The sequence below is a fragment of the Manis javanica genome, chromosome 13, assembly GCF_040802235.1.
Source record: "Manis javanica isolate MJ-LG chromosome 13, MJ_LKY, whole genome shotgun sequence".
Taxonomy (NCBI): domain Eukaryota; kingdom Metazoa; phylum Chordata; class Mammalia; order Pholidota; family Manidae; genus Manis; species Manis javanica.
In genome coordinates this window covers 92,387,230-92,638,680 of record NC_133168.1, presented here as the reverse complement: position 1 = coordinate 92,638,680, position 251,451 = coordinate 92,387,230, and the positions used below count along the sequence as shown (strand labels likewise).

The following is a 251,451-nucleotide window of genomic DNA, read 5'->3' as shown; positions in this document are numbered from 1 at the left end:
GAGCATGTGCCCTGCACCATCAATGCCAGCCAGCCTTCATCCACCCTGGAGGGCCAAGTCCTCCACCACTTGGTCCAGGAGGAGCACCTGGGGCCCACGGTGGCAGAGCTGGAAGGTGAGGGGCTGTGGCCAGGGGACCATCTAGGGTGGGCTTCCCGGACTGGGGTTCCCTTCAAGGCAGTGAGGGCTCTTCTGTCATTGTGAGGCACGGGGAATCAGCCCCGGGGTGACCCTTTCTCTGTGTCCTGCTCCAGACCCACGGCAGACGCAGCTGGCCCCAGAGACACGGGGAGGGCCGGCTTCGTGCCTAGAGCCCGTCCCGGAGCTCCCTGAGACCCCTGTGCTGGAGCGACGGGAGGTGTCACCTGCCTTAGCCCCTGCAGAGCTGGAGGATGTCCCAGCAGTGGCCTCAGCCTCAGAGCCAGCCTCTGAGCTGGAGCCCCATGAGCCCACAGCAGAGCCCAGCAGGTCACTCATCTTCAGATTCCCACTGGCAGGCTAACGACTGGGGACTTCCTATTTGGGAGGATGGGAGTGGATGGGGTCCCAGGACAGACACGCAGGGTCAGGAGGGGGAGGGGCAGGTGCCTGGACAGGCAGGGGAGTGCACAGCGGCCAGGCCCACACAAGGGTGGACCCGGAGGGCAGTGTGGCTGGAAAGACCAAGCTTCTCACTCTGACAACCCCCCGGCGTTCCCCCAGCCCCAGGATGGGACGGGATAGGCGCCCTGCCTGGGAGCCCGAGCATGTGCCCTGCACCATCAATGCCAGCCAGCCTTCATCCACCCTGGAGGGCCAAGTCCTCCACCACTTGGTCCAGGAGGAGCACCTGGGGCCCACGGTGGTAGAGCTGGAAGGTGAGGGGCTGTGGCCAGGGGACCGTCTAGGGTGGGCTTCCCGGACTGGGGTTCCCTTCAAGGCAGTGAGGGCTCTTCTGTCATTGTAAGGTGCGGGGAATCAGCCCCGGGGTGACCCTTTCTCTGTGTCCTGCTCCAGACCCACGGCAGATGCAGGTGGCTCCAGAGACACGGGGAGGGCCGGCTTCGTGCCTAGAGCCCGTCCAGGAGCTCCCTGAGACCCCTGTGCTGGAGCGACGGGAGGTGTCACCTGCCTCAGCCTCAGCAGAGCTGGAGGATGTCCCAGCAGTGGCCTCAGCCATGGAGCTTGTCCCGGAGCTGGAGCCCCATGAGCCGTCGGGCTTGGGGCCCATGGCACCTGCAGCAATGGCACCGGGCCTAGTAGAGCCAGACCCGGGCCTGGAGCCTGCCCACCCCTGTGCTGCGAGCACCCGGGATGTGACGAGAAAGGAGGAGCGGAACATCCTGGTGTTTCCCTTCTGCCTGGTGGCCGAGCAGCTGACCCTGGCCTTTGCGGTGAGCGGAGCGGGGTCTCGGGTTTGGGGGTGGGCCTGCCCTGTGTCACGGGCTGCCCCTGACCTGCCGCCCCTGACGTGGACTCCTGTGATCTCGGCCCACGTTCCAACTTCCCCCTGGACTCACCATGTGCCGCGAGAGACTCTCCTCACCCCCAAGCCCTCACTGTCTACAGGGGGACAGTAGGGCTGGCACTTAGGGGTCCTTGCAGACCAATGATTTGGAGCAGAGGGAAAGGGGGCAGGGCCTGGTGGGCTGGGAGGGGCAAGGCAGGGGAGGGGTGCTCAGGGAGGTGCTGCCAGGGCCTTAGGTCCTCGGGCCATTGGCCTGGCAGGCTTCCATGGCCTCTGCACTTCAGAGCCCACTGCCATGGATCTGACTGCATGCGAGACAGACACCAACAAAGGCCCTGGGTGGAGTTGTTTAGGGTGAAACTGCACCTGAGTGGGCAGCGGGATCCACGGGGTGGCAGAATGGGAGGCAGATGCCCTAGGATGGGCAAGCGTGAGCTGCCTTGTGTGGCAGGGAGGAGGTGAGTGAGGGTGCCTGCGAGCAGAGCCCCTCCGCTCCCCACCACTATGGGGTCCTGTGCATCCAGTCCTCGGCGCCTCCTTGGACGGTGTCCGAGGCCTGCACGGCCACGAGGCTCACAGCACGTCCCCAGCTGCCTGGGCTCCAGGTCTGACAGGTGACCCTGCCTGGGAACAGGGGCACCAGGGGCACAGCTGGATGACCCTCCCTCCCTTCTGATCCACAGACGCTGTACAGCAGGATAAACTATTTTGAATGCAAGGCCTACCTACGGAAGCAGTCACAGACGGGAGACATTGAGCGCCTGGCCCCCACCATGCATAGGGTCCTGAGGGAATTTGACACCTTGGTAGAGCTGGTCACCACTACCTGCCTCAGGACCCCAAGCATGACAGCCCAGGACAGGGCCCAAGTGGTGGAGTTCTGGATCCGGGTGGCCAAGGTGAGTCATGGGACGGCCCCCTGGGTCCATCTTGGCATCCTGGTACCTGCTCCCCTCCTTGGCCAGCTCTCAGGATGGGTTCCTACGGTCTGCCCTGCACCGTCCCTGGGCCCCTCCTGCCAGGGGCATGCGGACATGGACTTGCAGGCCCCGGGGGTGGGACAGCCATCCCTGGCCCCTTCCTTGGGTTGAGCTACAGTCCTCCACTCAGGAGGGCTGCACAGCAGGTACCAGGTGGGCTGGGCTCCCTGAGTGTCTGTCTCCTTAAGGTCAGGAGTTCATGGGGGGACAGAAGCAGAGAAGCAGGCCACGCTCTCAGCTCTGTCTTCCCTCCCAGGAGTGTCACGTGCTCAGGAATTTCGCGGCCCTTCGTGCCATTCTCTTGGCCCTGCAGAGTCGTGCCTTAGGTCGCCTGGAAAGGACCTGGGGATATGTTTCCTGGTGGGTAGTCCTGTCCCTGGGACCGGGGCACCTGAGTGGACAGGGACACCCCCACATCTTGCAGTGTCGCTCAGTGGGCTGGGACTTCCTGGGAGGTGGCAGAGCCTAGGGGCAGGGATGGCGGGCTCTTGGGGACCCCTGTGGGTTAGGCCAGGGGTACCTCTGCAGGAATCAGTTTCCTCCAATGTCAGGTGTGGGGTGAAGCCCATTGGAGATCTGGAGCTTGTGCTCTGCAGCAGGAGATCTCTGCCCCAAGGACAGCGACCTCGCCCAAAGCAGATTCACCCCCGGGAGAACTGGGAATGGAGGCCCTGGGTGGAAACATGGAGCCCCTCCACAGGCCACAGATTCCCCAGGGCTCAGGGCCGTGGTGGAAAGCCTCCTGCAGGCTAGTGGACCTTCTAGGATCTCCAGGAAAACGGGTCGGCCCCGAGGCTCTCCACCTGCTGGCCATGTATCTCCCTACTCCTCTCCCCTCCCCTTAGGAGGAGCACCAGGATGTATAAAAACCTGACAAGGAAGGTCAAGTGGGTTACCAGGAAGCGTCTCCTCAAGGTAAATGGGGGCTGGAGGTCTGGAAGGGAGGGGTCCTCGGGGCAAGTCCTCTGCCTTGCTGTGGCACAACTTGGGGGAGGACTCCAGGTGTGCGGGGTGAGAGGGGGAAGCTGATGGTGAAAGTAGGGTCTCCCAGGCCCCAAGGGTCTTGTCTGTCTCCCTCCCTGGCTCCACTTGACTGGGGGCCTGGCATCCAGTGAGGACCCAGAGGACAGGCCCCCGTCAGGGCTGGAGCTGGCCTGGGGTCGGCAGCAGGGGTGGGGCCTGTGACTGAGCAAGGTCGGCTTCTCCCCTGGGATCCCTGAGCTTGTCACTGCCCCTCTGTGACCTCGTGCTCCTCTTGTGCACATGGAGGGTTGCCGTCACCCTGGGGCGTGGGCCTCCCTGGTGAGCAGGGTCCAGGGAGCCCAAGACGCGCTTCAGCTGTGTGCCCCACCCCCCACCTGGTCATGTGAGGGGAGCCGTGATGATAGCCGGGTGACAGTGAGTGCTCAGGGCACCCTGGGAGGCAGAGGGACCTCCCCTGACCCTCTCAGGGTGGCGGCCGTGGCCCAAAGACCCCCATGAGTTTGTGTGTGTTGGAGCTGGGGTCGCTCTATGCTGAGAGCCTGCGGAGGTGGGGACAGCATAGGTGCCAGGGGGCTCGGGCAGGGCATCCATCCACCACGGTCTGGCTGTGGGAGGCACGTGGGAGGGGAGCAGGAGCACCTGAGTGTCCTGGGCCTTGCAGGAGCTGGAGTCCATATTGAGGGCAAGGCAGCGGGACCGCATGGGACCCGAGGAGAGGAAGAGGAAGGTGAGAGAGGCGTGCCGGGGGTCACGGGCGGTGGGGGCGACCCTGCACCTGCTCCTGGTGCCACCAGTCCTGAGCTGCCGACACTGGGGTGACCAGAAGGAGGGTGAGAGCAGCTGGGTACAGGGGGAAGTTGGAGGACAGGTGCAGGGCCCACAGGGCCTGGGAATGGCCAAAAGCCAGCCCTGGGAGGGACCAGGAGGGGAGAGCTGGGCGAAAGGAGGTGGGGAGTCAGCACAGGGTGGTCCAAGGGAGCTGGGGGCTGCGGTGTGGGGTTCAGGGGAGGCTCTGTGGGTGCCCCTGGGGCAGGTGGGGACTCATCACCTCCTCACCCCGGTGGCACAGGGCATGGTCCCCTACCTTGGATTGTTTCTGGCTGACCTGCCTAAAGAGAAACTCCTGGAGCATAATGAGGACGTGAGTGAGCCCAGAGGGAACCGAGGGGGGGGAGGGAGGCAGGATGGTGAGCTTCAGAGAGGAGAGAGCCCCCAGTGAGGAGCCCGGACCTCTCAGCACCGGGCCACCCCTCTGTCCCCCACCTTTCCTGAGAGTGGGTTCCCGTGTGAGCAAAGATCCAGCACCATCCCGTGCCCCACTCCTCACCCCCCCAGTCTGCATCCTGTCCTTCCTCTGCCCCAGGTCGCTACCCTCCAGGACGAGATCATGGTGCACAAGCACATGGCCGGGGTGTATGACCTGGAGAGGGACGAGCACTTCATGTCCTTTGCCCAGGCCATGGAGCCCCTGGACGAGGAGCAGAGGTGAGGCCGGCCGGAGTCAGGCGTGGGCTGCAGCTGCCGGCAGGCTCTGGGAGAAGGGCCCCCTGACATGTGGCTCCAGAGGCTCACAGGTGTCCCTCTGTCCTGCAGCTACAGCCTGTCCTGCCAGCTGGAGCCCCAAGGCCAGGGGGCCGGCAGAAAGGGACTGTTGCAGTTCTTCAGGTCCCACAAGATGTAAACTTACAGGCCGGCCAGGGCCAGGTGAGCTTCTGGGCTGGGGCGATCGGCAGGGGGTGGGCTGCTCCTCAGCCTCAGGGATGCTTTGGGCCATGTTGGGTGTGGGGGCGTCCTAAAGACTGATGGGTCTGGGGTCCCAGCTCCACGGCCGACCGGTCCTGTCAGACTGAAGGGTGGTCCCCTCCCCCTCTGGGACCCAGCCTTCTCCTCTGTAAGTAGGTGACGCTCAGGAGCCTTCCTGTGACAGGGACTCCCTGGGTGCTGGTGATTGACAGGACCCTCCGCACAGGGCGCAGAGCCCAGAGGGCAGTGGGGACGGGGTGGAAGCAGGATAATGGGGGGAACCCGGGATAACCTGCCTCTTCTGCTCACCCGCGTGGCCCTGTAGCTGCTGTCATCGGGCCCTCGGCCCTGCTGGTGTCCTGGCTGCATGTGGAGGAGACCTTCTTCCCCTTCGGGCAGGCGGCACCTGGCGCCCCAGGACCCCAGCCTGCCTGCTGCTCCTCCTCCTCCCACTGCTCATCCTGAGCCTCTGCTGGGGCAGGTGCTCTGGCACCTCCTCCATCGGCCGACTTCGGCATCTCCCCAGGATGCCGCTGCATCCTCAAGGGCCTGTACGTAGCCACTGCCAACCTGGCCGCCTTCGTGCTGTGTCCTACCCTCTGCTCGTGGCCCGCTGGACAAAGGCGAGCCACCCCACCGTGTGGAGGGATTTCCCCTTCGAGTAGGTGGCCTCCCGCCGTGACACCAACTGCTGCCTGGGTGCCATCAGTCACCGAGTCATAGCCACAACGGTCCAGGAAGAGCTGGGGCCCGTCCTCACCATGGCCAGCCTTTCCCAGGATGGACACAGAGATGATGCAGTGCTGCATGGGACCACCGCCCCCTGGGTGCCCAGCGGAGGCATCCGAGGCTGCAGGGGTGACCGGCCGTCGCAGGGTCCCGGGACATGCTCCCAGCGGAGCCCCTGTGCAACTCGCTCCCCTCATCCCTGAGAAATAGCCTCCCCAGGCGCAGTGTGCTCTGGGTGTTGTGTCTGAGGTTTATGGGGACTGGGGGTTGGGGTCATCCCTGTGCCGAATGTAATAAATGCTGAACGGATTGCCACCACACGGCTCTTTCTTCTCAAAGCTCTGCCCCTCCTGCAGACATCGTGTGCCCCAGCCCACCCCACCCCCAGCCCTCAAACTCTATGACGAAGGGGTCCCTGACCTACGCAGGTTTTCCTCCGTCCTCTGTCCTCCCCCTGTAAGGTGCTCAGGAAGAGCGGGGCGCTCCAAGCCCCAGGGCGGCACACCTTGGCAGGACTGGGGAGGGCTGTTCAAACAGAAACTGGACCTTCCTTCCTGACCCCTATAGGTTATGATCAGACACCAAAATCTACTCAATAGATGCCCCGGGGTGTCTCTTCACGTCTTGAACACCACTGCAGATGTCGTAACCCAAGTAGGTCAGGTCCCAGGGCTGCAGGGCGCCAGTCTAGCACTGTCCCATTTAATGACACACAGCTGCCCCACACATTCCAAGAAATTCCTTTCCAAAAAATGTTGAACTTGGTCTCAAAGCACCTCCAAGATGTGCACTCCTTCCATTGGGGGCCTTTCTCTGAGCCCAATTTCTCCATGCTTCACACCTCAGAGCACCCACCAAAGCTCCCAGGTCCCCAGTCCTCCTCCATGGTGCCCCTCAGCCATCCATCCCCAGGCCAGGCTGGTGTGAGGCCCCTGGTATCCCGCTCCTGGCTCCTGGCTGAGCGGCCTGACGTCTGTGACAAAAGGCTGGGGAGGCTGAGCGGAGGCACTGGGCTCTGATTCCCCCCATAACGCTCCCCCAGGGCTCTCAGGATGTGTTCTCCCTCCCAGGATGGGAGGCCTGGCCTGCAGGGGAGCTGCAGGATCAGCACAAACACCCCCTTGGGGGGCTCCAGACTGGAGACAGTCTCCAGGTCTTATGCTGCAGGTGGAGACCCAGACTGGGGACTGGGGAAGCGGAAGTGGGCCCTACTGACAGCCTCAGGTGACCAGGAGACAGGAGGTAAAATTGGGACACCCAGGCCACCCTCCTCCTCCTGGCCCTGCCCACAGCACCCTCAGAGCCATCTGCCTGCACGGTGGTCCCAGGGATGACCTCAGGCTCCCCAGCCACATAGGGAGGGAGGTTTGGGCAGAAGGAGGGCAGATGGGCCTCTGGCAGGGCGGTGGCCCAGGTCAGACCTGTCTTCCTGCACGGCCCACCAGCTTCAACCCTAGAGAGATGAACTTCTGGGCCCAGAAACAAAGCAGTAGGCCTGGGACTGCTGGGTGGTCACTGCAGCCAGCAGTCTGTCCTGCCCCGGTGTGTGCAGGTGCCCAGAGCATGCCACGCCCTGGACTGCTGCTGCTGGAACACCAGGCTCACATGGCTGTGTGGCCACCCTGACTGTGGGCTGCAATGCACCTGCCCCACCCGATGTGTGCTGTGGAGACGGCACGGCCCTCTGGCACCAGGTGCGCGACTCTGTGCCCAGGCACGGGGCTCTGGGGACTCCCCGTCTTCGGGCTCCTCAGAGAAGCTAATGCTGGATTTCTTGTTCACGGAGTCGAATAACGAACTTAGGAAACACTAAAGGTAGGAGAGCAAGTGCGAGGCTTTTATTTAGAGATGAAGCAGGCAGGCAGAGCTCCTGGCTTGCACCTGCCCGGAGGGCTCAAGACAGCCCTGGGTTTCTGCGTCGTCTAGGGGATTTACAGGTGGTTGAGAGACAAAGGGTAGGGATGCAGACCGGCTAAATGGCCCCCAAATGCTTATTTTTGAAGAGACAGTTAATTTCTTATCAGTCTTCCAGATTATTTTGCAGAGTTAACACAAGAAATTTACTGCTCTGATTCTTTCCCAGAACAGCAGCTTCTTGGTTTGCGAGCATATCAATCAAGACTGCCTGTCCTGCTCCCAAGGTAGCTGAGTCATTGTCCGCTATGTTAAGATACCCATTTTTTGACTTCTTGGGTTTTAAAATGCAATCTTATCTTGAAGATGGAATCTTTTCTGTTTTTACTATGTTGTTTGTGACTGGGCTCACTTGCCATTATTACTTGCCTAGGATGCAAATTGTTTGATTAGGGCTAGAGGAAGAAAAGCAGCATCTGGGTAAAGTTAAAGAAAATAAGCTGGGCCTTTTAGCAGGCTAAAGTAAATTTTACAATAGTGTCATTTAACTGACACAATGAAGACAAGGGCTATGCTGAGGTATTTTCCTATCTGGGGGATATTCAAACATTTCAGGCCAAGTTACACCTGGGCTTTTAGTTTTCATCAATCTCACAGAAGAATGCTTATATCACTTTAGAGAATTAATGTGACTGACTTTGCTTAATTGTTTCATATGGAGTTTCAGTAGGGGTTTTATTCCGGAGGCCCCCCCTACTCGGTCTGCACCCACAGTCCCTGTGTCACTACCACTGAGGCTCCGTGGCTTCCCTCCCCAGCTGCTGCCATTCTCTCCTTGTTCTTCCTCCAGGCTTCCCTTCTGCACTCTCTAAGCTCTGTGTTCCCATGCTTGGGGCACCCCTCTCCCCCTGCCCTCCCAGCCGTCTCCTTTCCCCATCCCTCCCCTGGCCGGGGACTCCTGTTAGGAGGGCGTTGTGTCTTTTCCTCGGTTCTTGTCCCTGCCGCAACCAAGAATTGAAGGGCAGGAACACAGTAGTGTGGGCTACCTCAGAGAGAGAGGCACACTGAAAGGTTGCCGGTTCCCCCTTTTAAGGATTTTTCAGGAATGTGACAAAGGGCTAGGGGTGTGGACTTGTTAAGTGGTCTCAAGATGTTTTTCTTTGATGAGACATGAAGTTTCTTATCAGTCCTCTGGGTAATTCTGCAAAATTAGCTTAACACAAGAAATGCACTGCTCGGATGCATGTGGGATGCATGTGGGAGCATATCAATTAAGACTGCCTTCCTTACCTCTAAGGTGGGCTGAGTTATTGTATGTTCGCTAAAGAGTATGTTAAGTGTGGATAAAATGGAAGTTCCTGTGGCCAGGATTCTCACCTGGGCCTCGTCAGCTAGCTCACTACACGTGTTTGGGCAATATGTTGCTATTGACTCTATAGAAAGAGCTTCCACCCAGTGCTCTGGGTGACACGGTGACACAGCTGCGAGGCTGCAGGAGAGCAGAGCAGAGGCTGGAGTGGTGGCAGCACTGAGGTCAGAGCCCCAGAGGATGTCTGTGTGGGATGGCTGTGTAGGCAGAGTCCCAGAGGACTTGCTGCATGCAGACTCGCTCTGAATGGATGGGATGTTAGTGATTGAAAGTTGGGTATAACCCCTTCACCCCAAGAACATTTTACTGTCATTTCTTTGGTCACATTGAATCCATAGTGAACTTTGCCCAGGGTTGAAACCCACTGGCAGGACATTAAAAATCTTACTTCTTAACTTCCTGGGTTTTAAAATGCAATCTTAGCTTTAAGATAGAATCTTTCTTGTCTTTACTATGCTGTTGTTTATGGCTGGGCTAGCTTGCTAAGTGAACTGTCCAGTTCGCAAATTACTTGATTACGGGATGAAGGAGGAAAAACAGCATATAGGTTTAAAGTTAGAAAAACAACCTGGGCCTTTTAGCATGCTAAAGTAAATCTTACACACGATTACAAACAATTAGCACAATAAAAACACAGACTACTTTCCTTCACCTGGGGAATATTACTGATCTCACTGTGCATAATGCTTAACACAGAGTTCTGATAGGGGCTTTCCTTGCACGTAGTCACACTGCTCTGACTGTAATTACCCTGCCTTGCTTTTTCCAGAGGCCCCCACCCTCACCCTATTGTGTCTAAGCCCAGGGTCCCTGTCTCAAGCTGAGCCTGGGCAGCGACGCAGCCATGGGAGGAGGAGACTTTGCTCGGAGATGGTGAAGATTCAGGCCTCTGCAGAGTCGGGGGGGGGTGAGGATCTGCGCCTCACCTCTGTTGGCCCCCAAGTTTTCTCCTGATGGCCCCTCTGCGACTGTGCCTGTCTTAGGTTGTTCCTCCCTTGAGGAGTCTTACCTGTCTCTGGCTAGCCAGCCATCCTCCCGGGCCAATCAGGGCGAAGTGAGGCATGTGGGTGAGAGAGAGGCGGTGTCGGTTTTCTGCCTCCTTGGCTGTTTATGCCTCCGTGCCCAGTACCTGCTTTAGGGATCCCTTGCCAGCCGGCACAGTCCCAGCTCAGGTAATGGCTCAGGTAATATTGAGGCCATTTTTTATAACGTAAGATATTTCTTCCAAAACAACACAGTAGTGAAGTTTCAGAAAAAATTTGGTTTGAGAAGGAAGGAGAAAGATCACAGAACCAGCAAACAGGAAGAAAGATGAAAAGATTGGAAAAACCTCAGCGCAAAATGCTGGGCATAGCTGGGAACTCTCCCCCTTCTCTCTTTTACTGAAGTTGTAGGTGATGTTGGGTGCCGAGGGAGGCAGACTTCTGCGGGGTGGTGTTCACCCTCATTTTGGGAGCTGACCGCTGTATGATGACGTTTGACCAGCTGTGTGGGGAGCCAGCGAGGACCTGTAACAGACACGCCCTCGCTCCCAGATAAGCACCACTGCTGGCATCTAGTTTTTTACCAGTTTAAGAATAAGAAACCATAAATGACAAAAGACTTGCAATTTACAATGGTTAAAGAGCTGAGGAAAACTTACAATAAGACAGTGGATATAAGGATATTTGGAAAAGCTGTAATGTAAAACACTGAATAAAGTTTAGCATTATTCCTTTGACAGTGCTTTCCAGGTAATTACAGATGAGATAAATGTAAGCCAAATTAGCCAAATTTTCCCTAATGAGGAGAAAAAATTCCTCTGGCATGTTCCAGGGGGCCTCTGGAAAATAACAAGAGTTACTTAGAGGTAAGAGCACCTTTTTGAATTTGGTGTTGGTGAGACAAGGGACCGTGGTTTCGGCAGAGTACGGTGAGGGCCTCCGGAGAAAAAGCAGAGCAAGATCATTACAGTCAGAACAATATAACAATGTGCGAAGGAGTCCCTAGCGAAACTCTGTGATAAGCATTACGCAGTCAGTCACACTAACTCTCCAGGGTGAAGATACCAGAGTAGGAATATAGACATTCTTCCGTGAAATCAGTTCAAGCTCAAAAGGCCAGGAACGACTCGGCCTGGAATGTCTGCGTGTTCTGCAGATGAAGAGTCTCTCAGCATAACCTGGGACTTCTCTTTATCAGTTAGATCATGACACTGTAAAATTTACCTTAGCTTGCAAAAAGGCCCAGCTTATTTGTAACTGAACCTGTACACTGTGTTTATTTCTCTGATCCTAACCAAGTAATCCACAACCTGAGCAAATGATTCATTTAGTAAACAAGCGCTATAAACATCTCAAAAAGTTAAGAAGTAAGATTCTTAACACACTTTAGCAAACAGGGAACAACCCAGCCCACCTTGAGGTCAGGGCAGGTGGTCTTAATTGACATGCTCCGAGAGGGACAATGCTATCCTGAGAAAGAATCACAGCAGCAAATTTCTTCTGTTACTCAGCAAAAATGAGCATTCTGAGAACACTCAACAAGTCTGCACCCCTAGCCCATTACCCCCATTCTTGAAGATCCTCAACTGTGCATATATCCCCTAGACAATGAGCCTACCACGGACTCTCGTATCCGCCCCCTGGCGTGAGCTGGGAGCTTAGATAGGCTGGTGAAGACCAGACTCTATTCAATACCCTGGAGATGTTACTTTTACAAAGGCAATGTGCTATAAACAATGTTTTCTCTTCTATTTATTTTTCCAGTCAGCTCACACAATACACTTCTTGTTACTGAGAGCCACCAGTAGGGAAGCTCACTGTAATTAAAAGATTGATCTTCTGGAAACAATGCTTAATAACAGGCATAAAAAACTGTGAGTAATTCTGCATTTTAAAACACTGTCCTCAAGTTAATTTAACCTGAGCTGTTTGTGCACCACATGGAGAGTCTAGAATCAGTATGTACAGGCTGAAATCAGTGGACCACAGAGAAGAGGAGATAAACTCCAATTGCCCACTTCATTGAGATCAGGGGAGCCTTGTGAAAAAAAAAGCAGGGAACACACATTTTATATGAACAGATGATAACAGCTCAGATTTGCAATGGCAACTTTTTTGTATTTTGCGTGTTCTCTAAAGGAAAAATCTATCTTTATGCACAAATGCACATATATTAATGTGTGTGCTGCAGGTATAGTGGGAAATACACTTGGTATCTTGAAAAGACAAAAATAAAAGTGGTTCTCAGCAAAAAAAACTCAAAAAAACTCAACAAACTATTAGCACACCAAATTCAAAAATACATCAAGAGGATCATATACCATGACCAAGTGGGATTCATCTCAGTGATGCAAGGATGGTAAAACATTCGATAATCGATCAACATCATCCAGCACATGAACAAAAAGGAGGACAAAAACCACATGATCACGTCCACAGATGCTGAAAAAACATTTGACAAAATTCAACATCCATTCATAATAAAAACTCTCAACAAAATGGGTATACAGGGCAAGTACCTCAACATAATAATAAAGGCCATATATGACAAGCCCACAGCCAACACCATACTTAACAGAAAGAAGGTGAAAGCTTTTCCTCTGAGATCGGAAACAAGACAGGGATGCCCACTCTCCCCACTGTGATTCAACACAGTACTGGAGGTCCTAGCCGCGGCAATCAGACAAAACAAAGAAATACGTGGCACCCAGATTGATAAAGAACAAGTCAAACCGTCAGTATTTGCAGATGACATGATATTGTATATAAAAAAACCCTAAAGACTCCACTCCAAAACTACTAGAACTGATATCTGAATTCAGCAGAGTTGCAGGATACACAATTAATACACAGAAACCTGTTGCTTTCCTAGACACTAACGATGAAGTAGCAGAGAAATCAGGAAAACAATTCCATTCACAATTGCATCAACAAGAATAAAAATACCTAGGAATAAACCTAACCAATTAACTGAAAGACCTACCATACGCTGAGAACTACAAGACACTCTTAACAGAAATGAAAGAGGACACTAACAAATAGAAACTCATCCTGCGCTCCTGGCTAGGAGCAATTAATGTTATCAAAATGCCCATCCTGCCTAAAGCAATCTACAGATTCAATGCAATCCCCATCAAAATACCAACAGCATTCTTCAACGAACAGGACACATTTTTATGAGATAAAAGGCACAGCATTTCATCAGGAAAAAGCGTGAAGCGTAATCTCCTACCTTGCGGTGCTGAGCATCGGGGTCCGTGGCACTGACGACGTTGGAGGCACACATCGAGCGAGTAAAGGAAGTAAAGAGGACCCTTGCCTCACCCAGAGGCTGGGGCGGCCTGGAGAAGCAGGCTGGAAGTCAGGCAGACAGAAAGAGAGACACTCCTCGTGGATACTCAGTCGGGCTGTCGGGGTCTGATTCCAGACACGCAGGCCTTTGAGAAGTCACTGAAGTGCAGCCTCAGCCGAGACTCTCGGAGGTGTCCACGGCCTTCCTCAGTCCCTCGCATCCAGGGAGATGCCTCTGAAGGGGAATCCTGGCCTCCACTCAGGTGACTTTCCCGGCTCCCAAGGGAGACGGGGGATCCACTGAGGGAGACGCAGGGGAACCTGGCGCTCGAGACTTTGAGATCGGCAGCCGGGCTAGTCCCATTTAAGTGGCTGACGAGCGCCCGATGTTGTGCGCCATAGACGGCTTCCTCCTATAAGGACAGAACAGAAGGAAAAGGCAGGCTCGGATGCCTATACTCACCTCTGAAGTTATCCCGGACTAGCACCCAAAAATGATGCAGCTTCTCACACCACGAGGGTATGAAACTAGAAATAAATTATGCAAATAAAATGAAAAAGCCTTCCACCGCACGGAAGCTTAACAACATGCTCCTAAATAAACAACGGATTAATGACCAAATAAAAAGAGAGATCAAGCAATATATGGAGACAAATGACAGCAATAGCTAAACAACGCAAAATCCGTGGGACACAGACAAGGCGGTGCTAAGAGGCAAGTACACTGCAATACAGGCCTCCCTCAGGAGAGAAGGACAATCCCATATGAACAGTCTAAACTCACAACTACCACAACTAGAAAAAGAAGAATAAATGAGGCCCAAAGTCAGCAGGAGGAGGAACATAAAAAAGATTGGAGCAGAAATAAATAAAACCGAGAAGAATGAAACAATACAAAGAATCAATGAAAGCAGGAGACGATTCTTTGAGAAAATAAACAAAATGGATAAACCCCTAGCCAGACTAACCAAGAAAAAAAGAGAGCTGCACACATAAACAGAATCAGATATGAGGAAGGAAAAATCACTTCAGAAAGCACAGAAATACAAAGAATATGAGAGAATACTATGAAAAATTATATGCTAACACACTGGATAACCTACAGGAAATGGACAACTTTCTAGAAAAATGCAACCCTCCAAGGCTAACCCAGAAAGAACAGAAAATCTGAACAGACCAATTACTGGCAACAAAATTAAACTGGTCATCAAAAAACTACCTAAGAACACAACACCTGAACCAGATGGCTGTACTGCTGACTTTAATCAAACATGTAGTGAAGATTTAATAGTCATCCTCCTTAAACTTTTCCAAAAAGAAGAAGAAGGAATACTTCGAAACTCATTCTACGAGGCTAGCATCACCTTAATACGAAAACCAGGCAAAGACACCACAAAAAATGAAAATTACAGACCAATATCGCTGACAAACATACATGCAAAAATACTCAACAATCCACTTCTAGGAATTTATCCTAAGAATGCAGCAGCCCAGTTTGAAAAGGACAGTTGCACCCCTATGTCTATCGCAGCACTATTTACAATAGCCAAGAAATGGAAGCAACCTAAGTGTCCATCAGTAGATGAATGGATAAAGAAGATGTGGTACGTATACACAATGGAATATTATTCAGCCACAAGAAGAAAACAATTCCTGCCATTTGTAACAACATGGATGGAGCTAGAGGGTATTATGCTCCGTGAAATAAGCCAGGCAGAGAAATACAATTACCAAATGATTTCACTCATATATGGAGTATAAGAACAAAGAAAAACTGAAGGAACAAGAAAGCAGCAGAATCACAGAACCCAAAAATGGACTAACAGTTACCAAAGGAAAATGGACTGGGGAGGATGGGTGGGAAGGGAGGGATAAGGGTGAAAAAGAAAGGGGGCATTACGATTAGCATGTATAATGGGAGGGGCTTCGGGAGGGCTGTGCAACACAGAGAAGACAAGTGGTGATTCTACAACATCTTACAACGCTGATGGACAGTGACTGTAATGGAGTTTGTCGGGGGGACTTGGTGAAGGGGGAGCCTAGGAAACATAATGTTCGTCATGTAATTGTACAGGGAGGGAGGGAGGAAGGAAGGGAGGAAGGAAGGAAGGAAGGTAGGAAGGAAGGAAGGAAGGAAGGAAGGAAGGAAGGAAGGAAGGAAGGAAGGAAGGAAGGAAGAGCATCAGAGTTAATACCATTACCTTTGTGGTAAGACAGAGCTAAATTTAACATAGTGCTCCACTTACTGTTATAAGGCCACAGATTAACTGTTGAATAGCCTTAGTTTCTTCACTTCTAAAATAAGGAAGAATAACAGAGCCAACGTCATGGTATATAATTTAACATGATTAGCACAATTCCCATTGCACAGCAAATACACAATAAGTATTAGCATGTATCTATTATAAGTTCTTCCTATCAAGCATGAACTCACGAAGGTAAATTTTCCATGGAGATTATAGGACCAACCTTAGATAGGCTGGTGAAGACCAGACTCTATTCAATACCCTGGAGATGTTACTTTTACAACGAAAACGTGCTATAAAGAATTTCTTTCCTTCTATTTATTTTTCCAGTAGGCTCACACAATATACTTCCTGTTACTGAGAGCCACCAGTAGGGAAGCTCACTGTAATTAAAAGATTGATCTTCTGGAAACAATGCTTAATAACAGGCATAAAAATGTGTGAGTAATTCTGCATTTTAAAACACTGTCCTCAAGTTAATTTAACCTGAGCTGTTTGTGCACCACGTGGAAAATCTAGAATCAGTACGTACAGGCTGAAATCAGTGGACCACAGAGAAGAGGAGACAAAATCCAACTGGCCACTTCATTGAGATCAGGGGAGCCTTGTGAAAAAAAAAGCAGGGGAACAAACACACATTTTATATGCAAGAAATGATAACAGATCAGACTTGCAATGGCAACTTTTTTGTATTTTGCGTGTTCTCTAAAGGAAAAATCTATCTTTATGCATATATGTACATATATTAATGTGTGTGCAACAGGTATAGTGGAAAAAACACTTGGTATCTTGAAAAGACAAAAATAAAAGTGGTTCTGAGCAAAAAAAAAAAATACTCAACAAACTATTAGCACATGAAATTCAAAAATACATCAAGAGGATCATACACCATGACCACGTGGGATTCATCTCAGTGATGCAAGGATGGTAAAACATTCGATAATCCATCAACATCATTCAGCACATGAACAAAAAGGAGGACAAAAACCACATGATCATGTCCACAGATGCTGAAAAAACATTTGACAAAATTCAACATCCATTCATGATAAAAACTCTCAACAAAATGGGTATAGAGGGCAAGTACCTCAACATAATAAAGGCCATATATGACAAGCCCACAGCCGACATCATACTTAACAGCAAGAAGCTGAAAGCTTTTCCTCTGAGATCGGGAACAAGACAGGGATGCCCACTCTCCCCACTGTGATTCAACACAGTACTGGAGGTCCTAGCCACGGCAATCAGACAAAACAAAGAAATACGAGGCACCCAGACTGGTAAAGAACAAGTCAAACCATCACTATTTGCGGATGACATGATATTGTATATAAAAAACCCTAAAGACTCCACTCCAAAACTACTAGAACTGATATGTGAATTCAGCATAGTTGCAGGATACAAAATTAATACACAGAAATCTGTTGCTTTCCTAGACACTAATGATGAACTAGCAGAAAGAGAAATCAGGAAAATAATTCCATCACAATTGCATCAACAAGAATAAAATACCTAGGAATAAACCTAACCAAGGAAGTGAAAGACCTACTGTACCCTGAAAAGTACAAGACACTCTTAAGAGAAATTAAAGAGGGCACTGACAAATGGAAACTCATCATATGCTCTTGTCCAGGAAGAATTAATATTGTCAAAATGGCCATCCTGCCTGAAGCAATCTATAGATTCAATGCAATCCCTATCAAAATATAAACAGCGTTCTTTGGCGAACTGGAACAAATAGTTTAAAATTCATAATGGAACCACAAAAATCCCCAAATAGACAAAGTAATCCTGAGAAGGAAGAACAAACTCGCTCCCCAACTTCAAGCTCTACTACAAAGCCACAGTAATCAAGACAATTTGGTACTGGCAGAAAAACAGACCCACAGAACAGTGGAACACAATAGGTCCAGGTATTAACCCAAACATATGTGGTCAATTAATATACAATAAAGGAGCTATGGACACACAACGGGAAAATGACAGCCTCTTGAACAGCTAGTGTTGGCAAAAGTGAAGAGCTACATGTAGGAGAATGAAACTGGATGATTGTCTGAGCCCATGCACAAAAGTGAATTTGAAATGGATCAAACACCTGAATATAAGTCATGAAACCATAAAACTTTTAGGAAAAAATATAGGCAAAAATCTCTTGGACGTAAATATGAGTAACTTCTTCATGAACCTATCTTCCCGGGCAAGGGACACAAAAGCTAAAATGAACAAGTGGGACCATATCAAGGTGAAAAGGACAGCCAAGGACACCACCAATAGAACAAAAAGGCATCCTACAGTGTGGGAGAATATATTCATAAGTGACAGATCCTATAAAGGGTTGACATCCAAAATATATAAAGAGCTCATGCACCTCAACAAACAAAAAGCAAATAATCCAATTAAAAAATGGGAAGAGGAGCTGAACAGACACTTCTCCAAAGAAGAAATTCAGATGGCCAGCAGGCACATGAAAAGATGCTCCACATCGCTTGTCTTCAGAGATATGCAACTTAAAACCACAATGAGATATCACCTCACATTAGGTAAGGATCGCCACCATCCAAAAGACAAACAACAAATGTTGCCAGGTTGTGGAGAAAGGGAAACCCTCCTACACTGCTGGTGGGAATGTAAATTAGTTCAACCATTGTGGAAAGCAGTATGGAGGTTCCTCAAAATGCTTAAAATAGAAATATCATTTGACCCAGGAACTCCACTTCTAGGAATTTACCCTAAGAATACAGCAGCCCAGTTTGAAAAAGACAGATACACCCCTATGTTGATCGCAGCACTATTTACAATAGCCACGAAGTGGAAGCAACCTAAGTGTCCATCAGTACATGAATGGAAAAAGATGTGATACATATACACAATGGAATACTATTCAGCCATAAGAAGAAAACAAATCCTACCATTTGCAACAACATGGATGGAGCTAGAGGGTATTATGCTCAGTGAAATAAGCCAGGAGAAAGATAAGTACCAAATGATATCACTCATCTGTGGAGTTTAACAACAAAGCAAAAACTGAAGGAACAAAACAGCAGCCCAATCACAGAAGCCAAGAATGGACTAACAATTACCAAAGGGAAAGGGACTGGGTGATGTGTGGGAAGGGAGGGATAAGGGGAAAAGGGGGGCATTATTATTAGCAGACATGATGTAGGGGAGATATGGGGAGGGCTGTACAACACAGAGAAGACAAGTAGTTATTCGATAGCATCTTACCACGCTGATAGACACTGACTGTAATGGGGTATGGGGGGGACTTGTTGATGGGGGAAGTCTAGTAAACACAATTTGCTCATGTAATTGTAGATTAATCATACAAAAATAATAATAATATCCCAGAAATGGACTGCTTTAATCTGTCTGATTTTTCTCAGACTGGTCAAGTACAGTTGGACAATATCCATCATATCATAGACAAATTATCACAAATGCCTAGGGTACCTAAATGGTTTTCTTGGCTTCACTGGAGATGGATGGTAATTATAGATTTGCTTTGTTTATGTCACCGTATTCCTATTATGTTAATATGTGTGTGCGCAAATTAGTAGTTTAAAACCTATACATACTTAAGGTACTCTACAAGAAGATATGTCAAAGAAATAATCAATCCTCCCATGTTTCCTTCCATATGCTACCTCTATAGCTTTTCTTCTTCCTTCCTAATTACAACCCTTAAATAGAATTCGTACCTCATATCGAATTTACCGAGTATCATAATTCCTCCAGGTGGTAAAGATACCTCGAGACAAGTGCTGGGCATAGAAGCCACAGGGCATAAATCTGCAAAGAAGTAAAAAGCTAACCTTTTCAAACAATATGGCCTCTCTCTCACTTACCAACTTTACAATTCCCTGTATGGCCCCGGAAGATGACTGGTTAGCCAGAGACGGGTAAGATTCCTCAAGGGAGGAACAACATAAGACAGGCACAGTCGCAGGGGGGCCATCAGGTGAGAATCTGGGGATCAACAGAGGTGAGGCTCAGATCCTCACCCCCCCTGCTTTGAGAGAAATCTTCTGCATCCGTGGATGTCTTGCTGCCCTTGTCTAGCCTGGATTAATACTTAGTCCATAGGCACACACCTGATCATCTGATCATCTACATTTGCCCTCTTACAGCACTAAACTATGTTTTCTACCTTTATCTTGCATCTACCTACCACTTCAGCATTTTATTAAAAATAAAAATAATAATAATAATAAAGGGAGAAATGTGGGATCAACATATAAATCAAGTACAAAAATCAAACGAATATTCATATTTGACCTGATTGTTTATAGGTCATAATGCGTGATCAAAACTGAAAGTTTCTGTGATGAATGCCCTTGTACTGTTCACCATGTAAGAATTTATTCACTATGTAAGAATTCGTTCACCATGTAAGAACTTGTTCGTTATGCTTCAGAAGATTGGAGACTGATGAGAATTAGGCTTGAGATGGATTAATGATTGTACATTGAGCATTGACCCCCCCTATACTGAATTTTATTGTTAACAACCATTTGATCAATAAATATGAGAGATGCCCTCTCAAAAAAAAAAAAAAGAGAGAGAAAAAAAAAAGAAGATGGAGAGAGACCCTATAAATTAGAGGAGGACTCAAGAGACATCAAGCAGTTGCAGAGCATGGGCTTTATTGGATCCGTTTTCAAGGAAACAACAAAATGAAGACACAAGTGGGCATATTTGAATGCTGATGAATGCCTACAGGATATTAGATGATTCTGAAACTGAGTATTGCATACACAGGTATTCATAATGCTATCTCTTTTTGTAAGAATTTGAAAAATTTCCATAATAAAATTGTAATGCAGCTGCAAAAAAAAAAATAATAATAAATTTTAAAAAAAGATTATCATTTAAATTTGAAGGAGGGATTACCCAATTTCCAGTTAAGCAAAAGCTGAGAGAATTTAGCTCCCACCAACCATCTCTACAGCATATTTTACAGGGAGTGCTATAGATGGAATGTTTCTAAGGTTAAATAGCTGTCACCAGAGGTAACAACAATGGATAGACAAAGAGTACAGAATATGATACCTAATATATAAATAATGAGGAGGAAAAAAAAACAACCTTTAGATTGTGCTCATAATAGCATACTTAAGTGAGGTAAGTTAGCTTCTTAGATAGTAAGGAAGGGACCCTTTAACCTTTGGTAACCATGAATCTAAAGCCTGCAATGGCAATAAGTACATACCTATAGATAATCACCCAAAATGTAAATGGTCTGAACGCACCAATCAAAAGACATAGACTCACTGAATGGATAAAAAAAAAACAAGACCCATCTAGATGTTGCCTACAAGAGACTCACTTCAAACCCAAACACATATGCAGAGTAAAAGTGAAGGGATGGAAAAAGATATTTCACGCAACTAACGGAAAAAAAGCAGGGGTTGCAGTACTTGTATTGGACAAAATAGACTTTAAAACAAAGAAAGTCACAGGCGACAAAGACGGACATTACATAATGATAAAGGGGTCAATCCAAAAAGAGGATATAACCATTATAAACATCTATGCACCCAACACAGGAGCACCTACATATGTGAAACAAATAGAAACAGAATTAAAAGGGGAAATAGAATGTAATGCGTTCCTTTAGGAGACCTCAACACTCCACTCACTCCAAAGAACAGATGCACCAGAGAGAAAATAAGGAGACAGAGGCAGTGAACAACACATTAGAAAAGATGGACCTTACAGACATCTACAGAACTCTCCACTCAAAAGCAGGAAGATACTCATTGTTCTCAAGTGCACACGGAACATTTTCAAAAATAGATCATATACTAGGGCACAAAAAGAGCCTCAGTAAATTCAAAAAGACTGAAATTATACCAACCAACATCTCAGATAACAAGGGTATGAAACTAGAAATAAATTACACAAAGATGACGAAAAAGCCTACAATCACATGGAGGCTTAACAACATGCTCCTAAATAACCAATGGATCAATGACCAAATAAAGAGAGATCAAGCAATCTATGGAAACAAATGACAACAATAATCCAACAACGCAAAATCTGTGGGACGCAGCAAAGGCGGTGTTAAGAGGGAAGTATATTGCAACACAGGTCTACCTAAGGAAAGAACAATTCCGTATGAATAGTCTAAACTCACAATTAACTAAACTAGAAAAAGAAGAACAAATGAGGCCTAAAGTCAGTAGAAGGAGCGACATAATAAAGTTTAGAGCAAAAATAAAATTGAGGAAAATAAAACAACAGAATCAATGAAAACAGGAGCTGGTTCTTGGAGAAAAGAAACAAAATAGATAAACCCCTAGCCAGACTTATCAAGAAAAAAAGTCTACGCACATGAACAGAATCAGAAATGAGAAAGGAAAAATCACTACTGACACCACTGAAATATGAAGAATAGAGAATACTATGAAAAGTTATATAGTAACAAACAGGACAACCTAGAAGAAATGATCAACTTTTCAGGAAAATGCAACCTTCCAAGGGTGACCCAGGAAGAAACAGAAAATCTAAACAGACCAATGACCAGCAAGGAAACGGAACCGGTAATCCCAAATGACAAGGACGACAGGAGCCTCAGGAAACAGTTGTTAATCCTGGAGGCGCTGCCTCCGGCGGCCTCACCCGCCGCCCCGCCGCAGGTCCCACCCGACCATCGGCTTGCCCGGCCCTCGCCCCCGAGGCCGCCGACGGAAAACGGCGCACAGGGCAAGACGCCCGTCGGACTCCCCGTCTGCGCGGCCCGGCCCGGCCCCTCCGCCTGCGGACCCGGCCTGGGCGTCGGTGGCAGGTCGGCGGCGCGGCCTCAGGACGGACCCCGCGAGCCCCCCACCCGCGTCTGCCGTCCTACGGCCCAGCGGGCCACGCGCGTCTCGCCGAACCCCTCGCACGGCCACCCCCTCACCGGTCCGCCGCGCCCGCAGGCGGAGGCAGGGGTCCACGCGCCCCCTCCGGGCCCCGCGGTCACGTACCTTCCGGCCCGCAGAGCCGTCGCTGTCGCCTTCACCCCTGAAGCGGGGCCCGCTCTGGACGCTCCGCAGCAGGTACGACGGTGCAAGCCTGGAGGCGGCAGAGCTGGACGAGCGCAGGTCCGGCCGGGGCAGCGGCTCCAAGTACGGGCCGATCGCCGCCCTCCGCCCGGCGAGAGAGAGCCGCGAAGCCGAGTGCGGCGCCGGGGCCCAGCCGGCGCGAGGCGGCGATCCGAGGCGGGGGGCGAGGTCGGTGCCGCCGGGGCATTCGCGCCGGGAGGAAGGCGCAGCCGAGCACAGCGCGGGTCCACCATCTGGGCTCCTCCGGGCTTGCTGCGCGGACGGCACGGATGGCCGGCCGGAGGCGCCCGGTCACGGACGGCGGACCGGAGCACGTAATGAACCGCGGGAGCACCTCCTCACGGAGTTCGAGAACCTACTGACTCTTCAATGTGGAGGCTGCGGCGCCTGCAGCTACTACGCAGGCGCCGGAGCTGCGTTTTCTACGTGCACGCCCAATGGCTACCTGCTCCTCTGAACAGCTCCCTCATTGGTCTGGAGTGCCGTCTTTCGGGGGAGGGCCTGAGCCGGACGACCCACGGCCATTGGCCACTCCCACCTTCATAAGGGGGCGGGTTTACGAGGGACGCTGCACGCTCAGTGGCCGGGAGGGCTGTCAGGCGGAGACTTTCCTTTTGTTCAACGTACTTCCTAATTTTTCATGAGATGACCCACGTGTTATTTTTATTTATTTATTTACTTATTTTATTGTGGTGTCATTAATACATAGTCCCATGAGCAACAACGTGGTTACTAGATTCCCCCTATTATCAAGCCTCCGCACAAACCCCATTACAGTCACTGTCCGTCAGCGTAGTGAGACGCTGTAGAGTCACTACATGTCGTCCCCGAGTTGTATCCGCCCCCCCCGTACCCCGCTGCATTATGTGTGCTGATCCCGATGCCCCTCATTCCCCTTCTCCCTCCCCACCCACACTCCCCAGTCCCTTTCCCTTTGGTAACCGTCAGTCCATTCTTGGGTTCTCTGAGTCCGTTGTTGTTTTGTTCCTTCAGTTTTTGCTTTGATCTTATGCTCCACAGATGAGTGAAATCATTTTTTGGTACTTGTCTTTCTCCTCCTGGCTTCTTTCCCTGAGCATAATACCCTCTAGCTCCGTCCATGTTGTTGCAAATTGTAGGATTCGTTTTCTTCCTATGGCTGAATAATATTCTTTGTGTATATGCACCATCTCTTCTTTATCCATTCATCTACTGATGGACACTTGGGTTGCTTCCATTTCTTGGCTATTGTAAATAACTCACGTGTTATTAAGTTACTTAATTTTCTAGTGACTGGAGATTTTCTAGATATCTTGCTAAAGGAACAAAACAGCAGCAGACTCAAAGAACCCAAGAATAGACTGACAGTTACCAAACGGAAAGGGACTGTGGAGGTGGGTGGGAAGGGAGGGATAAGGGGGAAAGGGGGCATTACGATTAGCACACATAATGTACCGGGAGAACACGAGAAAGGCAGTAAACACAGAGAAGACAAGGAATAACTCTAGCATCTCACTACGCTGATGGACAGTGAGTGTAATGGGGTGTGTGGGGAGACTCGATAATGGGGAGAATCTAGTAACCACATTGTAGCTCATGTGATTGTGTGTTGATGACACCACAATCAATAAATAAGTAAATAAAAATAACACGTGGGTCATCTCAAGAAAAATTATAAAGTACATTGAACAAAATGATAGTCCCCACCTGACAGCCCTCGCGGCCAGTGGGCGTGCAGCGTCCCGCGCAGTCCCGCGTCCGTCAGAAGGCCTTCCCGCCCAATGAGCGTGGGACGACAGGCTCAGGCCCTCCCCCGACTTACGGAACTCGAGGTCAACGAGGGAGCGGCTCCGCGGAGCAGGTAGCCATTGGGCGCGCTCGTAGGAAACGTACCTCCAGCGGCTACGTACGCCGCAGCCTCCATATTGAAGAGTCAGTAGGTTCGCGAGCGCTGCCAGGAGGAGCTGCTCCCGCGGCTAATCCCGTGCTCCAGTCCGCTGTCCTTGTCCGGGCGCCTCCGGCCCTCCGTCCCGTCCGCGCAGCGAGCCCGGCGGCGCCTAGATTGTGGACCCGCGCTGTGCTCCGCTGCGCCTTCCTCCCGGAGAGGAGGCGCCGGCGGCACCGACCTCGCCCGCTGGGACCCCGGCGCCGCACTCGCCGCTTCGCGGCTCTCCCGCGGCGGACGGAGGGCGGCGATCGACCCGGACTTAGAGCCGTCGACCAGGCCGGACCTGCGCCCGTCCAGCCCTGCCGCCTCCAGCCTGGCGCCGTCTTGCGGGCGCGACCAAGAACTACGATGTGGCCGCGGGCCTGGCTTGGGTCTCAGCGGCCGCCGCGGGACAACCGCGCAGGAGCAGCTCATCGGCCGCAGCACGTGGGGCCGCCTGTCCCCCGCCGACGGCTTCGCCAGGGCCTCCGAGATCCCGGCCGGGAAGCGGCTCCCGCCGCCGCGGACGTGCGGCGGAGCGTCCAGAGCGGGCCCCGCTTCAGGGGTGAAGGCGACAGCGACGGCACTGTGGGCCGGAAGGTACGTGGCCGCGGGGACCCCTGCCTCCGCCTGCGGGCGCGGTGGAGCCGGTGGGGGGGCGCTCGTGCGAGGGCTCGGCGGGCGGCGCGGGTCCCGCGGGGCCGCGGGGTCGTGGGGCGGCCGGCGCGGGTGCTGGGTCCTCCCTGAGCCCGGCTCGGGGTCGCTCCGCCGCCCTGCCGCCGCCGCCCGGGACGGGGCCGCAGGCGGAGGGTCCGGAGGCCGCGCAGGCGGGGAGGCCGGCGGGCGTCTTGCCGCGTGTGGAGGTTTTCGGCGGCGGCCTCGAGGGCGAGGGCCGGGCGAGCAGAGGGTGAGGCGGGACCCGCGGCGGGGCGGCGGGGACAGGCCCCCGTACGCGCCGTCAGAATGAAAAGTGTTTTCCTGAGATGCCTGTCGTCCCTGTCATTTGGGATTACCGATTCAGTTTCCTTGCTGGTCGTTGGTCTGTTCAGATTTTGTTTCTTCCTGGGTCAGCCGTGGAAAGTTGCATTTTTCTGGAAAGCTGACCATCTTCTAGGTTCTCCACTTTGTTTACGTATAATTTTTCATAGTATTCTCTCATAATTCTTCATATTTCTGTGGTGTCAGTGATTTTTCCTTTGTGATTTCTGATTCTGTTCATGTCCGTAGACTCTTTTTCTTGTTAAGTCTGGCTGGGTTTTATCTATTTTGTTTCTTTTCTCGAAGAACCAGCTCCTGCTTTCATTGATTCTCTCTATTGTTTTATTCTTCTGTATTTTATTTATTTCTGCTCTAATCATTATTATGTCCCTCTTTCTCCTGACTTTGGGCCTCACTTTTTCTTCTTTGTCTAGTTTGGTTAATTGTGAGTTTAGACTGTTCATATGGGATTGTTGTTCTTTCCTGAGGTAGGCCTGTGGTGCGATATACTTCCTTCTTGCCACTGCCTTTTGAGTCCCACAGATTTTGCGTTGTTGAGTTATTGTTGTTATTTCTTTCCATATATTGCTTGATCTCTGTTTTTATTTGGTCATTGATCTACTGGTTATTTAGGAGCATGTTCTTAAGCCTCCGTGTGATTGTAGGCCATTTCGTCGTCTTTGTGTAATTTATTTCTAGTTTCATACTGTTGTGGTCTGAGAAGCTGGTTGGTACAATTTCAATCTTTTCGAATTTTCTGAGACTCTTTTTGTGGCCTAGTATATGATCTATTCTTGAAAATGTTCCGTGTGCACTTGAGAAGAATGTGTACCTGCTGCTTTTGAGTAGAGAGTTCTGTAGATGTCTAACGTCCATGTGTTCTACTGTGTTGTTCAATGCCTCTGTCTCCTTACTTATTTTCTGTCTGGTTGATCTGTTCTTTGGAGTGAGTGGAGTGTTGAAGTCTCCTAAAATGAATGCATTGCATTCTATTTCCCCTTTCAATTCTGTTAGTATTTGCTTCACATATGTAGGTGCTCCTGTGTTGGGTGCATAGATATTTATAATGGTTATATCCTCTTGTTGGATTGACCCCTATATCATTATGTAATGTCCGTCTTTGTCTCTTGTGACTTTGTTTGTTTTAAAGTCTATTTTGTTCAATACAAGTACTGCAACACCTACTTTTTTTCTCCCTATTAGTTGCATGAAGTATCTTTTTCCGTCCCTTCCCTCTTAGTCTGTGTATGTCTTTGGGTTTCAAGCGTATCTCCTGTAAACAGTATATACATCGGTCTTGTTTTTTTATACATTCAGTGACTCTGTGTATTTTGATTGGTGCATTCAGACCATTTACATTTAGGGTGATTATTGATAGGTATGTACTTACCGCCATTGCAGGCTTTAGGATCGTGGTTACCAAAAGGTAAAGGGTACCTTCCTTAGTACCTAAGAATCTAAGTTAACTCACTTAAGTATGCTATTACAAACACAATCTAAAGGTTTTTTTTTTCCCCTCCTCATTCTTCATATATTAGGTATGGTATTCTATACTCTTTGCCTGTCCCTTTTTATTACCTCTAATGACAGCTATTTAACCTTAGGAACACTTCCATCTATAGAACTACCTCCAAAATACACTGTAGAGACGGGTGGTGCAAGCTAAATTCTCTCAGCTTTTGCTTATCTGGAAATTGTTTAATCCCTCCTTCAAATTTAAAAGATGATCTTTTTTATTTTTATTTATTATTCAGTTGTTATAATTTTTTGTATGATTAATCTACAATTACATGAGTGACATTATGTTTACTACACCTCCCCCATCATCAAGTCTCCCCCACATACCCTTTACAGTCAGTGTCCATCAGCATAGTAAGATGCTATAGAATCACTAGTTGTCTTCTCTGTGTTGCACAACCCTCCCCAAGCCCCCCCCCATTATACATGCTAATCGTAATGCCCCCTTTCTTTTTCCCCCTTATCCCTCCCTTCCCACCCATCCTCCCCAGTCCATTTTCCTTTGGTAACTATTAGTCCATTTTTGGGTTCTGTGATTCTGCTGCTTTCTTGTTCCTTCAGTATTTCTTTGTTCTTATACTGCATATGTGAGTGAAATCATTTGGTACTTGTATTTCTCTGCCTGGCTTATTTCACTGAGCATAATACCCTCTAGCTCCATCCATGTTGTTACAAATGGTAGGATTTGTTTTCTTCTTGTGGCTGAATAATATCCATTGTGTATATGTACCACATGTTCTTTATCCATTCATCTACTGATGGACACTGAGGTTGCTTCCATTTCTTGGCTATTGTAAATAGTGCTGCGATAGACATAGGGGTGCATCTGTCTTTTTCAAACTGGGCTGCTGCATTCTTAGGGTAAATTCCTAGAAGTGGATTGTTGAGTATTTTTGCATGTATGTTTGTCAGCGATATTGGTCTGTAATTTTCTTTTTTTGTGGTGTCTTTGCCTGGTTTTCGTATTAAGGTGATGCTAGCCGCGTAGAATGAGTTGGGAAGTATTCCTTCTTCTTCTTTTTGGAAAAGTTTAAAGAGGATGACTATTAGATCTTCACTACATGTTTGATTAAAGTCAGCAGTGCAGCCATCTGGTTCAGGTGTTGTGTTCTTAGGTAGTTTTTTGATGACCAGTTTAATTTTGTTGCCAGTAATTGGTCTGTTCAGATTTTCTGTTCTTTCTGTGTTAGCCTTGGAGGGTTGCATTTTTCTAGAAAGTTGTCCATTTCCTGTAGGTTATCCAGTGTGTTAGCATATAATTTTTCATAGTATTCTCTCATATTCTTTGTATTTCTGTGGTTTCTGAAGTGATTTTTCCTTTCTCATATCTGATTCTGTTTATGTGTGCAGCTCTCTTTTTTTCTTGGTTAGTCTGGCCAGGGGTTTATCCATTTTCTTTATTTTCTCGAAGAATCGTCTCCTGCTTTCATCGATTCTTTGTGTTGTTTCATTCTTCTCGGTTTTATTTATTTCTGCTCCAATCTTTTTTATGTTCCTCCTCCTGCTGACTTTGGGCCTCATTTATTCTTCTTTTTCTAGTTGTGGTAGTTGTGAGTTTAGACTGTTCATATGGGATTGTCCTTCTCTCCTGAGGGAGTCCTGTATTGCAGTGTACTTGCCTCTTAGCACCGCCTTGTCTGTGTCCCACGGATTTTGCGTTGTTCAGCTATTGCTGTCATTTGTCCCCATATATTGCTTGATCTCTCTTTTTATTTGGTCATTGATCCGTTGTTTATTTAGGAGCATGTTGTTAAGCTTCCATGCGGTGGAAGGCTTTTTCATTTTATTTGCATAATTTATTTCTAGTTTCATACCCTCGTGGTGTGAGAAGCTGCATCATTTTTGGGGGCTCGTCCGGGATAACTTCGGAGGTGAGTATAGGCATCCGAGCCTGCCTTTTCCTTCTGTTCTGTCCTTATAGGAGGAAGCCGTCTATGGCGCACAACATCGGGCGCTCGTCAGCCACTTAAATGGGACTAGCCCGGCTGCCGATCTCAAAGTCTCGAGCGCCAGGTTCCCCTGCATCTCCCTCAGTGGATCCCCCGTCTCCCTTGGGAGCCGGGAAAGTCACCTGAGTGGAGGCCAGGATTCCCCTTCAGAGGCATCTCCCTGGATGCGAGGGACTGAGGAAGGCCGTGGACTCCTCCGAGAGTCTCGGCTGAGGCTTTGCTTCAGTGGCTTCTCAAAGGCCTGCGTGTCTGGATTCAGACCCCGACAGCCTGACTGAGTATCCACGAGGAGTGTCTCTCTTTCTGTCTGCCTGACTTCCAGCCTGCTTCTCCAGGCCGCCCCAGCCTCTGGGTGAGGCAAGGGTGCTCTTTACTTCCTTTACTCGCTCGATGTGTGCGTCCAACGTCGTCAGTGCCATGTACCCCAATGCTCAGCACCGCAAGGTAGGAGATTACGCTTCACGCTTTTTCCTGATGAAATGCTGTGCCTTTTATCTCATAAAAATGTGTCCTGTTCGTTGAAGAATGCTGTTCGTATTTTCATGGGGATTGCATTGAATCTGTAGATTGCTTTAGGCAGGATGGGCATTTTGATAACATTAATTCCTCCTAGCCAGGAGCACAGGATGAGTTTCTATTTGTTAGTGTCCTCTTTCATTTCTGTTAAGAGTGTCTTGTAGTTCTCAGCGTATGGTAGGTCTTTCAGTTACTTGGTTAGGTTTATTCCTATGTATTTTTATTCTTGTTGATGCAATTGTGAATGGAATTGTTTTCCTGATTTCTCTGCTACTTCATCGTTAGTGTCTAGGAAAGCAACAGGTTTCTGTGTATTAATTGTGTATCCTGCAACTCTGCTGAATTCAGATATCAGTTCTAGTAGTTTTGGAGTGGAGTCTTTAGGGTTTTTTTATATACAATATCATGTCATCTGCAAATAGTGACGGTTTGACTTGTTCTTTATCAATCTGGGTGTCTCATATTTCTTTGTTTTGTCTGACTGCCGTGGCTAGGACCTCCAGTACTGTGTTGAATCACAGTGGGGAGAGTGGGCATCCCTGTCTTGTTTCCTATCTCAGAGGAAAAGCTTTCAGCTGCTTGCTGTTAAGTATGGTGTTGGCTGTGTGCTTGTCATATATGGCCTTTATTATTATGTTGAGGTACTTGCCCTGTATACCCATGTTGTTGAGAGTTTTTATCATGAATGGATGTTGAATTTTGTCTAATGTTTTTTCAGCATCTGTGGACGTGATCATGTGGTTTTTGTCCTCCTTTTTGTTCATGTGCTGGATGATGTTGATCGATTATCGAGTGTTTTACCATCCTTGCATCACTGAGATGAATCCCACGTGGTCATGGTATATGATCCTCTTGATGTATTTTTGAATTTGGTGTGCTAATAGTTTGTTGAGTTTTTTTTTTTTTTTTTTTTTTTTGCCGAGAACCACTTTTGTTTTTGTCTTTTCAAGATACCAAGTGTTTTTCCCACTATACCTGCTGCACACACATTAATATATGTGCATATGTGCATAAAGATAGACTTTTCCTTTACAGAACACAGAAAATACAAAAAATTCCCATTGCAACTCTGAACTGTTATCATCTGGAGCATATCAAATGTGTGTTCACCTGATTTTTTTATCACAAGGCTCCCCTGATCTCAATGAAGTGGCCAATTGGAGTTTGTCTCCTCTTCTCTGTGGTCCATTGATTTCAGCCTGTAGATACTGATTCTAGACTCTCCATGTGGTGCACAATCAGCTCAGGTTGAATTAACTTGAGGACAGTGTTTTAAAATGCAGAATTACTCACAGTTTTTTGTGCCTGTTATTAAGCATTGTTTCCAGAAGATCAATCTTTTAATTACAGTGAGCTTCCCTACTGGTGCTCTCAGTAACAAGAAGTGTATTGTGTGAGCTGACTGGAAAAATAAATAGAAGGGAAAACATTGTTTATAGCACATTGCCTTTGTAAAAGTAACATCTCGAAAGGCCGCCGCGGCCAGTGAGCGCGGGGAACATGGCTCAGGCCCTACCACGACTGACAGCACTGGAAGCCAAGAGGGAGCGGTTCGGCGGGGCAGGTAGCCACTGGGCGCTTGCGCAGGAAACGTCTCCGGTGGCTGCGTAGTAGCTGCAGGCGCCGAAGCCGCCGTTTGAAGGGTCAGTAGGTTTGCGAGCTCCGCCTGGCGGAGCTGCCCACGCTGTTCAGTCCGTGCTCCGGTCCGCCGTCCCGTCCGCGCAGCGAGTCCGGCGTAGCCCAGATGGTGGACCGCCGCTGTATTCGATGCGCCTTCCTCCCGGCGCGCAAGCCCAGGCGGCACCGGCGATCGGCCCGGACTTCGAGCTGCCGCCCCGGCCAGACCTGCGCTCGTCCAGCTCTGCCTCCTCCAGCCTTGCACCGTCGTACCAGCTGCAGAGCGTCCAGAGCGGGACCCGCTTCAGGGATGAAAGCGACAGCGATGGCTCTGCGAGTCGGAAGGTACGCCGCCGCGGGGCCCGGAGGGGGCGCGTGGACCCCAGCCTCCGCCTGCGGGAGCGGCGGACCGGTGAGGGGGCGGCCGTGCGAGGGGATCGGCGGGCCCGCAGGCCTCGCGGGGCCTGGGGCCGGCCGACGCGGGTGGTGGACTCGCGTGGCCCGGCGTGGGGCCCCGCCGCCGACGTGAAACTGCCGCGCGGGCCGGGTTCGCAGGCGGAGGGGGCGGGCCGTGCCGCGCAGACGGGGAGGCCGCGGGCGTCTTGCCCTGTGCGCCGTTTTCAGTCGGCGGCCTCGCGGGCGAGGGCCGGGCGAGCCGAGGGTCGGTGGGACCCGCGGACGGGCGGCGGGGGAGAGGCCGCCGGACGCAGCTCCGCCAGGAGTAACAACTGTTTCCTGAGGCTCCTGTCGTCCTTGTCATTTGGGATTACCGGTGCCGTTTCCTTGCTGGTCATTGGTCTGTTCAGATTTTCTGTTTCTTCCTAGGTCACCCTTGGAAGGTTGCATTTTCCTAGAAAGTTGACCATTTCTTCTAGGTTGTCCTGGTTGTTACTATATAATTTTTCATAGTATTCTCTAATCTTCATATTTCAGTGGTGTCACTAGTGATTTTTCCTTTCTCATTTCCGATTCTGTTCATGTGCGTAGTCTCTTTTTTTGTTGATAAGTCTGGCTAGTAGTTTATCTATTTTGTTTATTTTCTCGAAGAACCAGCTCCTGCTTTCATTCATTCTGTTGTTTTATTCTTCTCAATTTTATTTATTTTTGCTCAGATCATTATTATGTCCCTCCTTCTCCTTTGTTCATCTTTTTCTAGTTGAGTTAATTGTGAGTTTATACTGTTCATATGGGATTGTTGTTCTTTCTTGAGGTACGCCTACTTCCTTCTTACCACCGCTTTCGCTGAGTCCCACAGATTTTGCGTTGTGTGAATTATTGTGATTATTTCTTTCCATGTATTGCTTGATCTCTGTTTTTATTTGGTCATTGATCTACTGGTCATTTAGGAGCATGTTGTTAAGCCTCCATGTGATTGTAGGCCATTTCGTCATCTTTGTGTATTTCATTTCTAGTTTCATACCCTTCTGGTCTGAGAAGCTGGTTGGTACAATTTCAATCTTTTCGAATTTTCTTAGACTCTCTTTGTGGCCTAGCATATGATCTATTCTTGAAAATCTTCCATGTGCACTTGAGAAGAATGTGTATCCTGCTGCTTTTGAGTGAAGAGTTCTGTAGATGTGTAATGTCCATCTGTTGTAATGTGTTGTTCACTGCCTCTGTGTCCTTATTTTCTGTCTGGTTGATCTGTTCTTTGGAGTGAGTGGAGTGTTGAACTCTCCTAACATGAATGCATTGCATTCTATTTCCCCTTTCAATTCTGTTAGTATTTGTTTCACATATGTAGGTGCTCCTGTGTTGGGTGCCTAGATATTTATAATGGTTATATCCTCTTGTTGGATTGACCCCCTTTTATCATTACATAATATCCGTCCTTGTCTCTTGTGACTTTCTTTGTTCTAAAGTCTATTTTGCTCAATACAAGTACTGCAACACCTGCTTTTTTCTCCCTATTAGTTGCATGAAATATCTTTTTCCATCCCTTCACTCTTAGTCTGTGTATGTCTTTGGGTTTGAAGTGAGTCTCTTGTAGACAGTATATACATGGGTCTTATTTTTTATCCATTCAGTGACTGTGTGTTTTGATTGGTGTATTCAGACCATTTACATTTAGGCTGATTATCGATAGGTATATACTTACTGCCATTGCAGGCTTTAGTTCGTGGTTACCAAAAGGTAAAGGGTACCTTCCTTACTACCTAAGAATCTAGCTTAACTCACTTAAGTATGCTATTACAAAGACAATCTAAAGGTTGTTTTTTTTTTCCCCTCCTCATTCTTTGTATACTAGGTATGGTATTCTGTACTCTTTGTATGTCCCTCTTTATTACCTCTGGTGACAGCTATTAACGTTAGGAACACTTCCATCTATAGCAGTCCCTTCAAAATACAGTGTAGAGATGGGTGGTGCGACCTAATTTTCTCAGCTTTTGCTTGTCTGGAAATTGTTTAATCCCTCCTTAAAATTTAAATGATAATAGTTTCTATTTTTATTTTTTATTCAGTTGTTATAATTTTTTGTATGATTAATCTACAATTACATGAGCAACATTATGTTTACTAGACTCCCTCGATCGTCAAGTGACCCCCACATACCGTTTATAATCAGTGTCCATCAGTGTAGTAACATGCTATAGAATCACTACTTGTCTGTGTTGTACAGCCCACCTAATGCACCCCCCCACATTATGTCTCCTAAAAGCAATGCCCCTTTTTTCCTGCTTAACCCTCCCTTCCCACAACCATCCTCCCCAGTCCCTTTCCCTTTGGTAACTGTTAGTCCATTCTTGGTCTCTGTGATTCTGCTGCTGTTTTGTTCCTTCAGTTTTTCTTTTGTTCTTATAGTCCACATATGAGTGAAATCATTTGGTGCTTGCGTCTCTCTGACTGGCTTATTTCACTGAGCATAATACCCTCTAGCTCTATCCATGTTGTTGTAAATGGCAGGATTTGTTTTCTTCTTATGGCTGGATAATATTCCATTGTGTATATGTACCGCATGTTCTTTAGCCGTTCATCTACTGATGGACACTTCGGTTGCTTCCATTTCTTGGCTATTGTAAATAGTGCTGCGATAGACATAGGGGTGCATCTGTCTTTTTCAAACTGGGCTGCTGCATTCTTAGGGTAAATTCCTAGAGGTGGATTGTTGAGTATTTATGCATGTATGTTTGTCAACGATATTGGTCTGTAATTTTCTTTTTTTGTGGTGTCTTTGCCTCGTATTGGTATTGAGGTGATGCTGGCCCCGTAGAATGAGTTTGGAAGTTTTCCTTCCTCTTCTACTTTTTGGAAAAGTTTAAGGAGGATGAGTATTAGATCTTCACTAAATGTTTGATTAAAGTCAGCGGTGAATTCGTCTGGTTCAGGTGTTTTGTCCTGTGCAGTAGTCAGGCTGAAAGCTGAGTCCAACATGTAAATGGTTCTATGGTATTGACCTCCCTTCCTTAGAGGCAGCCATCCCGGGGCTGTGTCATTTCCCTACCTGTAGCCCCAGGGAAGCGAAACAGGCTTGTGACTCTGACCGAGGCTCTAGCAGCAAGAGGGCACACACTCCCCACACCTATCGTACAGGAAGGTCCGATATTCTCAAGGAATGATCCCGAGTGTACTATTGCTAAAGCTTGTGCAGAGACAACTAGGATCTAGATGAAACTCCCAAAAGGCATAAAGTAGAGGCACACTGGTAAGGTACCACTGAATCCAGAGCTCTGAGGCAACTCTTGCTTAGTGGGAAGGCAAGAGGGAAATCAAGGCAAGGTGCAGGCCGTGGTGGTAAGGAGTGGTGAAATCCAGTATGCCTGGCAGAGGAGGTGATTGACCACTGTCACCCAGGAATAGAAGTGCCCATCTTCTGAGGCCCTCTCACTGACCACTGATGGAGACCTACCTGCACCCTTTACTGCACCCCCTTCTCAGCACGAAGCAGCCAGAGCGGTCATCGCCCCCCATCCCTCGCAGCAGTAGGGTCTGTATCTGTAGAGGTGGGGAATGAGACAGGGTCCACGGGTGTAGTCAGAGTAGAGTGAGGGCCTCTGGAAAAAGCCCCGTACCAGAGCTCTGTATTAAACAATTAAGCAACGTCAGAGTCACATTAATTCTCTAAAATATCAAACTAGGAATATAAGCATTCTTCAGTGAAGATTAGTTAAAACTAAAAAGCAAGGAGTAACTTGGCCTGGAATGTTTGAATATCCCCCAGATAAGAAAATACCTCCACATAGCCCGTGTCTTCATTGTGTTAATTAAATGCGGCTGTTGTAAAGTTTACTTTAGCCTGCTACAAGGCCCGGCTTATCTTTAACTTTGCCCAGATGCTGCTTTTCCTCCTTCATCCTGTAATCAAGTAATGTATAACCTGGGCAACGAACATGGCAAGTAATCCCAGTCACAGAGAACATAGTCAAAGGCAGGAAGGATCCCATATTATAGATAAGATTGCGTTTTAACCCCCAGGAAGTTAAGAAGTAAGATTCTTAACTTACCCTTTAGCCAACAGACAATAGCTCAGCCCACCTTGGGTTCTGGGCAGGCGGCCTTGTTTGTTATGCTCCCAGACCAAGATGCCAGTGTATCAGGGAGAAATCAGAGCAGTAAGTTTCTTTTGTGAAGTTAATTTCAAATATTCAGGGACCACTTAAGTCCACACCCCGAAGCATGTATCCGGTTCCCAAAAAACCCTCAATTGCCTATAAAACCCCTAGACAATGCACAACTCTGGGCTCCCTTGTCCCCTCCCGGCGTGAGCCAGCAGCTCTGTCCTCTCACTGTATCTCTCAGTGAAAGCCTCTCCCTGGCTTTCCTACGTTCGGTGTTTGCTAAGTTCATTGTTCGACTCTGCCAACAAGAACCCCGCCATCAGTTCCACGGGAGGGTAGGGATGGTGTCTGCTCTCTTGTTGCACAGTCCTTTCTGATTTAAAGAATGTCAGCCTGACTTCTGGTTAGTTACTGAAGTTACCTTGAAACCTTTTTCATAGTTGAGTAAAAATTTCAGTGTCTGTGTTTGTGGGCGGTAGCATGAGAAAAGGGAATGATTTAAGATGGGTGAGGGGGTTATGCAGCCAAGGGTAGTATCTTACTTGCTAAAGGCTGAAAGGCGTGTGGGACTGATGTGACCCTGTCTTAGGAGAAGTTTTGTTTGGAAATTACAACATAGATGCCTTAATTGGAACTCATAACATTATTTTACGTATGGTTTTGTGGCCAATGCTTTGTCAGCTGTAGCAGGACAGGTGGATGCTGTTTTTTGGATGATACTTATTTTTTTTGCAGCTGACATTTAAAGAACTAAACAATTGAACACTGGAAAGGAGACCTTTAAAATGTTTGTATTGACAAAGATTAAAGTTCAATTACTGAAAGGCTATCTCGTTGGCAGTAGACACAAATATCACTAGCTATCATGCACTCTATGGGGCATCTTTCAGTAGGGATGAGGGGTAAAACACAGAGTGGTAAGTTAGAATCCCTAATAGGCCAGAAGCCGTCTTCCTGTCTTTGTGCTCTAACGTCTTCATCCAAGTTCTTCAACTGCAATTCAGCATTGCTTTCTGACAGAACAAATGTCAGTATTTGCTTGGAATTTCTTTGGGGAGCCTGAATTATTTGCATTTTTCTGGGAACAGTCTGCCCTTGAAAACTACCGAGTGCCCTGGCATGATGGGAATTTACTCGGCCAGTTTTTTTTGCCTATGTGTGTGGTAATTTGGGGGCTTTGTGGAATCCTCTTGGAAAGGCAGTATGAACCTCGGGTGATTGGAGAGAGGCCAGGATTTTGTAGTTGTCCTGAGGACCACGGAGTGAACACAGAAGAGGTTTCAGCTCTCTGCAGCTGAAGAGTACCTTGGCCTTTATGGTAACGGCTTGCAGAGACTTGCCCAACCCCCCCGGGACCTCCCTTGGGACAGATAACCACGTTTTTCTTGGTTCCTACAAAAATTCCAAAGTTGCTGTGGTTGTTCCTGGGCTGGGAAACAGTAGACCAGACGAACTTTAAAAAGTGTTTGTTTTGGTGTCTTAAGGGGCAAAGGCTTGTACCCCCGAGGGTGTGCCTATTGCATATGTAGTGAATGTGGGAGAATTCTCCCCGTTTGCTGATTCCTGATGTGAACCAACAGAGCTCAAGTCAGTGAGCGGCACAGAAAGTCTTGCAGAAAATGACTGCTTGCTATTTGTGATCGTCTAAGGAACATGTGAAACATGAAAATGACTTCTTGTACCTCCGTGATTTCGTATGATTCAACCTTTCTCCCACTGGCATCCCATGTAACTTCACTCCGTCTACCTTTTCATTGACCTGTGGGCTGAGCGCTGCCCATACTGGGTCTGGGGTGGAGTCATTCGGGCCACTTGGAGGACATTTGGGCCGCCACCTTGTTTCTTTCTTTTTTGAAACAATTTATTTTTATAAAGCTTTGTTGATATAAGCTTAAAAAAAGCAAAGTAGTTTTGATATTAATGCCAATAAAATTAGAAAGCTGTATATGTAACCACTTCCCTGTTTGTTATTTAGTGAAGTTTAACCTTAATGCATTACTTAAATAAGGACATAAATCCACCAGGTGCCCTTCTTTCAGGCTACGGTATTCTTTACCGAAAAAAAATAAAATGAGATGGGGCCTGCCTGGTACAGCCCCACTTCTGGTGTTTGATGGCTGCTGAAGTGGCACTCTTTGTGGTCACTGAGTCACGGACACTGGCAAGGGGGTGTCTGAAGAATCCGCTTTCTCCATTTTCCATTGTCCTCTCCTTTGGCAGAAATCCTTTCTCAGCTCGGACTCTGTTACGTGGCACTATCCTGATGACCCTGTTCTGGCTTCCACTCCCTTTTGGTTTAAGGTAATTTGAGCTCCTTCTCCGTGGTAAGGATACCTCAGGACTGGTTGGTCTTTTTCTCTGGCCCTTTCCTAGGTAACTGACTCTATTGGCCTATGTCTCCGTTTATGTCAAGGCCATAAAGGTCCCACTTTCACCTCAAGGTCACCGTGTTTAGACCCAGTCCTGCTCTCCGGGAAGCTCCCCATTTTTCCTCCCTGACTTGGGTGATGGTTAATTCGCTCCGCTCCCTAGCCGACAAACCTGGTTTAGCCTCCCCAAGTCTGCTAACTCTTCTTTGCCGAGTCACTTGAGACCATGAGATGCTCACTCCCCAGCCTCTCCCCAGTCCCACATGTCCCCAGGACTTGGAGCACCTGCACCTCTCCTGGAAATCGCACAAACTTAGCCTAGTCTTGAAAGGTCCAGGTCACCAACTTCCAGTCTCAGCTCGCGCCCAAAGTCATGTTTGCCTTTCCTGAGGGAAGGTCTGGTCATCTCTTAATTCAAGAGCTGTGAATCATTGTAACATCTTAGATTGCAAATACTTGGTTGGCCCATTTTTTTCTCGGAATACAGACAGGTCTTTTCTGTTTCAGTTTCCTATGTATTGCAGATGATAGCTGTCCGTATTATGTGAGAACAATTTTATTAGTAAAATAAACAGTGACTATTTTTTTTTCCATAAGTATTTTTTTTGTCATGTGTTGAATGGTCGTTGTGTACAAGATGATGTAATAGATGGAATTGAATGAGAGAAAAATGATTCAAACGTGAATCCTGCCGGGAGATGAGTTGTGCACACATAAACAACCGATAGGTCGTAGGAAGGGTTAAATGCCTTGGAGAAAAATGGGGTCCTGTGGTGGCTGGTAAGGTGGGCCTTGCAAATGGGCGGTTGTTCTCCCAAGGTTTCATCATAACATTTTCAAATGCTCAGTGAAATCGGCAGGATTCCACATGGAACACTCCAACGCCTACCACCTAGTTTCTGCTACTTCATATTGTTATTATACCTGATTGATCATCTGTCCATCGGCACATCCATCTTTCTATCTCTCAGTCTGTGTTATTTTTAAAATTTGGAATGATGGGCTGGCATTCATAAAGGTGTGAAAATAGGGCAAGCATCAGTTTCTCAGAGTGATGTGTAAGTCAAAGTACAGGTAGGGAAGTATGTATGAAATACTGAATGATAGATGTAGGAAATACACACAGAGTCGAAGCATAGGTGGGGACGTTATTGTCACAGTGAACTTGGACTTTACACATATTAGGGAAATAATAGTGTATTAGAGACCGAATTTTTCAGTGAAATTGTATCTTTGTGTTTGTGATAAAAGAAATGGATTACAAACTAACATACAGAATTTGGTAATATATGGAACAGGCTACATAATTGGCATGAATATGAATTGATATGAATAGTAGGCATTTACAAAATATTTAGCTTTTTGCTTGGCCTGTTTAAAACTTAACTTTCATGACCAGCATCCTAGGAATAGAGTGATTTAAACAAAGATTGTTATTGATCATAATTCTCCTGTTTTTGGAAAATGAGGAATTCTGAAGTTGAAGTTAGCAACCTTAAAATATATTCAGGGCAGTTTTGATGGAAAGTTATGTTGGCTCTAAAAGACGGTTTAAAATTTCCGTGTCGGGTCTAAGGTTGCATAGCTAAATACTCGATACGCTTGATAGCTTTCTACATTGTAATACATCTTTACGGACTAAGCCCGGTATGGGAATGAAGATTATAAGGGGATGTTTCAGCAGACGCAGAGGACGTTGGATTTGTATAGATTAAACCCGAAGTTGATACCAAGCAGACAGACATCACTGAATGTTTTCAAAATACTGGGAGTGTTTCTGACGAGGAGCTCGTGGTGTCCTGAAGGGCTAAGGCAGGTAGAGCTATTGTGGGGTATCAAAAGGCACAGTCATTGATGTATTCACACTTAGTCCTTTCAGAAATAACAAGTGTTGAAGAAATGTAAAAAGCTGTTTGACTAGTATGTTTATGGCTATAAAATTTTAGTTATAAGACACCCTGCTGGGAGGTGTGGGAAATGGGTAAGTTACTACCTTCCATGGGGACAAAATAGATAGAAAGTAAAATGGAGAAAATGTTACATCGATAGGGATGATGCCGCCTTAACGCTGAATGCTTTTTTCCCCTTACACCGCGGGAGGGTGCCTGTTGGCAGTCAGTCAGCTTCAGAATTCCTTAACTTTAGCTTGCATGCTTTCTAAGTTGCAGTTTTAAGGAAAAGATCTGAGACGTATGGTTATTGTGCCGTGTGATTCCCCTGAATAGTGGACATGTTCTTGGGTTCTGTCAGATGCTGACTGTATTCATCCAAAAATCCTACTGACTTCTTGTGATAAAATTATGGAGATACTTTACGCAAAGACAAGCCCCTGCTGGCTTTGGTTCTTAGGCCAGCCATGACTTGCGCCTGTGTGTATGTAAAAGCAGAAGAGAAAAAGGAAAACACACAGCCTCAGAAACCAGGAGCTGAGATGGATTCTTGTGCAATTGGCCACTCAGAGCCCCCAATTAGGCCTCGTTAACACTGTCCGCCCCCATTTGTGTTTCAAATAAGCATTCCCAGAGGTCTGGGAGGAGGAGTAATGAAATCTGAGAGAGAAAATGAAGTGTGACAGTATTTCAGAATCTAAGGAAATGCACCCGCAGGTTCCTGCCCTGAGTTCTTTGTGCCCCTTAACTGTGTGAATGCACCCTGGGATTGGAAATGGGGACACCACCACACCCCCGCCCACACCCCTGGGTCACGGGCCCTAACTAAGCTTGTTTCTGGGTGGCTTCCTGGGACTTTCAGGGACTCACTTTGAAAAATGACATTGAATTTTATGAAGCATGCTTTCACGTCTGTGACCTGCCTTTTGCCCAGAGGCTCCCCTCTCCCGGTGTGGTGTCCCTGTTCCCGCGGGCTGGTATTCTGTTACTCTGGCCTGAAGCGAGTTAGCAGCGAGCTGAGCTGCACCAGTTACATCACCTGGCCGCTGACAGGAGCATAGTGACGTGTTGGAGCATTTTTATTGTGCATACGAACTGGAATGGCACTAGGACCGTGTGCCTGTGTTGGCTTAAACACTGGGATTTTATGCCCCTTCCGCCTTCCATCAGCTGGTAGCTGTTGGATTTTACAGTTATGCATTCGGGCTACAAATAGAGTAATAGTATTTTTGTTTGGCCAGATGTGGTGTGTGACCTTTGACATGGTGCTTGGCTGTGCCTGGGGATTTGATTCCTTCAGTTTAGGTGAAATTCCCTGCTTTGCTTCCTCTGATAGGGGAATACACACTTTGGCTCTTTCCACTAGAGGTTGAGGAAGACAGGAAGAGTACAACTGGAACACACAGAGGGTATTCATTATTTTACTGGGTGTGATTCAGTTGGCGGGCTTTTCGTGGGAGTGTGAGCCTCCTGCGGTCGTTAGTTCTGCATACTGAGAAAGCGCTGTAATCACACTCAGTTTTCTTTGCTCTGTATCTAATTTTTGACCAGTCTGGGAGGACGAGTCCCTGCCTTTTCGTGGTGCCTTTGGTGCCGGGGTTCTTGTTCATCGAGCCAAAGAATGAACTTCGCAAACACTCAAGGTAGGAGAACAAGGTTAAAGGCTTTAATTTAGAATCAAAGTGAGAGGACAGAGCTCCTAGCTCACGCCAGCAGGGGACCTGAGAGTCCGTGGTTGGCTCCTTGTCTAGGGGATGTACGCGCAGTTGAGGATTTTCAGGAATGGGGGTAAAGGGCTACGGGTGCAGACTTGTTAAGTGGTCCCAGAATGCTCATTTTTGATGAGTAACAGAAGAAATTTGCTGCTGTGATTCTTTCTCAGGATAGCAGTGTCCCTCTGGAAGCGTGTCAATTAAGACCGCCTGGCCTGCCCCCAAGGTGGGCTGGGTGGTTGCCTGTTTGCTGAAGTGTGTTAAGAATCTTACTTCTTAAACGTTTTGAGATGTTTATAGCCTGGCTTGTTTACTAAATGAATCATTTGCTCAGGTTGCAGATTACTTGGTTAGGATCAGAGAAGGAAACACAGCATATAGGTACAGTTACAAATAAGCTGGGCCTTTTGCAAGCTAAGGTAAATTTTACAGTGTCATGATCTAACTGATACAGAGAAGTCCCAGGTTATGCTGAGAGACTCTTCATCTGCAGAACACGCAGACATTCCAGGCCGAGTCGCTCCTGGCCTTTTGAGCTTGAACTGATTTCACGGAAGGATGTCTATATTCTACTCTGGTATGTTCACGCTGGAGAGTTAGTGTGACTGACTGCGTAATGCTTATCACAGAGTTTCGCTAGGGACTCCTTCGCACATTGTTACGTTGTTCTGACTGTAATGATCTTGCTCTGCTTTTTCTCCGGAGGCCCTCACCCTACTCTGCCTAAACCCACGGTCCCTTGTCTCACCAACACCAAATTCAGAAAGGTGCTCTTACCTCTAAGTAACTCTTGTTATTTTCCAGAGGCCCCCTGGAACATGCCAGAGGAATTTTTTCTCCTCATTAGGGAAAATTTGGCTAATTTGGGTTACATTTATCTCAGCTGTAATTACCTGGAAAGCACTGTCAAAGGAATAATGCTAAACTTTATTGAGTATTTTATATTACAGATATTTCCAAATATCCTTATATCCACTGTCTTATTGTGGATCCACTTCTCCTCAGCTCTTTAACCATTGTAAATGGCAAGTCTTTTGTTATTTATAGTTTATTACTCCTAAACTGGCAAAGAACTAGATGCCAGCAGCGGTGCTTATCTGGGGGCGAGGTCGTGTCTGTTACAGGTCCTCGCTGGCTCCCCACACAGCTGGTCAGACGTCATCATACAGCGGTCAGCTCCCAAAATGAGGGTGAAAACCCCCCTTCAGAAGTCTGCCTCCCTCAGCACCCAACATCACCTACAACTTCAGTTAAAGAGAGAAGGGTGCAGCTCCCAGCTATGCCCAGTGTTTTGCCCTGAGGATTTTCCAATCTTACCACCTTTCTTCCTGTTTGCTGGTTCTGTGATCTTTCTCCTTCCTTCTCAAACCAAATTTTTTCTGAAACTTCTCTACAGTGTTGTTTTGGAAGAAATATGTTACGTTATAAAAAATGGCCTGAGTTCCTCAAAATATGTTACCTGAGCCGGGACCGTGCCGGCTGGCAAGGGATCCATAAAGCAGGTACTGGGCACGGAGGCCGCGGAGGCATAAGCAGCCAAGGAGACAGAAAACCGATGTCGCCTCTCACCGAGATGCCTCACTTCGCCCTGATTGGCCCCGGAGGATGGCTGGCTAGCCAGAGACGGGTAAGATTCCTCAAGGGAGGAACAACCTAAGACAGGCACAGTCGCAGAGGGGCCATCAGGAGAGAACTTGGGGGCCAACAGAGGTGAGGCGCAGATCCTCACCCCCCCCCCGACTCTGCAGAGGCCTGAATCTTCACCATCTCCGAGCAAAGTCTCCTCCTCCCATGGCTGCATCGCTGCCCAGGCTCAGCTTGAGACAGGGACCCTGGGCATAGACACAATAGGGTGAGGGTGGGGGCCTCTGGAAAAAGCAAGGCAGGGTAATTACAGTCAGAGCAGTGTGACTATGTGCAAGGAAAGCCCCTATCACAACTCTGTATTAAGCATTATACACAGTGAGATCAGTAATATTCCCCAGGTGAAGGAAAGTAGTCTGTGTTTTTATTGTGCTAATTGTTTGTAATCATGTGTAAGATTTACTTGAGCCTCCTAAAAGGCCCAGCTGATTTTTTTTAACTTTACCTATATGCGGTTTTTCCTCCTTCATCCCCTAATCAAGTAATTTGCAGACTGGACAGTTCACTTAGCAAGCTAGCCCAGCCATAAACAGCATGGTAAAGACAAGAAAGATTCTATCTTAAAGCTAAGATTGCATTTTAAAACCCAGGAAGTTAAGAAGTAAGATTTTTAATGTCCTGCCAGAGGGTTTCAGCCCTGGGCAAGTTCAGTACGGATTCAATGTGACCAATGAAATGATAGTAAAACGTTCTTGGGGTGAAAGGGTTATACCCAACTTTATTTCCACAGTGGCAGGTCGATCACTAACATCCCACCCAATCAGAGCGAGTCTGCATACAGTAAGCCTGTGTCTGCCTCTGGGCCTCCCTGCCTACACAGCCATCCCACACAGCCATCCTCTGGGCCTCTGACGTCAGCGCTGCCACCACTCCAGCCTCTGCTCTGTTCTCCTACAGCCTCGCAGCTGTGTCACCGTGTCACCCAGAGCACTGGGTGGGAGCTCTTTCTATAGAGTCAATAGCAACATATTTCCCACATGAGTGGTGAGCTAGCCGACTAGGCCCAGGTGAGAATCCTGGCCACAGGAACTTTCATTTTATCCACACTTAACACAGTCTTTAGCGAACATACAGTAACAGCGCACCTTGGAGGCGGGGAGAGCCGTCTTAACTGATATGCTGCCCAGCCAGGAAGCTGCTCTCCTGGAGGGAATCCTAGCAGAGGGAGGACTGATAAGAAACTTCATGTCTCATCTTGAGATCACTTCACAGGTCCACACCCCTAGCCCTTTGTCACATTCCTGAGAAATCCTTCCAAGGGGGAGCCCCCACCCTTTCAGTGCGCCTCCCTCTCTGAGGTAGCCCACACTCCCCTCTCTCTGAGTGTGCACTTTCTCTCCGTGAATAAAACCTTTACTCTACTTGACTGCTGTGTCTCTGCCCCTCAGTTCTTTGCTGCGGCGGGGACAAGAACCGAGGAGAATGCACAACGCCCTCCTAACAGGAGTCCCAGCCCAGGGGAGGGGTGGGGGAAGGAGAAGGCTGGGAGGGCGGGGGGAGAGGGGTGCGAGCATGGGAGCAGAGAGCTTGGGGAGTGTGGAAGGGAAGCCTGGAGGAGGAACTAGGAGGGAATGGCAGTTGGGGAGGGAAGCCGCGGAGCCTCGGTGCTGGTGAGGCAGGGACCGTGGGCGCAGACAGAGCAGGGTGAGGGCCTCCGGAATAAAACCCCTACTGAAACTCCATATTAGACAAGTAAGCAAAGTCAGTCACATTCATTCTCTAAAGTAATATAAGCATTCTTGCGTGAGATTAATTAATACTAAAAATCCAGGAGTAACTTGGCCTGAAATATTTGAATATCCCCCACATAAGAAAAGACTGCAGCATAGCCCATGTCTTCATTGTGTCAATTAAATGAGGTCATTGTAAAATGTACCTTAGCCTGATAAAAGTCCCGACTTATTTTCTTTAACTTTACCCAGATGCTGGTTTTCTTCCTCTAGCCCTAATCAAATGATATGCAATGTAGGCAAGTAATAATGGCAAGTAAGGAAAATAATCTGGAAGACTGATAAGAAACTTAGTGTCTCTTCAAAGATAAGCATTTGGGGACCATTTAGCAGGTCTGCATCCCTGGCCCTTTGTCTCTCACCTGCCTATAAATTCCCTAGACTGTGCATCACCCCCGGGGCTATCTTGTCCCCTCTGGGCAGGGGCAAGCCAGGAGCTGTGTCCTCTGCTTTATCTCTAAATAAAGGCCTCGCACATGGTGTCCTACCTTGAGTGTTTGCAAAGTTCATTCTGTGAGCCTGTGAAGAAGAACTCCATCATCAGCTTCTCTGAAGAGCCCGAAGACGGGGAGCCCCCAGAGCCCGTGCCTGGGTGCAGAGTAGCGCACCATGGGCCAGAGGGCCTTGCCAACTCCCCAGAACACGCCGGGTGGGGAAGGTGCGCTGCAGCCCACAGCCATGTGAGCCTGGTGTCCCAGCACCAGCAGCCCTGGCTGTGTTGCGCTTGCGGCCCCTGCACACACCGGGGGAGGATGGACCGCTGGTCCAGTGACCACCCAGCAGGCCCAGGGCTGCTGCTTTGTTTTAGGGCCCAGAAGCTCTTCTGTGTCAGCTTGAGACTGGTGGGCCGTGCAGGATGACAGGTCTGACCTGTGCCACAGCCCTGCCAGGTACCCGCCTGCCCTTCTCCTGCCCAAACCTACCTCCCTATGTGGCTGGGGAGCCTGAGGTCATCCCTGGGACCACCATGTAGGCAGATGGCTCTGAGGGTGCTGTGCGCAGGGCCAGGGGAAGGAGGTAGGGGTGGCCTGCGTGTCCAGATTTTACCTCCTGTCACCTGGTCACCTGAGGCTGTCAGGAGGGCCCACGTCTGCCTCCCCAGTCCCAATCTGGGGCTCCACCTGCAGCATAAGGCCTGGAGAGTCTCTCCATCCTGGAACCCCCCAAGGGGGTGTTTGTGCTGATCCTGGAGCTCCCCTCCAGGCCAGGCCTCCCCTCCTGGGAGGGTGAACACATCCTGAGAGTCCTGGGGGAGCGTGTGGGGAGATTCAGAGCCAAGTGCCTCGGCTCAGCCTCCCCAGCCATTTGTCACAGACATCAGGCCACTCAGCCAGGACCCAGGAGGAGGACACCAGGGGACTCAGACCAGCCTGGTTTGGGGATGGGAGGCTGAGGGGCACTATGGGGGAGGACTGGGAACCCGGGAGCTTTGGGGGGTGCTCTGAGGTGTAAAGCCTGGAGAAAGTGGGCTCAGACAAAGCCCCCCCAGTGGAAGGCATGCACCTCTTGGAGGTGCTTTGAGAGACCAAGTTCAAAGTTTTTCGTAAAGGAATTTTCTGGAATGTGTGGAGCAGCTGTGCCTCATTAAATGGGACAGTGCTAGACTGGCGCCCTGCAGCCCTGGGATCTACTTGGGTACATCTGCAGTGGTGTTCAAGATGTGAAGAGACACCCTGGGGTTTCTAATGAACAAGATTTGGTGTCTGATCATAATCTACAGGTGACAGGAAATAAGGTTCAGTTTCTGTTTGAACAGCCCTCCCCCGTGTTGCTGAGTTGTGCCAGCCTGGGGCTTGGAGCGCCCTGTTCTTCCTCAGCACCTTATGGGGGGAGGACAGAGCATGGAGGACATCCTGGCAGAGGTCAGGGCCCCCATGCGTCAGAGAGTTTGAGGCTGGGGTGGGGTGGGCTGGGGCACAGGATGTCCACAGGAGGGGCAGAGCTTTCAGAAGAAAGAGCAGTGTGGTGGCAATCCGTTCAGCATTTATTATATTCTGCACAGGGATGACCCCAACCCCCAGGAACCATAAACCTCAGAGACAACACCCAGAGCACACTGCGCCTGGGGGGGCTATTTCTCAGGGATGAGGGGAGGAAGTTGTACAGGGGGCTCCCCTGTAAGCAAGTCCCGGTACCCTGTGACAGTCGGCCACCCCTGCATCCTCCGATGCCTCTGCTGGGCATCAGGAGGCCATGGTCCCACGCAGCACTGCGCCGAGTCTATTTCCATCCTGGGAAAGGCCGGGCGTGGTGAGAACAACACCCACCTATTCCTGGAACCCTGTGGCTATGACTCAGTGGCTGACGGCGCCCAGGGACAAGTTGGTGTCATGGCGGGAGGCCACCTGTACGAAGGGGAACATCCTCCACACGGTGGGGCGGCTCGCCTCTGTCCAACGGGCCACAAGCAGAGGGGACCAGGTGCGCCGCAGCTACATACGGGTCCTTGAGGATGCAGTGGCAGCCTGGGGAGCTGCCCGAGTCAGCCGAAGGAGGAGGTGCCAGAGGAGCTGCCCCGGCAGAGGCTCAGGATGAGCAGCGGGAGGAGGAGGAGCAGCAGGCAGACTGGGGTCCTGGGGCGCCGGGTGCCGCCTGCCCGAAGGGGAAGAAGCTCTCCTCCACATGCAGCCAGGACACCAGCAGGGCCGAGGGCCCGATGACAGCAGCTACAGGGCCACGCGGGTGAGCAGAAGAGGCAGGTTATCCCGGGTTCCCCCCATTATCCTGCTTCCACCCCGTCCCCACTGCCCTCTGGGCTCCGGGCCCTGTGCGGAGGGTCCTGTCAATCACCAGCACCTGGGAGTCCCTGTCACAGAAAGGCTTCTGAGCGTCACCTACTCACAGAGGAGGAAACTGGGTCCCACAGGGGGCGGGGAACCACCCTTCAGTCTGGCACAACCGATCGGCAGTGGAGCGGGATTGCAGCCGCACCGGTCTTTAGGACGCCCCACGCCGTGCATGGCCCAAAGCTTCCCTGAGGCTGGGGAACAGCCCACCCCCTGCTGATCACCCCAGCCCAGAAACTCACCTGGCCCTGGCCCATAAGTTTAAATCTTGCGGGACCTGAAGAACTGTAACAGTCCTTTTCTGCCTGCCCTCTGACCTGGGGGCTCCAGATGGTAGGACAGGCCGTAGCTGCAGGACAGAGGGACACCTGTGAGCCCCTGGAGCCACATGGCAGGGGGCCCTTCCCCCAGAGCCTGCCGGCAGCTACAGCCCACACCCCACTCCTGGCAGCCTCACCTCTGGTCCTCACGCAGGAGCTTCACTCTCCGGAAAAAGGACAGGAAGTGCTCCTTGGGCTCCAGGTCATACTGCCTGACCAGGAACTTGTATGTGAGGAGCTCCACTACAAAGTCAGTGACCTGGGGCAGAGGAAGGACAGGATGCAGACGAGGAGGGGGGTGAGGAGTGGGGCACTGGGATGATCCCAAATCTATGCTCACAGAAACCTGCCTTCCTTCCAAAGCCATCCAGCCTTGCCTGTTCCCACTGTTGGGTCTCCAGCTCCTCCTCCAGAAAGGTGGCCTTGATGCCTCCCAATCCCCCACTTTACAAAGCCTTTAGTCTCCTGAGCTCTCCGTGTCTTAACTCTCAACACACGTTAGACCCAGGGGATGGCCCGGACAAGGTCCTGTCCAGGGGGTCTTGACTACATCCCTCACCTTTCATGGCTGGGCACTCAACTCTCTATTTTATACCATCACCCTGGAAGGCAGCAAGGCGGCAAAAGTACATTGAAACAGCCCCCTGAGCCCAGAATGAGGCCGGTACGTCCTCACCCTTTCTCAAGGTGGAGGACCGCCAGGGCTCTCCAAGGGGCAGGCCTGCCCAGAAACAGCACCCGGGCCTGGCCTGGGCTCGGGACTACCGAGAAGCGGGAACTGCATTGGGGAGCTGAGGCCTCAGGCGGGAAGGCACTGCCAGCCCCCGATGTGCTTCCTGCTCTGAAGGAGCAGCATCCCTCCCCCTGGGCAGGGCCTGACGGGGAGACCAGTCCTGCCCACACGCTTCCCCCTGGAGCCCTCAGCCCCGCCTGCACTGGGGCCAGGACCGGGGCTTAGGTGGGCCCTTCTGGCAGTCCTCTCCAAGAAGCCCAGGTCCTGGGGTAGAGGGGGGACTCAGGAGGGGGTGACTGGTGCGGAGAGGTTCGGGCTCACTGGGGGCTCTCTCCTCGCTATACCCCACCATCCTGCCCCCCTGAGCCCTGCTGGGTCACTCACATCCACATGATGTTCCTGTTGTTTCTCTAAGGCATCGTAGAGGATCAGTGCGAGCGGCGGGATCATGCCCTGTGTGACCGGGGTGGGGAGGTGATGAGTCCCCACCTGCCTCAGGGGCGCCCACAGAGCCTCCCCGGAACCCCACACTCGCAGCCCCCAGCTCTCTTGGACCACCCTGTGCGGCCTCCCCCCTTCCCTTTGCCCTGCTCTCCCCTCCCGGGCCCTCCCAGGGCTGGCTTTTGGCCATTCCCAGGAACTGTGGGCCCGGCACCTGTCCTCCAACTTCCCCCTGTACCCAGCTGCTCTCGCCCTCCTTCTGGTCACACCAGAGCTGGCAGTTCAGAGCTGGTGGGACCAGGAGCAGTTGCAAGATCACTCCACCACCCTGACCCTGGCCACCCCACTCTCACCTGCTTCTTCATATCCTGGGATGCCCTGGGTGACTGGTGCCATTTCCTCACTATGGCCCTCGCGTCCTGCAAGGTGCACGACACTCAGGTGCTCATGCTCCCCTCCCACGTGCCTCCCACAGCCAGACCGTGGTGGATGGATGCCTTTCCCGAGCCCCCTGGCACCTACGCTATCCCCACCTCCAGCAGGCTCTCAGCCCAGAGCAACCCCACCTCTGGCACACACTCATACTCATGCGGGTCCTTGGGCCATGGACACCGCCATGAGAGGGTCAGGGGAGGCCCCTCTGCCTCCCAGGGTGCCCTGAGCACTCACTGTCACCCGGCTATCAGCACGGCTCCCCTCACATGACCAGGGGGGTGCACAAAGCTGAAGCACTTCTTGTGGTCTCTGAACCCTTGCTCACCTGGGAGGCCCGCCCACCAGGCTGACGGCAACCCTCCATGTACACATGGGGAGCCCGAGGCCACAGAGGGGTCATGACAGGCTCAGGGGACCCAGGGGAGAAGCCGACCTTGCTCAGCCACAGGCCCCAACCCTGCTGCCGACGCCACACCAGCCCCAGCCCTGACCGGGGGACTGTCCCCTGGGTCCTCAGTGGATGTCAGGCCCGCAGTCAAGTAGAGCAAGGGAGGGAGACAGACGAGGCCCTCATGGGCCTGGGGTCCCTACTTTCCCTATCAGCTTCCCCTGCACACCCCGCACTCTTCGAGTCTTTCCCAAAGCTGTGCCACAGTGCAGCAGAGGATTTGCCCCAGGAACCCCTCCCTTCCAGACATCCAGCCCCCATTTACCTCGAGGAGCTGCTTCCCTTTAAGCCCCTTGTTCCTCTTTTTAAGTTTTCTGTAGATCCAGGAGCTCTTCCTACGGGGAGGGGAGAGGAGGAGGGACACATGCGGCCTGCAGGCGGAGAGTCTCGGGGCCGACCCCTTTTCCCAGGGATCCTAGAAGGCCCACTAGCCCACAGGAGGCTTCCCACCACGGCCCTGAGCCCTGGAAATCTGTGGCCTGCAGAGGGGGCTTCATGTTTCCACCCAGGGCCTCCATTCCCTGTTCTCCCGGGGGCGAATCTGCTTTGGGCCAGGTCGCTGTCCTTGGGGCAGAGACCTCCTGCTGCAGAGCACAAGCTCCAGATCTCCAATGGGCTTCACCCCACACCTGACATTGGAGGAAACTGATTCCTGCACGGGTACCCCTGGCCTAACCCACAGGGAGCCAGAAGAGCCCGCCATCCTCGCCCCTAGGCTCTGCCACCCCCCAGGAAGTCTCAGCACACTGAGGGACACCGCAAGATGTAGGGGTGTCCCTGTCCACTCAGGTGCCCCGGTCCCAGGGACAGGACTACCCACCAGGAAACATGTCCCCAGGTGTTCTCCAGGCGACGTACATGAGGGTGCTGCAGGGCGACGATGATGGCACGGAAGGACCCGAAATTTCTGAGAGACAGACACTCCTGGGAGGGAAGACAGAGCTGAGAGCGTGGCCTGCTTCTCTGCTCTATCCCCCATGAACTCCTGTCCTTAAGGAGACACACACCCAGGGAGCCCAGCACACCTGGTACCTGCTGAGCAGCCCTCCTGGGTGGAGGACTGTGGCTCAACCCAAGGAAGGGTCCAGGGATGGCTGTCCCACCCCCGGGGCCTGCTAGTCCAGGTCCACAGGCACCCATCCTGAGAGCTGGCAAAGGAGGGGACCCCGGGGGCTGTCCCATGACAGACCTTGGCCACCTGGATCCAGAACTCCACCACTCGGGCCCTGTCCTGGGCTGTCGTGCTCGGGCCGCCGAGGCAGGAGGAGATGACAAAATGAAACGTGGTACCAAAGTGCTTGATGACGTTAAGGATGTTGGGGTTCAGGAGTACAATGGATTCCCTCAGTGGATGTCTCTCTACATAGACCTTGCATTCACCACGTTCAACCCTACTGTACAGCTCCTGGGGATGACAAGAGGTGTCATCCAGCTGTGCCCCTGGTGCCCCTGTTCCCAGGCTGGGTCACTGGTCAGAGCTGGGGCACAGGCAGCTGGGGATGTGCTGTGAGCCTTGTGGCCATCCAGACTTCAGACCCCGTCCACTGAGGCGCCCAGGACCAGATGCACAGGACCCCAGAGTGATGGGACACAGAGGGGCTTTGCTCACAGGCACCCTCACTCACGTCTTCCCTGAGGCACAAGGCGGCTCACCCTGCCATCCTGGGGCATCTGCCTCCCATGCTGCCACCCCGTGGATCCCGATCCCCACTCAGGTGCAGTTTCCCCTGAAACAACTCCACCCAGGGCCTTTGTTGGTGTCTGTGTCTCCCACGCAGTCAGGTCCATGGCAGGGGCCTCTGAAGTGCGGAGGCCATAGGAGCCTGCCAGGCCAATGGCCCGAGGACCTAAGGCCCTGGCAGCACCTCCCTGAGCACCCCTCCCCTGCCCTGCCCCTCCCAGCCCAGCCAGGCTCTGCACACCTTCCCTCCACTCCTTCTCATTGGTCTGTAAGGATCCCTAAGGGCCAGCCATACTGTCCCCATGTGGTCAGTAAGGGCATAGGGGTGAGGAGAGTCTCCCAGGGCACATGCTGAATCCGTGGGGAAGCTGGGACATGTGCCCAGATCACAGGAGTCCACGTCGGAATGGCAGGTCTGGGGCAGCCCGTGACACAGGGAAAGCCCACCCCCGACCCTGAGACCCTGCTCCGCTCACCGCACACATCAGGGTCAGCTGCTCGGCCACCAGGCGTGGGGCAAATGCCAGGATGGTCTGCTCCTCCTCCTTCGGCAAATCCCGGGTGCTCACGGTACAGGGGCTGGTGGGCTCCAGGACCACCTGTGGCTGTGCCCGGCCCTGTGCCATTCCTGCAGGTGCCATGGGCCTCGTGCCCGAGGACTCATGGGGCTCCAGTTCGGGGCCTGAGACCACTCCTGTAATATCCCAGGGGCTCGCAGCACTGGGGCTGGTGGGCTCTGGATCTGGACCTGGCTCTGCCACGCCTGGTGCCATTCTAGCGAGTGCCCTGGTCCCCAGGCCCGAAGGCTCATGGGGCTCCAGTTCAGGGCCTGGCCCCTGGGCTGAGGCCTCTGCTGGGACATCCTCCGGCTCTGCAGGGGCTGAAGGAGGTGACAGTGGCCGTCGCTCCAGCACAGGGGTCTCAGGGAGCTCCTGGACGGGCTCTAGCCATGAAGTCGGCCCTCCCCGTGTCTCTGGAGCCAGGTGCATCTGCCGTAGGTCTGGACGAGGACACAGAGAAAGGGTCACCCCGGGGCTGATTCCCCGCGCCTTATAATCACAGAAGAGCCCACACTGCCTTGAAGGGAACCCCAGTCCGGGAAGCCCACCCTACATGGTCCTCTGGCCGCAGCCCCTCACCTTCCAACTCTGCCACCGTGGGCCCCAAATGCTCCTTCTGGACCAAGTGGTGGAGGACTCGGCCCACAAGGGTGGATGAAAGCTGGCTGGCATCGATGGCGCAGGGCACATGCTCGGGCTCCCAGGCAAGGCGCCTAGCCCATCCAATCCTGGGGCTGGGGTAAGGCCGGGGGGTGGCAGAGTGAGAAGCCTGGTCCTTCCAGCCACACTGCCCTCCGGGTCCACCCTTGTGTGGGCCTGGCAACTGTGCACTCACCTGCCTGTCCAGGCACCTGCCCGTCCTCCTTCCTGACCCTGCGTGTTTGTCCTGGGACCCCATCCTCTCCCATCCTCCCGAATAGGAAGTCCCCAGTTGTCAGGCCGCCCATGGGATTCCAAAGATGACTGACCTGCTAGGCTCTGCTGTGGGCTCCTGGGGCTCCAGCTCAGGGCCTGCCAGGGGGGCTAAGGCCACTGCTGGGACATCCTCTGGCTCTGCAGGGGCTGATGCAGGTGACACCGGCTGTCGCTCCAGCACAGGGGTCTCAGGGAGCTCCTGGACGGGCTCTAGCCACCATGCCGGCCCTCCCTGTGTCCGTGGAGCCAGCTGCATCTGCCGTGGGTCTGAAGCAGGACACAGAGAAAGGGTCACCCTGGGCCTGATTCCTCGCGCCTTACAATGACAGAAGATCCCTCACTGCCTTGAAGGGAACCCCAGTCCGGAAAGCCCACCCTACATGGTCCTCTGGCTGCAGCCCCTCACCTTTCAGCTCTGCCACCGTGGGCCCCAGGTGTTCCTCCTGGACCAAGTGGTGGAGGAGTTGGCCCTCCAGGGTGGATGAAAGCTGGCTGGCATCTATGATGCTGGGCACACGCTCGGGCTCCCAGGCAAGGCTCCTAGCCTGTCCCATCCTGCAGCTGGGGTAAGGCCTGGGGGTGGCAGAGTGAGAAGCCTGGTCCTTCCAGCCACACTGCCCTCCGGGTCCGCCCTTGTGTGGGCCTGGCCGCTGTGCACTCCCCTGCCTGTCCAGGCACCTGCCCCTCCCCCTTCCTGACCCTGCGCGTCTGTCCTGGGACCCCATCCCCTCCCATCCTCCCAAATAGGAAGTCTCCAGTCGTCAGCCCGCCCATGGGATCCCGAAGATGAGTGACCTGCTGGGCTCTGCTGTGCGCCCCCTGCCCCAAGGCCTACACGCCTCCTCCACCCACTTTGTGCACACAGGCAGTGCCCCCTCCTGGCCCAGTGAACGCTCACTTTCTCAGATCCTCCTCTGGCCCCTTGTCATGCCCCCCATTACATGAGGAGGCGGTGAGGGTATCGCCCGTGATGCTTCCCGGCTGTGACCTGCGGATGACGCCTGAAGTGACTGCCCGACTCCACACGGGACGGGGTCCCAGTACTGTGTCTGCTTCTTTCACTCAGTTATGCTAAGTGTCCCCAAAGGGTCTGCACAAAGTGGGTGCTTCATACCTATTGTGGCTGAAGGAAGTCCTACCCGAACCTTCCGAGGTACCCCTCTGCTGTCCCCAGAGGTCCCTCGTGTGGCCATGATGAGGACAAGGACCGGGTACAGCCACAGGGAATCGTGAGCCTCCATTCCAAAAGGCTGCTTCCCTTGTGCTTTTCCAAATGAGCCAGGCTCCAAGCCACTGATGGGTGAGGCCAAAGGCTTCTCATTGGGTAAAGAGAAGTATGCCCCAAAGTGGCCCGGCTTCGCCGGCAGTTCTTTCTGCACTGCCAGGCACCAGGGAGCCCCTCTAAGCTCCTCTCGTGTTACCCATGGGCACCGTAACAGACTGATCGCCAACCACCCTGCCTGTCAGAGGAGCACGCTGAGCCTCAGACACATGTGGGGACACTCAAGACACACCGCGGGCTGTGGGCACAGGCCCGACTGTGAGGAGGAGGGGGTGGGTGCTCACCGGGGGAGCCGCTGGCCCGTGGTCAGCTGGTCAGCGTCCTCGGGAGGGAGTGTGACCTTGGGTGCGCTCCAGCTGGTGTTTGGAGCTAGTTCCACTCGTCCCGTGAGCTTTCTCCCCTTCCTCCTCATTCCTGTCCGGGGCACCCTGCGCTTGGGGACATCAGTCTCATGGAAAGATCGCTCAGGTTCACGCTGAGGGGGGCAACAGGGAGATAGTCAGTGGGAAACCGAGGAACCACCAGGACAAGGGAGGTTTGCACCTCACCCGAGAGCCCCCAGCCCCGTGGGATGCAAGCAAGGAGTGGCACGGGGTGCCCCCGGGAGCGAGGTTCCACGCTCTCTGGAGTGGGTCTGTTGACCAATCTCGTGGGGCAGCCCTGGGAGGACCCTGGCAGGTTACCAGGCTTGTAGTGGGGTCCTGGAGTGTAGGCAGCCTGCCCCAGGTCCAGGGAAATGGAGTAGGTAAATCCATCAGTCAGCTCCTCCTCGCTCCCCAGGGTGGAACTCTGCAAAGCCAGAGCCTGGTAACGAGGTAGGAGGCAACCGGGGCTGCGAGGACCTCCCCGCATGGGGCAATGTGGAACCCAAACCCTGCCCCGGAGACCAGGCACACAGGGCCATCTGCGTAGACATCCAGTCCCTGGGGGAAGAAGAGGTCACCCCCCGGGCTCAGGATTAACATGTGGGTGGAAGTACCTGGTCCCAACACTCACCTCCACTACTGAGTGATGAGACCACAGCTGTGACACTGACTGCCCCCTCCTCCCCAGCCTTCAGTCCCTCCATGCCGCACACCCACCACACACACAGAAGAAGCCGGGGGAAAGGTCAGCCCGGGATGGGTCACACAGTGGCCTGGTCCTGGAGGGGCCCGCTCTGGGCTGCCCTGTGTTACCTCGGGGCTCCTCGGGAGACACGGACAGAGGTGTTGGAGGTGTTCTCTCAGCCAATGCCGACAGCGAGCAGGAAGACTCTCCGTCTCGGCTTCCGTGACTCCCACGCCTTCAGAAGGCTCCGCACAGCAAGACCGCATGTTGCTCTGTCGAGCGCCTCCGGTCAAGTGAGCAGGACTGGGTTCTGCGACCAGGAGCTGGGTTCTGCCCGGGTCACAATTCAGGTTCTACTGGGCGTGTCCTCAATGACATCACTTCAAGGGTCCATTTCCTGGGCCCCTCCCTGAATTCATACTCACCCACATGCCCCTCTGGGCTGCTGACTGCCCACCCTCATGGCCCTTGCCATGCATGAGTACACAGATCTCCACCAGATCCCTCCCCTTGCTCTTTGGCAATGACACCAGGGTCCCAGCTCTGAGGAGACAAGAGCTGAGCTCAGGCCGCTCTTTGTCACCAGTTCCCTGTCCTGCTGAAGCCATAGTACCTCCCAGGAGCTGCCCAATGTCCCAGCCTGCACTGGGAGGGTCATGCCAGACATTCCTCCCTAGGGACATCCCCAGGGATACATGGATGACCCCTCCAGCTCCTGGGGGCTGGTGTCACGTGTGTGTGACTCACAGACTCAGAGATGGAGGAATGCCGACCAGGCTTGGCACGGAGCGTGGAACAGCACGCAAGTCAGGCTGGGGTCCGGGCCTTGTGATCTTGGCAGGTCCGTTCCCCGCTAGGCCATTTTCAGGTGTGCACCTGGAAGGGGTAGCAATGAGAGGGGTTCCAGGTGTTGCCATCTACTGGCATCCACCTTCCAAAGGTCCAGGCTGCTCTCAGACTAGGTGCTTTTCAGACCAATCAGTAAATGGGTCAGAGTAGCACACTGGAAATGAGGTCTATGTTGCCTCCGAAATCCGAGGTGGTCCACCAGAATGCTATGCTTTTTTATTTTTGGAGTGAAGAGGGGTCAGATACAGCAGCTTATTCATCACCTTAGAAGGGAGTGCTTGGCATGCTCACACGATAGACTTCTAGAAACTTCTCTAAGGTGAAAGACCCCTGAATTTTTGTTGGATTTATTTCCCACCTTTCGACACGTGACTGATCTTCCAATATGATTAGACTAGTTGTACTTCCCGATCACTGGGTCCAATCGGTATAGTACCATCAATGGGATGGGCCAGTGTGACGTCTTCTGGAAGGAAAAGGAGAATGAAGATTCCTTCTGACCAAATGACAACCTAAGTCTGGAGGTCTGATATGCCTCTGAGATAGTTTTCTCTCCTTGTCGACTGAAAGCTAACTGCCCTGCTGGTCTTTACTCACAGGAAGAGAACAAAGAGCATTTTCCTGACCAATACTTACACACTGGGTGCTTGGGGACCAAGTGATGAAGCCCCATGTGCAGCAGTAACTGCAATCTGAGACACTCTGATTACGTTGACAATCATGCACTGGCATCTACAAGATTCATCTCTTTTCGGAGTAGGCCAAGTGAGTGACTTCAACAAGGGTATGTGGAATCACCACTCCGACATCTTCCAAATCCTTGGTGGTGACACCGGTTTCTGTACTCTCTCCTGGAAGGCGTTACTGCTTTCAATGTGTACTTTAGAGGGAATCCTAGAGGCTTGTGCTCGAGCTACCGCACAGCACGAATTCCTTGCCGGCACAGTCCCCTGTGGCTAGCGAGGAGGAAGGCCGGAGCTCTGCGTTCCTCCAGGACAGCTCGGCCTTGGGCTCTGACACCGAGGGAGCGGCACTGTGGGCACTTGGTCGGGGGGCCGCTCCTGATACGGAAAACCGGTCCTCGTCCCTTAAGCCAAATCACGAAAGACAGTGACAAGGTTTTGAGGAAAGGAAAGAATAGTTTATTGACTTGCTAGCAAACGAGGGAGTGGTAGGCTCCTGCCTTAGAGAACCACCGTCCTCCTGACACACAAGCGGTCAGGGCTTTTCAAGGGGAAATGGTAGGAGAGAGGCTGGGGTGCAGACACATGAAGTAGCAGCTTGCAGGGGTCCAAGCACACATTCCTGCACCAATTCACTAGCTTTTACTTTTTCTTTTCTGCTCCTCCTCAGTCCCCTGGGACAGGATGCTCTTCGAGTCCCTTTTTTAGTGAACTTTACTGACCTTAATTCCCTCTCATCCCGCTCCTATCTATTTTTCTGCCTAACACTCCCAAGACTGACCAGCCTCTCGGTAAACATCTCATAGACATGCAAACACGCACTTCAGGTCTACAATGGGTGACACCCAGGCAAGGATCCTGGCTGTAATTTCCATTTTCTCCACACCATTCTGGTCCTTTTAACAAAAAGAGAGAGGTCCTGGTTCAGCCCTTAGTAAACATAGCTACTTGACTGGTGGTGGGAGGAAGAATTTCTTCTGTCCCTCAAGGTTCCCTTACCTGGTCTAAGAAACAAATTGACATGAGACAGATTAACAGGAGAAAAAGTAACAAAATTTAATTAAGTACATACAGGGAGGCCATAGACACGTGTTCCACAGACAGGGTGTGGGTAAAATTGTAGTATTTCCACAATCTCTTGGCCTGGCTATAGTGCATCTCCGTATCAACAGGTGTTTCCAAGGGGTGGAGAGAAGTAGTCCGTCTTCACGTCAGTGGGTAATCACGTAGGCGAACGAGGGCTTATCTGCCCCAGAGAGTTTGGTGGGAGTATTTGCTCTCTTCTACTGCATCAGGAGAGAGACGCAGGGCGACTGCTTGTAGGCAATAAATGGCTTTTAAACATTATTTGTCCCTTTGCCTGATTTCGCTTTCAAAGGTATTTTGCCCTGGGATCTGCCCTCCCTGGATTTACACAGGGAGAACCCCTCACCCCGTGGGTCCCTGCCCCTCACCCCAGGGCCCCCATCCCTCATCACAGGGCCCATCACCCCTCACCCTCAGGCCCCCAACCGTCACCCCAGGGCCCATCATCCCTCACCCCCCAGGGCCCCACCCCTCACCTCAGGGCCCATCACCCCTCACCCCCATGTCTCCCCGCCTCACCCCCAGGGCCCCACCCCTCACCCCAGCGCCCATCATCCCTCACCCCCAGGCCCCCACGCCTCACCCCTAGGGCCCCACTCCTCACCCCAGAGCCCATCCTCCCTCACTCCGGGACCCCACCTCTCACCCCAGGCCGACGAGATGCTTTTGTTCCTTTAGAAAGATATCTAGAAAATCTACGGTCACTTGAAAATTAAGTAACTTAATAACACGTGAGTTATTTACAATAGCCAAGAAATGGAATCAACCTAAGTAAGTGTCCATCAGTTGATAAATGGATAAAGAAGAGATGGTGCACATACACAATGGAATATTATTCAGCCATAGGAATAAAACGAATCCTACCATTTGCAACAACATGGACGGAGCTAGAGGGTATTATGCTCAGGGAAATAAGCCAGGAGAAAAAAGACAAGTACCAAAAAATGATTTCACTCACCTGTGGAGCTTTAAGATCAAAGCAAAAACTGAAGGAACAAAACAACAACGGACTCAACCCAAGAATGGACTGACAGTTACCAAAGGGAAAGGGACTGGGAAGTGTGGGTGGGAGGGAGAAGGGGAATGAGGGGCATCGGGATCAGCACACGTAATGCAGGGGGTGCGCGGGGAGGGCGGTACAACACGGAGACGACCTGTAGTGACTCTACAGCGTCTCCCTACGCTGATGGACAGTGACTGTAATGGGGTGTGTGGGGAGACTTGATAATGGGGGGAATCTAGTAACCACATCGTTGCTCATGTGACTGTATTAATGACACCACAATAAAATAAATAAATAAATAAAAACACGTGGGTCATCTCGAAATATTAGAAAGTACATTGAACAAAATAAAAGTCCCCGTCTGACAGCTCTCGCGGCCAATGAGCGTGCAGCGTCCCTCGAAGGCCCGCCCCCGAATGAAGGCCGTAGCCACCAATGAGCTTGGGGCGTCAGGCCCAGGCCCTCCCCCGACTGACCGCACCCGAGGCCAGTGAGGGAGCGGTTCCGCCGAGCAGGTACCCATTGGGCGCGCTCGCAGGAAACATATCTCCGGCGGCGGCGTAGTAGCTGTAGGCGCCGCAGCCGTCACATTGAAGAGTCAGGTTCGCGAGCGCCGCGAGGAGGAGCGGCTCCCGCAGCTCAGTCCGTGCTCTGGTCCGCCGTCCGTATCCGGGTGCCTCCGGCCTGCGTCCCGCCCGCGCAGCGAGCCCGGCGGAGCCTTGATGGTGGACCGGCGCTGTGCTCGGCTGCGCCTTCCTCCCGGCGCGCAGGCCCCGGCGGCACCGGCGATCGGCTCGGACTTGGAGCCGCCACCCCGTCCGGACCTGCGCTCGTCCAGCTCTGCCGCCTCCAGCCGTGCACCGTCGGACCTGCTGCGGAGCGTCCAGAGCGGGCCCCGCTTCAGGGGTGAAGGCGACAGCGACGGCTCTGTGGGCCGCAAGGTACGTGGCGGCGGGGCCCAGACGGGGCGCGTGGACCCCTGCCTCCGCCTGGGGTCTCGGTGGTGCCGGTGAGGGGGCGATCGTGCGAGTGCTCGGTTGGCGGCTCGGAGCCTGCGGGGTCGTGGGGCGGCCGACGCGGGTGCTGGGTCCTCGCTGGCCCCGTACCGGGGCCGCTCCGCCGACCTCCCGCCGCCGGCCGGGACGGGGCCGCAGGCGGAGGGGCCGGGGCCGCGCAGGCGGGGAGGCCCGCGGGCGTCTTACCGCGTGTGGAGGTTCTCGGCGGCGGCCTCGAGGGCGAGGGCCGGGCGAGCAGAAGGTCAGGCGGGACCCGCGGCGGGGCGGCGGGGGAGAGGCCTCCGGAGGCCGCGCCTTCAGAATTAAAAGTGTTTTCCCGAGGTGCCTGTCGTCCTTGTCGTTGGGGATTCCCGATTCAGTTTCCTTGCCGGTCATTGGTCTGTTCAGGTTTTGTTTCTTCCTGGGTCAGCCGTGGAAGGTTGCATTTTCCTAGAAAGCTGACCATCTTCTAGGTTCTCCACTTCGTTACCATATAATTTTTCATAGAATTCTCTCATAATTCTTCATATTTCTGTGGTGTCCGCAGTGATTTTTCCTTTCTCATTTCTGATACTGTTCATGTGCGTTGACTCTCTTTTTTTCTTGGTAAGTCTGGCTAGGGGTTTACTATTTTGTTTATTTTCTCGAAGAACCAGCTCCTGCTTTCATTGATTCTCTCTATTGTTTTATTCTTCTCTATTTTACTTATTTCTGCTCTAATCATCATTATGTCCCTCCTCCTGACTTTGGGCCTCACTTTTTCTTCTTTGTCTAGTTTGGTTAATTGTGAGATTAGACTGTTCATATGGGATTGTCCTTCCCTGAGGTAGGCCTGTGGTGCAATATGCTTCCTTCTTACCACCGCCTTCGCTGAGTCCCACAGATTTTGCCTTGTTGAATTATTGTTGTTATTTGTTTCCGTCTATTGCTTGATCTCTGTTTTTATTTGGTCATTGAGCCACTGGTTATTTAGGAGCATGTTGTTAAGCCTCCATGTGATTGTAGGCCATTTCATCGTCTTTGTGTAATTAATTTCTAGTTTCATACCCTTGTGGTCTGAGAAGCTGGTTGGTACAAAAGGCTCTTTTTGTGGCCTAGTATATGATCTATTCTTGAAAATGTTCCGTGTGCACTTGAGAAGAATGTGTATCCTGCTGCTTTTGAGTGGAGAGTTCTGTACATGTGTAAGGTTCATCTGTTCTAATGTGTTGTTCAGTGCCTCTGTCTCCTTACTTATTTTCTGTCTGGTTGATCTGTTCTTTGGAGTGAGTGGAGTGTTGAAGTCTCCTAAAACGAATGCATTGCATTCTATTTTCCCTTTCAATTCTGTTAGTATTTGTTTCACATATGTAGGTGCTCCTGTGTTGGGTGCCTATATATTTATAATGGTTATATCCTCTTGTTGGATTGACCCCTTTATCATTACGTAATGTCCGTCCTTGTCTCTTGTGACATTCTTTGTTTTAAAGTCTATTTTGTTCAATACAAGTACTGCAACACCTGCTTTTTTCCCCCTATTGGTTGCATGAAATATCTTTTTCCATCCCTTCAGTCTTAGTCTGTGTATGTCTTTGGGTTTGAAGCGAGTCTCTTGTAGACAGTATATACATGGGTCTTGTTTTTTTATGCATTCAGTGACTCTGTGTGTTTTGATTGTTGCATTCAGACCATTTACATTTAGGGTGATTATCGATAGGTATGTACTTACTGCCATTGCAGGCTTTAGGTTTGTGGTTACCAAAAGGTAAAGGGGGTACCTTCCTTACTACCTAAGAATCTAACTTACCTCACTTAAGTATGCTATTACAAACACAATCTAAAGGTTGTTTTTTTTTCCCCCTCCTCATTCCTTGTATATTAGGTATGGTATTCTCTACTCTTTGTCTGTCCCTTTTTATTACTTCTGGTGACAGCTATTTAACCTTAGGAACACTTCCATCTATAGCAGTCCCGCGAAAATACCCTGTAGAGATGGTTGGTGGGAGCTAAATTCTCTCAGCTTTTGCTTATCTGGAAATTGTTTAATCCCTCCTTCAAATTTAAATGATAAATTTTATTTTTATTTTTTATTCAGTTGTTATAATTTTTTGTATGATTAATCTACAGTTACATGAGCAACATTATGTTTACTAGACTCCCCCCATCATCAAGTCCCCCCCACATACTCTTTGCAGTCAGTGTCCATCAGTGTAGTACGATGCTGTAGAATCACTGCTTGTCCTCTCTGTGTCGTACAGAAGCCCTCCTCGTGCCCCCCCCCTACATTATGCTGCTAATAGTAGCTCCCTGGTGATGTCCATGCTGCTGGTCTGCAGACCACACTGGTCATGGCGAGGTTGCAATAGAGGCTGGATAGGTAGGCAGGTCCAGATCACGGGGGTCTGGTGGGCCGTGTGAAGGGCCTACAGTGGATTTTGAGGCTAGAAGGGATGTTGGATTTGAGTTTTACGAAGCCGACTCTAGCTGCTGGGTGGGGAAGGATGGTAGAGGCAAGATGAGAAACCCGTCCGAAAACCATAGCAATAGTTAGATGATAGATAGTGGTGGCCTGGGCTAGGGTGTGTTGACAGAAGTTTATGTATCTCGAAGTCTAGATATGAAGCTGAGCCCTGGTTTGGAGCTGGGGGAGGGGGAATAAGGTTCCACAGTTTAGTGAAGAGGCTGGATGTAAACATAAAGGGTCAATTCCTACACTCTTCAGTGCAGCAGAGGACAGTGTGTGGATCTTTGAGCATGTGGTGGTGGAGGCGTTTGCCAAACTAGTCTGAGAGGTTAGGGAATCTTCACTGGGAGGCTGACAGTCAAGTTGCAGTCTGAAGCTTTAGTAGGAGTTACACAGACAGAAGTGGTACCTGTAGAAGTGATGATGGAGTGCAGAGAAAGTCAAGGTGATTCCTACTGGGTGGAGCCCCATCCGGGGGTGCTGCCTCTTCCTCAGATGGGGAAGGCTCAGGGGAGATGATTTTGGGAAGTCAAGGGTTGTGTGTTGGCCACGGTAAGTTAGAGACAAGCAAGGGGAGGTATGGAACAGGCCATTGGAAGTGGAATCTGGAGCTCAGGAGAAAAATCAGGATGCTATTTTGAGAGTCATTTGCATATGGAGGTTTCTTGAAGCTTTGGGGCCAGAGAAGGTCACCTGGTTTCAGAAATGAGGGACAAAGCCGACCAGGACCAACAAGAGACAGGTCAAACCAGTGATATGGGAAAAGGAAGAGGTGGGTGTCCTCTCCTGGAAGCCTCAAGAGGAAGGCATTCTGAGATGGGGTGAGTTTGAAAAAGATGTGGGAAGAGAATTGACTGTTGACTTTGGCAAGTGTTTGACCACTGGTGACCTTGGTAAGAGCTGTTTCATTAGGGTTCAGGAAAATGTAGTAAGATTATTTCAAATAGGCCTATCTTTAAGATGTCCGACAGGGGGAAGTGTTACTCTTGGTATGGCCTCTTGTGTCCCCTTCGGTGCTGGTACAAATTTGTACACCTTACCTTGCAACTTGGCTATTTCCATTTAATGGTCAGTACACATACAGGGCACTTTTGTTCTGAGTAGCTACACAATTCACAGGGAAACTCTGTCGTAGTACATGTGAACAATCCTATATTTACTTGTGATTTCTAGGTTTCCTCCTCTTTATTTTTCTCCTTCCCGCTTCGTTGAGATAAAATTGACAGACCATAAATTTCACATAAGCTGTGAAATCTCCCATCATGGCATAATGTGTACACCCATGAAACTGTCACCACAATCGAGATAGTGAGTTTCCTCAGAGAGTTTCCTCATGTCTGTTTGTAGGCAATGCTTTGCCCTGCCCTCAGCCCCTGGCAACAACTGATGTGATTTTAGTTCCAGTAGCTCTGTATGTTTCAGAGAGTCATATACACAGAATCAGCAATATGTATAGTCTTTGCTACACTGGCTTCTTTTACTCAGCTTCCTACACTGGCAACTCATCCATATTGTTCCCGTTTGTCTCTGAGGTGTGTTCCATTATATGGAAGGACCACATTTTGTGTTGCCTTCCATTTATTGGTGGGCATTTGGGTTGTTTCCTGTTTGGGGTGGCTTGCAATAGGGCTACTAGGAACCATCTCATTCAGATCTTTATGAGGATGTTCGTTTTCATCCTCTACTGTGTTTTATTTCTCCACCAAAATTTGGGATCCCTGTGGAACTCATTTTTGTGTGTGGTCTGAAGTAGGGTTCAGGCTTTGTCTTCTGGGCACTTCAACAAGGGAAGTAACACCTTCCGGTGAAACTGCAGTGCCCCCTTCGGGCTCCGTCATGTTCTCCTGTGTTCTTGAATTCGTTTCTGGATTCCCACTGGCCGTGCTCCCCAAGCCACTGGCGTACTGTCTGCAGGACAGTGCCTTTTGCTGAGTCATAAGGCAGGTGTCTCACCTTCTTCTTCATGATTCTTGGCCTTGGAAGCTGTTGAGGTGGGTGTGGGCTGACTCTCAGTGACACCCTGCTGGCTGCAGAAGAATGCTGGCGCCTGTCCCCGTGCCGCCCGCATGAGGAGTGGAGTGGGAGACGGTAATATCCCTGCGGTTGAAGCTGACACAGTTGCGTAGGGAGGGTGAGAGGAGGCTGCTATTAGCCTTGAGGAACCCTGCCATCTCTTCCTGGAAGCTTGAAGGCATCTCTCTAACAATGGCTGGGTGCTAGTCGGCACTGTCCCAGCTAGTTGGACGGAAGCCCTCTGAGGGCATGTGTCCACCTTGCCTTATTCCTTTCCATGCTTTTTGGGACCCTGGGTGCCTGGCGCAGGGCTTGGGGCTTCCACACCACTTGGGTGGTGTGGAAGAGAGGGCTGGGGACAGTCCCCCTCCCTGCCACCCACTCCCCATGTCAGCTTAGATGTGTCACTTCTCCTTTCCACGCTCTGGCCCCTGTGAACAGGGGTATTGGGCTGGTTCCACGCTCTGGACCCTGCGAACAGGGATATTGGGCTGGCCTCTGATTCGGTTCCCTGTCTGCCTGGAGCCTCTGAGTCAGTGGGAAGAGGCAGGGTAGCTGCCAGCTGCCTTGTCTGTCACGGTGAAGGTTGAGGGTCTGCACTTCCTGAGCATGACCTTGGGCACAACACTTGGTCTGCCAACTTTCTGTGATGTCCCCTGAGAAGCACGCCTGATTCTGGCCCCTGCCTCAGCGGTTCAGGATTAGAAGCAATGGTGGTTTTTGGCGTAGAGCGTGGCTGTTAGCAGTGCCAGCCAGGTAGATGACAGCTGGACGGACCTCTGGGCGGGCCTTTTCGGTAAGCTGGCTCTGCTTGATTTTAACAGTAGCCCATGCACCTTGTAACAAACGGTATCAGTCCTGCAGAGTGGCAAATGGCAGACGCCGTTTCTACCAGCTTCCTGTCCATAAGGGAGCTCAGTCACGTGGTGTCCAGGTTGCCGCTTCATTGCATTCCTGAGTGGCAGCTGGAGCCGAGCAGTGGGGTCCCTGCTCCGTAGCAGCTGAAGTGGCAGATGAGCGGGGGCCCCGGGAACACTTGTCACTACTTGCCTTGCACCGGATGGCTCGGGCTGTCCCTGGGCCGGGTTACTCAGCTCCCCCTCAGAGGGGCCCTGGGCTTCTCTGCAGCTTTCAGCTTCCAGCATAAGAAATAGGCCCGGAAATAATTCTGCTGCTGGAATTATTCCTCCACACATGGGTGCAGAGGTGTCCACTGCGATTGTGTTGATAAGAGGGACAGATTGGGAAGGATTTCAACAGGCCCCAGCAAAGAGCCAGTGACATAAGGGGGCAGCTCCGTGGCTGTCAAAGAGAACGGCGGTCCTGCTTTTGGGAATATATGCTGGTTACCCTACAGACGTGACTGTACCTGTACAGATAAGTAGGAAGTGAATGTTTAGGGTCATGTATTGCTGCACGGTTTGAGGTTAGCAAAATGACTGGAAGCAATCCAGGCAGCCCTCATTAGATGGCTGGTTAGACAGACAGTGGGTCAGGCACACATTGGGGCCCCTGCAGCTGCAGAGACAGCCAGAAGTTCCCTGGGGGCCGATGCGCAGATCTCCCGGCCTAACAGCCAGAAACAGCAAAGTGCATAGATAGCCTTTGGGGGTGTGGGAAATGCTTATATCTTGATTGTGGTGGTGGGTTTATTGGTTGTGCCTTTGCCAAAATGTACTGAACCGCGTGCTTCAGATGCATCAGTTACACCCCGTAAAGTCGGTTAGGATTGAGGGGGGAAGCAAGGAACAAATCAGTGGGAAAGGAGAAGAAAAAATCATTCACAATTGCTCTCATTTGCATAGAGACCCCCTGAAGGAACCACGAAGCATGTATAAAAAAGGGACTTCCTTTTAGGAAAAGTGGGTGGAGGGACAGGGAGGGAGGGAGCTGTTTCCTCTTTCTGTAAACTAGGTTTTTGAGCCAAATGACTATCACCAACTCCACATTGAAAGGGACAAACATGAGTGTTCAGTTTTGAACAGTCGCGTTGTGGTTGAGCCGCAAGAACACGTGCAGAGCTGTGTATCGTGTCTCTCTGTGTGAAAAGGGGGCGATATTTTGATTATAGTGGCATTAGCTGTGGCAGGAAAGACGATGGTGGCTGCCTCTAGGGAGGTGGGCAGGGGGGAGCGAGGCTTGCCCCGTGTTGTACCCTCCTTTCTGTTTGGTCTTTGTTGAGATCACATCCACGTGTGAGGCCACTTGGTTATGGATGAGGTTGAGAGCAGCAAGTGGGGAGCCCCGACTCTGATACCTGGGGAGGTAACTCACCAGTGCGGTGAGGAAGGGGTGTTCACAGCACACATTCAATTTTTGCAACTATTATTTTATTGAATATTTGTAAGTGACAGACGAATGCTTGATTCAGGAGAAAGCTTTCCCTCCCTACCGCCTCACTGCCCCCACGCAGGCTGGGGAGCCTGGCCGTGGGGCGTGGTACTGCGGCCGGTGCCCATGTGCACGCTGCTTTTACATGCATGGGCATCCCTGTCACTAGGGCCACATGGCACATTTCCTCATCTGCGGTTCTCCTTCCTGCTCTGCTATGGGTGAGAACACCTGCCCATGGGTGGGGGTCCCAGGAGGGCCCCTCCCGCCCGCTGGCAGGGAGGCCCCTCTGCCTCAGGCCTCAGACTGAAGTCCTTTTGTGTGCTTAGGCCTGGCTCGCCTTGGCAGCCTGGTCTTGAAGAGGGACTTGCCGGAGGCCTCGATGTAAGTGACACTCATCTCTTTGGGTCTGATCTCCACATAAGCGAAGCCACCCAGCGAGTCCTCAGCCCCGTAGTGGAAGCGCAGGTAGCCATTGGGGACCTTGCGTAAGTGCTTCCTCGAGGGCTCCATGAAGTTCCCAGCCCCGCTCAGCACATAGCCCACGCCGTTCTTGTCCTGCAGGTACTGTGCACAGAGGGTGCCGGTCAGTGGAGCCCCCAGCTCCTCAAGGAGGTCGACCCCAGGCTCTGTGCCCCCCTGTTTGAGTCCAGGGTCAGGTCTGTCCCTGACCACAGAGTCCCCTTGGGCGAGACACAAAAACCCCCCTGGGCCTCAGTTTCCCCACCTGTAGTAGCGCATAGCTTCTATTTACAGCTAGACAACTGATTAAGCAATTAGCAATTGGCAGCCAGGATGATGGCTTCTAGGGAATTTGGAGTGGTTTTGCTGGCTAGAGAGCTTGGAGCCTGACGGAGAGTGACATTTGAGGGATCCCCAAACAGCAGGAGGATTCCAATGTGCTATGTGGCACATTGGCCAGACAGGCGCCCCCCCTTGCCTGGTCCCCTCCCCCCTGCAGACCCCCTCACCTGCAGGTTGTGGTCATGGCCGCACAGGTAGGCAGTGACCCCATTCTTGGACAGCAGCGGCACCAGTTGCTTGACCATTTAGTGGGTGGGCCCGTGCTCAGCAATGGACCACACTGGGTAGTGCCCAGCCACCAGCACGTAGTCCTCCTTGGCTGCCGCCAGCTGCTTCTTGAGCCAGGACAGCTGCATGCGGGCCAGCTCCAGGTCTTGCGGCTTCTCGGGCTGCTGGCTGAGGAAGTCATCCGAGTTGCCACACAGTGTCACTGTGTCCAGTATGAAGATGGCCACGGACACGTTGAACTGGGGGATCTGGAAGCGCAGGTAGTAGAAAGGTCTAGGGAAGTTCCTGTGGAGGGCACAGAGGTGGTGGATGCATGTCTTGAGCAGAGAAGCCCTGGGTCCAGCTCCAGGCAGTGGGCCTCTTTGTCCACCTTAGCGTGACTCACCATCGCTTGGAGATGCTGGAGTAGGCGATCTGTGCTGAGGCGTTCCCCAGATGGTCATGGTTGCCAGCCAGCACGTACCAGGGCACATTGCGGAGGGCCGGGGCAGAGAATACATTCTCAAAGGTCTCCTGCAGCAGACATAAAGGGTGCCCCGCGGACCTGGGGTCAGGCAGCTCCCCACAACTCCCTGATACTCCCACCAAGTCAGGGACCAGGGACAAGGAGCGCTCTAGGTGTGCACACACGTCAGCGTCCCTCCGCCTCGCGAGTCAGAGGTTCAAGTGGCTTCTCCACATGTTCTGCCCCAACTCCCATCCACTCCAGGGTCACACACCTGGAACCTCTTGTCATTAGCATCCTGCACACCAGGGAAGTAGAAGTTGTCCCCCAGAGACAAAATGAAGTCTGCGCCTAGGATCTGCACGGTCCTGGCAATCTCCTTGGCATTGGCCATTTCCCGGGCTGTGTAGAATGGCGCATTGGGGACCCCTCCCCAGTCCCCCACAGCCACAAAGCGCAGAACGGGGTTTGCGCCGCCATCAGCCAAGGGAAGCGCCAGCGAGATTTGCAGGCTGAGCAGCACGATCTACACGTCCATCTGGGAGGGGAGAGAGAGGCATCTGGGGGCCCAGGGCTGAGGCATGGGCATCAGGCCCCTGGAAGCTCAACTTGCCCTGCCCTGAGTTGGGGGGGACAGCTCCCTGCAGGGCTGACCCGGCATGAGCCCCTCGGTGGTGCCCTAGTTCCCAGGACTTCAGGACAAGACCTGGCTGGGAGGGACAGTGAGCTGACGGGCTCCAGCCAGGGCCCAGGAAGAGTGGTCCTGCAGGGCCGTCCTGCCCTCCCTCCTCCCAGGCCCTGCACTCACCCTGGGGGAAGCACAAGCCGGTCAGCCGGAGGCTCAGGGAAGCAGGTGAGCTCCTGGGTCAAACCAACAGTCCCTGAGACTTTATTTCCTGGGGCGGAAATGGGTCATTAGTGAGGATGATGCAGTTTCTCCGTGGGCTGTTCCAGAAGCCCTCCCCTTGGGTCATGTGAGCCGTGGAGTTCCCCAGCACTGGACACGGGATCCAGGGTGGGGGTCTGGCAGCCAGTACAGCCAGGCCTCCCCTCCCAGCCTCTGTGACTGTCCACTTGAGCTTGTTTGTGCCATGGGCCTGAGGTGCCCCGCTCTCTGTGAGTGTGTCATGCATACTTCTGAACCGGTGTGCTCCAGCCACATCATCTTGTGTCGTGCTCTCCCAGGTCCTGTTTGGCTGCCTGTGTGGAGATGTCTGTTGCCTGTGTGTAGCGAAGTGTGCCTGCCTGGGTCACAGGTCTGCTGCGTGCCAGGGAGTCCTTTGTGCCTGCAGATGTGGATGTGTGCGCTGCGCCTGCAAGGCCTGGGCGGTGTGTCTGTGACGTGTGCCTGAGTTCTCAAGCGCAACTGTGGTGGATGATGATGGTCTGTGTGTGTCTGTTTTGTGTGTGAGTTGCACTGTGTCTGTTGTGTCTCTCACGTGAGTTGTGTCTGCTGTGGATTGTGTGTTTGACAAGCTCTGGATGTGTGTCCCCCTCCCCCATGTGTCAGGGTCCCCCTTTTCCAGGAAGTCCAGCCCACACCTTCCCCTCCTCGCTAACCCCCATCCCTGCAGGAGGAACCCAGACAGGAGGCAGCTGGTGACCCACCAACGTGACCACTGAGTTTGGACCCTCACTTCCTCAGCAGCTGTAGGCAGGCCCTCCGAGTGACCACAGCCCCTGAGGACAGGCAGGCAGGAGCTTGGGGAGTGGGGACCCTGCCCTTGTGGCCTGTCTGACCTGCCCCTCAACTTCACTGCCCACCCACCATAGGTCCCTGCAGTCCCTTGCCAGGGTGGATGGGGGCGCCGGCCCCTACTTCAACTCTGAGATCACAGGATCAGCGAGGACGGATGGCCCGCCCTGTGTGCCTCCCACCCTCGCGGCCCAAACAAACGGGGAAGTGGGTCACCAGGGCAGGCAGAGAGCCCTCCCCGGGGGCATCTCACCTGCCGGTGGGCCACGGCCCCAGGAGCTGCCAAAGCGCCGGTCGCTCACCGTCGCGGGCGCCCAGCTTTAAGGAGGCAGCAGCCCAGCCTCCCAGTCCCCCGGCCGGCCGTGCCCCAGAATCCTTCTCGGCCACCCGCGTCACCACGCCTCCAGTGCGGGTACCACTTCTGTAAAATGGGAGCACACCCCAGAGTGCCACCCCGACCTGCCGATTGGGCTGCAGCTTAGTGGGGCAGGGGGCTGGGGACCCGATTTCCTCCCCCTGACCCCCAACTGGCCACCTGCCTTCACACCTGGGCGCCCTCAGCCCCGGAGGCCCCTCTGGACGGGGCCTCTCTGTGGGTCTCTAACATGAGCCTGGGAGCAGAGGCTAATCTTCCTTAGAAAGAATGCCAAATAGTCTAAGTTGAAACCAGCCCCCTCCCCCCCAGACCCCCAGTAGCTGGAACTCAGCCCTTCCTGCTTCCTTTTGAGTGTGAAGTGGAGTCAAAGGCGTTAATGGCTCTCACCCAAAGAATAAAATATGGAAAAGCGAAGCTTAGGAACCTGACAGGGAGACACAGGCAGATGCCACCTTCACCCAGCGACCCAGGCTAACGTCACAGTGATAAATCTGATACCAGGTGGCTCTGATGTGATGTCATGAGAAGGGGCACCTCACCACGGTGAGTTTCTTCCCAACAATTAACCACAGGCTAATGATGAGAAAAACAGCAAACTGAGGGAATATTCTGCACAATAGCTAACCAGTACTCTGCAGAAATGTCCCAGTCACGATGCAGCTGAGACGGGGGGAGATGCAGGCACCAAATGAAGTGTGGGACCTTGGGCCAGAAAATGGTTATTTGTAGAAAAATTAAGGACATCCAAATAAAGCCTGGAGTTTTATGAACAGTAACACAACTAAGAAACATAATTTCTTTGTAATTACAGGCGTGTTGATGCCGGGGTTCTTGTTTGTGAAGTTGAAGAATGAACTTCGCAAACACTGAAGGTAGGAGAGCCAGGGAGAGGCTTTTATTTAGAGATAAAGTGAGAAGACAGAGCTCCTGGCAAGAGAGCCAGGGGTGCTGCGTTGTCTAGGGGATGTATAGGCGGTTGAGAGACAAAGGGCTAGGGATGCACACCTGCCAGATGGTCCCAAAATGTTTATTTTTGAAGAGATACTAAGTTTCTTATCAGTGGGTTATTCTTCAAAGTTAGCTTAACACAAGAAATTTACTGCTTTGATTCTCTTCCAGGATATTAGCTTCTGTCTGGAAACATATTAATCAAGACTGTCTGCCTTGCCTTCAATGTGGGCTGAGCCACTGTCCATTTGATTAAAATGTAATTTTAGCTTTAAGATAGAATTTTTCCTGAGTAAGCTGGGCCTTTGAGAAGGTGCTAAAGTAAATCTTACAATGGTACGTTCTAACTGGTACAGTGAAAATACAGGCTATGGCGAGATAGTTTTCTTTATCTGGGGAGTCATCGCACTTCTAGGTCAACCTACTCCTGGCCTATTAACTAACCTCCCTGAAGAATGCTTATGTTCCTAGTTTGATATTTTTACTTTAGAGAATCAGTGTGACTTTGGCTTTGCTTAATTGTTTCACATGGAGTTCCGGCAGGGGTCATTTTCCGGAGGCCCTCACCCTGCTCTGTCTAAGCCTACGGTCCCTGTCTCAGTGTCACGGTCACAGACGTTAGCAGTAGGGGGCGCGGAGTGAGGAGTGTACCAGAGTGCCTTGGACAAGTTCTTTGCGACTTTTCTGTAACTCTAAATTTATTCCCAAATAAAAGAAAAAGTTTACTTTGAAAATAGGCATGAGCCGAGAAACTTAAAAATGCTTTCAACATGTGTTGAGCACCCACTGTATGCCCAGTACAGGTTGACACAACAGAAAAAGACAGGGGGAACTGGCTGGGCTGACAGGCTACAGAAATGTGTGTATACTCCAGCCATTGGTTACTTTCCTTTCTTCGGGGGTGGGCGGAGGCCTTCCCTTCCCCTTTGATACCTTAGGCAAAAGCCCTGTTCCTTATTTTGCTAGCAGAAAAAATGCAAACGTCCTTCTAATGTCTCTGTAGTCAAATGTAAACACAGGAAACAGACACCTCACCCCAAATTCAGGGCATTGGTTGTTTTCTGGGCTTGGAAACAAGAGGGGATCAGGAAAGGGGCTTCAGCTACACACACACACACACACACACACACACACGACAAAATTATCGGAAGCAATTTAGGACCAACTGTTAACATCAGCTTTATCCCTACTGTTTTCTTTCTCACACACACACACACACACACACACACACACACACACACACACACACACACACACACACACACACACACACACACACACACACACACACACACACACACACACACACACACACACACACACACACACACGACAAAATTATCGGAAGCAATTTAGGACCAACTGTTAACATCTGCTTCTTCCTGTGGCAGGTACAGGGGTGTTTTAGGGATTGTCTTTCTGCATTTTTTTGATGCTCACACAAAACTCTAATATTCAGTATCTTATTTTAATACATGGTCTTGTAGGAAATTTGGAAAATGCTGAAAAGCACAAAGAAACCGATTACACTCTTAATACCCCTGCCAGGAGAGTCCCTGTCCATTCTTTTTTTCCCTTAATTTCTCTATGCCTATATATTTGTCATCAGAGAAATAGGATACTAGTGATGCCATTTTATAACTTTTTCAAGTGTTAACATTTTCTATATTTTTTAAGCCAAAGAGTATGAAAGCAGGCGCACATGATTAAATCAGGCTTTGAGCAGCGCATTTAGTGAAACTTAGGGATTCTTGGCTGCATCTCCCTGGTCACCTCTGGGATGCTGAATCAGCCCTTTTCCTCTCATTCGCCCTGTTCTGCTGCCTTTCTGTGGAGGTGGGTCAGGGTTTGGCTCAGAGCCTCCTGTCCTCTTCCCTCCGGTCTTGCTTCCCAACACCAACGTCAATCCCGTGGTTGAGTTCCTGCCTTGGCATTGCGAGAGCCCTACCCCACCTCCTCCTCCCTCCCGCCACTCCAGCCTTCCTGTCCTTCCAGGAATAGCTACCCACTCTGACTGCAGGGCCCTGGCACTTGCTGTTGGCCTCCTAGAAGGCTCTTCCTTCTCCAGATGCCCCTGTGGCTCCCTTCTCATTGTATTCAAGTTCCTTTAACTTATCTAAAGTGCACCCATCCCCATCCCCACCCGGGCCATCCTGACGCCCTCTCATCATGCTGCAGTTTTCTCTACAACCCTTATCACTGCCTGACAAACCGCATGGCTCTTTATCTCATTTTCAGTCTCTCTCCCGGCCAGAATGAGCTCCAGGGGGTAAAGAACTTTCTCCATCTTGTCTGCTGCTGTATCTTTGAGAATCTGAGGTACAAAAGGGTGGTTGCTCAGGGATTATTTGGGGAATGCTGGAATGATGGGGTGCCCCTCCAGGGCACATTCTTTCTTCCAGTCTGAATGTGCAGCCTCCCCACCCCCCCATCTCCTTCCTGGCGTCTTCCCTTGAGTGGATTCCACCAACTCCTTTACAGCTGGCTGCAATTCTGACATCGTTTGTGTAGTCGTTGGTAATCTGCCCAGAATGCAACTCTTAGAGATATTTCCATGACACCTGAGTAGGTCCTGCCCCTCTCTCACATCCGGGGCACTTTCCCCCATCTCCTTGTCATTGAGTACGTGGCTTACGTGCCACCTCTTCAGACTCTCCTGACTGCCTGACTGAAGTCAACTGTCCCCCACTCCCCAGTCTCTACTGCTGTGTACTGTCTCCGACAGGAGTTCCCAGGAAATCTGGTATGAGTGGACAACCAGTGGCCACTCAGTGGGAGTGTGTGGGGGCAGAGGGTCAACGTCACTTCTGACAAGGACAGGTCCATGAAGGCAGGAATGCACCTGACTGGTTGGTGTGAGGAGAGCCCAGGTGGGAGGCAGGTGACGGGAGGTAGGGATCAGGGGCTCATGGGCCCACGGCAACAATGGCCTGCAGCTACTGAGGGTGGACTCCAGCTGGAGGGTGACAGGTTTGGAGGATGGAGTCCAAGCTGTGATTTTACAGGATCAGTCTGGAAAAAAGCAAGTCAAAGACAGAGATCTGTATCATCTATATCTATTTATATTTATCTGTATATCTATCCTTTTATATCTACCTAGAGCCATCTCTATATCTATAGGTTTATGTGTCTCTCTCTCTGACTATATATCTGCTTATCTTTCTCTTTATCCGCCAACCAATCACACAGTATCTTGATACAAAACTATAAGTGCTCAGTTCCTACATGACAAGAAGAAATCCTGGTGCCAACAGGAACCAAGATAAGAATATCTGGGGGAGGGTTGTTAAGGGCAGCTATTACTCTTGTTAAAAAACAAGATTAATCAAATGCATTTGAAGATCTGATTGGTTTCATGAAGCGATTCATGATTGGGGCAGCATCCCTTCTAGCAGCCGAGCAGTGCTTGGACTCGGAGTCGGTTCGTGTAGACTGGAGGGTGGGGCAAAATTGATCAGGAAAAGGAGACCAAGGACCGTTTCAAGGAAGGTCACCCTCCCTCAGGAGGAGCGGGGTCTCCCGCTCCTGAGAGAAGCTGAACCCGCAGTCTGGTTAGGCATTATGTGCCAGTTTGGTGACCCGGCTAGGAGAGGTGACCCCATTTTGGGTCTGCGTTTTTCTTCTTAATGCTCTCGACTTTATTGATTTCTTTATGGAATTCATCTGTAAAAATTATAAGCAAGTAATATTTTTGTAATCAGGAAACAATACTTAGGTAGTAATCATTCTGATGAAAGCCTAGATGATAGTTGATTGAGGGCGGGCCTATGGGGAGGGGGCCCCCCAGGGACGTGGTGGGGTCCAGTCAGCACTCCAGGATGGCTGTTCAAAGGTGATCGAGCTGGGGGGGCTCTACAGCCCTCTGCCTGGGTTCTGATTCCAGCTCTTCCGCTTTTATTTAGCTGTGTGACTGTGGGCTAGGGACTCTACCTCTCTGTGCCTTATTTCTTCATCTTGAACATGGATGATGTTGGGGTGGTGTTACAGTTGTTCAATACAAGGGTCGTGTCAATCAAAAGACCTGCCACAGATGGAACATTCGGGACAGTACTTTGCACATGGCAAGCACTCACTATAAGCCGCCCCCCCGTTCATCATCATCACCATCACTCTAAGGCAGGTATCGCGATAGACTAAGGTAGTGGCGATCTGGAGAAGCCGGACATGCTTCAGAAGCAGAAATGCTAGGCTGGGGGAGGCAACTCATCGCAATTTGCCCAGGACTTTCCTGATTTTAACATAAAGGTCCGATTTCCCAGGAAGACTGTCAGCCTCAGGTGAACCAGGAGGACAGCTGGTCACCTTAAATCAATCTTGGACTCAATGATGAGCAGGAGAATCTCTGGCAACTCCCAGCTTCCAGGCCTGGTGAATGAGAATCCTCTCACCCCCCAATGAAGAGACGTGGGGAGAGGAACCATTCTTGGGGATGTACACAGACCCTAGTGCGGATACAGTGAGTCTGAGGGGCCTCCTGCCTGTCCAGAGAAGACAGGTTTTCCTGCAGGGAGCTCAGGACAGAGGTCCCCACATTTTATTCCAGAATATTTCAAACACACGGCAAAACTGAAAGAATTGTACAGTGAACACCCGCATACTCACTTCTAGATACTGCAGTTAATACTGGACTATATTTGCTTTAATCTCTATCCTTTCCCCCTTCTTTCTTTTTACCCATTTTAATGTCACAGACACCTGCCCCTGTCCTTCCCAGTAACTTTGGTGCCCAGGCCAGTAACTGCCGTCTACATGTGTTTACAGTTCTTGTGTATGATGTAAAATTTACCTACAATGATGCACACAGCTCTTAAGTGTACACTGGCTGATTTCTGATAACCCCCCACTATGGCCACTGAAGAAATAAATGACTCACCCCCCCACCCCACCCCCGGCCCCCTGGGAAATTCAAGACAAAAAGTCAAAGTGACGGAGGTGGGGGTGGGGGTGGGGGTGGGGGGTGCGACTCAGGCTCTGCCACCAGCAAAGCTCCGGGACTGGGAGCGACTGTCCTACCCGCTCTGGGCCTCAGCTTCTCATCTCTAAAATGGTAATAGCACGGGCACCTACCTGAGGGCCGCGGTGGTGGGTGTGGGTGTGAAACTAGGTAATCATTGTAGAAGCACCGGGAAGTGCCTGGCACCGAGGGAGAACCGTCAGAACACTCACTGTTAATATTACTCAGTAGGGAGAGTCATGAGAATCATGGTTGGTGGAGGGAGAAATCGTGGATAAATGTGTTGCTGAAAATTTTTCAGACAAGCAACAGAGGAAGTTAAGTGTGAGATCCATGCCGCTGTGGGGGCAGGTGGGGGGAGGGAGAGGGGCCGAAATCCTGATCCCCCCAGTCCCCCCCCAGATGAGGGCTCCATTCGCCTGGGGGCGCATCGCAAACAAAGCATTCAGAGCCCTGAGACCAGACAGGGAAGCTAAGGCTCCACAGGCGCTTGCCATTGGTTACATGCCCCGCAGAGGGTCTTATTTATTTTGATCATGTGCACATGCTTCTGTATTTTAAACTTACACTTAACTGGAAAAGCACAAGATATTGACCCATGCTACAGCATGGATGGACCTCAGGGACATTAGGCCGAGTGAAATAAGCCAGACCCAAAGGTCCACATGCTTCCATTTCTGGGAGGTCCCTAGAGTCACCAAATTCATAGAGAGAGAGAATGGTGAGGGCCGGGGGTTGGGGGAGGTGGGAATGGGGACTTCATGTTTAGTGGGGACACAGGTTCAGTTTTGCAAGATGACAAGCATTCTGGAGATGGATGGTGGAGACGGCTGCACAACAATATGAATGTGCTTAATGCCACTGAACTGGACCTTGAAAACGGTTAACATGGTAACTTTCATGTTCTATGTATTTTGCTAAAAATTTTTTAAAAAGCATGGGAAAGAATCCCTGAAACACCTGTCACCTGTGTACCACCACAGGAAGAAGCAAATGTTAACATTTAGCTGCAACTGCCTCAGATATACATGTTCTTTTTTATGAATGAAAGAAAACAAATATACATGTTCTTTTTTATGAATGAAGGGATAAAGTTGCAGCCATCTCCGCTTTGTAATTTCAATTAAAAAATCGCAAATAGATTACAGGGAGAGGCCTCCTTCCCATTCTGATCCCCTTGGGACAGGGACCGCGGGCTTAGACAGAGTAGGGTGAGGGCCTCCGGGGAAAAACAAAGCAAGAGAATCCCTTGGAGGATTTGCCTTGGCCTGCTGGGGTCCCGCTGAACCCTGGGCAGTGTAGCAAGCAAGCCCAAAACAGCTAGTAAAAACAGGAAGGATTCCATCTTGAAGATAAGATTGCAGTAAAATATTTTTATTAAGGTATTATTGATATACACTCTTATGAAGCTTTCACATGAAAAAAAACAATGTGGTTACTACATTTACTCATATTATCAAGTCCCCACCCAGACCCCAATGCAGTCACTGTCTATCAGTGTAGTAAGATGCCACAGATCCACTATGTGCCTTCTCTGTTCTCTCCCTGACCCCCTCCACACCATGTAACTAAACATAATACCCCACAATCCCCTTCTCCCTCCCTCCCTCACCCCTCCCCTGTGGTAACCACTACTTCCTTCTTGGAGTCTCTGAGTCTGCTGTTATTTTGTTCCTTCAGTTTTGCTTTGCTGTTATACTCCACAAATGAGGGAAATCATTTGGCACTTGTCTTTCTCCACCTGGCTTATTTCACTGAGCATAATGTCCTCCAACTCCATCCATGTTGTTGCAAATGGTAGGATTTGTTTCTTTCTTATGGCTGAATAGTATTCCACTGTGTATATGTACCACCTCTTCTTTATCCATTCATCTACCGATGGACACTTTGGTTGCTTCCATATCTTGGCTATTGTAAAAAGTGCTGCGATAAACATAAGGGTGCATATGTCTTTTTGAATCTGAGAAGTTGTATTCTTTGGGTAAATTCCAAGGAGTGGGATTCCCAGGTTAAATGGTATTTCTATTTTTAGTTTCTTGAGGAACCTCCATATTGCTTTCCACAATGGTTGAACTAGCTTACATTCCCACCAGCAGTGTAGGAGGGTTGCCCTTTCTCTGCATCCTTGCCAGCATTTGCTGTTCTTAGTCTTTTCGATGCTGGCCATCCTTACTGGTGTGAGGTGATGTCTCCTTGTGGTTTTAATTTGCATTTCCCTGATGATTAGCGATGTGGAGCATCTTTTCATGTGTCTGTTGTCCATCTGAATTTCTTCTTTGAAGAACTGTCTCTTCATATCCTCTGCCCATTTGTTAATCAGGTATTTGCTTTTTGAGTATTGAGGCGTGGAAGTTCTTTATATATTTTGGATGTTAACCCCTTGTCAGTTATGTCATTTACAAATACATTCCCCCATACTGTAGGATGCCTTTTTGTTCTGTTGATGGTGTCCTTTGCCGTACAGAAACTTTTTAGTTTGATGTAGTCCCAAGAGTTCATTTTTGCTTTTGTTTCCCTTGCCCGAGGAGATGCGTTCAGGAAGAAGCTGCTCATGCTTATATTCAGGAGATGTTTGCCTATGTTGTCTTCTAAGAGTTTCATGACTTACATTCAGGTCTTTGATCCATTTTGAGTTTACTTTTGTGTATGTGGTTAAACAGTGATCCAGTTTCATTCTCTTGCACCAGCATGAGTTTTATTATAGTTTTAAGTATGTTTATCAAGCCTCTTTCTGAATGTACATCATTGAAATGTGGAATTGCACTAATTGTTTTCAGAAATGAATATTGAGTTGAAATAATTCTGCAAGTTGCCTTTGAGGAATAATACAGAAGATTAATACATAGTGGCTTTCCTTTAATTAAAATATCTTCTTTTTCTGTTTTGAAATTTGTTGTATCCATGGGTAAACTGAAGTGCATTCCTAATATACTTTTAGGTTTAATTTTTTATACTGTTTCATTTTACTGTGAAAAGACCACTGAAATATCACAGATTGCAAAACAGCAGTAGAGTTATAAACAATGAGAAGTGACTGGTGGTTACCGTGGGGGAGGGGTTGGGGTGGGTGCATGTAATAGGTGAAGAGGATAAAGAGGCACAAAATATTAATCATAATGAAAATTAGTCATGGGGGTGAAAGTACAACATAAGTAATATAGCCAATAATTCTATAACATCTTTCTATATTGACAGTAACCACACTAGTTGGGGAGAGCACTTAATAGTGTATATTACTGTCAAATCACTGTTTTGTATACATTAGGCCAATGTAATACTGTATATCAACTGTTCTTCAATTTAAAAATAATCACAGGTTGGTATGTGCTGGTATTTTTCTTCTAACCTGTCCTGGTTGCTGGATATCCTTGGGCCATTAGATATAGTTGGTGCTTGAATAACTCCAGTTTAAATTGTGTGGGATCCACTTCTATGCAGATTTTTTTCAATAAGTATATTAAATTTTTTTTTGAAATTTGAAACAATTTGAAAAATGTTCATAGGCTTATTGTAAGAATACAGTATAAAATGTATCAAAAAAAAGTATGTTTTACTCAACTGTCAGTAAAACTTCAAGCCAAGCCTACTGCAAAATAGTCTTTTAATTCTTAAATTTTAGGCAGTCAGAGGTGTACATGGATTTTTGACTGTGCAGGAATCAGTGCCTCTAACTCCTACGTACTTTGCAGGTGAACTGCGTGTTCCTTACTAACAGGCCACTGTTTTGGGATGATGGTAGAAGAGCCTTAACATTTTAGACACCAATAATAAGCAGAATAAAATTTTATACATTACGAGTTTACTAGAAGCTACAGTTTCATGTGAATTACTACTTTCACATTTATGTCTTTGCTCTCTGGTATTTAATGAATAGAATTTGACTTAGGAAAAGAGCCCTGTGATAGGACAAGTAGCATCGAGTTGAAGGAATCCATCCATAGGTGATGTTAGGAACTAGATCTTTCAGAATCCATCCTCCTGGCTCCATGTTAGAGATCTACCAAAGCCTCATTTGAATGACATTTTGAAGGCTGAAGGGAAGGCCTTATTCTTATTTTTGGAACAACGAGAAAAGAAGAAGGAAATGTAGAAGTTTCAAGGACACTTTCTAGACTCTGCCCCTCCTCATCAAGAGTATCCTTAAAACCAACGCCCACTGGTTGATTTCCATTTTCTTGAGATGTAAGTCTCTGCTGACATCCTCACTGGATCCACATCAAAGAAAAAGTGGAGTTTGCATTCTGTTCAAGGCCTCTTAGGTTCCCCAAGATACCAATTCAGACTTTTGTGCTTGGGAGTGTTCTCTGATTCCCCTGTTCCCTAGATGATATCTTTGTAATGTGCAGTTTGCACACTCACACTGTTGTGTACTACACTGACTTTTCCTGGTTTCACTATGACGTCCACAGTGGCACATTCCAGAGGGATGACATGGGATTTTGATTCTCTACTGCAGTGGGTACTGACGCCATCCTTCCATAGGAGAGTAGGCACCTGCCTGCTGTTTGGAAGACTGGGGGTGTTCCCTGTTTCTCAGGGCTGCACCCTTACCTGGTCGCCCTCAGGGAACTGCCCACCCATTGCCAGGGCGGTCTCTGCAGGCAGGGCCTGCTCAAGAGCAGTCACGCATCACACCAATCACATCCTCCGCTGAGGACATTGAAAACCTGAAAATACTGATAAAAAGAGCCCATGAAAATGGGCCAGGCCATTGTCATGATGTGAACATGAATCCCTTGCACGTTGCTTAAATTCCTGTACCATGCGCCCTCTATGACTTGATGAAGAAATAATCATGTCAAGTCTGCAAGCCCCTCCAAAGCTTTCTAGGTGTATTCTGAAACCTGCGCTGCTACTCGAGAGGACAGGCAGAGACCAAAGAAGAGGGAGGCCACTCCAGACCAGCAGGTGGACAGTTAAATCAGCAGAGGGTCATCCCCAGAAAAGGCTATCTGCACCTGCCCTTCAAATCTTAAAATATTTAATAGAATCTTTCACTGGGTCCAGTCACTTAAACAGTGCAAATGGCCCTAGAACCACATTACAATCCCAAGGCTGTGTCCTTGAGGCTGCCTCATGGAAGGTGGGCAGCAGGCAGAACCCATATTCCAAGCACTGGGGAAGGGATGAGGAGCTTTGGATTGCCCAGGTCCAGCTACAGGTCAACGGCAGGCACATATTTATGACTACAAACTAGTGCCCCTCTCAGCACATGTAGCATTGTCTAGACTCTTATTAGTCAACATCTTCCTTGTCTACAAGCTTTGCTTGAGCTCATTTGTACTGTTACTTGCAAATTGGCCCACCCTGAACAGGCACCCTAACAATAAAACATAAGCTCTGGGCTTTGGTTAAACTGCCATAGGGCAACCCCTCCTGGTCAGGCCTCAGGCACTGCTTCATTGTAGAGGCTGCGGGGACGACTCACGCCCCCTGGAGTTAACATGGTGGCCTTAACATTGTGCATACATTTCTGGGGCAAGAACCTGCTCTACGCCCCAGACTCGTGAGCTACAGTGCCCTCACCTTACAGAGCTATCCTAACAATAGACAGTCCCAGGTGGGTGGCTCCATATCCAGGAGCCATTATGCTGTGGTGCCTACAAATGACCCTGAAGAGCCCAGTGCAGTTACTAAGGACCCTTGATAAAAGACATAAATCTTCATCCTCTAGCATATCCCCTGTGCAGGCCTCCCCCTCTTCTCAGTCCCTTGTCAGGTACCGTAATACTGAAGGAGGTCCCCCTTTCTCCTTGGGTTGGGACTGTTAGACATGAGCAGCTGGGGAAGGGGAAGATAAGGTTCAAATAGAAAACTGCCCAAACTCTGCCCAGGGAGGAGATCCCAAGTGAAGACAACAAAGGCTTTGCGGGGAGATAATTTCCTGCCTGTTGGGACCAGGCCAAACCATTCCCAACCAGATCCCAGTGTGGACACCATCAAACAAAACTAAGAACTGCCCAAACTACACTTCATCTTGGGAAAGGACATGCGCACCGAGAGGGTGGGCTATATAGATAACCCCACCTTGTCAAAGAGGCATCTCCAAGCCAGAGTGCAATAATAGGCCTTCTGCCAATGGATTTGTCTACTTTAACTGTGGCCCATTCCTCCCTTGCAGTGTATTCAAATAAAAGTTTTGCTTTGCCTTGCTGTTGTGTCTTTGCCTTTCAATTCTTTGTTATGGCGGTGGGGACAAGAACTGAGGGGAACAGACTCAGCCTGATAACGTTACTGGCTGAGATGCTGTTTTTCCCGGGACCGTGTCTTGGAGGCGATGAAGAATGAAGCCAACAGACAAGTATGGAGCAACCAGCAAAACTTTTAATGAGGAGTAAAAAGAAAAGGGATCCTGCTAATCAGCAGGGCCTCCAAGGGAGGATACTGTTAGGGCTGCAGTGGCTAGGGTTTACAAGCACATTGAGGAGAAGGCCCCCTGGTTACCTAGGACCTGTTCCTAGGGCCAGGCTGGGAAGTTGCCTGGACTTGTTGCTAGGGCCCGACTGGGGAATCAGAAAACCCCCTCGTTTCTCAGGCTGACCATTCTTGGGAGTGGTTTCTTATGCGTCCCGCTTGGCTGGCTGACCACAGTGCCTCGTGTCAGCATCCCACTTGGCCGATACCTACCAAGTCAGCATGTCTTGTTCTACCTGCCCCACGGGAAAGGTCTGTTACAGGAGCAGAGCCTGTCTTGACAAGACCCTGAGTTTTTATTAACGGAGCCTGTGGAATTATTAAGGGGCCTGTAGTTAGTCTGAACCTGTGATCTGAACTCTTGGTGGTCCCTGCTCCGGAAGTCACTGGGGGCAGAGAGCCCAATTGTATAGTTACACTTATTCCTGGGGAGGGATCCTATGGGCTGGCCGTAAGTCTGCATTTCTCTATGGATGCAGAGGGGGGCTTGATGTACCAAGGTGATTATGGATAATTGTCCCCATACTGGGGTATGTCCTGTCTAATTGTCTACTTTAGTAAGATTAGTGATATGTTCCTGCCAGGCAGCTTGAAGGTGTGCATTGGCAAAAGGGCCAGGGGGACTGCTGTTGGCTTGGGGATAGGGGAACAACTCTTCAGTGGTTTACCGTGACTCCAGAGCCAGAATGGCTGGATACTGGTTTGGGTTCAGGTTTGAACATAGCCAGCAATTGCTGGCCAGGTCTGGATGAGTTTTATTGAGAACTTGGTAGGATAGCTCAATGATCTTTAACAGGTGTCTAGTGTATGATACTGAGCCTGCAGCTCCTAACCAACCTAAGAGCCACAAGGGGTGTACTGCTTCCAAGAGGGAAGCCAGTAAGGTGGGGGTCAATAATAGTAATAATGGCAGGTTTAAGGCCACTGCTTGTACTTTAAACCCAGTAGGGGCAGAAATACTGTTGGCCAATGGGCGGGGGATCACAATAACCCAGGACAGTAAGGAGAATGGCAAGGCCCACTCCAACACTGCCCAGAAAGACCTAGATCTCTGGAGGCATGGAGTACTTATCTTAGGTGTCTGTTGTTAAAAAGATACTTCAGGTCGTCTACGGGTTCACAGGAATAGTGAGGCAGAGGGTCCTCCTTGTCCAGAGCGGGGCTTGCTTTTTCAGACATCCAGTGCTGCAGTGGGTGGAGCGTGATGGATCCCAAGGCTCTTGACCTTTGCCGTGGTGGGAGTGGAAAGAATTACAGTGTGTGGTCCCTCCCAAATAGGTGATAGGGAAGGGGAAGTAGGAGACACTGTCCTGATCAGGACCAATATTCCTGGGTCAAATAGAGGCTTTCTTTCCCTTCTCTGTTGAGCTTCTTCCAGTTTCTAAAGGGTTCATTGGAATTGGGCCAGGGACGGTGTGGGGAAGTTGGGGTTCCTATGACCAGGATCCTCACTGAACTTAAACCACCTGATGATGTAACTGGCCTGTTGCTAGGCTACCGTTTCCACACCTTTAGGCAATAAGCTATTTATTGCGCCGCCGTATAGAGAGCTCGGCCCAGTGCTGTGGGTGGAGGCAGAGACGCTAGTGCTTGAGAAAACAAGCTGGCTAATAAACCTTTCACCCCAAAGGTCATTTTCTTTGGACAGTCTGAATCCATAGCGAACTTGCCCAGGTCTGAAACCCATTGGCAAGATAGAGGGGACCTGCTTCTCTTGTGCAGCTGTCTCTGTGTCAAGGAGGAAGTCATTGGTCAAGAAAGGCCCATCACACAGCCACTCAAGGAGCCTAAGGCCTGCTCGCTATGGGGTATTTCTGACCCATAGGCGCACAGTGGGAAGAAGGGCAACCCAAGAGAGCCCCATTTCCTGAGTCAGTTTCTTTAGGTGTCATTTTGTGATTCCATTTGCTCTTTCTACTTTACCTGAGGATTGGGGCCTCCAAGAACATTGAAAGTCATACTGTACTCCCAGAGCTGAGGAGACTCCCTGGGTCACTGTAGCTTCAAAGGCTGGCCCATTATCACTCTGCAGGCTCCTGGGCAACCCAAACCAGGAAATGGTCTCATTTACCGTGGTCCCGGCAACCTTTGTTGCTTTTGCAGCCCTGCAGGGGAAGGCCTCTATCCACCCGCGGGATGTGTCCACCCGTACAAGTAGATACTGAACTCCCTTAACCTTGGATGTATGGGTGAAATCAATTTGCCCATCCTCCTCTGGGAATGTTCCAGTCCTTTGGACACCTGTCCAGGCTACTCGACGGCTGAGAAGATTGTTCTGATGTACTTCACAGGTGCCGGTTATTTGTCTTCTAGTATCCTGAAATCCTGTCCCCAGGAAAAATCTATTGACCAGCTGGGTGGCCCCATCCCTCCCTAGATGCAAGGACTGATGGAGAGTCTTTAACAGCTTCCACCTGTTGGCTGATGGTAAAAGAAGCTTCCTTTCTTCATTTTGAAACCACCCCCAAGGGCTGCAAGATTAACCCCTCTTGGAGGGCCATATCCGCCTCTTCTTCGGAATACTGGGGCTTGATTTGATTTAGGGAAGGCTCCCCAAACAGGGGGGCTATCGTGATGGTAGACTGACTTGCTCAGGCTGCCTCCTGGGCTGCACAGTCGGCCCATGGGTTCCCTTCTGATACCGTGTCTGCTCCTTTCTCATGCCCTTGGCAATGCATAGCAGCTACTTCCTTGGGGAGGAAGACAGTGCAGGGTAGCCAGTCACTTTCATGATGATATTTAATAGGGATCCATTTTCAGTGAGGTCATTTTCTTTCTTTCCAAAACGGCATGAGCATGGGGACTAGGAAGGCATATTTCGAGTCAGTGTATAGGTTAACCCTCCGTCCCTTTACTCACTTCCAGAGCCCTAGTTAGAGCTGTGAATTCTGCCAACTGGACACTGGTTCCTGGAGGAAGGGGAGAACTCCCAACAGTCTCAGTGAGAGATACCACTGCATAGCCTGCCCTCCGGGTTCCCAATTCCACAAATGAACTTCCATGTGTAAAAAGAATCAGATTTGGGTTTTCTAGAAGAGTCTCCCTCAGATCCTCCCGTGCTGCATAAGTGTGAAGAATTACCTATTCACCATCATGTTCTACTTCCCCTTGTTCACGGGCGAGGAAAGCAGCTGGATTGAGGGGAGGCATCCCTCTAATAATATAGCCTGAAAAAAAAAAAAACATAGCCTGGTATTTTAGGAGGCAGCTGTTGGATAGCCAAAGGCTTCCCTTGGATGACAGTCGTCCTGTCACATTATGAGGAGAGAGCACGGTCATTCCCCAAAGTCAGCTTCAGGGCCTTGGGGATTAAGAGGGCTACCACGGCAGTGGCCCACAAACAAGCTGGCCACCTGTTAGCCAGCACGTCCAGTTCCTTAAGTACACAGCAGGTTGTCGGGCCGGGCCTTGAGTCTGAGGCAGGAGCCCCAGGGCTGTCCCCTTCCATTCTGTCACATACAGGTTGAAACTCTTTCCTGTTGGGAGGCAGGGGCCTGGAATAGAGCCTTCTTCAGCTTCTCAGATGCTTATCCGGCCTCTGGATCCCATGTTAAAACTTGTGTATTACTGGCCTTTGTGTCCTTGACCAGCTGATATAAGGGATAATATAAGCTATGTCTCCAAATCCAGGAATGCACAATTTGTGGAATCCAGTGTTGCCTAGGAGACCAGGAGACCCTAGGACTTCAGGTTAGTGATAATGTCCCCCAAACCCTTACAAGCCTCAAGCTTTTGGTTGGGGAAGGTAGCTGAGTCTTTCAATCTAATTTCTACTAGCTGAGCAGTTGGAGCTCAGCCTGTCTGCCCCTGGTGGCCCACACACTGGGGTCTGTCTCCGTTTTCACAAAGGGTAGGAGGAGGGCCTGCCCAGGAGCTACTAGTACAGTGGTTCTCAGTTTGGATAGGATGTCTTGACCTACAAATGGGGTAGAGCTTTCAGGGCCTCTGAGAAAGGTGTCAGAAAACAATAGGATCCCCCAGCTACAACTTAAAGGCTGTGAGAAATGTCGAGTCAGGTCTTTCCCAGCGACTCGTTACGGTTGTACTCACGGGAGACAGAAGGCCAGGACTGAACCGGAGGACCGAAAGGGAGGCCCCTGTATCTAGGAGACAATCAATCTCCTTTCCGTCCACCATGAGGATCACCCGGGACTCCTGGAGGGTGATGGCTCATGTGACATGAGCCACGTGGGGAGACCCCAGGCCCCTTCAATCCTGCTGGACCATAAACGTAGGTCATCCTGCCCCCCAGGACATTCACTCCTGGGAACACACAGTCCACCGTCCAATGTCCTTCTTGGCAAATAGGACAGGGCCCAGGAGGAGGCCCTCTGGCCTTATTGGGACACTCCCTCTTGAAGTGTCCTGCACACCCACAACTGTAGCATCGGCCCGATGGAGCCATAAAGGAGTCTTCCAGGGGTTGGTTCAGGCTGCAGCCACCTACAGGGCTGCCTTCTTTCTCCCCAGTTCCTTTCCTTAGCCTCCTCCTGGTCCTGATTGTAAAAGACCACTGTAGCCACCTTTAGGAGGTGGTCTAGAGTGCTCTCGGGCCCCAAGGCTAGCTTCTGTAGCTTTCTTCTAATATCTGAGGCAGGCTGAGTTATAAATTTATCCTTGAGAATCAGATTCCCTTCTGCTGAATCTGGGGACAGATAAGTGTGCTTGGCCAGGGCTCCCCTCAACCTCCCCAGGAAGGCCGAGGGATTCTCCTCTGCCCCCTGAATGATCGAGGAAATCTTAGAGTAATTTAGAGGCTTGACTCTGCTCCTCCAAAGCCCTGCTAAGAGACATACCTGGAAACGCCTACACCACCAGGTCACCCACAGGTCGCTTGGGTCCCACTCTGGTCGTCCCAAGGGACTGCTTGGTGGCCCGTGAGGCATATGTCTCCCTCTCTTGGGCCTGCATTGGAATTTTGATAGGAAGGGAACATTTCATCTCTGAATTTTTCAGCTCACTCTAGGGAAGCTCTAACTTCATTAACTGTCAATGTCTGGTTCAGAATCAACATTAGATCCTTCCAAGACACATCAAAGACATGGGTCAGATTTTGAAAGAGTTCTTCTGGGTCATCTGAGATCCTTCTTAGTCCACTTTAATCTGCCTGAGATGTTGTAATGAAAAGGGGACCTGCACCTTAGTAGGGCCAAATTATCCTCCTGGCATGTCTTGCAAGGGGCCCATCAGTGGGGGTGGCACCCGGGGAAGAGGGGAATGGGGTAGGGGGAAGTTTTGGGGGAAGGCAACAGGGCCAGAGATGGTGGGGTAGTCGGTATAAGACTGGGTAGTGGCTGTTCAGGGGGACAATGGGGAGTCTTCCCCTCCTCCTGGAGGGACTCGTCTCTGTTCAGGAATGGCCTCAAAGTTGACTTGTTCTCAGTGGGGGAATCAGGCTTGGTGGTAATCATGACTAGGACTCTTGGGTCTATTGGACATTTTTGACACAATTCCAGCTTATTCCTCAGGGCAAAGAAGACTTGCACAGGGGATTTCTGATCACTTCCCTTCCCTCCTACAGAAGAGGTCAGTTGTAAATAGTATCGTAATTAATACTTCCCTCAGGTGGCCATTTTTCCTTACCTCCCAGCTGATAGTTGGGCCAGGCGTGGGTGCAAAAAAAGATCATATGCTTCTTCCTCAGGGTTTGGGGGTCAAAGGTATTCCAATTTTTAAGGATGCGTCCCAAAGGGGTAGTAACCAGGGTGGTCTTAGATTCCCAGTTGCCCATCTGAAAGGGAAGAGAAGGGCATCCCCTTTTCTATTTCTGGCATCCCTTGGCCTGCTCCTTCCCTTTTGTATGGAAGCCTGTAAGACTATGCCCCCTCCCACACTCATGACAGCAGCAGGAGAGGGTCAGTTCCTGCACCTGCTGGCATAGTTGCACTGTGGTGCTGGTGAGCTGTTGCAGTCGGGGACTGTGAAAATGAGAAACCAAGTCAGAATGAGGTATAGTCCAGAGGGCTTAGACTTCCTTGGAGACTACGCAGTGAGCTTGAGTGTCCCTGTGTCTTTAATAGGTTACAGCAAGCAGTAAAACAATCATTATTTAATAATTATTGAATGTGCTTTCTCAATGAATCAACCAACTGCGAACTAGATATGTTTTTTGTATTCCTATTGTGTCAAGTCATCTGGTTCGTGAGTTTCACAGCACGTTCCTTGTCCGGGTTTGCTGCAGAAGGATCATAGGAACCGTTGGCAGCTCCTGTTGCGCACTGTTCATGACTCACACCAGACTCCAGGAATTAACACTTTGTTCTTTCCATTAGCTTGGTTTCGGCTATGAATCAAACTTAGGCAGTACACATATTGTACTTTTCTCTTAGATTAGTCTTGGTTATAAATCAAGCTTTAAGCAGAAACTAAACTACAGCAGAGTTAATTGCTGGGGTGTCTACAGCGAGCTGCCTGGGGACAGAATCTGGGCCCTCTCAGTATGATCTGCATTGTTTCAAATCTCAGCCTAAAATATAGAGTCCAGTGAACCTCCCATGCCAAATGAAACCACCCCTATAGGAGGTGAATCAAGGAGTCTTCTACTAGGGAGGGACACCTGACCTACCAGGTGCGGAGACCCCATTTAACCCTGCAGGTGGGATGGAGAAAGTCTTTCAGCTTGAACAGGCAGAGGGATCTGCTGTAACCTCTCTGGCTTCCTCAGAAGTCACAGCCAGGAGGTCATGATGATCGGATTGTACTCAAACACAACCCAGTCTTCCGCAGGGCTGCAGGGTGCCAGTCTAGCACTGTCCCACTTAATGAGACAGAGCTGCTCCACACATTCCAGAAAATACCTTTGCGAAAAACTTCTTGGTCTCTCAAAGCACCTCCAAGAGGTGCACGCCTTCCACTGGGGGGCTTTGTCTGAGCCCACTTTCTCCACGCTTCACACCTCGGAGCACCCCCCAAAGCTCCCGGGTTCCCAGTCCTCCCCCATGGTGCCCCTCAGCCGCCCATCCCCAGGCCAGGCTGGTGTGAGTCCCCTGGTGTCCCACTCCTGGGTCCTGGCTGAGCGGCCTGATGTCTGCGACAAAAGGCTGGGGAGGCTGAGCGGAGGCACTTGGCTCTGATTCTCCCCACACGCTCTCCCAGGACTCTCAGGATGTGTTCACCCTCCCAGGAGGGGAGGCCTGGCCTGGAGGGGAGCTCCAGGATCAGCACAAACACCCCCTTCGGGGGTTCCAGGATGGAGAGACTCTCCAGGCCTTATGCTGCAGGTGGAGCCCCAGATTGGGACTGGGGAAGCAGACGTGGGCCCTCCTGACAGCCTCAGGTGACCAGGAGACAGGAGGTAAAATAGGGACACCCAGGCCACCCCCCTTCCCCTGGACCTTCCCACAGCACGCTCAGAGCCATCTGCCTACACGGTGGTCCCAGGTATGACCTCAGGCTCCCTGGCCACAAAGGGAGGGAGGTTTGGGCAGGAGGAGGGCAGGCGGGCCCCTGGCAGGGCTGTGGCACAGGTCAGACCTGTCATCCTGCACGGCCCACCAGCCTCACCCTGACACAGAAGAGCTTCTGGGCCCCAAAACAAAGCAGCAGCCCTGGGCCCGGTGGGTGGTCACTGGGCCAGCGGTCCGTCCTCAAATGGTGTGTGCAGGGGCCCCAAGCGCAACACGGCCTGGGCTGCTGGTGCTGGGACACCAGGCTCACACGGCTGTGGGCTGCAGCGCACCTTCCCCACCCGGCATGTGCTGGGGAGGTGGCAGGGCCCTCTGGCCCCTGGTGCGCTACTCCGCACCCAGGCACGGGCTCTGGGGGCTCCCTGTCTTCGGGCTCTTCAGAGAAGCTGATGATGGAGTTCTTGTTCACAGGCTCAGAGAATGAACTTTGCAAACACTCAAGGTAGGAGAGCATGTGCGAGGCTTTCATTTAGAGATAAAGCAGAGGACACAGCTCCTGGCTTGCCCCTGCCCGGAGGGGACAAGATAGCCCTGGGGTGATGCACAGTCTAGGGAATTTATAGGCAGGTGAGAGACAAAGGGCCAGGGATGCAGACCTGCTAAATGGTCCCCAAATGCTTATCTTTGAAGAGACACTAAGTTTCTTATCAGTCTTCCAGATTATTTTGCATACTTGCCATTATTACTTGCGTACATTGCATATCATTTGATTAGGGCTAGAGGAAGAAAAGCAGCATCTGGGTAAAGATAAAGAAAATAAGTCGGGCCTTTTATCAGGCTACGGTACATTTTACAATAACCTCATTTAATTGACACAGTGAAGACATGGGCTATGCTGCGGTCTTTTCTTACGTGGGGGATATTCAAACATTTCAGGCCAAGTTACTCCTGGATGTTTGGTTTTAATTAATCTCACACAAGAATGCTTATATTACTTTAGAGAATGAATGTGACTGACTTTGCTTACTTGTTTAATATGGAGTTTCAGTAGGGGTTTTATTCCGGAGGCCCTCACCCTGCTCTGTCTGCGCCCACGGTCCCTGCCTCACCAGCACCGAGGCTCGGCGGCTTTCCTCCCCAGCTGCCATTCCCTCCTAGTTCCTCCTCCAGGCTTCCCTTCCACACTCCCCAAGCTCTCTGCTCCCATGCTCGCACCCCTCTCCCCCCGCCCTCCCAGCCTTCTCCTTCCCCCACCCCTCCCCTGGGCTGGGACTCCTGTTAGGAGGGCGTTGTGCATTCTCCTCGGTTCTTGTCCCCGCCGCAGCAAAGAACTGAGAGGCAGAGACGCAGCAGTCAAGTAGAGTAAAGGTTTTATTTATGGAGAGAAAGTGCACACTCAGAGAGAGGGGAGTGTGGGCTACCTCAGAGAGGGAGGCGCACTGAAAGGGTGGGGGCTCCCCCTTGGAAGGATTTCTCAGGAATGTGACAAAGGGCTAGGGGTGTGGACCTGTGAAGTGGTCTCAAGATGAGACATGAAGTTTCTTATCAGTCCTCCCCCTGCTCGGATTCCCTCCAGCAGAGCAGCTTCCTGGCTGGGCAGCGTATCAGTTAAGACTGCCCTCCCTGCCTCCATGGTGGGCTGAGTTACTGTATGTTCGCTAAAGACTGTGTTAAGAGTGGATAAAATGAAACTTCCTGTGGCCAGGATTTTCACCTGGGCCTAGTCGGCTAGCTCACCACTCATGTGGGCAATAGGTTGCTATTGACTCTATAGAAAGAGCTCCCACCCAGTGCTCTGGGTGACACAGTGTCACGGCAGTGATGCTGCAGGAGAGCAGAGCAGAGGCTGGAGTGGTGGCAGCGCTGAGGTCAGAGGCCCAGAGGATGGCTGTGTGGGATGGCTGTGTAGGCAGGGAGGCCCAGAGGCAGAGACCTGCCTGCTGCATGCAGACTCGCTCTGATTGGATGGGATATTAGGGATTGACCTGCCACTGTGGAAATAAAGTTGGGTATAGCCCTTTCACCCCCAGAATGTTTTACTGTCATTTCTTTGGTCACAATGAATCCATAGCGAACTTGCCCAGGGTTGAAACCCATTGGCAGGACATTAAAAATCTTACTTCTTCACTTCCTGGGTTTTGAAATGCAATCTTAGCTTTAAGATCGAATCTTTCCTGTCTTACTGTGCTGTGATGGCTGAGCTAGCTTGCTAAGTGAACTGTCCAGTCCACAAATTACTTGATGTGGGGATGGAGGAGGAGGAGAAACAGCATATAGGTAAAGGTAAAAAAATAAGCTGGGCCTTTAAGCAGGCTAAGTGAGTCTTACCAGGACACGATTTACTAAACACAATAAAGACAAGGGTATGCCGAGAGACCTTCCTTTGTCTGGGGAATACCCAAGCATTCCAGGCCAGTTACTCCTGGCTTCTTCAACTTTAACTGATCTCACTGAAGAATGTCTATATTCTTAGTTTGCTATTTTTACCCTAGGGAAGGGACAAGCAGAAGGTGCCAAAGAGCCCCGTGCACCTTATTAAGAAGTGCAGACTCTATTTCGTAGGCAATACAGGGTCAGAGAAGGATTTTGAGCAGCGAAATATGATCACTTTCTTATAGGTAGGTCATCTAGCAGTAGTGAGGGGAAAGAATTTAAGTGGGAGGCACTGAAGGATTGGGGGTCAAGTAGGAGGCCACTGCATAGCTTAGGGGAGAGACGGTGAGGGCTTGGAAATCCAGTGCGGTGGTGAGAACTGAGAGGAGACACAGACGTGAGAAAGAGCAAAGTCTGCGGAACCAGGCCTGACTCGCTATGCGCAGGATGGAAGGCGAAGCCGTCTCCCGGGTTTCTTCCTGGGATGGCTGGGGGACAGGTACCGATACTGGTAAGAAAGCTGTGGGCAGAGGAAGATAATGGACTAAGTTTGGAAGACTTTAGGTTTGGGATACTTGTGAGTAACCTAGGAAGAATTAATATTGTCAAAATGGTAATCCTACGTAAGGCAATCTACAGATTCAAATGCAAACCCTATCAAAATACCAACAGCATTCTTCAACGAACCAGAACCAATCGTTCTAAACTTTATAGGGAACCACAAAAGACCCCGAATAGCCAAAGCAGTCCTGAGAAGGAAGAATAAAGCCGGGGGCATGTCACTTCCAAAATTTCAAATCTTACTAGATCTGCATAAAAAGTCAAGATCTACTACAAAGACACAGCAATCAAGACAATTTGGTACTGGCACAAGAACAGACCCACAGACCAGTGGAACACAATAGAGATTCCAGATATTAACCCAAACATATACGGTCAACTAATAGACGATAAAGGAGCCATGGATTTATAATGGGGAAATGACAGCCTCTTCAACAGCTGGTGTTGGCAAAACTGGACAGCTACATGTAAGAGAAGGAAACTGGATCACTGTCTAATACCACACACAAAAGGAAAGTCAAAATGGGTCAAAGACCTGAATGTAGGTCATGAAACCATAAAACTCTTAGAAAGAAACATAGGAAAAAATCTCCTGGACAGAAACAGGAGCAACTTCTTCATGAACATATCTCCCCAGGCAAGGGAAACAAAAGCAAAAATGAACAAGTGGGACTATATCAAGCTGAAAAGCTTCTGTACAGCAAAGGACACCATCAACAGAACAAAAAGACATCCAACTGTATGGGACAATATGTTCATACATGACATATCCGATAAAGGGTTGACATCCAAAATATATAAAGACCTCACGAACCTCAACAGACAAAAAGCAAGTAATCCATTTAGAAAATGGGCACAGGATTAGAACAGACACTTTTCCAAAGAAGAAATTCAGACGGCCTACAGGCACATGAAAAGATGCTCCGCATGGCTAATCATCAGAGAAATGCAAATTAAAACCACAATGATACATCACCTCATACCAGTAAGGATGACCACCATCCAAAAGACAAACAACAAATGTTGGCGAGGATGTGCAGAAAGGGAAACCGTCTTACACTGCTGGTGGGAATGTAAATTAGTTCAACCACTGTGGAAAGCAGTATGGAGGTTCCTCAAAAATCTCCAAATAGAAATACCATTGACCCCGGAATTCCACTCCTAGGAATTTACCCTAAGAATGCAGCAGCCCACTTTGAACAAGACATACGCACCCTTGTTTATCGCAGCACAATTTACAATAGCCAAGGAATGGAAGCAACCTAAGTGTCCCTCAGTAGATGAATGGATAAAGAAGATGTGGTACATATACGCAATGGAATATTATACAGCCAGAAGAAGAAGAAAATCCTACCATTTGCAACAACATACACGGAGCTAGAGGGTATTATGCTCAGTGAAATAAGCCAGGCAGAGAAAGACAAGTACCAAATGATTTCACTCGTGTGGAGCATAAGCACAAAGCAAAAAATGAAGGAACAAAACAGCAGCAGACTCGCAGAACCCAAGAATGGACTAACAGTTACCAAAGGGAAAGGGACTGGGGAGGATGGGTGGGAAGGGAGGGATCAGTGGAAGAAAAGGGGCATTACTATTAGCAGACATAACATAGGGGGGCCACAGGGAGGGCTGTACTGTACAACACAGAGAAGACAAGTAGGGATTCTATAGCATCTTACTACGCTGATGGACACTGACTGTAATTGGGTATGTGGGGGGGACTTGGTGATGGGGGGAGTCTAGTAAACATAATGTTGCTCATGTAACTGAAGCTTGATACCAAAAAATAATCATAATAACAACTTAATAAAAAATTGGGAAAAAAAGATTATCATTTAAATTTGAAGGAGGGATTAAACAATTTCTAGATAAGCAAAAGCTGAGAGAATTTAGCTCCCACCAACCATCTCTACAGTGTATTTTCGAGGGACTGCTACAGATGGAAGTGTTCCTAACATTAAATAGCTGTCACCAGAAGTAACAAAAGGGGATAGACAAAGAGTACAGAATATGACACCTAATATATAAAGAATGAGGAGGGAAAATTAAAAAAACAGCCTCCTTTAGATTGTTTGTAATAGCATACTTAACTGAGTTAAGTTAGATTCTTAGATAGTAAGGAAGATAAGGCACCCTTGAACCTTTGGTCACCACGAACCTAAAGCCTGCAGTGGCAATAAAGACATACCTATTGATCATCACCCTAAGTGTAAATGGTCTGAATGCACCAATCAAAAGACACAGAGGCACTGAATGGATGAAAAAACAAGACCCATCTATATGCTGCCTACAAGAGACGACTCACTTCAAACCCAAGGACGTACAAAGACTAAAAGTCAAGGGATGGAAAAAGATATTTCATGCAACTAATAGGGAGGAAAAAGCAGGTGTTGCACTACTTGTATTAGACAAAATAGACTTTAAAACAAAGAAAGTCACAAGAGACAAAGACAGACACCACATAATGATAAAGGGGTCAATCCAACAAGAGGATATAAGCATTATAAATATCTATGCACCCAACACAGGAGCACCTACATATGTGAAACAAATACAAACAGAATTAAAAGGGAAAACAGAATCAATGCATTCATTTTAGCAGACTTCAACACTCCACTCACTCCAAAGAACAGATCAACCAGACAGAAAATAAGTAAGGAACCGAGGCACTGAACAACACATTGGAACAGATGGACCCGACAGACATCTACAGAACTCTCCACTCAAAAGCAGAAGGATACACATTCTTCTCAAGGGCACATGGCACATTTTCAAGAACAGATCATATACGAGGCCACAAAAAGAGCCTCAGTAAATTCAAAAGGACTGAAAATGTATGAACCAGCTTCTCAGACCACAAGGGTATGAAACTAGAATTAAATTACACACAGATGACGGAAAAGCCTACAATCACGTAGAGGCTTAACAACATGCTCCTAAATAACCACTGGCTCAATGACCAAATAAAAACAGAGATCAAGCAATAGATGGCGAGAAATGACAACAATAATTCAACAACGCAAAATCTGTGGGATGCAGCAAAGACACCGCTGAGAGGGAAGTATACTGCACCACAGGCCTACCTCAGGAAAGAAGGACAATCCCATATGAACACTCTAAACTCACAATTAACCAAACTAGACAAAGAAGAAAACTTGAGGCCCAAAGTCAGTAGAGGGAGGGACATAATAAAGAGTAGAGTAGAAATAAATAAAATAGAGAAGAATAAAACTATTTAGAATCAATGAAAGCAGGAGCTGGTTCTTCGAGAAAATAAACAAAATAGTAAACCCCTAGCCAGACTTACCAAGAAAAAAAGAGAGTCAACGCACATGAACAGAATCAGAAATGAGAAAGGAAAAATCAGAACTGACAGACACCACAGAAATATGAAGAATTATGAGAGAATACTATGAAAAATTATATGGAAAGAAACTGGATAACTTTCGAGAAATGGTCAACTTTCGAGAAAAACGCAACCTCCCACGGCTGAGCCAGGAAGAAACAAAACCTGAACACACCAGGGACCGGCAGGGACACTGACCCGGGAATCCCCGACGGCAAAGCAAGGACGACAGGCACCTCGGGAAACACTTCTAATTCCGAAGGCGCGGCCCCCGGAGGACCGACCCCGGCCGCCCCGCCGCGGGTCCCGCCGGGCCCCTCAGCTCGCCCGGCCCTCGCCTTCGAGGCCGCCGCCGAGGACCTCCACACGCGGCAGGACGCCCTCCGGCCTCCCGCCTGCGCGGACCCCGGACCCCCGTCCCGGGCGGCGGCGGCAGGGCAGCGGCGCGGCCCCCGGCCGGGCCCAGCGAGGACCCACCATCCGCGCCGCCCGCCGAGCCCTCGCACGGCCGCACCCTCACCGGCTCCCCCGCGCCCGCAGGCCGAGGCACAGGTCCCCGCGCCCCGTCCGGGCCCCGCCGCGCCGCGCGGACACGTACCTTCCGGCCCGCAGAGCCGTCGCTGTCGCCTTCACCCCTGAAGCGGGGCCCGCCCGGGACGCTCGGCCGCAGGTCCGCCGGGAGGAAGGCGCAGCCGAGCACAGCGCGTGTCCACCCTCACGCGGTCTCCGCGGGGCCCGCTGCGCGGACGGGACGGCGGCCCGGAGCATGGACGGAGCCGCGGGAGCTGCCTCTGCCTACGGCGCTCGCGAGGCCACCGACTCTTGAATGTGGCGGCGGCGGCGCCTGCAGCTACTCAGCAGCCGCCGGGCTCACTGGTTCCGCGCGCTCGCCCAATGGCTGCCTGCTCCGCGGCGCCGCCTTGCTTACTGGCCACGAGTGCCGTCAGTCGGAGGCGGGCCTGCGGGCGACCTGCGCGCTCATTGGCCGCGAGGGCCGTCAGGCGCGGGCTGTCACTTTCTTCGATATACTGATTTTTCACGAGATGACCGACGCGTTAGTTTTTTAAAAAATTAATCAATTAATTTATTTAGGTGTACTTAATACACAATCGCATTAGCAACAATGTGGTTACTAGGTTCCCCCCATTATGCAATACCCCCCCACACCCCATTACAGTCACTGACGATCCGCGTAGTGACACGCTGTAGAGTCACTACTTGTCTCCGTGTTGTACCGCCCTCCCCGCGCCCTCCCTGCATTATGTGTGCTGACCCTGATGCCCCTCATTCCCCTTGTCCCTCCCTCCCTCCCCACCCACCCTCCCGAGTCCCTTTCCCTTTGGTAACTGTCAGTCCATTCTTGGGTTCTGTGCGTCTGCGGCTATTCTGTTCCTTCAGTTTTTGCTTTGTTCTTATGCTCCACACGAGTGAAATCATTCGGTGCTTGTCTTTCTCCGCCTTATTTCACTGAGCGTAATACCCTCTAGCTCCGTCCATGTTGTTGCAAATGGTAGGATTCGTTTTTTTCCTATGGCTGAATAATATTCCACTGTGTATATGCACCACATCTTCTTTACCCATTCACCTACTGAGGGACACTTAGGTTGCTTCCATTTCTTGGCTATTGTAAATAACTCACCTGTTATTAAGTTATTTAATTTTCAAGGGATTGGGGATTTTCTACATATCTTTGTATTACTGATTTGTAATTTAATGCACTACGGTCAGAGAACAAACATATTTTGTATGATTTCAATTCTTTGAAATTTAGTTCAGTTTTGTGATCTATGTGATCAGTATGTTAATGCTCCTGAAAATTCTGTTGTTGTGGAGTGGAATGTTCTATTAGTGTTAACTAGATCTAGTTGGTGGATACCATTCAGTTTTTCTGCATCTTTGCTGAGTTTATTATCTACTCGTTCTGTCAGTTACTGAGAAAAAAAGTGTTGACATATCCAAGTAGATTGATGGACTTGTCTGTGCTTTCCCTTTAGTTATATTAGTTTTTCTTTTCTTTCTGTTAGCATTTTGGGGTGCTTTTAGTAGGTGCTTTAATATATCTTCTTGGTGACTTTATACTTTCATCATTATGCATGGAGAAGGGTGTGAGCGCGCGGCCCGGTTCCTCTGCCTCTGCGTGTCTTCGGCGCGGGCGCCCCGGCACATGCAGAGCGCACCTGCTGTTGCGGGAGAGCAGCGCGGGACGCGCGGCAGCAGGGTGCCCAGGGCCGCCGGTGGCCTGGGGCGTTCGGCCCGCTCCGTGCCCGGGTGGGGGGCGGGGCTCGAGGCCACGGACACCACCCTCGAAAGACGGGCGCGACCACGGGCCCACGGACGGTGGTCCCCTCCTGTGGGGCCGGGCCTGCCCTACCTCCCTACCGTGGCCAGGAGGGGAAAAGCGCTGCCTCCGGGAGCGCAGCCCGGGCCCGGGGACGGGGGGTCTAAGGCCGGCGCTGGCCGGCGGGTGAGGGCGAGTGGAGGCGATCGGAGCGCAGGGCTTAGGGGCTTCCGCGCTGCGCAGGGAGCCCAAGGCCTGCCTGCGGGGTGGGGGACCCGCCGGCCTGCCCGCGGGTTGGCCCTGCCTCTGGGCGGGGATGCCAGGCTGAAGGCGGGTGTGCCCACCGCCACCCCCAGCCCCCGGACCGCGTGTGGGGGTGGGGGACGAGGCCCGGCATCCGCAGGTGGTCACGGTGGGGCAGGGAAGGGGCTGGGCGAGGGGGGGCACCCGCGGTGAGCGGGCGGGAGGGGCAGGCGGCCGCGAACTCTCTTGTCCCCCCACCCCCCGCATGCCCCAGGAGCTCTTTTCTCCTACTTTCTCTCTAAATAAAAGCCTCCCTGGCTTTCTTTCCTACCTTGATCATGTTGCGAAGTTCATTCTTTGACTATGGGAACAAGAACCCCGGTATCATTTTGGTCTGTTAAAATTCCCCATTCTGCCCCCGCATTGTTTCTGTGTCCCATCAAGTATTTTATCAGACGTTTCCTGTTTTATATTCCTGTGAATTACTTCCCTTTCCCTTGAAGTCGCAGACCCTCACCCCTTCTCCTTGGTTCAAGATGACACACAGACCTCATTCTCCCTGCGTAACTCCAGGGAGGGGAGATCCCAGGGCAAAACACCTTTGAAAGCGAAATCAGGCAAAGGGAGAAATGATGTTCAAAGGCCGTTTATTGCATACAAGGAGTCGCCCTGTGTGTGTGTGTGTCTCTCTCTCTCTCTCTCTCTCTCTCTCTCTCTCTCTCTCTCTCTCTCTCTCTCTCTCTCTCCTGTTGCAGTAGAAGAGAGCCAATACTCCCACCAAGCTCTCTGGTCCAGATAAGCCCTCGCTCGCCCACGTAATCACCCACTGATGGAGACAGACTACTTCTCTCCACCCCTTGGAAACCCCTGTTGATACCGACATGCACTAAAGCCAGGCCAAGAGATTCTGCAAATATTGCAATTTTACCCACACCCTGTCTGTGGAACAGATGTCTATGGCTTCCCTGTATGTACTTAATTAAATTTTGTTACTTTTTCTCCTGTTAATCTGTTTCATGTCAATCTGTTTCTTACTCCAGCTAGGGGAACCTCAGGGATGGAAGAAATTCTTCCTGCCACCACCGGTCAAGTAGCTATGTTTACGAAGGGCTGACCCAGGACCTCCATCTTTTTGTTGAAAGGAGCAAGATCGTGTGAAGAAACTGGAAATTATAGCCAGGATTCCTGCCTGGGTGTCACACACTGTAGACCTGAAGGGCCTGTTAGCACGTGTATGGGATGTTTACAGAGAGGCTGGTCAGTCTTGGGAGTGTTAGGCAGAAAAATAGATATGAGCGGGATGAGAGAGAATTAAGGCCAGTAAAGTTCACTAAGAAAGGGACTCAAAAACCATTCTGTCCCAGGGGACTGAGGCGGAGCAGAAAAGAAAAACAAAACGCTAGTGAATCAGCACAGGAATATCTGCTTGGACCCTTGCAGGCTGCTACTTCATGTGTCTGCACCCCAGCCTCTCTACCACGATTTCCCCTCGAAAAGCCCTGACCGCTCGCGTGTCAGGAGGACGGTGGTTCTCTAAGGCAGGAGCCTGCCACTCCCTCATTTACTAGCAAGTCAACAAACTATTCTTTCCTTTCCTCAAAAGCTTGTCACTGTGTTTTGTGATTTGACCTCAGGGACGAGGAGCGGGTCTTGGCATCAGGAGCAGCACCCCCTCACCCCGACCAAGTGCCCGCAGGGCCGCTCCTTCAGTGTCAGAGGCCACAGGACCGAGCTGTCAGGGACGCAGAGCTCCCGGCTTCCTCCTTGCTAGCCACAGGGGACTGTGCCGGCCAGGAGTGCCTGCTGTGTGGCGGGTCAAGCACAAGCCTCTAGAACTCCCTCCAAAGTACATGTTGAAAGCAGTACTGCCTTCCAGGAGAGGTTACAGTCTGGAGTGACCACCAAGGACTTGGAAGATGTCGGGGTGGTGATTTCCACAGACCCTTATTGAAGTCACCCACGTGGCCTACTCAGAAAACGGACAATTCTTGGAGATGACAGTGCATGATGGTCACCGTGATCGGAGTGTCTCAGATTGCAGTTATTGCTGCACATGGGGCTTCATCACTTGGTCCCCAAGCACCCAGTGTGTAAGTATTGGTCACGAAAATGCTCTTTGTTCTCTTCCTGTGAGTAAAGACCAGCAGGGCAGTCAGCTTTCAGCCGGCAAGGAGACAAAACTATCTCAGAGGCATATCAGACCTCCTGACTTAGGCTGTCACTTAGTCAGAAGGAACCTTCATCTCCTTTTCCTTCCAGAAGCCGTCACACTGGCCCATCCCATTGATGGCACTACGCCGATTGGACACAGTGATCAGGAAGTACAACCTGTCTAAGCACATTGATAGAGCAGTCACGGGTCAGAAGGTGGGAAATAAATCCAACAAAAATTCAGGGGCCTTTCGTCTTTGAGAAGATTCGAGAATTCTATCGTGTGGGCATGCCAAGCTCTCCTAAGGTGATGAACGAGGTGCTGTACCTGGACCCTCCTCCACCCCCCACACACAAAGGGCACAGCAGCCTGGTAGACCACCTCGCATTTCAGAGCATAGACCTCATTTCCAGTGTGCTACTCTGACCCATTTACTGATTGGTCTGAAAAGCACCTAGTTTGAGAGCAGCCTGGACCTTTGGAAGGTGGATGCCAGTAGATGACAACACCTGGATCCCCTCTCCTTGCTGCCCCTTCCAGGTGCACACCTGAACATGGCCTAGCGGGGGACTGGCCTGCCAAGATCACAAGGCCCAGTCCCCAGCCTGACTTGCGTGCTGTTCCACGCTCCGTGCCAAGCCTGGTCGGCATTCCTCCATCTCTGAGTCTGTTCGTCGCACACACGTGACACCAGCCCCCAGAAGCTGGAGGGGTCATTCATGTATCCCTGGGGATGTCCCTAGGGAGGAATGTCTGGCATGACCCTCCCTGTGCAGGCTGGGACATTGGGCAGCTCCGGGGAGGTGCTATGGCTTCAGCAGGACAGGGAACTGGTGACAAAAAGTGGCCTGAGCTCAGCTCTTGTCTCCTCGGAGCTGGGACCCTAGTGTCATTGCCAAAGAGCGAGGGGAGGGATCTGGTGGAGATCTGTGTACTCATGCATGGCAAGGGCCAGGAGGGTGGGCAGTCAGGAGCCCAGACGGGCATGTGGGCGTGTCTGAGTTCACAGAGCGGCCCAGGAAATGGACCCTTGAAGAAGTGATGTCACTGAAGACACGCCCAGTAGAACCTGAATTGTGACCCGGACGGAACCCAGCTCCTGGTCGCAGACCCCAGTCCTGCTCACTTGACCGGAGGCGCTCGACAGAGCAACATGCGGTCTTGTTGTGTGGAGCCTTCTGAAGGCGTGGGAGTCAGGGAAGCCGAGAGGGAGAGTCCTCCTGCTCGCTGTGGGCGCTGGCTGAGAGAACACTTCCAACGCCTCTGTCTGTGTCTCCCGAGGAGCCCCGAGGTAACACAGGGCAGCCCAGAGCGGGCCCCTCCAGGGCCAGGCCACTGTGTGACCCATCCCAGGCTGACCTTTCCCCCGGCTCCTTGTGTGTGTGCAGTGGGCGTGGGGCATGCGGGGACTGAAGGCTGGGGAGCAGGGGGGCAGTCAGTGTCACAGCTCTGGTCTCATCACTCAGTAGTGGAGGTGAGTGTTGGGACCAGGTACTTCCACCCACATGTTAATCCTGAGCCCGGGGGGTGTCCTCTCCTTCCCCCAGGACTGGATATCTAGGCAGATGGCCCTGTGTGCCTGATCTCGGGGACAGGGGTTGGGTTCCACATTACCCCCTGCGGGGAGGTCCACGCAGCCCCGGGTGCCTCCTCACCTGCTACCAGGCTCTGGCTTTGCAGAGCTCCACTCTGGGGAGCATGGAGGAGCTGATGGGTGGATTTACCTACTCCATCTCCCTGGACCTGGGGCAGGCTGCCTACACCCCAGGACCCCATTCCAAGCCTGGTAACCTGCCAGGGCCCTCCCAGGGCTGCCCCACGAGATTGGTCAACAGACCCACTCCAGAGGGCCTGGAACCTCGCTCCCGGGGGCACCCCGTGCCGCTCCTTGCTTGCATCCCAGAGGGCTGGGGGCTCTCGGGTGAGCTGCAAACCTCCCTTGTCCTGGTGGTTCCTGGGTTTCCCACTGACTATCTCCCTGCTGCCCCCCTCAGCGTGAACCTGAGCCATCTGTCCATGGGACTGAGGTCCCCAGGCGCAGGGCTCCCTGGACAGGCGTGAGGAGGAAGGGGAGAAAGCGCACGGGACGAGTGGAACCAGCTCCAAACACCAGCCGGAGCAATCCCGAGGCCAAACTCCCTCCCCAGGACGCTGACCAGCCCACACGTGTGAAAGAGAAGCAGGGACTGTTCACGGCAAGGTCATCTTCAGGGGCAACCCTCAGCCGGAATGCTTCTTGGCCCCTACTCTCTGCAAAGGATGCTGACCAGCCAGCCACGGGCCAGCGGCTCCCCCGGTGAGCATCCAGCCCCTCCTCGGCCCAGACGGGCCTCTGCCCACAGCCCGTGGTGTATCCTGAGTGTCCCCACATGTGTCTGAGCCTCAGTGTGCTCCTCTGACAGGCAGGGTGACTGGCGATCAGCCTGTTAGAGTGCCCATGGGAAACACGGAAGAGGCCTTAGAGGGGCTCCCCTGGCGCCCGGCAGTGGAGAAAGGACTGCCAGCCAATGGGCCACTTTGGGGCTCACTTCTCTGTACCCGATGAAAAGCCTTTGGCCTCACCTGTCAGTGGCCTGGAGCCTGGTTCATTTGGAAAAGCACATGGGAAGCAGCCTTTGGAACGGAGGCTCGCAATTCCCTGTGGCTGTGCCGGGACCTTGTCCCCACCGTGGCCACATGGGGGGACCTCTGGGGACAGCAGAGGAGCGGTACCTGGGAAGGTTCGGGTAGGACTTCCTTCAGCCACAATAGGTATGCAGCACCCACTTTGTGCAGACCCTTTGGGGAAACTTAGCGTAACAGTGAAGGAAGCGGACACACTACTGGGACCCTGGCCCGTGTGGAGTCGGGCAGTCACTTCAGGCGTCATCCGCAGGTCACAGCCAGGAAGCATCACGGGTGATACCCTCACTGCCTCCTCATGTAATGGGGGGCATGAAGAGGGGCCAGAGGAGAATCTGAGAAAGTGAGCGTTCACTGGGCCAGGAGGGGGCACTGCCTGTGTGCACAAAGTGGGTGGAGGAGGCGTGTAGGCCTTGGGGCAGGGGGCGCACAGCAGAGCCCAGCAGGTCACTCATCTTCGGGATCCCACGGGCGGGCTGACGAATGGGGACTTCCTATTCGGGAGGATGGGAGAGGATGGGGTCCCAGGAGAGAGACGCAGGGTCAGGAAGGGGGAGGGGCAGGTGCCTGGACAGGCAGGGGAGTGCACAGCGGACAGGCCCACACAAGGGTGGGCCGCGAGGGCAGTGTGGCGGGTAAGACCAGGCTTCTCACTCTGCCACCCTCTGGCCTTCCCCCAGTCCCAGAATTGGATGGGCTAGGCGCCTTGCCTGGGAGCCCGAGCATGTACCCAGCATCATCAACGCGAGCCAGCTTTCACCCACCGTGGTGGGCCAAGAACTCCACCACTTGGTCCAGGAGGAACAACGGGGGCCCACGGTGGCAGAGCTGGAAGGTGAGGGGCTGCAGCCAGGGAACCAAGTAGGGTGGGCTTCCCGGACTGGGGTTCCCTTCAAGGCAGTGAGGGCTTTTCTGTGATTGTAAGGCGCGGGGAATCAGGCCCAGGGTGACCCTTTCTCTGTGTCCTGCTCCAGACCCACGGCAGATGCAGCTGGCTCCAGGGACACGCGGAGCGCCACCTTCGTGCCTAGAGCCCGTCCAGGAGCTCCCTGAGAACCCTGTGCTGGAGCTACGGCCGGTGTCACCTGCTTCAGCCGCTGCAGAGCTGAAAGATGTCCCAGCAGTGGCCTCAGCCCAGGGGCCAGGCCCTGAGCTGGAGCCCCATGAGCCTTCGGGCCTGGGGCCCAGGGCACTTGCTGGAATGGCACCAGGCGTGGCAGAGCCAGGTCCAGGTCCAGAGCCCACAAACCCCTGTGCTGCGAGCCCCTGGGACATCCCAGGACTGGTATCAGGCCCCGAGCTGGAGCCCCATGAGTCCTCGGGTGCGGGGCCCGTGGCACCTGCAGGAATGGCACAGGGCCTGGAAGAGCCAGAGGTGGCCCTGGAGCCCACCACCCCCTGTTCCATGAGCACCCGGGATTTGCCGAGGGAGGAGGAGCAGACCATCCTGGCGTTTCTTCCCCGCCTGGTGGCCAAGCAGCTGACCCTGATGTGTGCGGTGAGCGGAGCGGGCTCTCGGGGTCGGGGGTGGGCCTTCCCTGTGTCACGGGCTACCCCACACCTGCCCTCCCCTGACGTGGACTCCTGTGATGTGGGCCCACATCCCAGCTTCCCCACGGACTCACCATGTGCCCTGAGAGAATCTCCTCACCCCCAAGCCCTCAATGTCCACATGGGGACAGTAGGGCCGGCCCTTAGGGATCCTTGCAGACCAATGAGGAGGATGGAGCACAGGGAAGGTGGGCAGGGCCTGGCCGGGCTGGGAGGGGCAGGGCAGGGGAGGGGTGCTCAGGGAGGTGCTGCCAGGGCCTTAGGTCCTCGGGCCATTGGCCTGGCAGGCTCCTATGGCCTCCGCACTTCAGAGGCCCCTGCCATAGATCTGACTGCGTGGGAGACACAGACACCAACAAAGGTCCTGGTGGAGTTGTTTAAGGGGAAACTGCACCTGAGTGGGGAGCGGGATCCACGGGGTGGCAGCATGGGAGGCAGATGCCCCAGGCTGGGCCGGCGAGAGCTGCCTAGTGCCTCAGGGAGGACGTGAGTGAGGGGGCCTGTGAGCAAAGCCCCTCTGTGCCCCATTACTGTGGGGTCCTGTGCATGCGGTCCTGGGCGCCTCGGTGGACGGGGTCTGAAGTCCAGACGGCCACAAGGCTCACAGCACGTCCCCAGCTGCCTGGGACCCAGCTCTGATCAGTGACCCTGCCTGGGAACAGGGGCACCAGGGGCACAGCTGGATGACACCTCTTGTCATCCCCAGGAGCTGTACAGTAGGGTTGAACATGGAGAATGCAAGGCCTACGTAGAGAGACACCCACTGATGGAAGACATTGTGCTCCTGGCCCCCAACATCCTTAACGTCATCAAGCAGTGTGCTGCCACGTTTTATTTGGTCATCTCCTCCTGCCTAGGGGGCCCGAGCACGACGGCCCAGGACAGGGCCCGAGTGGTGGAGTTCTGGATACACGTGGCCAAGGTGTGTCATGGGACGGTCCCCAGGGTCCCCTCCTTCGCCAGCTCTCAGGATGGGTGCCTGTGGTCTACCCTGCATGGTCCCTGGGCCCTCCTGCCAGGGGCGTGTGGATCTGGACTCGCAGGCCCCGGGTGGGGGGGGGAACAGCCATCCCGGGCCCCTTCCTTGGGTTGAGCCACAGTCCTCCACCCAGGAGGGCCGCTCAGCAGGTACCAGGTGTGCTAGGCTCCCTGGGTGTCTGGGGGAATAGAGCAGAGAAGCAGGCCACGCTCTCAGCTCTGTCTTCCCTCCCAGGAGTGTCTGGCTCTCAGAAATTTCGAGTCCTTCCGTACCATTATGTACGCCCTGGAGTTCCCTGGTCTACGTCGTCTGGAGAGAACCTGGGGACAAGTTTCCTGGTGGGTAGTCCTGTCTCCGGGACCAGGCCACCTGAGTGGACAGGGACACCCTACGTCTGGCAGTGTCCCTCAGTGGGCTGGGACTTCCTGGGAGGCGGCAGAGTCTAGGGGCAGGGATGGCGGGCTCTTGGGGCCCCCTGTGGGTTAGGCCACGGGTACCCCTGCAGGAATCAGTTCCCTGCAATGTCAGGTGTGGGGTGAAGCCCATTGGAGATCTGGAGCTTGTGCTCTGCAGCAGGAGGTCTCTGCCCCAAGGACAGCGACCTGGCCCAAAGCAGATTCGCGCCCGGGAGAGCAGGGAATGGAGGCCCCAGGTGGAAACACGCAGCCCCTCCCCAGGCCACGGATTCCCAGGGCTCAGGGCCGTGGTGGGAAGCCTCCTGCGGGCTAGTGGGCCTTCTAGGATCCCCGGGAAAAGGGGTCGGCCCCGAGACTCTCCGCCTGCTGGCCGCATGTGTCCCTCCTCCTCTCCCCTCCCCATAGGAAGAGCTCCTGGATCTACAGAAAACTTAAAAAGAGGGACAAGGGGCTTAAAAGGAAGCAGCTCCTCGAGGTAAATGGGGGCTGGAGGTCAGGAAGGGAGGGGTCCTTGGGGCAAGTCCTCTGCTGCGCTGTGGCACAGATTTGGGGAAGACTCGAGGAGTGCGGGGTGAGCCGGGCAAGCTGATGGGGAAAGTAGGGTCCCCCAGGCCCATGAGGTCCTCGTCTGTCTCCCTCCCTGGCTCCACTTGACTGGGGGCCTGGCATCCACTGAGGACGCAGGGGACAGACCCCCAGTCAGGGCTGGGGATGGCATGGGGTTGCAGCAGGGTTGGGGCCTGTGGCTGAGCAAGGTCGGCTTCTCCCCTGGGTCCCCTGAGCCTGTCACAGTCCCTCTGTGGAGGTGGGGACAGCGTAGGTGCCAGGGGGCTCGGGCAAGGCATCCATCCACCACGGTCTGGCTGTGGGAGGCACGTGGGAGGGGAGCATGAGCACCTGAGTGTCGTGCACCTTGCAGGAGGCGAGGGCCATGGTGAGGAAATGGCCACAGTCCCCCGGGGCATCCCAGGATATGAAGAAGCAGGTGAGAGTGGCGCGGCCAGGGTCAGGGCGGTGGGGGTGACCCTGCACCTGCTCCTGGTCCCACCAGCTCTGAACTGCCAGCTCCGGTGTGACCAGAAGGAGGGCGAGAGCAGCTGGGTACAGGGGGAAGTAGGAGGACAGGTGCAGGGCCCACAGGTCCTGGGAATGGCCGAAAGCCAGCCCTGGGAGGGACCAGGAGGGGAGAGCAGGGCAAAGGGAGGGGGGGAGGCCGCACAGGGTGGTCCAAGGGAGCTGGGGGCTGCGGGTGTGGGGTTCAGGGGAGGCTCTGTGGGTGCCCCTAAGGCAGGTGGGGACTCATCACCTCCCCACCCCGGTGGCACAGGGCATGGTCCCATTCCTTGGACTGATTCTGTACGACGCCTTAGAGAAACAACAGGAACATCATGAGGACGTGAGTGACCCAGCAGGGCTCAGGGGGGCAGGATGGTGATCTTTAGGGAGGGGAGATCCCCCAGTGAGCCCGGACCTCTCAGCACCGGGCCACCCCCATTCCTGAGCGTCTCCCCTCCACCCCAGGACCTGGGCTTCTTGGAGAGGACTGCCAGAAGGACCCACCTAAGCCCCGGTCCTGGCCCCAGGGCAGGTGGGGCTGAGGGCTCCAGGGGACACATTCTGGGCAGGACTGGTCTCTCCCTCAGGCCCTGCCCAGTGGGAGGGGTGCTGCTCCTTCAGGGCAGGAAGCACATGAGGGGGGGGGCGGGCTGGCAGTGCCTTCCCGCCTGATGCCTCAGCTCCCCAGAGCAGTCCCCGCTTCTTGGTAGCCCCGAGCCCGGGCCAGGCCCGGGTGCTGTTTCTGGGCAGGCCTGCCCCTTGGAGGGCCCTGGCGGTCCTCCACCTTGAGAAAGGGTGGGGACGTTTCGGCCTCGATCTGGGCTCAGGGGGCTGTTTCCGATGTACTTTGGCCGCCTTGCTGCCTTCCAGGGTGATGGTATAAAATAGAGAGAGTTGAGTGCCCAGCCATGAAAGGTGAGGGATGTAGTCAAGACACCCTGGGCAGGACCTAGTCCGGGCCATCCCCTGGGTCTAACGTGTGTTGAGAGAGTTAAGACACACAGAGCTCAGGACACTAAAGGCTTTGTCAGGTGGGGGATGGGATGGCATCAAGGCCGCCTTCCTGGAGGAGGAGCTGGAGACCCAACAGTGGGAACAGGCTGGGCTGGATGGCATTGGAAGGAAGGCGGGTTTCCATGAGCAAAGATCCGGGACCATCCCAGTGCCCCACTCCTCACCCCCTCCTCATCTGCATCCTGTCCTTCCTCTGCCCCAGGCCACTGACTTCCTAGAGGAGCTCCTCACATACAAGTTCCTGGCCAGGCAGTATGACCTGGAGCCCAAGGAGCACTTCCTGTTCTTTTTCCACACAGTGGAGCTCCTGGGTGAAGAGCAGAGGTGAGGCTGCCAGGAGTGGGGTGTGGGCTGTAGCTGCCGGCAGGCTCTGGGGGAAGGGCCCCCTGCCATGTGGCTCCAGGGCTCACAGGTGTCCCTCTGTCCTGCAGCTACGGCCTGTCCTACCATCTGGAGCCCCCAGGTCAGAGGGCAGGCAGAAAAGGACTGTTACAGTTCTTCAGGTCCCGCAAGATTTAAACTTATGGGCCAGGGCCAGGTGAGTTTCTGGGCTGGGGTGTTCAGCAGGGGGTGGGCTGTTCCCAGTGTCAAGGAAGCTTTGCGCCATGCAGGGAGGGTGTGGGAGCGTCCTAAAGACCGGTGCGGCTGCAATCCTGCTCCACTGCCGATCGGTTGTGCCAGACTGAAGGGTGGTTTCCCGCCCCCTGTGGGACCCAGTTTCCTCCTCTGTGAGTAGGTGACGCTCAGAAGCCTTTCTGTGACAGGGACTCCCAGGTGCTGGTGATTGACAGGACCCTCCGCACAGGGCCCGGAGCCCAGAGGGCAGTGGGGACGGGGTGGAAGCAGGATAATGGGGGGAACCCGGGATAAGCAGTCTCTTCTGCTCACCCGCGTGGCCCTGTAGCTGCTGTCATCGGGCCCTCGGCCCTGCTGGTGTCCTGGCTGCATGTGGAGGAGACCTTCTTCCCCTTCGGGCAGGCGGCACCCGGCGCCCCAGGACCCCTGTCTGCCTGCTGCTCCTCCTCCTCCCGCTGCTCATCCGGAGCCTCTGCTGGCACTAACTACTGCAGGAGGCTCACACTCCCATGAAAAGCCCGCCAACTGAATCACACCCAGTAAAATAATGAATACCCTCTGTGTGTTCCAGTTGTACTCTTCCTGTCTTCCTCCACCTCTAGTGGAAAGAGCCAAAGTGCGTATTCCCCTATCAGAGAGAAGGAAATCAGGGAATTCCACCTAAACTGAAGGATTCAAATCCCCAGGCACAGCCAAGCACCATGTCAAAGGTCACACCCCATTTGGCCAAACAAAAATACTATTACTCTATTTGTAGCCTTAATGAGTAACCGTAAAATCCAACAGCTACCAGCTGATGGAAGGTGGAAGGGGAAAATCCCAGTGTTTAAGCCGCCACACGCACAGGGTCCTAGTGCCATTCCCGTTCGTCTGCACAGTAAACATGCTTTAACACGTCACTACACTCTTGTCAGCTGCCCAGAGGCGATGTAACTGGTGCAGCTCAGCTGGCTGCTAACTCGCTTCAGGCCAGAGTAACAGAATAGCGCCCACGGGAACAGGGACACCACACCGGGAGAGGGGAGCCTCTGGGCAAAAGGCAGGTCACAGACGTGAAAGTTTGCTTCATAAAATAATATGTCATATTTTAAAGTGAGTCCCTGAAAGTCCCAGCAAGCCACCCAGAAACAAGCTTAGTCAGGGCCCGTGACCCAGGGGGTGGGCGGGGGGCGGTGGTGTCCCCGTTTCCAATCCCAGGGTGCATTCACACAGTTAAGGGGCACAAAGAACTCAGGGCAGGAACCTGCGGGTGCACTTCCTTAGATTCAGAAATGCTGTCACACTTCATTTTCTGTCTCAGATTTCATTACTCCTCCTCCCAGACCTCTGGGAATGCTTATTTGAAACACAAATGGGGGCGGGCAGTGTTAACGAGGCCTAACTGGGGGCTCTGAGTGGCCAATTGCACAAGAATCCATCTCAGCTCCTGGTTTCTGAGGCTGTGTGTTTTCCTTTTTCTCTTCTGCTTTTACATACACACAGGCGCAAGTCATGGCTGGCCTAAGAACCAAAGCCAGCAGGGGCTTGTCTTTGCGTAAAGTATCTCCATAATTTCATCACAAGAAGTCAGTAGGATTTTTGGATGAATACAGTCAGCATCTGACAGGACCCAAGAACATGTCCACTATTCAGGGAATCACACAGCACAATAACCATACCGTCTCAGATTTTTTCCTTAAAACTGCAACTTAGAAAGCATGCAAGCTAAAGTTAAGGAATTCTGAAGCTGACTGACTGCCAACAGGCACCCTCCCGCGGTGTAAGGGGAAAAAAGCATTCAGCGTTAAGGCGGCGTCATCCTTATCGATGTAACATTTTCTCCATTTTACTTTCTATCTATTTTGTCCCCATGGAAGGTAGTAACTTACCCATTTCCCCCACCTCCCAGCAGGGTGTCTTTTAAGTAAAATTTTATAGCTATAAACATACTAGTCAAACAGCTTTTTACATTTCTTCAACGCTTGTTATTTCTGAAAGGACTAAGTGTGATTAGAATACATCAATGACTGTGCCTTTTGATACCCCGCAATAGCTCTACCTGCCTTAGCCCTTCAGGACACCACGAGCTCCTCGTCAGAAACACTCCCAGTATTTTGAAAACATACAGTGATGTCTGTCTGCTTGGTATCAACTTTGGGTTTAGTCTATACAAATCCAACGTCCTCTGTGTCTGCTGAAACATCCCCTTATAATCTTCATTCCCATACCTGGCTTAGTCCGTAAAGATGTATTACAATGTAGAAAGCTATCAAGCGTATCGAGTATTTAGCTATGCAACCTTAGACCCAACATGGAAATTTTAATCCGTCTTTCAGAGCCAACATAACTTTCCCTCAAAACTGCCCTGAATATATTTTAAGGTTGCTAACTTCAACTACAGAATTCCTCACTTTCCAAAAACAGGAGAATTATGATCAATAACAATCTTTGTTTATATCACTCTGTTCCTAGGACGCTGGTCATGAAAGTTAAGTTTTAAACAGGCCAAGCAAAAAGCTAAATATTTTGTAAATGCCTACTATTCATATCAATTCATATTCATGCCAATTATGTAGCCTGTTCCATGTATTACCAAATTCTGTATGTTAGTTTTAAATCAAATGCAGTACGTACATCAGCTGTTAAATTTTTATTGCATTCCATCTGGTCTATTCACACATGAATGTGTTACTGAGGAGGAGCATTTAAAAATGTACTCCATTTCTTTTATCACAAACACACAGATACAATTTCACTGAAAAATTTGGTCTCTAATGCAGTATTATTTCCCTAATATGTGTAAAGTCCAAGTTCACTGTGACAATAACTTCCCACCTATACTTCGACTCTGTGTGTATTTCCTACATCTATCATTCAGTATTTCATACATACTTCCCTACCTGTACTTTGACTTACACATCATTCTGAGAAACTGATGCTTGCCCTATATTCACACCTTTATGAATGCCAGCCCATCATTCCAAATTTTAAAAATAACACAGACTGACAGACAGAAAGATGAATGTGCCGATGGACAGATGATCAATCAGGTATAACAATATGAAGTAGCAGAAACTAGGTGGTAGGCGTTGGAGTGTTCCATGTAGAATCCTGCCGATTTCACTGAGCATTTGAAAATGTTATGATGAAACCTTGGGAGAACAACCGCCCATTTGCAAGGCCCACCTTACCAGCCACCACAGGACCCCATTTTTCTCCAAGGCATTTAACCCTTTCTATGACCCATCGGTTGTTTATGTGTGCAAACTCATCTCCCGGCAGGATTCACGTTTGAATCATTTTTCTCTCATTCAATTCCATCTATTACATCATCTTGTACACAACGACCATTCAACACATGACAAAAAAAATACTTGACCACTTATGGAAAATAAAATAATCACTATTTATTTTTACTAATAAAATTGTTCTCATATAATACAGACAGCTATCAACTGCTACACATAGGAAGCTGAAACAGAAAAGACCTGTCTGTATCCCAAGAAAAAAAATGGCCCAACCAAGTATTTGCAATCTGAGATGTTAGAATGATTCACAGCTCTTGAATTAAGAGATGACCAGACCTTCCCTCAGGGAAGGCAAACATGCCTTTGGGCGGGAGCTGAGACCGGAAGTTGGTGACCTGAGCCTTTCAAGAGTAGGCCAAGTTTGTGCGATTCCCAGGAGAGGTGTAGGTGCTCCAAGTCCTGGGGACACTTGGGACTGGGGAGAGGCTGGGGAGTGAGCATCTTGTGGTCTCAAGGGACTCGGCAAAGAAGAGTTAGCAGACTTGGGGAGGCTAAACCAGGTTTGTTGACTAGGGAGCGGAGTGAATTAACCATCACCCAAGTCAGGGAGGAAAAATGGGGAGCTTCCCGGAGAGCAGGACTGGGTCTAAACACGGTGACCTTGAGGTGAAAGTGGGACCTTTATGGCCTTGAGATAAACGGAGACATAGGCCAATAGAGTCAGTTACCTAGGAAAGGGCCAGAGAAAAAGACCAACCAGTCCTGAGGTATCCTTACCACGGAGAAGGAGCTCAAATTACCTTAAACCAAAAGGGAGTGGAAGCCACAACGGGGTCATCAGGATAGTGGCACGTAACAGAGTCCGAGCTGAGAAAGGATTTCTGCCAAAGGAGCGGCCAATGGGAAATGGAGAAAGGGGATGATTCAGACACCCCCTTGCCAGCGTCCGTGACTCAGTGACCACAAAGAGTGCCACTTCAGCAGCCATCAAACACCAGAAGTGGGGCTGCACCAGGCAGGCCCCATCTCATTTTATTTTTTTCGGTAAAGAATACCGTAGCCTGAAAGAAGGGCACCCGGTGGATTTATGTCCTTATGTAAGTAATGTATTAAGGTTACCTCACTTAATAATAAACAGGAAAGTGGTTACATATATAGCTTTCTAATTTTATTTCAATTAATATCAAAACTAGTTTGCTTTTTTCAAGCTTATATCAACAAAGCTATATGAAGATAAATTGTTTCAAAAAAAAAAGAAACAAGGTGGCGGCCCAAATGTCCTCCAAGTGGCCCGAATGACTCCACCCCAGACCCAGTATGGGCAGCGCTCAGCCCACAGGTCAATGAAAAGGCAGACGGAGTGAAGTAACCTGGGATGCCAGTGGGAGAAAGGTCGAATCATACGAAATCACAGACGTACAAGAAGTCATTTTCATGTTTCACCTGTTCCTTAGACGATCACAAATAGCAAGCAGTCATTTTCTGCAAGACTTTCTGTGCCGCTCACTGACTTGAGCTCTGTTGGTCCACATCAGGAATCAGCAAACGGGGGGAATTCTCCCACATTCAGTACATCTGCATAGGCACACCCTCGGGGGTACAAGCCTTTGCCCCTTAAGACACCAAAACAAACAGTTTTTAAAGGTCGTCTGGTCTTCTGTTTCCCAGCCCAGGAACAACCACAGCAACTTCGGAATTTTTGTAGGAACCAAGAAAAACGTGGTTATCTGTCCCAAGGGAGGTCCCGGGGGGGTTGGGCAAGTCCCTGCAAGCCGTTACCATAAAGGCCAAGGAACTCTTCAGCTGCAGAGAGCTGAAACCTCTTCTGTGTTCACTCCGTGCTCCTCAGGACAACTACAAACTCCTGGCCTCTCTCCAATCACCCGAGGTTCATACTGCCTTTCCAAGAGGATTCCACAAAGACCCCAAATTACCACACACATAGGCAAAAAAACTGGCCAAGTAAATTCCCATCATGTCAGGGCACTCCGTAGTTTTCAAGGGCAGACTGTTCCCAGAAAAATGCAAATAATTCAGGCTCCCCAAAGAAATTCCAAGCAAATACTGACATTTGTTCTGTCAGAAAGCAATGCTGAATTGCACTTGAAGAACTTGGATGAAGACGTTAGAGCACAAAGACAGGAAGACGGCTTCTGGCCTATTAGGGATTCTAACTTACCACTCTGTGTTTTACCCCTCATCCCTACTGAAAGATGCCCCATAGAGTGCATGATAGCTAGCGATATTTGTGTCTACTGCCAACGAGATAGCCTTTCAGTAATTGAACTTTAATCTTTGTCAATACAAACATTTTAAATGTCTCCTTTCCAGTGTTCAATTGTTTAGTTCTTTAAATGTCAGCTGCAAAATAAAAAGTATCATCCAAAAAACAGCATCCACCTGTCCTGCTACAGCTGACAAAGCATTGGCCACAAAACCATACATAAAATAATGTTATGAGTTCCAATTAAGGCATCTATGTTGTAATTTCCAAACAAAACATCTCCTAAGACATGGTCACATCAGTCCCACATGCCTTTCAGCCTTTAGCAAGTAAGATACTACCCTTGGCTGCATAACCCCCTCACCCATCTTAATTCATTCCCTTTTCTCATGCTACCGCCCACAAACACAGACACTGAAATTTTTACTCAACTATGAAAAATGTTTCAAGGTAACTTGAGTAACTAACCAGAAGTCAGGCTGACATTCTTTAAATCAAAAAGGACTGTGCAACAGGAGAGCAGTCACCATCCCTACCCTACCATGGAACGGATGGCGGGGTTCTTGTTGGCAGAGTCGAACAATGAACTTAGCAAACACCCAAGGTAGGAGAGCCAGGGAGAGGCTTTCACTGAGAGATACAGTGAGAGGACAGAGCTGCTGGCTCACGCCGGGAGGGGACAAGGGAGCCTGGAGTTGTGCGTTGTCTAGGGGTTTTATAAGCAGTTGAGGGTTTTTTGGGAACCGGATACACGCTTCGGGGTAGGGACTTCTTAAGTGGTCCTTGAATATTTGAAATTAACTTCACAAAAGAAACTTACTGCTCTGATTTCTCCCCATACACTGGCATCTTGGTCTGGGAGTATAACAAACAAGGCCGTTTGCCCAGAACCCAAGGTGGGCTGAGCTATTGTCTGTTGGCTAAAGGGTAAGTTAAGAATCTTACTTCTTAACTTCCTGGGGGTTAAATGCAATCTTATCTTTACGATGGGATCCTTCCTGCCTTTTACTATGTTCTCTGTGACTGGGATTACTTGTCATGTTCGTTGCCCAGGTTATACATTACTTGATTATGGGATGAAGGAGGAAAAGCAGCATCTGGGCAAAGTTAAAGTTAAGCTGGGCCTTTTAGCTGCTAAAGTAAACTTTACAACAGCCGCATTTAACTGACACAATGAAGACACCGGCTATGTGGAGGTATTTTCTAATCTGGGGGATATTCAAACATTCCAGGCCAAGTTACTCCTTGCTTTTTAGTTTTAACTAATCTTCACTGTAGAATGCTTATATTCCTAGTTTAATATTTTAGACAATTAATGTGACTCTGACATTGCTTAATTGTTTAATACGGAGCTCTGGTACGGGGCTTTTTCCAGAGGCCCTCACCCTACTCTGACTACACCCGTGGACCCTGTCTCATTCCCCTCCTCTACAGATAGAGACCCTAGCTGCTGCGTGGGAGGGGGGACGATGACCGCTCTGGCTGCCTTGTGCTGAGAAGGGGGTGCAGTAAAGGGTGCAGGTAGGTCTCCATCAGTGGTCAGTGAGAGGGCCTCAGAAGATGGGCACTTCTATTCCTGGGTGACAGTGGTGAATCACCTCGTCTGCCAGGCATACTGGATTTCATCACTCCTTACCACCACGGCCTGCACCTTGCCTTGATTTCCCTCTTGCCTTCCCACTAAGCAAGAGTCGCCTCAGAGCTCTGGATTCAGCGGTACCTTACCAGTGTGACTCTACTTTATGCCTTTTGGGAGTTTCATCTAGATCCTAGTTGTCTCTGCACAAGCTTTAGCATAGTACACTCGGGATCATTCCTTGAGAATATCGGACCTGCCTGTCTGATAGGTGTGGGGACTGTGTGACCTCTCGCTGCCAGAGCCTCGGTCAGAGTCACAAGCCTGTTTCGCTTCCCTGGGGCTACAGGTAGGGAAATGACACAGCCCCGGGATGGCTGCCTCTAAGGAAGGGAGGTGAATAGCATAGAACCACTTACATGTTGGACTCAGCTTTCAGCCTGACTACTGCACAGGACAAAACACCTGAACCAGACGGATTCACCACTGACTTTAATCAAACATTTAGTGAAGATCTAATACTCATCCTCCTTAAACTTTTCCAAAAAGTAGAAGAGGAAGGAAAACTTCCAAACTCATTCTACGAGGCCAGCATCACCTCAATACCAATACGAGGCAAAGACACCACAAAAATAGAAAATTACAGACCAATAACGCTGACAAACATACATGCAAAAATACTCAACAAAATGTTAGCACACCAAATTCAAAAATACATCAAAAAGATCATCCATCATGAACAAGTAGGACTTATTCCAGGGAAGCAAGGATGGTACAGTATTAGAAAATCCATGAACATCATCCACCACATCAACAAAAAGGAGGACAAAAACCACATGAGCACGTCACAGATGCTGAAAAAACATTTCACAAATTCAATATCCATTCAAGATAAAAACTCTCAACAAAATGGGTATACAGGGCAAGTTCCTCAACATAATAAAGACGATATATGACAAGACCACAGCCAGCATCATACTTAACAGTGACAAGCTGAAAGCTTTTCCTCTGAGATCGGGAACAAGACAGGGATGCCCACTCTCCCCACTGTGATTCAACACAGTACTGGAGGTCCTAGCCACGGCAATCAGACAAAACAAAGAAATAGAAGGCATCCAGATTGGTTAAGAACAAGTCAAACCGTCACTATTTGCAGAAGACATGATATAGTACATAAAAAAACCCTAAAGACTCCACTCCAAAACCCCTACAAGTAATATCTGAATTCAGCATAGTTGCAGGATACAAAATTAATACACAGAAGTCTGTTGCTTTCCTAGACACTAAAGATGAACTAGCAGAAAGAGAAATCAGGAAAACAATTCCTTTCACAATTGCATCAACAAGAATAAGACAGCTAGGAATAAACTTAACCAAGGAACTGAAAGACCTACCATACCCTGAAAACTACAAGACACTCTTAACAGAAGTTAAAGAGGACACTAACAAATGGAAACTCATCCCATGCTCCTGACTAGGAGGAATGAATATTATCAAAATGGCCATCCTGCCTAAAGCAATTCAATCCCCATCAAAATACCAACAGCATTCTTCAACGAACTGGAGCAAATAGTTTTAAAATTCATATGGAACCAGAGAAGACCACGAATAGTCTAAGCAATCCTGAGAAGGTAGAACAAAGCAGGGGGATCTCACTCCCCAACTTCAAGTTCTACTACAAAGCCACAGTAATCAAGACAATTTGGTACTGGCACAAGAACCAACCCACAAAACAGCTGAACACAATAGAGTCCCCAGACATTAACCCAAACATACAAGGTCAATTAATATACAATACAGGAGCCATGGACATACAATGGGAAAATGACAGCCTCTTCAACATCTGGTGTTGGGAAAACAGGACAGCTACATGTAAGAGAATGAAACTGGATCATTTTCAAACCCCATACACAAAAGTAAATTGGAAATGGATCAAAGACATGAATGTAAGTCATGAAACCGTAAAACTCTTAGAAAAAAAACGTATGCAAAAATCTCATGGACATAAACATGAGCGACTTCTTCATGAACATATGTCCCTGGGCAAGGGAAACAAAACCAAAAATAAAGTGGGGTTATATCAAGCTGGAAGGCTTCTGTACAGCAAAGGACACCATCAATATAACAAAAAGGCGTCCTACAGTATGGGAGGATATATTCATCAACGACAGATCCGATAAAGGGTTGACATCCAAAATGTATAAAGAGCTCACGGACCTCAAAAAACAAAAAGCAAATAATTCAATTAAAAAATGGTGAGAGGAGCTGAACAGACAGTTCTCCAAAGAAGAAATTCAGATGGCCAACAGACACATGAAAAGATGCTACACATCACTAGTCATCAGAGAAATAAATGCAAATTAAAACCGCAATGAGGTATCACCTCACACCAGTAAGGATCACCACCATCCAAAAGACAAACAACAACACATGATGGTGAGATTGTGGAGAAAAGGGAACCCGTCCTACACTGCAGGTGGGAATGTAAATTAGTTCAGCCATTGTCAATAGCAGTATGGAGGTATCTCAAAAAGCTCAAAATAGAAATACCATTTGACCCAGGAATCCCAATTCTAGGAATTTACCCTAAGAATGCAGCAGCCCAGTTTGAAAAAGACAGATGCACCCCTATGTTTATCTCAGCACTATTTACAATAGCCAAGAAATGGAAGCAACCTAAGTGTCCATAAGTAGATGAATGGATAAAGAAGATGTGGTACATAAACACAATGGAATATTACTCAGCCATGAGAAGAAAACAAATCCTACCATTTGCAACAACATGGATGGACCTAGAGGGTATTATGCTCAGTGAAATAAGCCCGTTGGAAAAAGACAAGTAACATATGATTTCACTCATCTGTGGAGTATTAGAACAAATAAAAAAAAACTGAAGGAACAAAACAGCAGCAGAGTCACAGAACCCAAGAATGCACTAACAGTTACCAAAGGGAAAGGGACTGGGGAGGATGGTTGTGGGAAGGGAGGGATAAGCAGAAAAAAAGGGGCATTGCTATTAGCAAACATAATGTAGGGGGGGCACCAGGAGGGCTGTACAACACAGAGAAGACAAGCAGTGATTCTATAGCATCTTACTATGCTGATGGACACTGACTGTAAAGGGTATGTTGGGAGGACTTGACGATGGGGGGAGTCTACTAAACATAATGTTCCTCATGTAATTGAAGATTAATCATACAAAAAATTATAACAACTGAATAAAAATTGAAAAATAAAAACGATTATCATTTAAATTTGAAGGAAGGATTAAACAATTTCCAGATAAGCAAAAGCTGAGAAAATTTAGCTTGCTCCACCCATCTCTACAGGGTATTTTCACGGGACTGCTATAGATGGAAGTGTTCCTAAGGTTAAATAGCTGTCACCAGAAGTAATAAAAAGGGACAGACAAAGAGTACAGAATACCATACCTAATATACAAGGAATGAGGAGGGGGAAAAAAAAACAACCTTTAGATTGTGTTTGTAATAGCATACTTAAGTGAGGTAAGTTAGATTCTTAGGTAGAAAGGAAGGTACCCCTTTACCTTTTGGTAACCACAAACCTAAAGCCTGCAATGGCCGTATGTACATACCTATCGATAATCACCCTAAATGTAAATGGTCTGAATGCAACAATCAAAACACACACAGTCACTGAATGGATAAAAAAACAAGACCCATGTATATACTGTCTACAAGAGACTCACTTAAACCCGAAGACATACACAGACTAAGAGTGAAGGGATGGAAAAAATATATTTCATGCAACTAATAGGGAGAAAAAAGCAGGTGTTACAGTACTTGTATTGAACAAAATAGACTTTAAAACAAAGAAAGTCACAAGAGACAAGGACAGACATTACATAATGATAAAGGGGTCAATCCAACAAGAGGATATAAGCATTATAAATATCTATGCACCCAACACAGGAGCACCTACATATGTGAAACAAATACTAACAGAATTGAAAGTGGAAATAGAATGCAATGCATTCATTTTAGGAGACTTCAACACTCCACTCACTCCAAAGAACAGATCAACCCGACAGAAAATAAGTAAGGAGACAGAGGCACTGAACAACACATTGGAACAGATGGACCCGACAGACATCTACAGAACTCTCCACTCAAAAGCAGAAGGATACACATTCTTCTCAAGTGCACATGGAACATTTTCAAGAATAGATCATATACTAGGCCACAAAAAGAGCCTCAGAAAATTCGAAAAGATTGGAATTGTACCAACCAGCTTCTCAGAACAGAAGGGTATGAAACTAGAAATAAATTACACAAAGATGACGAAATGGCCTACAATCACATGGAGGCTTAACAACATTCTCCTAAATAACCAGTAGATCTATGACCAAATAAAAACAGAGATCAAGCAATACATGGAAACAAATCACAATAATTCAACAACGCAAAATCTGTGGGACTCAGCGAAGGCGGTGGTAAGAAGGAAGCATATTGCACCACAGGCCTACCTCAGGGAAGGACAACAATCCCATATGAACAGTCTAAATTCCCAATTAAGTAAACTAGAAAAAGACGAACAAATGAAGCCCAAAGTCAGAAGAAGGAGGGACATAATAATGATTAGAGGAAAAATAAATAAAATTGAGAAGAATAAAACAACAGAATCAATGAAAGCAGGAGCTGGTTCTTCGAGAAAATATACAAAATAAACTCCTAGCCAGACTTGTGAAGAAAAAAAGAGTCTAAGGACATGAACAGAATCAGAAATGAGAAAAGAAAAATCACTACGGACACCACTGAAATATGAAGATTAGAGAATACTATGAAAAATTGTATAGTAACAAACAGGACAACCTAGAAGAAATGGTCAACTTTCTAGGAAAATGCAACCTTCCCAGGGTGACCCAGGAAGAACCAGAAAATCTGAACAGACCAATGACCAGCAAGGAAACGGCACCGGTAATCCCAAATGACAAGGACGACAGGAGCCTCAGGAAACAGCTGTTACTCCTGGAGGCGCTGCGTCCGGCGGCCTCTCCCCCGCCGCCCGTCCGCGGGTCCCACCCACCCTCGGCTCGCCCGGCCCTCGCCCCCGAGGCCGCCGACGGAAAACGGCGCACAGGGCAAGACGCCCGCCGGCCTCCCCGTCTGCGCGGACCGGCCCAGCCACTCCGCCTGCGGCCCGGGCACGGGCGGCAGTGGCAGGTTGGCGGCGCGGCGCCACGTCGGGCCCCGCGAGACCCCCACCCGCGTCGGCCGCTCCCCGGCCCCGCGAGCCCCGCGCGGCCCGCCGAGCCCCTCGCACGGCCGCCCGCTCACCGGTTCGCCGCGCCCGCAGGCGGAGGCAGGGGTCCACGCGCCCCCTCCGGGCCCCGCGGTCACGTACCTTCCGGCCCGCAGAGCCGTCGCTGTCGCCTTCACCCCTGAAGCGGGGCCCGCTCGGGACGCTTCGCAGCAGGTAAGACGGTGCACGGCTGGAGGAGGCAGAGCTGGACGAGCGCAGGTCCGGCCGGGGCAGCGGCTCCAAGTCCGGGCCGATCGCCGGTGCCGCCGGGGCCTGCGCGCCGGGAGGAAGGCGCAGCCGAGCACAGCGCCGGTCCACCATCAGGGCTCCGCCGAGCTCGCTGCGCGGACGGGAATGCGGACCGGAGCACGGACTTAGACGCGGGAGTAGCTCCTCCTGGCGGCGCTCGCGAACCTGCATGTTGCGGCGACTGCGTCCCCCTGCAGCTACTACGCAGCCCGTCGAAGGTATGTTTTCTGCGCGAGCGCCCAATGGGTACCTATTCCGCGGAGCCGCTCCCTCATTGGCCTCGAGTGGCGTCCGTCGGGGGAAGGCTTGAGTCGGGCTTCGGCGCTTGTCAGCCACTTAAATGGGACTAGCCCGGCTGCCGATCTCAAAGTCTCGAGCGCCAGGTTCCCCTGCGTCTCCCTCAGTGGATCCCCCGTCTCCCTTGGGAGCCGGGAAAGTCACCTGAGTGGAGGCCAGGATTCCCCTTCAGAGGCATCTCCCTGGATGCGAGGGACTGAGGAAGGCCGTGGGCACCTGCGAGAGTCTCGGCTGAGGCTGCGCTTCAGCAGCTTCTCAAAGGCCCGCGTGTCTGGAATCAGACCCCGACAGCCCATCTGGGTATCCACGAGGAGTGACCCTCTTTCTGTCTGCCTGACTTCCAGCCTGCTTCTCCGGGCCGCCCCAGCCTCTGGGTGAGGCAAGGGTGCTCTTTACTTCCTTTACTCGCTCGATGTGTGCCTCCAACGTCATCAGTGCCACGGACCCCGATGCTCAGCACCGCAAGGTAGGAGATCCATGCTTCACTCTTATTCCTGACGAAATGCTGTACTTTTTATCTCATAAAAATGTGTCCGGTTCGTTGAAGAATGCTGTTGGTATTTTGATGGGGATTGCATTGAATCTGTAGATTGCTTTAGGCAGGATTGACATTTTGATAATATTAATTCCTCCTGGCCTGGAGCATGGGATGAGTTTCCGTTTGCTAGAGTCCTCCTTAACTTCTGTTAAGAGTGTCTTGCAGTTTTCAGGGTATGGTAGGTCTTTCAGTTCCTTGGTTAAGTTTATTCCTAGGTATTTTATTCTTGTTGATGCAGTTGTGAATGGAATTGTTTTCCTGATTTCTCTTTCTGCTAGTTCACCATTAGTGTATAGGAAAGCAACAGGTTTCTGTGTATTGTGTATCCTGCAACGCTGCTGAATTCACATATAAGTTCTAGTAGTTTTGGAGTGGAGTCTTTAGGGTTTTTTTATGTACTATATCATGTCTTCTGCAAATAGTGATGGTTTGACTTGTTCTTTACCAATCTGGATGCCTTGGATTTCTTTGTTTTGTGTGATTGCCGTGGCTAGGACCTCCAGTGCTATATTGAATAACAGTGGGGAGAGTGGCCATCCCTGTCTTGTTCCCGATCTCAGAGGAAAAGCTTTCAGCCTGTCACTGTTAAATATGATGTTGGCTGTGGTCTTGTCATATATGGCCTTTATTCTGTTGAGGTACTTGGCCTGTATATGCATTTTGTTTGATAGTTTTTATTATGAATGGATGTTGAATTTTGTCAAACGTTTTTTCAGCATCTGTGTACGTCCTCATGTGGTTTTTGTCTTCCTTTTTGTTGATGTGATGGATGATGTTGATGGATTTTCTAATACCGTACCATCCTTGCTTCCCTGGAATAAGTACTCCTTGTTCATGATGGGTGATCTTTTCGATGTATTTTTGAATTTGGTATGCTAATAGTTTGTGAAGGGCCCCCACCCAGAAGATGGCGAACTCACCCCTTGCCCCCCCTAATCCCAGCACCTAGCCAATAGCCACCAGCCCTGTAGAAGTGACACCTCAATCAGCTCATGCCTCTTCCTATATAACCCAGCACCTTTCCCTAAAAAAGCGGAATTCTCCGGTGAATTGCTGCTGTGTGTCGCTCCTTTCCTTTCAGTTTGTTCAGTATTTTTTCTTTTTGCTCAGAACCACTTTTATTTTTTGTCTTTTCAATATACAAATTTTTTTCCTACTATACGTGCTGCACACGCACACACACACATATGCATAAAGATACATTTTTCCTTTAGAGAACACACAAAATACAAAAAACTGCCATTACAATTTTCTTCCCTTTACCCCACTTCTCTTGATAAATCAAAGCCCAGGTTCCTCAAGTCAGCAGGGCCATCTGCTGGGTTGCCTGACACCAGGGGTAACTGTCCTGTCTCTGACAGCTGACTTAGGGCACTAGGCTTGTAGACAAGCCAGTGACCCACCAGAAGGCTCCAGAGTGGGGGCCCTACCCCAGGCCTTACTGAAAGGAGGAACTGGAACCCTTTCCCGACCAGGAAGAGTATCTGCAATGCACAGAAGAGGTCCCAGGGAACAGCCAAAAGGTGAAACTTTATTAAGAACTGATTTCAACAAGAAAACGAGTGGATACACCTAGAAACATGGCAGCATCTCCCCCAGCAGCAGGCAGGGTGGGGAGGGAAGGCAGGAGGGGTAGGTCCTTTCCCGGCCCAGCAGGAGTGGGATCCCAGGGAAAGGACCAGGTTCCCTTCATCCACGAAATGAGGTCCTGAGACTCCTTCACCCAGGGAAGCCCAGGACAGGAGCTGTGTGCAATATGCTGAACAGCCAAGGACCAGGCCTGGAGGACGGTGCACAGAGGGGTTTAAGATGTAACTCCTCTAGGCTGACATCACCAGGGGGGCGTCATGGGCTGAGGGTTCTGCAGATATGACATCACCACTGCAGAGATGGACAGCCTGGAACAGAAGAGTGGTGGCAGTCCCAGATGGGCAGGCATGGGTCCCCCTGCCCTCATTCAGGAGTCCCGCCTTCTCCATGCCCAGGCTCACATGAAACTACTCATCATCTGTTTAGTGTCCTCAGAGCTCCGGGAGTTGGCGAAGCTGATGAAGGAGCAATAAACGGCAACCCAAGCGCACCACTTCAGCTGGCAAAAGACACATGGATGGTGGGTTAGGTCAGTGAGAGGCACACCAATGAGTTCCTACAAGAACATTCCCAGGCACCTGATTCCTGGTGCAGCTTGGACCTTGCACCCAAGGAATCCCTGAGTCCCATCCCCATAGTCTACTCCAGGTACCCAGTTTCTGGTTCTACTGCCTGTCCTGCGTCTCTGACCCCACCAGACCAGGGAACCTTAAGGTTAAGAAAACTGGCCTTTGACATCCACCATCATACTAAAGACCTCACCCTTTCTCCATGAGGCCCCTCCAAGTTGCTTTAAAGCCTGGCCCCACCCTCAGACTGATCTTCCGCGTACCCAGCCTGACTCAGACCCTCGACTTCCCCAAGGCTGTGGCTTTCTACGCCTACCGTTGCCCCAACCCCTCCTCCGCGCAAGCTCAGGCCCAGCCCCCTGGGCGCTGGCTCAGTGACATTCCGAATCCGCTCCCAAGCCTCGTTGACAGGCGGAACTACGAGAAAGGAAACTCGGCCCCGCCCACCTTGAGCATGAGGCCGCACATGCTGAAGATCATGCCCAGCAGGTTCATGTAGTCCGGCGTCGGGTCGTCCAGGGCCGGGTTACACTCGCTCGGCGGGGGCTTGTACCTGCGGCCGACTCGAGAGTCAGAGGTGCTCAAGTTCCGCTCCACCCCCGGGATGGACAAGCGCTTCCCTGGTCCCTTGCCCAACACCCAAGCCCTGTTCCCATGATGCTGGGGTCATCACCTGAACACTTTGTTCGGCCGCCGTGGGTCCGACATACTGTTGGCGGACATAGCGAGTGGGACGTGGTGCCTCTTCCACTACTGGAGTTGCAGCTTCCGACATGGAACGCGAGGGTGGCTTTTAGAGTAACACCCGCAGCCCTCGCGCTTCTGTTCCTAGCGGGAGCGACCAGGACTCCCTCCAGCGAGTGGACAGAGAACTAGAAAAGGCCAAAAAATGATCCTTGAAAACAGAAAAGTAACCACGATGCAGAAGCAGGTTTCAGTATTTCCACGGCTACCTCCGACAAGCCGTGATGTTGAACCGGAACTGAGAAAGAGGAAGTAGACTGTGGGGGACAACGATAAGGTTACACCCACGCGTAGGTTCCGTGGGTGCTGAGCCTGTGTACGGAAGGATAAAAGGAGGCCAGGAAGGGGCCCCGCAGCAATGGCTTTCCCTGAGCCCAAGCCGCGCGGCCCGGACCTGCCACAGAAACGGGTGAAGACGCTGGACTGCGGGCAGGGAGCGGTGCGAGCCGTGCGGTTTAACGGTGAGCACCTTGGCCTTCATAAGGCGTCCTCCTCCCGCCTCCCGAGATCCCCTCCCCAGTAATCCCTCCGTGCTGTTCCCCAGTGGATGGCAATTACTGCCTGACGTGCGGCAGCGACAAGACCCTGAAGCTGTGGAACCCGCTGCGGGGGACGCTGCTGCGGACGTACAGTGGCCACGGCTACGAGGTGCTGGACGCGGCCGGGTGAGCCGGGGCCACGCCGGGAGCCGGACGCCGAGGCCGGACTCAGAGGTCGGCGCTGAATTTCCCTCCTTTGCCCTCTAGCTCCTTTGACAACAGCAGCCTCTGCTCCGGCGGTGGAGACAAGGCCGTGGTGCTGTGGGATGTGGCATCGGGGCAGGTCGTGCGGAAGTTCCGGGGCCACGCGGGGGTGAGTGCAAACAACAAGCCTCCTTAGAGCGTGGATAAAGGAGGGGACCCGCATTAGCGGGTAGATGGTGACAGGGACAACCCCCTCACCCATTACAGTGCAAGGATCCCTCCCCCAAGGCCCGGTGTTCACCAAGTCACGTCCTTGCAGTTCTCCCGGAACTTTTCAGCTCCCCTATCCCTAGCCTTTGCCCATGTTTTAACCTGCACTGGGAACCCTGCCTTTATCCCAAACCACCAAAGTCCAGCCTCCTCTGAGTGGCAGTTCCTGTTTCTCAGAAGGTGAACACGGTGCAGTTTAATGAAGAGGCCACGGTCATCCTGTCTGGTGAGTCTGGGGCCTAGGCATGGGGACCCAGGATACTGCCTCTGACTCCACGACCTGAGCTCACCCTTATGCTGGCCTCACAGGCTCTATTGATTCCAGCATCCGGTGCTGGGACTGCCGCTCTCGGAAGCCTGAGCCAGTGCAGATACTGGACGAAGCCAGGGATGGTGTATCCAGCGTGAAGGTGTCAGACCATGAAGTCCTGGCGGGGTGAGTGGGACAGGAACTCACTCCTCCCAGGTGCCACGGGGGACCTTAGCTGCCCTCTGTGCTTAGATTAAATCTGCCCTCCTCAGCTCACAAGGCCCGGAAGTCTGGTGCCTGCTGACCTCCCAGATTTATTCATTCCCAGCCTCATTTCGTTGAAATCTGCCAAGCATGCTTCTTGCCCAGGACCTTTGCAGTGCTTCTTCCTCTGCTCACAGTGCCCTTCTGCTTGTTCAGAGTGTATCTGAGCACTTTCTGTGTGCCACTTTTTTAGTTACTGAGCATATAGCAATGTGCAAAATAGGGAAAAGTCTTGCCCACATAGGATAGATATTCTACTTGGAGGGGACAACTTAAAAAGTTCCCACGCACGACTGCCCTAGTTGGCCACGATGCAAGGGCGTGCCATTCCCGCCATGGGTGGAGTTTGGGACCCAGCCTGTGGGTTGGCTCCTGCTCACATTTCCAGTCCCAGGTTGGATGTCACCTCCTTGGGGAGGCCCTCCTAGACTGCCTTCAGTCCATGAGGCTCCTTGTTGGTAGAAAGTGCTCCTGGCTTGGTCACAGCTGTCCCACGCCCCAGGGTCTGGCCAAGGGAGGACAGTTGGTACATATCAGAAGCAGATGGAGTGGCTCCTAGTTGACCCTGGGTCTGAGCCTCAAGGGCAGTACGTTGGAATTCCACTTTGGAATTCATTTCACTGCGTGTTTTCCATGGCCAGTCCGGAGGAGGCTGAAGGTGACAAGAAGGGCAGGCCCCGCCTTGCTCTCAGGCCCTGGCTGGGTGGTAGGACTCAGGGACATGGAGGTTGCCTGGACCTGTGGACCCATTGGCCCCAGTGGGCACTCTGCTGGACCCACCCCCTCTTGCAGCTCTGTGGACGGCAGGGTGAGGCGCTATGACCTGAGGATGGGGCAGCTCTTCTCAGACTACGTAGGCAGTGAGTGTGGCTAGGGCTGTGGGGCAGGCCGGGAAGGTGGGGGCAGCAAAAGTAGCCCCAACCTCACCCACCTGCCCCACCCCCAGGCCCCATCACCTGCATCTGCTTCAGCCGGGATGGGCAGTGCACCCTGGTGTCCAGCCTGGACTCCACACTGCGGCTTCTTGACAAGGACACGGGAGAGCTGCTGGGCGAGTGAGTCCTCGAAGTCCTGGGGCCTGTTTCCCACCCCTGGTGAGGCCCAACACCCCTGATCCCACTCTCCCCAACCCCAGGTACACAGGCCATAAGAACCAGGAATACAAGCTGGACTGTTGCCTGACTGAGCGTGATACCCATGTGGTCAGCTGCTCTGAGAACGGGAAGGTGTTCTTCTGGGACCTGGTGGAGGTGAGCCTCCCCACCTCCGCTCCGCACAGGGCTGCCTGCCCTGCCATCGCCCAGCCCTTACCTCAGTTACTCCCACGCCGGAAAGAGGGAGCTATTAGAGCTGGGGGCTAGAAGGCAGAGTGAGAGGACCAGGCAGGAAGGGTATTCCTGGCAAAGGGAACAGCATGTGCTAAGGCTTAGAGGTACGGCACAGTCAGGAAACAGCATTTTGTGACGGCAGTGGTTGCAGCAGGATCTGGGTCAGGCAGGGCTGCCAACGCCAACCTGAGCCACTGAGGCAGAGGAGCCAGTGGTAGCATCTGATCCCAGGTGAGACAGGACTATAGTTGAGGAAACCTGAGCTACCTCTGAGCAGCCCCGGGGCTTCTAGGCCCAGTCTCTGAGCCCTGTCCTGACATGTCTCAGCCTGGTGGGGGCGGTCAGGCTGAGGGATTGTTCTGACTGAGTGGGGTCAGAGCTGGGGCTTGGCAGGGGACATAAGTCCCCTAAGAGGATGGGGAGGAGGGGCCTTGAGGCCCGGGAGCCAGCTCTCACTCTGGCAACTAAGAAATGATCTGCCCACCTCGTGAGGACACGGTAGCCTGGAAGTCACCCAGAAGGGGAGGGCACGTGAAGGACGGTGCAGCTGAGGGGTTCAGTCTGGAGCCGATTCGGTTTGCAGTGTGAGGGAAGCAGTTAGGGGCAGATGCTGAAGAAGCGCTGGTAGCTGCCCCCACCCCTTCGCTCCACAGGGTGCCCTGGCGCTGGCCCTGGCTGTGGGTCCCAGTGTGGTGCAGTCGCTGGCCTACCACCCCACGGAGCCCTGCCTGTTGACCGCCATGGGGGGCAGTGTGCAGTGCTGGCGACAAGAGGCTTACGAGGCTGAAGGCGGCGCAGGCTGAAGCCAGGGGACCCACCATCACTCGGGACACGGACACAGACTCAGAGGTCCCCTGAGACCATTTATTCTGGACATGCTGATCAAGGAGGGGCAGGGGCTGGGCTGCAAGCTAATAAATAGAGGGGTCGGGAGGCCTCCTTGGGGCCACAGCCATTCAGTCTTCATTCTTCTCAGGCATGAAAGCATCTGCCTTCTGGGCAAAGGTTTCAGCCACAAGCAGGGGAAAGACCAGGGAGGCATCAGCATAGACCTGCAGAGGGGACCCAGGTGAGCCACAGGAGCCATGGACCAGCCTGGGGGCCCTGCGCCCATCGGGTGGCCAGCCCTCACCTTGACAGGCTGTGCGTCCACGCGGATCTTGCCCCAGGAGACAGCTTCATCTGGCCGGGCACCCGAGTCGGAGCCATCAAACTCCTGGGCCGTGTTGATGTAGACAGCATAGTCGGCCCCATTCCGCTGTGGGCAGGGACAGGGCGGGCTAGTCAGCCAGTTGCAGTAGACAGACACACAGGCTGGACCCTGTAGCCAGAGAGGCCGAGGAGCGTGTCCCCGATGAAGGAAGCCCTGTTGCACTAGCCCCACGTCACTGCCTGCGCTGAGGGGTCCAGGGCTTGCTGGGCAGAACTGCACCAGACGCACCTAGGTAGGATCGGCCCTGTGCATCTGCTCAGCAGGAACTGCCACTGACCACAAACCGCCTCCCCGCCAACCCCCATGGCCGCCACCGTGGTCCTGGCCCCATCGTAGCTCTAGGGAACCCTGCCTTTTGTTCCCCCAAAAGCAACCAGAGGGCATCTGTGAGCACCCGAGTCACAGCCCTCAAGGCCCTGCTGACTGCCTGCCTCCTCCCTGCCTCTTCCCCCCTCCTGTCCTGCCTCACTGGCCCTCCGCTCTTCATTACTTCAGGCCCCTCAGAGCCTTTGTGCCAGCTCTTCCCTCTGCTGGGAACTCTTCTCGAGGCAACCACAATGTACTTCCCCAAAACCTCTGCTTACAGGTCACATTTCCCAGAACTTCCCCTTTCTGGAAACGACCTCTGTCTCTTGCCATCTTGTCATTCCTGTTTTGCCCATAGTAGGTACTGTCACCTGATACGCTTGTCACTTGTTTGCTGTCTGTCTTCCCAACTGGAGAGCAGGGGTCCTGGCCTGTTTAGTGTGCAGCGGTCTCCCCGGCCTCTAGCACAGGCCTAGTACACGCATGTCTCCACGGCAGGCCCGAGTGCCACCCCGCTGTGGACCAGGCATGCTGTCCCCACTCACCATGAGATTGGCATTGGCAATGTGGTGCTTAACCACACCCCCGCCCAGGATGATCATGCCAGAGCGCTTGGCGAAGATAGCCTGTGTATTGATGAGCCTCAGGTCTGGGGAGGAAGGCTGCGGTCAGACTGTGGGCCCAGCCAGCCCTCCTCCCCTGCTCCTCTGTGGCCCCAGCGCCTCACCCTCAACAATGTCCAGGACCAGGCCCGGGTTCTTATAGGAATGGAAGAAGATCATGTCCCCCAGTGAGCCATCTGTGAGCGCTGGGCTCAGCACAGGGATGTGGTGCTGGGGGAGGACAGGACAGGAGAATGGCTGGAGCTCAGAGCCCAGGGAGGGAAGCCCAGTCCTCCCAGTGGAATCGCCTCCCCTCTGCCTGATTCTGAGCAGGGTACTTAAGTTCTTTGGGCCTCAGTTTCCTTGACTGTAAACTGGGAACAGTAATAGCACATAGTATATATGAGAAAACCCACAAAACACACTTAAGACCAAGTGTGTTAAGAATGACAGCTCTTGTTATTTTTCCAACTGCTGGACCTCAGTCTCTGAAGAGTGGGGGACTCTGCTACGTCCCGGGGGGTTGCTAAGCACTGCCCAACGCGCCAGGTGTTCCAAGAGTAGACCCAGAATCACAGGACCACACACTCAATGGGTGCGTGACCTCAGATTGCCTAGTGGGGATGAGTATAATACTGTTTCCCCAGTGGCTGCTCAAGGTAACACCTGCCACAGCCTGCTGTCTTTGCTCCCACCCGGCCCCTCACCTTCTGGGCCCAGTAATACACCGACTCTGGGTTGTTGATCTCCTTGCCCAGCCGGGCAATCATCTTGGAAGGAGTCCACTTCACGCCCTAGGAGAGAGCATGTACTTCAGCCAGCAGTGACTCCCCAGCTCCCACCACAGTGGCCCCTCAGGATGCACCAGCCCCACCTCCGTGTTCTGCTCTAGCACCATCTGGTCCAGAATGGGCATTAGCCAGTCCTCAAACTTGCAGTAATTGTCGTTGGGCACCAGCAGGTTTCCAATCCTGGGGACAGAAGGCATGTAGGTATGAGACCTCAGAGCCCTCTGCCCAGCTCCCCTGCCCATCTCCACTCAGGCCCACCACCTGTTGATCCCGTTCTCCCGCAGCTCCTTTCCCCGGAGGCTGAACTCGCCCAGATATGTGGGCGCCAGGCACTTGATGAGATCCTCTTCCACGCCTCCAGCTGTGGTCACCAAGACATCCACCTGCAGTCAGGGGTCACTGAGGTTGGCCTAGGAAAAAGAGCTCTACCCTCTAGGAAAAAAGAGCAGGACTCCTCTAACTCCCCACCTCAATTCAGTGACCCTTTGGGAAGCTCTGCTGCTGTTCCTCTGCTTAAAAATGACCTCTAATGGGTGGGGGGATAGGTGAAATAGGAAAAATGGGGAAAAAAATTAGACTTATATCTTGCCCTGGGTGATGGTTACATGAGCTGTTACATGTTACACAACATATGCATGCCAAATTCATCAAGCTGTACACTAAGATTTGTGAATACCTCAATTTAAAACACCAACCCATATCTCCCTATGTTTTTTAAACGATCAGTGATCTTATTGCCCATTAGGACCCTGAAAGGCCAAGGCCACAACCCCACCAGGTCCCCACCATGTTGTGCTGCACAAGGTAACGGACGGTCTCACGGATGCCTGAACTAATGAGGTTGGATGTGTATCCCAGAAAAATGGTGCAGCCGGTGAGTGGGCGGCGGCTCTGGGTCAGGTCTGCATGCTGGTCTTCATCTGGTGACAGCGGCTCCAGCTTCTTCTCTATCTAGGCGCAACAGCAGGATAGGGTGAACCTACCGCCCCAGTCTGCGTGCGGCCACGGGCTCCAGAAGACTTTCTGAGGCAGACTCCACCCCCAAGCTCTGCCCACTCGGAGACAAGGGGCAACTTCTCCCTGGAACCAGGGAACGAAAACCCCCGCGACTCCCACCTCTCGCCCCCCTCCGCCCCAACCCGCACCCCGGTCCAGGCTCCGCCCCGTTCACAGCCTGCATCTCAGGGCACAAGCTCAGAAATCGGAGAGCACTGCCTTGGTAGGCCCGGTTCCCCTTCCACTGGGAAGAGCAAGTGCAAGCTCAAAGCCCCGCCCCGATTTAGGCTCCAATTCCTCCCTCAACCACAGGGTCTTGTCCCAGGCTCTGCCCATTCCAGGACACTTTCACACACTGCGTATGCGGAAATATAACGAAGTTCTCCATGGTGGCCCTACAAACAAAGCTGTGCCAGTTGTATACAGGTCCCAGGGCAGCCATATTGTGCTGTAAAGATGCCCTGCAGCATTTCTCGGCTATGTCATGAGACTGTCACAACCACGACAAGAAAGAACGAACGACTACTAATACCCAGGGAAGATAAACTGGTCTGGTTCTCTTGTCCTTGGGAGAATTCTTAGGAAAATGTTTAACAGCCCTTATCCTTACCTCCCCTCACACACAGCATCGGAATATCTATGGAATGGTATTTTTGAAAACATCCATACCACACCCCTAGATGTATTAATAATGTACCCTTCCTACAGGTATGGTCTGCTGTAGAGAAGGTATTTAGTAAGATGTCTCCAAAGGAAAGGGCTTTAGAGCAGTTTATCAGAACACTGATGGGCTGCTCTTGGGCCATGGTCCTCAGGACTACGAATAAACTCTTTCTGAAGACGTTAAGAGTCGTGTTGATTTCAGCTGACACCTACAACCCGCCCCCCACCTAAAAACCAGCCCCAGCCCCATCCTGTGCAAGGATATCGCGGCTGCAGGGCAACATTCCCTTCCCAGCACATAGTCTCCCACCCCGGTGGACCGCACCTCCCGCCAACAATTAGACCCCGCAACGAGGGACCCGCATCCTTGCCTGAGGAATTCCCGCCCCTCCGCGTCCGGCATTGGTACTGGAAGTCCCGCCCCAGGCCTCACCATCGCGTTGACTTGCTGCACAGCGCGCCCGAAGTTGGTGGCCTGGAAACCAGTGGTGCCGAAGGCCTCCAGCAGCGCGCGGTAGTCCACGCCGCGGTTGAAGTCATAGCCCCGGACCTGGGTGCTCTCGGATGGCAGCGCCAAGCTGTGCTTTAGCACAGCGGCCAGCGCCGCCGCGGGCGCCTCCCTTTCCCGGGGCCCCTCCATGCTCTTCCAGTCGCACTGTCAGATCAGAGCCGCCGCAAGCCAGGCCTCCAGCGACCTCGAAACGCGCTAAGCCCCGGTACGCGTCTCTGTAGAATGCAGGAAGTTATACTCGGAAAAAACGACGGGGAAGAACCGGACGTTAGTCACATGACCCCGCTTAACGCCGGTAGTTGGGGGCAGCTCTCTGCGCATGTGTTGTCGTACGGAAGCCGCAAGGACCCTGTAGTCCCTGATTCGCGTCTTCGCAAACTCAGATGAATGAAGATTCCTACTTTTACTGCCGCCTACTGGAGACCGCAGCTTGGACTACCGCGCGTGGAGACTGCTGCGTGGCGCTTGCCCGTTCATTTCTGTCCCCTTGCGGAAGGAGGATGGCTTCTTAGACGTCTCCCTTGGACAAGATGCGAGTCATCAGGAAGTGTCAGACAGTTTCTGCCTCTGAGCGTCTCCAGTCAACCGGGAGAGTGATCCCTGTTCGTGCCTCGCCAGTCCCCAAAGCCTCCTCCACAAGGTACATAAACCTGTCTTCCTTCTTTCGGTAGCTGCAGCTATCACCTCCTCCGGGAAGCCTTCCGTCACCTTCCCTGGGCAAGGGACCTCCCTCTGGGATCCAGGGCTGACAACTCTTTGCCTCCAGCAAGACTGAGGCCCTCGAGGAGGGGGGGATGTCTGTATCTCATGGGTCCTCCTAGCCGTGCGCAAAGTCTGGTCCAAAAGGGCCTCCTTTAATCACTCACTGTGGAGTCTAGTCTACGATGGGCTCTGTGCTGGGCGCTGCAGATTTATCAGTGAACAAGACACAGCCCCTGCCCTCCTGGAGCCCACCGTTCGGGGAGCTAGAAAGGTAACAACTCTGATAAACGCTATTCAGGAATTAAACGGGATGATGGGGGACTATTTGGAGTGGAGTGGAGGGAGGGATTGGTGGCCTTATTTGGAGGGACAGGTAGTTGGGGAAGAACACTACAAAGATGACATTTGAGTCAAGACCAGAAGGCTACGAAGGGCCCCGTATGTGAAGATCTGGGGGAGGACATTTCCCTACCGTCCTCCAGCCGCCACAGCAAGAGAGAACAGCCAGTGCATAGGTCTTGCTGCCAAAGAGGAGCCTACTTAACTGGAGAAACAAAAACACCCTCCATGACATTCTTTTCTTTTTAATTCTTCTTTTTCTTTTTGTTTTTCTTTTCTCCATGACATTCTTGACAGCCCTTGCTTGGATCTCAAACTCACCACCACACCCCTCCTAACCCTGATTTTCCTCAAAGTTTCCACATCTCAGCAAAAGCACCACACCTTGGCTTGTCTGCTAGGCTCAAAACTGAACTTAATGGCTCCCCTTCTGTCATACCCCACCATCCATCCATCAGCATAACTGCCAAGTCCTGCCTACAAAACAGGTCCCAAATCCAGGTGCTTTCTTGTCTTGCTTTGATTTTTTTTAAGATATAACTGACATATTATATGAATTTCAGGTGTACAGAACGACTCAGTGTTTGTATCCAGGGGCTTGTCTTCATGCCCATGGCTTCCACACTGGGCTGCCTCCCTTTCTGTCCATCTCCCAGCTGTGCACAGAGAGCTCGTTAAACAGACCCGGATTCATCATTCCTTGTTAAACCCTCTCACAGTGGCTCCTTCCAAGGAGTAAAACCCAGGCTTTTCCCCATGGCCTGCAAGGGCCCCTGCTGACTTTTTTTCCCTCATCTCCCACCACTTGCCTGTACTCATTCTAGAACTTGCCCTCTTTGCTGTTCTAGAGTCCATTTAGCTCTTTTCTGACCAAGGGACGATGCATCTGCTGCGCTCTGCCTGGAACAGCCACTTCCCCATCTCCTCCTTCTCTTCTGAGCCTCAGATCAAACGTTGCCTCCTCCAAGAAGCCCACCTGACCACCCACCTCACCCTTACCTTCCTTTTGATGTCATTCACATCACTTAATACACTTTGTTTGTCCATCCCTCCCTGACTACAACCGGCAGCTGCATGAGGGCAGGATTTTGTTGGGTGTCTGCTGTTCGTCCTACTCTGAAAAGTGCCGGGCACATATGGGTGTCAGCATGATCAGTGAGGGGTGAAGAAAGGAGAGGTTGATAAGAAATGAAGTCAGAGCAGGCAGAAGGGACAGACAAGGCAGGGCCCTTTGGGCTGTAGTAAGGAGGGTGAGTTTATTCCAAAATAGAACTGAACACCCAGCCCTGGAGATCTACTTTGGAACACAAACCTACATTGTGCACAGCCTCTTGCATCTCCCATTTTTCTGCTGCCCCCTCCTGTGCCACTAGCATATCTCTCAGCAGTGTGACCTCAGTTTTCAATAGCTTTTGTTCCCTTTCAGACCATCCCACAGCTCATCTTCCTGGACATCTGTCACTGGAGGGCATTTCTGTCATTAGTAACACTTTCCAAAGCTGCAAGAAACAACCAGCCCACTTTTACTGCCACCTCATGGCCAATCAGTTCCTGAGTCCCCACTTTTACAAAGGGCAAACTCTACTACCTCCAGCATCCCCATTTTTTCCGAATTCTGGGGAGGGGCCCATTCCTCTAGAAGGCACTTTGCTCCAGATACCATCCTCACGGGGGGATCTTCGGATGAATCCTTGCCATCTACAGGGGAATCCCCAGGTGAGTCCTCAGCACCTCTAGGGGTCTAAGAGTATCTCCCCATCATCTATCTATAGGAGCAGCCCACCCAAAACACTGCACCCATGAGGACCGATTTCAGGTTCACCGGATCCTGCCAACTACACCAGATGTAGCCCCAGGGGGAACAATGTTCCCAGGCCAGGGCAAGTCCCCTTATGAGACTGCAAAACCAAAAACAGTCAAGGCAAAGGATAGGGAGGGAGAAAGGCTTTTATTTCTTAGTTGCTAGCCAGGCTCTGCACCATCTGTCTCCTCCAGCCATGGCTGGTGCTCTGCTTCCTCTACCCACCCCTTCTAGAAGGAACTCCAAGGGTAGGTCCTTGACGCCTGGCAGATGCCAGACCAATTACATACCAGGAATGAAGCGGAGGAGAGAATGGCCATTTTCTCTCCACCCCTTGTCCAAGAGGCTGCAAGGCTCTGCATTGATTATAATCATTGATTTGTAAATGACTAAGGCTACATGGGAGGTACTGGAAATTCTGCCAATGAGCCCTTACCTCTGTGCCCTCTGGAGCTTACAGACAGGTTAGAGGAATGTATACAATAGATTTATACCAACTACACGAAGCACTTGTGATGTGCCAGGTATTCCAAGCCTTCTTCCCAGGATAACTCCTTCCACAGTCTGTGACCTTATGTAATTGAGATCCTGTGATGATGGCCAATTGACAGGGGGAGAAATGGACGTGCTTACTGAAAAGCTAGGTGACTCACCCACGGTCACATTCCTACTAAGTGGTTAAACCTGGAAGTTGAAAGTCAGCTGGTAACTCCCTATTCTATAATCTTAACCATGAAATTTGCTCCCTAAATATGTCACACCATGAACACAATGGATGAACGTATCAAAAAGATCATCTACCATGATCAATTAGGATTTATTCCAGGGATTCAAGGATGGTACAACATTCGAAAATCCATCAACATCATCCACCTCTTCAATAAAAAGGACAAAAACCACACGATCATCTCCATAGATGCCGAAAAAGCATTCGACAAAATTCAACATCCATTCATGATAAGAACTCCCAACAAAATGGGTATAGAGGGCAAGTACCTCAACATAATAAAGGCCATATATGACAAGCCCACAGCCAGCATTATACTTAAACAGCGAGAAGCTGAAAGCGTTTCCTTTAAGATTGGGACCAAGACAAGGATGCCCACTCTCTCCACTTTTATTCCACATAGTTCTGGAGGTCCTCACCACGGCAATCAGACAACACAAAGAAATAAAAAGCATCCAGATTGGTAAAGAAGAAGTCAAACTGTCACTGTTTGCATATGACATGATATTGTACATAAAAAACACTAAAGACTCTACTCCAGAACTACTAGGTCTAATATCTGAATCCAGCAATGTTGCAGGATACAAAATTAATACACAGAAATCTGCTGCACTCCTATACACTAATGATGAACTAACAGAAAGGGAAATCAGGAAAACAATTTCATTCACAATTGCATCAAAAAGAATAAAATACCTAGGAATAAACCTAACCAAGGAAGTGAAATACCTATACCCTGAAAACTACAAGACACTTATGAGAGAAATTAAATAAATGGAATCACCTTCTGTGCTCATGGATGGGAAGAATTAATATTGTCAAAATGGCCATCCTGCCTAAAGCAATCTACAGATTCAATGCAATCCCTATCAAAATACCAAGAGCATTCTTCAACGACCTAGAGAAAATAGTTCTAAAATTCATATGGAACCACAAAAGACCCCAAATAGCCAAAGCAATTCTTAGAAGTAAGAATAAAGCAGGGGGGACCTTGCTTCCCAACTTTAAGCTCTACTACAAAGCCACAGTAATCAAGACAATTTAGTACTGGCCCAAGAACAGACCCATAGACCAATGGAACAGACTAGAGAGCCCAGATATAAAACCAAGTATATAGGGTCAATTAATATACGATAAACGAGCCATGGACATACAATGGGGGAAATGACAGCCTCTTCAACAACTGGTGTTGGCAAAACTGGACAGCTCCATGCAAGAGAATGAAACTGGATTATTGTCTATCCCCATACACAAAAGTAAACTCAAAATGGATCAAAGACCTGAATGTAAGTCATGACACTATAAAACTCTTAGAAGAAAACATAGGCAAAAATCTCCTGAATATAAACATGAGCAACTTGTTTCTGAATGCATCTCCTCGAGCAAGGGAAACAAAAGCAAAAATGAACACATGGGACTACATCAAACTTAAAAGCTTCTGTACAGCAACGGACACCATCAGCAGAACAAAAAGGCATCCTACATTGTGGGAGAATATATTGTAAATGACATATCCGACAAGGGGTTAACATCCAAAATGTACAAAGAACTCACATGCCTCAACACCCAAAAAGCGAATAACCCAATTAAAAAATGGGTGGAGGATATGACACAAAATTCTCCAAAGAAGAAATTCAGATGACCAACAGGCACATGAAAAGATGCTCCACATCACTGATTATCAGGGAAATGCAAAGAAAAACCACAATGAGATATCACATCACACCAGATAGGATGGCCAATATAAAAAAGACTAAGCAACAAATGCTGGCGAGGATGTGGAGAAAGGGGAACCCTCCTACACTGCTGGTGGGAATGTAAGCTACTTCAACCATTGTGGAAAGCTATATGGAGGTTCCTCAAAAAACTAAAAATAGAAATACCATTTGACCTGGGAATCCCACTCGTAGGAATTTACTGAAAGAATATAATTTCTCAGATTCAAAAACACATATGCACCCATATGTTTATTGCAGCACTACTTAAGATAGCTAAGATATGGAAGCAATCTAAGTGTCCATCAGTAGATGAATGGATACAGAAGAATGTGGTACATATACACAATGGAATATTATTCAGCCATAAGAAGAAAACAAATCCTCCCATTTGCAACCACATGGATGGAGCTGGAGGGTATTATGCTCAGTGAAATAAGCCAGGTGGAGAAAGACAAGTACCAAATGATTTCCCTCATTTGTGGAGGATAACAACTTAGCAAAACTGAAGGAACAAACCAGCAGCAGACTCACAGACTCCAAGAAGGGACTAGCGGTTACCAAAGGGTAGGGGTGGGGGAGGGGATCAGGGGGAAGACAGTGTAGCACAGGGAAGACAAACAGTTGACTCTGTGGCATCTTACACACTGATGGTCAGTGACTGAAATGGGATATGGGGAGGACACGATAACAGGGTGAATGTAGTAACCACATTGTTTTTTCATGTGAAACCTTCATGAGTATGTATCAATAATACCTTAATAAAATAAATAAATGAAAGAAAAAAATCTTACTTCTTGGCAAAAAGTAAATCTGTGGCATATTACTACAGTGATGGACAGCAGCTGGAATGGGGTATGGGGGGGACTCGATAATATGGGTGAATGTAGTAACCACATTGGTTTTTCATGTGAAACCCTCATTGGGGTGTATATCAGTAATACCTTAATACCAATAGAAAAAAGAATCTTACTAACTTCCTGGGTGTTAAAATGCAATCTTATCTTTAAGATGGGATCCTTCCTGCCTTTTACTATGTGACTGGGCTTACTTGCCGTATTAATTGCCCGGGTTATACATTACTTGATTAGGGGCTTCAGGAGGAAAAGCAGCATCCGGGCAAAGTTAAAGATAAGCCGGGCCTTTTAGCGGGTAAAGTAAACTTTACAACAGCCTCATTTAGTTGACACAATGAAGACATGGGCCATGCTGAGGTATTTTCTTATCTGGGGGATGTTCACACATTCCAGGCCGAGTTACTCCTGGCTTTTCAGTTTTAACTCATCCTCACTGAACAACGCTTATACTCCTAGTAGTTTGGTATTGAGAGAAGTAACGTGACTCTGACTGCGCTCAAGTGTGGAATACGGAGTTTTGGCCGGCGTCTTTTCCCAGAGGCCCTCACGCTACGCTGACTACACCCACCGTCCCTGTCTCAGAATCTCTGCGGCTAGTTACAAATTACTCAGCTGCAGGCTACAAACCTCTATGACGGAAATATAGGGCTTTTTAAATACAAGAAAACGCACTGGCTATTCCCAGACCAAAGTAAAGAAACTTCATTCCCAAATAAAAAATACGAGAGGTAACTCATGAAAAAAGTTTTAATTCTAAAGGCGCTGCCTCCGGGCGGCGTCTCCCCCGCCGCCCCGCCGAAAGAATCCACACACAGCAAGACGCCCACCGGCCTCCCCGTCTGCGCGGCCCGGCCCGGCCCCTCCGCCTGCGGCCGCGGCCCAAGCGGCGGTGGCAGGACGGCGGCGCGGCCCCAGGCCTGGCGAAGAGCAGCCGCCCTCACCGCCCGGTCCCGGTCGGAGGAGCTGCGAATCCAGTGAGCCCCGCGCCCCCTGCCCCGGCGAACTTCGCCGGCGGCGCGGGCGGCCGCTCTCGGCGCACTTGCTCCACCTCCCTCCTCCCCGGGCAGCCCCTCCGGCGGGGCGCGCCGACTCCCGACCCCCGGCCGGGCCCACGAGCCCACCACCCGCGTCGGCCGCTTCCCAGCCACACGGGCGACCCATTGCCCGCCGAGCAACTTGCACGGTCGCGCCCTCACCGGCTCCAACGCGACCTCAGGCGGAGCCAGGGGTGCCCGCGTCCCGCCCGGGGTCCGGCCGCGCCCCGAGACCATCTACCCCGCAGAGCTGTCGCTGTCGCCTTCATCCTTCAAGCAAGGCCCGCTCTTGACCATCCACCGCAGATCTGCGGCAGCGTGAGCCGCTCCTCGGCCGAGCTCTCGACATCGATGGTCTTGGCGACGCGGTCGGCGGGGTACAGCTTGCCCCACGCGCTGCGAGGCTGCTCCTCAGCCGCCGCCGAGGCCGCAGGCAGGCCCGCGGGGACGTCGGGGTTCCCGGTAGCGTCGCCCGACGGCGCCGGCTTGCAGGTGGCAGACCTCGACTGGCTGAAGTCAGGCCGGGAGAGCGGCTTGAAGTCCGGGTGGATCTCCACCACCTGGAGGGCTTCGGCCATGGTGGCCGCCGCCCGCCGCAGGAGAGCCGAGAAGGGGAGAGCGCGGCGATCCGAGGCTGAGGGGGCGCGGTCGGTGCCGCCGGCGCACCTGGAGGAAGGCGCAGCCAAGCACAGCGAGGGCCCAGAACTCGGCGGGCCCATCAACATCTGGTCTCCGCCGGTTCGCTGCGCAGAAGGGGCGGCTCCTCTGGCCGCTCCTGCGGACAGGGCCGGCCGACCGGAGCGCAGAAGGTGCCGCAGGAGCTCCCTCTCGCGCCGACGTCCGTGACACTACTAACTCTTGAATATGCCGCCGGACTTCCGTGCTCTGCGCGAGCGCCCAATGGTTGCCTTCGCCGCGGCTCCGGCCCGCCCCTGACTGAGCAGTCAGCCAATGGGAGCGAGGCTGGGTGGGGACAGCGGCCGCGCGGGGCCGTGTTTTTTTCCTTCACACTCCGGTTCGGCGCCTCGGAACCGCTCCTGCTCTCCGGGCTCTGAGCCTCTCGACCGCGCGGCACTGTGACTGCCGGCCGAGGACTCGAGTGAAGGCGGCGGCGGCACTTTGCCTACTGAGGCGCGGGGCGGAGCGCTCGGGGAGCGGGGGAGACCGCCGCTCCGCCTGGCCCGACCTCTGTGCGCGGCCGGGACGGCGCGGGGTTCCACTGGGTCGCCCCCTTTCGGCTCCACCCGCGGCCCCTCAGAGAGCGTGGGCCGGTGGGTGCGCGGGCTGGGCTGTTCGTTCCCGCGACCCGTCGGCCCCCGGCCCGCGGGGTGAATACTGCCTGCCTGAGCCTGATGAATGTTAATACCGCCCGTGATCAACCTTGTTTATAGCGCGCACCCTGATGTCAGGGGAAGGGCCCTTCATTTCTGATATTCTTCCTGAAAAACCCGTGAATCCAGGCTAACCTTGAGACAACTTAGAAAACCCGGGTATTCTAGAAAATACCTGAACAAACTGTCAAGTTAATTTAAAAAAAAAAAAAAAAGGAAAAATTGAACAATTGTCACAGACCAGACAGGAACTTAGGAGACAAGACTACTAAGTGTAATATGGTATTTTGAATGGGATCCTGGAACATGAGAGGGTTATTTCTGGGAAAAGTAGTGAAATAGGAATGAAGAGTGGAAATATAGTTCATCGTAATGTAGCAATGTTGGTTTCCTAATTGTAACAACTGCATGACTGTATTATAAGGTGTTAAAAAGGGGAAAATGGGTGAGTGGTATCCAGGAAACCCTCTATACCATCACTGCAATTTTTCAGTAAATCTCAGTCTATTCTAAAATCAAAAGTGGATTATAAATACTGTAGTGTACTCTGATAGACTGTGACTGTAATGGGGTATGTGGTGGGGACTTGATAATGGGGGGAATTCAGTAACCACAATGTTGCTCATGTAATCGTGTATTAATGATACCAAAATAAAAAAAAATAACAATGTCGTGTATTAATGGGTAAATAAAACTGGCCCTTGATGGCTGCTGGTGAGACTATATTGATAGATGCCTTTAGGGGGCTCAGACCTAGTCTAACTACAGCCGTTTCTCATTTCTAACATGATTTCTAAATAAACTTTTCATCAAAGTATAAAATTTATTCAGAGGACATAAAATGTGAATGAATTTTATAAAAAGTGAACACACCCATTTATTCACTGAGGTCAAGAAAATAATTTTTTGATAAAGCTCACTGTAAATAATAAAGTCCTCAGAAGTCCCCCACTTGCTCTCCTAAATCTCTTACCCTTACTCCTCCCCAAAGGTAACCATTATCCTGACTTCTAATACTAGAGATTAATTTTTCTAAGTTTTTGCGTTTATGTTAGGTGAATTTGTACATTACACACTCTTGCGTCTGGCTTCTTTCAGCACTGTTTGTGAGACTTTCGTGTTGTCCAGTGTAGCAGGAGTTTCTTGAATTTCTATTGTATGCATATACCATAAGCTACCCTGCTCCTAATGGACATTGAGCTGTCTTCAGTAGTTTTGATTATTACAAACAATGCTGCTGTGAACATTCTTATCCTCATCTTTTGTACACCTCTCCATAGATTTTCATCACCTTGGTGTCTAAGAGATGTAGTAGTTGGTGGGGGAATGTGTTTTCTTTTTAATATTTTGTTTTCAATGGTACTTACAGTGCTCTTGGGAAGTATGTAAGTTTGTGTTTAAGGAAAGCAAAAGACAAAGACTAGGGGCGAAGTTCCATTTCTGCAACTAGATAGACGGTCATCATCGTTCCATCTGCCCTTCCTCCAATCTTCTCAAGAAGCATGCCAGTGCCATGCTTTGCGGGGCAGAAGAGCCAAAGAGTCCAAGGAAAAGGGCGATGCTTATCAGTTAGTGGTGGCGCTGACTCAGTGGGCGAACTAACTCCTAGTTATTAAATGGAATGTGGTTTGGAGCTGAACAGTATCCCATGCTGTAACAGCACTATTACAAATAAAGTCCCAACAAAGCACGATTGTGCATTAAGTCACCAGCTCAGCAAGCTGGTTATGTTTTAAAGCTTTGTTAGCTTCAAAAGTTACAATGTTCTCCTCAGAGGGGGAGGCAGGCAAAGGACCAACAGATTCAAAACTGTTCTTGGCCTCTAACTGCTCCAACACTCGCCATCATATCCTCCACTATTTTCAAGTGGTTTTTCCTTATCTTAAAACTAAATGCCTACTAGTTATAAACTTCGGGGCAAGGAATATGCAGGACAAAAAGATACTAGATCAGAGAGGCAGAGACACCATTCAGCATGCTGCAGAGAGAGCCAAAAACATCCTCTCCAGGTCAATTAGGTTTTCTCTCACTGGTTCCCAAGTAAGGTTGTCTGCCAAGTCAAAACCTCTAAGAAAATGCAACTATATACATTTTTACATAACTCAACCAAAATAATTTACCTCTCTGTGAAATCTGAAGTTAACTAGTTTTGTTGGGAAGTGGTGTTCACTAATATTAGTCCAAGGCTTTTGATGTGCCTGTGGCCCAAGAGCACGAATAATAAATAATAGCCAATAGGAGGGATCTCTTAGTGCACTTTTTTAAACATCTTCCAGTCTAAAGGAAAGTTTCATTTTCCAATTAATCTATCAAAATATCAACCTAGAAACAGTCAAAGCCATTAAGAAAAAAAATAGAATTTTAAGAAGTCCATCCAAAAGTCAGCTAGTCCAAACCCTTTTTTTTACAGGTGAGGAAACTGAGGCACAGGGAGGTCAAGTGACTTCCCCAAGTCATAGCGTCAGAACTGTCAGTGAAACCTAGTTCTCTGACTTTAAATCCAGAGGGGTTTTAAATAATGATACTGCATGACTTTGTGACTTACACGGTATCACTTTACTTGTAGAAAGATTAGTCCATCCAGCTCTGCTATAAGAAATTCTGTGATCTGGGATAAATTATGACTTCTCTGAGCTTCTTCACACTTCTCTGAAATGTGCTTAACTCGCAGACACTGCAGAGACTTAAAAGGGAGCATATATGTGAAAGTACTTTGTGAACTATAAAGCAGTATGCAAGTGTATGAATGTTATTAATAAGAGTTAAAACATGTCAAAGGTCAGAAACTTAGTATAAAATGTCAGAATAGAACCTTCATGTTCATTCTAGTCTAATCCTTTCAATTGTCCCCCGAGAAGAGAAAAGCCTGGGAAGATGGGAGTAACTTACACAAAGACTTATGGCAAGTTGCTGGCACAGCTGATATTCAAATTCAGATCTCCTAACTTGCAGCTTCCAATGAATGATGTCTGATATCTTGGATAAGTGAATAGTAATTCCAAACCAGTAAAAGGTAGTTTAAAATAATCTGATAAAACTCCAGACTGAATTTATATAGGTCCAAAAGGGATATCTTGAAATACATTTTTAATAGAAAAAAAATTAATAAAAACTCATACTGTTTTTGATGTTTGGTACTATTGCTTTTTCTGTAGCTCGGATCATTTACTTAAACACTTAGCAATAATAAAAGCTGGCCAGTGACTGAGAATACTATAGAAGAAATACCACTTGGAAGAGTGGATAGAAGAGCTCTCTGCCTCAGGTAAGTTCATGCCTATGGGTCTGTGATGGGTGGGACACACAGCCATTAGAAAGAAGCTCACAACCAGAGCCTCAGGTAAACCCAGCAGTGGCTATAATCCCTCTCCTTCCTACTTCATCCTCTTTTAAGTTTTGCATGAGTCCCTGTGCGTCTGCATTAGGCAGATCCCTGTGGTCTATTCACAGAGTGACATGGTAATCGATAGGAAAAAAAGCATAGAATGGCTAGAATTAAAAACCTGAATGAGAAAAGACATGAAGGAGGTATCAGAGTCTCAGGGTATTGTGTGGAGAGGGGGCAGCATGGTGGGATCCATACACAGCCAGCTGCATACAGGCTGGCTGCACAAGGCAATAGGCACTTGGCAACAGCATCCACTAACAGGTTCCCAGAAGGAAGGGTGAGCTCTGATATTCAAACTACAGAATGCACTGAAGGACTGTCAGGGCCACGGCCAGTAAAGGCGGACTCCTAGCATCCAAGGCCTCACCTGTTTACTAAACCGAAACTTCAGTGAAGCCCAAGTTGCCTTTGTGTTTTTCTTGTAGATTTCTGAAAGTGGTAACAAATGTAGCAGCCCCAGCAGCAGCAGCTGCAGCAGGGGGAGCAGCCTTGGAAGGCAAGGTGGAGGCCCTGGGCTTGCAAGCACTGTCCCCTCAGCTCCTGAGGCCTCTGTGGACAGAGTGGGGCAGTAGGTCTGGACATAAAGGCCTCTGTGGGTCCCATCTTCTCATTTCCCCAACTTGTTCACGTGCTAGAAGTCGGGGAGGGGCTCTTGAGAAAATTCTGCATGCGAGTATTAAATGCAAGGCTGCCAGCTCCAGGCAGGTGCAAGGAGACACTCCCTTGCTGATTCTAACAGCAACAGTTGCAGAATTTGAACACATAAGCCAAGTCCCCCGGAAATCTGCACCGCAGGTGGCAGTTCCTGTCTTGTCAGCCAGCACTGATATTCCAAGAAACGCTTAGAGCTGTGCTTTTCAACTTGTGGCTATCTTCGGGGAATAAAGTCAGAAACTCTCTCTCAAGGCATTTCATGATCTGTGTGGGACTGCTCTTAAGGGAATGCAGTAGAAATGAATTTGTAATAGAAGAAAAGGGGAATCAAATCTTTGTTCAAAACTGAACACTAACATTTACTGGGAAGTGAACTCAAACAGCCCCAGAAACTTTGTCCACTAATGGGTGGGGGTGTGGTGGGGTGGCAGTTTTTTCTTATTCTCCAGATTTTCTGCATCTGAGGGTCAGAGTTAAAGCTGAAAGCTGATTTTGTTCAACCCCAAGCGTCCAGTCCCTGGGGACTGAGGAGAAGCAGAAAATAAAAACAAAAAGCTAGTGAATCGGTGAAGGAATGTCTGCGTGGACCCCTGAAAGCGGCTACTTCATGGGTCTGCACCCCAGCCTCTCTCCCACAATTTCCCCTGGAAAAGCCCTGACCGCTTGTGTGTCAGGAGGACGGCGGTTCTCTAAGGCAGGAGCCTGCCACTCCCTCATTTACTAGCAAGTCAATAAACTATTCTTTTCTTTCCTCAAAACCTTGTCACTGTGTTTTGTGATTTGACCTCAGGGACGAGGACCGGGTCTTGGCATCAGGAGCAGCACCCCCTCACCCCGACCAAGTGCCCGCAGGGCCGCTCCCTCAGTGTCAGAGGCCACAGGGCCGAGCTGTCAGGGACGCAGAGCTCCCGGCTTCCTCCTTGCTAGCCACAGGGGACTGTGCCGGCCAGGAGTGCCTGCTGTGTGGCGGGTCAAGCACAAGCCTCTAGAACTCCCTGTAAAGTATACATTGAAAGCAGTACTGCCTTCCAGGAGAGCTTACAGACTGGAGTGACCACCAAGGCCTTGGAAGATGTCGGCGTGGTGATTTCCACAGACCCTTATTGAAGTCACCCACGTGGCCTACTCAGAAAACGGACAATTCTTGGAGATGACAGTGCATGATTGTCACCATAATCGGAGTGTCTCAAATTGCAGCTACTGCTGCACATGGGGCTTCATCACTTGATCCCCAGGCACCCATTGTGTAAGTATTGGTCAGGAAAATGCTCTCCGTTCTCTTCCTGTGAGTAAAGACCAGCAGGGCAGTTAGCTTTCAGCCGTCAAGGAGAGAAAACTATCTCAGAGGCATATCAGACCTCCTGACTTAGGTTGTCATTTAGTCAGAAGGAACCTTCATCTCCTTTTCCTTCCAGAAGATGTCACACTGGCCCATCCCATTGATGGCACTCTGCTGACTGGACCCAGTGATCGGGAAGTACAGCTCATCTAGGCATATTGACAGCACAGTCACGTGTCAGAAGGTGGGAAATAAATCCAACAAAAATTCAGGGACCTTTCATCTTAGAGAAGTTTCTAGAAGTCTATCGTGTGGGCATGCCAAGCTCTCCTAAGGTGATGAATAAGGTGCTGTATCTGAGCCCTCCTCCCCTCCACACACACAAAGTGCACAGCAGCCTGGTGGACACCCTCAGATTTCACAGGCAGCATAGACTTCATTTCCAGTGTGCTACTCTGACCCATTTACTGATTGGTGTGAAAAGCACCTAGTTTATGAGCAGCCTGGAACTGTGGAAGGTGGATGCCAGTAGATGGCAACACCTGGATCTCCTCTCATTGCTGCCCCTTCAAGGTGCAAACCTGAAAACGACCTAGCATGAGACTGACTTCCCAAGATCACAAGGCCCGGACCCGGACTGACTTGTGTGCTGTTCCACGCTCTGTGCCAAGCCTGGCTGGCATTCTTCCATCTCTGAGTCTGTGCATCAGACACACATGATAGCAGCCCCCAGGAGCTGGAGGTGTCATCCATGTATCCCTGGGGATGTCCCTAGGGAGGAATATCTGGCATGACCCTCCCTGTGCAGGTTGGGACATTGGGCAGCTCCTGGGAGGTGCTGTGGCTTCAGCAGGACAGGGAACTGGTGAAAAAAGCGGCCTGAGCTCAGCTCTTGTCTCCTCAGAGCTGGGACCTTGGTGTCATTGTCAAACAGCAAACGGAGGGCTCTGGTGTAGATCTGTGTACTCATGCATGGCAAGGGCCAGGAGGGTGGGCAGTCAGAAGCCCAGACGGGCATGTGGGCGAGTCTGAATTCAGGGAGCAGCCCAGGAAATGCACCCTTGAAGAAGTGATGTCACTGAAGACACGCCCAGTAGAACCTGAATTGTGACCCGGACAGAACCCAGCTCCTGGTCGCAGACCCCAGTCCTGCTCACTTGACCGGAGGCGCTCGACAGAGCAACATGCGGTCTTGTTGTGTGGAGCCTTCTGAAGGCGTGGGAGTCAGGGAAGCCGAGACGGAGAGTCTTCCTGCTCGCTGTGGGCGTTGGCTGAGAGAACACTTCCAACGCCTCTGTCCGTGTCTCCCGAGGAGCCCCGAGGTAACACAGGGCAGCCCAGAGCGGGCCCCTCCAGGACCAGGCCACTGTGTGACCCATCCCGGGCTGACCTTTCCCCGGCTCCTTGTGTGTGTGCGGTGGGTGTGGGGCATGGGGGGACTGCAGGCTGGGGAGGAGGGGGGCAGTCAGTGTCACAGCTCTGGTCTCATCACTCAGTACTGGAGGTGAGTGCTGGGACCAGGTACTTCCACCCACATGTTAATCCTGAGACCGGGTGGTGTCCTATTCTTCCCTCAGGGACTGGATGTCTAAGCAGATGGCCCTGTGTGCCTGATCTCGGGGGCAGGGTTTGGGTTCCACACTGCCCCCTGCGGGGAGGTCCACGCAGCCCCGGGTGCCTCCTCACCCGCTACCAGGCTCTGGCTTTGCAGAGCTCCACCCTGGGGAGCATGGAGGAGCTGATGGGTGGATTTACCTACTCCATCTCCCTGGACCTGGGGCAGGCTGCCTACACCCCAGGACCCCATTACAAGCCTGGTAATCTGCCAGGGCCCTCACAGGGCTGCCCCATGAGATTGGTCAACAGACCCACTCCAGAGAGCCTGGAACCTCGCTCCCGGGGACACCCCATGCCTCTCCTTGCTTGCATCCCATGGGGCTGGGGGCTCCCGGGTGAGCTGCAAACCTCCATTGTCCTGGTGGTTCCTGGGTTTCCCACTGACTATCTCTCTGCTGCTCCCCTCAGCGTGAACCTGAGCCATCTGTCCATGGGACTGAGGTCCCCAAGCGCAGGGCTCCCTGGACAGGAATGAGGAGGAAGGGGAGAAAGCTCACGGGACGAGTGGAACCAGCTCCAAACACCAGCCGGAGCGCTCCTGAGGCCACCCTCCCTCCTGAGGACGCTGACAAGCCACCCACGGGCCAACGGCTCCCGTGGTGAGCACCCACCCGCTCTTCGGCACCGTCGGGCCTCTGACCACAGCCCGCGGTGTGTCTTGAGTGTCCCCACGTGTCTGAGCCTCAGCATGCTCCTCTGACAGGCAGGGTGGTTGGCGATCAGCCTGTTAGGGTGCCCATGGGTAACACGGGAGGAGCTTAGAGGGGCTCCCCTGGTGTCTGGCAGTGCAGAAAGGACAGCCGACCAAGCCAGGCCACTTCGGAGCTTACTTCTCTTTACCGGATGAAAAGCCTAAGGCCTCACCCATCAGTGGCCTGGAGCCTGGCTCATGTGGAAAAGCACATGGGAAGCAGCCTTTTGGAATGGAGGCTCACGATTCCCTGTGGCTGTGCCCGGTCCTTGTCCTCATCATGGCCACAAGAGGGACCTCTGGGGACAGCAGAGGGGTACCTGGGAAGGTTCGGGTAGGACTTCCTTCAGCCACAATAGGTATGCAGCACCCACTTTGTGCAGACCCTTTGGGGACACTTAGCATAACTGAGTGAAGGAAACAGACACAGTACTGGGACCCCGTCCCGTGTGGAGTCAGGCAGTCACTTCAGGCGTCATCCGCAGGTCACAGCCGGGAAGCATCACGGGCGATACCCTCACCGCCTCCTCATGTAATGGGGGGCATGACAAGGGGCCAGAGGAGGATCTGAGAAAGTGAGCGTTCACTGGGCCAGGAGGGGGCACTGCCTGTGTGCACAAAATGGGTAGAGGAGGCGTGTAGGCCTTGGGGCAGGGGGCGCACAGCAGAGCCCAGCAGGTCACTCATCTTTGGATTCCCATGGGCGGGCTGACGACTGGGGACTTCCTATTCGGGAGGATGGGAGAGGATGGGGTCCCAGGACAGACGCGCAGGGTCAGGAAGGGGGAGGGGCAGGTGCCTGGACAGGCAGCGGAGTGCACACCGGCCAGGCCCACACAAGGGCGGACCCGGAGGGCAGTGTGGCTGGAAGGACCAGGCTTCTCACTCTGCCACCCCCAGGCCTTACCCCAGCTGCAGGATGGGACAGGCTAGGCGCCTTGCCTGGGAGCCCGAGCGTGTGCCCAGCATCATAGATGCCAGCCAGCTTTCATCCACCCTGGAGGGCCAACTCCTCCACCACTTGGTCCAGGAGGAACACCTGGGGCCCACGGTGGCAGAGCTGAAAGGTGAGGGGCTGCAGCCAGAGGACCATGTAGGGTGGGCTTTCCGGACTGGGGTTCCCTTCAAGGCAGTGTGGGATCTTCTGTCACTGTAAGGCACGGGGAATCAGGCCCAGGGTGACCCTCTCTCTGTGTCCTACTTCAGACCCACAGCAGATGCAGCTGGCTCCACAGACACAGGGAGGGCCGGCATGGTGGCTAGAGCCCGTCCAGGAGCTCCCTGAGACCCCTGTGCTGGAGCGACGGATGGTGTCACCTGCATCAGCCCCTGCAGAGCCAGAGGATGTCCCAGCAGTGGCCTCAGCCCCCATGGCAGGACCTGAGCTGGAGCCCAAGGAGCCCACAGCAGAGCCTAGCAGGTCAGTCATCTTTGGAATCCCATGGGCGGCCTGACAACTGGGGACTTCCTATTCGGGAGGATGGGAGAGGATGGGGTCCCAGGACAGACATGCAGGGTCAGGAAGGAGGACGGGCAGGTGCCTGGACAGGCAGGGGAGGGCACAGTTGCCAGGCCCACACAAGGGTGGACCCGGAGGGCAGTGTGGATGGAAGGAGCAGGCTTCTCACTCTGCCACCCCCCGGCCTTACCCCAGCCCCAGGATTGGATGGGCTAGGCGCCTTGCCTGGGAGCCCGAGCATGTGCCCTGCGCCATCGATGCAAGCCAGCTTTCATCCACCCTGGTGGGTCAAGTCCTCCACCACTTGGTCCAGGAGGAGCACGTGGGGCCCATGGTGGCAGAGTTGGAAGGTGAGGGGCTGCAGCCAGAGGACCATGTAGGGTGGGCTTCCCGGACTGGGGTTCCCTTCAAGGCAGTGTGGGCTCTTCTGTGATTATAAGGCGCGGGGAATCAGCCCCGGGGTGACCCTTTCTCTGTGTCCTCGTCCAGACCTACGGCAGATGCACCTGGCTCCAGAGACACGGGGAGGGCCGACTTCATGGCTAGAGCCCGTCCAGGAGCTCCCTGAGACCCCTGTGCTGGAGCGACGGCCACTGTCACCTACTTCAGCCCCTGCAGAGCTTGAGGATGTCCCAGCAGAGGCCTCAGCCCAGGGGCCAGGCCCTGAACGGGAGCCCCATGAGCCTTCGGGCCTGGGGCCCAGGGCACTCGCTAGAATGGCACCAGGCGTGGCAGAGCCAGGTCCAGATCCAGAGCCCACCAGCCCCAGTGCTGCGAGCCCCTGGGACATTACAGGAGTGGTCTCAGACCCCGAACTGGAGCCCCATGAGTCCTTGGGCACGGGGCCCATGGCACCTGCAGGAATGGCACAGGGCCGGGCAGAGCCACAGGTGGTCCTGGAGCCCACCAGCCCCTGTACCATGAGCACCCGGGATTTGCCGAGGGAGGGGGAGCTGACCATCCTGGCATTTGCCCCACGCCTGGTGGCCGAGCAGCTGACCCTGATGTGTGCGGTGAGCGGAGCGGGCTCTCGGGGTCGGGGGTGGGCCTTCCCTGTGTCACGGGCTACCCCACACCTGCCCTCCCCTGACGTGGACTCCTGTGATGTGGGCCCACATCCCAGCTTCCCCACGGACTCACCATGTTCCCTAAGAGACTCTCCTCACCCCAAGCCCTCAATGTCCACATGGGGACAGTAGGGCCGGCCCTTAGGGATCCCTGCAGACCAATGAGGAGCAGAGGGAAGGTGGGCAGGGCCTGGCCGGGCTGGGAGGGGCAGGGCAGGGGAGGGGTGCTCAGGGAGGTGCTGCCAGGGCCTTAGGTCCTCGGGCCATTGGCCTGGCAGGCTCCTATGGCTACCGCACTTCAGAGGCCCCTGCCATGGATCTGACTGCGTGGGAGACACAGACACCAACAAAGGTCCTGGTGGAGTTGTTTAAGGGGAAACTGCACCTGAGTGGGCAGCGGGATCCAGTGGATGGCAGAATGGGAGGCAGATGCCCCAGGCCGGGCAGGCGTGAGCTGCCTTGTGCCTCAGGGAGGATGTGAGTGAGGGGGCCTGTGAGCAAACCCCTCTGTGCCCCATTACTGTGGGGTCCTGTGCATGCGGTCCTGGGCGCCTCAGTGGACGGGGTCTGAAGTCCAGACGGCCACAAGGCTCACAGCACGTCCCCAGCTGCCTGGGACCCAGCTCTGACCAGTGACCCTGCCTGGGAACAGGGGCACCAGGGGCACAGCTGGATGACACCTCTTGTCATCCCCAGGAGCTGTACAGTAGGGTTGAATATGAAGAATGCAAGGTCTACGTAGAGAGACAACCACGGAGGGAAGCCATTGTGCTCCTGGCCCCCAACATTGTTAACGTCCTCAAGCACTTTGGTACAACATTTCATTTGGTCATCTCCTCCTGCCTCGGGGGCCCGAGCACGAGGGCCCAGGACAGGGCCCGAGTGGTGGAGTTCTGGATACAGGTGGCCAAGGTCTGTCATGGGACGGCCCCCGGGGTCCCCTCCTTGGCCAGCTCTCAGGATGGGTGCCTGCGGTCTACCCTGCATGGTCCCTGGGCCCTCCTGCCAGGGGCGTGCGGACCTGGACTCGCAGGCCCCGGGGGTGGGACAGCCATCCCTGGACCCTTCCTTGGGTTGAGGCACAGTCCTCCACCCAGGAGGGCTGCTCAGCAGGTACCAGGTGTGCTGGGGTCCCCGGGTGTCTGTCTCCTTAAGGACAGGAGTTCATGGGGGGATAGAGCAGAGAAGCAGGACAAGCTCTCAGCTCTGTCTTCCCTCCCAGAAGTGTCTGGCTCTCAGAAACTTTGAGTCCTTCCGTGCCATCAACTTTGCCCTGCAGCACCCTCCTGTACGTCGCCTGGAGAGCACCTGGGGACATGTGTCCTGGTGGGTAGTCCTGTCCCTGGGACCAGGGCACCTGAGTAGACAGGGATACCCCTACATCTTGCAGTGTCCCTCAGTGGGCTGGGACTTCCTGGGAGGCAGAAGAGCCATAAGGGCGGGGATGGTGGGCTCTTGGGGCCCCCTGTGGGTTAGGCCATGGGTACCCCTGCAGGAATCAGTTTCCTCCAATGTCAGCTGTGGGGTGAAGCCCATTGGAGATCTGGAGCTTGTGCTCTGCAGCAGGAGGTCTCTGCCCCAAGGACAGCGACCTTGCCCAAAGCAGATTCGCCCCTGGGAGAGAAGGGAATGGAGGCCCTGGGTGGAAACACGCAGCCCCCTCCCCAGGCCACGGATTCCCAGGGCTCAGGGCCATGGTGGAAAGCCTCCTGTGGGCTAGTGGGCCTTCTAGGATCCCCGGGAAAAGGGGTCGGCCCCGAGACTCTCCACCTGCTGGCCGCATGTATCCCTCCTCCTCTCCCCTCCCCGTAGGAAGAGCTCCTGGATCTACAAAAAACTTAGAAAGAGGAACAACAGGCTTAAAAGGAAACAGCTCATCAAGGTAAATGGGGGCTGGAAGTCTGGAAGGGAGGGGTCCTTTGGGCAAGTCCTCTGCCGCGCTGTGGCACAGCTTTGGGAAAGACTCGAGGAGTGTAGGGTGAGCAGGGGAAGGTGACGGGGAAAGTAGGGTCCCCCAGGCCCATAAGGGCCTCGTCTGTCTCCCTCCCTGGCTCTACTTCACTGCGGGCCTGGCATCCAGTGAGGACCCAGGGGACAGACCCCCGGTCAGGGCTGGGGCTGGTGTGGCATTTGCAGCAGGGTTGGGGCGTGTGTCTGAGCAAGGTCGGCTTCTCCCCTGGGTCCCCTGAGCCTGTCACGGCCCCTCTGTACCCTCAGGCTCCTCATGTGCACATGGAGGGTTGCCATCAGCCTGGGGGGCAGGCCTCCCAGGTGAGCAGGGTCCAGGGAGCACAAGATGGGCTTCAGCTTTGTGCCTACCCCACCTGGTCATGTGAGGGGAGCCGTGCTGATAGCCGGGTGACAGTGAGTGCTCAGGGCACCCTGGAAGGCAGAGGGACCTCCCCTGACCCTCTCAGGGCGGTGGCCATGGCCCAAGGACCCACATGAGTATGAGTGTGTGCTGGAGCCGGGGTCGCTCTGGGCTGAGAGCCTGCTGGAGGTGGGGACAGCGTAGGTGCCAGGGGGCTCGGGCAGGGCATCCATCCACCACGGTCTGGCTGTGGGAGGCACGTGGGAGGGGAGCAGGAGCACCTGAGTGTCGTGCACCTTGCAGGAGGCGAGGGCCATGGTGAGGAAATGGCAGCAGTCCCCCAGGGCATTACAGCATATGAACAAGCAGGTGAGAGTGGCGTGGCCAGGGTCAGGGCGGTGGGGGTGACCCTGCACCTGCTCCTGGTCCCACCAGCTCTGAACTGCCAGCTCTGGTGTGACCAGAAGGAGGGCGAGAGCAGCTGGGTACAGGGGGAAGTTGGAGGACAGGTGCAGGGCCCACAGGGCCTGGGAATGGCCAAAAGCCAGCCCTGGGAGGGACCAGGAGGGGAGAGCAGGGCGAAGGGAAGGGGGGAGGCCGCACAGGGTGATCCAAGGGAGCTGGGGGTGGCGGGTATGGGGTTCAGGAGAGGCTCAGTGGGCGCCCCTGAGGCAGGCGGGGACTCATCACCTCCCCACCCCGGTGGCACAGGGCATGGTCCCGCCGCTCGCACTGATCCTGTACGACGCCTTACAGAAACAACAGGAACATCATGTGGACGTGAGTGACCCAGCAGGGCTCAGGAGGGCAGAATGGTGGGGTTTAGCGAGGAGAGAGCCCCCAGTGAGCCCGGACCTCTCAGCACCAGCCACCCCTCTCGTGAGGCCCCCACCCCCACCCCAGGACCTGGGCTTCTTGGAGAGGACTGCCAGAAGGGCCCACCTAAAGCCCGATCCTGGCCCCAGGGCAGGCGGGGCTGAGGGCTCCAGGGGGCAGCATCTGGGCAGGACTGGTCTCCCCGTCAGGCCCTGCCCTAGGGGAGGGATGCTGCTCCTTCAGTGCAGGAAGCACATCGGGGGGCTGGCAGTGCCTTCCCACCTGAGGCCTCAGTTCCCCAGTGCAGTCCCTGCTTCTCGGTAGCCCCGAGCCCGGGACAGGGCCGGGTGCTCTTTGTGGGCAGGCCTGCCCCTTGGAGGGCACTAGCGGTCCTGCACCTTGAGAAAGGGTGGGAACGTTCTGGCCTCGTTCTGGGCTTAAGGGGCTGTTTCCGATGTAGTTTGGCCGCCTTGCTGCCTTCCAGGGTGATGGTATAAAACAGAAAGTTGATTGCCCAGCCATGAAAGGTGAGGGATGTAGTCAAGACCCCCTGGGCAGGACGTTGTCCTGGCCATCCCCTGGGTCTAACGTGTGTTGAGAGTTAAGACACACAGAGCTCAGGACACTAAAGGCTTTGTAAGGTGGGGGATGAGGTGGCATCAAGGTCACCTTCCTGGAGGAGGAGCTGGAGACCCAACAGTGGGAACAGGCTGGGCTAGATGGCATTGGAAGGAAGGAGGGTTTCCGTGAGCAGAGATCCGGGATCATCCCAGTGCCCCACTCCTCACCCCCTCCTTGTCTGCATCCTGTCCTTCCTCTGCCCCAGGCCACTGACTTCATAGTGGAGCTCCTCACATACAAGTTCCTGGCCAGGCAGTATGACCTGGAGCCCAAGGAGCACTTTTTGTCCTTTTTCCGGAGAGTGAAGATCCTGCGAGAGGACCAGTGGTGAGGCTGCCAGGAGTGGAGTGTGGGCTGTAGCTGCCGGCAGGCTCTGGGAGAAGGGTCCCCTGCCATGTGGCTCCAGGGGCTCACAGGTGTCCCTCTGTCCTGCAGCTACGGCCTGTCCTACCATCTGGAGCCCCAAGGTCAGAGGGCAGGCAGAAAAGGACTGTTAAAGTTCTTCAGGTCCCGCAAGATTTAAACTTACTGGCCAGGGCCAGGTGAGTTTCTGGGCTGGGGTGTTCAGCAGGGGGTGGGCTGTTCCCCAGTGTCAAGGAAACTTTGCGCCATGCAGGGTGTGGGAGCGTCCTAAAGACCGGTGCGGCTGCAATCCCGCTCCACTGCCGATCGGTTGTCCCAGACTGAAGGGTGGTTCCCCGCCCCCTGTGGGACCCAGTTTCCTCCTCTGTGAGTAGGTGACGCTCAGAAGCCTTTCTGTGACAGGGACTCCCAGGTGCTGGTGATTGACAGGACCCTCCGCACAGGGCCCGGAGCCCAGAGGGCAGTGGGGACGGGGTGGAAGCAGGATAATGGGGGGAGCCCGGGATAACCAGTCTCTTCTGCTCACCCGCGTGGCCCTGTAGCTGCTGTCATCGGGCCCTCGGCCCTGCTGGTGTCCTGGCTGCATGTGGAGGAGAGCTTCTTCCCCTTCGGGCAGGCGGCACCTGGCACCCCAGGACCCCAGTCTGCCTGCTGCTCCTCCTCCTCCCGCTGCTCATCCTGAGCCTCTGCCGGGGCAGCTGCTCTGGCACCTCCTCCTTCGGCCGACTCGGGCAGCTCCCCAGGCTGCCGCTGCATCCTCAACGACCCGTATGTAGCTGCGGCGCACCTGGCCACCTTCGTGCTGTGTCGTCCCCTCTGCTTGTGGCCCGTTGGACAGAGGCGAGCCACCCCACCGTGTGGAGGATGTTCCCCTTCGTGCAGGTGGCCTCCCGCCGTGACACCAACTCCTGCCTGGGCGCCGTCAGCCACCGAGTCGTAGCCACAGGGTTCCAGGAATAGCTGGGCGCTGTCCTCACCAGGCCCGGCCTTTCCCGGGATGGACATAGACACGGCGCAGTGCTGCGAGGGACCACGGCCTCCTGATGCCCAGCGGAGGCATCCGAGGATGCAGGGGTGGCCGACTGTCACAGGGTACCGGGACTTGCTTACAGGGGAGCCCCCTGTACAACTTCCTCCCCTCATCCCTGAGAAATAGCCCCCCCAGGCGCAGTGTGCTCTGGGTGTTGTCTCTGAGGTTTATGGTTCCTGGGGGTTGGGGTCATCCCTGTGCAGAATGTAATAAATGCTGAACGGATTGCCACCACACTGCTCTTTCTTCTCAAAGCTCTGCCCCTCCTGCGGACATCGTGTGCCCCAGCCCACCCCACCCCAGCCTCAAACTCTCTGATGCAGGGGGGCCCTGACCTCTGCCAGGTTGTCCTCCATCCTCTGTCCTCCCCCCGTAAGGTGCTGAGGAGGAGCATGGTGCTCCAAGCCCCAGGGTGGGACACCTCGGCAACACTGGGGAGGGCTGCTCAAACAGAAACTGAACCTTACTTCCTGTCACCTATAGATTATGATCAGACACGGAAACTTGTGTACTCGAGTAGATCCCAGGGCTGCAGGGTGCCAGTCTAGCACTGTCCCACTTAATGAGACAGAGCTGCTCCACACATTCCAGAAAATACCTTTGCGAAAAACTTCTTGGTCTCTCAAAGCACCTCCAAGAGGTGCACGCCTTCCACTGGGGGGCTTTGTCTGAGCCCACTTTCTCCACGCTTCACACCTCGGAGCACCCCCCAAAGCTCCCGGGTTCCCAGTCCTCCCCCATGGTGCCCCTCAGCCGCCCATCCCCAGGCCAGGCTGGTGTGAGTCCCCTGGTGTCCCACTCCTGGGTCCTGGCTGAGCAGCCTGATGTCTGCGACAAAAGGCTGGGGAGGCTGAGCGGAGGCACTTGGCTCTGATTCTCCCCACACGCTCTCCCAGGACTCTCAGGATGTGTTCACCCTCCCAGGAGGGGAGGCCTGGCCTGGAGGGGAGCTCCAGGATCAGCACAAACACCCCCTTGGGGGGTTCCAGGATGGAGAGAGTCTCCAGGCCTTATGCTGCAGGTGGAGCCCCAGATTGGGACTGGGGAAGCAGACGTGGGCCCTCCTGACAGCCTCAGGTGACCAGGAGACAGGAGGTAAAATCGGGACACCCAGGCCACCCTCCTTCCCCTGGACCTTACCACAGCACGCTCAGAGCCATCTGCCTACACGGTGGTCCCAGGTATGACCTCAGGCTCCCCGGCCACAAAGGGAGGGAGGTTTGGGCAGGAGGAGGGCAGGCGGGCCCCTGGCAGGGCTGTGGCACAGGTCAGACCTGTCATCCTGCACGGCCCACCAGCCTCACCCTGACACAGAAGAGCTTCTGGGCCCCAAAACAAAGCAGCAGCCCTGGGCCCGGTGGGTGGTCACTGGGCCAGCGGTCCGTCCTCAAATGGTGTGTGCAGGGGCCCCAAGCGCAACACGGCCTGGGCTGCTGGTGCTGGGACACCAGGCTCACACGGCTGTGGGCTGCAGCGCACCTTCCCCACCCGGCATGTGCTGGGGAGGTGGCAGGGCCCTCTGGCCCCTGGTGCGCTACTCCGCACCCAGGCACGGGCTCTGGGGGCTCCCTGTCTTCGGGCTCTTCAGAGAAGCTGATGATGGAGTTCTTGTTCACAGGCTCAGAGAATGAACTTTGCAAACACTCAAGGTAGGAGAGCATGTGCGAGGCTTTCATTTAGAGATAAAGCAGAGGACACAGCTCCTGGCTTGCCCCTGCCCGGAGGGGACAAGATAGCCCTGGGGTGATGCACAGTCTAGGGAATTTATAGGCAGGTGAGAGACAAAGGGCCAGGGATGCAGACCTGCTAAATGGTCCCCAAATGCTTATCTTTGAAGAGACACTAAGTTTCTTATCAGTCTTCCAGATTATTTTGCATACTTGCCATTATTACTTGCCTACATTGCATATCATTTGATTAGGGCTAGAGGAAGAAAAGCAGCATCTGGGTAAAGATAAAGAAAATAAGTCTGGCCTTTTATCAGGCTACGGTACATTTTACAATAACCTCATTTAATTGACACAGTGAAGACATGGGCTATGCTGCGGTCTTTTCTTACGTGGGGGATATTCAAACATTTCAGGCCAAGTTACTCCTGGATGTTTGGTTTTAATTAATCTCACACAAGAATGCTTATATTACTTTAGAGAATGAATGTGACTGACTTTGCTTACTTGTTTAATATGGAGTTTCAGTAGGGGTTTTATTCCGGAGGCCCTCACCCTGCTCTGTCTGCGCCCACGGTCCCTGCCTCACCAGCACCGAGGCTCCGCGGCTTCCCTCCCCAGCTGCCATTCCCTCCTAGTTCCTCCTCCAGGCTTCCCTTCCACACTCCCCAAGCTCTCTGCTCCCATGCTCGCACCCCTCTCCCCCCGGCCTCCCAGCCTTCTCCTTCCCCCACCCCTCCCCTGGGCTGGGACTCCTGTTAGGAGGGCGTTGTGCATTCTCCTCGGTTCTTGTCCCCGCCGCAGCAAAGAACTGAGAGGCAGAGACGCAGCAGTCAAGTAGAGTAAAGGTTTTATTTACGGAGAGAAAGTGCACACTCAGAGAGAGGGGAGTGTGGGCTACCTCAGAGAGGGAGGCGCACTGAAAGGGTGGGGGCTCCCCCTTGGAAGGATTTCTCAGGAATGCGACAAAGGGCTAGGGGTGTGGACCTGTGAAGTGGTCTCAAGATGAGACATGAAGTTTCTTATCAGTCCTCCCCCTGCTCGGATTCCCTCCAGCAGAGCAGCTTCCTGGCTGGGCAGCGTATCAGTTAAGACTGCCCTCCCTGCCTCCATGGTGGGCTGAGTTACTGTATGTTCGCTACAGACTGTGTTAAGAGTGGATAAAATGAAACTTCCTGTGGCCAGGATTCGCACCTGGGCCTAGTCGGCTAGCTCACCTCTCATGTGGGCAATAGGTTGCTATTGACTCTATAGAAAGAGCTCCCACCCAGTGCTCTGGGTGACACAGTGTCACGGCAGTGATGCTGCAGGAGACCAGAGCAGAGGCTGGAGTGGTGGCAGCGCTGAGGTCAGAGGCCCAGAGGATGGCTGTGTGGGATGGCTGTATAGGGAGGGAGGCCCAGAGGCAGACACGGGCTTACTGTATGTAGACTCGCTCTGATTGGGTGGGATGTTAGTGATGGACCTGCCACTGTGGAAATTAAGTTGGGTATAACCCTTTCACCCCAAGAACGTTTTACTATCATTTCATTAGTCACATTGAATCCATACTGAACTTGCCCAGGGTTGAAACCCTCTGGCAGGACATTAAAAATCTTACTTCTTAACTTCCTGGGTTTTAAAATGCAATCTTAGCTTTAATATAGAATCTTTCTTGTCTTTACCATGCTGTTCATGGCTGGGCTAGCTTGCTAAGTGAACTGTCCAGTCTGCAAATTACTTGATTAGGGGATGAAGGAGGAAAAACCGCATACAGGTAAAGTTAAAAAAAATCAGCTGGGCCTTTTAGGAGGCTCAAGTAAATCTTAGAGATGATTACAAACAATTAGCACAATAAAAACACGGACTACTTTCCTTCACCTGGGGAATATTACTGATCTCAGTGTGTATAATGCTTAATACAGAGTTGTGATAGGGGCTTTCCTTGCACATAGTCACACTGCTCTGACTGTAATTACCCTGCCTTGCTTTTTCCAGATGCCCCCACCCTTTTGTGTCTAAGCCCAGGGTCCCTGTCTCAAGCTGAGCCTGGGCAGCGATGCAGCCATGGGAGGAGGAGACTTTGCTCGGAGATGGTGAAGATTCAGGCCTCTGTAGAGTCGGGGGGGGGGTGAGGATCTGCACCTCACCTCTGTTGGCCCCCAAGTTCTCTCCTGATGGCCCCTCTGCGACTGTGCCTGTCTTAGGTTGTTCCTCCCTTGAGGAATCTTACCCGTCTCTGGCTAGCCAGCCATCCTCCGGGGCCAATCAGGGCGAAGTGAGGTATGTGGGTGAGAGGCGGCATCGGTTTTCTGTCTCCTTGGCTGCTTATGCCTCCGCGGCCTCCGTGCCCTGTACCTGCTTTAGGGATCCCTTGCCAGCCGGCACGGTCCCAGCTCAGGTAATATATTTTGAGGAACTCAGGCCATTTTTTATAACGTAACATATTTCTTCCGAAACAACACTGTAGAGAAGTTTCAGAAAAAATTTGGTTTGAGAAGGAAGGAGAAAGATCACAGAACCAGCAAACAGGAAGAAAGGTGGTAAGATTGGAAAATCCTCAGGGCAAAACACTGGGCATAGCTGGGAGCTGCACCCTTCTCTCTTTAACTGAAGTTGTAGGTGATGTTGGGTGCTGAGGGAGGCAGACTTCTGAAGGGGGGTTTTCACCCTCATTTTGGGAGCTGACCGCTGTATGATGACGTCTGACCAGCTGTGTGGGGAGCCAACGAGGACCTGTAACAGACACGACCTCGCCCCCAGATAAGCACCGCTGCTGGCATCTAGTTCTTTGCCAGTTTAGGAGTAATAAACTATAAATAACAAAAGACTTGCCATTTACAATGGTTAAAGAGCTGAGGAGAAGTGGATCCACAATAAGACAGTGGATATAAGGATATTTGGAAATATCTGTAATATAAAATACTCAATAAAGTTTAGCATTATTCCTTTGACAGTGCTTTCCAGGTAATTACAGCTGAGATAAATGTAAGCCAAATTAGCCAAATTTTCCCTAATGAGGAGAAAAAATTCCTCTGGCATGTTCCAGGGGGCCTCTGGAAAATTACAAGAGTTACTTAGAGGTAAGAGCACCTTTCTGAATTTGGTGTTGGTGAGACAAGGGACCGTGGGTTTAGGCAGAGTAGGGTGAGGGTCTCCAGAGAAAAAGCAGAGCAAGATCATTACAGTCAGAACAACGTAACAATGTGCGAAGGAGTCCCTAGCGAAACTCTGTGATAAGCATTACGCAGTCAGTCACACTAACTCTCCAGGGTGAAGATACCAGAGTAGAATATAGACATTCTTCCGTGAAATCAGTTCAAGCTCAAAAGGCCAGGAGCGACTCGGCCTGGACTGTCTGCGTGTTCTGCAGATGAAGAGTCTCTCAGCATAACCTGGACTTCTCTGTATCAGTTAGATCATGACACTAAAATTTACCTTAGCTTGCAAAAAGGCCCAGCTTATTTGTCACTGTACCTATATGCTGTGTTTATTTCTCTGATCCTAACCAAGTAATCCGCAACCTGAGCAAAAGATTCATTTAGTAAACAAGCGCTATAAACATCTCAAAAAGTTAAGAAGTAAGATTCTTAACACACTTTAGCAAACAGGCAACCACCCAGCCCACCTTGGGGGCAGGCCAGGCGGTCTTAATTGACATGCTCGCAGAGGGACACTGCTATCCTGAGAAAGAATCACAGCAGCAAATTTCTTCTGTTACTCATCAAAAATGAGCATTCTGGGACCACTTAACAAGTCTGCACCTGTAGCCCTTTACCCCCATTCCTGAAAATCCTCAACTGCGCGTACATCCCCTAGACAATGAGCCAACCACGGACTCTCAGGTCCCCTGCTGGCGTGAGCTAGGAGCTCTGTCCTCTCACCTTGATTCTAAATTAAAGCCTTTAACCTTGTTCTCCTACCTTGAGTGTCTGCGAAGTTCATTCTTTGGCTCGATGAACAAGAACCCCGGCACCAAAGGCACCACGAAAAGGCAGGGACTCGTCCTCCCAGACTGGTCAAAAATTAGATACAGAGCAAAGAAAACTGAGTGTGATTACAGCGCTTTCTCAGTATGCAGAACTAACGGCCGCAGGAGGCTCACACTCCCACGAAAAGCCCGCCAACTGAATCACACCCAGTAAAATAATGAATACCCTCTGTGTGTTCCAGTTGTACTCTTCCTGTCTTCCTCCACCTCTAGTGGAAAGAGCCAAAGTGCGTATTCCCCTATCAGAGGAAGCAAAGCAGGGAATTTCACCTAAACTGAAGGAATCAAATCCCCAGGCACAGCCAAGCACCATGTCAAAGGTCACACCCCACATCTGGCCAAACAAAAATACTATTACTCTATTTGTAGCCCGAATGCATAACTGTAAAATCCAACAGCTACCAGCTGATGGAAGGCGGAAGGGGCATAAAATTCCAGTGTTTAAGCCAACACAGGCACACGGTCCTAGTGCCATTCCAGTTCGTATGCACAATAAACATGCTCCAACACGTCACTATGCTCCTGTCAGCGGCCAGGCGATGTAACTGGTGCAGCTCAGCTGGCTGCTAACTCGCTTCAGGCCAGAGTAACAGAATACCAGCCCGCGGGAACAGGGACACCACACCGGGAGAGGGGAGCCTCTGGGCAAAAGGCAGGTCACAGACGTGAAAGTATGCTTCATAAAATTCAATGTCATTTTTTAAAGTGAGTCCCTGAAAGTCCCAGGAAGCCACCCAGAAACAAGCTTAGTTAGGGCCCGTGACCCAGGGGTGTGGGCGGGGGTGTGGTGGTGTCCCCATTTCCAATCCCAGGGTGCATTCACACAGTTAAGGGGCACAAAGAACTCAGGGCAGGAACCTGCGGGTGCATTTCCTTAGATTCTGAAATACTGTCACACTTCATTTTCTCTCTCAGATTTCATTACTCCTCCTCCCAGACCTCTGCGAATGCTTATTTGAAACACAAATGGGGGCGGGCAGTGTTAACGAGGCCTAACTGGGGGCTCTGAGTGGCCAATTGCACAAGAATCCATCTCAGCTCCTGGTTTCTGAGGCTGTGTGTTTTCCTTTTTCTCTTCTGCTTTTACATACACACAGGTGCAAGTCATGGCTGGCCTAAGAACCAAAGCCAGCAGGGGCTTGTCTTTGCGTAAAGTATCTCCATAATTTTATCACAAGAAGTCAGTAGGATTTTTGGATGAATACAGTCAGCATCTGACAGAACCCAAGAACATGTCCACTATTCAGGGGAATCACACGGCACAATAACCATACGTCTCAGATGTTTTCCTTAAAACTGCAACTTAGAAAGCATGCAAGCTAAAGTTAAGGAATTCTGAAGCTGACTGACTGCCAACAGGCACCCTCCCGCGGTGTAAGGGGAAAAAAGCATTCAGCGTTAAGGCGGCATCATCCCTATCGATGTAACATTTTCTCCATTTTACTTTCTATTTTGTCCCCACGGAAGGTAGTAACTTACCCATTTCCCCCACCTCCCAGCAGGGTGTCTTATAACTAAAATTTTATAGCTATAAACATACTAGTCAAACAGCTTTTTACATTTCTTCAACACTTGTTATTTCTGAAAGGACTAACTGTGAATACATCAATGACTGTGCCTTTTGATACCCCACAATAGCTCTACCTGCCTTAGCCCTTCAGGACACCACGAGCTCCTCGTCAGAAACACTCCCAGTATTTTGAAAACATTCAGTGATGTCTGTCTGCTTGGTATCAACTTCGGGTTTAATCTGTACAAATCCAACGTCCTCTGCGTCTGCTGAAACATCCCCTTATAATCTTCATTCCCATACCGGGCTTAGTCCGTAAAGATGTATTACAATGTAGAAAGCTATCAAGCGTATCGAGTATTTAGCTATGCAACCTTAGACCCGACACGGAAATTTTAAACCATCTTTTAGAGCCAACATAACTTTCCATCAAAACTGCCCTGAATATATTTTAAGGTTGCTAACTTCAACTTCAGAATTCCTCATTTTCCAAAAACAGGAGAATTATGATCAATAACAATCTTTGTTTAAATCACTCTATTCCTAGGATGCTGGTCATGAAAGTTAAGTTTTAAACAGGCCAAGCAAAAAGCTAAATATTTTGTAAATGCCTACTATTCATATCAATTCATATTCATGCCAATTATGTAGCCTGTTCCATATATTACCAAATTCTGTATGTTAGTTTGTAATCCATTTCTTTTTTCACAAACACAAAGATACAATTTCACTGAAAAATTCGGTCTCTAATACACTATTATTTCCCTAATATGTGTAAAGTCCAAGTTCACTGTGACAATAACGTCCCCACCTATGCTTCGACTCTGTGTGTATTTCCTACATCTATCATTCAGTATTTCATACATACTTCCCTACCTGTACTTTGACTTACACATCACTCTGAGAAACTGATGCTTGCCCTATTTTCACACCTTTATGAATGCCAGCCCATCATTCCAAATTTTAAAAATAACACAGACTGAGAGATAGAAAGATGGATGTGCCGATGGACAGATGATCAATCAGGTATAATAACAATATGAAGTAGCAGAAACTAGGTGGTAGGCGTTGGAGTGTTCCATGTGGAATCCTGCCGATTTCACTGAGCATTTGAAAATGTTATGATGAAACCTTGGGAGAACAACCGCCCATTTGCAAGGCCCACCTTACCAGCCACCACAGGACCCCATTTTTCTCCAAGGCATTTAACCCTTCCTACGACCTATCAGTTGTTTATGTGTGCACAACTCATCTCCCGGCAGGATTCACGTTTGAATCATTTTTCTCTCATTCAATTCCATCTATTACATCATCTTGTACACAACGACCATTCAACACATGACAAAAAAAATACTTATGGAAAAAAAAATAGTCACTGTTTATTTTACTAATAAAATTGTTCTCACATAATACAGACAGCTATCATCTGCAATACATAGGAAACTGAACCAGAAAAAACCTGTCTGTATTCCGAGAAAAAAAATGGCCCAACCAAGTATTTGCAATCTAAGATGTTAGAATGATTCAGGGAAGTAGTGAGACGCTGTAGAGTCACTACAGGTTGTCTCCGTGTTGTATCGCCCTCCCCGCTCCCCACCCTGCATTATGTGTGCTGATCCCGATGCCCCTCATTCCCCTTCTCCGTCCCCACCCACACTCCCCAGTCCCTTTCCGTTTGGTAACTGTCAGTCCGTTCTTGGGTTCTGTGAGTCCGTTGTGGTTCCCTCAGTTTTTGCTTTGATCTTATGCCCCACAGATGAGAGAAATCATATGATACTTGTCTTTTTCCGCCAGGCTTATTTCCCCGAGCGTAATACCCTCTGGCTCCGTCCATGTTGTTGTAAATGGTAGGATTCGTTTTCTTCCTATGGCTGAATAATATTCCATTGTGTATATGCACCATCTCTTCTTTATTCATTCATCTACTGATGGACACTTAGGTTGTTTCCATTCCTTGGCTATTGTAAAGAACTCACGTGTTATTAAGTTACTTAATTTTCAAGTGCCTGGAGATTTTCTAGATATCTTTCTAAAGGAACAAAACAGGAGCCGACTAAAAGAACCCAAGCATGGACTGACAGTTACCAAACGGAGTGGGACTGGAGAGGTGGGTGGGAATGGAGAAATAAGGGGGAAAACGGGCATTATGATTAGCACACATAATATAGCGGGGGGACACGAGAAAGGCAGTAAATACAGAGAAGACAAGTAATTACTCTAGCATCTCACTACGCTGATGGACAGTGACTGTAATGGGGTGTGTGGGGAGACTTGATAATGGGGGGAATCTAGTAAGCACATTGTTGCTCATGTGACTGTGTACTAATGACACGGAAATAAATAAATAAACAAATAATAACACGTGGGTCATGTCAAGAAAAATTAGTAAGTACATGAAACAAAATGAGAGCTCCCACCTCACAGGTCTCGCGACCAATGAGCGTGCAGCTTCCCGCGCATCCCCGCCTCCGCGGGAAGGCCGCCGCGGCCAGTGAGCGGGGGGAACAAGGCTCAGGCCCTCCCCCGACTGACAGCACTGGAAGCCAATGAGGGAGCGGTTCGGCGGGGCAGGTAGCCACTGGGCGCGCGCGCAGGAAACGTCTCCGGCGGCTGCGTAGTAGCTGCAGGCGCCGAAGCGGCCGTTTGAAGAGTCAGTAGGTTTGCGAGCTCCGCCTGGCGGAGCTGCCCACGCTGTTCAGTCCGTGCTCCGGTCCGCCGTCCCGTCCGCGCAGCGAGTCCGGCGGAGCCCAGATGGTGGACCGCCGCTGTATTCGATGCGCCTTCCTCCCGGCGCGCAAGCCCAGGCGGCACCGGCGATCGGCCCGGACTTCGAGCCGCCGCCCCGGCCGGACCTGCGCTCGTCCAGCTCTGCCTCCTCCAGCCTTGCACCGTCGTACCTGCTGCGGAGCGTCCAGAGCGGGCCCCGCTTCAGGGATGAAGGCGACAGCGACGGCTCTGCGAGTCGGAAGGTACGCCGCCGCGGGCCCCGGAGGGGGCGCGTGGACCCCAGCCTCCGCCTGCGGGAGCGGCGGACCGGTGAGGGGGCGGCCGTGCGAGGGGCTCGGCGGGCCCGCAGGCCTCGCGGGGCCGGGGGCCGGCCGACGCGGGTGGTGGACTCGCGGGGCCCGGCGTGGGGCCCCGCCGCCGACGTGACACTGCCGCGCGGGCCGGGTTCGCAGGCGGAGGGGGCGGGCCGTGCCGCGCAGACGGGGAGGCCGGCGGGCGTCTTGCCCTGTGCGCCGTTTTCAGTCGGCGGCCTCGGGGGCGAGGGCCGGGCGAGCCGAGGGTCGGTGGGACCCGCGGACGGGCTGCGGGGGAGAGGCCGCCGGACGCAGCGCCTCCAGGATTAACAACTGTTTCCTGAGGCTCCTGTCGTCCCTGTCATTTGGGATTACCGGTGCCGTTTCCTTGCTGGTCATTGGTCTGTTCAGATTTTCTGTTTCTTCCTAGGTCACCCTTGGAAGGTTGCATTTTCCTAGAAAGCTGACCATTTCTTCTAGGTTGTCCTGTTTGTTACTATATAATTTTTCATAGTATTCTCTAATCTTCATATTTCAGTGGTGTCACTAGTGATTTTTCCTTTCTCATTTCCGATTCTGTTCATGTGCGTAGTCTCTTTTTTTGTTGATAAGTCTGGCTAGGAGTTTATCTATTTTGTTTATTTTCTCGAAGAACCAGTTCCTGCTTTCATTCATTCTGTTGTTTTATTCTTCTCAATTTTATTTATTTTTGCTCAAATCATTATTATGTCCCTCCTTCTCCTGACTTTGGGCTTCATTTGTTCATCTTTTTCTAGTTCAGTTAATTGTGAGTTTATACTGTTCATATGGGATTGTTGTTCTTTCTTGAGGTACGCCTACTTCCTTCTTACCACCGCTTTCGCTGAGTCCCACAGATTTTGCGTTGTGTGAATTATTGTGATTATTTCTTTCCATGTATTGCTTGATCTCTGTTTTTATTTGGTCATTGATCTACTGGTCATTTAGGAGCATGTTGTTAAGCCTCCATGTGATTGTAGGCCATTTCGTCATCTTTGTGTATTTCATTTCTAGTTTCATACCCTTGTGGTCTGAGAAGCTGGTTGGTACAATTTCAATCTTTTCGAATTTTCTTAGGCTCTTTTTGTGGCCTAGTATATGATCTATTCTTGAAAATCTTCCATGTGCACTTGAGAAGAATGTGTATCCTGCTGCTTTTGAGTGGAGAGTTCTGTAGATGTGTAAGGTCCATCTGTTGTAATGTGTTGTTCACTGCCTCTGTGTCCTTATTTTCTGTCTGGTTGATCTGTTCTTTGGAGTGAGTGGAGTGTTGAAGTCCCCTAAAATGAATGCATTGCATTCTATTTCCCCTTTCAATTCTGTTAGTATTTGTTTCACATATGTAGGTGCTCCTCTGTTGGGTGCCTAGATATTTATAATGGTTATATCCTCTTGTTGGATTGACCCCCTTTTATCATTACATAATATCCGTCCTTGTCTCTTGTGACTTTCTTTGTTCTAAAGTCTATTTTGCTCAATACAAGTACTGCAACACCTGCTTTTTTCTCCCTATTAGTTGCATGAAATATCTTTTTCCATCCCTTCACTCTTAGTCTGTGTATGTCTTTGGGTTTGAAGTGAGTCTCTTGTAGACAGTATATACATGGGTCTTATTTTTTATCCATTCAGTGACTGTGTGTTTTGATTGGTGTATTCAGACCATTTACATTTAGGCTGATTATCGATAGGTATATACTTACTGCCATTGCAGGCTTTAGTTCGTGGTTACCAAAAGGTAAAGGGTACCTTCCTTACTACCTAAGAATCTAGCTTAACTCACTTAAGTATGCTATTACAAAGACAATCTAAAGGTTGTTTTTTTTTTCCCCTCCTCATTCTTTGTATACTAGGTATGGTATTCTGTACTCTTTGTATGTCCCTCTTTATTACCTCTGGTGACAGCTATTTAACCTTAGGAACACTTCCATCTATAGCAGTCCCTGCAAAATACACTGTAGAGATGGGTGGTGCGAGCTAAATTTTCTCAGCTTTTGCTTGTCTGGAAATTGTTTAATCCCTCCTTAAAATTTAAATGATAATAGTTTCTATTTTTATTTTTTATTCAGTTGTTATAATTTTTTGTATGATTAATCTACAATTACATGAGCAACATTATGTTTACTAGACTCCCTCGATCGTCAAGTGACCCCCACATACCGTTTATAATCAGTGTCCATCAGTGTAGTAACATGCTATAGAATCACTACTTGTCTTGTCTGTGTTGTACAGCCCACCTAATGCCCCCCCCCCCACATTATGTCTCCTAAAAGCAATGCCCCTTTTTTCCTGCTTAACCCTCCCTTCCCACAACCATCCTCCCCAGTCCCTTTCCCTTTGGTAACTGTTAGTCCATTCTTGGTCTCTGTGATTCTGCTGCTGTTTTGTTCCTTCAGTTTTTCTTTTGTTCTTATACTCCACATATGAGTGAAATCATTTGGTGCTTGCCTCTCTCTGACTGGCTTATTTCACTGAGCATAATACCCTCTAGCTCCATCCATGTTGTTGTAAAGGGCAGGATTTGTTTTCTTCTTATGGCTGGATAATATTCCATTGTGTATATGTACCGCATGTTCTTTAGCCGTTCATCTACTGATGGACACTTAGGTTGCTTCCATTTCTTGGCTATTGTAAATAGTGCTGTGATAAACATAGGGGTGCATCTGTCTTTTTCAAACTGGGCTGCTGCATTCTTAGGGTAAATTCCTAGAGGTGGATTGTTGAGTATTTATGCATGTATGTTTGTCAGCGATATTGTTCTGTAACTTTCTTTTTTTGTGGTGTCTTTGCCTGGTTTTGGTATTAAGGTGATGCTGGCCTCATAGAATGAGTTTGGAAGTATTGCTGGTTCTTCTACTTTTTGGAAAAGTTTAAGGACGATGACTATTAGATCTTCAGTACATGTTTGATTAAAGTCAGCAGTGCAGTCATCTGGTTCAGGTGTTTTCTTCTTAGGTAGTTTTTTGATTACCAGTTCAATTTTGTTCCTAGTCATTGGTCTGTTCAGATTTTCTGTTCTTTCTGGGTTAGCCTTGGAGGGTTGCATTTTTCTAGAAAGTTGTCCATTTCTTGTAGGTTATCCAGTGTGTTGGCATATAATTTTTCATGGTATTCTCTCCTAATTCTTTGTGTTTCTGTAGTGATTTTTCCTTTCTCATTTCTGATTCTGTTTGTGTGTGCAGGCTCTCTTTTTTTCTTGATTAGTCTGGCTAGGGGTTTATCAATTTTGTATATTTTCTCGAAGAATCAGCTTCTGCTTTCATCGATTCTTTGTATTGTTTCATTCTCCTCAGTTTTATTTATTTCTGGTCCAATCTTTATTGTGTTCCTCCACCTGCTGACTATGGGCCCCATTTGCTCTTCTTTTTCTTGTTGTGATAGTTTTCAGTTTAGACTGTTCATATGGGATTGTTCTTCTCTCCTGAGGGAGACCTGTATTGCAATATACTTCCCTCTTAGCACCGCCTTGTCTGTGTCCCACCAATTTTGCGTAGTTCAATTTTTATTGTTGTCATTTGTCTCCATATATTGCTTGATCTCTGTTTTTATTCGGTCATTGATCCGTTGGTTGTTTAGGAGCATGTTGTGAATCCGCCATGCGGTGGTAGGCTTTTTCATTTTATTTGCGTGATTTATTTCTAGTTTCATACCCTTGTGGTGTGAGAAGCTGCATCGTTTTTGGGGGCTCGTCCGGGATAACTTCGGAGGTGAGTATAGGCATCCGAGCCTGCCTTTTCTTTCACTGTCCTTATAGAAGGAAGCCGTCTATGGACCACAACATCGGGCGCTCGTCAGCCACTTAAGTGGGACTAGCCCGGCTGCCGATCTCAAAGTCTCGAGCGCCAGGTTCCCCTGCGTCTCCCTCAGTGGATCCCCCGTCTCCCTTGGGAGCCGGGAAAGTCACCTGAGTGGAGGCCAGGATTCCCCTTCAGAGGCATCTCCCTGGATGCGAGGGACTGAGGAAGGCCGTGGGCACCTGCGAGAGTCTCGGCTGAGGCTGCGCTTCAGCGGCTTCTCAAAGGCCCGCGTGTCTGGAATCAGACCCCGACAGCCCGACTGGGTATCCACGAGGAGTGTCTCTCTTTCTGTCTGCCTGACTTCCAGCCTGCTTCTCCGGGCCGCCCCAGCCTCTGGGTGAGGCAAGGGTGCTGTTTACTTCCTTTACTCACTCGATGTGTGCCTCTAACTTCGTCAGTGCCACGGACCCCGATGCTCAGCACCGCAAGCATCTTATTCCTCTTCTTCATGCTTCACTCTTATTCCTGACGAAATGCTGCACTTTCTTATCTCATAAACGGGTGTCCTGTTTGTTGAACAATGCTGGTGGTATATTGATGGGGATTGCATTGAATCTATAGATTGGTTTAGGCAGGATGGCCATTTTGATAATATTAATTCCTCCTAGCCTGGAGCATGGGATGAGTTTCCATTTGCTAGAGTCCTCCTTAACTTCTGTTAAGAGTGTCTTGCAGTTTTCAGGGTATGGTAGGTCTTTCAGTTCCTTGGTTAGGTTTATTCCTAGGTATTTTATTCTTGTTGATGCAGTTGTGAATGGAATTGTTTTCCTGATTTCTGTTTCTGCTAGTTCATCATTAGTGTATAGGAAAGCAACAGGTTTCTGTGTATTAATTGTGTATCCTGCAACTCCTCTGAATTCAGATATCAGTTCCAGTAGTTTTGGAGTGGAGTCTTTAGGGTTTTTTTATGCACAATATTATGTCATCTGCAAATACTGACGGTTTGACTTGTTCTTTACCAATCTGGATGCCTTGGATTTCTTTGTTTTGTGTGATTGCCTGTGGCTAGGACCTCCAGTACTATGTTGAATAACAGTGGGGACAGTGGGCATCCCTGTCTTGTTCCCAATGTCAGAGGAATGCTTTCAGCTTCTCGCCGTTAAGTATGTTTTCTGTGGGCTTGTCATATATGGCCTTTATTATGTGCAGGTACTTGCCCTGTATACCCTTTTTGTTGAGAGTTTTTATCATGAATGGATGTTGAATTTTGTCATATGTTTTTTCAGCATCTGTGGGCGTGATCTTGTGGTTTTTTTCCTCCTTTTTGCTGAGTTGGTGAATGATGTTCATGGATTTTCTAATACTGTACCATCCTTGCATCCCTGGAATAAATCCTACTTGATCATGATGGATGATCTTTTTGATGTATTTTTGAATTTGGTGTGCTAATATTTCGTTGAGTATTTTTGCATGTATGTCAGCGATATTGGTCTGTAATTTTCTTTTTTTGTGGTGTCTTTGCCTCGTATTGGTATTGAGGTGATGCTGGCCTCGTAGAATGAGTTTGGAAGTTTTCCTTCCTCTTCTACTTTTTGGAAAAGTTTAAGGAGGATGAGTATTAGATCTTCACTAAATGTTTGATTAAAGTCAGCGCTGAATCCATCTGGTTCAGGTGTTTTGTCCTGTGCAGTAGTCAGGCTGAAAGCTGAGTCCAACATGTAAATGGTTCTATGGTATTGACCTCCCTTCCTTAGAGGCAGCCATCCCGGGGCTGTGTCATTTCCCTACCTGTAGCCCCAGGGAAGCGAAACAGGCTTGTGACTCTGACCGAGGCTCTGGCAGCGAGAGGGCACACACTCCCCACACCTATCGGACAGGAAGGTCCGATATTCTCAAGGAATGATCCCGAGTGTACTATTGCTAAAGCTTGTGCAGAGACAACTAGGATCTAGATGAAACTCCCAAAAGGCATAAAGTAGAGGCACACTGGTAAGGTACCGCTGAATCCAGAGCTCTGAGGCGACTCTTGCTTAGTGGGAAGGCAAGAGGGAAATCAAGGCAAGGTGCAGGCCGTGGTGGTAAGGAGTGGTGAAATCCAGTATGCCTGGCAGAGGAGGTGATTGACCACTGTCACCCAGGAATAGAAGTGCCCATCTTCTGAGGCCCTCTCACTGACCACTGATGGAGACCTACCTGCACCCTTTACTGCACCCCCTTCTCAGCACGAAGCAGCCAGAGCGGTCATCGCCCCCCATCCCTCGCAGCAGTAGGGTCTCTATCTGTAGAGGTGGGGAATGAGACAGGGTCCACGGGTGTAGTCAGAGTAGAGTGAGGGCCTCTGGAAAAAGCCCCGTACCAGAGCTCTGTATTAAACAATTAAGCAACGTCAGAGTCATATTAATTCTCTAAAATATCAAACTAGGAATATAAGCATTCTTCAGTGAAGATTAGTTAAAACTAAAAAGCAAGGAGTAACTTGGCCTGGAATGTTTGAATATCCCCCAGATAAGAAAATACCTCCACATAGCCCGTGTCTTCATTGTGTCAATTAAATGCGGCTGTTGTAAAGTTTACTTTAGCCTGCTACAAGGCCCGGCTTATCTTAACTTTGCCCAGATGCTGCTTTTCCTCCTTCATCCTGTAATCAAGTAATGTATAACCTGGGCAACGAACATGGCAAGTAATCCCAGTCGCAGAGAACATAGTCAAAGGCAGGAAGGATCCCATATTATAGATAAGATTGCGTTTTAACCCCCAGGAAGTTAAGAAGTAAGATTCTTAACTTACCCTTTAGCCAACAGACAATAACTCAGCCCACCTTGGGTTCTGGGCAGGCGGCCTTGTTTGTTATGCTCCCAGACCAAGATGCCAGTGTATCAGGGAGAAATCAGAGCAGTAAGTTTCTTTTGTGAAGTTAATTTCAAATATTCAGGGACCACTTAAGTCCACACCCCGAAGCGTTTATCCGGTTCCCAAAAAACCCTCAATTGCCTATAAAACCCCTAGACAATGCACAACTCCGGGCTCCCTTGTCCCCTCCCGGCATGAGCCAGCAGCTCTGTCCTCTCACTGTATCTCTCAGTGAAAGCCGCTCCCTGGCTTTCCTACCTTCGGTGTTTGCTAAGTTCATTGTTCGACTCTGCCAACAAGAACCCCGCCATCAGTTCCACGGGAGGGTAGGGATGGTGTCTGCTCTCTTGTTGCACAGTCCTTTTTGATTTAAAGAATGTCAGCCTGACTTCTGGTTAGTTACTGAAGTTACCTTGAAACCTTTTTCATAGTTGAGTAAAAATTTCAGTGTCTGTGTTTGTGGGCGGTAGCATGAGAAAAGGGAATGATTTAAGATGGGTGAGGGGGTTATGCAGCCAAGGGTAGTATCTTATTTGCTAAAGGCTGAAAGGCATGTGGGACTGATGTGACCCTGTCTTAGGAGATGTTTTGTTTGGAAATTACAACATAGATGCCTTAATTGGAACTCATAACATTATTTTACGTATGGTTTTGTGGCCAATGCTTTGTCAGCTGTAGCAGGACAGGTGGATGCTGTTTTTTGGATGATACTTTTTATTTTGCAGCTGACATTTAAAGAACTAAACAACTGAACACTGGAAAGGAGACATTTAAAATGTTTGTATTGACAGAGATTAAAGTTCAGTTACTGAAAGGCTATCTCGTTGGCAGTAGACACAAATATCGCTAGCTATCATGCACTCTATGGGGCATCTTTCAGTAGGGATGAGGGGTAAAACACAGAGTGGTAAGTTAGAATCCCTAATAGGCCAGAAGCCGTCTTCCTGTCTTTGTGCTCTAACGTCTTCATCCAAGTTCTTCAACTGCAATTCAGCATTGCTTTCTGACAGAACAAATGTCAGTATTTGCTTGGAATTTCTTTGGGGAGCCTGAATTATTTGCATTTTTCTGGGAACAGTCTGCCCTTGAAAACTACCGAGTGCCCTGGCATGATGGGAATTTACTCGGCCAGTTTTTTTTTCCTATGTGTGTCGTAATTTGGGGTCTTTGTGGAATCCTCTTGGAAAGGCAGTATGAACCTCGGGTGATTGGAGAGAGGCCAGGATTTTGTAGTTGTCCTGAGGACCACGGAGTGAACACAGAAGAGGTTTCAGCTCTCTGCAGCTGAAGAGTACCTTGGCCTTTATGGTAACGGCTTGCAGAGACTTGCCCAACCCCCCCGGGACCTCCCTTGGGACAGATAACCACGTTTTTCTTGGTTCCTACAAAAATTCCAAAGTTGCTGTGGTTGTTCCTGGGCTGGGAAACAGTAGACCAGACGAACTTTAAAAAGTGTTTGTTTTGGTGTCTTAAGGGGCAAAGGCTTGTACCCCCGAGGGTGTGCCTATTGCAGATGTACTGAATGTGGGAGAATTCTCCCCGTTTGCTGATTCCTGATGTGAACCAACAGAGCTCAAGTCAGTGAGCGGCACAGAAAGTCTTGCAGAAAATGACTGCTTGCTATTTGTGATCGTCTAAGGAACATGTGAAACATGAAAATGACTTCTTGTACCTCCGTGATTTCGTATGATTCAACCTTTCTCCCACTGGCATCCCATGTAACTTCACTCCGTCTGCCTTTTCATTGACCTGTGGGCTGAGCGCTGCCCATACTGGGTCTGGGGTGGAGTCATTCGGGCCACTTGGAGGAGATTTGGGCCGCCACCTTGTTTCTTTCTTTTTTGAAACAATTTATTTTTATAAAGCTTTGTTGATATAAGCTTAAAAAAAGCAAACTAGTTTTGATATTAATGCCAATAAAATTAGAAAGCTGTATATGTAACCACTTCCCTGTTTATTATTTAGTGAAGTTTAACCTTAATGCATTACTTAAATAAGGACATAAATCCACCAGGTGCCCTTCTTTCAGGCTACGGTATTCTTTACCGAAAAAAAATAAAATGAGATGGGGCCTGCCTGGTACAGCCCCACTTCTGGTGTTTGATGGCTGCTGAAGTGGCACTCTTTGTGGTCACTGAATCACGGACACTGGCAAGGGGGTGTCTGAAGAATCCGCTTTCTCCATTTTCCATTGTCCTCTCCTTTGGCAGAAATCCTTTCTCAGCTCGGACTCTGTTACGTGGCACTATCCTGATGACCCTGTTCTGGCTTCCACTCCCTTTTGGTTTAAGGTAATTTGAGCTCCTTCTCCGTGGTAAGGATACCTCAGGACTGGTTGGTCTTTTTCTCTGGCCCTTTCCTAGGTAACTGACTCTATTGGCCTATGTCTCCGTTTATCTCAAGGCCATAAAGGTCCCACTTTCACCTCAAGGTCACCGTGTTTAGACCCAGTCCTGCTCTCCGGGAAGCTCCCCATTTTTCCTCCCTGACTTGGGTGATGGTTAATTCGCTCCGCTCCCTAGCCAACAAACCTGGTTTAGCCTCCCCAAGTCTGCTAACTCTTCTTTGCCGAGTCCCTTGAGACCATGAGATGCTCACTCCCCAGCCTCTTCCCAGTCCCACATGTCCCCAGGACTGGGAGCACCTGCACCTCTCCTGGAAATCGCACAAACTTAGCCTAGTCTTGAAAGGTCCAGGTCACCAACTTCCGGTCTCAGCTCGCGCCCAAAGTCATGTTTGCCTTTCCTGAGGGAAGGTCTGGTCATCTCTTAATTCAAGAGCTGTGAATCATTGTAACATCTTCGATTGCAAATACTTGGTTGGGCCATTTTTTTCTTGGAATACAGACAGGTCTTTTCTGTTTCAGTTTCCTATGTATTGCAGATGATAGCTGTCTGTATTATGTGAGAACAATTTTATTAGTAAAATAAACAGTGACTATTTTTTTTTCCATAAGTATTTTTTTTGTCATGTGTTGAATGGTCGTTGTGTACAAGATGATGTAATAGATGGAATTGAATGAGAGAAAAATGATTCAAGCGTGAATCCTGCCGGGAGATGAGTTGTGCACACATAAACAACTGATAGGTCGTAGGAAGGGTTAAATGCCTTGGAGAAAAATGGGGTCCTGTGGTGGCTGGTAAGGTGGGCCTTGCAAATGGGCGGTTGTTCTCCCAAGGTTTCATCATAACATTTTCAAATGCTCAGTGAAATCGGCAGGATTCCACATGGAACACTCCAACGCCTACCACCTAGTTTCTGCTACTTCATATTGTTATTATACCTGATTGATCATCTGTCCATCGGCACATCCATCTTTCTATCTCTCAGTCTGTGTTATTTTTAAAATTTGGAATGATGGGCTGGCATTCATAAAGGTGTGAAAATAGGGCAAGCATCAGTTTCTCAGAGTGATGTGTAAGTCAAAGTACAGGTAGGGAAGTATGTATGAAATACTGAATGATAGATGTAGGAAATACACACAGAGTCGAAGCATAGGTGGGGACGTTATTGTCACAGTGAACTTGGACTTTACACATATTAGGGAAATAATAGTGTATTAGAGACCGAATTTTTCAGTGAAATTGTATCTTTGTGTTTGTGAAAAAAGAAATGGATTACAAACTAACATACAGAATTTGGTAATATATGGAACAGGCTACATAATTGGCATGAATATGAATTGATATGAATAGTAGGCATTTACAAAATATTTAGCTTTTTGCTTGGCCTGTTTAAAACTTAACTTTCATGACCAGCATCCTAGGAATAGAGTGATTTAAACAAAGATTGTTATTGATCATAATTCTCCTGTTTTTGGAAAATGAGGAATTCTGAAGTTGAAGTTAGCAACCTTAAAATATATTCAGGGCAGTTTTGATGGAAAGTTATGTTGGCTCTAAAAGACGGTTTAAAATTTCCGTGTCGGGTCTAAGGTTGCATAGCTAAATACTCGATACGCTTGATAGCTTTCTACATTGTAATACATCTTTACGGACTAAGCCCGGTATGGGAATGAAGATTATAAGGGGATGTTTCAGCAGACGCAGAGGACGTTGGATTTGTACAGATTAAACCCGAAGTTGATACCAAGCAGACAGACATCACTGAATGTTTTCAAAATACTGGGAGTGTTTCTGACGAGGAGCTCGTGGTGTCCTGAAGGGCTAAGGCAGGTAGAGCTATTGTGGGGTATCAAAAGGCACAGTCATTGATGTATTCACAGTTAGTCCTTTCAGAAATAACAAGTGTTGAAGAAATGTAAAAAGCTGTTTGACTAGTATGTTTATAGCTATAAAATTTTAGTTATAAGACACCCTGCTGGGAGGTGGGGGAAATGGGTAAGTTACTACCTTCCATGGGGACAAAATAGATAGAAAGTAAAATGGAGAAAATGTTACATCGATAGGGATGATGCCGCCTTAACGCTGAATGCTTTTTTCCCCTTACACCGCGGGAGGGTGCCTGTTGGCAGTCAGTCAGCTTCAGAATTCCTTAACTTTAGCTTGCATGCTTTCTAAGTTGCAGTTTTAAGGAAAAGATCTGAGACGTATGGTTATTGTGCCGTGTGATTCCCCTGAATAGTGGACATGTTCTTGGGTTCTGTCAGATGCTGACTGTATTCATCCAAAAATCCTACTGACTTCTTGTGATAAAATTATGGAGATACTTTACGCAAAGACAAGCCCCTGCTGGCTTTGGTTCTTAGGCCAGCCATGACTTGCGCCTGTGTGTATGTAAAAGCAGAAGAGAAAAAGGAAAACACACAGCCTCAGAAACCAGGAGCTGAGATGGATTCTTGTGCAATTGGCCACTCAGAGCCCCCAGTTAGGCCTCGTTAACACTGCCCGCCCCCATTTGTGTTTCAAATAAGCATTCGCAGAGGTCTGGGAGGAGGAGTAATGAAATCTGAGAGAGAAAATGAAGTGTGACAGTATTTCAGAATCTAAGGAAATGCACCCGCAGGTTCCTGCCCTGAGTTCTTTGTGCCCCTTAACTGTGTGAATGCACCCTGGGATTGGAAATGGGGACACCACCACACCCCCGCCCACACCCCTGGGTCACGGGCCCTAACTAAGCTTGTTTCTGGGTGGCTTCCTGGGACTTTCAGGGACTCACTTTGAAAAATGACATTGAATTTTATGAAGCATACTTTCACGTCTGTGACCTGCCTTTTGCCCAGAGGCTCCCCTCTCCCGGTGTGGTGTCCCTGTTCCCGCGGGCTGGTATTCTGTTACTCTGGCCTGAAGCGAGTTAGCAGCCAGCTGAGCTGCACCAGTTACATCGCCTGGCCGCTGACAGGAGCATAGTGACGTGTTGGAGCATGTTTATTGTGCATACGAACTGGAATGGCACTAGGACCGTGTGCCTGTGTTGGCTTAAACACTGGAATTTTATGCCCCTTCCGCCTTCCATCAGCTGGTAGCTGTTGGATTTTACAGTTATGCATTCGGGCTACAAATAGAGTAATAGTATTTTTGTTTGGCCAGATGTGGGGTGTGACCTTTGACATGGTGCTTGGCTGTGCCTGGGGATTTGATTCCTTCAGTTTAGGTGAAATTCCCTGCTTTGCTTCCTCTGATAGGGGAATACGCACTTTGGCTCTTTCCACTAGAGGTGGAGGAAGACAGGAAGAGTACAACTGGAACACACAGAGGGTATTCATTATTTTACTGGGTGTGATTCAGTTGGCGGGCTTTTCGTGGGAGTGTGAGCCTCCTGCGGCCGTTAGTTCTGCATACTGAGAAAGCGCTGTAATCACACTCAGTTTTCTTTGCTCTGTATCTAATTTTTGACCAGTCTGGGAGGACGAGTCCCTGCCTTTTCGTGGTGCCTTTGGTGCCGGGGTTCTTGTTCATCGAGCCAAAGAATGAACTTCGCAGACACTCAAGGTAGGAGAACAAGGTTAAAGGCTTTAATTTAGAATCAAGGTGAGAGGACAGAGCTCCTAGCTCACGCCAGCAGGGGACCTGAGAGTCCGTGGTTGGCTCGTTGTCTAGGGGATGTACGCGCAGTTGAGGATTTTCAGGAATGGGGGTAAAGGGCTACAGGTGCAGACTTGTTAAGTGGTCCCAGAATGCTCATTTTTGATGAGTAACAGAAGAAATTTGCTGCTGTGATTCTTTCTCAGGATAGCAGTGTCCCTCTGCGAGCATGTCAATTAAGACCGCCTGGCCTGCCCCCAAGGTGGGCTGGGTGGTTGCCTGTTTGCTAAAGTGTGTTAAGAATCTTACTTCTTAACTTTTTGAGATGTTTATAGCGCTTGTTTACTAAATGAATCTTTTGCTCAGGTTGCGGATTACTTGGTTAGGATCAGAGAAATAAACACAGCATATAGGTACAGTTACAAATAAGCTGGGCCTTTTTGCAAGCTAAGGTAAATTTTACAGTGTCATGATCTAACTGATACAGAGAAGTCCCAGGTTGTGCTGAGAGACTCTTCATCTGCAGAACACGCAGACATTCCAGGCCGAGTCGCTCCTGGCCTTTTGAGCTTGAACTGATTTCACGGAAGAATGTCTATATTCTACTCTGGTATCTTCACCCTGGAGAGTTAGTGTGACTGACTGCGTAATGCTTATCCAGAGTTTTGCTAGGGACTCCTTCGCACATTGTTACGTTGTTCTGACTGTAATGATCTTGCTCTGCTTTTTCTCTGGAGGCCCTCACCCTACTCTGCCTAAACCCACGGTCCCTTGTCTCACCAACACCAAATTCAGAACGGAGCTCTTACCTCTAAGTAACTCTTGTTATTTTCCAGAGGCCCCCTGGAACATGCCAGAGGAATTTTTTCTCCTCATTAGGGAAAATTTGGCTAATTTGGGTTACATTTATCTCAGCTGTAATTACCTGGAAAGCACTGTCAAAGGAATAATGCTAAACTTTATTGAGTATTTTATATTACAGATATTTCCAAATATCCTTATATCCACTGTCTTATTGTAGATCCACTTCTCCTCAGCTCTTTAACCATTGTAAATGGCAAGTCTTTTGTTATTTATAGTTTATTACTCCTGAACTGGCAAAGAACTAGATGCCAGCAGCGGTGCTTATCTGGGGGCGAGGTCGTGTCTGTTACAGGTCCTCGCTGGCTCCCCACACAGCTGGTCAGACGTCATCATACAGCGGTCAGCTCCCAAAATGAGGGTGAAAACCCCCCTTCAGAAGTCTGCCTCCCTCAGCACCCAACATCACCTACAACTTCAGTTAAAGAGAGAAGGGTGCAGCTCCCAGCTATGCCCAGTGTTTTGCCCTGAGGATTTTCCAATCTTACCACCTTTCTTCCTGTTTGCTGGTTCTGTGATCTTTCTCCTTCCTTCTCAAACCAAATTTTTTCTGAAACTTCTCTACAGTGTTGTTTCGGAAGAAATATGTTACGTTATAAAAAATGGCCTGAGTTCCTCAAAATATATTACCTGAGCTGGGACCGTGCCGGCTGGCAAGGGATCCCTAAAGCAGGTACTGGGCACGGAGGCCGCGGAGGCATAAGCAGCCAAGGAGACAGAAAACCGATGTCGCCTCTCACCGACATGCCTCACTTTGCCCTGATTGGCCCCGGAGGATGGCTGGCTAGCCAGAGACGGGTAAGATTCCTCAAGGGAGGAACAACCTAAGACAGGCACAGTCGCAGAGGGGCCATCAGGAGAGAACTTGGGGGCCAACAGAGGTGAGGTGCAGATCCTCACCCCCCCCCCGACTCTGCAGAGGCCTGAATCTTCACCATCTCCGAGCAAAGTCTCCTCCTCCCATGGCTGCATCGCTGCCCAGGCTCAGCTTGAGACAGGGACCCTGGGCATAGACACAATAGGGTGAGGGTGGGGGCCTCTGGAAAAAGCAAGGCAGGGTAATTACAGTCAGAGCAGTGTGACTATGTGCAAGGAAAGCCCCTATCACAACTCTGTATTAAGCATTATACACAGTGAGATCAGTAATATTCCCCAGGTGAAGGAAAGTAGTCCGTGTTTTTATTGTGCTAATTGTTTGTAATCATGTGTAAGATTTACTTGAGCCTCCTAAAAGGCCCAGCTGATTTTTTTTAACTTTACCTATATGCGGTTTTTCCTCCTTCATCCCCTAATCAAGTAATTTGCAGACTGGACAGTTCACTTAGCAAGCTAGCCCAGCCATAAACAGCATGGTAAAGACAAGAAAGATTCTATCTTAAAGCTAAGATTGCATTTTGAAACCCAGGAAGTTAAGAAGTAAGATTTTTAATGTCCTGCCAGAGGGTTTCAGCCCTGGGCAAGTTCAGTACGGATTCAATGTGACCAATGAAATGATAGTAAAACGTTCTTGGGGTGAAAGGATGGACCGCTGGTCCAGTGACCACCCAGCAGGCCCAGGGCTGCTGCTTTGTTTTAGGGCCCAGAAGCTCTTCTGTGTCAGGTTGAGACTGGTGGGCCGTGCAGGATGACAGGTCCGACCTGTGCCACAGCCCTGCCAGGTACCCGCCTGCCCTTCTCCTGCCCAAACCTACCTCCCTATGTGGCTGGGGAGCCTGAGGTCATCCCTGGGACCACCATGTAGGCAGATGGCTCTGAGGGTGCTGTGCGCAGGGCCAGGGGAAGGAGGTAGGGGTGGCCTGCGTGTCCAGATTTTACCTCCTGTCACCTGGTCACCTGAGGCTGTCAGGACGGCCCACGTCTGCCTCCCCAGTCCCAATCTGGGGCTCCACCTGCAGCATAAGGCCTGGAGAGTCTCTCCATCCTGGAACCCCCGAAGGGGGTGTTTGTGCTGATCCTGGAGCTCCCCTCCAGGCCAGGCCTCCCCTCCTGGGAGGGTGAACACATCCTGAGAGTCCTGGGGGAGCGTGTGGGGAGATTCAGAGCCAAGTGCCTCGGCTCAGCCTCCCCAGCCATTTGTCACAGACATCAGGCCACTCAGCCAGGACCCAGGAGGAGGACACCAGGGGACTCAGACCAGCCTGGTTTGGGGATGGGAGGCTGAGGGGCACTATGGGGGAGGACTGGGAACCCGGGAGCTTTGGGGGGTGCTCTGAGGTGTAAAGCATGGAGAAAGTGGGCTCAGACAAAGCCCCCCCAGTGGAAGGCATGCACCTCTTGGAGGTGCTTTGAGAGACCAAGTTCAAAGTTTTTCGTAAAGGAATTTTCTGGAATGTGTGGAGCAGCTGTGCCTCATTAAATGGGACAGTGCTAGACTGGCGCACTGCAGCCCTGGGATCTACTTGGGTACATCTGCAGTGGTGTTCAAGATGTGAAGAGACACCCTGGGGTTTCTAATGAACAAGATTTGGTGTCTGATCATAATCTACAGGTGACAGGAAATAAGGTTCAGTTTCTGTTTGAACAGCCCTCCCCCGTGTTGCTGAGTTGTGCCAGCCTGGGGCTTGGAGCGCCCTGTTCTTCCTCAGCACCTTATGGGGGGAGGACAGAGCATGGAGGACAACCTGGCAGAGGTCAGGGCCCCCATGCGTCAGAGAGTTTGAGGCTGGGGTGGGGTGGGCTGGGGCACAGGATGTCCGCAGGAGGGGCAGAGCTTTCAGAAGAAAGAGCAGTGTGGTGGCAATCCGTTCAGCATTTATTATATTCTGCACAGGGATGACCCCAACCCCCAGGAACCATAAACCTCAGAGACAACACCCAGAGCACACTGCACCTGGGGAGGCTATTTCTCAGGGATGAGGGGAGGAAGTTGTACAGGGAGCTCCCCTGTAAGCAAGTCCCGGTACCCTGTGACAGTCGGCCACCCCTGCATCCTCGGATGCCTCCGCTGGGCATCAGGAGGCCATGGTCCCACGCAGCTCTGCGCTGAGTCTATTTCCATCCTGGGAAAGGCCGGGCCTCGTGAGAACAACACCCACCTGTTCCTGGAACCCTGTGGCTATGACTCAGTGGCTGACGGCGCCCAGGGACAAGTTGGTGTCATGGCGGGAGGCCACCTGTACAAAGGGGAACATCCTCCACACGGTGGGGCGGCTCACCTCTGTCCAACGGGCCAGAAGCAGAGGGGACGACACAGCACGAAGGTGGCCAGGTGCGCCGCAGCTCCATACGGGTCCTTGAGGATGCAGCGGCAGCCTGGGGAGCTGCCCGAGTCGGCCGACGGAGGAAGTGCCAGAGCAGCTGCCCCGGCAGAGGCTCGGGATGAGCAGCGGGAGGAGGAGGAGCAGCAGGCAGACTGGGGTCCTGGGGCGCCGGGTGCCGCCTGCCCGAAGGGGAAGAAGCTCTCCTCCACATGCAGCCAGGACACCAGCAGGGCCGAGGGCCCGATGACAGCAGCTACAGGGCCACGCGGGTGATCAGAAGAGACAGGTTATCCCGGGTTCCCCCCATTATCCTGCTTCCACCCCATCCCCACTGCCCTCTGGGCTCCAGGCCCTGTGCAGAGGGTCCTGTCAATCACCAGCACCCAGGGAGTCCCTGTTACGGGAAGGCTTCTGAGCGTCACCTACTCACAGAGGAGGAAACTGGGTCCCAGAGGGGGCCGGGAACCACCCTTCAGTCTGGCACAACCGATCGGCAGTGGAGCGGGATTGCAGCCGCACCGGTCTTTAGGACGCCCCACGCCGTGCATGGCCCAAAGCTTCCCTGAGGCTGGGGAACAGCCCACCCCCTGCTGATCGCCCCAGCCCAGAAACTCACCTGGCCCTGGCCCATAAGTTTAAATCTTGAGGGACCTGAAGCACTTAAACAGTCCTTTTCTGCCTGCCCTCTGACCTGGGGGCTCCAGCTGGCAGGACAGGCCGTAGCTGCAGGACAGAGGGACACCTGTGAGCCCCTGGAGCCCCATGGCAGGGGACCCTTCTCCCATAGCTTGCCGGCAGATACAGCCCACACCCCACTCCTGGCAGCCTCACCTCTGGTCCTCATGCAGGAGCTTCACTCTCCGGAAAAAGGACAGGAAGTGCTCCTTGGGCTCCAGGTCATACTGCCTGGCCAGGAACTTGTATGTGAGGAGCTCCACTACAAAGTCAGTGACCTGGGGCAGAGGAAGGACAGGATGCAGACGAGGAGGGGGGTGAGGAGTGGGGCACTGGGATGATCCCAAATCTATGCTCACAGAAACCTGCCTTCCTTCCAATGCCATCCAGCCTTGCCTGTTCCCACTGTTGGGTCTCCAGCTCCTCCTCCAGGAAGGTGGCCTTGATGCCTCCCAATCCCCCACCTTACAAAGCCTTTAGTCTCCTGAGCTCTCCGTGTCTTAACTCTCAACACACGTTAGACCCAGGGGATGGCCCAGACAAGGTCCTGTCCAGGGGGTCTTGACTACATCCCTCACCTTTCATGGCTGGGCACTCAACTCTCTATTTTATACCATCACCCTGGAAGGCAGCAAGGTGGCAAAAGTACATTGAAACAGCCCCCTGAGCCCAGAATGAGGCCGGTACGTCCCCACCCTTTCTCAAGGTGGAGGACCGCCAGGGCCCTCCAAGGGGCAGGCCTGCCCAGAAACAGCACCCGGGTCTGGCCCGGGCTCGGGGCAACCAAGAAGCGGGAACTGCATTGGGGAGCTGAGGCATCAGGCGGGAAGGCACTGCCAGCCCCCGATGTGCTTCCTGCTCTGAAGGAGCAGCATCCCTCCCCCTGGGCAGGGCCTGACGGGGAGACCAGTCCTGCCCACAGGCTTCCCCCTGGAGCTCTCAGCCCCGCCTGCCCTGGGGCCAGGACCGGGGCTTAGGTGGGCCCTTCTGGCAGTCCTCTCCAAGAAGCCCAGGTCCTGGGGTAGAGGGGAGACGCTCAGGAATGGGGGTGGTCCGGTGCTGAGAGGTCCAGGCTCACTGGGGGATCTCTCCTCGCTAAACCCCACCATCCTGCCCCCCTGAGCCCTGCTGGGTCACTCACGTCCACATGATATTCCTGTTGTTTCTCTAAGGCGTCGTACAGGATCAGTGCGAGCGGCGGGATCATGCCCTGTGTGACCGGGGTGGGGAGGTGATGAGTCCCCACCTGCCTCAGGGGCGCCCACAGAGCCTCCCCTGAACCCCACACCCGCAGCCCCCAGCTCCCTTGGACCACCCTGTGCGGCCTCCCCCCTTCCCTTCGCCCTGCTCTCCCCTCCCGGGCCCTCCCAGGGCTGGCTTTTGGCCATTCCCAGGACCTGTGGGCCTGGCACCTGTCCTCCAACTTCCCCCTGTACCCAGCTGCTCTCGCCCCCCTTCTGGTCACACCAGAGCTGGCAGTTCAGAGCTGGTGGGACCAGGAGCAGGTACAAGGTCACCCCACCACCCTGACCCTGGCCACCCCACTCTCACCTGCTTCTTCATATCCTGGGATGCCCTGGGGGACTGGTGCCATTTCCTCACTATGGCCCTCGCGTCCTGCAAGGTGCACGACACTCAGGTGCTCATGCTCCCCTCCCACGTGCCTCCCACAGCCAGACCGTGGTGGATGGATGCCTTGCCCGAGCCCCCTGGCACCTACGCTATCCCCACCTACAGCAGGCTCTCAGCCCAGAGCAACCCCACCTCCGGCACACACTCATACTCCTGCGGGTCCTTGGGCCATGGACACCGCCATGAGAGGGTCAGGGGAGGCCCCTCTGCCTCCCAGGGTGCCCTGAGCACTCACTGTCACCCGGCAATCAGCACGGCTCCCCTCACATGACCAGGGGGGTGCACAAAGCTGAAGCACTTCTTGTGGTCTCTGAACCCTTGCTCACCTGGGAGGCCCGCCCGCCAGGCTGACGGCAACCCTCCATGTGCACATGGGGAGCCTGAGGCCACAGAGGGGTCATGACAGGCTCAGGGGACCCAGGGGAGAAGCCGACCTTGCTCAGCCACAGGCCCCAACCCTGCTGCCGACGCCACACCAGCCCCAGCCCTGACCGGGGGACTGTCCCCTGGGTCCTCAGTGGATGTCAGGCCCGCAGTCAAGTAGAACAAGGGAGGGAGACAGACGAGGCCCTCATGGGCCTGGGGGACCCTACTTTCCCTATCAACTTCCCCTGCACACCCCGCACTCCTCGAGTCTTTCCCAAAGCTGTGCCGCAGCGCAGCAGAGGATTTGCCCCAAGAACCCCTCCCTTCCAGACATCCAGCCCCCATTTACCTCGAGGAGCTGCTTCCCTTTAAGCCCCTTGTTCCTCTTTTTAAGTTTTCTGTAGATCCAGGAGCTCTTCCTACGGGGAGGGGAGAGGAGGAGGGACACATGCGGCCAGCAGGCGGAGAGTCTCGGGGCCGACCCCTTTTCCCAGGGATCCTAGAAGGCCCACTAGCCCACAGGAGGCTTCCCACCACGGCCCTGAGCCCTGGAAATCTGTGGCCTGCAGAGGGGGCTTCATGTTTCCACCCAGGGCCTCCATTCCCTGTTCTCCCGGGGGCGAATCTGCTTTGGGCCAGGTCGCTGTCTTGGGGCAGAGACCTCCTGCTGCAGAGCACAAGCTCCAGATCTCCAATGGGCTTCACCCCACACCTGACATTGGAGGAAACTGATTCCTGCACGGGTACCCCTGGCCTAACCCACAGGGAGCCAGAAGAGCCCGCCATCCTCGCCCCTAGGCTCTGCCACCCCCCAGGAAGTCTCAGCACACTGAGGGACACCGCAAGATGTAGGGGTGTCCCTGTCCACTCAGGTGCCCCGGTCCCAGGGACAGGACTACCCACCAGGAAACATGTCCCCAGGTGTTCTCCAGGCGACGTACATGAGGGTGCTGCAGGGCGACGATGATGGAACGGAAGGACCCGAAATTTCTGAGAGACAGACACTCCTGGGAGGGAAGACAGAGCTGAGAGCGTGGCCTGCTTCTCTGCTCTATCCCCCATGAACTCCTGTCCTTAAGGAGACACACACCCAGGGAGCCCAGCACACCTGGTACCTGCTGAGCAGCCCTCCTGGGTGGAGGACTGTGGCTCAACCCAAGGAAGGGTCCAGGGATGGCTGTCCCACCCCCGGGGCCTGCTAGTCCAGGTCCACAGGCACCCATCCTGAGAGCTGGCAAAGGAGGGGACCCCGGGGGCTGTCCCATGACAGACCTTGGCCACCTGGATCCAGAACTCCACCACTCGGGCCCTGTCCTGGGCTGTCGTGCTCGGGCCGCCGAGGCAGGAGGAGATGACAAAATGAAACGTGGTACCAAAGTGCTTGATGACGTTAAGGATGTTGGGGTTCAGGAGTACAATGGATTCCCTCAGTGGATGTCTCTCTACATAGACCTTGCATTCACCACGTTCAACCCTACTGTACAGCTCCTGGGGATGACAAGAGGTGTCATCCAGCTGTGCCCCTGGTGCCCCTGTTCCCAGGCTGGGTCACTGGTCAGAGCTGGGGCACAGGCAGCTGGGGATGTGCTGTGAGCCTTGTGGCCATCCAGACTTCAGACCCCGTCCACTGAGGCGCCCAGGACCAGATGCACAGGACCCCAGAGTGATGGGACACAGAGGGGCTTTGCTCACAGGCACCCTCACTCACGTCTTCCCTGAGGCACAAGGCGGCTCACCCTGCCATCCTGGGGCATCTGCCTCTCATGCTGCCACCCCGTGGATCCCGATCCCCACTCAGGTGCAGTTTCCCCTGAAACAACTCCACCCAGGGCCTTTGTTGGTGTCTGTGTCTCCCACGCAGTCAGGTCCATGGCAGGGGCCTCTGAAGTGCGGAGGCCATAGGAGCCTGCCAGGCCAATGGCCCGAGGACCTAAGGCCCTGGCAGCACCTCCCTGAGCACCCCTCCCCTGCCCTGCCCCTCCCAGCCCAGCCAGGCTCTGCACACCTTCCCTCCGCTCCTTCTCATTGGTCTGTAAGGATCCCTAAGGGCCAGCCATACTGTCCCCATGTGGTCAGTAAGGGCATAGGGGTGAGGAGAGTCTCCCAGGGCACGTGCTGAATCCGTGGGGAAGCTGGGACATGTGCCCAGATCACAGGAGTCCACGTCGGAATGGCAGGTCTGGGGCAGCCCGTGACACAGGGAAAGCCCACCCCCGACCCTGAGATCCTGCTCCGCTCACCGCACACATCAGGGTCAGCTGCTCGGCCACCAGGCGTGGGGCAAATGCCAGGATGGTCTGCTCCTCCTCCTTCGGCAAATCCCGGGTGCTCACGGTACAGGGGCTGGTGGGCTCCAGGACCACCTGTGGCTCTGCCCGGCCCTGTGCCATTCCTGCAGGTGCCATGGGCCCCGTGCCCGAGGACTCATGGGGCTCCAGTTCGGGGCCTGAGACCACTCCTGTAATATCCCAGGGGCTCGCAGCACTGGGGCTGGTGGGCTCTGGATCTGGAACTGGCTCTGCCACGCCTGGTGCCATTCTAGCGAGTGCCCTGGGCCCCAGGCCCGAAGGCTCATGGGGCTCCAGTTCAGGGCCTGGCCCCTGGGCTGAGGCCTCTGCTGGGACATCCTCCGGCTCTGCAGGGGCTGAAGCAGGTGACACTGGCCGTCGCTCCAGCACAGGGGTCTCAGGGAGCTCCTGGACGGGCTCTAGCCATGAAGTCGGCCCTCCCCGTGTCTCTGGAGCCAGGTGCATCTGCCGTAGGTCTGGACGAGGACACAGAGAAAGGGTCACCCCGGGGCTGATTCCCCGCGCCTTATAATCACAGAAGAGCCCACACTGCCTTGAAGGGAACCCCAGTCCGGGAAGCCCACCCTACATGGTCCTCTGGCCGCAGCCCCTCACCTTCCAGCTCTGCCACCGTGGGTCCCAGGTGCTCCTCCTGGACCAAGTGGTGGAGGACTCGGCCCACCAGGGTGGATGAAAGCTGGCTGGCATCGATGGCGCAGGGCACATGCTCGGGCTCCCAGGCAAGGCGCCTAGCCCATCCAATCCTGGGGCTGGGGTAAGGCCGGGGGGTGGCAGAGTGAGAAGCCTGGTCCTTCCAGCCACACTGCCCTCCGGGTCCGCCCTTGCGTGGGCCTGGCCGCTGTGCACTCCCCTGCCTGTCCAGGCACCTGCCCCTCCCCCTTCCTGACCCTGCGCGTCTGTCCTGGGACCCCATCCTCTCCCATCCTCCCGAATAGGAAGTCCCCAGTCGTCAGCCCGCCCATGGGAATCCAAAGATGAGTGACCTGCTGGGCTCTGCTGTGCGCCCCCTGCCCCAAGGCCTACACGCCTCCTCTACCCATTTTGTGCACACAGGCAGTGCCCCCTCCTGGCCCAGTGAACGCTCACTTTCTCAGATCCTCCTCTGGCCCCTTGTCATGCCCCCCATTACATGAGGAGGCGGTGAGGGTATCGCCCGTGATGCTTCCCGGCTGTGACCTGCGGATGACGTCTGAAGTGACTGCCTGACTCCACACGGGACGGGGTCCCAGTACTGTGTCTGTTTCTTTCACTCAGTTATGCTAAGTGTCCCCAAAGGGTCTGCACAAAGTGGGTGCTTCATACCTATTGTGGCTGAAGGAAGTCCTACCCGAACCTTCCGAGGTACCCCTCTGCTGTCCCCAGAGGTCCCTCGTGTGGCCATGATGAGGACAAGGACCGGGTACAGCCACAGGGAATCGTGAGCCTCCATTCCAAAAGGCTGCTTCCCTTGTGCTTTTCCAAATGAGCCAGGCTCCAAGCCACTGATGGGTGAGGCCAAAGGCTTCTCATTGGGTAAAGAGAAGTATGCCCCAAAGTGGCCCGGCTTCGCCGGCAGTTCTTTCTGCACTGCCAGGCACCAGGGAGCCCCTCTAAGCTCCTCTCGTGTTACCCATGGGCACCGTAACAGACTGATCGCCAACCACCCTGCCTGTCAGAGGAGCACGCTGAGCCTCAGACACATGTGGGGACACTCAAGACACACCGCGGGCTGTGGGCAGAGGCCCGACTGTGAGGAGGAGGGGGTGGGTGCTCACCGGGGGAGCCACTGGCCCGTGGTCAGCTGGTCAGCGTCCTCGGGAGGGAGTGTGACCTTGGGTGCGCTCCAGCTGGTGTTTGGAGCTAGTTCCACTCGTCCCGTGAGCTTTCTCCCCTTCCTCCTCATTCCTGTCCGGGGCACCCTGCGCTTGGGGACATCAGTCTCATGGACAGATGGCTCAGGTTCACGCTGAGGGGGGCAACAGGGAGATAGTCAGTGGGAAACCGAGGAACCACCAGGACAAGGGAGGTTTGCACCTCACCCGAGAGCCCCCAGCCCCGTGAGATGCAAGCAAGGAGCGGCACGGGGTGCCCCCGGGAGCGAGGTTCCACGCTCTCTCGAGTGGGTCTGTTGACCAATCTCGTGGGGCAGCCCTGGGAGGGCCCTGGCAGGTTACCAGGCTTGTAGTGGGGTCCTGGAGTGTAGGCAGCCTGCCCCAGGTGCAGGGAAATGGAGTAGGTAAATCCATCAGTCAGCTCCTCCTCGCTCCCCAGGGTGGAGCTCTGCAAAGCCAGAGCCTGGTAACGAGGTAGGAGGCAACCGGGGCTGCGTGGACCTCCCCGCAGGGAGCAGTGTGGAACCCAAACCCTGCCCCGGAGACCAGGCACAGAGGGCCATCTGCGTAGACATCCAGTCCCTGGGGGAAGAAGAGGTCACCCCCCGGGCTCAGGATTAACATGTGGGTGGAAGTACCTGGTCCCAACACTCACCTCCATGTCCTGAATGATGAGACCAGCGCTGTGACACTGACTGCCCCCCTCCTCCCCAGCCTTCAGTCCCCCCATGCTGCACACCCACCACACACACAGAAGAAGCTGGGGGAAAGGTCAGCCCGGGATGGGTCACACAGTGGCCTGGTCCTGGAGGGGCCCGCTCTGGGCTGCCCTGTGTTACCTCGGGGCTCCTCGGGAGACACGGACAGAGGCGTTGGAAGTGTTCTCTCAGCCAACGCCCACAGCGAGCAGGAAGACTCTCCGTCTCGGCTTCCCTGACTCCCACGCCTTCAGAAGGCTCCACACAACAAGACCGCATGTTGCTCTGTCGAGCGCCTCCGGTCAAGTGAGCAGGACTGGGGTCTGCGACCAGGAGCTGGGTTCCGTCCGGGTCACAATTCAGGTTCTACTGGGCGTGTCTTGAGTGACATCACCTCTTCAAGGGTCCACTTCCAGGGCCCCTACCTGCATTCAGACATGCCCACATGCCCCTCTGGGCTGCTGACTGCCCACCCTCATGGCCCTTGCCATGCATGAGTACACAGATCTCCACCAGATCCCTCCCCTTGCTCTTTGGCAATGACACCAGGGTCCCAGCTCTGAGGAGACAAGAGCTGAGCTCAGGCCGCTCTTTGTCACCAGTTCCCTGTCCTGCTGAAGCCATAGTACCTCCCAGGAGCTGCCCAATGTCCCAGCCTGCACAGGGAGGGTCATGCCAGACATTCCTCCCTAGGGACATCCCCAGGGATACATGGATGACCCCTCCAGCTCCTGGGGGCTGGTGTCACGTGTGTGTGACTCACAGACTCAGAGATGGAGGAATGCCAACCAGGCTTGGCACGGAGCGTGGAACAGCACGCAAGTCAGGCTGGGGTCCGGGCCTTGTGATCTTGGCAGGTCCGTTCCCCGCTAGGCCATTTTCAGGTGTGCACCTGGAAGGGGTAGCAATGAGAGGGGTTCCAGGTGTTGCCATCTACTGGCATCCACCTTCCAAAGGTCCAGGCTGCTCTCAGACTAGGTGCTTTTCAGACCAATCAGTAAATGGGTCAGAGTAGCACACTGGAAATGAGGTCTATGTTGCCTCCGAAATCCGAGGTGGTCCACCAGAATGCTATGCTTTTTTATTTTTGGAGTGAAGAGGGGTCAGATACAGCAGCTTATTCATCACCTTAGAAGGGAGTGCTTGGCATGCTCACACGATAGACTTCTAGAAACTTCTCTAAGGTGAAAGACCCCTGAATTTTTGTTGGATTTATTTCCCACCTTTCGACACGTGACTGATCTTCCAATATGATTAGACTAGTTGTACTTCCCGATCACTGGGTCCAATCGGTATAGTACCATCAATGGGATGGGCCAGTGTGACGTCTTCTGGAAGGAAAAGGAGAATGAAGATTCCTTCTGACCAAATGACAACCTAAGTCTGGAGGTCTGATATGCCTCTGAGATAGTTTTCTCTCCTTGTCGACTGAAAGCTAACTGCCCTGCTGGTCTTTACTCACAGGAAGAGAACAAAGAGCATTTTCCTGACCAATACTTACACACTGGGTGCTTGGGGACCAAGTGATGAAGCCCCATGTGCAGCAGTAACTGCAATCTGAGACACTCTGATTACGTTGACAATCATGCACTGGCATCTACAAGATTCATCTCTTTTCGGAGTAGGCCAAGTGAGTGACTTCAACAAGGGTATGTGGAATCACCACTCCGACATCTTCCAAATCCTTGGTGGTGACACCGGTTTCTGTACTCTCTCCTGGAAGGCGTTACTGCTTTCAATGTGTACTTTAGAGGGAATCCTAGAGGCTTGTGCTCGAGCTACCGCACAGCACGAATTCCTTGCCGGCACAGTCCCCTGTGGCTAGCGAGGAGGAAGGCCGGAGCTCTGCGTTCCTCCAGGACAGCTCGGCCTTGGGCTCTGACACCGAGGGAGCGGCACTGTGGGCACTTGGTCGGGGGGCCGCTCCTGATACGGAAAACCGGTCCTCGTCCCTTAAGCCAAATCACGAAAGACAGTGACAAGGTTTTGAGGAAAGGAAAGAATAGTTTATTGACTTGCTAGCAAACGAGGGAGTGGTAGGCTCCTGCCTTAGAGAACCACCGTCCTCCTGACACACAAGCGGTCAGGGCTTTTCAAGGGGAAATGGTAGGAGAGAGGCTGGGGTGCAGACACATGAAGTAGCAGCTTGCAGGGGTCCAAGCACACATTCCTGCACCAATTCACTAGCTTTTACTTTTTCTTTTCTGCTCCTCCTCAGTCCCCTGGGACAGGATGCTCTTCGAGTCCCTTTTTTAGTGAACTTTACTGACCTTAATTCCCTCTCATCCCGCTACTATCTATTTTTCTGCCTAACACTCCCAAGACTGACCAGCCTCTCGGTAAACATCTCATAGACATGCAAACACGCACTTCAGGTCTACAATGGGTGACACCCAGGCAAGGATCCTGGCTGTAATTTCCATTTTCTCCACACCATTCTGGTCCTTTTAACAAAAAGAGAGAGGTCCTGGTTCAGCCCTTAGTAAACATAGCTACTTGACTGGTGGTGGGAGGAAGAATTTCTTCTGTCCCTCAAGGTTCCCTTACCTGGTCTAAGAAACAAATTGACATGAGACAGATTAACAGGAGAAAAAGTAACAAAATTTAATTAAGTACATACAGGGAGGCCATAGACACGTGTTCCACAGACAGGGTGTGGGTAAAATTGTAGTATTTCCACAATCTCTTGGCCTGGCTATAGTGCATCTCCGTATCAACAGGTGTTTCCAAGGGGTGGAGAGAAGTAGTCCGTCTTCACGTCAGTGGGTAATCACGTAGGCGAACGAGGGCTTATCTGCCCCAGAGAGTTTGGTGGGAGTATTTGCTCTCTTCTACTGCATCAGGAGAGAGACGCAGGGCGACTGCTTGTAGGCAATAAATGGCTTTTAAACATTATTTGTCCCTTTGCCTGATTTCGCTTTGAAAGGTATTTTGCCCTGGGATCTGCCCTCCCTGGATTTACACAGGGAGAACCCCTCACCCCGTGGGTCCCTGCCCCTCACCCCAGGGCCCCCATCCCTCATCACAGGGCCCATCACCCCTCACCCTCAGGCCCCCAACCGTCACCCCAGGGCCCATCATCCCTCACCCCCCAGGGCCCCACCCCTCACCTCAGGGCCCATCACCCCTCACCCCCATGTCTCCCCGCCTCACCCCCAGGGCCCCACCCCTCACCCCAGCGCCCATCATCCCTCACCCCCAGGCCCCCACGCCTCACCCCTAGGGCCCCACTCCTCACCCCAGAGCCCATCCTCCCTCACTCCGGGACCCCACCTCTCACCCCAGGCCGACGAGATGCTTTTGTTCCTTTAGAAAGATATCTAGAAAATCTACGGTCACTTGAAAATTAAGTAACTTAATAACACGTGAGTTATTTACAATAGCCAAGAAATGGAATCAACCTAAGTAAGTGTCCATCAGTTGATAAATGGATAAAGAAGAGATGGTGCACATACACAATGGAATATTATTCAGCCATAGGAATAAAACGAATCCTACCATTTGCAACAACATGGACGGAGCTAGAGGGTATTATGCTCAGGGAAATAAGCCAGGAGAAAAAAGACAAGTACCAAAAAATGATTTCACTCACCTGTGGAGCTTTAAGATCAAAGCAAAAACTGAAGGAACAAAACAACAACGGACTCAACCCAAGAATGGACTGACAGTTACCAAAGGGAAAGGGACTGGGAAGTGTGGGTGGGAGGGAGAAGGGGAATGAGGGGCATCGGGATCAGCACATGTAATGCAGGGGGTGCGCGGGGAGGGCGGTACAACACGGAGACGACCTGTAGTGACTCTACAGCGTCTCCCTACGCTGATGGACAGTGACTGTAATGGGGTGTGTGGGGAGACTTGATAATGGGGGGAATCTAGTAACCACGTCGTTGCTCATGTGACTGTATTAATGACACCACAATAAAATAAATAAATAAATAAAAACACGTGGGTCATCTCGAAATATTAGAAAGTACATTGAACAAAATAAAAGTCCCCGTCTGACAGCTCTCGCGGCCAATGAGCGTGCAGCGTCCCTCGAAGGCCCGCCCCCGAATGAAGGCCGTAGCCACCAATGAGCTTGGGGAGTCAGGCTCAGGCCCTCCCCCGACTGACCGCACCCGAGGCCAGTGAGGGAGCGGTTCCGCCGAGCAGGTACCCATTGGGCGCGCTCGCAGGAAACATATCTCCGGCGGCGGCGTAGTAGCTGTAGGCGCCGCAGCCGTCACATTGAAGAGTCAGGTTCGCGAGCGCCGCGAGGAGGAGCGGCTCCCGCAGCTCAGTCCGTGCTCTGGTCCGCCGTCCGTATCCGGGTGCCTCCGGCCTGCGTCCCGCCCGCGCAGCGAGCCCGGCGGAGCCTTGATGGTGGACCGGCGCTGTGCTCGGCTGCGCCTTCCTCCCGGCGCGCAGGCCCCGGCGGCACCGGCGATCGGCTCGGACTTGGAGCCGCCACCCCGTCCGGACCTGCGCTCGTCCAGCTCTGCCGCCTCCAGCCGTGCACCGTCGGACCTGCTGCGGAGCGTCCAGAGCGGGCCCCACTTCAGGGGTGAAGGCGACAGCGACGGCTCTGTGGGCCGCAAGGTACGTGGCGGCGGGGCCCAGACGGGGCGCGTGGACCCCTGCCTCCGCCTGGGGTCTCGGTGGTGCCGGTGAGGGGGCGATCGTGCGAGTGCTCGGTTGGCGGCTCGGAGCCTGCGGGGTCGTGGGGCGGCCGACGCGGGTGCTGGGTCCTCGCTGGCCCCGTACCGGGGCCGCTCCGCCGACCTCCCGCCGCCGGCCGGGACGGGGCCGCAGGCGGAGGGGCCGGGGCCGCGCAGGCGGGGAGGCCCGCGGGCGTCTTACCGCGTGTGGAGGTTCTCGGCGGCGGCCTCGAGGGCGAGGGCCGGGCGAGCAGAAGGTCAGGCGGGACCCGCGGCGGGGCGGCGGGGGAGAGGCCTCCGGAGGCCGCGCCTTCAGAATTAAAAGTGTTTTCCCGAGGTGCCTGTGGTCCTTGTCGTTGGGGATTCCCGATTCAGTTTCCTTGCCGGTCATTGGTCTGTTCAGGTTTTGTTTCTTCCTGGGTCAGCCGTGGAAGGTTGCATTTTCCTAGAAAGCTGACCATCTTCTAGGTTCTCCACTTCGTTACCATATAATTTTTCATAGAATTCTCTCATAATTCTTCATATTTCTGTGGTGTCCGCAGTGATTTTTCCTTTCTCATTTCTGATACTGTTCATGTGCGTTGACTCTCTTTTTTTCTTGGTAAGTCTGGCTAGGGGTTTACTATTTTGTTTATTTTCTCGAAGAACCAGCTCCTGCTTTCATTGATTCTCTCTATTGTTTTATTCTTCTCTATTTTACTTATTTCTGCTCTAATCATCATTATGTCCCTCCTCCTGACTTTGGGCCTCACTTTTTCTTCTTTGTCTAGTTTGGTTAATTGTGAGATTAGACTGTTCATATGGGATTGTCCTTCCCTGAGGTAGGCCTGTGGTGTAATATGCTTCCTTCTTGCCACCGCCTTCGCTGAGTCCCACAGATTTTGCCTTGTTGAATTATTGTTGTTATTTGTTTCCGTCTATTGCTTGATCTCTGTTTTTATTTGGTCATTGAGCCACTGGTTATTTAGGAGCATGTTGTTAAGCCTCCATGTGATTGTAGGCCATTTCATCGTCTTTGTGTAATTAATTTCTAGTTTCATACCCTTGTGGTCTGAGAAGCTGGTTGGTACAAAAGGCTCTTTTTGTGGCCTAGTATATGATCTGTTCTTGAAACTGTTCCGTGTGCACTTGAGAAGAATGTGTATCCTGCTGCTTTTGAGTGGAGAGTTCTGTACATGTGTAAGGTTCATCTGTTCTAATGTGTTGTTCAGTGCCTCTGTCTCCTTACTTATTTTCTGTCTGGTTGATCTGTTCTTTGGAGTGAGTGGAGTGTTGAAGTCTCCTAAAACGAATGCATTGCATTCTATTTTCCCTTTCAATTCTGTTAGTATTTGTTTCACATATGTAGGTGCTCCTGTGTTGGGTGCCTATATATTTATAATGGTTATATCCTCTTGTTGGATTGACCCCTTTATCATTACGTAATGTCCGTCCTTGTCTCTTGTGACATTCTTTGTTTTAAAGTCTATTTTGTTCAATACAAGTACTGCAACACCTACTTTTTTTCTCCCTATTAGTTGCATGAAGTATCTTTTTCCGTCCCTTCCCTCTTAGTCTGTGTATGTCTTTGGGTTTCAAGCGTATCTCCTGTAAACAGTATATACATTGGTCTTGTTTTTTTATACATTCAGTGACTCTGTGTATTTTGATTGGTGCATTCAGACCATTTACATTTAGGGTGATTATTGATAGGTATGTACTTACCGCCATTGCAGGCTTTAGGATCGTGGTTACCAAAAGGTAAAGGGTACCTTCCTTAGTACCTAAGAATCTAAGTTAACTCACTTAAGTATGCTATTACAAACACAATCTAAAGGTTTTTTTTTTCCCCTCCTCATTCTTCATATATTAGGTATGGTATTCTATACTCTTTGCCTGTCCCTTTTTATTACCTCTAATGACAGCTATTTAACCTTAGGAACACTTCCATCTATAGAACTACCTCCAAAATACACTGTAGAGACGGGTGGTGCAAGCTAAATTCTCTCAGCTTTTGCTTATCTGGAAATTGTTTAATCCCTCCTTCAAATTTAAAAGATGATCTTTTTTATTTTTATTTATTATTCAGTTGTTATAATTTTTTGTATGATTAATCTACAATTACATGAGTGACATTATGTTTACTACACCTCCCCCATCATCAAGTCTCCCCCACATACCCTTTACAGTCAGTGTCCATCAGCATAGTAAGATGCTATAGAATCACTAGTTGTCTTCTCTGTGTTGCACAACCCTCCCCAAGCCCCCCCCCCATTATACATGCTAATCGTAATGCCCCCTTTCTTTTTCCCCCTTATCCCTCCCTTCCCACCCATCCTCCCCAGTCCATTTTCCTTTGGTAACTATTAGTCCATTTTTGGGTTCTGTGATTCTGCTGCTTTCTTGTTCCTTCAGTATTTTTGTTCTTATACTGCATATGTGAGTGAAATCATTTGGTACTTGTATTTCTCTGCCTGGCTTATTTCACTGAGCATAATACCCTCTAGCTCCATCCATGTTGTTACAAATGGTAGGATTTGTTTTCTTCTTGTGGCTGAATAATATCCATTGTGTATATGTACCACATGTTCTTTATCCATTCATCTACTGATGGACACTGAGGTTGCTTCCATTTCTTGGCTATTGTAAATAGTGCTGCGATAGACATAGGGGTGCATCTGTCTTTTTCAAACTGGGCTGCTGCATTCTTAGGGTAAATTCCTAGAAGTGGATTGTTGAGTATTTTTGCATGTATGTTTGTCAGCGATATTGGTCTGTAATTTTCTTTTTTTGTGGTGTCTTTGCCTGGTTTTCGTATTAAGGTGATGCTAGCCGCGTAGAATGAGTTGGGAAGTATTCCTTCTTCTTCTTTTTGGAAAAGTTTAAAGAGGATGACTATTAGATCTTCACTACATGTTTGATTAAAGTCAGCAGTGCAGCCATCTGGTTCAGGTGTTGTGTTCGTAGGTAGTTTTTTGATGACCAGTTTAATTTTGTTGCCAGTAATTGGTCTGTTCAGATTTTCTGTTCTTTCTGGGTTAGCCTTGGAGGGTTGCATTTTTCTAGAAAGTTGTCCATTTCCTGTAGGTTATCCAGTGTGTTAGCATATAATTTTTCATAGTATTCTCTCATATTCTTTGTATTTCTGTGGTTTCTGAAGTGATTTTTCCTTTCTCATATCTGATTCTGTTTATGTGTGCAGCTCTCTTTTTTTCTTGGTTAGTCTGGCCAGGGGTTTATCCATTTTCTTTATTTTCTCGAAGAATCGTCTCCTGCTTTCATCGATTCTTTGTGTTGTTTCATTCTTCTCGGTTTTATTTATTTCTGCTCCAATCTTTTTTATGTTCCTCCTCCTGCTGACTTTGGGCCTCATTTATTCTTCTTTTTCTAGTTGTGGTAGTTGTGAGTTTAGACTGTTCATATGGGATTGTCCTTCTCTCCTGAGGGAGGCCTGTATTGCAGTGTACTTGCCTCTTAGCACCGCCTTGTCTCTGTCCCACGGATTTTGCGTTGTTCAGCTATTGCTGTCATTTGTCTCCATATATTGCTTGATCTCTCTTTTTATTTGGTCATTGATCCGTTGTTTATTTAGGAGTATGTTGTTAAGCTTCCATGCGGTGGAAGGCTTTTTCATTTTATTTGCATAATTTATTTCTAGTTTCATACCCTCGTGGTGTGAGAAGCTGAATCATTTTTGGGGGCTAGTCCGGGATAACTTCGGTGGTGAGTATAGGCATCCGAGCCTGCCTTTTCCTTCTGTTCTGTCCTTATAGGAGGAAGCCGTCTATGGCGCACAACATCGGGCGCTCGTCAGCCACTTAAATGGGACTAGCCCGGCTGCCGATCTCAAAGTCTCGAGCGCCAGGTTCCCCTGCATCTCCCTCAGTGGATCCCCCGTCTCCCTTGGGAGCCGGGAAAGTCACCTGAGTGGAGGCCAGGATTCCCCTTCAGAGGCATCTCCCTGGATGCGAGGGACTGAGGAAGGCCGTGGACACCTCCGAGAGTCTCGGCTGAGGCTACGCTTCAGCGGCTTCTCAAAGGCCTGCGTGTCTGGAATCAGACCCCGACAGCCCGACTGAGTATCCACGAGGAGTGTCTCTCTTTCTGTCTGCCTGACTTCCAGCCTGCTTCTCCAGGCCGCCCCAGCCTCTGGGTGAGGCAAGGGTGCTCTTTACTTCCTTTACTCGCTCGATGTGTGCGTCCAACGTCGTCAGTGCCATGGACCCCGATGCTCAGCACCGCAAGGTAGGAGATTACGCTTCACGCTTTTTCCTGATGAAATGCTGTGCCTTTTATCTCATAAAAATGTGTCCTGTTCGTTGAAGAATGCTGTTGGTATTTTGATGGGGATTGCATTGAATCTGTAGATTGCTTTAGGCAGGATGGGCATTTTGATAACATTAATTCCTCCTAGCCAGGAGCACAGGATGAGTTTCTATTTGTTAGTGTCCTCTTTCATTTCTGTTAAGAGTGTCTTGTAGTTCTCAGCGTATGGTAGGTCTTTCAGTTACTTGGTTAGGTTTATTCCTATGTATTTTTATTCTTGTTGATGCAATTGTGAATGGAATTGTTTTCCTGATTTCTCTGCTACTTCATCGTTAGTGTCTAGGAAAGCAACAGGTTTCTGTGTATTAATTGTGTATCCTGCAACTCTGCTGAATTCAGATATCAGTTCTAGTAGTTTTGGAGTGGAGTCTTTAGGGTTTTTTTATATACAATATCATGTCATCTGCAAATAGTGACGGTTTGACTTGTTCTTTATCAATCTGGGTGCCTTATATTTCTTTGTTTTGTCTGATTGCCGTGGCTAGGACCTCCAGTACTGTGTTGAATCACAGTGGGGAGAGTGTGCATCCCTGTCTTGTTTCCTATCTCAGAGGAAAAGCTTTCAGCTGCTTGCTGTTAAGTATGGTGTTGGCTGTGTGCTTGTCATATATGGCCTTTATTATTATGTTGAGGTACTTGCCCTGTATACCCATGTTGTTGAGAGTTTTTATCATGAATGGATGTTGAATTTTGTCTAATGTTTTTTCAGCATCTGTGGACGTGATCATGTGGTTTTTGTCCTCCTTTTTGTTCATGTGCTGGATGATGTTGATCGATTATCGAATGTTTTACCATCCTTGCATCACTGAGATGAATCCCACGTGGTCATGGTATATGATCCTGTTGATGTATTTTTGAATTTGGTGTGCTAATAGTTTGTTGAGTTTTTTTGTTTTTTTTTTTTTTTGCCGAGAACCACTTTTATTTTTGTCTTTTCAAGATACCAAGTGTTTTTCCCACTATACCTGCTGCACACACATTAATATATGTGCATATGTGCATAAAGATAGACTTTTCCTTTAGAGAACACAGAAAATACAAAAAATTCCCATTGCAACTCTGAACTGTTATCATCTGGAGCATATCAAATGTGTGTTCACCTGATTTTTTTATCACAAGGCTCCCCTGATCTCAATGAAGTGGCCAATTGGAGTTTGTCTCCTCTTCTCTGTGGTCCATTGATTTCAGCCTGTAGATACTGATTCTAGACTCTCCATGTGGTGCACAATCAGCTCAGGTTAAATTAACTTGAGGACAGTGTTTTAAAATGCAGAATTACTCACAGTTTTTTGTGCCTGTTATTAAGCATTGTTTCCAGAAGATCAATCTTTTAATTACAGTGAGCTTCCCTACTGGTGCTCTCAGTAACAAGAAGTGTATTGTGTGAGCTGACTGGAAAAATAAATAGAAGGGAAAACATTGTTTATAGCACATTGCCTTTGTAAAAGTAACATCTCGAAAGGCCGCCGCGGCCAGTGAGCGCGGGGAACATGGCTCAGGCCCTCCCCCGACTGACAGCACTGGAAGCCAATGAGGGAGCGGTTCGGCGGGGCAGGTAGCCACTGGGCGCGCGCGCAGGAAACGTCTCCGGCGGCTGCGTAGTAGCTGCAGGCGCCGAAGCGGCCGTTTGAAGAGTCAGTAGGTTTGCGAGCTCCGCCTGGCGGAGCTGCCCACGCTGTTCAGTCCGTGCTCCGGTCCGCCGTCCCGTCCGCGCAGCGAGTCCGGCGGAGCCCAGATGGTGGACCGCCGCTGTATTCGATGCGCCTTCCTCCCGGCGCGCAAGCCCAGGCGGCACCGGCGATCGGCCCGGACTTCGAGCCGCCGCCCCGGCCGGACCTGCGCTCGTCCAGCTCTGCCTCCTCCAGCCTTGCACCGTCGTACCTGCTGCGGAGCGTCCAGAGCGGGCCCCGCTTCAGGGATGAAGGCGACAGCGATGGCTCTGCGAGTCGGAAGGTACGCCGCCGCGGGGCCCGGAGGGGGCGCGTGGACCCCAGCCTCCGCCTGCGGGAGCGGCGGACCGGTGAGGGGGCGGCCGTGCGAGGGGCTCGGCGGGCCCGCAGGCCTCGCGGGGCCGGGGGCCGGCCGACGCGGGTGGTGGACTCGCGGGGCCCGGCGTGGGGCCCCGCCGCCGACGTGACACTGCCGCGCGGGCCGGGTTCGCAGGCGGAGGGGGCGGGCCGTGCCGCGCAGACGGGGAGGCCGGCGGGCGTCTTGCCCTGTGCGCCGTTTTCAGTCGGCGGCCTCGGGGGCGAGGGCCGGGCGAGCCGAGGGTCGGTGGGACCCGCGGACGGGCGGCGGGGGAGAGGCCGCCGGACGCAGCGCCTCCAGGAGTAACAACTGTTTCCTGAGGCTCCTGTCGTCCCTGTCATTTGGGATTACCGGTGCCGTTTCCTTGCTGGTCATTGGTCTGTTCAGATTTTCTGTTTCTTCCTAGGTCACCCTTGGAAGGTTCCATTTTCCTAGAAAGTTGACCATTTCTTCTAGGTTGTCCTGGTTGTTACTATATAATTTTTCATAGTATTCTCTAATCTTCATATTTCAGTGGTGTCACTAGTGATTTTTCCTTTCTCATTTCCGATTCTGTTCATGTGCGTAGTCTCTTTTTTTTGTTGATAAGTCTGGCTAGTAGTTTATCTATTTTGTTTATTTTCTCGAAGAACCAGCTCCTGCTTTCATTCATTCTGTTGTTTTATTCTTCTCAATTTTATTTATTTTTGCTCAAATCATTATTATGTCCCTCCTTCTCCTTTGTTCATCTTTTTCTAGTTGAGTTAATTGTGAGTTTATACTGTTCATATGGGATTGTTGTTCTTTCTTGAGGTACGCCTACTTCCTTCTTACCACCGCTTTCGCTGAGTCCCCACAGATTTTGCGTTGTGTGAATTATTGTGATTATTTCTTTCCATGTATTGCTTGATCTCTGTTTTTATTTGGTCATTGATCTACTGGTCATTTAGGAGCATGTTGTTAAGCCTCCATGTGATTGTAGGCCATTTCGTCATCTTTGTGTATTTCATTTCTAGTTTCATACCCTTCTGGTCTGAGAAGCTGGTTGGTACAATTTCAATCTTTTCGAATTTTCTTAGGCTCTCTTTGTGGCCTAGCATATGATCTATTCTTGAAAATCTTCCATGTGCACTTGAGAAGAATGTGTATCCTGCTGCTTTTGAGTGAAGAGTTCTGTAGATGTGTAACGTCCATCTGTTGTAATGTGTTGTTTACTGATGCCTCTGTCTCCTTATTTTCTGTCTGGTTAATCTGTTCTTTGGAGTGAGTGGAGTGTTGAACTCTCCTAAAATGAATGCATTGCATTCTATTTCCCCTTTCAATTCTGTTAGTATTTGTTTCACATATGTAGGTGCTCCTGTGTTGGGTGCCTAGATATTTATAATGGTTATATCCTCTTGTTGGATTGACCCCCTTTTATCATTACATAATATCCGTCCTTGTCTCTTGTGACTTTCTTTGTTCTAAAGTCTATTTTGCTCAATACAAGTACTGCAACACCTGCTTTTTTCTCCCTATTAGTTGCATGAAATATCTTTTTCTATCCCTTCACTCTTAGTCTGTGTATGTCTTTGGGTTTGAAGTGAGTCTCTTGTAGACAGTATATACATGGGTCTTATTTTTTATCCATTCAGTGACTGTGTGTTTTGATTGGTGTATTCAGACCATTTACATTTAGGCTGATTATCGATAGGTATATACTTACTGCCATTGCAGGCTTTAGTTCGTGGTTACCAAAAGGTAAAGGGTACCTTCCTTACTACCTAAGAATCTAGCTTAACTCACTTAAGTATGCTATTACAAAGACAATCTAAAGGTTGTTTTTTTTTTCCCCTCCTCATTCTTTGTATACTAGGTATGGTATTCTGTACTCTTTGTATGTCCCTCTTTATTACCTCTGGTGACAGCTATTAACGTTAGGAACACTTCCATCTATAGCAGTCCCTTCAAAATACACTGTAGAGATGGGTGGTGCAACCTAAATTTTCTCAGCTTTTGCTTGTCTCGAAATTGTTTAATCCCTCCTTAAAATTTAAATGATAATAGTTTCTATTTTTATTTTTTATTCAGTTGTTATAATTTTTTGTATGATTAATCTACAATTACATGAGCAACATTATGTTTACTAGACTACCTCGATCGTCAAGTGACCCCCACATACCGTTTATAATCAGTGTCCATCAGTGTAGTAACATGCTATAGAATCACTACTTGTCTTGTCTGTGTTGTACAGCCCACCTAATGCACCCCCCACATTATGTCTCCTAAACGCAATGCCCCTTTTTTCCTGCTTAACCCTCCCTTCCCACAACCATTCTCCCCAGTCCCTTTCCCTTTGGTAACTGTTAGTCCATTCTTGGTCTCTGTGATTCTGCTGCTGTTTTGTTCCTTCAGTTTTTCTTTTGTTCTTATACTCCACATATGAGTGAAATCATTTGGTGCTTGTCTCTCTCTGACTGGCTTATTTCACTGAGCATAATACCCTCTAGCTCCATCCATGTTGTTGTAAATGGCAGGATTTGTTTTCTTCTTATGGCTGGATAATATTCCATTGTGTATATGTACCCCATGTTCTTTAGCCGTTCATCTACTGATGGACACTTCGGTTGCTTCCATTTCTTAGCTATTGTAAATAGTGCTGCGATAAACATAGGGGTGCATCTGTCTTTTTCAAACTGGGCTGCTGCATTCTTAGGGTAAATTCCTAGAGGTGGATTGTTGAGTATTTATGCATGTATGTTTGTCAGCGATATTGTTCTGTCACTTTCTTTTTTTGTGGTGTCTTTGCCTGGTTTTGGTATTAAGGTGATGCTGGCCTCATAGAATGAGTTTGGAAGTATTGCTGGTTCTTCTACTTTTTGGAAAAGTTTAAGGACGATGACTATTAGATCGTCAGTACATGTTTGATTAAAGTCAGCAGTACAGTCATCTGGTTCAGGTGTTTTCTTCTTAGGTAGTTTTTTGATTACCAGTTCAATTTTGTTCCTAGTCATTGGTCTGTTCATATTTTCTGTTCTTTCTGGGTTAGCCTTGGAGGGTTGCATTTTTCTAGAAAGTTGTCCGTTTCTTGTAGGTTATCCAGTGTGTTGGCATATAATTTTTCATGGTATTCTCTCCTAATTCTTTGTGTTTCTGTAGTGATTTTTCCTTTCTCATTTCTGATTCTGTTTGTGTGTGCAGGCTCTCTTTTTTTCTTGATTAGTCTGGCTAGGGGTTTATCAATTTTGTATATTTTCTCGAAGAATCAGCTTCTGCTTTCATCGATTCTTTGTATTGTTCCATTCTCCTCAGTTTTATTTATTTCTGCTCCAATCTTTATTGTGTTCCTCCACCTGCTGACTATGGGCCCCATTTGTTCTTCTTTTTCTTGTTGTGATAGTTTTCAGTTTAGACTGTTCATATGGGATTGTTCTTCTCTCCTGAGGGAGACCTGTATTGCAATATACTTCCCTCTTAGCACCGCCTTGTCTGTGTCCCACCAATTTTGCGTAGTTCAGTTTTTATTGTTGTCATTTGTCTCCATATATTGCTTGATCTCTGTTTTTATTCGGTCATTAATCCGTTGGTTGTTTAGGAGCATGTTGTGAATCTGCCATGCGGTGGTGGGCTTTTTCATTTTATTTGCGTGATTTATTTCTAGTTTCATACCCTTGTGGTGTGAGAAGCTGCATCGTTTTTGGGGGCTCGTCCGGGATAACTTCGGAGGTGAGTATAGGCATCCGAGCCTGCCTTTTCTTTCACTGTCCTTATAGAAGGAAGCCGTCTATGGACCACAACATCGGGCGCTCGTCAGCCACTTAAGTGGGACTAGCCCGGCTGCCGCTCTCAAAGTCTCGAGCGCGAGGTTCCCCTGCGTCTCCCTCAGTGGATCCCCCGTCTCCCTTGGGAGCCGGAAAAGTCACCTGAGTGGAGGCCAGGATTCCCCTTCAGAGGCATCTCCCTGGATGCGAGGGACTGAGGAAGGCCATGGGCACCTGCGAGAGTCTAGGCTGAGGATGCGCTTCAGCGGCTTCTCAAAGGCCCGCGTGTCTGGAATCAGCCCCCGACAGCCCGACTGGGTATCCACGAGGAGTGTCTCTCTTTCTGTCTGCCTGACTTCCAGCCTGCTTCTCCGGGCCGCCCCAGCCTCTGGGTGAGGTAAGGGTGCTGTTTACTTCCTTTACTCGCTCGATGTGTGCCTCTAACTTCGTCAGTGCCACGGACCCCGATGCTCAGCACCGCAAGGTAGGAGATCCATGCTTCACTCTTATTCCTGACGAAATGCTGCACTTTCTTATCTCATAAACGGGTGTCCTGTTTGTTGAACAATGCTGGTGGTATTTTGATGGGGATTGCATTGAATCTATAGATTGGTTTAGGCAGGATGGCCATTTTGATAATATTAATTCCTCCTAGCCTGGAGCATGGGATGAGTTTCCATTTGCTAGAGTCCTCCTTAACTTCTGTTAAGAGTGTCTTGCAGTTTTCAGGGTATGGTAGGTCTTTCAGTTCCTTGGTTAGGTTTATTCCTAGGTATTTTATTCTTGTTGATGCAGTTGTGAATGGAATTGTTTTCCTGATTTCTGTTTCTGCTAGTTCATCATTAGTGTCTAGGAAAGCAACAGGTTTCTGTGTATTAATTGTGTATCCTGCAACTCCTCTGAATTCAGATATCAGTTCCAGTAGTTTTGGAGTGGAGTCTTTAGGGTTTGTTTTATGCACAATATTATGGTCATCTGCAAATACTGACGGTTTTGACTTGTTCTTTACCAATCTGGATGCCTTGTGATTTCTTTGTTTTGTGTGATTGCCTGTGGCTAGGACCTCCAGTACTATGTTGAATAACAGTGGGGACAGTGGGGCATCCCTGTCTTGTTCCCATTGTCAGAGGAATGCTTTCAGCTTCTCGCCGTTAAGTATGTTTTCTGTGGGCTTGTCATATATGGCCTTTATTATGTGCAGGTACTTGCCCTGTATATACCCTTTTTGTTGAGAGTTTTTATCATGAATGGATGTTGAATTTTGTCATATGTTTTGTCAGCATCTGTGGGCGTGATCTTGTGGTTTGTTTCCTCCTTTTTTGCTGAGTTGGTGAATGATGTTCATGGATTTTCTAATACTGTACCATCCTTGCATCCCTGGAATAAATCCTACTTTGATCATGATGGATGATCTTTTTGGTGGTATGTTTTGAATTTGGTGTGCTAATATTTCGTTGAGTATTTTTGCATGTATGTCAGTCAGCGATATGGGTCTGGTAATTTTCTTTTTTTTGTGGTGTCTTTGCCTCGTATTGGTATTGAGGTGATGCTGGCCTCCGTAGAATGAGTTTTGGAAGTTTTCCTTCCTCTTCTACTTTTTGGAAAAGTTTAAAGGAGGATGAGTATTAGATCTTCACTAAATTGTTTGATTAAAGTCAGCGGTGAATCCATCTGGTTCCGGTGTTTTGTCCTGTGCAGTAGTCAGGCTGAAAGCTGAGTCCAACATGTAAATGGTTCTATGGTATTGACCCTCCCTTCCTTAGAGGCAGCCATCCCGGGGCTGTGTCATTTCCCTACCTGTAGCCCCAGGGAAGCGAAACAGGCTTGTGACCTCTGACCGAGGCTCTGGCAGCGAGAGGGCACACACTCCCCCACACCTATCGGACAGGAAGGTCCGATATTCTCAAGGAATGATCCCGAGTGTACTATTGCTAAAGCTTGTGCAGAGACAACTAGGATCTAGATGAAACTCCCAAAAGGCATAAAGTAGAGGCACACTGGTAAGGGTACCGCTGAATCCAGAGCTCTGAGGGCGACTCTTGCTTAGTGGGAAGGCAAGAGGGAAATCAAGGCAAGGTACAGGCCGTGGTGGTAAGGAGTGGTGACAATCCAGTATGCCTGGCAGAGGAGGTGATTGACCACCTGTCACCCAGGAATAGAAGTGCCCATCTTCTGAGGCCCTCTCACTGACCCACTGATGGAGACCTACCTGCACCCTTTACTGCACCCCCTTTCTCCAGCACGAAGCAGCCAGAGCGGTCATCGCCCCCCCATCCCTCGCAGCAGTAGGGTCTCTATCGGTAGAGGTGGGGAATGAGACAGGGTCCCACGGGTGTAGTTCAGAGTAGAGTGAGGGCCTCTGGAGAAAAAGCCCCGTACCAGAGCTCTGTATTAAACAATTAAGCAACGTCAGAGTCATATTAATTCTCTAAAAATATCAAACTAGGAATAGCAGCATTCTTCAGTGAAGATTAGTTATAACTAAAAAAGCAAGGAGTAACTTGGCCTGGAATGTTTTGAATATCCCCCAGATAAGAAAATACCTCCACATAGCCCGTGTCTTCATTGTGTCAATTAAATGCGGGTGTTGTAAAGTTTACTTTAGCCTGCTACAAGGCCCGGCTTATCTTTTACTTTGCCCAGATGCTGCTTTTCCTCCTTCATCCTGTAATCAAGTAATGTATAACCTGGGCAACGAACATGGCAAGTAATCCCAGTCGCAGAGAACATAGTCAAAGGCAGGAAGGATCCCATATTATAGATAAGATTGCGTTTTAACCCCCAGGAAGTTAAGAAGTAAGATTCTTAACTTACCCTTTAGCCAACAGACAATAAACTCAGCCCACCTTGGGTTCTGGGGCAGGCGGCCTTGTTTGTTATGCTCCCAGACCAAGATGCCAGTGTATCAGGGAGAAATCAGAGCAGTAAGTTTCTTTTGTGAAGTTAATTTCAAATATTCAGGGACCACTTAAGTCCACACCCCCGAAGCGTGTATCCGGTTCCCCAAAAAACCCTCAATTTGCCTATAAAAACCCCTAGACAATGCACCAACTCCGGGCTCCCTTGTCCCCTCTCCGGCATGAGCCAGCAGCTCTGTCCTCTCACTGTATCTCTCAGTGAAAGCCGCTCCCTGGCTTCTCCTACCTTCGGTGTTTGCTAAGTTCATTGTTCGACTCTGCCAACAAGAACCCCCGCCATCAGTTCCACGGGAGGGTAGGGATGGTGTCCTGCTCTCTTGTTGCACAGTCCTTTTTGATTTAAAGAATGTCAGCCTGACTTCTGGTTAGTTACTGAAGTTACCTTGAAACCTTTTTCATAGTTGAGTAAAAAATTTCAGTGTCTGTGTTTGTGGGTGGTAGCATGAGAAAAGGGAATGATTTAAGATGGGTGAGGGGGTTTATGCAGCCAAGGGTAGTATCTTATTTGCTAAAGGCTGAAAGGCATGTGGGACTGCATGTGACCCTGTCTTAGGAGATGTTTTGTTTTGGAAATTACAACATAGATGCCTTAATTGGAACTCATAACATTATTTTTACGTATGGTTTTGTGGCCAATGCTTTGTTCAGCTGTAGCAGGACAGGTGGATGCTGTTTTTTGGATGATACTTATTATTTTGTGCAGCTGAACATTTAAAGAACTAAACAACTGAACACTGGAAAGGAGACATTTAAAATGTTTGTATTGACAGAGATTAAAGTTCAGTTACTGAAAGGCTATCTCGTTGGCAGTAGACACAAATATCGCTAGCTATCATGGACTCTATGGGGCATCTTTCAGTAGGGATGAGGGGTAAAACACAGAGTGGGTAAGTTAGAATCCCTAATAGGCCCAGAAGCCGTCTTCCTGTCTTTGTGCTCTAACGTCTTCATCCAAGTTCTTCAAGTGCAATTCAGCATTGCTTTCTGACAGAACAAATGTCAGTATTTGCTTGGAATTTCTTTGGGGAGCCTGAATTATTTGCATTTTTCTGGGAACAGTCTGCCCTTGAAAACTACCGAGTGCCCTGGCATGATGGGAATTTACTCGGCCAGTTGTTTTTTGCCTATGTGTGTCGTAATTTGGGGGGCTTTGTGGAATCCTCTTGGAAAGGCAGTTATGAACCTCGGGTGATTGGAGAGAGGCCAGGATTTTGTAGTTGTCCTGAGGACCACGGAGTGAACACAGAAGAGGTTTCAGCTCTCTGCAGCTGAAGAGTACCTTGGCCTTTATGGTAACGGCTTGCAGAGACTTGCCCAACCCCCCCGGGACCTCCCTTGGGACAGATAACCACGTTTTTCTTGGTTCCTACAAAAATTCCAAAGTTGCTGTGGTTGTTCCTGGGCTGGGAAACAGTAGACCAGACGAACTTTAAAAAGAGTTTGTTTTGGTGTCTTAAGGGGCAAAGGCTTGTACCCCCGAGGGTGTGCCTATTGCATTATGTACTGAATGTGGGAGAATTCTCCCCGTTTGCTGATTCCTGATGTGGACCAACAGAGCTCAAGTCAGTGAGCGGCACAGAAAGTCTTGCAGAAAATGACTGCTTGCTATTTGTGATCGTCTAAGGAACAGGTGAAACATGAAAATGACTTCTTGTACCTCCGTGATTTCGTATGATTCAACCTTTCTCCCACTGGCATCCCCATGTAACTTCACTCCGTCTACCTTTTCATTGACCTGTGGGCTGAGCGCTGCCCATACTGGGTCTGGGGTGGAGTCATTCGGGCCACTTGGAGGACATTTGGGCCGCCACCTTGTTTCTTTCTTTTTTGAAACAATTTATTTTTATAAAGCTTTGTTGATATAAGCTTAAAAAAAGCAAACTAGTTTTTGATATTAATGCCAATAAAATTAGAAAGCTGTATATGTAACCACTTCCCTGTTTGTTATTTAGTGAAGTTTAACCTTAATGCATTACTTAAATAAGGACATAAATCCACCAGGTGCCCTTCTTTCAGGCTACGGTATTCTTTATCGAAAAAAAATAAAATGAGATGGGGCCTGCCTGGTACAGCCCCACTTCTGGTGTTTGATGGCTGCTGAAGTGGCACTCTTTGTGGTCACTGAGTCACGGACACTGGCAAGGGGGTGTCTGAAGAATCCGCTTTCTCCATTTTCCATTGTCCTCTCCTTTGGCAGAAATCCTTTCTCAGCTCGGACTCTGTTACGTGGCACTATCCTGATGACCCTGTTCTGGCTTCCACTCCCTTTTGGTTTAAGGTAATTTGAGCTCCTTCTCCGTGCTAAGGATACCTCAGGACTGGTTGGTCTTTTTCTCTGGCCCTTTCCTAGGTAACTGACTCTATTGGCCTATGTCTCCGTTTATCTCAAGGCCATAAAGGTCCCACTTTCACCTCAAGGTCACCGTGTTTAGACCCAGTCCTGCTCTCCGGGAAGCTCCCCATTTTTCCTCCCTGACTTGGGTGATGGTTAATTCGCTCCGCTCCCTAGCCAACAAACCTGGTTTAGCCTCCCCAAGTCTGCTAACTCTTCTTTGCCGAGTCACTTGAGACCATGAGATGCTCACTCCCCAGCCTCTCCCCAGTCCCACATGTCCCCAGGACTTGGAGCACCTGCACCTCTCCTGGAAATCGCACAAACTTAGCCTAGTCTTGAAAGGTCCAGGTCACCAACTTCCGGTCTCAGCTCGCGCCCAAAGTCATGTTTGCCTTTCCTGAGGGAAGGTCTGGTCATCTCTTAATTCAAGAGCTGTGAATCATTGTAACATCTTCGATTGCAAATACTTGGTTGGGCCATTTTTTTCTTGGAATACAGACAGGTCTTTTCTGTTTCAGTTTCCTATGTATTGCAGATGATAGCTGTCTGTATTATGTGAGAACAATTTTATTAGTAAAATAAACAGTGACTATTTTTTTTTCCATAAGTATTTTTTTTGTCATGTGTTGAATGGTCGTTGTGTACAAGATGATGTAATAGATGGAATTGAATGAGAGAAAAATGATTCAAACGTGAATCCTGCCGGGAGATGAGTTGTGCACACATAAACAACCGATAGGTCGTAGGAAGGGTTAAATGACTTGGAGAAAAATGGGGTCCTGTGGTGGCTGGTAAGGTGGGCCTTGCAAATGGGCGGTTGTTCTCCCAAGGTTTCATCATAACATTTTCAAATGCTCAGTGAAATCGGCAGGATTCCACATGGAACACTCCAACGCCTACCACCTAGTTTCTGCTACTTCATATTGTTATTATACCTGATTGATCATCTGTCCATCGGCACATCCATTTTTCTATCTCTCAGTTTGTGTTATTTTTAAAATTTGGAATGATGGGCTGGCATTCATAAAGGTGTGAAAATAGGGCAAGCATCAGTTTCTCAGAGTGATGTGTAAGTCAAAGTACAGGTAGGGAAGTATGTATGAAATACTGAATGATAGATGTAGGAAATACACACAGAGTCGAAGCATAGGTGGGGACGTTATTGTCACAGTGAACTTGGACTTTACACATATTAGGGAAATAATAGTGTATTAGAGACCGAATTTTTCAGTGAAATTGTATCTTTGTGTTTGTGATAAAAGAAATGGATTACAAACTAACATACAGAATTTGGTAATATATGGAACAGGCTACATAATTGGCATGAATATGAATTGATATGAATAGTAGGCATTTACAAAATATTTAGCTTTTTGCTTGGCCTGTTTAAAACTTAACTTTCATGACCAGCATCCTAGGAATAGAGTGATTTAAACAAAGATTGTTATTGATCATAATTCTCCTGTTTTTGGAAAATGAGGAATTCTGAAGTTGAAGTTAGCAACCTTAAAATATATTCAGGGCAGTTTTGATGGAAAGTTATGTTGGCTCTAAAAGACGGTTTAAAATTTCCGTGTCGGGTCTAAGGTTGCATAGCTAAATACTCGATACGCTTGATAGCTTTCTACATTGTAATACATCTTTACGGACTAAGCCCGGTATGGGAATGAAGATTATAAGGGGATGTTTCAGCAGACGCAGAGGACGTTGGATTTGTACAGATTAAACCCGAAGTTGATACCAAGCAGACAGACATCACTGAATGTTTTCAAAATACTGGGAGTGTTTCTGACGAGGAGCTCGTGGTGTCCTGAAGGGCTAAGGCAGGTAGAGCTATTGTGGGGTATCAAAAGGCACAGTCATTGATGTATTCACAGTTAGTCCTTTCAGAAATAACAAGTGTTGAAGAAATGTAAAAAGCTGTTTGACTAGTATGTTTATAGCTATAAAATTTTAGTTATAAGACACCCTGCTGGGAGGTGGGGGAAATGGGTAAGTTACTACCTTCCATGGGGACAAAATAGATAGAAAGTAAAATGGAGAAAATGTTACATCGATAGGGATGATGCCGCCTTAACGCTGAATGCTTTTTTCCCCTTACACCGCGGGAGGGTGCCTGTTGGCAGTCAGTCAGCTTCAGAATTCCTTAACTTTAGCTTGCATGCTTTCTAAGTTGCAGTTTTAAGGAAAAGATCTGAGACGTATGGTTATTGTGCCGTGTGATTCCCCTGAATAGTGGACATGTTCTTGGGTTCTGTCAGATGCTGACTGTATTCATCCAAAAATCCTACTGACTTCTTGTGATAAAATTATGGAGATACTTTACGCAAAGACAAGCCCCTGCTGGCTTTGGTTCTTAGGCCAGCCATGACTTGCGCCTGTGTGTATGTAAAAGCAGAAGAGAAAAAGGAAAACACACAGCCTCAGAAACCAGGAGCTGAGATGGATTCTTGTGCAATTGGCCACTCAGAGCCCCCAGTTAGGCCTCGTTAACACTGTCCGCCCCCATTTGTGTTTCAAATAAGCATTCGCAGAGGTCTGGGAGGAGGAGTAATGAAATCTGAGAGAGAAAATGAAGTGTGACAGTATTTCAGAATCTAAGGAAATGCACCCGCAGGTTCCTGCCCTGAGTTCTTTGTGCCCCTTAACTGTGTGAATGCACCCTGGGATTGGAAATGGGGACACCACCACACCCCCGCCCACACCCCTGGGTCACGGGCCCTAACTAAGCTTGTTTCTGGGTGGCTTCCTGGGACTTTCAGGGACTCACTTTAAAAAATGACATTGAATTTTATGAAGCATACTTTCACGTCTGTGACCTGCCTTTTGCCCAGAGGCTCCCCTCTCCCGGTGTGGTGTCCCTGTTCCCGCGGGCTGGTATTCTGTTACTCTGGCCTGAAGCGAGTTAGCAGCCAGCTGAGCTGCACCAGTTACATCGCCTGGCCGCTGACAGGAGCATAGTGACGTGTTGGAGCATGTTTATTGTGCATACGAACTGGAATGGCACTAGGACCGTGTGCCTGTGTTGGCTTAAACACTGGGATTTTATGCCCCTTCCGCCTTCCATCAGCTGGTAGCTGTTGGATTTTACAGTTATGCATTCGGGCTACAAATAGAGTAATAGTATTTTTGTTTGGCCAGATGTGGGGTGTGACCTTTGACATGGTGCTTGGCTGTGCCTGGGGATTTGATTCCTTCAGTTTAGGTGAAATTCCCTGCTTTGCTTCCTCTGATAGGGGAATACGCACTTTGGCTCTTTCCACTAGAGGTGGAGGAAGACAGGAAGAGTACAACTGGAACACACAGAGGGTATTCATTATTTTACTGGGTGTGATTCAGTTGGCGGGCTTTTCGTGGGAGTGTGAGCCTCCTGCGGCCGTTAGTTCTGCATACTGAGAAAGCGCTGTAATCACACTCAGTTTTCTTTGCTCTGTATCTAATTTTTGACCAGTCTGGGAGGACGAGTCCCTGCCTTTTCGTGGTGCCTTTGGTGCCGGGGTTCTTGTTCATCGAGCCAAAGAATGAACTTCGCAGACACTCAAGGTAGGAGAACAAGGTTAAAGGCTTTAATTTAGAATCAAAGTGAGAGGACAGAGCTCCTAGCTCACGCCAGCAGGGGACCTGAGAGTCGTGGTTGGCTCATTGTCTAGGGGATGTACGCGCAGTTGAGGATTTTCAGGAATGGGGGTAAAGGGCTACGGGTGCAGACTTGTTAAGTGGTCCCAGAATGCTCATTTTTGATGAGTAACAGAAGAAATTTGCTGCTGTGATTCTTTCTCAGGATAGCAGTGTCCCTCTGGGAGCGTGTCAATTAAGACCGCCTGGCCTGCGCCCAAGGTGGGTTGGGTGGTTGCCTGTTTGCTGAAGTGTGTTAAGAATCTTACTTCTTAAACGTTTTGAGATGTTTATAGCCTGGCTTGTTTACTAAATGAATCTTTTGCTCAGGTTGCGGATTACTTGGTTAGGATCAGAGAAGGAAACACAGCATATAGGTACAGTTACAAATAAGCTGGGCCTTTTTGCAAGCTAAGGTAAATTTTAGTGTCATGATCTAACTGATACAGAGAAGTCCAGGTTATGCTGAGAGACTCTTCATCTGCAGAACACTCAGACATTCCAGGCCGAGTCGCTCCTGGCCTTTTGAGCTTGAACTGATTTCACGGAAGAATGTCTATGTTCCTACTCTGGTATCTTCACCCTAGAAAGTTAGTGTGACTGACTGCGTAATGCTTATGAGAGAGTTTCGCTAGGGACTTCTTCGCACATTGTTACATTGTTCTGACTGTAATGATCTTGCTCTGCTTTTTCTCTGCAGGCCCTCACCCTACTCTGCCTAAACCCACGGTCCCTTGTCTCACCAACACCAAATTCAGAAAGGTGCTCTTACCTCTAAGTAACTCTTGTTATTTTCCAGAGGCCCCCTGGAACATGCCAGAGGAATTTTTTCTCCTCATTAGGGAAAATTTGTCTAATTTGGGTTACATTTATCTCAGCTGTAATTACCTGGAAAGCACTGTCAAAGGAATAATGCTAAACTTTATTGAGTATTTTATATTACAGATATTTCCAAATATCCTTATATCCACTGTCTTATTGTGGATCCACTTCTCCTCAGCTCTTTAACCATTGTAAATGGCAAGTCTTTTGTTATTTATAGTTTATTACTCCTAAACTGGCAAAGAACTAGATGCCAGCAGCGGTGCTTATCTGGGGGCGAGGTCGTGTCTGTTACAGGTCCTCGCTGGCTCCCCACACAGCTGGTCAGACGTCATCATACAGCGGTCAGCTCCCAAAATGAGGGTGAAAACCCCCCTTCAGAAGTCTGCCTCCCTCAGCACCCAACATCACCTACAACTTCAGTTAAAGAGAGAAGGGTGCAGCTCCCAGCTATGCCCAGTGTTTTGCCCTGAGGATTTTCCAATCTTACCACCTTTCTTCCTGTTTGGTGGTTCTGTGATCTTTCTCCTTCCTTCTCAAACCAATTTTTTTCTGAAACTTCTCTACAGTGTTGTTTCGGAAGAAATATGTTACGTTATAAAAAATGGCCTGAGTTCCTCAAAATATATTACCTGAGCTGGGACCGTGCCGGCTGGCAACGGATCCATAAAGCAGGTACTGGGCACGGAGGCCGCGGAGGCATAAGCAGCCAAGGAGACAGAAAACCGATGTCGCCTCTCACCGACATGCCTCACTTCGCCCTGATTGGCCCCGGAGGATGGCTGGCTAGCCAGAGACGGGTAAGATTCCTCAAGGGAGGAACAACCTAAGACAGGCACAGTCGCAGAGGGGCCATCAGGAGAGAACTTGGGGGCCAACAGAGGTGAGGCGCAGATCCTCACCCCCCCCCCCCGACTCTGCAGAGGCCTGAATCTTCACCATCTCCGAGCAAAGTCTCCTCCTCCCATGGCTGCATCGCTGCCCAGGCTCAGCTTGAGACAGGGACCCTGGGCATAGACAGAATAGGGTGAGGGTGGGGGCCTCTGGAAAAAGCAAGGCAGGGTAATTACAGTCAGAGCAGTGTGACTATGTGCAAGGAAAGCCCCTATCAGAACTCTGTATTAAGCATTATACACAGTGAGATCAGTAATATTCCCCAGGTGAAGGAAAGTAGTCCGTGTTTTTATTGTGCTAATTGTTTGTAATCATGTGTAAGATTTACTTGAGCCTCCTAAAAGGCCCAGCTGTTTTTTTTTAACTTTACCTATATGCTGTTTTTCCTCCTTCATCCCGTAATCAAGTAATTTGCGAACTGGACAGTTCACTTAGCAAGCTAGCCCAGCCATAAACAGCATGGTAAAGACAAGAAAGATTCTATCTTAAAGCTAAGATTGCATTTTAAAACCCAGGAAGTTAAGAAATAAGATTTTTAATGTCCTGCCAGAGGGTTTCAGCCCTGGGCAAGTTCAGTACGGATTCAATGTGACCAATGAAATGATAGTAAAACGTTCTTGGGGTGAAAGGGTTATACCCAACTTTATTTCCACAGTGGCAGGTCGATCACTAACATCCCACCCAATCAGAGCGTGTCTGCATACAGTAAGCCCGTGTCTGCCTCTGGGCCTCCCTGCCTACACAGCCATCCCACACAGCCATCCTCTGGGCCTCTGACGTCAGCGCTGCCACCACTCCAGCCTCTGCTCTGTTCTCCTACAGCCTCGCAGCTGTGTCACCGTGTCACCCAGAGCACTGGGTGGGAGCTCTTTCTATAGAGTCAGTAGCAACATATTGCCCACATGAGTGGTGAGCTAGCCGACTAGGCCCAGGTGAGAATCCTGGCCACAGGAACTTTCATTTTATCCACACTTAACACAGTCTTTAGCGAACATACAGTAACAGCGCACCTTGGAGGCGGGGAGAGCAGTCTTAACTGATATGCTGCCCAGCCAGGAAGCTGCTCTCCTGGAGGGAATCCTAGCAGAGGGAGGACTGATAAGAAACTTCATGTCTCATCTTGAGATCACTTCACAGGTCCACACCCCTAGCCCTTTGTCACATTCCTGAGAAATCCTTCCAAGGCGGAGCCCCCACCCTTTCAGTGCACCTCCCTCTCTGAGGTAGCCCACACTCCCCTCTCTCTGAGTGTGCACTTTCTCTCTGTAAATAAAACCTTTACTCTACTTGACTGCTGTGTCTCTGCCCCTCAGTTCTTTGCTGCTGCGGGGACAAGAACCGAGGAGAATGCACAAAGCCCTCCTAACAGGAGTCCCAGCCCAGGGGAGGGGTGGGGGAAGGAGAAGGCTGGGAGGGCGGGTGGAGAGGGGTGCGAGCATGGGATCAGAGAGCTTGGGGAGTGTGGAAGGGAAGCCTGGAGGAGGAACTAGGAGGGAATGGCAGTTGGGGAGGGAAGCCGCGGAGCCTCGGTGCTGGTGAGGCAGGGACCGTGGGCGCAGACAGAGCAGGGTGAGGGCCTCCGGAATAAAACCCCTACTGAAACTCCATATTAGACAAGTAAGCAAAGTCAGTCACATTCATTCTCTAAAGTAATATAAGCAATCTTGCGTGAGATTAATTAATACTAAAAATCCAGGAGTAACTTGGCCTGAAATATTTGAATATCCCCCACATAAGAAAAGACTGCAGCATAGCCCATGTCTTCATTGTGTCAATTAAATGAGGTCATTGTAAAATGTACCTTAGCCTGATAAAAGTCCCGACTTATTTTCTTTAACTTTACCCAGATGCTGGTTTTCTTCCTCTAGCCCTAATCAAATGATATGCAATGTAGGCAAGTAATAATGGCAAGTAAGGAAAATAATCTGGAAGACTGATAAGAAACTTAGTGTCTCTTCAAAGATAAGCATTTGGGGACCATTTAGCAGGTCTGCATCCCTGGCCCTTTGTCTCTCACCTGCCTATAAATTCCCTAGACTGTGCATCACCCCCGGGGCTATCTTGTCCCCTCTGGGCAGGGGCAAGCCAGGAGCTGTGTCCTCTGCTTTATCTCTAAATAAAGGCCTCGCACATGGTGTCCTACCTTGAGTGTTTGCAAAGTTCATTCTGTGAGCCTGTGAAGAAGAACTCCATCATCAGCTTCTCTGAAGAGCCCGAAGACGGGGAGCCCCCAGAGCCCGTGCCTGGGTGCAGAGTAGCGCACCATGGGCCAGAGGGCCTTGCCAACTCCCCAGAACACGCCGGGTGGGGAAGGTGCGCTGCAGCCCACAGCCATGTGAGCCTGGTGTCCCAGCACCAGCAGCCCTGGCTGTGTTGCGCTTGCGGCCCCTGCACACACCGGGGGAGGATGGACCGCTGGTCCAGTGACCACCCAGCAGGCCCAGGGCTGCTGCTTTGTTTTAGGGCCCAGAAGCTCTTCTGTGTCAGCTTGAGACTGGTGGGCCGTGCAGGATGACAGGTCTGACCTGTGCCACAGCCCTGCCAGGTACCCGCCTGCCCTTCTCCTGCCCAAACCTACCTCCCTATGTGGCTGGGGAGCCTGAGGTCATCCCTGGGACCACCATGTAGGCAGATGGCTCTGAGGGTGCTGTGCGCAGGGCCAGGGGAAGGAGGTAGGGGTGGCCTGCGTGTCCAGATTTTACCTCCTGTCACCTGGTCACCTGAGGCTGTCAGGAGGGCCCACGTCTTCCTCCCCAGTCCCAATCTGGGGCTCCACCTGCAGCATAAGGCCTGGAGAGTCTCTCCATCCTGGAACCCCCGAAGGGGGTGTTTGTGCTGATCCTGGAGCTCCCCTCCAGGCCAGGCCTCCCCTCCTGGGAGGGTGAACACATCCTGAGAGTCCTGGGGGAGCGTGTGGGGAGATTCAGAGCCAAGTGCCTCGGCTCAGCCTCCCCAGCCATTTGTCACAGACATCAGGCCACTCAGCCAGGACCCAGGAGGAGGACACCAGGGGACTCAGACCAGCCTGGTTTGGGGATGGGAGGCTGAGGGGCACTATGGGGGAGGACTGGGAACCCGGGAGCTTTGGGGGGTGCTCTGAGGTGTAAAGCCTGGAGAAAGTGGGCTCAGACAAAGCCCCCCCAGTGGAAGGCATGCACCTCTTGGAGGTGCTTTGAGAGACCAAGTTCAAAGTTTTTCGTAAAGGAATTTTCTGGAATGTGTGGAGCAGCTGTGCCTCATTAAATGGGACAGTGCTAGACTGGCGCCCTGCAGCCCTGGGATCTACTTGGGTACATCTGCAGTGGTGTTCAAGATGTGAAGAGACACCCTGGGGTTTCTAATGAACAAGATTTGGTGTCTGATCATAATCTACAGGTGACAGGAAATAAGGTTCAGTTTCTGTTTGAACAGCCCTCCCCCGTGTTGCTGAGTTGTGCCAGCCTGGGGCTTGGAGCGCCCTGTTCTTCCTCAGCACCTTATGGGGGGAGGACAGAGCATGGAGGACAACCTGGCAGAGGTCAGGGCCCCCATGCGTCAGAGAGTTTGAGGCTGGGGTGGGGTGGGCTGGGGCACAGGATGTCCACAGGAGGGGTAGAGCTTTCAGAAGAAAGAGCAGTGTGGTGGCAATCCGTTCAGCATTTATTATATTCTGCACAGGGATGACCCCAACCCCCAGGAACCATAAACCTCAGAGACAACACCCAGAGCACACTGCACCTGGGGAGGCTATTTCTCAGGGATGAGGGGAGGAAGTTGTACAGGGGGCTCCCCTGTAAGCAAGTCCCGGTACCCTGTGACAGTCGGCCACCCCTGCATCCTCGGATGCCTCCGCTGGGCATCAGGAGGCCATGGTCCCACGCAGCACTGCGCCGAGTCTATTTCCATCCTGGGAAAGGCCGGGCGTGGTGAGAACAACACCCACCTATTCCTGGAACCCTGTGGCTATGACTCAGTGGCTGACGGCGCCCAGAGACAAGTTGGTGTCATGGCGGGAGGCCACCTGTACGAAGGGGAACATCCTCCACACGGTGGGGCGGCTCGCCTCTGTCCAACGGGCCAGAAGCAGAGGGGACGACACAGCACGAAGGTGGACAGGTGCGCCGCAGCTACACACGGGTCCTTGAGGATGCAGCGGCAGCCTGGGGAGCTGCCCGAGTCTGCCGACGGAGGAGGTGCCAGAGCAGCTGCCCCGGCAGAGGCTCGGGATGAGCAGCCGGAGGAGGAGGAGCAGCAGGCAGGCTGGGGTCCTGGGGCGCCGGGTGCCGCCTGCCCGAAGGGGAAGAAGGTCTCCTCCACATGCAGCCAGGACACCAGCAGGGCCGAGGGCCCGATGACAGCAGCTACAGGGCCACGCGGGTGAGCAGAAGAGGCAGGTTATCCCGGGTTCCCCCCATTATCCTGCTTCCACCCCGTCCCCACTGCCCTCTGGGCTCCGGGCCCTGTGCGGAGGGTCCTGTCAATCACCAGCACCTGGGAGTCCCTGTCACAGAAAGGCTTCTGAGCGTCACCTACTCACAGAGGAGGAAACTGGGTCCCACAGGGGGCGGGGAACCACCCTTCAGTCTGGCACAACCGATCGGCAGTGGAGCGGGATTGCAGCCGCACCGGTCTTTAGGACGCCCCACGCCGTGCATGGCCCAAAGCTTCCCTGAGGCTGGGGAACAGCCCACCCCCTGCTGATCGCCCCAGCCCAGAAACTCACCTGGCCCTGGCCCATAAGTTTAAATCTTGCGGGACCTGAAGCACTTAAACAGTCCTTTTCTGCCTGCCCTCTGACCTGGGGGCTCCAGCTGGCAGGACAGGCCGTAGCTGCAGGACAGAGGGACACCTGTGAGCCCCTGGAGCCCCATGGCAGGGGACCCTTCTCCCAGAGCCTGCCGGCAGATACAGCCCACACCCCACTCCTGGCAGCCTCACCTCTGGTCCTCACGCAGGAGCTTCACTCTCCGGAAAAAGGACAGGAAGTGCTCCTTGGGCTCCAGGTCATACTGCCTGACCAGGAACTTGTATGTGAGGAGCTCCACTACAAAGTCAGTGACCTGGGGCAGAGGAAGGACAGGATGCAGACGAGGAGGGGGGTGAGGAGTGGGGCACTGGGATGATCCCAAATCTATGCTCACAGAAACCTGCCTTCCTTCCAAAGCCATCCAGCCTTGCCTGTTCCCACTGTTGGGTCTCCACCTCCTCCTCCAGAAAGGTGGCTTTGATGCCTCCCAATCCCCCACTTTACAAAGCCTTTAGTCTCCTGAGCTCTCCGTGTCTTAACTCTCAACACACGTTAGACCCAGGGGATGGCCCGGACAAGGTCCTGTCCAGGGGGTCTTGACTACATCCCTCACCTTTCATGGCTGGGCACTCAACTCTCTATTTTATACCATCACCCTGGAAGGCAGCAAGGCGGCAAAAGTACATTGAAACACCCCCTGAGCCCAGAATGAGGCCGGTACGTCCTCACCCTTTCTCAAGGTGGAGGACCGCCAGGGCTCTCCAAGGGGCAGGCCTGCCCAGAAACAGCACCCGGGCCTGGCCTCGGCTCGGGACTACCGAGAAGCGGGAACTGCATTGGGGAGCTGAGGCCTCAGGCGGGAAGGCACTGCCACCCCCGATGTGCTTCCTGCTCTGAAGGAGCAGCATCCCTCCCCCTGGGCAGGGCCTGACGGGGAGACCAGTCCTGCCCACACGCTTCCCCCTGGAGCCCTCAGCCCCGCCTGCCCTGGGGCCAGGACTGGGGCTTAGGTGGGCCCTTCTGGCAGTCCTCTCCAAGAAGCCCAGGTCCTGGGGTAGAGGGGGGACTCAGGAGGGGGTGACTGGTGCGGAGAGGTTCGGGCTCACTGGGGGCTCTCTCCTCGCTATACCCCACCATCCTGCCCCCCTGAGCCCTGCTGGGTCACTCACATCCACATGATGTTCCTGTTGTTTCTCTAAGGCATCGTACAGGATCAGTGCGAGTGGCGGGATCATGCCCTGTGCGACCGGGGTGAGGAGATGATGAGTCCCCACCTGCCTCAGGGGAGCCCACAGTGCCTCCCCGGAACCCCACACCCGCAGCCCCCAGCTCTCTTGGACCACCCTGTGCGGCCTCCCCCCTTCCCTTTGCCCTGCTCTCCCCTCCCGGGCCCTCCCAGGGCTGGCTTTTGGCCATTCCCAGGAACTGTGGGCCCGGCACCTGTCCTCCAACTTCCCCCTGTACCCAGCTGCTCTCGCCCTCCTTCTGGTCACACCAGAGCTGGCAGTTCAGAGCTGGTGGGACCAGGAGCAGTTGCAAGATCACTCCACCACCCTGACCCTGGCCACCCCACTCTCACCTGCTTCTTCATATCCTGGGATGCCCTGGGTGACTGGTGCCATTTCCTCACTATGGCCCTCGCGTCCTGCAAGGTGCACGACACTCAGGTGCTCATGCTCCCCTCCCACGTGCCTCCCACAGCCAGACCGTGGTGGATGGATGCCTTTCCCGAGCCCCCTGGCACCTACGCTATCCCCACCTCCAGCAGGCTCTCAGCCCAGAGCAACCCCACCTCTGGCACACACTCATACTCATGCGGGTCCTTGGGCCATGGACACCGCCATGAGAGGGTCAGGGGAGGCCCCTCTGCCTCCCAGGGTGCCCTGAGCACTCACTGTCACCCGGCTATCAGCACGGCTCCCCTCACATGACCAGGGGGGTGCACAAAGCTGAAGCACTTCTTGTGGTCTCTGAACCCTTGCTCACCTGGGAGGCCCGCCCACCAGGCTGACGGCAACCCTCCATGTACACATGGGGAGCCCGAGGCCACAGAGGGGTCATGACAGGCTCAGGGGACCCAGGGGAGAAGCCGACCTTGCTCAGCCACAGGCCCCAACCCTGCTGCCGACGCCACACCAGCCCCAGCCCTGACCGGGGGACTGTCCCCTGGGTCCTCAGTGGATGTCAGGCCCGCAGTCAAGTAGAGCAAGGGAGGGAGACAGACGAGGCCCTCATGGGCCTGGGGTCCCTACTTTCCCTATCAGCTTCCCCTGCACACCCCGCACTCTTCGAGTCTTTCGCAAAGCTGTGCCACAGTGCAGCAGAGGATTTGCCCCAGGAACCCCTCCCTTCCAGACATCCAGCCCCCATTTACCTCGAGGAGCTGCTTCCCTTTAAGCCCCTTGTTCCTCTTTTTAAGTTTTCTGTAGATCCAGGAGCTCTTCCTACGGGGAGGGGAGAGGAGGAGGGACACATGCGGCCTGCAGGCGGAGAGTCTCGGGGCCGACCCCTTTTCCCAGGGATCCTAGAAGGCCCACTAGCCCACAGGAGGCTTCCCACCACGGCCCTGAGCCCTGGAAATCTGTGGCCTGCAGAGGGGGCTTCATGTTTCCACCCAGGGCCTCCATTCCCTGTTCTCCCGGGGGCGAATCTGCTTTGGGCCAGGTCGCTGTCCTTGGGGCAGAGACCTCCTGCTGCAGAGCACAAGCTCCAGATCTCCAATGGGCTTCACCCCACACCTGACATTGGAGGAAACTGATTCCTGCACGGGTACCCCTGGCCTAACCCACAGGGAGCCAGAAGAGCCCGCCATCCTCGCCCCTAGGCTCTGCCACCCCCCAGGAAGTCTCAGCACACTGAGGGACACCGCAAGATGTAGGGGTGTCCCTGTCCACTCAGGTGCCCCGGTCCCAGGGACAGGACTACCCACCAGGAAACATGTCCCCAGGTGTTCTCCAGGCGACGTACATGAGGGTGCTGCAGGGCGACGATGATGGCACGGAAGGACCCGAAATTTCTGAGAGACAGACACTCCTGGGAGGGAAGACAGAGCTGAGAGCGTGGCCTGCTTCTCTGCTCTATCCCCCATGAACTCCTGTCCTTAAGGAGACACACACCCAGGGAGCCCAGCACACCTGGTACCTGCTGAGCAGCCCTCCTGGGTGGAGGACTGTGGCTCAACCCAAGGAAGGGTCCAGGGATGGCTGTCCCACCCCCGGGGCCTGCTAGTCCAGGTCCACAGGCACCCATCCTGAGAGCTGGCAAAGGAGGGGACCCCGGGGGCTGTCCCATGACAGACCTTGGCCACCTGGATCCAGAACTCCACCACTCGGGCCCTGTCCTGGGCTGTCGTGCTCGGGCCGCCGAGGCAGGAGGAGATGACAAAATGAAACGTGGTACCAAAGTGCTTGATGACGTTAAGGATGTTGGGGTTCAGGAGTACAATGGATTCCCTCAGTGGATGTCTCTCTACATAGACCTTGCATTCACCACGTTCAACCCTACTGTACAGCTCCTGGGGATGACAAGAGGTGTCATCCAGCTGTGCCCCTGGTGCCCCTGTTCCCAGGCTGGGTCACTGGTCAGAGCTGGGGCACAGGCAGCTGGGGATGTGCTGTGAGCCTTGTGGCCATCCAGACTTCAGACCCCGTCCACTGAGGCGCCCAGGACCAGATGCACAGGACCCCAGAGTGATGGGACACAGAGGGGCTTTGCTCACAGGCACCCTCACTCACGTCTTCCCTGAGGCACAAGGCGGCTCACCCTGCCATCCTGGGGCATCTGCCTCTCATGCTGCCACCCCGTGGATCCCGATCCCCACTCAGGTGCAGTTTCCCCTGAAACAACTCCACCCAGGGCCTTTGTTGGTGTCTGTGTCTCCCACGCAGTCAGGTCCATGGCAGGGGCCTCTGAAGTGCGGAGGCCATAGGAGCCTGCCAGGCCAATGGCCCGAGGACCTAAGGCCCTGGCAGCACCTCCCTGAGCACCCCTCCCCTGCCCTGCCCCTCCCAGCCCAGCCAGGCTCTGCACACCTTCCCTCCGCTCCTTCTCATTGGTCTGTAAGGATCCCTAAGGGCCAGCCATACTGTCCCCATGTGGTCAGTAAGGGCATAGGGGTGAGGAGAGTCTCCCAGGGCACGTGCTGAATCCGTGGGGAAGCTGGGACATGTGCCCAGATCACAGGAGTCCACGTCGGAATGGCAGGTCTGGGGCAGCCCGTGACACAGGGAAAGCCCACCCCCGACCCTGAGATCCTGCTCCGCTCACCGCACACATCAGGGTCAGCTGCTCGGCCACCAGGCGTGGGGCAAATGCCAGGATGGTCTGCTCCTCCTCCTTCGGCAAATCCCGGGTGCTCACGGTACAGGGGCTGGTGGGCTCCAGGACCACCTGTGGCTCTGCCCGGCCCTGTGCCATTCCTGCAGGTGCCATGGGCCCCGTGCCCGAGGACTCATGGGGCTCCAGTTCGGGGCCTGAGACCACTCCTGTAATATCCCAGGGGCTCGCAGCACTGGGGCTGGTGGGCTCTGGATCTGGAACTGGCTCTGCCACGCCTGGTGCCATTCTAGCGAGTGCCCTGGGCCCCAGGCCCGAAGGCTCATGGGGCTCCAGTTCAGGGCCTGGCCCCTGGGCTGAGGCCTCTGCTGGGACATCCTCCGGCTCTGCAGGGGCTGAAGCAGGTGACACTGGCCGTCGCTCCAGCACAGGGGTCTCAGGGAGCTCCTGGACGGGCTCTAGCCATGAAGTCGGCCCTCCCCGTGTCTCTGGAGCCAGGTGCATCTGCCGTAGGTCTGGACGAGGACACAGAGAAAGGGTCACCCCGGGGCTGATTCCCCGCGCCTTATAATCACAGAAGAGCCCACACTGCCTTGAAGGGAACCCCAGTCCGGGAAGCCCACCCTACATGGTCCTCTGGCCGCAGCCCCTCACCTTCCAGCTCTGCCACCGTGGGTCCCAGGTGCTCCTCCTGGACCAAGTGGTGGAGGACTCGGCCCACCAGGGTGGATGAAAGCTGGCTGGCATCGATGGCGCAGGGCACATGCTCGGGCTCCCAGGCAAGGCGCCTAGCCCATCCAATCCTGGGGCTGGGGTAAGGCCGGGGGGTGGCAGAGTGAGAAGCCTGGTCCTTCCAGCCACACTGCCCTCCGGGTCCACCCTTGTGTGGGCCTGGCAACTGTGCACTCACCTGCCTGTCCAGGCACCTGCCCGTCCTCCTTCCTGACCCTGCGCGTCTGTCCTGGGACCCCATCCTCTCCCATCCTCCCGAATAGGAAGTCCCCAGTTGTCAGGCCGCCCATGGGATTCCAAAGATGACTGACCTGCTAGGCTCTGCTGTGGGCTCCTGGGGCTCCAGCTCAGGGCCTGCCAGGGGGGCTAAGGCCACTGCTGGGACATCCTCTGGCTCTGCAGGGGCTGATGCAGGTGACACCGGCTGTCGCTCCAGCACAGGGGTCTCAGGGAGCTCCGGGACGGGCTCTAGCCACCATGCCGGCCCTCCCCGTGTCTGTGGAGCCAGCTGCATCTGCCGTGGGTCTGAAGCAGGACACAGAGAAAGGGTCACCCTGGGCCTGATTCCTCGCGCCTTACAATGACAGAAGATCCCTCACTGCCTTGAAGGGAACCCCAGTCCGGAAAGCCCACCCTACATGGTCCTCTGGCTGCAGCCCCTCACCTTTCAGCTCTGCCACCGTGGGCCCCAGGTGTTCCTCCTGGACCAAGTGGTGGAGGAGTTGGCCCTCCAGGGTGGATGAAAGCTGGCTGGCATCTATGATGCTGGGCACACGCTCGGGCTCCCAGGCAAGGCTCCTAGCCTGTCCCATCCTGCAGCTGGGGTAAGGCCTGGGGGTGGCAGAGTGAGAAGCCTGGTCCTTCCAGCCACACTGCCCTCCGGGTCCGCCCTTGTGTGGGCCTGGCCGCTGTGCACTCCCCTGCCTGTCCAGGCACCTGCCCCTCCCCCTTCCTGACCCTGCGCGTCTGTCCTGGGACCCCATCCCCTCCCATCCTCCCAAATAGGAAGTCTCCAGTCGTCAGCCCGCCCATGGGATCCCGAAGATGAGTGACCTGCTGGGCTCTGCTGTGCGCCCCCTGCCCCAAGGCCTAAATGCCTCCTCCACCCATCTTGTGCACACAGGCAGTGCCCCCTCCTGGCCCAGTGAACGCTCACTTTCTCAGATCCTCCTCTGGCCCCTTGTCATGCCCCCCATTACATGAGGAGGCGGTGAGGGTATCGCCCGTGATGCTTCCCGGCTTTGACCTGCGGATGACGCCTGAAGTGACTGCCCGACTCCACACGGGCCAGGGTCCCAGTACTCTGTCTGCTTCTTTCACTCAGTTATGCTAAGTGTCCCCAAAGGGTCTGCACAAAGTGGGTGCTTCATACCTATTGTGGCTGAAGGAAGTCCTACCCGAACCTTCCGAGGTACCCCTCTGCTGTCCCCAGAGGTCCCTCGTGTGGCCATGATGAGGACAAGGACCGGGTACAGCCACAGGGAATCGTGAGCCTCCATTCCAAAAGGCTGCTTCCCTTGTGCTTTTCCAAATGAGCCAGGCTCCAAGCCACTGATGGGTGAGGCCAAAGGCTTCTCATTGGGTAAAGAGAAGTATGCCCCAAAGTGGCCCGGCTTCGCCGGCAGTTCTTTCTGCACTGCCAGGCACCAGGGAGCCCCTCTAAGCTCCTCTCGTGTTACCCATGGGCACCGTAACAGACTGATCGCCAACCACCCTGCCTGTCAGAGGAGCACGCTGAGCCTCAGACACATGTGGGGACACTCAAGACACACCGCGGGCTGTGGGCAGAGGCCCGACTGTGAGGAGGAGGGGGTGGGTGCTCACCGGGGGAGCCGCTGGCCCGTGGTCAGCTGGTCAGCGTCCTCGGGAGGGAGTGTGACCTTGGGTGCGCTCCAGCTGGTGTTTGGAGCTAGTTCCACTCGTCCCGTGAGCTTTCTCCCCTTCCTCCTCATTCCTGTCCGGGGCACCCTGCGCTTGGGGACATCAGTCTCATGGACAGATGGCTCAGGTTCACGCTGAGGGGGGCAACAGGGAGATAGTCAGTGGGAAACCGAGGAACCACCAGGACAAGGGAGGTTTGCACCTCACCCGAGAGCCCCCAGCCCCGTGAGATGCAAGCAAGGAGCGGCACGGGGTGCCCCCGGGAGCGAGGTTCCACGCTCTCTCGAGTGGGTCTGTTGACCAATCTCGTGGGGCAGCCCTGGGAGGGCCCTGGCAGGTTACCAGGCTTGTAGTGGGGTCCTGGAGTGTAGGCAGCCTGCCCCAGGTGCAGGGAAATGGAGTAGGTAAATCCATCAGTCAGCTCCTCCTCGCTCCCCAGGGTGGAGCTCTGCAAAGCCAGAGCCTGGTAACGAGGTAGGAGGCAACCGGGGCTGCGTGGACCTCCCCGCAGGGAGCAGTGTGGAACCCAAACCCTGCCCCGGAGACCAGGCACAGAGGGCCATCTGCGTAGACATCCAGTCCCTGGGGGAAGAAGAGGTCACCCCCCGGGCTCAGGATTAACATGTGGGTGGAAGTACCTGGTCCCAACACTCACCTCCATGTCCTGAATGATGAGACCAGCGCTGTGACACTGACTGCCCCCCTCCTCCCCAGCCTTCAGTCCCCCCATGCTGCACACCCACCACACACACAGAAGAAGCTGGGGGAAAGGTCAGCCCGGGATGGGTCACACAGTGGCCTGGTCCTGGAGGGGCCCGCTCTGGGCTGCCCTGTGTTACCTCGGGGCTCCTCGGGAGACACGGACAGAGGCGTTGGAAGTGTTCTCTCAGCCAACGCCCACAGCGAGCAGGAAGACTCTCCGTCTCGGCTTCCCTGACTCCCACGCCTTCAGAAGGCTCCACACAACAAGACCGCATGTTGCTCTGTCGAGCGCCTCCGGTCAAGTGAGCAGGACTGGGGTCTGCGACCAGGAGCTGGGTTCCGTCCGGGTCACAATTCAGGTTCTACTGGGCGTGTCTTGAGTGACATCACCTCTTCAAGGGTCCACTTCCAGGGCCCCTACCTGCATTCAGACATGCCCACATGCCCCTCTGGGCTGCTGACTGCCCACCCTCATGGCCCTTGCCATGCATGAGTACACAGATCTCCACCAGATCCCTCCCCTTGCTCTTTGGCAATGACACCAGGGTCCCAGCTCTGAGGAGACAAGAGCTGAGCTCAGGCCGCTCTTTGTCACCAGTTCCCTGTCCTGCTGAAGCCATAGTACCTCCCAGGAGCTGCCCAATGTCCCAGCCTGCACAGGGAGGGTCATGCCAGACATTCCTCCCTAGGGACATCCCCAGGGATACATGGATGACCCCTCCAGCTCCTGGGGGCTGGTGTCACGTGTGTGTGACTCACAGACTCAGAGATGGAGGAATGCCAACCAGGCTTGGCACGGAGCGTGGAACAGCACGCAAGTCAGGCTGGGGTCCGGGCCTTGTGATCTTGGCAGGTCCGTTCCCCGCTAGGCCATTTTCAGGTGTGCACCTGGAAGGGGTAGCAATGAGAGGGGTTCCAGGTGTTGCCATCTACTGGCATCCACCTTCCAAAGGTCCAGGCTGCTCTCAGACTAGGTGCTTTTCAGACCAATCAGTAAATGGGTCAGAGTAGCACACTGGAAATGAGGTCTATGTTGCCTCCGAAATCCGAGGTGGTCCACCAGAATGCTATGCTTTTTTATTTTTGGAGTGAAGAGGGGTCAGATACAGCAGCTTATTCATCACCTTAGAAGGGAGTGCTTGGCATGCTCACACGATAGACTTCTAGAAACTTCTCTAAGGTGAAAGACCCCTGAATTTTTGTTGGATTTATTTCCCACCTTTCGACACGTGACTGATCTTCCAATATGATTAGACTAGTTGTACTTCCCGATCACTGGGTCCAATCGGTATAGTACCATCAATGGGATGGGCCAGTGTGACGTCTTCTGGAAGGAAAAGGAGAATGAAGATTCCTTCTGACCAAATGACAACCTAAGTCTGGAGGTCTGATATGCCTCTGAGATAGTTTTCTCTCCTTGTCGACTGAAAGCTAACTGCCCTGCTGGTCTTTACTCACAGGAAGAGAACAAAGAGCATTTTCCTGACCAATACTTACACACTGGGTGCTTGGGGACCAAGTGATGAAGCCCCATGTGCAGCAGTAACTGCAATCTGAGACACTCTGATTACGTTGACAATCATGCACTGGCATCTACAAGATTCATCTCTTTTCGGAGTAGGCCAAGTGAGTGACTTCAACAAGGGTATGTGGAATCACCACTCCGACATCTTCCAAATCCTTGGTGGTGACACCGGTTTCTGTACTCTCTCCTGGAAGGCGTTACTGCTTTCAATGTGTACTTTAGAGGGAATCCTAGAGGCTTGTGCTCGAGCTACCGCACAGCACGAATTCCTTGCCGGCACAGTCCCCTGTGGCTAGCGAGGAGGAAGGCCGGAGCTCTGCGTTCCTCCAGGACAGCTCGGCCTTGGGCTCTGACACCGAGGGAGCGGCACTGTGGGCACTTGGTCGGGGGGCCGCTCCTGATACGGAAAACCGGTCCTCGTCCCTTAAGCCAAATCACGAAAGACAGTGACAAGGTTTTGAGGAAAGGAAAGAATAGTTTATTGACTTGCTAGCAAACGAGGGAGTGGTAGGCTCCTGCCTTAGAGAACCACCGTCCTCCTGACACACAAGCGGTCAGGGCTTTTCAAGGGGAAATGGTAGGAGAGAGGCTGGGGTGCAGACACATGAAGTAGCAGCTTGCAGGGGTCCAAGCACACATTCCTGCACCAATTCACTAGCTTTTACTTTTTCTTTTCTGCTCCTCCTCAGTCCCCTGGGACAGGATGCTCTTCGAGTCCCTTTTTTAGTGAACTTTACTGACCTTAATTCCCTCTCATCCCGCTACTATCTATTTTTCTGCCTAACACTCCCAAGACTGACCAGCCTCTCGGTAAACATCTCATAGACATGCAAACACGCACTTCAGGTCTACAATGGGTGACACCCAGGCAAGGATCCTGGCTGTAATTTCCATTTTCTCCACACCATTCTGGTCCTTTTAACAAAAAGAGAGAGGTCCTGGTTCAGCCCTTAGTAAACATAGCTACTTGACTGGTGGTGGGAGGAAGAATTTCTTCTGTCCCTCAAGGTTCCCTTACCTGGTCTAAGAAACAAATTGACATGAGACAGATTAACAGGAGAAAAAGTAACAAAATTTAATTAAGTACATACAGGGAGGCCATAGACACGTGTTCCACAGACAGGGTGTGGGTAAAATTGTAGTATTTCCACAATCTCTTGGCCTGGCTATAGTGCATCTCCGTATCAACAGGTGTTTCCAAGGGGTGGAGAGAAGTAGTCCGTCTTCACGTCAGTGGGTAATCACGTAGGCGAACGAGGGCTTATCTGCCCCAGAGAGTTTGGTGGGAGTATTTGCTCTCTTCTACTGCATCAGGAGAGAGACGCAGGGCGACTGCTTGTAGGCAATAAATGGCTTTTAAACATTATTTGTCCCTTTGCCTGATTTCGCTTTGAAAGGTATTTTGCCCTGGGATCTGCCCTCCCTGGATTTACACAGGGAGAACCCCTCACCCCGTGGGTCCCTGCCCCTCACCCCAGGGCCCCCATCCCTCATCACAGGGCCCATCACCCCTCACCCTCAGGCCCCCAACCGTCACCCCAGGGCCCATCATCCCTCACCCCCCAGGGCCCCACCCCTCACCTCAGGGCCCATCACCCCTCACCCCCATGTCTCCCCCCCTCACCCCCAGGGCCCCACCCCTCACCCCAGCGCCCATCATCCCTCACCCCCAGGCCCCCACGCCTCACCCCTAGGGCCCCACTCCTCACCCCAGAGCCCATCCTCCCTCACTCCGGGACCCCACCTCTCACCCCAGGCCGACGAGATGCTTTTGTTCCTTTAGAAAGATATCTAGAAAATCTACGGTCACTTGAAAATTAAGTAACTTAATAACACGTGAGTTATTTACAATAGCCAAGAAATGGAATCAACCTAAGTAAGTGTCCATCAGTTGATAAATGGATAAAGAAGAGATGGTGCACATACACAATGGAATATTATTCAGCCATAGGAATAAAACGAATCCTACCATTTGCAACAACATGGACGGAGCTAGAGGGTATTATGCTCAGGGAAATAAGCCAGGAGAAAAAAGACAAGTACCAAAAAATGATTTCACTCACCTGTGGAGCTTTAAGATCAAAGCAAAAACTGAAGGAACAAAACAACAACGGACTCAACCCAAGAATGGACTGACAGTTACCAAAGGGAAAGGGACTGGGAAGTGTGGGTGGGAGGGAGAAGGGGAATGAGGGGCATCGGGATCAGCACATGTAATGCAGGGGGTGCGCGGGGAGGGCGGTACAACACGGAGACGACCTGTAGTGACTCTACAGCGTCTCCCTACGCTGATGGACAGTGACTGTAATGGGGTGTGTGGGGAGACTTGATAATGGGGGGAATCTAGTAACCACATCGTTGCTCATGTGACTGTATTAATGACACCACAATAAAATAAATAAATAAATAAAAACACGTGGGTCATCTCGAAATATTAGAAAGTACATTGAACAAAATAAAAGTCCCCGTCTGACAGCTCTCGCGGCCAATGAGCGTGCAGCGTCCCTCGAAGGCCCGCCCCCGAATGAAGGCCGTAGCCACCAATGAGCTTGGGGAGTCAGGCTCAGGCCCTCCCCCGACTGACCGCACCCGAGGCCAGTGAGGGAGCGGTTCCGCCGAGCAGGTACCCATTGGGCGCGCTCGCAGGAAACATATCTCCGGCGGCGGCGTAGTAGCTGTAGGCGCCGCAGCCGTCACATTGAAGAGTCAGGTTCGCGAGCGCCGCGAGGAGGAGCGGCTCCCGCAGCTCAGTCCGTGCTCTGGTCCGCCGTCCGTATCCGGGTGCCTCCGGCCTGCGTCCCGCCCGCGCAGCGAGCCCGGCGGAGCCTTGATGGTGGACCGGCGCTGTGCTCGGCTGCGCCTTCCTCCCGGCGCGCAGGCCCCGGCGGCACCGGCGATCGGCTCGGACTTGGAGCCGCCACCCCGTCCGGACCTGCGCTCGTCCAGCTCTGCCGCCTCCAGCCGTGCACCGTCGGACCTGCTGCGGAGCGTCCAGAGCGGGCCCCACTTCAGGGGTGAAGGCGACAGCGACGGCTCTGTGGGCCGCAAGGTACGTGGCGGCGGGGCCCAGACGGGGCGCGTGGACCCCTGCCTCCGCCTGGGGTCTCGGTGGTGCCGGTGAGGGGGCGATCGTGCGAGTGCTCGGTTGGCGGCTCGGAGCCTGCGGGGTCGTGGGGCGGCCGACGCGGGTGCTGGGTCCTCGCTGGCCCCGTACCGGGGCCGCTCCGCCGACCTCCCGCCGCCGGCCGGGACGGGGCCGCAGGCGGAGGGGCCGGGGCCGCGCAGGCGGGGAGGCCCGCGGGCGTCTTACCGCGTGTGGAGGTTCTCGGCGGCGGCCTCGAGGGCGAGGGCCGGGCGAGCAGAAGGTCAGGCGGGACCCGCGGCGGGGCGGCGGGGGAGAGGCCTCCGGAGGCCGCGCCTTCAGAATTAAAAGTGTTTTCCCGAGGTGCCTGTGGTCCTTGTCGTTGGGGATTCCCGATTCAGTTTCCTTGCCGGTCATTGGTCTGTTCAGGTTTTGTTTCTTCCTGGGTCAGCCGTGGAAGGTTGCATTTTCCTAGAAAGCTGACCATCTTCTAGGTTCTCCACTTCGTTACCATATAATTTTTCATAGAATTCTCTCATAATTCTTCATATTTCTGTGGTGTCCGCAGTGATTTTTCCTTTCTCATTTCTGATACTGTTCATGTGCGTTGACTCTCTTTTTTTCTTGGTAAGTCTGGCTAGGGGTTTACTATTTTGTTTATTTTCTCGAAGAACCAGCTCCTGCTTTCATTGATTCTCTCTATTGTTTTATTCTTCTCTATTTTACTTATTTCTGCTCTAATCATCATTATGTCCCTCCTCCTGACTTTGGGCCTCACTTTTTCTTCTTTGTCTAGTTTGGTTAATTGTGAGATTAGACTGTTCATATGGGATTGTCCTTCCCTGAGGTAGGCCTGTGGTGTAATATGCTTCCTTCTTGCCACCGCCTTCGCTGAGTCCCACAGATTTTGCCTTGTTGAATTATTGTTGTTATTTGTTTCCGTCTATTGCTTGATCTCTGTTTTTATTTGGTCATTGAGCCACTGGTTATTTAGGAGCATGTTGTTAAGCCTCCATGTGATTGTAGGCCATTTCATCGTCTTTGTGTAATTAATTTCTAGTTTCATACCCTTGTGGTCTGAGAAGCTGGTTGGTACAAAAGGCTCTTTTTGTGGCCTAGTATATGATCTGTTCTTGAAACTGTTCCGTGTGCACTTGAGAAGAATGTGTATCCTGCTGCTTTTGAGTGGAGAGTTCTGTACATGTGTAAGGTTCATCTGTTCTAATGTGTTGTTCAGTGCCTCTGTCTCCTTACTTATTTTCTGTCTGGTTGATCTGTTCTTTGGAGTGAGTGGAGTGTTGAAGTCTCCTAAAACGAATGCATTGCATTCTATTTTCCCTTTCAATTCTGTTAGTATTTGTTTCACATATGTAGGTGCTCCTGTGTTGGGTGCCTATATATTTATAATGGTTATATCCTCTTGTTGGATTGACCCCTTTATCATTACGTAATGTCCGTCCTTGTCTCTTGTGACATTCTTTGTTTTAAAGTCTATTTTGTTCAATACAAGTACTGCAACACCTACTTTTTTTCTCCCTATTAGTTGCATGAAGTATCTTTTTCCGTCCCTTCCCTCTTAGTCTGTGTATGTCTTTGGGTTTCAAGCGTATCTCCTGTAAACAGTATATACATTGGTCTTGTTTTTTTATACATTCAGTGACTCTGTGTATTTTGATTGGTGCATTCAGACCATTTACATTTAGGGTGATTATTGATAGGTATGTACTTACCGCCATTGCAGGCTTTAGGATCGTGGTTACCAAAAGGTAAAGGGTACCTTCCTTAGTACCTAAGAATCTAAGTTAACTCACTTAAGTATGCTATTACAAACACAATCTAAAGGTTTTTTTTTTCCCCTCCTCATTCTTCATATATTAGGTATGGTATTCTATACTCTTTGCCTGTCCCTTTTTATTACCTCTAATGACAGCTATTTAACCTTAGGAACACTTCCATCTATAGAACTACCTCCAAAATACACTGTAGAGACGGGTGGTGCAAGCTAAATTCTCTCAGCTTTTGCTTATCTGGAAATTGTTTAATCCCTCCTTCAAATTTAAAAGATGATCTTTTTTATTTTTATTTATTATTCAGTTGTTATAATTTTTTGTATGATTAATCTACAATTACATGAGTGACATTATGTTTACTACACCTCCCCCATCATCAAGTCTCCCCCACATACCCTTTACAGTCAGTGTCCATCAGCATAGTAAGATGCTATAGAATCACTAGTTGTCTTCTCTGTGTTGCACAACCCTCCCCAAGCCCCCCCCCCATTATACATGCTAATCGTAATGCCCCCTTTCTTTTTCCCCCTTATCCCTCCCTTCCCACCCATCCTCCCCAGTCCATTTTCCTTTGGTAACTATTAGTCCATTTTTGGGTTCTGTGATTCTGCTGCTTTCTTGTTCCTTCAGTATTTCTTTGTTCTTATACTGCATATGTGAGTGAAATCATTTGGTACTTGTATTTCTCTGCCTGGCTTATTTCACTGAGCATAATACCCTCTAGCTCCATCCATGTTGTTACAAATGGTAGGATTTGTTTTCTTCTTGTGGCTGAATAATATCCATTGTGTATATGTACCACATGTTCTTTATCCATTCATCTACTGATGGACACTGAGGTTGCTTCCATTTCTTGGCTATTGTAAATAGTGCTGCGATAGACATAGGGGTGCATCTGTCTTTTTCAAACTGGGCTGCTGCATTCTTAGGGTAAATTCCTAGAAGTGGATTGTTGAGTATTTTTGCATGTATGTTTGTCAGCGATATTGGTCTGTAATTTTCTTTTTTTGTGGTGTCTTTGCCTGGTTTTCGTATTAAGGTGATGCTAGCCGCGTAGAATGAGTTGGGAAGTATTCCTTCTTCTTCTTTTTGGAAAAGTTTAAAGAGGATGACTATTAGATCTTCACTACATGTTTGATTAAAGTCAGCAGTGCAGCCATCTGGTTCAGGTGTTGTGTTCGTAGGTAGTTTTTTGATGACCAGTTTAATTTTGTTGCCAGTAATTGGTCTGTTCAGATTTTCTGTTCTTTCTGGGTTAGCCTTGGAGGGTTGCATTTTTCTAGAAAGTTGTCCATTTCCTGTAGGTTATCCAGTGTGTTAGCATATAATTTTTCATAGTATTCTCTCATATTCTTTGTATTTCTGTGGTTTCTGAAGTGATTTTTCCTTTCTCATATCTGATTCTGTTTATGTGTGCAGCTCTCTTTTTTTCTTGGTTAGTCTGGCCAGGGGTTTATCCATTTTCTTTATTTTCTCGAAGAATCGTCTCCTGCTTTCATCGATTCTTTGTGTTGTTTCATTCTTCTCGGTTTTATTTATTTCTGCTCCAATCTTTTTTATGTTCCTCCTCCTGCTGACTTTGGGCCTCATTTATTCTTCTTTTTCTAGTTGTGGTAGTTGTGAGTTTAGACTGTTCATATGGGATTGTCCTTCTCTCCTGAGGGAGGCCTGTATTGCAGTGTACTTGCCTCTTAGCACCGCCTTGTCTGTGTCCCACGGATTTTGCGTTGTTCAGCTATTGCTGTCATTTGTCTCCATATATTGCTTGATCTCTCTTTTTATTTGGTCATTGATCCGTTGTTTATTTAGGAGTATGTTGTTAAGCTTCCATGCGGTGGAAGGCTTTTTCATTTTATTTGCATAATTTATTTCTAGTTTCATACCCTCGTGGTGTGAGAAGCTGAATCATTTTTGGGGGCTAGTCCGGGATAACTTCGGTGGTGAGTATAGGCATCCGAGCCTGCCTTTTCCTTCTGTTCTGTCCTTATAGGAGGAAGCCGTCTATGGCGCACAACATCGGGCGCTCGTCAGCCACTTAAATGGGACTAGCCCGGCTGCCGATCTCAAAGTCTCGAGCGCCAGGTTCCCCTGCATCTCCCTCAGTGGATCCCCCGTCTCCCTTGGGAGCCGGGAAAGTCACCTGAGTGGAGGCCAGGATTCCCCTTCAGAGGCATCTCCCTGGATGCGAGGGACTGAGGAAGGCCGTGGACACCTCCGAGAGTCTCGGCTGAGGCTACGCTTCAGCGGCTTCTCAAAGGCCTGCGTGTCTGGAATCAGACCCCGACAGCCCGACTGAGTATCCACGAGGAGTGTCTCTCTTTCTGTCTGCCTGACTTCCAGCCTGCTTCTCCAGGCCGCCCCAGCCTCTGGGTGAGGCAAGGGTGCTCTTTACTTCCTTTACTCGCTCGATGTGTGCGTCCAACGTCGTCAGTGCCATGGACCCCGATGCTCAGCACCGCAAGGTAGGAGATTACGCTTCACGCTTTTTCCTGATGAAATGCTGTGCCTTTTATCTCATAAAAATGTGTCCTGTTCGTTGAAGAATGCTGTTGGTATTTTGATGGGGATTGCATTGAATCTGTAGATTGCTTTAGGCAGGATGGGCATTTTGATAACATTAATTCCTCCTAGCCAGGAGCACAGGATGAGTTTCTATTTGTTAGTGTCCTCTTTCATTTCTGTTAAGAGTGTCTTGTAGTTCTCAGCGTATGGTAGGTCTTTCAGTTACTTGGTTAGGTTTATTCCTATGTATTTTTATTCTTGTTGATGCAATTGTGAATGGAATTGTTTTCCTGATTTCTCTGCTACTTCATCGTTAGTGTCTAGGAAAGCAACAGGTTTCTGTGTATTAATTGTGTATCCTGCAACTCTGCTGAATTCAGATATCAGTTCTAGTAGTTTTGGAGTGGAGTCTTTAGGGTTTTTTTATATACAATATCATGTCATCTGCAAATAGTGACGGTTTGACTTGTTCTTTATCAATCTGGGTGCCTTATATTTCTTTGTTTTGTCTGATTGCCGTGGCTAGGACCTCCAGTACTGTGTTGAATCACAGTGGGGAGAGTGTGCATCCCTGTCTTGTTTCCTATCTCAGAGGAAAAGCTTTCAGCTGCTTGCTGTTAAGTATGGTGTTGGCTGTGTGCTTGTCATATATGGCCTTTATTATTATGTTGAGGTACTTGCCCTGTATACCCATGTTGTTGAGAGTTTTTATCATGAATGGATGTTGAATTTTGTCTAATGTTTTTTCAGCATCTGTGGACGTGATCATGTGGTTTTTGTCCTCCTTTTTGTTCATGTGCTGGATGATGTTGATCGATTATCGAATGTTTTACCATCCTTGCATCACTGAGATGAATCCCACGTGGTCATGGTATATGATCCTGTTGATGTATTTTTGAATTTGGTGTGCTAATAGTTTGTTGAGTTTTTTTGTTTTTTTTTTTTTGCCGAGAACCACTTTTATTTTTGTCTTTTCAAGATACCAAGTGTTTTTCCCACTATACCTGCTGCACACACATTAATATATGTGCATATGTGCATAAAGATAGACTTTTCCTTTAGAGAACACAGAAAATACAAAAAATTCCCATTGCAACTCTGAACTGTTATCATCTGGAGCATATCAAATGTGTGTTCACCTGATTTTTTTATCACAAGGCTCCCCTGATCTCAATGAAGTGGCCAATTGGAGTTTGTCTCCTCTTCTCTGTGGTCCATTGATTTCAGCCTGTAGATACTGATTCTAGACTCTCCATGTGGTGCACAATCAGCTCAGGTTAAATTAACTTGAGGACAGTGTTTTAAAATGCAGAATTACTCACAGTTTTTTGTGCCTGTTATTAAGCATTGTTTCCAGAAGATCAATCTTTTAATTACAGTGAGCTTCCCTACTGGTGCTCTCAGTAACAAGAAGTGTATTGTGTGAGCTGACTGGAAAAATAAATAGAAGGGAAAACATTGTTTATAGCACATTGCCTTTGTAAAAGTAACATCTCGAAAGGCCGCCGCGGCCAGTGAGCGCGGGGAACATGGCTCAGGCCCTCCCCCGACTGACAGCACTGGAAGCCAATGAGGGAGCGGTTCGGCGGGGCAGGTAGCCACTGGGCGCGCGCGCAGGAAACGTCTCCGGCGGCTGCGTAGTAGCTGCAGGCGCCGAAGCGGCCGTTTGAAGAGTCAGTAGGTTTGCGAGCTCCGCCTGGCGGAGCTGCCCACGCTGTTCAGTCCGTGCTCCGGTCCGCCGTCCCGTCCGCGCAGCGAGTCCGGCGGAGCCCAGATGGTGGACCGCCGCTGTATTCGATGCGCCTTCCTCCCGGCGCGCAAGCCCAGGCGGCACCGGCGATCGGCCCGGACTTCGAGCCGCCGCCCCGGCCGGACCTGCGCTCGTCCAGCTCTGCCTCCTCCAGCCTTGCACCGTCGTACCTGCTGCGGAGCGTCCAGAGCGGGCCCCGCTTCAGGGATGAAGGCGACAGCGATGGCTCTGCGAGTCGGAAGGTACGCCGCCGCGGGGCCCGGAGGGGGCGCGTGGACCCCAGCCTCCGCCTGCGGGAGCGGCGGACCGGTGAGGGGGCGGCCGTGCGAGGGGATCGGCGGGCCCGCAGGCCTCGCGGGGCCTGGGGCCGGCCGACGCGGGTGGTGGACTCGCGGGGCCCGGCGTGGGGCCCCGCCGCCGACGTGACACTGCCGCGCGGGCCGGGTTCGCAGGCGGAGGGGGCGGGCCGTGCCGCGCAGACGGGGAGGCCGGCGGGCGTCTTGCCCTGTGCGCCGTTTTCAGTCGGCGGCCTCGGGGGCGAGGGCCGGGCGAGCCGAGGGTCGGTGGGACCCGCGGACGGGCGGCGGGGGAGAGGCCGCCGGACGCAGCGCCTCCAGGAGTAACAACTGTTTCCTGAGGCTCCTGTCGTCCCTGTCATTTGGGATTACCGGTGCCGTTTCCTTGCTGGTCATTGGTCTGTTCAGATTTTCTGTTTCTTCCTAGGTCACCCTTGGAAGGTTCCATTTTCCTAGAAAGTTGACCATTTCTTCTAGGTTGTCCTGGTTGTTACTATATAATTTTTCATAGTATTCTCTAATCTTCATATTTCAGTGGTGTCACTAGTGATTTTTCCTTTCTCATTTCCGATTCTGTTCATGTGCGTAGTCTCTTTTTTTTGTTGATAAGTCTGGCTAGTAGTTTATCTATTTTGTTTATTTTCTCGAAGAACCAGCTCCTGCTTTCATTCATTCTGTTGTTTTATTCTTCTCAATTTTATTTATTTTTGCTCAAATCATTATTATGTCCCTCCTTCTCCTTTGTTCATCTTTTTCTAGTTGAGTTAATTGTGAGTTTATACTGTTCATATGGGATTGTTGTTCTTTCTTGAGGTACGCCTACTTCCTTCTTACCACCGCTTTCGCTGAGTCCCACAGATTTTGCGTTGTGTGAATTATTGTGATTATTTCTTTCCATGTATTGCTTGATCTCTGTTTTTATTTGGTCATTGATCTACTGGTCATTTAGGAGCATGTTGTTAAGCCTCCATGTGATTGTAGGCCATTTCGTCATCTTTGTGTATTTCATTTCTAGTTTCATACCCTTCTGGTCTGAGAAGCTGGTTGGTACAATTTCAATCTTTTCGAATTTTCTTAGGCTCTCTTTGTGGCCTAGCATATGATCTATTCTTGAAAATCTTCCATGTGCACTTGAGAAGAATGTGTATCCTGCTGCTTTTGAGTGAAGAGTTCTGTAGATGTGTAACGTCCATCTGTTGTAATGTGTTGTTTACTGCCTCTGTCTCCTTATTTTCTGTCTGGTTAATCTGTTCTTTGGAGTGAGTGGAGTGTTGAACTCTCCTAAAATGAATGCATTGCATTCTATTTCCCCTTTCAATTCTGTTAGTATTTGTTTCACATATGTAGGTGCTCCTGTGTTGGGTGCCTAGATATTTATAATGGTTATATCCTCTTGTTGGATTGACCCCCTTTTATCATTACATAATATCCGTCCTTGTCTCTTGTGACTTTCTTTGTTCTAAAGTCTATTTTGCTCAATACAAGTACTGCAACACCTGCTTTTTTCTCCCTATTAGTTGCATGAAATATCTTTTTCTATCCCTTCACTCTTAGTCTGTGTATGTCTTTGGGTTTGAAGTGAGTCTCTTGTAGACAGTATATACATGGGTCTTATTTTTTATCCATTCAGTGACTGTGTGTTTTGATTGGTGTATTCAGACCATTTACATTTAGGCTGATTATCGATAGGTATATACTTACTGCCATTGCAGGCTTTAGTTCGTGGTTACCAAAAGGTAAAGGGTACCTTCCTTACTACCTAAGAATCTAGCTTAACTCACTTAAGTATGCTATTACAAAGACAATCTAAAGGTTGTTTTTTTTTTCCCCTCCTCATTCTTTGTATACTAGGTATGGTATTCTGTACTCTTTGTATGTCCCTCTTTATTACCTCTGGTGACAGCTATTAACGTTAGGAACACTTCCATCTATAGCAGTCCCTTCAAAATACACTGTAGAGATGGGTGGTGCAACCTAAATTTTCTCAGCTTTTGCTTGTCTCGAAATTGTTTAATCCCTCCTTAAAATTTAAATGATAATAGTTTCTATTTTTATTTTTTATTCAGTTGTTATAATTTTTTGTATGATTAATCTACAATTACATGAGCAACATTATGTTTACTAGACTACCTCGATCGTCAAGTGACCCCCACATACCGTTTATAATCAGTGTCCATCAGTGTAGTAACATGCTATAGAATCACTACTTGTCTTGTCTGTGTTGTACAGCCCACCTAATGCACCCCCCCACATTATGTCTCCTAAACGCAATGCCCCTTTTTTCCTGCTTAACCCTCCCTTCCCACAACCATTCTCCCCAGTCCCTTTCCCTTTGGTAACTGTTAGTCCATTCTTGGTCTCTGTGATTCTGCTGCTGTTTTGTTCCTTCAGTTTTTCTTTTGTTCTTATACTCCACATATGAGTGAAATCATTTGGTGCTTGTCTCTCTCTGACTGGCTTATTTCACTGAGCATAATACCCTCTAGCTCCATCCATGTTGTTGTAAATGGCAGGATTTGTTTTCTTCTTATGGCTGGATAATATTCCATTGTGTATATGTACCGCATGTTCTTTAGCCGTTCATCTACTGATGGACACTTCGGTTGCTTCCATTTCTTAGCTATTGTAAATAGTGCTGCGATAAACATAGGGGTGCATCTGTCTTTTTCAAACTGGGCTGCTGCATTCTTAGGGTAAATTCCTAGAGGTGGATTGTTGAGTATTTATGCATGTATGTTTGTCAGCGATATTGTTCTGTCACTTTCTTTTTTTGTGGTGTCTTTGCCTGGTTTTGGTATTAAGGTGATGCTGGCCTCATAGAATGAGTTTGGAAGTATTGCTGGTTCTTCTACTTTTTGGAAAAGTTTAAGGACGATGACTATTAGATCGTCAGTACATGTTTGATTAAAGTCAGCAGTACAGTCATCTGGTTCAGGTGTTTTCTTCTTAGGTAGTTTTTTGATTACCAGTTCAATTTTGTTCCTAGTCATTGGTCTGTTCATATTTTCTGTTCTTTCTGGGTTAGCCTTGGAGGGTTGCATTTTTCTAGAAAGTTGTCCATTTCTTGTAGGTTATCCAGTGTGTTGGCATATAATTTTTCATGGTATTCTCTCCTAATTCTTTGTGTTTCTGTAGTGATTTTTCCTTTCTCATTTCTGATTCTGTTTGTGTGTGCAGGCTCTCTTTTTTTCTTGATTAGTCTGGCTAGGGGTTTATCAATTTTGTATATTTTCTCGAAGAATCAGCTTCTGCTTTCATCGATTCTTTGTATTGTTCCATTCTCCTCAGTTTTATTTATTTCTGCTCCAATCTTTATTGTGTTCCTCCACCTGCTGACTATGGGCCCCATTTGTTCTTCTTTTTCTTGTTGTGATAGTTTTCAGTTTAGACTGTTCATATGGGATTGTTCTTCTCTCCTGAGGGAGACCTGTATTGCAATATACTTCCCTCTTAGCACCGCCTTGTCTGTGTCCCACCAATTTTGCGTAGTTCAGTTTTTATTGTTGTCATTTGTCTCCATATATTGCTTGATCTCTGTTTTTATTCGGTCATTAATCCGTTGGTTGTTTAGGAGCATGTTGTGAATCTGCCATGCGGTGGTGGGCTTTTTCATTTTATTTGCGTGATTTATTTCTAGTTTCATACCCTTGTGGTGTGAGAAGCTGCATCGTTTTTGGGGGCTCGTCCGGGATAACTTCGGAGGTGAGTATAGGCATCCGAGCCTGCCTTTTCTTTCACTGTCCTTATAGAAGGAAGCCGTCTATGGACCACAACATCGGGCGCTCGTCAGCCACTTAAGTGGGACTAGCCCGGCTGCCGCTCTCAAAGTCTCGAGCGCGAGGTTCCCCTGCGTCTCCCTCAGTGGATCCCCCGTCTCCCTTGGGAGCCGGAAAAGTCACCTGAGTGGAGGCCAGGATTCCCCTTCAGAGGCATCTCCCTGGATGCGAGGGACTGAGGAAGGCCATGGGCACCTGCGAGAGTCTAGGCTGAGGATGCGCTTCAGCGGCTTCTCAAAGGCCCGCGTGTCTGGAATCAGCCCCCGACAGCCCGACTGGGTATCCACGAGGAGTGTCTCTCTTTCTGTCTGCCTGACTTCCAGCCTGCTTCTCCGGGCCGCCCCAGCCTCTGGGTGAGGTAAGGGTGCTGTTTACTTCCTTTACTCGCTCGATGTGTGCCTCTAACTTCGTCAGTGCCACGGACCCCGATGCTCAGCACCGCAAGGTAGGAGATCCATGCTTCACTCTTATTCCTGACGAAATGCTGCACTTTCTTATCTCATAAACGGGTGTCCTGTTTGTTGAACAATGCTGGTGGTATTTTGATGGGGATTGCATTGAATCTATAGATTGGTTTAGGCAGGATGGCCATTTTGATAATATTAATTCCTCCTAGCCTGGAGCATGGGATGAGTTTCCATTTGCTAGAGTCCTCCTTAACTTCTGTTAAGAGTGTCTTGCAGTTTTCAGGGTATGGTAGGTCTTTCAGTTCCTTGGTTAGGTTTATTCCTAGGTATTTTATTCTTGTTGATGCAGTTGTGAATGGAATTGTTTTCCTGATTTCTGTTTCTGCTAGTTCATCATTAGTGTATAGGAAAGCAACAGGTTTCTGTGTATTAATTGTGTATCCTGCAACTCCTCTGAATTCAGATATCAGTTCCAGTAGTTTTGGAGTGGAGTCTTTAGGGTTTTTTTATGCACAATATTATGTCATCTGCAAATACTGACGGTTTGACTTGTTCTTTACCAATCTGGATGCCTTGTGTTTCTTTGTTTTGTGTGATTGCCCGTGGCTAGGACCTCCAGTACTATGTTGAATTACAGTGGGGACAGTGGGCATCCCTGTCTTGTTCCCGATGTCAGAGGAATGCTTTCAGCTTCTCGCCGTTAAGTATGTTTTCTGTGGGCTTGTCATATATGGCCTTTATTATGTGGAGGTACTTGCCCTGTATACCCTTTTTGTTGAGAGTTTTTATCATGTATGGATGTTGAATTTTGTCAAATGTTTTTTCAGCATCTGTGGGCGTGATCTTGTGGTTTTTTTCCTCCTTTTTGCTGAGTTGGTGAATGATATTCATGGATTTTCTAATACTGTACCATCCTTGCATCCCTGGAATAAATCCTACTTGATCATGATGGATGATCTTTTTGATGTATTTTTGAATTTCGTGTGCTAATATTTCGTTGAGTATTTTTGCATGTATGTCAGTCAGCGATATTGGTCTGTAATTTTCTTTTTTTGTGGTGTCTTTGCCTCGTATTGGTATTGAGGTGATGCTGGCCCCGTAGAATGAGTTTGGAAGTTTTCCTTCCTCTTCTACTTTTTGGAAAAGTTTAAGGAGGATGAGTATTAGATCTTCACTAAATGTTTGATTAAAGTCAGCGGTGAATTCGTCTGGTTCAGGTGTTTTGTCCTGTGCAGTAGTCAGGCTGAAAGCTGAGTCCAACATGTAAATGGTTCTATGGTATTGACCTCCCTTCCTTAGAGGCAGCCATCCCGGGGCTGTGTCATTTCCCTATCTGTAGCCCCAGGGAAGCGAAACAGGCTTGTGACTCTGACCGAGGCTCTGGCAGCAAGAGGGCACACACTCCCCACACCTATCGGACAGGAAGGTCCGATATTCTCAAGGAATGATCCCGAGTGTACTATTGCTAAAGCTTGTGCAGAGACAACTAGGATCTAGATGAAACTCCCAAAAGGCATAAAGTAGAGGCACACTGGTAAGGTACCGCTGAATCCAGAGCTCTGAGGCGACTCTTGCTTAGTGGGAAGGCAAGAGGGAAATCAAGGCAAGGTACAGGCCGTGGTGGTAAGGAGTGGTGAAATCCAGTATGCCTGGCAGAGGAGGTGATTGACCACTGTCACCCAGGAATAGAAGTGCCCATCTTCTGAGGCCCTCTCACTGACCACTGATGGAGACCTACCTGCACCCTTTACTGCACCCCCTTCTCAGCACGAAGCAGCAGAGCGGTCATCGCCCCCCATCCCTCGCAGCAGTAGGGTCTGTATCTGTAGAGGTGGGGAATGAGACAGGGTCCACGGGTGTAGTCAGAGTAGAGTGAGGGCCTCTGGAAAAAGCCCCGTACCAGAGCTCTGTATTAAACAATTAAGCAACGTCAGAGTCACATTAATTCTCTAAAATATCAAACTAGGAATATAAGCATTCTTCAGTGAAGATTAGTTAAAACTAAAAAGCAAGGAGTAACTTGGCTTGGAATGTTTGAATATCCCCCAGATAAGAAAATACCTCCACATAGCCCGTGTCTTCATTGTGTCAATTAAATGCGGCTGTTGTAAAGTTTACTTTAGCCTGCTACAAGGCCCGGCTTATCTTTAACTTTGCCCAGATGCTGCTTTTCCTCCTTCATCCTGTAATCAAGTAATGTATAACCTGGGCAACGAACATGGCAAGTAATCCCAGTCACAGAGAACACAGTAAAAGGCAGGAAGGATCCCATATTATAGATAAGATTGCGTTTTAACCCCCAGGAAGTTAAGAAGTAAGATTCTTAACTTACCCTTTAGCCAACAGACAATAACTCAGCCCACCTTGGGTTCTGGGCAGGCGGCCTTGTTTGTTATGCTCCCAGACCAAGATGCCAGTGTATCAGGGAGAAATCAGAGCAGTAAGTTTCTTTTGTGAAGTTAATTTCAAATATTCAGGGACCACTTAAGTCCACACCCCGAAGCGTGTATCCGGTTCCCAAAAAACCCTCAATTGCCTATAAAACCCCTAGACAATGCACAACTCTGGGCTCCCTTGTCCCCTCCCGGCGTGAGCCAGCAGCTCTGTCCTCTCACTGTATCTCTCAGTGAAAGCCTCTCCCTGGCTTTCCTACCTTCGGTGTTTGCTAAGTTCATTGTTCGACTCTGCCAACAAGAACCCCGCCATCAGTTCCACGGGAGGGTAGGGATGGTGTCTGCTCTCTTGTTGCACAGTCCTTTTTGATTTAAAGAATGTCAGCCTGACTTCTGGTTAGTTACTCAAGTTACCTTGAAACCTTTTTCATAGTTGAGTAAAAATTTCAGTGTCTGTGTTTGTGGGCGGTAGCATGAGAAAAGGGAATGATTTAAGATGGGTGAGGGGGTTATGCAGCCAAGGGTAGTATCTTACTTGCTAAAGGCTGAAAGGCGTGTGGGACTGATGTGACCCTGTCTTAGGAGAAGTTTTGTTTGGAAATTACAACATAGATGCCTTAATTGGAACTCATAACATTATTTTACGTATGGTTTTGTGGCCAATGCTTTGTCAGCTGTAGCAGGACAGGTGGATGCTGTTTTTTGGATGATACTTATTTTTTTTGCAGCTGACATTTAAAGAACTAAACAATTGAACACTGGAAAGGAGACCTTTAAAATGTTTGTATTGACAAAGATTAAAGTTCAATTACTGAAAGGCTATCTCGTTGGCAGTAGACACAAATATCACTAGCTATCATGCACTCTATGGGGCATCTTTCAGTAGGGATGAGGGGTAAAACACAGAGTGGTAAGTTAGAATCCCTAATAGGCCAGAAGCCGTCTTCCTGTCTTTGTGCTCTAACGTCTTCATCCAAGTTCTTCAAGTGCAATTCAGCATTGCTTTCTGACAGAACAAATGTCATATTTGGTTGGAATTTCTTTGGGGAGCCTGAATTATTTGCATTTTTCTGGGAACAGTCTGCCCTTGAAAACTACCGAGTGCCCTGGCATGATGGGAATTTACTCGGCCAGTTTTTTTTGCCTATGTGTGTGGTAATTTGGGGGCTTTGTGGAATCCTCTTGGAAAGGCAGTATGAACCTCGGGTGATTGGAGAGAGGCCAGGATTTTGTAGTTGTCCTGGGGACCACGGAGTGAACACAGAAGAGGTTTCAGCTCTCTGCAGCTGAAGAGTACCTTGGCCTTTATGGTAACGGCTTGCAGAGACTTGCCCAACCCCCCCGGGACCTCCCTTGGGACAGATAACCACGTTTTTCTTGGTTCCTACAAAAATTCCAAAGTTGCTGTGGTTGTTCCTGGGCTGGGAAACAGTAGACCAGACGAACTTTAAAAAGTGTTTGTTTTGGTGTCTTAAGGGGCAAAGGCTTGTACCCCCGAGGGTGTGCCTATTGCATATGTACTGAATGTGGGAGAATTCTCCCCGTTTGCTGATTCCTGATGTGGACCAACAGAGCTCAAGTCAGTGAGCGGCACAGAAAGTCTTGCAGAAAATGACTGCTTGCTATTTGTGATCGTCTAAGGAACATGTGAAACATGAAAATGACTTCTTGTACCTCCGTGATTTCGTATGATTCAACCTTTCTCCCACTGGCATCCCATGTAACTTCACTCCGTCTACCTTTTCATTGACCTGTGGGCTGAGCGCTGCCCATACTGGGTCTGGGGTGGAGTCATTCGGGCCACTTGGAGGACATTTGGGCCGCCACCTTGTTTCTTTCTTTTTTGAAACAATTTATTTTTATAAAGCTTTGTTGATATAAGCTTAAAAAAAGCAAACTAGTTTTTGATATTAATGCCAATAAAATTAGAAAGCTGTATATGTAACCACTTCCCTGTTTGTTATTTAGTGAAGTTTAACCTTAATGCATTACTTAAATAAGGACATAAATCCACCAGGTGCCCTTCTTTCAGGCTACGGTATTCTTTATCGAAAAAAAATAAAATGAGATGGGGCCTGCCTGGTACAGCCCCACTTCTGGTGTTTGATGGCTGCTGAAGTGGCACTCTTTGTGGTCACTGAGTCACGGACACTGGCAAGGGGGTGTCTGAAGAATCCGCTTTCTCCATTTTCCATTGTCCTCTCCTTTGGCAGAAATCCTTTCTCAGCTCGGACTCTGTTACGTGGCACTATCCTGATGACCCTGTTCTGGCTTCCACTCCCTTTTGGTTTAAGGTAATTTGAGCTCCTTCTCCGTGGTAAGGATACCTCAGGACTGGTTGGTCTTTTTCTCTGGCCCTTTCCTAGGTAACTGACTCTATTGGCCTATGTCTCCGTTTATCTCAAGGCCATAAAGGTCCCACTTTCACCTCAAGGTCACCGTGTTTAGACCCAGTCCTGCTCTCCGGGAAGCTCCCCATTTTTCCTCCCTGACTTGGGTGATGGTTAATTCACTCCGCTCCCTAGTCAACAAACCTGGTTTAGCCTCCCCAAGTCTGCTAACTCTTCTTTGCCGAGTCACTTGAGACCATGAGATGCTCACTCCCCAGCCTCTCCCCAGTCCCACATGTCCCCAGGACTTGGAGCACCTGCACCTCTCCTGGAAATCGCACAAACTTAGCCTAGTCTTGAAAGGTCCAGGTCACCAACTTCCGGTCTCAGCTCGCGCCCAAAGTCATGTTTGCCTTTCCTGAGGGAAGGTCTGGTCATCTCTTAATTCAAGAGCTGTGAATCATTGTAACATCTTCGATTGCAAATACTTGGTTGGCCCATTTTTTTCTCGGAATACAGACAGGTCTTTTCTGTTTCAGTTTCCTATGTATTGCAGATGATAGCTGTCCGTATTATGTGAGAACAATTTTATTAGTAAAATAAACAGTGACTATTTTTTTTTCCATAAGTATTTTTTTTGTCATGTGTTGAATGGTCGTTGTGTACAAGATGATGTAATAGATGGAATTGAATGAGAGAAAAATGATTCAAACGTGAATCCTGCCGGGAGATGAGTTGTGCACACATAAACAACCGATAGGTCGTAGGAAGGGTTAAATGACTTGGAGAAAAATGGGGTCCTGTGGTGGCTGGTAAGGTGGGCCTTGCAAATGGGCGGTTGTTCTCCCAAGGTTTCATCATAACATTTTCAAATGCTCAGTGAAATCGGCAGGATTCCACATGGAACACTCCAACGCCTACCACCTAGTTTCTGCTACTTCATATTGTTATTATACCTGATTGATCATCTGTCCATCGGCACATCCATCTTTCTATCTCTCAGTCTGTGTTATTTTTAAAATTTGGAATGATGGGCTGGCATTCATAAAGGTGTGAAAATAGGGCAAGCATCAGTTTCTCAGAGTGATGTGTAAGTCAAAGTACAGGTAGGGAAGTATGTATGAAATACTGAATGATAGATGTAGGAAATACAGAGTCGAAGCATAGGTGGGGACGTTATTGTCACAGTGAACTTGGACTTTACACATATTAGGGAAATAATAGTGTATTAGAGACCGAATTTTTCAGTGAAATTGTATCTTTGTGTTTGTGATAAAAGAAATGGATTACAAACTAACATACAGAATTTGGTAATATATGGAACAGGCTACATAATTGGCATGAATATGAATTGATATGAATAGTAGGCATTTACAAAATATTTAGCTTTTTGCTTGGCCTGTTTAAAACTTAACTTTCATGACCAGCATCCTAGGAATAGAGTGATTTAAACAAAGATTGTTATTGATCATAATTCTCCTGTTTTTGGAAAATGAGGAATTCTGAAGTTGAAGTTAGCAACCTTAAAATATATTCAGGGCAGTTTTGATGGAAAGTTATGTTGGCTCTAAAAGACGGTTTAAAATTTCCGTGTCGGGTCTAAGGTTGCATAGCTAAATACTCGATACGCTTGATAGCTTTCTACATTGTAATACATCTTTACGGACTAAGCCCGGTATGGGAATGAAGATTATAAGGGGATGTTTCAGCAGACGCAGAGGACGTTGGATTTGTACAGATTAAACCCGAAGTTGATACCAAGCAGACAGACATCACTGAATGTTTTCAAAATACTGGGAGTGTTTCTGACGAGGAGCTCGTGGTGTCCTGAAGGGCTAAGGCAGGTAGAGCTATTGTGGGGTATCAAAAGGCACAGTCATTGATGTATTCACAGTTAGTCCTTTCAGAAATAACAAGTGTTGAAGAAATGTAAAAAGCTGTTTGACTAGTATGTTTATAGCTATAAAATTTTAGTTATAAGACACCCTGCTGGGAGGTGGGGGAAATGGGTAAGTTACTACCTTCCATGGGGACAAAATAGATAGAAAGTAAAATGGAGAAAATGTTACATCGATAGGGATGATGCCGCCTTAACGCTGAATGCTTTTTTCCCCTTACACCGCGGGAGGGTGCCTGTTGGCAGTCAGTCAGCTTCAGAATTCCTTAACTTTAGCTTGCATGCTTTCTAAGTTGCAGTTTTAAGGAAAAGATCTGAGACGTATGGTTATTGTGCCGTGTGATTCCCCTGAATAGTGGACATGTTCTTGGGTTCTGTCAGATGCTGACTGTATTCATCCAAAAATCCTACTGACTTCTTGTGATAAAATTATGGAGATACTTTACGCAAAGACAAGCCCCTGCTGGCTTTGGTTCTTAGGCCAGC

The 251,451-nt window shown here is 50.9% G+C and overlaps 10 protein-coding genes, 3 long non-coding RNA genes and 1 pseudogene across 13 annotated transcripts in view; 8 read left to right on the top strand and 6 right to left on the bottom strand.

The window, feature by feature from the left end:
* The window catches only part of LOC140845809 (uncharacterized), a 3,344-nt gene extending 2,858 nt beyond the window's left edge, over positions 1-486 (top strand). Inside the window, exon 6 of the mRNA XM_073220896.1 lies at positions 1-486. This exon is cut by the window's left edge and continues 40 nt beyond it. Within this exon, the coding sequence (XP_073076997.1) occupies positions 1-204 (204 nt within the window). The 3' untranslated portion in view covers positions 205-486.
* Positions 487-1,213: 727 nt separating this feature from the next.
* LOC140845814 (ral-GDS-related protein-like) lies at positions 1,214-5,738 on the top strand. The gene is made up of 9 exons (XM_073220900.1): positions 1,214-1,373; positions 2,131-2,346; positions 2,684-2,787; positions 3,273-3,342; positions 4,073-4,138; positions 4,481-4,552; positions 4,775-4,896; positions 5,005-5,115; positions 5,480-5,738. The coding sequence occupies exons 1-8, from the start codon at positions 1,224-1,226 to the stop codon at positions 5,090-5,092; spliced, it is 888 nt and encodes a 295-aa protein (XP_073077001.1). The 5' UTR covers positions 1,214-1,223; the 3' UTR covers positions 5,093-5,115; positions 5,480-5,738.
* Positions 5,739-23,490: 17,752 nt separating this feature from the next.
* On the top strand, positions 23,491-59,660 carry LOC140845426 (uncharacterized). Its single transcript, XM_073219501.1, has 4 exons — positions 23,491-23,521; positions 24,379-24,512; positions 24,592-25,178; positions 57,096-59,660. The coding sequence occupies exons 1-4, from the start codon at positions 23,491-23,493 to the stop codon at positions 57,190-57,192; spliced, it is 849 nt and encodes a 282-aa protein (XP_073075602.1). The 3' UTR covers positions 57,193-59,660.
* Positions 49,647-51,231, bottom strand: LOC140845821 (uncharacterized). Its single transcript, XR_012124721.1, has 3 exons — positions 50,980-51,231; positions 50,425-50,494; positions 49,647-49,695 (listed from the first exon to the last, which is right to left on the bottom strand). It is a non-coding gene; the product is annotated as an uncharacterized lncRNA (long non-coding RNA).
* Positions 59,661-59,752: 92 nt separating the features above from the next.
* On the top strand, positions 59,753-113,214 carry LOC140845799 (uncharacterized). The gene is made up of 13 exons (XM_073220876.1): positions 59,753-60,209; positions 103,362-103,510; positions 104,090-104,179; positions 104,517-104,671; positions 104,811-105,334; positions 106,094-106,309; positions 106,601-106,704; positions 107,188-107,257; positions 107,702-107,767; positions 108,110-108,178; positions 109,055-109,176; positions 109,284-109,390; positions 109,757-113,214. The coding sequence occupies exons 1-12, from the start codon at positions 59,991-59,993 to the stop codon at positions 109,369-109,371; spliced, it is 1,872 nt and encodes a 623-aa protein (XP_073076977.1). The 5' UTR covers positions 59,753-59,990; the 3' UTR covers positions 109,372-109,390; positions 109,757-113,214.
* Positions 66,360-69,065, bottom strand: LOC140845807 (tartrate-resistant acid phosphatase type 5-like; annotated as a pseudogene).
* Positions 113,215-124,312: 11,098 nt separating the features above from the next.
* On the bottom strand, positions 124,313-126,474 carry LOC108389393 (PAT complex subunit Asterix). The gene is made up of 5 exons (XM_017647884.3): positions 126,335-126,474; positions 125,634-125,832; positions 125,408-125,513; positions 124,793-124,890; positions 124,313-124,699 (listed from the first exon to the last, which is right to left on the bottom strand). Exons 2-5 carry the CDS (start codon positions 125,681-125,683, stop codon positions 124,633-124,635), a joined length of 321 nt encoding a protein of 106 aa, XP_017503373.1. The 5' UTR covers positions 125,684-125,832; positions 126,335-126,474; the 3' UTR covers positions 124,313-124,632.
* Positions 125,937-129,450, top strand: LOC108389392 (WD repeat domain-containing protein 83). The gene is made up of 9 exons (XM_037003787.2): positions 125,937-126,165; positions 126,249-126,369; positions 126,451-126,556; positions 126,835-126,883; positions 126,967-127,093; positions 127,964-128,031; positions 128,118-128,226; positions 128,307-128,421; positions 129,153-129,450. Exons 1-9 carry the CDS (start codon positions 126,063-126,065, stop codon positions 129,300-129,302), a joined length of 948 nt encoding a protein of 315 aa, XP_036859682.1. The 5' UTR covers positions 125,937-126,062; the 3' UTR covers positions 129,303-129,450.
* Positions 129,338-133,846, bottom strand: LOC140845803 (deoxyhypusine synthase). Its single transcript, XM_073220893.1, has 9 exons — positions 133,504-133,846; positions 132,198-132,362; positions 131,673-131,794; positions 131,495-131,591; positions 131,328-131,414; positions 130,746-130,851; positions 130,564-130,667; positions 129,632-129,757; positions 129,338-129,551 (listed from the first exon to the last, which is right to left on the bottom strand). The coding sequence occupies exons 1-9, from the start codon at positions 133,708-133,710 to the stop codon at positions 129,456-129,458; spliced, it is 1,110 nt and encodes a 369-aa protein (XP_073076994.1). The 5' UTR covers positions 133,711-133,846; the 3' UTR covers positions 129,338-129,455.
* A 152-nt stretch (positions 133,847-133,998) lies between these two features.
* On the top strand, positions 133,999-146,952 carry LOC140845819 (uncharacterized). The gene is made up of 3 exons (XR_012124719.1): positions 133,999-134,221; positions 145,243-145,352; positions 146,561-146,952. It is a non-coding gene; the product is annotated as an uncharacterized lncRNA (long non-coding RNA).
* A 1,953-nt stretch (positions 146,953-148,905) lies between these two features.
* Positions 148,906-151,608, top strand: LOC140845816 (uncharacterized). Its single transcript, XM_073220902.1, has 5 exons — positions 148,906-149,624; positions 150,202-150,291; positions 150,617-150,783; positions 150,923-151,136; positions 151,371-151,608. The coding sequence occupies exons 1-5, from the start codon at positions 149,497-149,499 to the stop codon at positions 151,606-151,608; spliced, it is 837 nt and encodes a 278-aa protein (XP_073077003.1). The 5' UTR covers positions 148,906-149,496.
* LOC140845802 (ral-GDS-related protein-like) lies at positions 151,560-157,608 on the top strand. Its single transcript, XM_073220892.1, has 9 exons — positions 151,560-152,188; positions 152,939-153,154; positions 153,465-153,568; positions 154,055-154,124; positions 154,857-154,922; positions 155,265-155,333; positions 156,196-156,317; positions 156,426-156,532; positions 156,896-157,608. Exons 1-8 carry the CDS (start codon positions 151,676-151,678, stop codon positions 156,511-156,513), a joined length of 1,248 nt encoding a protein of 415 aa, XP_073076993.1. The 5' UTR covers positions 151,560-151,675; the 3' UTR covers positions 156,514-156,532; positions 156,896-157,608.
* Positions 157,609-185,630: 28,022 nt separating this feature from the next.
* Positions 185,631-190,047, bottom strand: LOC140845425 (uncharacterized). Its single transcript, XM_073219500.1, has 8 exons — positions 189,714-190,047; positions 189,051-189,574; positions 187,966-188,298; positions 187,714-187,817; positions 187,160-187,229; positions 186,364-186,429; positions 185,954-186,022; positions 185,631-185,828 (listed from the first exon to the last, which is right to left on the bottom strand). The coding sequence occupies exons 1-8, from the start codon at positions 190,030-190,032 to the stop codon at positions 185,631-185,633; spliced, it is 1,683 nt and encodes a 560-aa protein (XP_073075601.1). The 5' UTR covers positions 190,033-190,047.
* A 33,176-nt stretch (positions 190,048-223,223) lies between these two features.
* On the bottom strand, positions 223,224-224,808 carry LOC140845820 (uncharacterized). The gene is made up of 3 exons (XR_012124720.1): positions 224,557-224,808; positions 224,002-224,071; positions 223,224-223,272 (listed from the first exon to the last, which is right to left on the bottom strand). It is a non-coding gene; the product is annotated as an uncharacterized lncRNA (long non-coding RNA).
* Positions 224,809-251,451: the final 26,643 nt, after the last annotated feature.

What these genes read in the sequence shown, in the direction of transcription:
- LOC140845799 (XM_073220876.1), top strand. Translation starts at nt 59,991, where the DNA reads ATGGTGGACCGGCGCTGTGCTCGGCTGCGCCTTCCTCCCGGCGCGCAG. An exon ending in ACGGGCCAGCGGCTCCCCCG is followed by an intron (nt 103,511 to 104,089) that starts GTGAGCATCCAG and finishes CGTCATCCGCAG; the next exon opens with GTCACAGCCAGGAAGCATCA. An exon ending in CCCAGGATATGAAGAAGCAG is followed by an intron (nt 107,768 to 108,109) that starts GTGAGAGTGGCG and finishes CCGGTGGCACAG; the next exon opens with GGCATGGTCCCATTCCTTGG.
- LOC140845426 (XM_073219501.1), top strand. Translation starts at nt 23,491, where the DNA reads ATGTCGTCCCCGAGTTGTATCCGCCCCCCCC. An exon ending in GGAGCGGCTCCGCGGAGCAG is followed by an intron (nt 24,513 to 24,591) that starts GTAGCCATTGGG and finishes AAGAGTCAGTAG; the next exon opens with GTTCGCGAGCGCTGCCAGGA. An exon ending in ACGGCACTGTGGGCCGGAAG is followed by an intron (nt 25,179 to 57,095) that starts GTACGTGGCCGC and finishes CTTTACTCACAG; the next exon opens with GAAGAGAACAAAGAGCATTT.
- LOC140845803 (XM_073220893.1), bottom strand. Translation starts at nt 133,710, where the DNA reads ATGGAGGGGCCCCGGGAAAGGGAGGCGCCCGCGGCGGCGCTGGCCGCT. An exon ending in TGCAGCAAGTCAACGCGATG is followed by an intron (nt 132,363 to 133,503) that starts GTGAGGCCTGGG and finishes TGTTGCGCCTAG; the next exon opens with ATAGAGAAGAAGCTGGAGCC. An exon ending in TGCTAGAGCAGAACACGGAG is followed by an intron (nt 131,415 to 131,494) that starts GTGGGGCTGGTG and finishes GCTCTCTCCTAG; the next exon opens with GGCGTGAAGTGGACTCCTTC.
- LOC140845425 (XM_073219500.1), bottom strand. Translation starts at nt 190,032, where the DNA reads ATGGGGTCCCAGGACAGACGCGCAGGGTCAGGAAGGGGGAGGGGCAGG. An exon ending in AGCTGACCCTGATGTGTGCG is followed by an intron (nt 188,299 to 189,050) that starts GTGAGCGGAGCA and finishes TGTCATCCCCAG; the next exon opens with GAGCTGTACAGTAGGGTTGA. An exon ending in ACCTGGGGACATGTTTCCTG is followed by an intron (nt 187,230 to 187,713) that starts GTGGGTAGTCCT and finishes CCCTCCCCGTAG; the next exon opens with GAAGAGCTCCTGGATCTACA.
- LOC140845814 (XM_073220900.1), top strand. Translation starts at nt 1,224, where the DNA reads ATGGCACCGGGCCTAGTAGAGCCAGACCCGGGCCTGGAGCCTGCCCAC. An exon ending in TCTGGATCCGGGTGGCCAAG is followed by an intron (nt 2,347 to 2,683) that starts GTGAGTCATGGG and finishes CTTCCCTCCCAG; the next exon opens with GAGTGTCACGTGCTCAGGAA. An exon ending in CCAGGAAGCGTCTCCTCAAG is followed by an intron (nt 3,343 to 4,072) that starts GTAAATGGGGGC and finishes TGGGCCTTGCAG; the next exon opens with GAGCTGGAGTCCATATTGAG.
- LOC108389392 (XM_037003787.2), top strand. Translation starts at nt 126,063, where the DNA reads ATGGCTTTCCCTGAGCCCAAGCCGCGCGGCCCGGACCTGCCACAGAAA. An exon ending in AGTTCCGGGGCCACGCGGGG is followed by an intron (nt 126,557 to 126,834) that starts GTGAGTGCAAAC and finishes CCTGTTTCTCAG; the next exon opens with AAGGTGAACACGGTGCAGTT. An exon ending in ACGGGAGAGCTGCTGGGCGA is followed by an intron (nt 128,227 to 128,306) that starts GTGAGTCCTCGA and finishes CCCCAACCCCAG; the next exon opens with GTACACAGGCCATAAGAACC.
- LOC140845802 (XM_073220892.1), top strand. Translation starts at nt 151,676, where the DNA reads ATGCACCTGGCTCCAGAGACACGGGGAGGGCCGACTTCATGGCTAGAG. An exon ending in ACCTGGGGACATGTGTCCTG is followed by an intron (nt 153,569 to 154,054) that starts GTGGGTAGTCCT and finishes CCCTCCCCGTAG; the next exon opens with GAAGAGCTCCTGGATCTACA. An exon ending in ATCCTGCGAGAGGACCAGTG is followed by an intron (nt 156,318 to 156,425) that starts GTGAGGCTGCCA and finishes TCTGTCCTGCAG; the next exon opens with CTACGGCCTGTCCTACCATC.
- LOC140845816 (XM_073220902.1), top strand. Translation starts at nt 149,497, where the DNA reads ATGAGGAGGAAGGGGAGAAAGCTCACGGGACGAGTGGAACCAGCTCCA. An exon ending in ACGGGCCAACGGCTCCCGTG is followed by an intron (nt 149,625 to 150,201) that starts GTGAGCACCCAC and finishes CGTCATCCGCAG; the next exon opens with GTCACAGCCGGGAAGCATCA. An exon ending in CACGGTGGCAGAGCTGAAAG is followed by an intron (nt 150,784 to 150,922) that starts GTGAGGGGCTGC and finishes GTCCTACTTCAG; the next exon opens with ACCCACAGCAGATGCAGCTG.
- LOC108389393 (XM_017647884.3), bottom strand. Translation starts at nt 125,683, where the DNA reads ATGTCCGCCAACAGTATGTCGGACCCACGGCGGCCGAACAAAGTGTTC. An exon ending in CGGCCGAACAAAGTGTTCAG is followed by an intron (nt 125,514 to 125,633) that starts GTGATGACCCCA and finishes AGTCGGCCGCAG; the next exon opens with GTACAAGCCCCCGCCGAGCG. An exon ending in CAGATGATGAGTAGTTTCAT is followed by an intron (nt 124,700 to 124,792) that starts GTGAGCCTGGGC and finishes CTTCTGTTCCAG; the next exon opens with GCTGTCCATCTCTGCAGTGG.